Source organism: Trachypithecus francoisi, unplaced genomic scaffold (genome assembly GCF_009764315.1).
Source record: "Trachypithecus francoisi isolate TF-2019V2 unplaced genomic scaffold, Tfra_2.0 Lachesis_group20, whole genome shotgun sequence".
NCBI lineage: Eukaryota > Metazoa > Chordata > Mammalia > Primates > Cercopithecidae > Trachypithecus > Trachypithecus francoisi.
The window spans coordinates 8,694,459-8,976,357 of NW_022681466.1; the positions used below are offsets into that span (position 1 = coordinate 8,694,459).

The following is a 281,899-nucleotide window of genomic DNA, read 5'->3' on the forward strand; positions in this document are numbered from 1 at the left end:
CTAAAGCCAATGCCATGTGTTTCAGATTTTAGTGACCAGAGCACAGTGAGGCACTTCAGACCCATTAGCTTTCTAATAATTGTACCAGCTGTGCGAGTTGGGGGGTTACTGCCCTCCCCTTTCATAGGAGTGAACACTGAGAATTGGGGAAATTACACAACTGGTCATAACCCAGTTAGGAGGAGGAGGATAAGGAGGAGAAGGAGGATGAGGAGGAGAAGGAGGATGAGGAGGAGAAGGAGGAGGAGGAAGAGGAGGAGGAGGAGAAGGAGGAGAAACTGAGTGTTTGAAAGACAGTTTTAAAAAATTGGATAGCACAGTAGCCTGGGGACATTTAGCGAAGAGTAAGATGGCTGTATGTGCATTGATAACTGTTCAAGGTGCCATGGTGACAGTCCTGAACTGAGAGGGAAAGAGTCATATGTTTGCTATGCTCTTCTCACCAAGGCAGGGGATTGTGTTGTATGTTTTAGAGTTGTCTCTGAAAAACAATTAAAACTTGATGCTTACGCCAGGGGCAGTGGCTCACGCCTGTAATCCCAGCACTTTGGGAGGTCAAGGTGGGTGGATCATTTGAGGTCAGGAGTTTGAGACCAGCCTGGCTGGCTAAGGTGGTGAAACCCCATCTCTACTAAAAATACAAAAATTAGTCAGGCCTGGTGGCAGGCACCTGTAATCCCAGCTACTTAGGAGGAGGCTGAGGCAGGAGAATCACTTGAATGCAGGAGGCAGAGGTTGCAGTGAGCCGAGATCATGCCATTAAACTCCAATCTGAGTGACAAGAGCAAAACTCCTTCTCAAAAAAATAAAAATTAAATAAAAAAAAAAAATGCCCAGGCGCAGCAGCTCATACCTATAATCCCAGTACTTTGGGAGGCCTAGGCAGATGGATCACCTGAGGTCAGGAGTTGGAGACCAGGCTGAACAACATAGCAAAACCCTGTCTCTACTAAAAATACAAAAATTAACCGGCCATGGTGGAGTGTGCCTGTAATCCCACCTACTTGGGAGGCTGAGGCAGAAGAATCGCTTGAATCCAGGCGGTGGAGGTTGCAGTGAGCTGAGATCATGCCACTGCACTCCAGCCTGGGTGACAGAGTCTCATAGATAAATAAATAAATAAACCAGGTGCGATGGCTCACACCTGTAATCCCAGCACTTTGGGAGGCTGAGGTGGGCAGATCACCTGAGGTTAGGAGTTTGAGACCAGTCTGGCCAAACTGATGAAACCCTATCTCTACTAAAAAAGAAAAAAATTACAAAAAAAAAAAAAAAATATATATATATATATATAGACAGGTGTGGTGGCGGGCACCTGTAATCTCAACTACTCAGGAGGCTGAGGCATGAGAATCACTTGAACCCAGAAGGCGGAGTTTGCAGTGAGCTGAGATCACACCATTGCACTCCAGCCTGGGTGACGAGAGCAAAACTCCCTCTCAAAAATTAAAAAATAAAAGAAAAAATAAATAAAAACAAAATTTGATGCTTAAACAATTAAGCTTCATGCATCTCTTTAATTTTTTTTTATTTAAACTAATTTCATGACAGATTAAGCTTCATGAATCTAAAAAATGTGTAGAATCCTCATTCCCAGCCTTCCCTCCCTCTCTCTTGTCCTTCTTTCTGATTTCTTGGAATCAGAAGGAAGATTCAGATATTCAGGAACCATCACACAGGAGGCACCCATGTGACGTGTCCAACATCACTCCACGCAGGTGTCCTTGGGTCCTGGGTGCCCAGGTTCCTGTGAATTGTGACCCCAGGCAGAAGCCTGAGCATCTGCAGAGGAACCCGCCCACCCAAAGCCAGGGAACTGGCATCCTCAGGGTGGCTGTGTGCCAGGGCACCTCTGACTTGCGCTGAGTCAAATGGACAAAGCCCGCAATGCACCCATAACCCAGATTCGTGAGACGCCGCTTGACTTTGGGAATCCCAGGCATTAGGCTCGGGGCAGTGTCATCATGGCGCTTGCTGGCCAAGTCAGGACACAGCCTAAGCCGGAATCTGCTGGTGCTGGTATAAGCGGTGAGTGGGCGCGTGGGTGGGGGTTGCGGTTAGGGTGTGGACGTCCCAGAATCCAGGGCTCTGTTCACAATTCGTCCACACTCCCTGCTCCCCTCCCTTACAGCACCTCCCTCCCGAGGCCTCCTGAGCCTCTAACCCCCAGATAAGGAAAGGGGTGGACTCAGTTGGAGTCCAGTGGCCGCTCTGGTCCAATCAACTCTACCTGGGGTGAGGGGAAGCTCTTCTGGCCGGGCTGCTCCCTCTGCAGGGCTGTGACTGGACAGATTACTCAAGAAAGGAAGCAGGTGGGCCGGAACGAACCCGTGGTGCCACATACGTCTCTGTTCTCATGCATATAAGTTTCCCACACTCAGGAAATGAAAATGCTTTTTGGACCCCCAAGGACAGTAAAGCAGAGGGGAAGGGGCGGAGGATTTTTCGGTGCTATTAATGACACTTTCAGCTTCCTGTGCATTTTTGGGTCGGCTGCAGGAGAAGGCAGTGCTGCGCCCCTACCCAGAACTAGCAAGTGCTTCCCAATTGGCCTCCTGCCTTTCTCTGGTCCTCTAGGGCCTCTACTGGCAGCTGTGCAAGGGCCCGGCCCTGCCTCTGTCTCTCCACACTCGCTGTGATACCTCAGGCCTCCCAAGCTCCGCCACGCCCTTCCCTCTTTCGGGAACAGCTGCCTTCCATCACCTTGGCTGCCTGGCTAATTCCTGCTCATTCCTTAAAGCCCTGTTTTGATTTCTCCTCAATAAAACTCTGACACCACCCTCCAGTCAGAATTAGTCACTTCTTTCTCTGTACGTTGGAAACACCGCTTTATCGTAGAGACTTTAAGGATCTCCTAGTAGAGAGACTCCTCCCGTGCAGGTTGTGCACCCTCTCACCACCGCATGCGTTACCCGAGTTGTAAAGGGCGGTTCCCTGTGTCTGCCCCGCTGCACCGATACACTGAGCTGCGCACGGTGCCCAGGGCAGGGAGAACAAATGATCATCTGTCCAACGCGCCCATTTTCGGGTGAGGAAACTAAGGCTCCAACTCCATCAACGCACTCTTTCCTATTGATTACCAGAAAAGTACCAGGACAGGTGTCCGGTCCTGTCCCGCCCTACCCTGGCCCATTAAACCGGCACCTCGGCTCCGACCCCCGGCTGTGCCCGGCGCCGCAGCCTCGCCCGGCGGGGCCGCCCGGAGCGCCTGCACCTCCTTCCGCTTCCACCTGGCCCGGCCTGCCCCGCCCCGCCCGGACTCGGGATGGGAAGTGCGGCGACTCCCGGAACCAGCCATTGGCGCCAACGCGGGGAGCGGGGGGTGCAGAGCTGAGGGCGCGGGGGCCACGCGGGCGGCCCCCACCCCCGGCCTGGCCTGATCTGCGCTGCCGCGCGGGGGCGCCCCCTCCCAGGCCCGGCGCCGGCCAGCCCCGCTCCGCCAGGTGCAGCGCCGCGCAGGGGTGGGCGGGGGCGGGGCTCGGCGCGCACCTTCAAGGGGCAGGGCAGGGGCGGCTTGGGGGCGGGACCACAGCCGGCTGTCCCGGGGTTCTATGCGCATCTCCGAGGAGGGGCGGGGATGGGGCGGGGATGGGGCGGTGCACACCAGGCGGCGGGCCGCCCCCTCCTCCCTTCTTCCTACTCCGGGCCGGGGATTAGCGCCCTGGGAGCCCGCGCCCCGCGGCCTCGCCGCCACACTTTCCTGGGAGCGGCGACCACGGCGGCACCATGAAGAAGTCTTACTCAGGTGGGCTTTGTGCCCGGGGTGGGAAGGGGTCGGTGTCCCGGGACCAGCCTTGCTCACCTGAGCGCCTGCGGCCGGGAGTGGCGAGGCGCCCGCGGAGCTGAGCGAGTCCCCGCGGCGGACACACCGCAGGTCGAATTTCTCCCAGGACAGGGCCGCTGTCGGGCCACTTTCGACCTAAGCCGAACGTCCCTTGCGCTGTCTCCAGCCCTCGCTCGAGTGTCTGAGGGGCTGCACTGGGGGACGCTCCCTCCTCCTCGCCCCTTGTACCCTCGCAGGAATCGCTGACTTTCCAGGTCGGCCGGGTGCTTTGGGTCCCTGGTGCGTCTGTGTGGGTGGATGGGGTGGGGGCTGGGTGGAGGGGTGTTCTTGGGTTCAGCCTCCAGGGCTGGTGATCCAGGCCGCAGCATCCTTTCTTCGGATTCTCTCCGGTTTCTCCTCTACCCAGTGGGGCACGGGACGGCCTCCAGATGGGACTGTCCAGCAGCGCCCAAACTTGGCGACTCGGGTTCGTGTTTTGCGCTCAGGACGCCCGCGGCTGACATCCTTACTCCACCCTAGCAGGGCCCGCCCTAAGCAGGCGGAGGGGGCCTGACTAGGGCCTCACCATGAGCCGGTTCAGGAGCCTTCATAAGAGGCTCCCCCTCTGGCACTCTGAAGTTCCATTTCACAGATGGGCACACCGAGGCCGCATGGGCAGGTTAAGGGAAATCCAGATCTTCATTCTTTGTCTTTTCCTTTCCTTTTTTTTTCCTTTGTGGTTTTCTCCAAAGGATTGAGGCAGGCAGGATCCTTTGTCCTCCTCAGTCCTCAAATCATGAACAGCGTCTCCTCTTCTAACTCTAGAAACCCTCTGTTTAATGTTCCTCCTTTAATTCATTCGAATAGAAAGTTGTCTGCCAAGGACCCACGAAGGACAGAATCATGGGCCTTAGTTGGAGGTGAAGGAGTCATCACGGCCATCCCCCTGCCTTTGGGCCGTTGTCGGTTTCCTCTGGCTTTCCGTATTTAGGAACCAAAATGAGTGATAAAGAATACCTTGTCTCAAAGAGGATTACGAAGAACTTCCCCGAAAATTCCCTTCTGGGTCAGTAGCTTAGAATTTCAACCTTCACCCGGTTGTTGCAAACAACGTGGCCCTCTCCACGCCCCAAGCACAGCTCTGTCAGGAGCGTGGGTGGGTTGGTGTGCTGGTGGGAGGGAGCGGGCTTCCAGGTGGCACATGCTTGGTTTTGGCACTGGGGCTTCCTCCCCAACATGCTCCAAATACTTGAGATGGTTGTGGGGATCGCGCGGTGCACAGCCCTTTCCTGGGGCCCTCTAGCCCGCCTAGGGAGGGCCTTTTGCCCTTGGCTTCTTACACTTCATCTCCCACTGGTGGGTCCAGACAGTGGGGGTGACCAGGGTCCTCCCAGGTCGTGGGTCCTGGGCTTTTTCTGCGGAGACCCTTCTCCTGCACAGATGCCAGAAGGACCCTGAAGCAGGCTTGGAGTCTCTGCACCTGTGGCTTATTTGGAGACGGGGAGACCATCACTTGTCCCTTTCTCCTCTCTTGCACACCTACGCCACCCCTCACTGGGTTTCTTTTTTTAAAAAAAGGACAGAACCTTTTGCAGTAGGTGGAAGTAGAGTTTGTGGGGGGAGCAGGAACCAGCTCTTGTAAAGCAGCCTCGGTGGCTCCTTGTGTTTACCTAGAGGGGCGGGCCCCTCTGAGGATGGGGGAGGGGAGGACTCAGACCATTTCTGGTTTGCTCCCTGCTTGGCAGTGGCCCAAGGTGTGCTGGGTCACTGTGTTGCAGTCGTATGGGGTCAGACTGGAGGGGGCTGATGGTGAAGGTGGCCTCTTGCCCTCATTCTGAGTGTCCTGGAGCTCTCTTGGTAGCAGCCCTGTTCCAGGTAGGGGCACTTGCAGGAGTCAGGCTGACCTCTCAAGAGCCATCAACACCATGAAATTAAGGAAAGCAGCAAAAGATGTTAAAAATCTTCCTAGGCGGCCGGGCGCGGTGGCTCAAGCCTGTAATCCCAGCACTTTGGGAGGCCGAGACGGGCAGATCACGAGGTCAGGAGATCAAGACCATCCTGGCTAACACGGTGAAACCCCGTCTCTACTAAAAAATACAAAAAACTAGCCGGGCGAGGTGGCGGGCGCCTGTAGTCCCAGCTACTCGGGAGGCTGAGGCAGGAGAATGGCGTAAACCCGGGAGGCGGAGCTTGCAGTGAGCTGAGATCCGGCCACTGCACTCCAGCCTGGGTGACAGAGCAAGACTCTGTCTCAAAAAAAAAAAAAAAATCTTCCTAGGCTCTGACAATCCAAGGACAACAGAAAGGTTTTAGTTTTTCATCTGGATTGAGCAGGATGATTGCTTCTGCACCTGTATATGGGCTTCAGAATACACTGAATGACCATAATGTTGTTCCTGGTAGAGCTGGTTTGAACACTCATGAGCCTCTGAAAAGGAGAAAGATTTTAGAAGGATGTGTTGGGGCAATCTCAAGTACCGTGGGTCTATGCACAGTCATGGAACACACTTTATGTGTTGGGCACACATGGCCAGGTCTGAGTGGGTACAGAAATGATAATGAGATGTAGTCCTTGCTTGCAGAGAACTTACATTCTCACCGGGAGTCAGGATGAGGGTGAGACACCAGCTCATTAACACCCTTCCCTCCTGGGCAGTTCATCCTCCAAATACTACAGGAATGCCCCAGAGGTTTTAGGGGGAGGTGAGATTGAGCTGGGCCTTGAGGAAGAAGTCTTGAGTAGTGGAGAATAAAAAGGGACTTGGCTAGGTGCACCTGTAGTCCCAGCTACTCAGGAGACTGAGACAGGAGGATCGCTGGAGCCCAGGAGTTCGAGGCTGCAGCACTATGACAGCATCCGGAAACAGACACCGCACTCTAGCCTAGGTGACGTCATGAGACTCCATCTGTAAGAAGGTCTTGTCCAGTGGGGAAGGCAGCAAGGGCCCACACGGGGCAGCTGCGGGATCTACGGGGACACTGGGGACAGGCTATCTGACAGCTCCACTGCTGCTCCAGGCTTTCCTGATGTGCCTCACCTGGCCTTCTAGTGAGTTGGAGATAGTGGTAGTCTACAGGCAGTGTGGTCCAGTGGTTACACTTGGGGGCTCAGAGCCGCCAGCCTCTTGGGATTAAATCTCACTGGGCTGCGCCTCTCCCTGTGGCACAAGGTTCTCACCTCATGCATCTGATTTGCCTCATTTGTTTGTGTGTGTGTGTGTGTGTGGTGTGTGTGTGGTGTATGTGTGGTGTGTGTGTGTGGTGTGTATGTGTTTCTTTTCTTTTTTTTTTGAGACGGAGTCTCACTCTGTTGCCCAGGCTGAAGTGCAATGGCATGATCTCAGCTTACTGCAACCTTTGCCTCCCAGGTTTAAGTGATTCTCCTGTCTCAGCCTCCTGAGTGGCTGGGATTATAGGAGTGTGCCACCACGCCCAGCTAATTTTTGTATTTTTACTAGAGATGGGGTTTCACCGTGTTGGTCAGGCTGATCTTGAACTCCTGACCTCGTGATCTGCCTGCCTTGGCCTTCCAAAGTGTTGGGATTACAGGCGTGAGCCACCACGCCCATCCTGCCTCATTTGTTAAATGGGACAGTGCTATGTTGTTGTAAACGTTAAACGAGTTCATATTTGAAAAAGCTGAGAAATGCCTGCTCTGTGACCTGTTAGCTGCTGTGGTGATTGTGATTGTCATTGACAGCAGAAGGATGGAGAAGGCTGGGGTTACGTCATTGCTAGGATGTTCCAGGAGCCTCCATGATCTTCCCTTACTGTAGTCAGAGTACGGCGCAGGGTCTCTCCCCCAGCCCCTCAGCACTGGAGCCAGCTGCACTGTACCCCCCGGTTCTCTGGGTTCTGAGTTTTGGGACTCCCTTTGCATACTAGGTCACATGGAACTTGCTGTTATTCTCAGGCTCCCCTGGAAACTGTGTGTGGCAGTGGCAGGAGGACTTACCCAAGGCCCATGAGCCACAGAAGTGGGACTGAGGTTGCGTGGCACCCCCACTGGCACCTGGGAATGACTCTGGGGATTCTTTTTTTATTTTTTATTTTTTGAGATGGAGTCTCGCTCTGTCGTCCAGGTGGGAGTGCAGTGGCGCGATCTTGGCTCACTGCAACCTCTGCCTCCTGGGTTCAAGCAATTCTCATGCCTCAGCCTCCTGAGTAGCTGGGATTACAGATGCATGCCACCGTGCCCAGCTAATTTTTGTATTTTTTAGTAGAGACGGAGTTTCACCATACTGGCCAGTCTGGTCTGGAACTCCTGACCTCAGGTGATCCACCCGCCTCAGCCTCCCAAAATGCTGGGATTACAGGCATGAGCCACCGTGCCTGGCCACTCTGGAGTTTCTCTGGGGCTTTCAGGAGATTCCTGAAGGGGCACCAGCCATGATTCAAAAGCTCTATGCTGTCATGACTTCTGAGTCCTGGGCAGGGAGGGAGGCTGCACCCGCAGAGGAAGCAGCTTCTGTTGTGATTCAGTGCACTGGCTCACCATGGTGGACAGGGCTGCACCCCCACCCAGCGCCCCGGGAGCTGACTTACGGGAAGGGCAAGGAATTGCACCCTCAGAGAACACTTCCCCAGTCAGCGAACCTGGTGCCAGGCAAGCGTGGGAAGGGCACAAGCCCAGGGCTTCTTCTTCTTCTCCCCCAACCCCGTCTCCGTGCCTGTTCTCGCCGCCTCTTGCCTCCTCACGTCCACGCTTGTCTGGCACATTCAGGGAACCTGGGCTGGAGAGAAGAAGCCACCTCTTATAGTTAGTCTGTGGCTCTGTCTGACTTGTGTCCTCCGCCGAGGCCCCCCAGTTGTGAGATAGCTGGCTGAGCCTAAGTCCTGGGGCCAGCCCTCTCCCTAGTCTGTTGCAAAGATAAGAAGGCATGCCCAGGCAGGGGCCACCTGCCCTGCCCGCTCACGCCAACCGCAGGCACTTGCCCGTCAGATCTCCCCGGCCTGCCCAGAGGGGTTCTGATAGCCGAGGTCAAGGCACCTGGCAGTGGGGCGTTGAGTTTGCGACAGTCCACTTTCTTCCTGGAACCGCCCCCCACAAGTGGGACCAACTCAAGCCAGGACAGGTGCAGGGGGACCCAGGATTGCCACTTCGGGGCAGTGGTCTGGAGTCCAGGTCCAGGTAACATGGGAGCCAGCCCTCTGCTTGGAGGTCCCAGGTGTTTGCAAAGGACATCTCACTTGAGGACCCATGGAAGGGGACACTGCCCACCCCTACCCGGTCCTTGGGCTGCCCTCCTCTGACACTCTCCTGCCCACCCATCCCAGGCAGCCCTGACAGTCCCACGGGACTGGGACCTAGAGGTGGCCTCTATTTCCGCCCCAGTGTTTGTCCCCAGGCAGCCTTGCGTGGGCTCCGAAGTTTGCCTAAGATGGACCTGATAAGGAAAGTTCAGTACACATCAGTGCAGGCCCAGCCTAGGGGTGATGATGGCAGTTCCTGGGCAGATCCAGCTGGCTTTAGGGTAGGAGGGGCTCCAGAGAGACGCTCCAGGCCCCTAGGGGTGTGAACCTTTGGGGTGAGGAGGGAAGTGACGCGCTGGGTTCCTGCGCCTCTGTTTGTTGGAGCCATTACCTTGGAAACGTCCCAGCTCTAGGCGGTTGCCAGGGATTTATGGGGATCAGTGGGTGCCAGTGCCTGGGTGAAGCCCTCAGGGCTTGTACACAGCACACAGCTCTGTGGCCCCATGGCTCACTTTGCTATGTGAAGGGGCTCAGTCTCTGGGAGAGCCCTTAGCCAGGCAGGCCTGACGGCAACTGCCAGGTCTTGGTGCTCTGGAATCACTGACCAAAGGGAGTCGTCCTGGTGGGTGCAGGGCCCTGGCAGGGAGCCATCGTAATGCCAGGCATGGGGATCGTGTGGCACCCAGGCCTGTGGGTGACGAGCTTCTGTGGGGGCAGTGAAGTGCCCCCATGGCCGATGGGCTGGTCACCTCTGCCCCTTTCCTGATGCAACAGTTGTGCCCCTGTCCCGGGAACTTTGCCAGGAGGCCTGGCATTAGCCTGCTCTACTGGAGCGGCCCTGCTGAGCTATGAGCTGCTTGTCTCCCTGAGGTTCCTAGGCCATTTCAACTCTCCATGTGGATTTGGTCATTCATTCCAGAAGCGTCTGCTGGGCGCTGCTGAGTGTCAGGCTCTGTTTGCCTCCTCTGCTGTACCCTGGAGGCTCTGGGCACCAGCTCTGCAGGGTTGCCTGGCCTTGGGTCTCCAGGGTAGAGCATGGCACTCTCTACTCCCAGCCCAGTTTCTCTCTGTCTTATCTCCCTGACCCCACCCTGGGTGCAGGTCCATTTGCAACCCTGTGAAGGGAGACATTGAGCTGTGGCCGGCAGGGGAGGGGCGGCTCCTGGGCACTGCTTACCAATGGCCTCTCGGCAGCTCTATGACAGCTGAGTTTTGTTCCCAGCCTAATCTGACCTGGTTCTCCAAAGCTTGGCTGTTGGCAGCCTGAAAACCTCCAGGACAGGAAACAGGAGTGGTACAGGGAATGTAAGATGATCCCAGCTTCAAGTCACTGGGCGGCCCTTAGACCAGGCTGCCTGCTGTCTCTGGCAGGAACCCACGTCGCTTGTCATCCTCAGAGCAGCGTTGGCCCGGGAACTTCAGTGGCCTTTGTGTCTGGGTGAGAGGACCCCTGGATGGCCACTCTGCCCTGAGTGTGTGGGTCCCCAGAAGTGCTGGGTTAGGGGCACAGAGGGCCAGAAATGCTCTGGAGCATTGGAGTCACTCGCTGACTCCTGCCCCACCCTGGCCTGGGGTTTCAGAGAAGGGGTCCAGGTAGGAGTGTCATCTTTTCTCAGTGGGGATGTGGCTTCAGTCTCTGCCCAGGTGGGTGCACTGCTCTCTTTCTGGCTCCTAAAGAGGTCTGGCTCCTCCCAGGCTGCTGAAAGGACCGTGATGAGGCCTATGCCATGGCCAGGGCCCTCTGCTTTTCCCAGTGCTGCACCTGGGAACCGGGGGTTGGGTCCCGGAAGCCGAGGACGTCCCTGAGTGCCATGCCTGGGCACCTGTCCTGGCCAGGCCAGGCGTGTTGGGGCAGCAGCTGAGATGGGAGCAGCAGCGTTGCCTGCCAGGTTTGAGATGGGCCCCGGGTGAGTGTGGTTACCAGGAAGGGCTGGGCAGAGCAGGCAGGTGGGCCGCCCCCGGGCCTTGTGCGGCAGATCAACCTGATCCGCATCCTGGGGCCCGGGCTTCCTTTCATAGCCTTCCCGTAAACTATGGCTCCTGTTTCCATCCCAAATCAGATCCCAGCAGGGGAATAATGTCCATGTAACCCAAGCCACTTGGAAGTGGGTTACATCCAACCCCTGTCATCTTACAGCTTGTTAAGGACTTGACTAACTCAACCCAGAGGGATTTGGAGGGTTGTCTGCAAAACCCACTAATAACAGGGGACTTCAGCTTTGTAGCCACAGGGTCTACAGAGGTGTCGGGCTGTCGGGTTATTGCTGGGAGGTGAGCCGGTGGTATAGACACCATGGAGGCACCGGTCGTGGAACAGCTGCAAGTGCACACAGAGGCCGGCATCGAGGGGTGGGGAGGAGGAGGTGGATTTCTCGCCAATGTTGGCATCATGTTGCCTCTAGCATCAGAGACCCAAGGTGTGGTGACCTCAGCTGGGGTGATGAGTCATTGGCTAACAGAGCCTTCCTGGTAGCTGGGGGTTAACGCTTTAACTGCTAGGCCTTTGTATTATGCTGCTTCTTTTGTTTTGTTTTGTTTTGTTTTGTTTTTGAGATGGAGTCTCACTCTGTCGCCCAGGCTGGAGTGCAGTGGCTCAATCTTGGCTCACTGCAACCTCTGCCTCCTGGGTTCAAGCAATTCTCCTGCCTCAGCCTCCTGAATAGCTGGGATTACAGGCATGCGCCACCACGCCCAGCTAATTTTTGTATTTTTAGTAGAGATGGGTTTCACCATGTTGGCCAGGCTGGTTTCAAACTCCTGACCTCAGGTGATCCACCCACCCCGGCCTCCCAAAGTGCTGGGATTACAGGCATGAGCCACCGCTCCCAGCTTGCATTATGCTTTTTTTTTTTTTGAGATGGAGTTTCGCTCTTGTTGCCCAGGCTGGAGTGCAATGGCGCGATCTCAGCTCACTACAACCTCCGCCTCCTGGGTTCAAGCAATTCTCTTGCCTCAGCCTTCCAAGTAGCTGGGATTACAGGCCTGCATCACCATGCCCAGCTAATTTTGTATTTTTAGTGCAGACGGGGTGTCCCCATGTTGGTCAGGCTGGTCTCGAACTCCCAGCCTCAGGTGATCTGCCTGCCTTGGCCTCCCAAAGTGCTGGGATTACAGGCGTGAGTCACCACACCCGGCCTATGCTTATTATTATTACTATTTAATTTTTTAAGGAAAGCAATCTAAGTGATACGCTGTATCCCTTCTTTCTCTTTTGCTTTTTGTTGTCAGTTTTCTGTATTACTTATTGCCAAACAACGTGAACGGGAAATTGAAAGGAAAACTTCAACAATCGTTGACTGTAGCATTTCTTTTGTGTTCCACCCAGTGCTTATTTGCACAGGAACATGAGATAGGGTTTGATTTAATTATGAAAGGCATATATTTTCAGAGTTGCATACTCCCCATAGAATGAATGTTGTTGAATTTTGTTCTTTTCACTTGAAGTTAGATCTCAGGCATGGATTTCATGATTATCACTACAACAGTTCTTCCGAGTGGACATTCCATCATGTAGGGGACCGTCCTCTCCCCAGCTGCTGGTGTGGATGCTCCTCCTTGGTGGTGTGGGTCTGGGCCCTTGAAGGGTGGTGTCCTGAGTAAAGATGTTACAGTAGCCATGCTTATAGCTTTGGGCCCAGGGCTAGGTGGAGACTGGCTTCAACCCTAGAGCTTGCTGTCTTAAATTCTTTTTTTTTTTTTTGAGACGGAGTCTCACTGTGTCGCCCAGGCTGGAGTGCAGTGGCGCGATCTCCACTCACTGCAAGCTCCGCCTCCCGGGTTCACACCGTTCTCCTGCCTCAGCCTCCTGCGTAGCTGGGACTACAGGCGCCCGCCACCTCGCCCGGCTAATTTTTTGTATTTTTTTAGTAGAGACGGGATTTCACCGTGTTACCCAGGATGGTCTCGATCTTCTGACCTCGCGATCTGCCCACCTCGGCCTCCCAAAGTGCTGGGATAAAATAAATTCTTAGGGTCGGGAGCGGTGGCTCACGCCTGTAATCCCAGCACTTTGGGAGGCTGAGGCAGGCGGATCATGAGGTCAGGAGATTGAGACCACGGTGAAACCCCGTCTCTACTAAAAATACAAAAAATTAGCTGCGCATGGTGGCGGGCACCTGTAGTCCCAGCTACTCGGGAGGCTGAGGCAAGAGAATGGCGTGAACCTGGAAGGCGGAGCTTTCAGTGAGCTGAGATTGCGCCACTGCACTCCAGCCTGGGTGACAGAGCGAGACTCCATCTCAAAATAAATAAATACATTCTTATACCCACTTGCATTATTTATTGTTATTATTAAACAGGGTCTTGCTGTGTTGTCCAGGTTGGAGTGCAGTGGCGTGATCATGACCTCCCAGTCTCGACCTCCCAGTTTCAATTGGTCCTCCCTTCTCAGCCTCCCGAGTAGCTGGGACTACAGGTGTGCACTGCATGCCTGGCTAATTTTGAAAAAATTTTTGTAGTGGCCAGGCACAGTGGCTCATGCCTGTAATCCTAGCACTTTGGGAGGCTGAGGCGGGCAGATCACCTGAGGTCAGGAGTTTGAGACCAGCCTGACCAACACGGAGAAGCCCTGCCTCTACTAAAACTACAAAATTAGCCAGGCATGGTGGTGCATGCCTGTAATCCCAGCTACTCAGGAGGCTGAGGCAAGAGAATCGCTTGAACCGGGGAGGCGGAGGTTGCGGTGAGCCGAGATGGTGCCATTGTACTCCAGCCTGGGCAACAAGAGTGAAACTCCATCTCAAAAAAAATTTTTTTTTTTTTTTTTTTGTAGTGACTGGGTCTTGCTTTGTTGTTGCCTAGGCTGGTACTGAATTTCCAGCCTCAAGCGATCCTCCTGCCTCAGCCTCCCAAAGCGCTGGGAGTGCAGGCATGAGTCACTGTGCCTGGCCTCCACTTGCTTTGGCTACCTTTCTCTGTCTTAGGTAACCATACATTTCTCCAGGTAATTAAGAAAAGATTGCGCATGATGAGTCCCTTTTCTGGTATTTCTGGGATTGCCCCCAAAACCAGAGAAGTGTTCTTACCTCGACATGTTATTAAGAGTTTAATGAACGGAATGCCATTTGCCCTCAGTCTGCTGGTGCCCCGAGAAGGCCCAGTGCTTCCTTGTTTGAAAAGTCATCCCCTTGTTGAGGTCTTTGATTGGTTTTCACCACTGGCAGTCATGCCGGGGGCTCCACAGAGCCACCCCTTCCCCATCTCTTCCTCGGCCCCTCAAGATGCATCTGTACCCCCGGAGATGTCTCTGTTTTCTTGGGCCACCTCTCCTGGCTGTCACTCACCCTGCTGGCTTGTTACTTGTGCAGCAGTTTCTTCTCGAACCCTCAGGCTCCTGCCACCTACCTACTCTCTGCAGTCCCCGTTTTGTTCCTCTTGCCTCGGTCTTCCTCCCCATCACCCCTCTACCTGTTGGTCCCCATCTCTCTCTATGGCACATCCCTGTGTTATACTCCAATGGCTGGATAAAGGTTGAGTGAAATGCGTCTATCCCTTTGGTGACTGGGGTACCCATTAAGCAGAAGGGATCCAAGGCTGGCATAGCCTTTTCCCGCATCCTGGGGTATTGTGCTGTGGCTCTTCCTTGTTGGCGTCTGCAGTTTTTATTGTTTTTATTTTTTGAGTTGGAGTCTCGCTCTATCGCCCAGGCTGGAGTGCAGTGGTGCGATCCTGGCTCGCTGCAACCTCCACCTCCCAGGTTCAACCAATTCTGCTTCAGCCTCCCGAGTAGCTGGGACTACAGGCGTATGCCACCACGCCCAGCCAATTTTTGTATTTTTAGTAGAGACGGGGTTTCCCTATGTTGGCCAGGCTGGTCTCCAACTCTTGGCCTCAGGTGATAGGTTTGCATCGGCCTCCCGAAGTGCTGAGATTAAGGGCATGAGCCACCAGGCCCGGCCATAGTCAGCAGTTTTTGACCACTGGTCATTCTCCGTGTGATCTGTGATTTTCCTCTTGGCACACTGACCCTGCCCTGTTCATCTGCTCACCTTTCTCGTGCATACCGTTTGTTCATGGGGGATGTAATGGGGTCTAACCAGGAAATGGAAACCACTTGAGTATTTATTTATTTATTTATTTATTTTTCCCAAGACAAGGTCTTACTCTGTTGCCCAAGCTGAAGTGCGGTGGTGTGATCACGGCTCACTGCAGCCTTGAACTCCTGGGCTCAAGCAATCCTCCCTTCTGAGCCTCCCAAGTGGCTCGGACTATAGGTGCACACAATATGCCAGCCTAATTTTTTTTTTATTTTTTGTAGAGACAGGGTCTTGCTTTTTTTCCCAGGCTGGTCCCGAACTCCCAACCTCAAGCAGTCCTCCTGCCTCAGCCTCCCAAAGTATTGGAGCTACAGGCATGTGCCATCACACCCTGCTAATTTTTGTATTTTTTTTTTTTAAAGATAGGGTCTTACTATGTTGCCCAGGCTGGTCTTGCACTCCTGGGTTTATGTGATCCTGCTGCCTGGGCCTCCCAAAGTGCTGGGATTACAGGCGGGAGTCACAGTGCCTGGTCCACCTGAGCATTTAGAACAGAAGGACTGAAAGGCAGGGAGCTTGTTACACAGAGGATCGGAGAGGTGAAGGCTGGACAGGGAACAGAGAGGCAGTCGGCAGGAGATCAAAGTCGTGTGGACTTATGCAGCCTTCTAAAGGTATGGATGCAATGATTCACTTAGAATGAGAAAACAAATAACAACAAATGATAAATTATAAGCAGCTGTTAAATATCACAAACATCACTACATGCAAAAGAGTATCAGTCAAGTTACCTGTCATAGCTCCAAAGTTTTATTTCTCCCACATTTTTGGCATTACTTCTTCAATATGATGACTTTGTAATATCGTTTTCTATTTTGAGAATAGAAAACTAATCAGGCTGGACACAGTGGCTCATGCCTGTAATCCCAGTACTTTGGGAGGCCAAGGCAGGAGGATCACTTGAGGCCAGGAGTTCAAGACCAGTTCGGGCATCATGGTGAAACCCCATCTCTACTAAAAATACAAAACTTAGCAGGGCATGGTGGCATACACCTGCAGTCCCAGTTACTTAGGAGGCTGAGATGGGAGGATTGCTTGAGCCCGGGAGGTTGAGGCTGCAGTGAGCCGTGATCATGACAATGCACTCCAGTCTGGGCGAGAGACTGAGACCCTGTCTCAAAAAAAAAAAAAAAAAAAAAAAAAAGGCTGGGCATGGTGGCTCATGCCTGTAATTCCAGCACTGTGGGAGGCTGAGATGGGCAGATCACTTGAGGTCAGGAGTTTGAGACCAGCCTGGTCAACATGGTGAACCCCATCTCTACCAAAAATATAAAAAATTAGCCAGGTGGGATGGCGCACGCCTGTAATCCCAGCTACTTGGGAGGCTGAGGCAGGAGAATGGCCTGAACCCAGGGGTCAGAGGTTTCAGTGAGCCAAGATCATGCCACTGCACTCCAGCCTGGGCAACACAGTGAGACTCCATCTCAAAAATAAATAAATAGATAAATAAATAAAGCAAATTAATCTCCCTAGTTGATCAAACTTCATTTTTATTTTGGTAGTTGGGATGTATACAAAAGTGGCGGTCAACACGGAGTTAGTGGTGCTGCTACAATTTTTTTGTTCAAGAAACACAGGAGTTCTGGTAAATCCTATTTTTTTTTTTTTTGAATGTGATTCCCATCAAGAAAGAGGGAGGAAAGTGGGGGATATTTCTAACTGCATATGAGGCATTTGTGCATGTATTTCTGTCCAGAGAGACTTTTCTGTTTTGACTCCACCTTGAAGGAATTGAATCCTTTGCTTACTACTTCACCTCTGGTGATGGGAGTAATTTTCCACAGATTTGCTTCTGGACCCGTGCATTTCAAATCTTGCTTCTCTCCACTGCGCGCATTTTTCCGGCGCCAGGCACCGCAGGATATATTCGTGTCTTGTGATTTTTGATTCTGCGCGGTAGGTGGAATTGGAACGGTGAGCGGAGCGAGTATTCCTGGAATCCATTTCCGCACCGGGATAGCGAGCAATAACTGAACTATACATGGAAATAAATGGGAACTACATAAATATAACCCGACTAAAGCCAAACTAAATATCTTTCCAGTTCAACTTCTCCTTAGCAGGAGCCCCCACATGGCAGCAAGCCTCCGTTTCCACCTCACACGAGAGAAAATGTGACGGGCAGGAACTCAAGACTGGAAATGAACAGGGATGTTAATTGATCGTAGGGAAAATATTTTCCATTTTGTAAATTTTACGAAAAATGTTTGACCCTGTGGACATGTGGTTAGGGCCCTTCTCAGTGCCTTGAGAGGGACCCATGCAGGCAGAGGAAGGGTTCTTTGCATTGCAAGGGTGACCTGGAGATTGGCAGCAGGGTGCCACCGCCACCCCTAGGTCAGGGGATGACAGGGAGGAAGGCCTGTGACCAGAGTCCAGGGGCCAGAGTCACCTGCTGGGAACCCAAACAAAGGTGGGACTCTGGCAGGAGCTGGAACTACACAAAGGACCAACCCTCCTGCTGGAGAAGCCGTCTTAGGCAGAGGAGGTGGAGAGCTCCCGCGCCCTCCCTTGCTCCCACCTCCCAGGCTCCTCCCAAGCCTATCGTTGGTTGAACCCAGCCCAAAGCCAGCAGGCCCGGGGTCCTGGACACCTGAGCCAGCAGAGGTCGGCATTTCTCCTACACAAAGGAGGGCATGAGAAATGGGAGGCATGGAGGGGGATCAGGCCAGGACCTGCACAGGATGTGCAAAGAGAAGCTCCCCTCTCTTCCCACCCCAAATGGCATCTGCAGCCGGCCTCACTTCCCCACTGTTAGATAGGAAGAGGAACCTTGTTCCTGGCATCAGCCGCCACCCCCACGGAGGCCCCTTTCCTCTGGTCTTTGCTTGCAATCACTGGCGATGCTGATGGGCTGTATCTTCTGGGGAGTTTGGTCATGAACATGGTTTCCCATTTGTTATGGACTGAACTGTGCCCTCCCCCTTGAATTCCTGCGTTGAAGCCCTAACTCCCAATGCAGCTGTAATTGAAGATAGGGCTTTTAGGGAGGTAATTAAGGTTAAATGAAGTCATAGAGTGGGACCCTAATCTAATAGGATTGATGTCCTTGTAAGAAGAGGGAGAGACACCAGAGATCTCTCTTCCCCCCTCGCTTGTAAACAGAGAAAAAATGACCGGAGGACACAGCAGGGAGGTGGCTACAAGCCAAGAAGAGAGGCCTCGCTGGGAACCGACCTTGACGGCACCTTGATCTGGGACTTTGGGCCTCTGGAACTGAGAAATACATTTCTGGTGTTTAAGTCACTCCCTCCATGGTAGTCTGGATGGCAGCCTGAACTGACCAAGGCACCACCTGCATCAGCCAGGGCTCTCCAGAGAGACAGCCAAAAGGAGATGGATGGATGGCTAGATAGAGAGACAGACAAGCAGATAGACAGAGAGATACAGACAGATAGACACAGACAGGCAGACAGACAGGCAGACAACTGGATAGGTAGATGATAGATAGCCAGGCAGACAGATAGATAGCCAGGCAGACAGATAGATAGACAGACACAGACAGGCAGACAAACAGACAGACAGACAAATGATAGGCTGGGTGCAGTGACTCTCACCTGTAATTCCAGCACATTGGTAGGCTGAGGCCAGTGGATCACTTGAGGTCAGGAGTTCGAGACCAGCCTGGATAACATGGTGAAACCCCATCTCTACTAAAAATACAAAAATTAGCTGGGCGTGGTGGTGCGTGTCTGTAGTCCCAGCTACTTGGGAGGCACGAGAATCGCTTGAACCTGGGAGGTGGAGGTTGCAGTGAGCCAAGATCATGCCACTGCACTCCAGCCTAGGAGACAAAGTGAGACTCCACCTCAAAAAGAAAAAAAAGATAGATAGATGATAGATGGCTAGCTAGCTAGCCAGATGATAGATGGATGATAGGTAGATAGATAATTAGATAGATAGATAGATAGATAGATAGATAGATATGACAGATGGATAGGCAGACAGATAAACTGATTAGATACATGATAGATGGACAGATAGAAGATAGGTGATGGATGGGTGGGTAGATAGGCAGATAGATGGATAGAAATATAGATAGATAGGAAGGAATTTGTTAGGGGAATTGACTCATGCCATTGTGGAGACCAAGATGTACCACAGAAGGCCGTCCTCAAGCTGGAGACCCAGGAAAGCCAGTACTGTGGCTCAGTCCAAGTCTGCGGGTCTCAGATCTGGGAAGCTGTTGGTGTAACTCTTAGTTCAAGGCCAAAGGCTTGAGAGCCTGGGGGACTGTTGGAGAACTGGGAGTTATTTTTATTTTTGTTTTTGTTGTTGTTGAGACAGTCTTGCTTGCTCTGTCAGCCAGGCTGGAGTACAGTGGCACAATCTTGGCTTACTGCAACCTCCGCCTCCCGGGCTCAAGCAATTCTCCTGCCTCAGCCTCCCGAGTAGCTGGGATTACAGGCGTGTACCACCACGCCCAGCTAATTTTTATATTTTTAGTAGAGATGGGGTTTCACCATATTGGCCAGGCTGGTCTCGAACTCCTAACCTCAGGTAATCTGCCCGCCTTGGCCTCCCAAACGGCTGAGATTACAGACGTGAACCACTGTGCCCGGCCGAGAACTGGGAGTTCTAAGTCCAAGGGCAGGAGAAGAAGACATCCAGCTCCAGGAGAAAGAGGAATTCACCTTTTCTCTGCCTTTTTGTTGTCTGGCAATGGAATGGTGTCATCCACATTAAGGGAGGATCTTTACCACTCAGCCCACCAACTTACATGCCCATCTCCTCCAGAAACATCCTGACAGACACACCCAGAAGCAACGCATTACCAGCCATCCCTTAATCCAGCCAAACTGACACCTGCCATCGGCCACCACACTGGCTCGGCAGAACTGTGGTTGCATGACGATGGTCTCCATCCCATCTAAAGAAGTTGAAGGGGCCGGGCGCGGTGGCTCAAGCCTGTAATCCCAGCACTTTGGGAGGCCGAGACGGGCGGATCACGAGGTCAGGAGATCGAGACCATCCTGGCTAACACGGTGAAACCCCGTCTCTACTAAAAAATACAAAAAACTAGCCGGGCGAGGTAGCGGGCGCCTGTAGTCCCAGCTATTCGGGAGGCTGAGGCAGGAGAATGGCGTAAACCCCGGAGGCGGAGTTTGCAGTGAGCTGAGATCCGGCCACTGCACTCCAGCCCAGGTGACAGAGCGAGACTCCGTCTCAAAAAAAAAAAAAAAAAAAAAAAAGAAGTTGAAGATGAACTTTTGGCACAAGCCAGTCGCTCTTTCAGGCTCCTTCCAGTTGTTCTTTCTTTTAAAAATGTATTTATTGAGCACCTGCTGTATGCCAGGTGCTGTGACAAGCACTAGGGCACAGCAGTGAGCAAACAAGGACTCTTCTTTCTTGGAGTGTACATGCGGTAGAAGGAAACAAACAGAGAATCAATGAATTCATCAGTTCCAGAAAACTGTCAAAATAGGACTAAGAACTATGCCGAGAAGTAAGATAAGGTGATTGCCTAGGAAGTGACTGATGGCTGCTTTGGAATGAGTGGTGAGGGGTCACAGAGATGATGACAGCTGAGTTGAGATTGGGAAGACAGGAAGGAGCCAGCAGTGAAAGGACTAGGCTGGGAGCAAGCTTGGTGCCTTCCAGGAGCAGCAAGGAGGCCAGAGGGGCTGCAGTGGAGCAGGGGATGGGGAGGAGGGAGACGCAGGTCAAAGAGGAGCCTGGGGCCAGATGGAGGACCCTTCCTCCAAAGCTCAGTCATTTCCTCCTTAAAGGAGAATGTGTTACCTCCAAAAGTCACACTTGCCAGCACAGTGTCTGGCTCATCATATGCCTTCAGTCTGTGGTGAGCATGGCTGCTCTTGTTATTACTACATTATAATTGCTAGGAATAATGGAGTCACCAGGCTTTGCATTTACAGCAACATGAGGGTATCAGCAAGCTTCCCTGGGGAACCCATCTCCCCTCACTAAGTTCATAAGAGCCTGACAACCAGGTCAATGTAGTAAGAGCTACAGCTGCCCAGTGGACTGGACTCTTTAGCCAGGGGCCAGGGCACTTTCATCAGCAGAAACCTCTAAGGGGACTGGGGAGTGTGCTGTGGATGTTTCTGGGTTGCTCAGGCCTCCTGGGGAGCCTACCCCACCACAGCTGCTGCAGGGAGCTCAGCTGCAGTGATGAGCTGCGGCTCAACCTTGTTAGTGCAGAGATTGTCACTTGGGTGAGTGAATGGGGCTCAGGATGCCCCAAGAGTATGTGGAGATGGGGGTCAGCTGTCTTTTCTGATGCCTTGCAACCTCCTCCCCCTGCCTTTCTGCATCTCATTGCTTCCTGGCCTCTCTCACTTTGGGTGCTTTGGAACAACATGCAATCCAATACACAGGCTGACTTTATTATTTTATTTTGTTTTATTTTATTTTATTTTGGAGACAAAGTCTCTGTCACTCAGGCTGGAGTGCAGTGGTGCAATTGCAGCTCACTGCAGCCTTGAACTTCTGGGCTCAAGTGATCCTCTTGCCTCAGCCTCCCAAAGTGCTAGCATTACAGGCATGAGCTGCTGTGCCTGGCCTAGGCTGGCTTTAAAAGCTCCTCACTCTGTCTGCATCCTGATGATACCTACCTCCTGGAGCAGGCTCCCAGCCGTTGGCTTCTGACTCTTTGTAGCTATTGTTGGCCAGTTGTGGCATGTGAAGCTGAGGCTCAAGAGAAGGGCAGGCCTGTCCAAGGCCACACGGCTCAGTGCTAACACTCAGACTTCAGTGTTCTTTATTATTATTTATTTATTTATTTATTTTTGAGGCGGAGTCTCACTCTATCGCCCAGGCCGGAGTGCAGCGGCGCAATCTTGGTTCACTGCAAGCTCTGCCTCCCGGGTTCACGCCATTCTTCGCCTCAGCCTCCTGAGTAGCTGGGACTACAGGCGCCTGCCACCTTGCCCGGCTAATTTTGTTTTTGTGTTTTAGTAGAGACGGGGTTTCACTGTGTTAGCCAGGATGGTCTCGATCTCCTGACCTTGTGATCCGTCCGCCTCGGCCTCCCAAAGTGCTGGGATTATAGGCGTGAGCCACCGCGACCGGCCGACTTCAGTGTTTTTGTCTCCCTCCTGGTCACTTCCACCCTTAGTGCATCTCTGGAGACCCGAGGGAGCTAAAGACCAGGCTTTGGTGAGCTAAGAATTTAAAAAGCTGTCTCTGTGCTCCTCTGTCAATTCATCACTCTGTTATCTCCCTTGACAATGAATTCAGTTTGAATTTCAGATAAACAAGGATTAATTTTTAGTATAATCATATCCCACAACACATTTGGGATATACTTATGCCTAAAAATGATTCACTGTTTGCTGGCCTTAGTAGCACATGCCTACAATCCCAGTGCTTTGGGAGTCTACGGTTGGAGGATGGCTTGAGTCCAGGAGTGTTCAAGGTTACAGTGAGCCATGATCATGCCATTGAGCTCCAGCTTGGGTAACACAGCAAGATCCTTATCTCTTAAAAAAAAATTGTTGATTGTTTATCTGAAATCCAGGTTTAACTGAGCATCCTGTATTTTATATGAGAACCCTATATGGGTGAGACCCAGAGTCCTGATGCCCACTGGTAAGCCTTTGCAGGGGGGCCCTGTGGGTCCTTGGCTGGCACTGATGCCCTGTGATGAGCAGGGCCATCTGGCGAGGTGGACGCCTGCTGCCTATGCAGGCAGAGCAAGGCCCTGGGCAGGTATGAGCTGATCTCACCTTCCCCAACCTGGGAGCCAGATACTATTGGCAGCTTGCCATCAAGAGAGGGGCCGGTCACCAAGAGAGGGGCCGCCTCCATGGGCCTTCTTTGGCTTTCGGCTCTCCCCCAACCTTCCTCCTACCCCGAACAGAGGCCCAGGGCACCGCGCCAGAACCAGCGTGCTGCCTGCTTTGGTTGGCATTTTGTAGTTGGGGGGACTGTTTCCTTCTCACAGGAGCTGGCGGGTGCCCCTTCCACTTCACAGGGAGGATGGCTGGGACTCCTGACCTTGAGGCAGAGTGCTGTCTTGTTTTCCTTTTTTTTTTTTGAGACAGAGTCTTGCTCTTGTCACCCAGGTTGGAGTGCAGTGGCGTGATCTTGGCTCACTGCAGCCTCCACCTCCTGGGTTCTAGCCATCGATTCTTCTGCCTCAGCTTCCTGAGTAGCTGGGATTACAGGCGCATGCCACCACTGAGAACAATGCCTTCTACAGTGTTTATTCTTCTGTGGGAGCAAGTTCCCAAGGCAAGGGGATTGCTCACCTCATGGATGAATAAACTGACTTTAATCCACAGCCCCAGGTGTCAGCCTTGAGGGTGGGGAAAGGTTGTTCTATGTCCAGGGAGGGGTCAGGGCAAGGCCAGGAGGGTCTGGTGCCCAGTGTACCTCTTCAGGTAGCAGAGGCCAAGGACAGAGGGGAGGAGAAGAGGGAGGTGGCCATTATCTCCTTATCTCAGCTTCCTCTGGAGATAAGCTAAACTATTTTAGCTGTCCACTAAGTCTGGAGATAAGTCTGGAATTTAAACCTTTGACTTTGATCCACCCCTTCACAGCTCCTGTGAGCAAACTGAGCCTCAGAAAAAGGGAGTGAAGCCTGTGCACCCAACCCCGGCTCAAACTGCTCCCACCCCAGGCTCAAACCGCCACCACCCCAGGCTCAAAGCGCCCCCACCTCAGACTCAAAGTGGGAAGGAACCACACGGAAACAAACGGAGGAGGCAGGGGTGACCCGGATGAAAGTCTCCATGACCCACCTTTCCCCAGGGGCTATCTTGGGAGCTTTTTAAACTTTCATTGTTTTTTAATAGAGATGGAGTCTCACTGTGTTGGTCAGGCTGGTCTCCAACTCCTAGCCTCAAGCCATCCTCCCACCTCAGTCTCCCAAAGTGCTGAGGTTACAGGCCTGAGCCACTGCACCTGGCCTCTCTCAGGAGTCTCAAGAAAAAGATTGGGAATAGATTCTTTTTTTTTTCGAGACAGAGTTTTACTCTGTCGCCCAGGCTGGAGTGCAATGGCACGATCTCAGCTCACTGAGACCTCCACCTCCCGGGCTCAGTTGCTTCTCCTGCCTCAGCTTCCTGAGTAGCTGGGATTACAAGCATGCAGGCTAATTTTGTATTTTCATTAGAGACTGGGTTTCACCATGTTGGTCAGGCTGGTCTTGAACTCCTGAACTCAAATGACTTGTCTGCCTCAGCCTCTCAAAGTGCTGGGATTACAGGTGTGAGCCACCATGCCCGGCCAGGAATAGATTATTTTCTGTAGATGACTTCTGGCATTATTGCAAATGGATGTTTATGCACAAGTGAGTTTTCATAACGTCTCATCCTAAAAAGCTCCTTTTTGAGAGAATGGTGACTTTTGATAGAGGAGAGACTGTCCAGGCCTCATTCATTGTCAGCACAAGGGCAGAGCAGGGGTGTGGTGGTGTCCCCCTCCTCTGAGACAGCCCCATCCCTGCTCTGCCCAGGGGTTCAGAAGTCTGGTCTGTTCGAGCCCCAGAGGGGTTTGGAGTGGCTGTCTTACATCACAGGTGGGGTCTATAAGGATCTGAAATAGCCTTTGAGAAGGCTGGTGTAGTTGGTGCATTCCAATCATTAAAGTAACAACAATGATACATCAAATAGGGTCTGCTCAGATTCTGAGTGCCTGTTTCCACCTTGTGACTTACCAGATTCCACCTTGTGACTTACCAGATTCTAGCATAAAAACCCAGGTAAAAGAAAAAATAGCTGGGTGTGGTGGTTTGTGCCTGTAATCTCAGCGTGAGGCCAAGGCAGGAGGATTGCTTGAGACCAGGAGTTTGAGACCAGCTTGGGCCACCTGAGACCCCACCTCTGAAAATAGACAAACAAATAAAAGACCTTCATGCTGTATTTCTTATATCTAGGTTCCCCGAATTATATGCATTGGGGAAAGTCCATTAAGAGAAGCCTCTGGCTGGGTGTGGTGACTCATGCCTGTAATCCCAGCACTTTGGGAGGCCAAGGCGGGAGGATCACAAGGTCAGGAGTTCGAGACCAGCCTGGCCAACATGGTGAAACCCCCATCTCTACTAAAAATACAAAAATTAGCCAGGCGTGGTGGTGCATGCCTGTAATCCCAGCTACTCGGGAGGCTGAGGCAGGAGGATCACTTGAACCTGGGAGGTGGAGGTTGCAGTGAACCAGGTTGATGCCATTGCACTCCAGCGACAAAACGAGACTCAATCTCTAAATAAATTAATAAATAAATAAAGGGAGAGAAGCCTCTGGGCTCCTAGATATGTGGACCAGTGCCCACCCCTACAAAGCTGCTGTGCCCAAAGGGGGTTGTACTAGATGGAGTTGGGGCAAAAGAGCAGGGAGGGCACCAGGCAGTTGACCTGGTCTCCACTGCTGGAAAGGTGCCGTGCTGTTGGTGCCCTGAGCTGGTTCCACAAGGAAGACGCTGCACGCTGCACGGGGCGCCCTAAGTTTGCTTGTCCTGTCTAGGCTCACCCTTTCCTCTCCAGGACCAGGGAGCCTGCTCGTCTCCTGTCTTCAGCACCTTCTCTCTGGCTTGTGAGCGCTGCATTTCTTTCTGCTTGGAACGCTGGCCCGTGTTGGATCCCCGGGCTCCTGCCTTCTGCTGTCTTTTGCTATACCTCGTCAAAGTGTGTTTTATTTCTTTATTTAATTTATTTATTATTATTATTTTTTGAGACAGAGTCTCGCTCTGTCACCCAGGCTGGAGTGCAATGGTGCGATCTCGGCTCACTGCAACCTCCGCCTCCCAGGTTCAAATGATTCTTCTGTCTCAGCCTCCCAAGTAGCTGGGATTACAGACACACGCCACCATGCCCGGCTAATTTTTGTATTTTTAGTAGAGATGGGGTTTCACTGTGTTGGCCAGGCTGGTCTCGAACTCCTGACCTCAGGTGATCAGCCCACATTGGCCTCCCAAATTGCTGGGATTACAGGCGTGAGTCACCACGCCCGGCCAACTATTGTATTATTGATATAATAATATCACAGCCAGGTGCAGTGGCTCATGCCTGTAATCCCAACACTTTGGGAGGCTGAGGCAGGCGGATCACCTGAGGTCAGTTCGAGACCAGCCTGGCCAACATGGTGAAACCCTGTCTCTACTGAAAATACAAAAATTAGCCGGGGCGTGGTGGTGGGTGCCTGTAATCTCAGCTACTTGGGAGGCCGAGGCAGGAGAATCACTTGAACCTGGGAAGCGGAGGTTGTGGTGAACTGAGATCATGCCACTGCAGTCCAACCTGGGTGACAGAGCAAGACTCCATTTCAAAAGTACTACTACTAATAATAATATCACTTATTGAGTTTTAATTTTGTGCCAGGCACTGTCCTAAGTACTTGCACTATGTGACCTCATTTACTCGGAATAACCTATGAGCACCATCTCTGTCCCCAAGGAAGCTGAGACTCAGGACATGGAAGTCATTTCCCAGGGCCCACAGCGAGGGCCTGGTGAGGTCTGCATTTGAATTCTGATCATCTGACTCCTGGCTTTCCTGCCTCCTTTGCCTCCCCAAACTCAAAAACTTTCATCTGGAATGACTCCAGATAGCTAGATTTCAATTGTCTTCTCTCCTTCTGAATATGTTTTATTTTAAAATCACATAAAGATAACTCAGTGCTCAACTGGAGCCACGGAATCGTTAGATGTCTTGGAGACTTTTCCAGCTACCTCTTTGCTGGACTCAGACACAGGCCTGAATAATTAGGTCCAAGGAGCTGAACTGGAGCTGCTTGTGGCCAGAGGTCTCTTCCTGGGAACAGTGGTGGTGACAGCGGCTGCACTGAGCCTGGCAATTTGTTCAGGAGCAGGGGACGCTCAGGCTGCGCTCGTCCCCTTCTTATGAACGAAGTTTGCTTTGCGTCTTCTCTGTGCCAAGGGCTGCCAGGCACAAGATGCCTGTTTTGGGAAATCAGAAAAATAAACAGTGTAAATAAAACAAAAACTCCACCCAAGAAATCTGAGACAGATGCTGTTTTCCCCACCGTTTCTCCACCCCCGTGCTGGGTTTGGAGAGAGTGGGCCAGCCTGTTTCCTAGGGATAAGATGCCCTGGGGAGTTTCACCTGGATGGGACCTCTTCTATTTTACTTTTGCCCGGTGCCAGGGGGCAGAGGGCAGGGGTGGTGTCCGTCTGGCCCAGGGAAAAGGACAGGGCAGCCTTTGTCGCCAGCATCCCCTGCAGAGATGTCTCAGCCAGAAGTGACTCGATCCAGGAACGTGTGTCCCGTTCTCTGCTGGGCGGCCGCTCCTTACCCCCCCGTTGTTTCTATGGTGGGGTGTGCTGGATTTATGGGAAGAGCTCTAGTTCACTCTCAGCCCCGGACAGCAGAGCATCCCAGTAGTGCCCTGATGGTGTGTGCGTGGGATGTGTGGAACAGGATAGTGACCCCATGCGCATTATATGCAGTGCGCCTTCCAGTCAGGTGAGCTCATGGCCATCGTGGAAGTGAGCTCAGCTGGGGCTGGAGGGCCCAGGCACACTGTGTGCCACTCAGCAGCCTTGGGAGCAGGTTCATCCTCCTCCCCTCTCCTCTCCTGTCCTGGTCCTGGGCAGCCCACCAGAGCCGCTCTCTGGGCCGTCTCTCCTGGTCTTAAGGGGGCTGTCATTTCTGGGAGGCAGATGCTGGTCCCTCCATCCCCGCCTCCTGGAGATCTGCGCCAAGGTCTGCCTTTCTGTCTGGAGGGACTGGCCCTCCTGGGTTTTCCTGGTGGGGTTTTTGTTGCTTAGCAGTGAGCAGAGTGAGTGGGCACTAAGAGGAGGATGCTGGGTGAGGTCACAGACATGGCTGGGGCAGGCTGGGGGTGCTGGAGGTGAATTCCTTAGCTGTGCAACCTTGGGCAGTTTGCCCAGCCCTGGGCCTCACTTCCTCCTCTGTGAAATGGGGCAGGAGCACCTGCCTGCTGGGGTTGTGGGTTCGGTGAATCGGAGCTAAGGTGTAGCTCACAGCCTGCCGTCAGACCCTCGCAAGCAGAAGTGGGTGTCCCTGCTCAGCGTCCTCCGGCCATTACTTCAAGGCTCAGCTTGGTCCTCGCCACCTCCGTGAAGCCTCCCTGGTTACTCCAGGCATCAGGACCCACTCCCTCTTTGGAGCCTTGTGCCACACATGTTTCTCATGGTGTTGCTTTCCCTGGAGGATGGGTTCAGCTAAAATTGGGGCCCATCTCGGGGTTCCCCCCAGCACCAGAGAGGTTCAGACTTAGTAGAGACGGGTACCCAGTTGATACCAGTTCCATGAAGGACACACTGTGCCCATTCTGCTGCCAGCTGCTGAGTCTGGTATCCTGTAGTTATGGAACATGGATACAGGCCTGGAAAGCTGGACACGAAGTCCAGGTGTGCAGGTCACTCTGCCTCAGCTCTGAACGTTTAGAAACAAGCTGGCTGCACCCATTTCCATCTGGTCACAGTTTAGGAGTGGGGTTGTGGAATGGATGGAAGGAAGGGTGGGTGGGTGGGTTGATGGGTGGGTGGATGGATGGACGGATGGATGAATGGATGATGGGTAGATGGGTGAAGGGCTGGATGGATGGGTGAATGGATGTGTGGAGGGGTGGTGGGGTGGATGAGGTCCATGGGTGAATGAGTGGATGGATGGGTGGGTGAATGGATGGGTGGATGAACGGGTGGGTGGGTGAATGGCTGGGTGGGTGGATGGATGGGTGGGTGAATGGCTGGGTGGGTGAACGAGTGGGTAGATGAATGGATGGGTGGGTGAATGGCTGGGTGGGTGAATGGCTGGGTGGGTGAATGGCTGGGTGGGTGAACGGGTGGGTAGATGAATGGATGGGTGGGTGAATGGATGGGTGGGTGAATGGATGGGTAGATGAATGGATGGGTGGGTGAATGGGGTACATGGGTGGGTGGATGCATGGGATGCATGGGTGGATGGGGTATATGGGTGGGTGGATGGGTGGATGGATGGGTAGATCAATGGATGAGTAGGTGGATGGGTGGGTAGGTGGGTGGGTGGATGCATGGGTGGGTGGATGGATGGGTGGATGCTTAGGAGCCTCTCTGGCGGGTTCCAGGGAGGAACTGGCATCTTTGACCAGCAGCCAGCATGGTGATCAGATGCAGGGAGGTCTCTGGGTCTACCTGATCCCTTATCTCACTGTTGGTGGGTCTGGGCTGGTGGTGTGTCCCTGAAGCTCTCTGAAGGGTGGCTGTACGGCATTGCCCAGGGGACATCCCCAGAGCGCTGTGCTCTGCAGCAAGAGTGGCTGCCTGTGCTCCTAGGGCCGCTCCTCCTGGCAGCATTTCGGGTTTGCTCGGCTTAGCACCTTGGCAAATCTCCTCGAGTTAGGACTTGCCTGCCATAAGCCTCTCCAACGAGCAGCCCCAGGCCAAGGCCTGTGTGTGGGCAGAGGGAGCACGTGCCGAGGGAGGCTGCATTAATCTGAGGTTCCGTTTTTGTTCCCTCCTGGGGCAAAAGGAAAAAATAGGCTGTCCCACTCCATCCCCAAATCCAGCCCAGCTGCACCCAGCCCTGGGAGTGAAGGGAGCTGGATCAGGACTGCTGGTGAGTCGTAGACTCTGGTGTAGGGAAACCCCGGTTTATAAGACGGGTGGACACGGAGGAAGGAGGAGACTCCGTCCAGCAGAGACACACTTGGGCGCAGCCCAGTTTGGAGTCTGGTGGACGTGGGCTCACCTATGTGCAATTCTCATTCACTGTGTGGCCACGGACAAGTGGCACTCTGTGGAGACCCAGCTTCCTTATCTGCAAAACGGAAGCAGTGGGGCTTGGGGGAGGCTGTGTGTGAGGGTTTGGCCCAGAGCCCCGCCAGCAGACAGACAGCAGTGGCTGTCATCCCTCCAGGGTCCACGGTTACCTGGGGGAGTAGGGCCTCTGCCCTCAAATGGGCCCCGTTTTTGGTTCTGGAACTCACAGCAGGAGCAGAGGTGAGGACACTCCCGATGTTAGCCATCCGCCCAGAGGGAGAGCACTAGTGGCCTTGTGTGACCTTTGCCCTTTGTCTCTGTCTTTAGGAGGCACGCGGACCTCCAGTGGCCGGCTCCGGAGGCTTGGTGACCCCAGTGGCCCAGGTAGGTGGCTCGCTCCACCCCGGCCCCAGCTCATGGGCATGTTTGTGCTGTGGCCCCTTCGTTCTTCTGGTCCAGGACCTGCCTCCCCACCTGGCCTCCCTGGATGAGTGGGGCCACTTGCCCGTTTCCCAGGGAGACGCTGTCTTTGACGGCTTTGGACTCAGGTGGCTTCCGGGCCTGTCGACGCTGCCCTGCTGGAGATGATCCTTGTGGGGGCAGAGTCAGCAACTCCCAGGCTCAGGGAGCAGGCCCATGTGTGTGGGACAGAGGAGAGAACAGGAGATAGATAGGGCTGGATGGTTTGGTTTGAGGTGCTGAGGGGACAGGCGCGCCATGGACAGGTAGCTTTGGCTGTGGGACTCTCGGTGCTGGTTCAGTATCCATGGGCTCCCTGCAACCTTGCAGGGTGGAAGACGCTCTAGGATAGAGCAGATACGGCCAGAGTTACCTAGGAGGAAATAAGTGGGCCTCTGGCAGTGGTCACTGTGCTATTCCTTCTGCTTTTTCCATGTGTTTGGGAATTTTCCACACTCACCAGTAGGAAGGGGAAACAGAGGCACCTATCAGAGCTCTGGGGCTGGCCATCCAGGACAGGAGTTACAGCTCACAGGCTTGGAGGGACTCTACCAGCCACCGGGTACAGCCTGGGCAGGGCACTGGAACAGAGAGGTGAGGGCTCTGCCTCCAGCCCTCGCCCCCCAGGACTGAGTCTGCGCGTCGTCTTCTCCCCACTGGGTGTCCCCGATCTCCCCTGCCTGACCCTGGTGTGGCCATAAGTGTCTCTGTTCCCAGGAGCCTACGTGGTTCTTGGCTGTCACTTGCAGCGGCCAGGCTGGGACAGGTGCCCATCTAGTGGCTTTTCTATTTGGAGAGGATGATGGGTCACAGCAATGAATGAACTTACCTCCCCTAGGAGATGAGGGGCTCCGAGAAGGGCAGAGATGGCGTGGTCATCTGTGCATATGTGCTGGGGGCCAGCTGGTGCCAGACCCCTGGCTGCCATCATGGTGGCAGCCAGGCAGGGACCGTGCCTTCATGAATGAGCCATTCTAGAGGAGACAAAGTTTCCAAAGGACACGGACCCGGAGTCAATTCCACACAAATAGAGCACCCGTGGGCCAGGGCTGCCTTCAGAACCAGGTGAGGTAGCCGTCCTGCCAGGACAAGGCACTCATGGGGGCAAGGAATGTGCCCATCTGCAGCCCCACCTCCGTGCTCGAGACCAGCCCCGGCTAATAGAACCTTCTGTGATGGTGGCTCTGTTCCGTACATCCCCACCCCGCCATCCTGTATGGTAGTCGCTTGACCACCTGGGTCTACTGCACACTCGAAGTCTAAATGTTTATTTTATTCACTCATTTACTTGCATAGAATTATTGATTTATTTTAAATGGATTTCCACTTGTATGTACATGTGGCTAGTGGCTGTGAAACGGAACAGTTCCAGACCACCCTGGCTACCTGAGACCCCACAATTCTATACCCGAAGCCTGCTTCTGATCCTGAGTTGGCTTTTATGGGGACAGCACAGACCCCTCCTAAGTCTGCCCTCCAGAGGTGGATGCAGCGCCTGTGGACTGTGCACCCCCAGGCCTGGAGGGGGGAGAGGGTGGCTTTTTGCAGGAAGTGGGAGTGGAGGGGATGGCGTGTACATGTGGGTGATGTGGGACCTTGTGTGGCTATGCGGACTGCCATGTCCACATGAGTGCATGTGAGGTCCCTTGCAGTACAGGATGGGACTGTATGTGGGGAGAGCGGGGTGACGCTCTGGCTGGAGGCCCCTGGGCAGCTGCATGATTCGGCGCCGGGGTTAAGAGGGGCCCCGCCTATTGCAGTCATGTTGGGCACTAGCCACTGGACAGCCCAGCCACTACTGTGTTTCTGGGGAGCTTTTCTCAGGTTCCGCATCTGATCTGCCTCTCCATCTCCCTCCCTCTCATTGGCCAGCTTCTGGTGGAATGGGTGGGGAGGGTCCCCCAGTGCTTGTGGGGGTTGCCTCTTGGGAGCCTGGCACCCTGGGCTGCGTGGACACAGCCTCCCCCGGTGGTTGCTTCCCTCTGCTTAGACCGGCTGGTTCTGTGCCGTCAGCACTTGGCAGCCGCTATCACAGCTCAGCTTGGAAGCCTAAGGCATAATTTGCTGAAGCCCAAAGCTGCAAGCTGGTGATCTGGGTTTGTGTGGGACTGCCTGCTGACACACGGGGTCCTCCCTCTGTGGGCCTCTGTGGGCTCTGGCCTGAGACACCCTTTCCTCATCTTGGCTTCTGTCTTTCTCACTGCCTCCCTGCTGCTGAGACCCTGGTCCAGGCAGGAGTTCATTCCTAGACGTCCCAGCATCTCAGGCCTCCCCATTTGACACTCCCCAGATGACTGTCTGCCATCCCGTCCTCCCAACCCAACTTCTCTGTAGATCCACATCTGGCCAGTCTCCTATGTCTGGGACTCTTGCCCTCCCCAGAAGGACAAAGGCTCTTCTCGAGGCTGTGTTTGGGACTGGGCCAGGGATGACATTTCTGGCAAGAGCTTAAATGACACCATGATCAACCCTTTGGTCAGCTCACACACTTTCTCTCCTTTTTTTTTTTTTCTTTTTTTAAAAAAATGGAATTGTTAGAGCTAAAAAAAAAAAAAAAAAGTAAAGAACAAGATAACAAAACACCTGTGTACTCACCGTCCCGCTTAAGAAGTGAGACATTGCAGGTATAGCCCAGCCCTGGGTGACCCTCTCCATCCCAGCCCTGCTCCCACTGCAGTGCTCACCCCCGGATTGGGCAGGCATGTGTGCTGGGCGATGGTGTGTCTGAGGAGCCTAGGTCTCCTCTTTTTTTTTTTTTTTTTGAGATAGAGTCTCATTCTGTCGCCCAAACTGGAGTGCAGTGGCGCCATCTCAGCTCACCGCAACTTCTGCCTCCTGGGTTCAAGCAATTCTTCTGCCTCAACCTCCCCAGTAGGTGGGATTACAGGCACCCGCCACTATGCCTGGCTAATTTTTTTGTATTTTTAGTAGACACAGTTTCACCATGTTGGTCAGGCTGGTCTCAAACTCCTGACCTCAGGGGATCCACCTGCCTCGGCCTCCCAAAGTGCTGGGATTATAGGTGTGAGCCACCACATCCGGCCTGGTCTCCTCTTGAATACGGTCGTCAGCATCGTGTGTCTGAACAGCCTAGGTCTCTCTCCTCTTGAATGCCGTTGTCAGCATCGTGTCCTCGGTGCCTGACTGGAGTCAGTGGGTGCCTGACTGGAGTCAGTGGCTGCCCTGCTTGTGCCCACAGCGTGATGGTGTGGAGATGTATCCGTGTAGATCCACTTAGCCTTGGTTCATTTATTTTGGCAGCTAGCGAGTGTTCGTCCGTGTGGGGAGGCAGAGTTTGCCAGTCCCGTGGACCACTGGTGACATCACCGAAGGTCTTCTCTGTCATTAGCGCTGCCGGGAACGTGTGTTTCCCCAGGTGGATTGGTTGGGCTGTGGGGACGCGCTCCTCAGCCCTTCTAGATGTTATCACTGCGTCCTTCCGAGTGGCCTTCTGCTAGGCTCTCCCATATTCACACATTTTCTGTGCCTCAGTCAGCCTCTCTGGGCAGCCGCCTCCCTGACTGAGCGTCCAGCTGACTTTTGCCCTGGTTCCCACGGTGCACGGAGCATTTCATCTCGGTGGTGCCCGAGCTTCCTTCCCTCTGGCCCTCAGTCCCCGGCGCCAACTCCTCTGCCTGACATCCCGTGTCTCTGGGTCCTGCTCCTCCATCTTCCAATGCCTCTGGGGTGCGTGGCCTCATCCCCAGTGCCCCCGTCATCCCTTCTGTCCTGGGTTGAATCGTGTCCCCCACAAACTCATGTCCACCAAAAACCTCAGAATGTGACCTGGGAGTTGGAAATGGGGTCTTTGCAGATGTAAGTAGTTAAGGATCTTGAGATGAGGTCATTCTGGATCAGGATGGACCCTAAATCCAACGACTGATGTCTTGAAAAGAAGCAGAGAGGCCACAGGCGCACCGGGAAGAGCCACGCGAAGGCAGCAGCAGATGGTGGAGTGATGCAGCCCCAGGCCAGGAAGCGCCTGGGAAGAGGCAAGGAAGGGCCCCCCACCCCACCTCAGAGCCTTCCTAGGGAGTGTGGCCCTGCTGACACCTTGATTTTGGACCTCTGGCCTCCAGCACTGGGAGAGAACCTGCTTCCATTTTTTCAAGCCCCACAGCTGTGGTCCATTATGGCAGCTACAGGACACTGATGCGCTTCCCTACCTGGCCACTGTGGATGGGCCACACCTGCCCGCAGGAAGTCTCCCTCAAGCACTGTAGGTGTCTCTGCCCTCACAGGGGACGCCTGCACAAGGAGGTGTGAAAAGGGCCCTGCAGGAGCGGGGCCTGGGCTGGTGCTCGCTCCCTCCCTTCATCCTACACCAGTTCCCACGCCTCTTCCGGAAGGAGTGCCCGGCCCCACCCGGTGAATCAGAGCCCAACTCTCCTGACAATTGGCTGTCACTTATTTTATTTAACTGCCACCATCCCCAGGAGACAGAAAATGCCAGAGGGGTGGGGCCTGGGCAGTGTCTCCTCGCTACTTCCCCAGGGTACCGTGCCACATTGCCTTGGTGCACAGAGTAGCTGCTCAAAGTGAGTCGGACAAACAGGTCCCCCCTGCCCAGCCATGCAGACAAAAGTGTGCCACGTGGAGGGAGCTGGCTGTGGAAGAGACCACCAGCATCTTGGCTGCTTGAGGACCTTGTCCCTGGGCTCCTGTGGCACCCCTAGCTCGTTACTTCCTTTCTCACCCATAGCTACTCGCTCTTCCTCTATTTCTCTGATGTCAGCCTTGCCACCCACCCAGGTTCACAAGCAGGAAATCTCAGAGTTGATCTTGACCTCTGCCTCCCCAGCACCCCCAGGTCAACAGGTTGCCAAGATCTCATCAACTCACCCTCCACATACTGGCCCTTGGACAGGCTGCCCTGGTCATGGTCATGTCTTGGTTGGGCCTCTGTCATATCTCCTTGGACCGGCGGGTGCCGTCCTGCCCACCCCTGTCCTGCTGTGGCTCCTTCCTATCCACAGCCAACATTTAGAGGACGATTACCGCTTCCCTCCTCTGTGCTGGGGACCCGGTGATAGGATCCCTCCACCCGATCATGTACAATAGACCTGGGCCTGGTCTTCTTACTTACAGAGCCCTTAGTTTCTGCCCACAAGCCTCGAGTGTGGATTTGTGCTGCCGCCCAGCCTTACCCTGATACTGCTTTCCAGCCTGGAGGCCCCTGCTGCTTCTGCGCTCCTGGCTTTGAGTGCTCGGACCTTTCTGGATGGGTTACCACTTGTCCTCTGGAGAGCAGGGCTTCCATGCTCCTGGACCCAGCTGGCTCAGGGTGACTTTGGGCCATCTTGTCACACCCCTTCTATCAGCTTGGCCTGGGTTATTTCTGTGTCCTCCACAGCCTTGGACCAGAGCTGGGGCGGAATGCTCTCCTGGTGTGTGGCAGGCAGTCAGGAAATATTGCTGGACTGACCTTGATAGGAGATGCTTGGGAGAATTGGCCAAAAAACTAGCTTAAAATGCAAATATGGGCCTTCTTTTGCATTGGCTAAAGAGTAGCTTTTCTCTGTTTGCCTCCTGGGTAAGAAATTGATGGCAAATGCAGTGTCTCCAAGGAGGAGAAGAAGGTGACAAAAAGGGTCTGTGTAACAGGGCAGGCACTAGGCATTTGTGACTATTTAAGTTTAAATTATTTAACCTAAATGCGAAACTCTGTGCCTTCCTTGGTAGCCCTTCCACATTGCAAGCGTTCACTGCCACATGTGGCTGCCATATTGACCACAGCAGATACAGAACATTGACATCATTGGGGAAAGTTCTATGGGCGGTTTAGATCATCTTCACGTTGGATCTGTAAATTCATTGTTTATCCAGCGAACGGTTGCTGGGCACCTACTGAGCAGGCAGGATGAAAGACACCCGCTGTTGGGGGAGTTTTCTGTTGGCTGCAGAGAAGCTTAAACTCAGGGGGCCTGGGGCAAACTCTGCAAGGGCCCTTGGCCTCTGCACCCCCAGACCTCCCTCACTCTGCACAGGCAGTCGGGGGCCCCCTCTAGGAATGGAGCGCCAGCTCTGGCTCCTGTCAGGCTACAGCCCGGACGGATGGCTGAGCACGAGGCTGTGAGAGTGGAACTGGGCCCGGCCGGGCTGCTTCTCCTCGTTGTCTTGGTTTCCTTCCATGCTGACCTGGAAGGACTCCTAAAGCAACAGGCCTGCCCAGGCGGTTTGCACCAGTAAACCCTGCAGCGGCCCCAAGGGCAGAGATAGCTGGATTGTATTTATTTAGGAACAGCCAAAGCTCGAGGCACAATAAAAAGTGGAGAAAGATTCCGGAGAGGAATGCAGCTGGCCTCAGCCCGGGAATCCGTCTTGCTTGGGAGGCTGTAGGCGGGCCAGGCTGGGGCCAGCCTGGAGGGTCTTGGCCGGCTCTGCTGGCAGGTACAGTAGCAGGGTCAGCAGGAGGGAGACCGGGACGGAGCTCCTTCCCTTTTAATTCAGGGAAGCAAACTTCAGTGGTTGTCTGAGGATGAGCAGGAAATGAATGGAAAAGTCTTTTTTTTTTCTTTTTTCTTTTTAGGCAGGGTCTTTCTCTGTCCCCCAGGCTGGAGTGCTGTGGCACAGTCATAGCTCACTGTAGCCTCAACCTGCCGGGCTTAAGGGATCCTCCCACCTTAGCCTCCTAAATAGCTGGGACTACAGTTGTGCGCCACCATGCCTGCCTAATTCTTAAAAGAAATGTCTGCAGGCTAGGCATGGTGACCCATGCCTGTAATCCCAGTACTTTTGGAGCTGAGGTGGGAGGATCCCTTGAGCTCAGATGCTCCAGACCTGGGCAACATGGCGAGACCTTGTCTTGACTAAAAATACAAAAAGTTAGCTGGGCGTGGTGGTGCACCCCTGTAGTTCCAGCTACTCTGGAAGCTGAGGCTACAGTGAGTTGTAATTACATCACTGCCCTCCAGCCTGGGCAAAGGGAGGAAGAAGGGGCCCTCAAAAAGAAATTTTTTTTTTTTTGAGACAGAGTCTCGCTCTGTTGCCCAGGCTGGAGTGCAGTGGCATGATCTCGGCTTGCTGTAGCCTCTGCCTCCTGGGTTCAAGTGATTCTCCTACCTCAGCCTCCCAAGTAGCTGGGATTACAGGTGTGAGCCACTGTGCCTGGACTCTTTTTTTGTAGAAATGGTATTTCTTTATGTTGCCCAGGCTGGTCTTGAACTCTTGGCCTCAAGTGATCCTCCCACTTTGGCCTCCCAAAGTGCTGGAATTACAGGTGTGAGCCACCACTGCCAGCAGGAAGTCACTTTTTAAAGCGAGAGGTTGTGCATCCTCTATAGCTTGGTACTCAGCATGGAGGATTTACTGGAACTTGTGTTAGGTGAGGGGACATGGAAGATGGCAACAAATCCAAGCCCGGAGCGTCAGAAAGCATCCTTTCAGCCTGAGATGCCTTGTCTCCGCCTCCGCGTAGGACCCTTCCCCAGCAAGGCAGTGCCGATCCTACAAAGCCTCTTTCCTGAAGGCCCCTGCTGCCCACATCAGCGTCTCCTGGACCGCCTGCTCCTTCCCTGCATGGCTGGGCCAGCCCCAGGTCCTCCTGGCCTGGTGTAGGCAGCACAGGCCACCCTGGGGAATGCCTGGCATGTGTCCCCTCCCCTCTGGGTACCGGGGGATGAAGCTGTGCTTCGTGGAGGGGGGCAGAGGCGCTAGTGCCCGGGATGGTGCGCCTGGGGCAGCTGAACTGGACCCGGCTCCTGCTGGGCCCCTGTGGAGCCCAGATTGTTGTGAGAAGGTGACCCGTACCTTTCACTTTTGTTTCACGTGGGAACAGGGGCTCAGTCTACACACGTATTCGGTTTGGAGTATGAATTTCCATGGAGAAGGAAAATCTCTACTAAGAAGGCTCTGATGTCAGGATTGTCTGTGAGGGCCGGGCCATGTTCTGGGGCAGGACAGGAGTGGAGGAGGCAACCAGGGAAGGCTTCCTGATGGAGGAGGCATTTGATAGCGTCTTGGAAAAGAAGCAGTTCCTAGGCCAAGCCAGACAGTGAAGAACGACCATCTAACTTCTTGCAAGATGCCCCCAGGCTGAGGCAAAGCAGGTTGAGTGTGACACTTCCTTCCTTTCTGTGGGTTCTGGCCTTTCCGGAGCCCGGCCAGTGCCATTGGAGACAAAGTGGCCTTCTCTCTTCCTTCCCGCCCTGCCAGGCCCCACTGCGCCCGCTGAGCCCTACTTTGCAATTAAGAGGAGCTGTGAACCAATGATGCTGATGTCACAAAAAAGTGGCCGGGGTCTACGGGGGGTGAAGGACAGAGATGCTGCCCTGAGAACTGTCTGGAAAGGGCTTTTGGGTAACAGTGCCCACTCCAGGGTATAGGCAGGCTGGGGTGACCGGGAACTGGGCTCACAGGCTGGCACAACTAGAGTTTCCCAAAGCCGTGGCTCTGAGGGCCCTTCCTTCCTGGGACAGCAACCTTTGGTCCAATTTGGGAAAAGGTGGGTTAAACCCAGCCCGGCTCCCTCACTGCAGGATTACTCAGTGCGTTTAGTATGCAACTGTGCCTCTGAATTTAAGACAGGACCACAGAAACCACTTCAGTGTTCCTCTGGAGGGAGGGACCACGGGGCTCGGGTCTGCGCTGGCCTGGTGAGGTGCCCCCTTAGTGCTTTCACGGAGGCTGAGACACCGTGGGCAGTGAGAGGTTGGCCCCTCGCCTCCCCCACCCTCGGCTGGCCTTACCCCACCACCTCCGCACTCGCCTCCCAGCCGGCTCATGACTAACTCCTGCCTCTTCACAGCCAATCGGTGCTGCCAGGTTTTCCACTTCAAGTGATCCCCTGCCTGGGCCAAAATGTTTGGATTTTCAGGCACAGAGGGGAGATGGACCTCAGGCCAAACCACGCTGGGTAAAGCTGAGGGTCAAGGCCGCGCTCAGCAAGCGCTCCAGCCCTGGCCGTCAAACCCATAGTGTGCACAGCGTGCGGGAGGTGGCCGGGTGAATGAACTTGTCATAGTCCAGCCCCTCAGTTGGGGCTGTTCCCAAGTTCCCACCGCCAGCCTGGCTGGGTCAGAGCCTGGTGGGGCCTTCCTGGGCTTCCCTGCCCCACAGCGGGAGTTTGTATGGAGAGTCTTGAGTGAGGTTAATGGGTGTTCTTCCTTTTTTTTTTTTTTTTTGAGACAGGGTCTCACTCTTTTCACCCAGCCTGGGTTGCAGTAGCACGATCATAGCTCGATGCAGCCTCAGACTCCTGGCTTCAAGCAATCCTTCCGCCTCAGCCTCCCAAAGTGCTGAGATTACAGGCGCGTGCCATCTTGCCCAGCTGGGGTTTCTGCTTTATACTTTTTCTCTTGTTGCTAAACTCAATACAACGAAAGATATTACATTTATAATCAGAAAAACCAACAAGAAATATTATTTCAAAATTGGAAAAGGGATTAAAGAAACAAACCAAGAAACCTCTGCGATTCCTGCCGATCGGAGTCAGTGGTTATTAGTGGTTGGCTTAATACAATGTTTTAGGAAGAAATAGAATAACGGAAAGCAGCTCCAGTGAGCTGAGCCCTGGCTCTGTCTGTGGTACTACATCAGTTTCCCACAGCTGCTGTAACGAGTGGCCACAAGCTGGCTGGGTCGCAACAACGCCCAGCCATCCTCTCACAGCTCTGCAGGCCACACGTCCGAGATCAGGGTCACCAAGCTGAAATCAGGGTGTCCCCTGGGCACAGACCTCTGGAGGCTCTAGGGCAGGGGTTCCCACCCCTGTGTGTGTCCTATTAGGAACTGGCCTGCACAGCAGGAGGTGAGTGGCTGGCAAGCGAGCGAAGCTTCATCCGTATTTACAGTCACTCCCCATTGCTTGCATTACTGCCCAAGCTCTGCCTCCTGTCTGATCAGCCATGGTGTTAGATTCTTACAGGAGTGCGAACCGTATTGTGAACTGTGCATGTGAGGGATCTAGGTTGTGGGCTCTTACGAGAATCTAATGCCTGATGATCTGTCACCGTCTCCCATCACTACCAGATGGGACCGTCTAGTTGCAGGAAAACAAGCTCAGGCTCCCTCTGATTCTATATTATGGTGAATTGTATAATTATTTCAGTGTAATAATAATAGAAATAAAGTGCACAATAAGTACAGTGTGCTTGTGGCCGGGTGCGGTGGCTCACACCTGTAATCCCAGAGTGAAACTCTGTCTCAAAAAATAAAAAAATAAAAGCCAGGTGTGGTGGCTTACGCCTGTAATCCCAACACTTTGGGAGGCCAAGCTTGGCGGATCACGAGGTCAGGAGTTCAAGACCAGCCTGGCCAACGTGGTGAAACCCCATCTCTACTAAAAATACAAAAATTAGCCGGGTAGGGTGGCAGGCGCCTGTAATCCCAGCTTCTTGGGAGGCTGAGGCAGAAGAATCACTTGAATCCAGGTGGCGGAGGTTGCAGTGAACTGAGTGTGCCACTGTACTCCAGCCTGGGCAACAGAGTGAGACTCTGTCTCAATAAAATAAAAGAATAAATATAATGCACTTGAAACATCTCGAAACCATCTCCCCACTCCCTGGTCTGTGGAAAAATTGTCTTCCATGAAACTGATCCCTGGTGCCAAAAAGGTTGGGGGCTGCTGCCTTCATCTCCTGCCCCTTCGAGCCTCTGGTGGCTGTGGGCGTCCCTTGGCTTGTGGTTGCATGGCCCTTACCTTCAACACCAGCATCTTCGTATCTCTCCGGGCCCCATCTCCACTTGACCATCCTTGTCTGTGTCGAATCTCCCGCTGCCCCTGTCTTGTGTGAGCACCGAGATTGCCTTTAGGGACCCCCTGGACCATCCACGTGTTCTCGCCACAGCAAGATCTGCAACTGAATCACAGATGCAAAGACCGTTGTTCCAAACAAGGTCCCATTTGCAGGTCTAGGGATTAGGACATGCTATCCCTGGGGCCATTATTCAGCCTTCTCTAGTGCCCGTGATCCCTCCCTCCCTCCCCAGCCTCCCACCTCAGCTGAGATGCTGTTCCCATCTCCCTCACTGCCTGGCTGCCTGTGGGGCTGTCCTCCAGGCTCTTTAGGAGGAGGTGGTTGCTTTATGTCTCCCAGAAGGCTGGGAATGGTCCTCCCCACCCCCCAAGAAGACATCTTTTCTGACAAAGGAGACTGCATTTCGGGTCCTATCCCAGGCAGAGAGTGGACGGGACTGTGGCCTGAAGTGGCCTTTCAGGGCTCTAGCTGAGGGCTGTGCATGGGCCTCACCTGGTCACGGGTCACTCACGTGGCTCTGTGGGGCAGGGATTGTAAACTCAGAGGCCTGCGGGGTGTGTCGAGGTGGAGGGGTGCAAATATTGGAAATTTGTGTGGGGTCCTTGGGGAGCAGTACAAACTGGAAACTGTTTTGTCTGAAGGGCAGAGCAGTCTTACACTAGCCCTGTGTGGCCAGGCAGGAAGGCTTCTGTGGTGTGGCCATGTGTCCTCCCTTTCTCAACAGAAGCTGACAATCTGGAGTTTTCAGAGAGATTGCCTGAGTTCTCAGCCTTGGCACGAATACACATTCTCTTTAAACAGGCTTGGGCCAACAGAACCGGCCTCTGTGTCTCAGGTTTGAATGAACCCTTGAGGTGAAGCTTAAAGACAGAGAGGATGCCCCCTTCCCCACCCAGGGACCCACACTGTAGGCCCCCACCTGCTCTGCTGTGCCCTTGCCCTTGGCCTCCGCATGGACACTGACCATGTGCTGGTGGGGACCCCCCAGGCAAGCAGCCTCTGAGGACCCCGGATGAACAGTGGGGAACAGCACTGATCCCCCAGTGGGGCCCCGAGTTCCCGGAGAGGAAGACTCGCTCCCTCCCAGAGGACGGCTGGAGACTTACTGACTCATGCATGTGTGGTAGGAATCATCCAGGAAGTCCCCATCCCGTTCGCCCTCTGCTTGGGCGGGGACGGCAACTGCCTCTGTCACCACAGGCTAACGGGACAGAGGGGGGTGACTTCTCAGGGTTCCTCCTGGGCAGGTGCTCCAGAACCTTTTCTCAGCACGCTGGCCTGAGGCACGGCCGTTCCTCCCGCCCAGCCACGTTGGGGTGCGGGGTGAAGAAAGGCTGGGCTAGCCCAGGACAGAGGAAGGCACGCAGGAACTGGGCTTTTTAAACACTTAAACCCAAGGAAATCGTAGCATCGCGGGACGGGGAAAATGAAAGACTTTGGAAGTTGTCAGGAATTTGACTCTGTGAGTTGGTTTCCAAGAGTCTAAGTTAAGCATCTCCAAGTGGATATTAAAAAGGAGCAGCAAGCCTCGGGGCGGCGGGGGCTGGAGGAGGTGGAGAGAGGAGGCTGCCGGAAGCCGCACTCGGGACCTCTGCAGCCACCGACCAGACCGGGCGGCCAGGACTCTGGGACTCTCACAGGCAGACCCTGGGGGCTGCCGGGCTCCTCGGGGCCCACCTCGGGCCCTCTCTCCTGCCTCCTCTTTTTGGATTTCTCTCCTGTGCTCCGTTTTCCTCCCATTTTGAAGAGACAATGCTACTTCAGTTTGGAGCACAAACATATGATGAGCACATGGAAATGTGGTAATTCGGATGCATTCGTGATTGCAACAGATTGAAGAAATTAGACCAGACAAAGAGTGTTTTTAGAGGAGGAGGAGGAGGAGGCTGAGAGAGGGAGGGCGACGGGGGTGAGAAAGGGGAGGCCGCCTCTGAGCGGGACGCCGGGACTCCCACCGCTGCTAAATATATCCGTAGGAATGGAGAGGGACCGGATCTCAGGTAGGCAGACAGCCCCGTCCCCATCGGCCGCCCCCCACTGCCCTGGACTCGGGGCTTTATTTATGCTTGGGGGGAATAAGCATGCAAGGGGCGCTTTTGCTCATTTTTCACAGAAATATTTCTTTTCTTTTTGGCGGTTCCAAGCTCGTGGGACGAACGCCGTCTCAGAAGCTAAAGCTCTCCTGAGTCTGGCTTTTATTTAAACCCAGCTCTGCTCTCTCCTGGCTACTTCTCTTTCATTTTCCAGTGTGCCACTCTTGCATGTCATGGCCACTCTCAACGCTCAGGCTGTTGGCGCTGAAACCTGGGAAGGGCGTGGGGGACCTGCCCCCCTGGCTCGGGTCTGGGGCGGCGGCGCTTGGACCTGGCCAGTGGTTTGTTTGTCCACTGTGTGGTTTGTTTTTTGCCTCCAGCCAAAGTCTGTCTTCAAGGCTGCCTCAGTCTCCTACCTAAAATAGCATTTCTGTGCCTTCCCGGCAGTTGATTATAGAGGGGGAAGCTCCCGGCGCTCAGAGGAGCCCGGCGTGTGTGTGCGTGTGTGCACGTGTGCATGTGTGTATGCATGTGTGTGCGTGTGTCCATGCACGCTGGCAGCCCCCTTGCAGCGGGCACAGACCCATCAGGGTGTGAACCGGCAAATGAAGAGAAAGGGGGTTCCCGTGCCTTTAGTTCACCCCAGCTTTCCAGGCCCTCCCTCCCAGGCCCAGCCTCCTTGGTCTCTTCACTCACGTGCGGTGCTGTGGCTGCCATGGCACGTGGCCAGCACCGTCATTGGTAATTAGCACTGATGACAGTTTCTGCTGCCCATGCCGACCTCTGAGCCCGGGGCTGGGAGATATGGGGTGGTTGAACCACGCTCCAGGCTTTGGGTATTCTGAAGTGACCTATGGGCCATGGAGCAGGGGTTGTTAAGAGTGTCAACCCCTAAGTGCCTTGGGCCCTGGTCTGTTGGTTGCCCCTAAGTGTGTGTTGGGGGCTCCCTGAGAGGCCTGAGAGAGGGAGGCCTATCTCGGTGACTCCTCTATAGGACGTGCGGTCCCCTCCACCGCTGTTCCCAGGGCCACATCTTGATGTGATGTTGGGACTGGTGGAGCGGGTGTGTGTTGTGCCACTGAGCACACCCAGTTGGGCACAGCAGGCGGACCTCAGGAGGAGGCCAGGGGAGATGGGCAGAAGGCTGGGGCGGCAGTGAAACCGCATCTTATCTGTTTGAGCTCGGGGGTTCAGGCCCGCTGGGATGGGTGGTTGTGGAGCCCAGTGTCCTGCTCTCGGCCCAGCAGGAGCCACAGGGCAGGGAGCACTGAGAGGGGCCTTCATCAGGCTTGCACAGTGGAGCCGTCCTCGGAGTGACCACCCCACCAGACCACAGTGGGTCCCCTGCCTCCTCGGCCACCAGCCCCGGGAGGACGTCACTTCACCCGCCTGGCTGGCAGGGGCCTTGGGGAGCCTCGGGTTCGGCCTTCATTTTATAGATGATCCAGCCAAGGCCCAGATGGGTGAGCAGCAGGGGATCTGAGAGCTGGGCAGAGAGGCGTGGGTTTAGGGGGTGGTGCTCCCTGGGGAGCTGGAAGTGATGGCACCCTCCCAGGCTCACCAAACACAAGCTTTTCATGAACTGAACAAAACACTCTTTGAAAGCAGTTAGCGCTGTGCCCCAGAGACCACTCTGATCCCTGCTGCCCTTGGCCAAGGACAGCACAGCCAGGGATGAAGCGGGGACCTCCCCTCGGGCTGTGCCTTGATGAAGGATGCTTTCTACAAAATCCCATTCAGATGTGTTTTCATGTAAGAAAACGTACATTTTTAAAAACTCAGTTGTAAACTGGCTGCCTTCCGAATGATCACGAGAATCCCCAAGCTGTTTCCCCGAGGTTCTCGTCCGGGCAAACTTTAGCACTGGTCTTTAATTGTCACTGAACTCCCGAACAGTCCCTGGGGAAGTGAGTTCCTTCCTGTCCCTGCTGGGTGGCCTTGAGCAAGCCACTTCGCAGCTCTGGGCCGCAGTTCCGTAGTCTGCAATGTGAGGGGTGGGAGCAGCCCGGGCCCAGGCAGTGCCCCCTCCTCCCCGCGGGCTTCTGCGCGTGTCCTGAGTTTTGTGAGCCCTTCTTCCCTCGCCGAGGGGCCCTTCCTCTTCGCAGGGTGTGGCTTATGCCACTTTGTCAGGCTGCAAGCCACTGTGAGAGCTGCTCTGATCCCCACGCGTGCTCTGGCCTGAGGAGGAGCGTGGGGAGGATGCCGTGCCCGTGTGACAGAGGACTGCCTTGCAGACGCCGGCCCGCTGGCTTCTAGATGTGGCTGTGGGTGCCTCATGCCCCACTGGGCTGGTGTGTGAGGCGTGTCCAGCTCAGGCTGCCCTGTAGCTACCCAGGAAGGGTTTGTGGGAGGGGGTGGTCCTACCCTGGTGAGTCCATGGTGGTCTGCCGGCCCCAGGGAAGGCTTAGGAGCCCCAAGACCTGCCCTCTTGTCCCTCCGTTGTCCCTCTGTCGGCAGTGCCTGGCTCTGGTCTGGTTTGTCACGGGGGCCTGGGTACTCTCCCGCCCTCCCTGGGGCCTGTGGCCTTCCCCTGGGAAGGTTCGTCAGCAGGGCCAGCATGAGTCATGCAGCGGTGACTGGCCGCTGAGGCATGGAAGGCCACTCCTTCCAGCCAAGGGTCGGAGCTTTTTTTTGTTCTGGACCGGCTTTGTGGCTTTTACAAATTAAGCAGTTTTATCTTGTTCCAAGAGCTTGTATTTCAGCAGGGAGAGTCTCCAAGAAGGGAACTTTCCACTGGGGAGCTCCGTTGGGCTGGGAGGCTAGGAACAGGCCACGAGGGAGAGCTGCAGGAAGAGGGCGTGGACGTCTGTGCATGGTCATGAATGCAGGCCCAGGGTCCTGGAGGGGGCTCAGCCACGCTGTTGCTGGACGTCTGTCCCCACCAGGGTCCACCCCATGCAGTGTGGCACAGGGTAAAGCCCAGCTCCTCTTAGGGCTTTCCTGGGTCAGCAGTGGGCAGGGAGCTGAGGCCCCCGGAGGGTGCTACCTCAGCCCTCACCCCTCCCTCCTGTCCCTCGCTCTGCTGTCCCTGATGGCCTCTGCCGTCCCCTGGGAGTTCTTACCCCTGGACACGGGGTGCCTATCCAGTCTCAACCTCTCCAGCTCTGACCCCTGGACACGGGGTGCCTATCCAGTCTCAACCTCTCCAGCTCTGCTTTTCCATCTCCGATGGGAGAGGCCTGGCCTGACGCACGCTGCACCCGCTCCCTGACCGGCCCTGTGGGAACTCTGGTCCCTGTAGTAGTTTCCTGGGGCTGCCATCACCAAGTGCCACAAACTGAGTGTCTCAAAACACCAAACATTTCTTGTCTCGCCATTCTGGAGGCCAGAAGTCCGAAATCACGGCATCAGCAGGCCTGGTTCCTTCCAGAGGCTCCGACGGGGAGCCTGCTTCTCGCCTCTGGCAGCTTCTGGCGGCTCCTGCAACCCTTGGCGTTCCTTGGCTCATGGCCATATCACTCGATCTCTGCCTCTGTTGTCATGGGGCCTCCTTCTGTGCCCCAAATCTCCCTCTGTCTGTCTCTTATAAGGATTTAGGGCCCACTGGGTAATCCAAGATGGTCCCATCTCAAGATCCTTAATTTCATAATGTCTGCAAAGACCCTTTTTCCAAATAGGCCGTGTTCATAGGCTCTGGGTGGATATAAATTTTAGGGGCCACCTTTCATCCCCCTGTTGTCCCCATGTGTCTGGATGCACAGAATGGTTCCATGTCCCAGACCCCTCGCTGCCCCCTCTGGCCCTTTGGGGTGGCCGGCGGCCTTTTCCACTCGTTCCTGTGCTCCTGGTGAGGTGTAGGGGTCAGGCAGCCTCTGTGGGAATTCTGGGGGCAGCACGGAGCCGGCCCCTCCCCACCAGGCATCTTCCTACCTGCCTGGAGCTCATGGTTGTGAGGGGGGGGTCTCTCCTTGTGGCTTTGATTTGCATTTCCCCAATGCTTAGTGATGTTAAGCATCTCTTCGCGTTTATTGCTCATTTGCACATCTTCTTGCAGAAATTTCTGTTCAAGTCCTTTCCCTGTGTTTGATTTGGATGATTGTTTTTGTTGTTGCTGAGTGTTAGGAGATCTGTAGATGAATATCCAGATACTCATCCTGTATCTGAGCTATGATTTGCTGCCATTCCATGGATTGCCTTCCCGCCACGTTGTTAGTGCCCTTTGATATGCATTTTTTTTTTTTTTTTTTTGAGATAGAGTCTCACTCTGTTCTCCAGGCTGGAGTGCAGTGGTGTGATCTCGGCTCACTGCAACCTCCGCCTCCTTGGTTCCAGCGATTCTCTTGCCTCAGCCTCCTGAGTAGTTGGGATTACAGGCGCCTGCCATCAAGCCCAGCTAATTTTTGTATTTTTAGTAGAGACAAGGTTTCACCATGTTGGCCAGGTTGGTCTCGAACTCCTGACCTCAAGTGATCCGCCCGTCTCGGCCTCCCAAAGTGCTGGAATTACAGGCATGAGTCACCACGCCCAGCCTGATATACAAATGTTTTAAACTTTGATAACGTTCCACTTTATCTATTTGTTCTTCTGTTGCCTGTGCTTTTGGTGCCATACCAAGAAATCATTGCCAAATGCAACGTCATGAAGCTTTTCCCCTGTGTTTTCTTCTAAGAGTTTTGTGGTTTTAGCTCTTGAGTTCAGGTCTTTGATGCATGTTGAGTTGATTTTTGCATGCGGTGTAAGGGCTGGTCCAGCCTCATGCTCTGGGCTCTTGATTCGCTTCTCTTCTTTTCTCATGCCCAGCTGGTTCTGCTGGGTAGCAGGGAGGAGTGGGGAAGTCCCGGGCTGGGCCTGCCGTATCATCCCCTCTCAGGCCAGCCGGGGAGTCTCAGCTCCTGCCCAGGACCTGGCTGGACATGCACCCTACCGTAAAAGCCTGGGCCGCCTTTCTAGGCTGATGGCAGGGCCAGCCCGGGGCGTCCTGAGGCCTGCCCTGCAGACATGCCCCTCATCCTCGGTGGTGTGGCTGCCCGGCCTGCGTGTGAGACCAGCTGTCTGTGCTTCAGGGCGTGGAGGCTGAGTGTTTCCAGCCTGTCCCCTTGCTTGGCTCTCCTTCTGGGGATGCCCCTGCAGCTCATTCTCTGCCTCCGCTTCTGCCATCTGTGCCTTTGCTTCCTGTTTGGAGGTGGTCATCCCTGCTGCCGCCCCTCATGATCTGGACAGGAGTCTCCATCCTGAAGCCACCACCCAAAGCCCTGTGCCTCAGACCCCTCCTACCCACCACATGGGTTCCACTGTGACCAACTCAGCAGCTGATGAAGTTTCCCCTGGGGCTCTCCTAGCAACGGGGAGCTGGCCTGCCGGAGGCCTGGCCTCAGTCCCTAAGTGGAAGTGGGGCCTGAGGGTGTCAGCCTTTTTCTGCTGCCTGGTGCTCTAGGGGTTGGCTTGTCACTCCTGGAAGCACTTGCCATCCTTACACAGCACCCCACACCCTCCTCCCTGCCTCCTACCCCTTCTTCCAAGGGGTCATCTCTGCTTCCCTCCCTACCCAACCTCACCCACGTGGTCCGCCCAGCAGCCTTTGAACCCCAGCATGACACAACAAACTTCCCTTGCTGGTCACTCATTCATTCATTCAGCATTGGGTGCTCCCTGTGGACTTGGTGCTGGGGTCTGATGGAGGGCAAAGCCAGACACAGTCCTTGCCCTCATGGGACTGCACCAGTGCAAGACCACATCAGTAAATGTGAAACATGGGAAGTGGCAGGAGTGACAAAGGGGACCAGTGGCAGGACAGGACCTGGGGTTCGTAGGACCAGGTCAGGAGGACTGCCCTGGGGGGAGACCTTTAGGCTGAGCACAGAAGGGTGAGGAGTAAACCAGGCTCAAACCAGGCAGGCAGCAGGGATCGCTGCAGGCAACAGGCAATGTGTTCAAAGGCCCTGGGGCATGGGGGGCTGAGGCCCGCAGCAGGGCAGGAAGGGAGGCTGTGGTTGAAAGAGAATGACTGTCATGTTGTGAAATATACATTTGGTTTTCATCTCCATTTCCCGGCATACAACTCCTAAAATCCTTGGAATCTCCAAAGTGATGTCTTTTTGAATGCTCATGATTGACAGACCAGCTGGCAGCCCCTAACCAGCTTCAGGATGGGGGCGGGTCCCAGGGAAGACTGGGTAGAAGTACAAGGTTGAGACTTTCAGCCCCACCCTCCAACCTCCAGGTCGGCGAGAGGGGCTGAAGGTTAAGCTGATCATCAGTGGCCAGGGATTGAATCAATCATGCCTTCGTAATGAAGCCTCCGTAAACACTCAGAAGGAGGGGGTTCGGGGAGCTTCTGGAGCATGTGGAGGCTCCTGGTGGGTGGAGCGCCTGGGGAGGGCATGGAAGCTCTGCGTCCCTCCCCCATACCTTTCCCTACACCTCTCTTCATCTGTATCCTTTGTAATATCCTTTATAATAAACCAGTAAATTCCATGAGTCCCAGGAACATGTGTAAAAGAAAAAAAAAAGAATAAACCATAGCTGTTCTAGCAAGTTAATCCTACCAGCACCGGCCTTCCTCTGCCAACCTTATCTCTGGCAATGCCCCCCTCTCCTGGGCCACTGGGACCCCCCCTGCCCCACCACCCCTCCTGTGGTGGTCTTACTGGCTGCTGTCCTCAGGCTAGTTTATTTTTACCCGGCCTGCTTCCACCAGGGGCTGAGGCCTCCCTGCTCACTCCAGCTTCCTGGCCCATCTCTTGCTCTGGGCTGCCCGTCCACACCAAGTGGCCAGAGCTTCTGAAGCCGTTTGCCGTGTGCCCCTGCCTGGCCCCATGCATCCCACATGGCGCTCCCCAGGGTCTCCCACTGGCAAGGGCATTGGCATGGGTTCTGGGGCTGCTTTGGTTCAAGCCTACCCTGACTGGGGGCCTGAGGGTCTCTGAGGGGGTCCCGAAGGCCAGGGCAGGCAAGGCTGGCATGCTCTGGGCGGTGGGGGCTGGGCATGGGAGGGGAGATTCCTCTTAACCAGCGGCCCACGTTTGGAGACTGATTTGGGCTCCAGGCTACGCCTTGAAATTGGGACAGAGAGTGGCACAGATCTCAGCCCGGGAGCCTCCCTCTGCCTGTGGACGCCCTCATACCTCCATCCACGGAGCCACCCTCCTCTTTTTTTTTTTTTCTAAATGGGGAAACTCTGACTTGAGCACTGAATAAACAACACTCCCTCGAAATCAGCGAAAAGGCACCGGCTCTGAAACTTTGCCGTGAAAACTTGAAAATGCTCTTTGGACCAATTTGCTGGAACAGGCAGGTGTGATGGGGCTGCGGGGCTTTGGGTGGCAGGAGGCGTCCCCATGCCCAGGGCGTCCCCGTGCCCTGGGCGTCCCTATGCCCAGGGCGTCCCCATGCCCAGGGTTTCCCCGTGCCCTGGGCGTCCCTATGCCCAGGGTGTCCCCATGCCCAGGCACTGCCTCTCCCCACTTGCCTAATCTCCCTCCACCAACAGGTGTCAGCTGTGAAATGCCTGCTGTGTGTGTCCTTTGGTTGAGTTAATCTTGTGCTCTTAAGTTCCTGTTAGACACAGGCAGGCTGCTTTAGTTCTTCTGGTGAATATTTGTTGTTGTTGTTGTTGTTTTGATACGGTTTCTTACTCTGTCGCCCAGGCTGGAATGCAGTGGTGAGATATCGGCTCACTGCAACCTCCACCTCCCACGTTCAAGCGATTCTCCTGCCTCAGCCTCTCAAATAGCTGGGATGACAGGCGCCCGCCACCATGCCTGGTTCATTTTTGTATTTTTAGTAGAGATGGGGTTTTACCATGTTGGTCAGGCTGGTCCCGATCTCCTGACCTCAAGTGATCCACCCAGCTCGGCCTCCCAAAGTGCTGGGATTGTAGGCATGAGCCACCACACCTGGCCTATCTAGTGAATGTTTATTGAGGCCTACTGTGTGCAGGCCCTCTCTTAGGTGCTTGGCCTGTAATGAGGAGCAACAAAGACACAGTCGCTAATCACCTGTTACAGTCGTAACCGAGAGTCAGGCAGCCCACAAATGAGCAAATCCATAGATGGTTTTGGATGAAGGCTGTGAAGATGCTAAGAACAGATTGCTAGGGGTGCGTATTTGTGTGTGGGGGGGGATTAATGGAAGCCCTTCCTCAGTGGTAACACTGAGCTGAAGCTTTAATGACCAGAGGGACCCGGCCAGGCCAAAATCCAAGGGAAGAGCAACCTGGCAAAGGGAACGGCAGGTGTGAAGGGCCCGAGGTCGGAGCCTGGGGTAGGTGGGAGTGGCTGGAGAGTGTTGTCAGAGATGGCAGCGGTGACACCAGTGAGACAGGCAGGGCCAGGTCATGCCAGGCCTTGGAGGCCCCAGTGAGGGCTTGATTTTATTCTCACTGTGGTGGGACCTCAGTGCCCTGTGGCTGCTGAGAATGGCCAGTGGCAGGCAGGGAGGCCTGCTAGAGGGGAGGGTGCTGCAGGTCCTGCAGTTGGAGAGGGAGGATCAGGATCTCTTTGGAGAGGAAGTTGGAGAGGGAGGATCTCTTTGATTCTGGATGGACCCACCTGCCTGGCTTCCCCATCAGCATCCAGCAGAGGCCACTCTGACCCCCTCCTGTTGATGTGGGCCCTGAGCCATCACCTCCTGAGTTTCGGGACTGCTCTTGGCAATGGCGTGGGCTCAGCCAGGCTGTCGGGCAGCCTTTCCTGGATTCTTCCTCTGTCCTCCCCTGGGCAGTGTTTCTGTTTACCTGGAGAGGATGGGTGGGACTTGGGGACAATAGGGATTCAAAGAAGTCAGGAGTAGGGGTGCCTGTGCAGCTCACCCTGCAGAACAGACACTTTGGTTAAAGCCTAAAGCCTCCTGTCGGGAGTCCCGCTTGCCTCTCAGAGAGCACGTGGCTTGACTGTCCCAGGGACTGGGGGAGAGGCACAGCCATGCCTGTCCAGCAGCAGAAGGGAACCCCTAGGCCTGGGCCTCTCCGTTCTGTGGTCTCGTCTTTCCTCGGGGTTGCACCGTCTCCCTCGCTGTCCCCGCCGCCCCAGTGCTCACGTGGCTGGTGGCCCTGTCTGGGCTTGGTCTCCCGCAGTCCGCCCTGCCCAGCCCCACACAGCCTGTCCCTCCAGCCGGGAATCAGAGCTCCCCTGGAGTTCCAGGCAGCAGATTCGCTGCGGTGATACAGGGCTCTCAGCCACGCCGGCGGCCCTGCTGCTCTCAGGGGGACGAGTGTTGCTATTGACAAAGATTCAAGCACTACAGCTTCAGACTGGGGACAGTGGCTCATGCCTGCAATCCCAGAACTTCGGGAGGCCGAGACAGGAGCATCAGTTGAACCCAGGAGTTCCAGACCAGGCTGGGCAACATAGCAAGGCTTTGTCTTAATAAAAAATAAAATAATAAGAAAAAGAACTACAGCTTCAGAATAATGGGCTTCAGCATGTTTATAAAGTCAAGAGTCTTCAGTGTCCTGGGCCGATGTCGCTGTGTCTGAGGGAGAGAGGAGGAGGCTGGGGTGATGGGCATGGGGGCTTGTGCTCCACCTGGGGTAGGTGGTCTTGGACTGTGCCTCTGATGTGTTTGTCGTGGGGGGGCGGTGTCCACTGAGGACTGGATGTTGAGGTGTGGGTGGGGGAGGTTCTGAAGCATTGGGCATTTCTCGTGTACTGGTGCCCCGAGATTGCAGAGAGGGGACCCGCCCAGCCTGGTCAGGGAGGCACGTGGCTGGGAGGAAGGAGAGGAACCCGGTTGCAGAAAGCCTTTCCTCCAGCAGGTGGCGCCGCAAGTTCTCGAGAGTCCAGCTCCTGCGGGGTTTCACTGAACTTGTGGGAAGTTCACTGAACTGCCTGGGTGTAGTTTCCGCCAACTGTGGCTGTTCACTGCAGGCGAGGGAAGTGGCGAGTGCAGAGAATGAGAAGCACCAGAGGGCAGAGGACCACCCCCCGCACAGGCACGGGGGTGCTTCCTTCCCTGCACAGGCACGGGGGCCGAGCCCTTGGGGTTCCTGTCCTAACTGGGCAGGGAAAGGGAGGGTTGGAAGCTCACTTAGGGGGAAAGGGAGGGGTCTCCTGCCATCTCTTTTATTTTATTTTTCCTATTTTTGGTTGATATGTTTCAATCTTTTACATTTTTGCAACTTTTTGCCATAAAAGTTTTCAAAGACAGAAAAGATGAAAGAGGGCTGGGCGTGGTGGCTCATGGCTGTAATCCCAGCACTTTGGGAGGTTGAGCTAGGAGGATCACTTGAGCCCAACAGTTCAAGACCAGCCTGGGCAACATAGTGAGATCCCATCTCTATAAAGAATACAAAAAATTAGTCAGGCATGGTGGTGCAGGCTTGTAGTCCCAGTTACTCGGAAGGTTGAGGTGAGAGCATTGTTTGAACCTGGGAGGTTGAGGCTGCAGTGAGCTGGGATTGTGCCACTGCACTCCAGCCTGGGTGACAGAACAAGACCTTGTCTCAAAAACAAAACAAAACCACAAAAAAGAAATCATGAAAGATTCTAAAGTAAACACCCATGCATCTACCACCTAGATTCCACAGTAACCATTTTGCTGTTTGCTTCACCGCAAATCCGTCTGGCCAGCAGCATCCATGCTGGTTTTGATGCACTTAAAATAAGCTGCAGAAATCAGCACACAACATCCTGTCAACGCCTCAGTTTGCATTTCATTAACTAGAGTCCGGCATTTGTCTGTGATTATTTTTGTTTTTCTTTGAAGTAAAATTTATATACCCTGAGATGCACAGATGTGAAATGTTCTGTTCTTTGAATTTTAACAAATGCATCCACGTGTATCCCAGCCTAACCAGAACATAGAACATCACTATCACCCCAGAAAGTTCCTCATGCCCCTCCAGGCGCATCACAGCCCCCATCTCCCCCCGGGGCAACCATAATTGTGCTTTTTTTCCACCATGAAATAATTTTGCCAGTTTGAGTGTTTCTTCGAGCTACCTATGTTGCTGCAGGTGCCAGCGATTTGTTCTGTTTTATTGCTGAGTAACATCCACTGTGTGAACATTCTGTGGGTTTTTAGCCATTCTCTTGTTGAAAGACCCCTGGCTGTTTCCATCTGGAGGCTCTTATGAGTAAACCTGCTATGGTGGTTCTTCTTGTACAAGTTTTTCTGGGCGTATAGGCATTCATTTATTCTGTAGAAATACCTAGGGTAGGTATAGGGTAGGTGTATGTTTAGTTTTATAAGAAACTGCCAAATCTTTTCCCAAAGTGGCCCTTTCATTTCACACTCCCACCAGCAACGGGTACGAGTTCCAGTTGCTCCACATCCTGGCCAACATTTGGTGCTGTCACTCTGTGAAATCTTAGTCATTCTGGTGGGTGTGTAGTGGTATCTCATTATGGCTTTAATTTGCATTGACCTGATGACTAATGCGGTTAAGCACATTTTCATGATTGGCTCTTCATCTATTTTTCCTTTGTGAAATGTCTTTTCAAATCTGTTGCTCATTTTAAAATTGAGTTGCTTGACTTTTTCTTCTGGATACTGATCTTTTGTCAGATACGTGTTTTGCAAATATTTTATTCCAGTCTGTGGCTTGTCTGTTCATTTTCTTTTCTTCTTCAAGAGCGAGGTCTCGCTATATTGCCCAAGCAGGTCTGAAACTCCTAGGTTCAAGCTGTCCTCCTGCCTCTGCCTCCCTAAGAGCTGGTTTTACAGGCATGAGCCACCATGCCCGGCCTGTTCATTTTCTTAATGGTGTTTTCCAATAAGCAAAGGTGTGTCACTTTAATTTTTATGAAGTCTAATTTAACAAACTCCTTTCTCTGTGGTTATCTCTCTGTGTTCTTTGTAAGAAACCTTTGCCTACCCTGCCGAGTTGCAAAGATATTTATGTTTTCCTCTAGAAGGCTTAGAGTTGTATAGCTTTTATGAATTAACTTTTGTGCATGGTGTGAGGTAGCGGGTCAGGGTTCCTTTTGTTGTCATTTTATGTGTCTATTTAGTTGTTCCAAAATTCATTTTTTAAGCTTTTGTTTTGTATTTCCTTGGTGACTTATGAGGTTGCACAATTTTCCAAGATGCTTAATGGTCATTTATATATTTTCCTTTGTAAAATTATCTGTCCAAATCTTACCTCTTTTTAAAAATTGTGTTGTTTCAAGATTGAGTGATTTCTGAAGGCTTCATTTTATAATGCTTGAAAGAATGAACACCTGTTCCCCAACTGCAGGCTTTTGCTGTCTTTGTCTTGCAGCTTCTCAGTGGGGTAAGACCTGGGTTTTGTTTTGTTGCTGCTTTGTTGCTTCTTTATTTGATTGTTTCCCCGTGGGGCTTATTTTATTTTATTTTATTTTATTTTATTTTATTTTATTTTATTTTATTTTTGAGACAGAGTCTCGCTCTGCTGCCCAGGCTGGAGTGCAGTGGCCGGATCTCAGCTCACTGCAAGCTCCGCCTCCCGGGTTCACGCCATTCTCCTGCCTCAGCCTCCCAGGTAGCTGGGACTACAGGCGCCGCCACCTCGCCCGGCTAGTTTTTTGTAGTTTTTAGTAGAGACGGGGTTTCACCGTGTTAGCCAGGATGGTCTCGATTTCCTGACCTCGTGATCCGCCTGTCTCGGCCTCCCAAAGTGCTGGGATTACAGGCTTGAGCCACCACGCCCGGCCCGGGGCTTATTTTAAAAAAAGAATTATGTTGTTTCATATGTTTTTTATATATTCTGGATGTAAGTCCTTTATCAGATATATGTATCATAAATGTTTTGTTATCATATTGTCCCTTTCCTTTTGGTTTTCTTAATGATGTTATTTAATGAGCAAGAGTATTTTGTTTTCATGAAGTCCAATTGATCAACTTTTTCCAGTTTTGATTTATGATTTTTATGACCTATGCAAGAAATCTTTGCCTACACTAAAGTCAAAAGAAGTTTTCCTATTTTCTGGAAATTTTACAGTTGTATATTCCATGATTTCTTTTATTTTTAAATTTTTTTAAATTTAAAAAATTTTTAACCTTTTATAGCTCTCAGAATGTTCTAGGATCCATTTTAAATCAATTTTTGTATTTGGTTTGAGGTCAGGGTTAACTCTCATTTTTCTGTACTCATATCCAGTTCTTGCACCATTTGTTAAAAAGACATACCTTACTCTGTTGAATTACCTGATACTTTTGCTAAAAATCATTGACTGTGTATGTGGTCCTATATTAGTGTATGTACGTATATGCATGTAGGTCCTATGTTGACTGTGTATGTGGTGCCATCATAGCTCACTGCAGCCTGAACTCCTGGACTTAAGCAGTCCTCCCACCTCAGCCTCCTAAGTGGCAGGGACTATAGGCACATGCTGCCACACCAAGCTAATTTTTAATTTTTAAGATTTTTTGTACAGATGGGGTCTCATTATGTTGCTCGGGCTGGTCTGTAATTCTTGGGCTTAGGTGATCCTCCCACCTCGGCCTCCCAAAGTGCTGAGATTACAGGTGTGAACCACTGTGCAGGCCTGATTTTTGAATATTAAACCAACCTTGCATTTCTGGAATACGTCCAACTTGCTTATGAGATATAATCCTTTTTATATATTGCTAAATTTGATTTGCCCAGTTTTTAAGCATTTTTTGCGTGTTGATTCATGAGGGATATTGGTGTGGTATTTTCTTCGTTTGTTAGTTTATTTTGGTAATGTCTTTATCAGCCTCATTTTGGCCTCATAAAATTAGTTTGGAAGTGTTCCCTTCTCTTTGTTTTCTGTGAGTTTTCATAAGGTTGATGTTGTTTCTTCCTTAAATGTTTGATAGAATCCACCAAGAAAACCGTCTAGACCTAGAATTTCCTACTTCGAAAGGTGGTTGTTTGTTTTTAATCACAAATTCAATTTAATATATAGAAAGAGTTTTTCAGGGTTTTTTTTTTACTTCCCCTTTTCTTACTTTTGGTAAGTTGTACTTGAAGGGATTTGTCCCTTTCAGGTAAGTTGTTGAATTTACTCATTTAAAGTTGTTCATAATACAGGCATACCTAGGGTTTGCTTCCAGACCGCGGCAATAAAGCAAATATTGCAATAAAGCAAGTCACACAAACTGTTTGGTTTCCCAGTACATATAAAATGTATGTTTAGGCCAGGCACGGGGGCTTATGCCTGTAATCCCAGCACTTTGGGAGGCCAAGGTGGGCGGATCATTTGAGGTTAGGAGTTTGAGACCAGCTTGGCCAATACGGTGAAACCTCGTCCCTATTAAAAATAAAAAATTAGCTGGACATGGTGGCGCATGCCTGTAGTCCCGACTACTCGGGAGGCTGAGGCGGGAGAATTGCTTGAACCTGGGAGGTGGAGGTTGCAGTGAGCCGAGATCACACCGTTGTACTCCAGACTGGGCGACAGGGCAAGACTCCATCTCAAAAAAAAAAAATTATGTTTACACTATACTACAGTCTATTAAGTGTATAAGATCATTATGTCTTATTGCTAAAAAATGCAAATAATCATCTGAGCCTTCAACAAGCTGTAATCTTTTTGTTGGTGGAGGGTCTGCCTCAATGTTGATGGCTGCTGACCAGGTGGAGAGTCTGCCTCAATGTTGATGGCTGCTGACCAGGTGGTGGGTCTGCCTCAATGTTGATGGCTGCTGACCAGGCGGTGGTTGCTGAAGGTTGAGGGTGGCCATGGCAGCAGTTTCTTTGTTTCTTTTCTTTTCTTTTGTTTTTTGATACAGGGTATTGCTCCATTGCCCAGGCTGGGGTGCAGTGGCATGATTTTAGCTCATTGCAACCTCTGCCTCCTGGCTCTACCTCCTGGGTTCAAGCAATTCTCTTGCCTCAGCCTCCCACATAGCTGGGACTACAGGTGCCAGCCACCATGCCTGGCTAATTTTTGTATTTTTAGTAGAGGCAGGGTTTCACCACGTTGGCCAGGCTGGTCTCGAACTCCTGACCTCAGGTGATCTACCTGCCTCGGCCTCCCAAAGTGCTGGGATTACAGGTGTGAGCCACCGTGCCTGGCAGGCAGTTTCTTAACTGATGTTTGTGACATGGATTGACTCTTTCTTTCATAAAAGATTTTTCCATGGCACGCATTGTGTTTGGTAGCATCTTACCCACAATAGAGCTTCCTTCAAACTTAGAGTCAATTCTTTCAACCCCTGCCACGGCTTTATCAAATAAGTTGATGTAATATTCTAAATCTTTTGTTGTCGTTTCGACAGTGTTCACAGCATCTTCACTTGGAGTAGATTCCATCTCAAGGAACCACTTTCTCTGCGCATCCGTAGGAAGCAACTCCTCATCTGTCATCTGTTCAAGTTTGATCATGGGATTGCAGCAATCCAGTCCCATCTCCAGGCTCCACTTCTAATTCTAGTTCTCTGCTGTTTCCACCACATCTGCTGTGACTTCCTCCACTGAAGTCTTGAACCCCTCATGCATGAGGGTTGGAATCAACTTTTTCCTAACTCCTGTTAATGTTGGTATTTCCACCTCTTCTTGCGAATCACAAATGTTCTTAACAGCATCTAGAATGGGGAATCCTTTCCAGAAGGCTTCCAATTTACTTTGCCCAGATCCATTAGAGGAATCACTAACTATGGCAGATACTGCTTTATCAAATATATTTCTTAAATAATAAGACTTGAAAATCAAAATTATCCCTGGCTCCATGGGCTGCAGAATGGATGTTACATTAGCAGGCGTGAAAACAACATTCATCTTTACATACATCTCCATCAGAGCTCTTGGGTCACCAGCTGGGTGGTCAATCAGCAATAATATTTTGAGAGGACCCTTTTTTCCTGAGCCGTAGATCTCAATGATTTTTATTTTTTTTTTTTGACGGAGTCTCGCTGCGTCTCCCAGAATGGAATGCTGTGGCGTGATCTCGGCTCATTGCAACCTCTGCCTCCCGGGTTCAAGTGATTCTTGTGCCTCAGCCTCCTGAGTAGTTGGGATTACAGGCAACTTGGGATTATAAGCATGCACCACCACGCTTGACTAGTTTTTGTATTTTTGGTAGAAACAGGGTTTCACCATGTTGGCCAGGCTGGTTTCAAACTCCTGACCTCAGGTGATCTGCCTGCCTCAGCCTCCCAAAGCACTGGGATTACAGGCGTGAGCCACTGCACTGGGCCCTATTTTTTTTTTTTTTTTAATTGAGACAGAGTCTCACTTTGCTGCCCAGGCTAGAGTGCAGTGGCACTATCTCAGCTCACTGCAACCTCCACCTCCCAGGTTCAAGTGATTGTCCTGCCTCAGCCTCTTGAGTAGCTGGGACTGCAGGTGTGCACCACCATGCCTGGCTAAGTTTGTACTTTTAATAGAGATGGGATTTCACCATGTTGGCCAGGATGCTCTTGAACTCCTGACCTCAGGTGATCTGCCTGCCTTGGCCTCCAAAGTGCTGGGATTACAGTTGTGAGCCACCACGCCTGGACTTTTTTTTTTTTTTTTCCTCAAATTGAGGCAGAGTCTCCGTCTGTTGCCCAGGCTGGAGTACAGTGGCACGATCTCGGCTCACTGCAACCTCCACCTCCCGGGCTCAAGTGGTTCTCCTGCCTCAGCCTCCCAAGTAGCTGGAATTACAGGTGCATGACACCATGCCTGAATAATTTTTGTATTTTTAATAGAGATGGGGTTTCCCGATGTTGGCCAGGCTGGTTTCGAACTCCTGACCTCAAGTGATCCGCCCGCCTCGGCTTCCAAAAGTGCTGGGATTACAGGCATGAGTTGCTGCACCGGGCCTCAATGATGGGTTTTAAATATTCAGTAAACCATGCTGTAAACAGATGTGCTGTCAAGTAGGGCATGTTATTCCATTTCTAAAGCATAGACAGAGTAGATTTGGCAACATTCTTAAGAGCCCTAGGATTTTTGGAATGGTCAGTGAGCATTGGCTTTAACTTACAGTCAACAGCTGCGTCAGCCCCTCATGAGAATCAGCCTGTCCTTTGAAGCTTTAAAGACAGGCATGGACTTCTCCCCTCTAGCTATGAAAATCCTAGATGGCATCTTCTTCCAGCAGAAGGCTGGGACATCTATGCTGAAATTCTGTTGCTTAGTGTAGCCACCTTCATCAGTGCTCTTCGCTAGGTCTTCTGGGTAACTTGCTGCAACTTCTCCATCGGCACCTGCTGCTTCACCTTGCACTTTCGCATTATAGAGATGGCTTCTTTCCTTAAACATCATGACCTGACCTCTGCTAGCCTCAAACTTTCCTTCTCCAGCTTTCTCACTTCTCTCAGCCTTCATACCATTGAAGAGAGTTAGGGCTTTGCCCTGGATTAGGCTTTTGTTTAAGGGAATGTTGTGGCTGATTTGATCTTCTATCCAGACCACTCAAACTTTCTCCATAGCAGCATTAAGGCTGTTTTGCTTTCTTCTTATTCATGTGTTCACTGGAATCACACTTTTACTTTCTTTCAATAACTTTTTCTTGGCATTCACAAGTTGGCTAGCTATTTGGCATAAGAGACCTCACTTTTGCCTATCTTGGCTTTCAACACGCCTTCCTCACTCAGCTTAATCATTTCTAGCTTTTGATTTAAAGTGAGAGACGGCTGACTCTTCCTTTCACCTGAACCCTTGGAGGCCATTGTAGGGTTATTAATTGACTTCATTTCAATATTGTTGAGTCTCAGGGAATAGGGAGGCCTGAGCAGGGGGAGAGAGAGAGCAGGGAACAGCCAGTCAGTGGAGCAGTCAGAACACACACAACGTTTATTGAATAAGTTCACTGTTTTATCTGGGTGTGGTTTGTCATGCCCCAAAAACAACTGCAATAATGGCATTGAAGATCACTGATCACCGGATGCAGTGGCTCACGCCTCCAATCCCAGCACTTTGGGAGGTGGGTGGATCACCTGAGGGCAGGAGTTTGGGACCAGCCTGGCCAACATGGTGAAACCCTGCCTCTACTAAAAATACAAAAATTAGCCAGGTGTGGTGGCGGGCGCCTGTAGTCCCAGCTACTGGGGAGACTGGGGCAGGAGAGTCGCTTGAACCTGGGAGGTGGAAGTTGCAGTGAGCCGAGATCGCACCACTGTACTCCAGCCTGGGCAACAGAGCAAGACTCCATCTCAAAAGTAAAAATAAAAAATAAAAAGGCCAGGCGTGGTGGTTCATGCCTGTAATCCCAGCACTTTGGGAGGCCGAGGCGGGCAGATCACGAGGTCAGGAGATGGAGACCATTCTGGCTAACACGGTGAAACCCCATCTCTACTAAAAATACAAAAAAAAACCCAGCTAGGCGTGGTGGCGAGCGCTGTAGTCCCAGCTACTCGGGAGGCTAAGGCAGGAGAATGACGTGAACCCCGGAGGTGGTGAGCTGAGATTGCGCCACTGTACTCCAGCTTGGGCGACAGAGCAAGACTCCATCTCAAAAAAAAAAAAAAAGAAAGAAAGAAAAAAAGAAAAGAAAAAAGAGATCACAGATTACCACAGCAGATATAATAACAATGAAAAAGTTTGAACTATTTCAAGAATCATCAAAGTGCTACACAAAGACACACAGTGTTAACATGTTGTTGGAAAAATGACGCCGGTAGACTTACTTGATGCGGGGCTGCCACGAACCTTCAATTTGTAAAAAGTGCAGTATCTGTGAAGCACAATGAAATGAGGTGCCTGTATTCCTTATCACTGTAATGTCGGTAGGATCTGTAGGGAAAACACTTCATTCCTCTTATTGTGAGTTTATGTTCACCATCTCCCTCTCATCAACCTAGCTAGGAGGTTATCAATCTAGATCTTTTTAAAGAACCAGCATTGGACTCCTCTTTTCTGGTGTCCATTTCCTTAAGTTTCTCTGTTATCTTCATTACTTCCTTCCTTGTACTTGCTTCAGCACATTAGTCAGGGCCCAGTCAGGAAACAAAAACCATACCGGTAATTTGAATAGCAACTTGTAATATAAAGTGTTCTTAACTGTAAAAGGTAGTTAACTGTTAAAGGGATCACAAAGGGGTGACATTGTGATATAAGAAAGATGTATTTGGGCTGGGCATGGCGCAGTGGCTCACGTTTGTAATCCCAGCACTTTGGGAGGCTGAGGCAGGCAGATCCCTTGAGCTCAGGAGTTTGAGACCAGCCTGGGCAACATGGTGAAACCTCATGTCGCCGGGCGCGGTGGCTCAAGCCTGTAATCCCAGCACTTTGGGAGGCCGAGACGGGCGGATCACAAGGTCAGGAGATCGAGACCATCCTGGCTAACACGGTGAAACCCCATCTCTACTAAAAATACAAAAACTAGCCGGGCGAGGTGGCGGGCGCCTGTAGTCCCAGCTACTTAGGAGGCTGAGGCAGGAGAATGGCGTAAACCCGGGAGGTGGAGCTTGCAGTGAGCTGAGATCCGGCCACTGCACTCCAGCCTGGGAGACAGAGCCAGACTCCGTCTGAAAAAAAAAAAAAAAAAAAAAAAAAAAAAAAAAAAAAGAAACCTCATGTCTACCAAAAATACAAAAAATTATCCCAGCATGGTGGTGTGTGCCTGCAGTTCCAGCTACTCGGGAGGTTGAGGTGGGAGGATCGTTTGAGCCCGGGAGGTAGACATTGCAGTGAGCCGAGATTGCACCACTGCACTGTAGCCTGGGTGACAGAGGGAGACCCTGTCTCAAAAATAAATAAATAAATGTATCTAGTATCTATCCATCCATGTATCTATCTATCTAGTCTCTGTCCCCCAACTTTGTTTGGCATGTAGCTCCTAAAAGTCTTGAAATCTCCAAAGTGATGAGTGTCTTTTTGTTTGCTAAGGAGGTGACTGGTGGCTGGAGGCTCCTGGACAGCCTGGGGATGAGGGCTGGTTGCTGGGGGACCCAGCCTTGTGATTAGAAGGCTAGAACGTGCAGCCTTTCCCACCCAACTGCTGGGAGGCAAGAGGGGATGAAGGTTGAATTGATCATCAATGGTCAAAGATTTCATGTCATGCTTATGTAGTGAAGCCTCCCTGAAAACCCAAAAGGATGAGGTTTGTAGAGTTTCAGGTTGTTGAATACCTGCAGGTGACGGGAGGGTGGCGCACCCTCCCGTGGAAGCTCCATGCCCCTTCCCCCATACCTTTCTTATGCATCTTTTCCATTTGGCTGTTCATTTGTATCCTTTGAAATATCATTTGTAATAAATCCACAATTATAAGTAAACTGATTTCCTGGGTTCTGTGAGTCACTCAAGCAAATTATTGAACCTGAGAAGGGAGTTGTGAAGACCTCCAATTTATAGCCAAGTCAGACAGAAGTTGTGGGTAACCTGGTGTCTTACCACTTGTGACTGATCTCTGTAGTTGAGGGCAGTCTTGTGAAACGGAGCCCTTAACCTATGGGATCTGCACTAAATCTGGTTGGTGTTAGAATTGAACTGAATTGGAGGACACCCAGTTGGGGTCTGCTGAGTATTGGAGAATTGCTTGGTGGGGGTGGGGGTGGGGGTGGGGGCGGGGATGGGAGGAAACCACACATCTGGTATCAGAGCTGAAGTACTGAGTGCTGTGAGTGAGAATAGAGAGACAGAGTTTGTTTTGCCCTATACAAGAGGACTCTAAGGAGTATAGAAATAGCAAATATAAGAAGCAGCTACTTTAGAAGAGAACATAGGAGGAAAGCTTTGTGACATTGGAGTTGGCAATGCTTTCTTGGATATGACACCGGACATACAACAAAATAAATAAATGAAAAGTTGGACCTCATCAAAATTTAAAACTTGTGTGCATCAAGGAATACTACCAATGGCGTGAAAAGGAAATCTGCAGAATGGAGGAAAGTATTTGAAAATCATATATCCAATAAGGGACTAGTATCCAGAATATATAAAGAACTCCTACAACTAAGCAACAAAAAAACAAACAACCCAGTGAACATACATTTTTCCACAGAAGACGTACCAATGGCCAGGAAGCAAGGAAAAGATGCTCAGTGTCACTAATAATCAGGGGAATGAAAATCAAAGCACAATAAAATATGATTTCACACCCTTTAAGGTGGCTGTTAGCCAAAACATGGATAACAGCAAATGTTGGCAAGGATGTTGAGAAATTGGAGCCCCATGCATTGCTGGTGGGAATGTAAAATGGTGCAGCTGTTGTGGAAAAGATATAACAATTGCTCAAAAAATTAAACTCAGAATTACCATAACATCCAGTGATTCCAATTCTAGATGTATACCCCAAAAAATTGACAACAGGGACTTGAACAGGTATGTGTACATCCTTGTTTGTAGCAGCACTTTTCCCATAACCAAAAGATGCAAGCAACCCAGGTGTCCGTCAACGGATGAATGAACAGACAAAATGTGGTCCATCTGTACAGTGGAGTATTATTCTGCCTTGAAAAGGAAGGAGAGGCTGGGCATGGTGGCTCACGCCTGTAATCCCAGCACTTTGGAAGGCCAAGGTGGGCGGATCACTTCAGGTCAGGAGTTTGAGACCAGCCTGGCCAGCCTGGTGAAACCCTGTCTCTACTAAAAATACAAAAATTAGCCAGGCATGGTGGCACGTGCCTGTAATCCTAGCTACTAGAGCAGCTGAGGCAGGAGAATTGCTTGAACTAGGGAGGTCCTGGAGGTTGCAGTGAGATCGCACCACTGCACTCCAGTCTGGGCGATAGAGCAAGACTCTGCCTCAAAAAGAAAAAAAAAGGAGATTCTGACACATGCTATAGCATGGATGAACCTTGAAGACATGCTAAGTGAAAAAAGCCAGACATGAAAAGACAAATACTGTATGATTTCACTTGTATGAGGTCCCTAGAGTAGTCAAGTTCAGAGAGACAGAAAGTGGGATGGAGGTTGCCAGGGGCTGGGGTAAGGGAGAATGAGGGGCGAGTTGATGTTTAATGGGGATAGAATTGCAGTTGGGGAAGATGAGACGGATGGTGGTGATGGTTGCACAACAGTGTGAATGTGCTTCATGCCGCCAAAATGCACACCTGAAAATGGTTAACACAGTACATTTTATATGGTGGATACTTTAATGCGTGTATGCATACTCACAGAAGCAGTTACTACCTCTGGGGTTGATTGAAAAGAAACCAAGAACTTGGGGCGTCCTCCATACCTTGCCATGTCTTACGTTCAGGCCTTGTTGGAGAGTGTGTGACTGCCACAGAAACCTGCAGCTTACTGGTGGCAAAGAAGTCCTTGCCAGGAGGTGTAGAAAGAGTGGATCTGCAGCAGCAGTTTATTGGGTAGCCGAGAAACCTACTAGGGGGTATGAGTGGGCTGGAGCTGGGTGTCTGAGGCATTTGCTGGGGTCCCGTTGAGCTAGAGCTTGGGTGCTGGAGAAACTCAGTACAGAGCAGGCCCCACAGGGCTCACGCCACTGGCAGCTGTACCTTCAGAAGAAAAAGAGACCCTGGAACCAGGAAGAGAAGCCACTGCCTTAGCAAGGCCTGGCAACTCCCTGCAGCGTTGTCCCCTGTGGACAGAGCCTGACATGACTGTATTCAGCCAAGGAGAAAGACTTGTAAGGCCTCAGGCCAGTATCACGGAGTATTCAGGATGTATTCAGAGCTAAGAGGCAATACATGGGTAACTGGCATTTTTTTTTTTTTTTTGAGATGGCATCCTGCTCTGTTGCCCAGGCTGGAGTGCAGTGGCATGACCTAGGCTCACTGCAACCTCCACCTCCCGGGTTCAAGCCATTCTCCTGCCTCAGCCTCCTGAGTAGCTGGAGACGCCAACCATGCTCAGCTAATTTTTGTGTTTTTGTTTTGTTTTGTTTTTTGTTTTTGACACGGAGTCTCGCTCTGTCGCACAGTCTGGAGTGCAGTGGCACGATCTCGGCTCACTGCAAGCTCTGCCTCTCGGGTTCACGCTATTCTCCTGCCTCAGCCTCCGGAGTAGCTGGGACTACAGGCGCCCGCCACCACGCCCGGCTAGTTTTTTGTATTTTTAGTAGAGATAGGATTTCACCATGTTGGCCAGGCTGGCCTTCAACTCCTAATCTCAGGTGATCGGCCAGCCTTGGCCTCCCAAAGTGCTGGGATTACAGGCATGAGCTATACCACGCCTGGCCCATTTTTCCAGATTCTTTTTTTTTTTGAGACGGAGTCTTGCTCTGCCGCCCAGGCTGGAGTGCAGTGGCCGGCTCTCAGCTCACTGCAAGCTCCGCCTCCCGGGTTCACGCCATTCTCCTGTCTCAGCCTCCCGAGTAGCTGGGACTACAGGCGCCCGCCTTGTCGCCCGGCTAGTTTTTTGTATTTTTTAGTAGAGACGGGGTTTCACCGTATTAGCCAGGATGGTCTCGATCTCCTGACCTCGTGATCTGCCCGTCTCGGCCTCCCAAAGTGCTGGGATTACAGGCTTGAGCCACCGCGCCCGGCCCCAGATTCTTAAAGCAGATCCTTAGGTTCTTTTTTTTTCCCCCACTTTTCTTCTTTTCTTCTTTACAGTTTCCCTCTAAGCACTGCTTTTGCTTCAGCCTACGTATTTTAGTATGCTGTGTTTTCATTATCATTTCATTTGAAATATTGTAAAATTTTTCTTGTGATTTCCTCTTTGACTCACAGGTTATTTACAAGTATGTTGTTTAATTTGCAAATAGTCAAGGCTCTTCTGAGTGTCTTAGAACTATTGATTTCTAATTTAATCTTATTTTGGCCAGACAAGCGTATTTTGCATGCTTTTAAAATTTGAGACTTATGGCCCAGATTATGTGTATCTTGGTGAATGCACTGTTTTCACTTGAGAAAAAAATATATATATATTCTAGACTTCCTGAGTATAGAGCTTTATAATTGCTGATGAGGTCAATTGCTACTTACTGGTGTTTTTCAGATTATCTGATGCTTGTTTCTCAGATGTTGAGAGAATGATGTTTGCTGTGGCCTTCCTGTTTGTGTCCCCCAAAATTCATATGTTGGAGCTTAATCTCTGGTGCAGTGGTGTTGGGAGTTGGGGCATCAGGGAGGTATTAGCTCATGAGGGCAGAGCCATCGTGAATGGGATTAGTCCCTTCTGCCATGTGGGGACACAGCAGAAAAAGGCCGCCTCTGAAGCTGGGAGCTAGTTCTCACTAGACACGGAATCTGCTGGCACCCTGATTTTGGACTTCCCAGCCTCTAGAACTGTGAGCACTACATTCTGTTTATAAATTACCCAGCCTGAGGCATTTTGTTTTAACATCCGGAATGGACTGAGGTGGTGTTAAAATCTCCAACTATGCGTCCAGGCGCAGTGGCTCACACCTGTAATCCCAGCACTTCAGGAGGCCAAGGTGGGTGGATCATCTGAGGTCAGGAGTTTGAGACCAGCCTGGCCAACATGGTGAAACCTTGTCTCTACTAAAAATACAAAAATTAGCTGGGCATGGTGGCGCACGCCTGTAATCCCAGCTACTCGGGAGGCTGAGGCAGGAGAATCGCTTGAACCCGGGAGGTGGAGGTTGCAGTGAGCCAAGATTGCACCATTGCACTCCAGCCTGGGCAACAAGAGTGAAACTCCATCTCAAAAAAAACAAAAACAAAAACAAAAGGCTCCAACTATGATCGTGGAATTGCCCATTTCTCCCTTTAATTCTTTCTGGTTTTGCATCATGTATTTTGAAACTCCTTTGGTTAGGTGCATACACATTTATGATTGTAATGGCGTCTCAATGAACTGATCATTTGCAATCATGATGAATGTTTTCCTTTATCTCATAATAATTTTATCTAGGACTCAACTTTATTGATATTTATGTAGCCTCTCCAGCCTTCTTACGCATGCTGTTTGGGATGTGTGAGAAGGCTGGAGAGGCTTACGGAGAAATTTATGATGGTTTGACCTACAGTTTTTCAACTTTACCATGGTATGAAAGTGGTATGTATACAGTAGAAACTGTACTTCAAGTATGTATGAAACTGTTTTGTTTCTCACTTTCAGTACAGTATTCAGTAACTTACATGAGATAGTCAACACTTTATTATGAAACAGGCTTTGTGTTTGTTGATTTTGCTCAACTGTAGGCTAAGGTAAGTGTTCTAATCATGTTAAGGTAGGCTAGGCCAAGCTAGAATGTTCAGTTAAGTTAGATGTTAAGTGCATTTTTGAGACGACATTTATTTTCAACTTATGATGGGTTTGTCAAGACATAACCCCATCCTAATTCAAACAGCATCAGTATGTCTTTTTCTGAACAGAAAATTTCAGCGTGTGTTTATACTGAAACAGCATCTTTTGTAGACAGTATATAGTTGAGTCTTGCTTTTAGATTCATTCTGACAGCCTCTGCCTTTTAATTGGAGTATTTAGGCTATTTCCATTTAACATTAGAGCTACCACCTCGCTCCTTGATTTTTATTTCTTTCATCTTGCTTTCTTGGCTTCTCTTAGGTTAATTAAATATTTTTTAGAATTCTATTTTAATTTATGTTTCGGCTTTTTTTTTTTTTTTTTTGAGAGTCTCACTGTATTGCCCAGGCTGGAGTGCAATAGTGTGATCTCGGCTCACTGCAACCTCCGCCTCCCAGGTTCTAGCGATTCTCCTGCCTCAGCTTCCCAAGTAGCTGGGATTACTGAAGCCTGCCACCACGGCTGGCTAATTTTTGTATTTTTAGTAGAGACAGGGTTTCACCATGTTGGCCAGGCTTGTCTCGAACTCCTGACCTCAGGCAATCTGCCCACCTTGGCCTCCCAAAGTGCTGGGATTACAGGCGTGAGCCATCGAGCCGGGCCTGTTTGGACTTTTTAATTGTATCTCTTGGTATGACTGTTTTAGTAGTTACTTTACAGATTCTATTGCACATTCTTAGCTTTTCACAGTCTACTTAGAATTAACATTGTTTTTCTTCAAGGAAAAAAAAAATGTAAGAACTAGACAATCCTATGGGTTCATTTACCACTTCCCATCCTGTATGTGATGGTTGTTAGATATTTACTACATCCATATACATTGTAAACTAGACAATACAATAATGACATTTTTGCTTTAAACAGCCCCATGCATTTTAAAGAAATTAAAAGTAAAGCAGAATCTTTTCTATTTGCCCATGTATTTGCTGTATCCTGTGCTTTTCATTCCTTCCTGAAAGAGCTGAGTTCCCATCTGGTCTCATTTCCCATCATCTTGGAGAACTTACTTCACAGTTTTTGTAGTGCAGGTTTGTAGACAGCTGATTCCCTTTCATTTTCACTTATTTGCAAATCTGTATTTTGCTGTCTTTCTTTCCTTCCTTCCTTCCTTCCTTCCTTTCTTTTCTATTCTTTTCTCTTTCTTTCTTTCCCTTTCTTTCCTTCCTTCCTTCCTTCCTTCCTTCCTTCCTTCCTTCCTTTCTTTCCTTCCTTCCTTCCTTTCTTTCTTTCTTTCTTTCTTTCTTTCTTTCTTTCTTTCTTTCTTTCTCCCTTTTCTCCCCTTTCTCCCCTTTCTGCCCCTTCCTTCCTTCCTCCTTCCTTCCTTCCTTCCTTCCTTCTTCCTTCCTTCTTCCTTCTTCCTTCCTTCTTTTTTTTCTTTCTTTACAGAGTCTCACTCTGTCTCCTCACAGGCTGGAGTGCAATGGCGCCATTTCAAAACTCCTGCCTGATCTCAATTCAGCAACCTCTACCTCCCCAGCTCAAACGATTCTCCTGCCTCCGCCTCCCAAGTAGCTGGGACTACAGGTGTGTGCCATCACACCCGGCTAACTTTTGCATTTTTAGTAGAGATGGGATTTCACCATGATGGCTAGGCTGGTCTTGAACTCCTGATCTGCCTGCCTTGGCCTCCTAAAATGCTGGGATTACAGATGTGAGCCACTGTGCCTGGCCTGCTGTCATTCTTGAACCATAATTTTGCTGGTTATAGAATTCTGGGTTGTCAGTTTTTTTCTTTCAGGACTTTAAAATGTAGGGTTCCAGTGTCTTTGGCCTCCATTGTTTCTGGTGAGGAATCAGCATTCATCTAGCTATTCCCCTGTAGACCACATGTTGTTTTTCCCTGGCTGCTTTTAAGAATTTTTATTCAAGTTTAATTGCTCAGTACCTACCTTCAGGCAAAAAGCCTCAAGAAACCAGAAGCTCATCTGGTTTTATTCCCCTCTGTCAGGTGTAGACTCCACTCCAGCTTCTACCTACTTGAGATATTCTATACTGACTCCAGGCTCTTGTTCTGTTTTGTTCTTTTAAATATTTTGTCCAGAGCTATAATGTTTTCTGCAGAATTGACCAGATAGCAGCTACTCTCTGTGACCAGGAGCCTTGATCTTCCAGACTTGCTGATGGGCTCCCAAAGCTCCTGCCCATGACCCTCAGTTGGCAGTGGCATCCCTGCCGTGAAGTTGTCATGAGCGTATAAAACCTACAGGCTCAACCTTCTCATTAGTACAGTCCAGAAAAGTGGAATTCCTGGTCTGGGTGGCTGTGGTGCCCTAGGTCACTGGCTAGACCAGGGTGGTGACCATCAGCTGGCTGGGTGTGGGGTCTCCAGCCTAGCACCCTTGGACTCTACCCCAGGAGTTATGGCTGTTTCAGGGCCAGGGGCCTGGCCTCAGCCCCTGTCCCCCTTCTCTTCTCCTCAAGTTGCCCAGCATCAGGTCCCAGCCAGCATCTTTTGCAGACAGGGCTGGTCGGCTCCTCACTAGAGGGCCAGGCTTGGGAGGGAAGCCTGTTGAACCCTCCTTCCCAGGCAGCCCAGGGCCCTGTGGTTAGCTCCAGAGGGGTGCAGAAAGGAGCCCCCAAAGGCAGAAACCCACCCTTCTCTCTGTTCTTGTGCTTCCAGGGATAAAGGAGAGGTGGTCCTGGTTGGGGGCTACTGGTGGCATGCAGGAGGCCCACATGACCACTGTTTGCTGGGGCCTTTCCTTGTCTGTGCTGAGAGAGAGAGAGAAGAGAGAAGAGAGAGAGAGAGTCAGGGTAGTGTCTTCTTCCAGTAATGCAGGCATCTGCACGTGTTCTCTGGGAGAAATCCCGTCACTCGCTAGAGCTCTAGAAGTGGAAGAAGCTCTGCCTCGCTTTCCTCCAGCGCAGTGTGTGTGTGTGTGTTCACGTGCATTATACTCTTCTACAGAGGAAATAATTCCCATCCAAGTGCACAGGTTGGGATTTTAGCAGGCAGCATGAGGGCTAAAGGAGCAAAGAGGAGGAAACGGGGGTGGGGGTGAGGGTGAGAACAGGAGGTGGGTGGATACCAGGAGACATGCCTTCCACACCTAGAAGGGCTGGTGGAGATGACCAGAATGCTCCAGACAGATCTTTTATCAAACTTCCAAAATTCAATCTTATTTCATGAAGCCTGGGGCCCCTGCAGAGTGGAAGACAAGGAAGGGCTTTCTTGCAGGGGGCTATGTGTGCATGTGTGTGCCTGTGTGCTGTGTGCCCCCATGTGTGTGCACGTGTGGACCTGTGTGGTGTGTGCCTGCACATGTGTGCACGTGTGGTCCTGTGTGGTGTGTGCTGAGTGTGTATATGTGTGTGCCTGTGTGCTGTGTATGCACTTGCACACATGTACACAGATCTCATTTTCCTTTTTTCTGTCTTCCTAACCGCCAGAAAGAATTTCCGTGAACCTCTCCACCCTTCCCAAGGCTGCACATGGAGGGGCTTGCGCAGGCGCGCACACACACACACACACACACACACATACGAGTCAGGGGCAAGCACTCCTGTGGATTGTACCTAGGTCTGGCAGGAAACCGGGTTCTGGGAAACTGTAGGCCCCACCTTTGGCAGAAAACCATGTTTTTGTTGCTGTTCGTTCAAGGGAACATTAAGTGGGGCTGGGGACAGTTTATGTTGAGAAGAGCAAATTTTGCCTATGGCATTGGGGACGCTGAGTGGCTCCTGTCCTGGGCTCTGGAGGATTTGGGAGGCACGTCTGCAGCCCTGGGCATCTCTCAAGGTCACGGGTGGCCACACTCGAGGTTAGGCCCTCCTTCGTGTGAGCTGTGGTCAGCAGGAAGGCCGACCTCAGAGACGGCCCCAGGGCCCTTGGAGGCCCTGCCCCTGAGTCCTGGGCCAAGGTCGGAGAGCCAAGAAGGCTGCCGCTGAGGACTCTGGCTGGCGCCCAGCCCAGCAGCCCGTCAGGCGGGCCCAGTGCAGGGGCTGATGAAGTCAGCTGGGAAATCTGTGAAATAAAGCTCAGGTCCCCCAGGCTTGCCCAGAGCCCCAGCATCAGATGAGGTGCAGAGAAGGGAACTGAGCTGCCAAGTGTGAATGGGAGAGGGGAGCCCCAGGACCAGGCAGGAGCCCCGACATGGCAGGTGTTTGGTCAGCGGCGGTGCTGCCCTTACTGCTGGACGTGGGAAAATCCACTGACACTTGCTGACCATAGCCAGGGTGAGCATCTGGGTGACCCTGCAGATGAGACAAAATAAGGGTTATCTCGAGGGAGGGGCCCTTGCCGGGCCATCCTGCTGAGGCCCTGTGTTACCGTCCTGCGGCTGGCATCACAAAGGACCACAAACATCCAAAATGTCTTCCCTCGAGGTTCTGGAGCCAGAAATCCCAGACCGAGGTGTCTGAAGGTTCATTCCTCCTGGAGGTTCCGAGGGAGACTGTGTCCATGCCTTTCTCCGAGCTCTGCAGTGGCCAGCAGTCCCTGGGGTTCCTCAGCTTGCAGCTCGGCCTCCCTCTCCACCTGGCTTTCTCCCTGTGTCTCTTCTTGTGTCTCTGTCCAAACTGCCCTCTCTGTTGTCTTTTTCATTTATTTTTAGGGACAGGGTCTCACTCTGTCCTCCAGGCTGGAGTGCAGTGGCATGATCATGGCTCACTTCAGCCTCAACCTCCCAGGCTCAAGCAATCCTCCTACCTCAGCCTCCCAAGTAGCTGGGACACAGGTGCACACCACCATGCCTGGCAAATATTTTATTTTATTGTAGAGACGAGGGCCCAGGCTGGTCTCAAACTCCTGGGCTCAGGCAATGAGCCTTTGCCTCCCAAAATGCTGGGATTAGAGAGATGAGCCACTGTGCCCGGCCTGCCTCTGTCTTATAAAGACACCGGTCATTGGATTTAGGGCCCACCCTGATTCAGTATGCCCACAAATAACCCAATTACATCTTCAAAGACCCTGTGTCCGAATAAGGTCACATTCACAGGTACTGCGGGTCAGGACTTGCATCTGTCTTTTTGGGGGAACACTATCTAACCCACCACAGGTCTCACCCACAGAATGGCCTCTCCAGCGTGTGCACAGGTGGGTGAGGGGCCCAGCAGAGGGACCTGCGTGGCGAGAGGGCTTGGCTTTGTTTCAGGGGTTCCAGAAGGGGACTGGATGGGGTGGCTGGATGGAGCAAGGGGCTACAGTCACTGTCTCCAAGTACTCAGCGAGTTGTCAGGTAGAAGGGGAGCGTTTATTTTGAGTTCTCCCAAGATAGGAAGCTGGTACAAGGTACTAGAGAGTGGAGCTTGACTCTTTACAGAAAGAGCTGTTTTTCTCACGATTTTTACTTCAGGACAGTGGAACAGGCTATTTCACAAAGTAGTGAGTTCCCCATGCCTGGAAGCATTCAAGCAGGGGCCATGTGGGAGTTGTTCAGGACTGCATAGAAAGGACCTCAGCGGTCCCTGCCAATACCAAGAGTCTTATCTTACGACAACTTGAATTTCAGAGTGCAGTGTTACTGGGGATATGCCTACGAGAGGGGTCCCCACCATCAGGCCCCACACACTATGCATCATTTTTAGGGCAGGGGATGAGAGCAGGCTCCATTCTTTTTGGTTGCCTATGAGGACCAGGAAGCTTTGCTGCTGCAGCAGCTTCCTGTGGAAACAGTGTCTCAGCCCCACAATCCATTCATCGGAGCTGCAACATCTTAATTAAACACTGTGTCAGATGGGTTCTGGGCGTGTGTGTGCAGATTGTCACAAATACATGAGAATGCACACATGCACGTTGCATGCATGTACACACGTGAATGCACACATGCACAAGAACGCGAAGACCCGAGGCAGCTATAGTCCATGCGACAGATCCCTCTAGGCTGAAAGGTTCCCTAGAACAAGGCCCCAGCCTCAGCGGTCCCTCCCACTTCTGGTGGGAGGATCTCAACAGAGAAGAAGGGTCAAGAAGCACAGCTCTTGATGCTCACGGTGTACCAAGCTCTGCTTTAAGCTTGTGTCTTATTTTTTACTTATTTAGCAAATCTGTAGCTCTTGTTTTGTGCCGTTCTCAGCACTTTACGAATATTGACGCATGTTGTTTCATGACAACCCTGTGAAGTAGGTAGTGTTACCCCATTTTATAGATGAGGAAATTGAGGCGTAGAGGGATGAAGGGACTTGTCCAAGGTCTGTCTCTGCCTTACATGCACATGCATGCTCACTGATGCGGTGGGCGCTGGTTTCCCTCTGATGTGAGTCAGGCCTTGAGCTGGTCGGGGTCTGGGTCCCACTTCGGTTGTGTTTCGCTGTGGGCAGCAAGGAAGCTTCTAGCAGCCTCATCTCTCTGGTATGGCCTAGCTTCAGGGTCTGGATTTCTCCAAATGCTCCTGCCCAGCCTGGAGCCTCCTTTCCAGCTAGGGGAGGGCTGAACGACCCCTCACTCCTGGAGGCTGCCGGAGCCCCTCCTGCCTGCATGTGGCCGCTGCCGGGTAGACAGGCCTGCTTGTGGGTTGAGGCTCCCAGCAGCTGTCAGGAGAGGAAATGCCACTGGGGTGGATCATTTCTCCTCCCGGGAAGCTTTGGGAGAAGCAGCTGAGGGGGCCAGTGTCCTCCTGAGGCCGACTCCCTGCTCCCTCCAGCACAGGCACAAAGCTATCTTTGCTTGTTTTTTTTTTTTTTTTTTTTGGAGACGGAGTCTCGCTCTGTGGCCCAGGCTGGAGTGCAGTGGCCGGATCTCAGCTCACTGCAAGCTCCGCCTCCCGGGTTTACACCATTCTCCTGCCTCAGCCTCCTGAGTAGCTGGGACTACAGGCGCCCGGCTAGTTTTTTGTATTTTTAGTAGAGACGGGGTTTCACCGTGTTAGCCAGGATGGTCTCGATCTCCTGACCTCGTGATCCGCCCGTCTCGGCCTCCCAAAGTGCTGGGATTATAGGCTTGAGCCACCGCGCCTGGCCTATCTTTGCTTGTTTGCCACAGGCAGCGGAGGGCGGTGCAATGGTGACATCTGCTTGTTGCACTTTGCGTCCATGAGGACGTTGATCCCTGGCTGGTGCTGGGCGCTTGCTCTTCAGTCGTCTTGCCCTGACCTGGCGCGGCAGGCCCGAGCACTCCTCTTTTACAAGGAAACAGGCTCAGAGGCCTTGAGTCACTCACCCAGACTCCCCCAGCCAATGACTGGCTGAGCCAGGATTTCCATCCAGCTCTGTAAATCCAGAAGTCCAAGTTCTTCCCATCGTCCGGGCCAGGAAAGGATTAGAGTGGTTTTCTACAAGCCGCTTATTCAGATGATCTCTGCAGCTTAGCTCACTGTAGTTGCTCAATAAAAACGTGGAATGAATGGGCCTATATATCCCCGTTGCCCTGCGTGAATCAGAGCCAATGGTTCTGGCTGATCCTCCTGTTTCCATTCCGTGGCTCAGCGTCTGTCTTTGGGGTGTGTGACCTTGGAAGCAGTGACTCTCTCCATCCCACCTTGAATGGTGTCTGCGCCGCAGCAGGGGAGCAGCTGGGGATTCCCAGTGCCTGTTGCTGGTGGGCTGTGCGCCAGATCCTGGCGCGGTTGTGTGGGTGATTGTCAGCCACATGTGTGTGAAGGGCTGTGCATGCAGGATTTGTGCAAATGTGCCCCTCCCTGCCGCCAGCCTGCGGGAGGCTGTCAAGATTCCGCCCCTGCACGTTGGCCCACACTCTCCTTGTGGCCCCGCTGCTGTGGCGTTCCCTTGTGTCACGTGGCTGCATGCAAAGTCCCCACGTGGGTGGGGATCGTGGGCCGAATGTGCATCAGATGCCCCTGCTTCTTGGTGGGTGGAGACCCTCGATCCACGCACTGTGGCTGCCGCATCTGAAAGGCCTTCCATGGTGAAGGACGTAGGTTGGACCTGAGCAACCCTCTGCGGAGGTCTTAGAAGTGCTCCCAGCTCTTCCTCCTGTGGTGAGGTTCTGAGTTTCCATCCTCGGAAGAAAACCTGGCTGGGGAAGGCATCCCTAGGCCTGGACATAAACGCCAGGAGACCAGGACTCCCCTCTCGGGTGACCAGTCACAGAGACTCGGGGAAAAGTCACGTTTGGAGGAGGTGATGCTGCATCTCAGCCTCATTCTTTTCTCATTCTACAGACACTGCCTGGTGCCCAGTCCACGTCACGGGGCTTCCAAAGCAGCTATGGGCACCCTGCACCTGTCATGGCCTCCAGCCCCATCTCCTTGCCTTGGGAGAGCTGGTGGGGACTCCGGACCCAGCTCCCGTGGCTGTGGAAACTTGGTGGTTTATCCTGGTGGCTGAGGACAGGGATGTGGGGTTGGACGAGTTGAATGCAATTCCCAGCGGCTCCATGTGCTGCCTGCGGGCTTTGGGCAGCTCTTTCCCGCTATGTGTGACTGCTTCCTCATGGAAAAATGGGGGCCGGGGAGGAGCGACCTCGAAGGTATTCATGGGAAACAAGTGAGGTGATAAATGTAGTGTCCTTGGTAGAGCACTGGACACAGAGTCCACCCCCACAAAGGGGGCTGCTCCTCCTCCTTCTGTGTTTCCTCTTGTTCTTATTTCTCCTCTTCTATCTTCTCCTCCTGTTTTTCCCTCCCCTCCTCTCCCCCTCTCCCCTGCCCTCCCCCTCTCCCTTCCCCTCCCCCTCGCACATGCAGGCACACTCCAGTTTGGTGCCCCAAATGCCTTTCTCCATTGTCCTTCTGTAAGTGGTTCTCTAAGTGGGAACTCAGGCCTAGAAAGGGTGGGCACCCTGCCTGGTGGGCTCTGGCAGGCCAGGCCCTGAGCCGCCTCAGGAGACACAACCCCAAGAAGAGGCTCATGCAGCCCAGCTGTCATGATGGACTATTGGTGGGAGAGGGGAAGGTGCCATGGTAGGAGAAGCTTTGGAAACATTCACTAATGGCCTTATTTATGACTCAGGACACCTGCCAGGTCACTAGGATACAGCTAAGGAAGCTGTCGGCCAGGCGTCCAGAAGTGTCAGCCTGGTGACTGGGCCGAGCAGGGGACCTCTCTGGACAGGCAGATGCGATGTGGGGGGAAGGGGCTGACATCCACTCAGTGTCTGTCACACGCTGAGGGCACCAAGGGCAGGACGGAGAGCTGGCCCATGCCACCTGTGGAATCTTCCAGGTGTGGGGGCGATGGGCAGGGGGCAGATGGGGAAGCAAGGGAGCTTGAAGACATATGTGCTCATTAAGTGTCCTTAAATCCCGAGGAGAAGAATGAGGACACATCCACACTGGCAGGGCTGGAACTATGATACATGGATTTTTGGGGTCCGCTCCTGCTGCAATAGCTACAGTGACTCCCTCTTACCTTTCTCTTCCCTCCATTCTATTGTGAAAATGTTCAAATACACAGTCAAGTTGAAAGCATTTTACAGGGAACACATTCAGCCATCACCTAGATTCTACCACTAACACCAAGTGACACCGGCTTTATCACCTCACCAACCAGCTATCCCTCCTTCCCCTGGCCATGAATCCATCTTATTTTTACTTTTTGATGCATTTCAAAGTAATTTCGGGTCACCCTGATTATCTCTGGAAACACTGTCAGGAATTCCCTCCCCTCTCCTCTCCTTTCCTTTCCTTTTTTGAGATGGGATCTTGCTAGGTCACCCAGGCTGAAGTGCAGTGGTGCAGTCATAGCACACTGCAGCCTCCAACTCCCGAGCTCAAGCAATCCTCCTGCCTCAGCCTCCCGAGTAGCTGGGACCGCAGGCATCCACCACCACACCCAGCTTCATTTTCAAAATTTCTCACCAACTCCCCGCTCCTTGTGTTCATCCTGGAGCTGGAACAGATATCACCAGTCAATCATGATGGCTGCTGGATGCGTTGGCTAACATCTATATTCCCAGCACTTTGTGAGGCTGAGGTGGGAAGATTGCTTGGGGCCAGGAGTTTGAGACCAGTTTGCACAAATTGCAAGACCCCGTCTCTACAAAAAATACAAAATGTAGCTGAGTGTGGTGACACCTGTAGGCCCAGCCCCAGCTACTCGAGAGGCTGAGATGGGAGAATCGCTTGAGCCCAGGAACTCGAGGCTGCAATGAGCTATGACTGCACCACTGCACTCCAGCCTGGGTGACAGAGCAGGACCCTGTCTCTAAAAACAATAAAATAGAATCACAGTTTTAAAATGAAAATGAAAATCATGAGCACATAACTCCAGATGTATCCTCAAGATAGCAAACCCAGATGGGCACAGTGGCCCATGCCTGTAATCCCGGCACTTTGGGAGGCCAAGGTGGGTGGATCACCTGAGGTCAGGAGTTTGAGACCAGCCTGACCAACACGGTGAACCCCATCTCTACTAAAAATCCAAAATTAGCTGGGCGTGGTGGCGCACACCTGTAATCCCAGCTACTCGGGAGGCTGAGGCAGGAGAATCGCTTGAACCCAGGAGGTGGAGGTTGCGGTGAGCCAAGATCACGCCATTGCACTCCAGCCTGGAGAAAAAAAACAAACTCCATCTCAAAAAAAAAAAAAAAAAGCAAACCCAGGGCCAGGTCTGTAGCCACATGGCCACCTTCCTCCCTGAGTGCGGAGGCAGCCTCAGAAACGTGCCCCACATCACGTCACTGGGCAGCTGACTGGATCGGCCTGCCAGTTGAATCCTATTTGCTACAGCCATTCTCCATAGCAAAGGGGTATTCTAGACATACCCCCCTTCCCAGGGAAGAATCAGCCGTAGCTGCCTAAGTGTTTCATGCAGTGGTGTGCACGTCTTTTCCCAACTCTGTGTTCAGTGATGTCCTGTTGGTAGCTTGAAATTTGCTACAGTGGGTGTATTTACACCACAGAAATTGGCAAGCACTACATATCAGGCCTTGCCTCCTGCTCCCCACTAGGGTAGGTTTTTTTTTTTTTTTTTTTGAGACGGAGTCTCGCTCTGTGGCCCAGGCTGGAGTGCAGTGGCCGGATCTCAGCTCACTGCAAGCTCCGCCTCCGGGTTTACGCCATTCTCCTGCCTCAGCCTCCTGAGTAGCTGGGACTACAGGTGCCCGCCACCTCGCCGGCTAGTTTTTTGTATTTTTTAGTAGAGACGGGGTTTCACCGTGTTAGCCAGGATGGTCTTGATCTCCTGACCTCGTGATCTGCCCGTCTCGGCCTCCCAAAGTGCTGGGATTACAGGCTTGAGCCACCGTGCCCGGCCGGGTAGGTTGTTAAACATGTACCTGCCTGCCACTGTTTCAGCCTTGTTTGTCTTTCATCCTTTTTTTTTTTTTTTTTTGAGATGGAGTCTTGCTCTGTTGCCCAGGCTGGAATGTAGTGGTGTCATCCCGGCTCATTGCAACCTCTGCTTCCTGGGATCAAGTGATTCTCCTGCCTCAGCCTCTCAAGTAGCTGGGATTACAGGTGCCCGCCACCACGTCCAGCTAATTTTTGTATTTTCGGTAGAGACGGGGTTTCACCACATTGGCCAGGCTGGTCTCGAACTCCTTACCTAAGGTGATCCACCCGCCTTGGCCTCCCAAAGTGCTGGGATTATAGGTGTGAGCCACCGTGCCTGGCCTCTTTCATTCTTTCTTAGTGAAAATCTTCCTGAAAGATTTGCCTACTGATTTCTGTGTCAATAGGTACTGCCTGCTGGACAGAGCCTGCCCTCCTTTTGAAGGTCTTGCTCTGTCTGGGTGACCATTGTGCATGTCACTCCCTGCTGCTCAGAACTAAAGATGTAGTGACGCCTGGGGTAGGTTGGGAAAACCTGTGGGAATCACAGTGCTTGCTGTCGTGCTGTGTTCTGGATACCTGAAGCTTGGCAGGCAGGTGGGAGTGAGGGTGGGCCTTGGGAAAGTGATGTGGTTCTACAGGAACGGGACATATGTCCTGAGATTTTAGGTCCCCAATTGGACAAAGCTGTTTTTTTTTTTTTTTTTCCCTGGATAAATGTTCTGGCTTATTCATAATGGAGTGGTCAGTTTTCTCAGTTGCTGGGCCTTGCACACCTTGCTGGCTCTGGAGACCATATGCACCATGTAGACCCTGTTGGTGCCCTCCCACCAGTGTTGGGGGAGGGGCCAAGGGCCTGTCAATGTGTTGACACCTGGCCGTTCACTGGCCTTGAATGTCCACATTCACCTCCTTGAAATCGATGCCCCCTATCGGAGGCTCCACCTGGATATGGGCACAGGCCTGTACTCCAGGGCTGGCTTTTACCAATCAGGCAGATTCCCTGCCCTGCCATGCCCTTTGGGCTCTGCAACTTTCGACGTGTGCTCCAGATCTGTGGTTGCATGGATGGGACAAGCCACGGAGACTCAGACTCTGTGGTCCCTGTGACCAGAGTAGCCGTGGTCCCGTCTGGGAATGTCTCCAGCCTGCTGCTGAAGGTGAGAAGTTTCTCTGTACTGGAGAACAGCTGTGCTGAGAAGTTGGCCCATCTGGCTTGTAGGACTGCTGGGGCAAGGGAGGTCTGTTGCTGGTCTCTTCCTTCCTTCTCTGACTGGGTGTTCCTTGTCTAGGTTCCTTGCAGCAAGAGAATTCTCTAATTTATTTTGCCCCCTTATTGAGTCTCTGCTCCGTGAAGCCCACCTCCTGATCCCAGCTGACTGGCTCCCACCTCCTCAAGAGGAAGGCCGGGGCAGACGAGGCTGAAGACTGTGCCTTCGCAGTCTGAGCTGATGCTGCTGTGTGTTCACAGGGCTCCTTCTTCAACACGTTCATCACACACTTGTGGCTCTCCTAGATGCCACACGAACTCAGTAAGACCCACGTTAGAGGCTGCCCCTGAGGCTGTGAAAATAGAAGAAGGGTCCAGAGAGAATCCCTTCATCTGGCAATCCCAGGAAGGCTTCCTAGAAGAAGCAGCCTCTGAGCTGAGACCTGAAGACAGATGGGGCCTGAGCCAGGCCAGGGAGGGTGGGAAGGGCCCGCCAGGCAGACGGAACAGGATAGGGCAGGCACAGAGGTCTGGCACCTGGCTTGTGGGGCTGACCAAGGCGGGGAGAAGCGGAGTGAGAGGAGGCAGATGTGGCCGGCAGGAGATCGGTGGCCCTGGCCTTGCTAAGCTCTCACTCTGTCTGCACCAGGTGACGGAAGCTGCCCAGGACGGTGAGCAGGGAAGTGACAGGTCACATGGTCATCCCACCAACAGCCTGGGGGGACCCAAGACCCTAGGGAAGGCACAAGTCAGAGGCCTGCTAGAGCCAGGAGCTGGTGGGAGATGGAAACAGTGTTGCTTATGAATTACAGACAGACACTCCCACAACTTTCTCTGACGTGATACAATCTCAAAGTGGGCCACCAAGAGGTGGGAAGGTGGCATCTGGCTCTCCAGGCCTTGGGCTTGTCTTTTTTTTGTTTTGTTTTGTTTTGTTTTTGAGATAGAGTATCACTCTGTTGCCCAGGCTGGAGTGTGGTGGTGTAATCTTGGCTCACTACCAACTCCGCCTCCTGCGTTCAAGCAATCCTCCTGCCTCAGCTTCCTGAGTAGCTGGGATTACAGGTACCCGCCACCAGGCCTGGCTGATTTTTGTATTTTTAGTAGAGATGGTGTTTCACCATGTTGGCTAGGCTGGTCTCGAACTCCTGACATCAGGTGATCCGCCCACCTTGGCCTCCCAAAGTGCTGGGATTACAGGCGTGAGCCACCGTGCCCAGCTGAGCCTGTCTTCATGTTCTCCCTGGCCCTCCGTGTTTCTGTATTAGTTCACCCTTTTGGCTCCCTGCTTTAAAGAGTCTCCCTTAAGACTGTCCCCAAGTGGATAGGTCCCCAGAACCAAGGAGCAACCTTAAGAGTCCCCAGTTACAGACACTACAGGGGGTCCGTGTGACCCCCGGCCTCTGGCCTGGGCCCAGCAGCCTTGCTCCTTTGTGCTGGTCTGTCCCTCGCATAGCCTGACCAGAGCTGGCCAGGTCCCTTGGCTGGGCCGAGTCATCATGGCCAGTGACTCATGCAGAGGGAGAAAAGTGAGGGGGGGGATGGAGTGCGAGGGGGACTGTGTTAATAGCAAACCCATTACGTCCCCGAGGTCACTTCACAGGAGGGACAAACGGTTCAGGTTCATTTAGGTTGATCTGGCTGCCGGCTGGCTTCCAGCGACACTCAGGGTGGGGAAGATTTCATTATCCGGGGAAAGCAATACCAGATTGTCTGGAGGGGCCCAGCCAGCGCACCCCGCGCTTCCTGTCTGCCTCCCACGCAGAGCGTTCTGTTCCCAAGGCGGCAGGCCAAGAGTGCGAGCTCAGGTGCAGAGAGGGGTGCGGCATGGGGGCTCTGCAGGGCATGGGGTGCATGATTTGTATTTTATGTTTTACTAAGTGTTGAGGTAATTTGTTAATGGGATACATTTGGTGACACAAAACCTTCTGTCAATTCCTGGCAGACTGGAACAGAGTGGACGCATCCCATCCCTGGGGAGCCGCCACACACATTTGGCCGTGAACGTCGGCGCCTTTGCACTGGAGCCTCTTTTGAGTGCGCTGGGCAGAGCAGAGAGGTTCCTCTTCTCTCTTCTCCATCATCCTGTGGAGGTGTCAACATGTAGCCAGAGATGGTCAGTGGCAGTGAGGAGAGGGGGGCAGCGAGAGGCCAGGGCTGGGGGCTTGCCAGCCCACAGTTCTACCCCTGAACACCCATGACCTCCTTGTTCAGGTCAGTGAGGCCGGGGGCAGAGACGGACAGGGCCTCCCGATCCCGAGCATCTCCCTCCTCCCTCATACTCTGGATTTGCCCTCTGGAGAAAGCTCTGGAGCACCCAGAAGTCCTGGGGCTGCTGGTTGAGGTAGGGAGCAGAGCCCCGCTGTGCCTGGAGGCTCCCCACTGCCACTCAGCCTCCGGGGACACTCTCAGCTGTGCAGGCCCAGGCCGCTGAGGCTGGCTCCAGAAATTTATTCACAGCTGCCACTGGATGGAAAACCAGTTCTCTAAAGGGCCCCAGAGCCAGTTTTGTTCCTTCTTCCACAGGCTCCCATAGTCAGAGTATCGGGTCTTTGTTGGAGACACAGAAGAGATGATGTCCCCAGCCCTTATGGGGTTCGGTCTCCACTGTGGATATTGGCGATCTTAGTCTCCTTCTCAAAACCAAGGGGGCTGATGCCAAATTCCAGGCCCCCAGAAAGAGCTGCACCCACCCACACCGCTACGTCTTCTTTCTACTTTTCTGTTCCGGAAACAGTAGAGTGGATATGCGCTCCTGTAGAAATCCATCTACAGCCTGACTGCAGATGTATTTTGCTCCCTTATTGAGTTTCTGCTCCATGAAGCCCACCTTGTTTGTTCCTCTCTCTTTCTCTCTTTCTTCCCTCCCCTTCCTTTTTCTTTCCTTCCTTATTCTTTCCTCTTTCTTTCCTCTCTCTCTCTCCCTCTTTCCCCCCTTCTCTGTCTTTCCTATCTTTTCTTTCTCTCTCTTTTCTCTGTTTTGAACAGCTAAAGATAGAATGAGTGGCATAGATAGGTACTGAGCTCCCTGTAACTGGAGGTGTTCAAGTGTAGGGTGGATGGGCATTTATGGGGCAGGCATTGAGGGAGGATCCCCTGGGGTTGTGGATGGCAGGACAGGCCCTGTGGAGCCTTCTGAGCGGGTGCAGAAGAGGGAGGGCATGTTCCTGCTCCCTGCCCTTGCCGGGTTGCCTGGCCGCCACTCCCAGCCTCCACCCTCTATCCTTCCATCTGCTGGGTCTTATGGGATGGACAGAGGCATTGTTAGAACACGAAGCCACGGTCCACAGACGGCCAGCAGGGAGGAGGGCTCCCTGGGGACGATGTCGCCTCAGTCACTGTGGTGACTTTAAAAATAAATGCTTTCTTCTCTGCTCGAGTCCCCGTTGTTCCTGCTGACGTGGAACTAGGGCAGGCTGGTGACTCAGCCGTCGTCCCTGCACTGCATCGGTGGCAAGTTGCCTCCAGCCTCAGACCCCACAGAGCAGGGTGCCTCCTTGAGAAAAACAGCAGGGAAGCCAGGACACCAAGGACCCCAGGGACAGCCTGTTTCTCTTGGCTGGCACATGTTCTAGCCAAGCCTTCTGGCACCCTGGGGGTGAGGAGGTACCAGCTGTGTGCCTTAGTCACTGGCTGCTTTGAGGCTGGGTCGGTGCCAGGCTGGCCACTCCTTCTTGTCCCCTAGTGTGACTTTGCAGAGCTGCCGGAAGGGTCAGAGGGTTTTTTTCCATCACTGGTGTCCGTGGGATACTGTGTCCCCATCTCATTTCTGTACTCCATTCTCAGACGGGTGCTGGGAAGTTGGAGACTTTAGCCATTTCAAGACTGTCTTGTGGGGTTGGAGTAGGAACAGGAGTAGGAGGAACCCTCTGGTCATGGGACTGTGTGAAGAGAGAATGATCAGGAAGAAGACATGAGCCATCATGTCTGGGTTATACCTCAGCAGAGCCACTGGTGGACTCCCAGGCATCTGAATTTGCTCATCGAAAAATTCACCGAATGTGCAAATAAACCAACACTGTTCAGGAGGCACAGCCAGGGTTCTGATGGTGAGGGATCATCTTGGAGGGGTCATAATTCTCACCCAGTCCTTCAGTCCTTCAGTCCTCTGTGTGTGCAGCCCCTGACCACCACCACCCCCCAGCCCCCACCACTTGCTCCCAGGGTTCCATCAGGTTGGATATTATTGCAGTAAAATGTAGCAACAGGAGGTCCAGGCAGTGCTGCAGTCCCTGGTCATATCATCAGAGCTAGCAGGCAGCAGGGCTGGGGAACTCCAAGCTGATTCAGTCCCAAGTGCTGGAGTGGGTAGCTCGGATGAGGTGGGGGTGGGGAACCGGGGAGCCATGGAGCAGACTGTTTGCTGTGCTGAAGGCCAGGAGCCTCCTTGGGAGAGCATGAATTTAGAACACTAATACTTTGTTTAAAAAGTTCCCTGCCTTGGAGATAAGAGCTCAGGCCGCTGTGGTCAGGTTTTGCTGTAAATGTTCTGCACAAAGCAGGCTGGGGGGATCACTGGGAAGTCTGGGGAACAGATTGGTCATGTGCTTCTTTGAGTGAAACCTTATGGTTGCACTGAATCGGCCAGGCAGAGGGTGTGATGGGTTGTGGTAGCCGCATCCCGGATCACAGTCAGGCTGAATGGGGAAATTCAAACTCAGGTGGCCTGAAAGAGACTTAGTGGTCCACAGCCTGGTAGCTGCTCCCAGTACAGGTGATGTAAAGGGAGAAGGGGTTCCAGGGGCTTGGCCTTGGTGGAAACCATATACTGTCCATGATCCTGGGCACGTCGAGGCTGGGGCAGGTCTGCCTGGTGGCTGGCAGAATGCACATGAAGAGTCCATGTATGTTCTGAACGTCCCGTCTGCCCCTTTGGGTTCATGCCCCATCGGGAGTCTCCCGACTCTGCCATTCTGCAAAGGAAACTGCACTTTGTCATTGCACAGGATTGAACAGGTGTGTGTGGAGTCCCTAAAGCCACTGTCTCAAGGGGTCTCACGGGACACTGAGAGACTAAAGTGACGGCTGGGCACGGTGGCTCACGTCTGTAATCCCAGCACTTTGGGAGGCCGAGGAGGATGGATCACTTGAGGCCAGGAGTTCAAGACTACCCTGGCCAACACTGTGAAACCCTATCTCTACTAAAAAACAAAAATTAGCCAGGCATGGTAGCTGGTGCCTGTAATCCCAGCTACTCGGGAGGCTGAGGCAGGAGAATTGCTCCAACCCAGGAGGTGGAGGTTGCAGTGAGCCGAGATCACTCCACTGCACTCCAGCCTGGGCGACAGAATGAGACCATCTAAAATAATAATAATAATAATAATAATAATAATAAATAAAAGCAAGGACTTGAACAAATATTTACACACCCATGTTTGTAGCAGCTTTATTCTCAGTTGCTCAAATGTGGAAGCAATGGATGTACAAAGTGTGTGTACACACAGTGGAATATCATTCAGCCTTCAGAAAGAATGGAATTCTGTCACATACTACATGTGAACCTTGAATAATGAAACTTGAAGACCTCATGCTCAGTAAACCTGTCTCAGAAGGACAAATATTGTATGATTTCACTTACATGAAGTCAAATTCATAGAGAAATTGGAATGGTGGTTGCCAGCAGCTAGGGGAAGGAAGGATGGGGAGTTACTGTTTAATGGGGACACAGTTTCAGTTTGGGAAGTTGGATGGAGAAAGTTTTGGAGGTGGATGGTGTTGATGGGTGTACAATGTGAATGTATTTAATGTCACTGGACATGTAAACTTAAACATGGTTAAAATGGTAAATATTTTTTGTTGTTGTTGTTTTTTAGACGAGTCTTGTCCTGTCACCCAGGTTGGAGTGCAGTGGCGTGATCTTGGCTCACTGCAACCTCTGCCTCCTGGGTTCAAGCGATTCTCATGCCTCAGCCTCGCAGATAGCTGGAATTATAGGCGTTTGCCACTACACCTGGCTGATTTTTGTATTTTTAGCAGAGACAGGGTTTTACCATGTTGGCCAGGCTGGTCTCGAACTCCTGACCTCAGGTGATCCTCCCACCTCAGCCTTCCAAAGTGCTGGGATTACAGGCGTGAGCCATGATGGCTGGCCTAAAATGGTAAATTTTATATTACATATATTTTATCATAGTAAAAATGCATTGCTCTATTAGAAAAATATATTGCTTTATTAGAAAAATGATAGATTTATACAATATGAATTAAATTACAAGTTATGAAGGAAAATTAAGCAAAAAATTAAAAAATTACTTATAAGTGATTATATTTAAAACAAAAGATAATAAATACACACCTTTCATCACCTCTTAGGTTTTTTGCAACATTTAACTATTGTCTGTCCTGTTGCAGTTACATTCTTGAGGCTGTATTTGTATGATGGAAGCACTATATTGGTGGTAACTAAATATCTCTTCCCAGTCTCACCTCCAATGATGTCATACGAATAACCTGAAATTGGCCGGCTGGACACCATGGCTCATGTCTGTAATCCCAGCACTTTGGGAGGCCAAGGCAGGCAGATCACCTGAGGTCAGCAGTTCGAACCCAGCCTGGCCAACATGGTGAATCCCTGTCTCTACCAAAAATACAAAAATTGCCAGGAGTGGTGGCAGGTGCCTGTTGTCCCAGCTACTTGGGAGGCTAAGGCAGGAGAATCACTTGAACCTGGGAGGCGGAGTTTGCAGTGAATCGAGATTGCCCGACTGCACTCCAGACTGGGTGACAGAGCAAGACTCTATCAAAAAAAAAAAAAAAGAAAAGTAAGAAATTGGCCAAGGCAGAAATACTGACACCACAGGAATAGGCAAGTGCTACAAATCGGGAAATCGAAATCGAGTGTTGTTGCTTTTGCAGGTCCCAGGTGGCCAGTTGTTGACCATTAGCTGGCACACCCCTGGAGGAGGGAGGCTTAGACTGATTCGCAGATGGACTCGGGTAGAAACGCAGCATGGTTTGGATACGGAGGGTGAGGGAAAGAGAGGAGTCAACAATGGTGCCCAGAGACTTGGCTTGACCGACTAGGTGGATGGTAGTGCCGTTTCCTAAGATGAGGGGCTGTGGAAGGCCCTGCCAGTGATGGACCCAGGGCTCGGCAGCTCAGGGAGGCCTACTTCGTGTCAGGCCACACAGAGACAAGACCGTCTGGGCCCTGCCCTTGGGAAGTCTCCGTCTGTGAGGACACAGCCTGCCACCTAATGGAGTGTCCCGTCTGGAGCGTTGGTGTCGCGGGGAGAGAGCCCCCCACCTTCCTCCGCTCCCTGAGTCCCTTTTGCTTCATCGCTTCCCTGCCAGCGGAGCCTCTCCATGGAGGCCGTGCCTGGAGGCGGGTCACAGACATGGATGTGTGCGCCAAACGCTGCTTCCTCGTGGATTTCCTCCCCACTCCGTTCCCACGCTTTGTAAGCTTCATTTCTCTGGGGCCTGACCTGTGGGGTTTCTCTCCAGACCTGCTCCTTCCCGTTTCCAGAAAGGCCCACAGGGGCTTCCTGCGGCTCTCTTGCCTGTCCCCATCCCCCTTCCCTCGGGACAGTGACTTGCCGGACGGGTGGGCTACCCACAGGAGGTTTGTGATTGCTTAGACATCTTTGCTGTATGAAGCTTTGACCTCAAGGTATGATGCAGATGGGAACTAAGGCATGAGTTTCTCCTGGCCGCTGTAACAACTGTCAAAACTGGGTGGCTTATAGCAACGGGAATGTGTCCTCTCACAGTTTTGGAGGCCAGAAGTCTGAAATCAAGGCGTGAGCAGGGCCAGCGTCCTCTGACGCCTCCGGGGGAAAACCTTTCCTTGCCTCTTCCAGCTTCGGATGGCCCCAGGTGTTCCTTGGCCTGCCGCTGCATCACTCCAGTCTCTGCCTCTGTCTTCACAAGGCCTTTTTCTGTGTCTGTACTTTCTTTTCTGTCTCTTAGAAGGACACAGCATTGAATTTACGGCCCACCTTAATCCAGGATGATCTTATTTTGAGATCCTTGCCTAAATTCTTTCTGCAGAAACCCTTAAACAGAATCAGGTCACATTTGAGGTTCCAGGTGGACAGATCTTTGCTTTGAGGGGATCATCATTCAGCCCACTATAGGTCTTCTTGTGCACTGAAGACGCGGGCGGTCCCTTTGGCCAGGGCTGCAGTCGGTCTTGCCTTCTCTTGTGACCTTGGAAGAATGCACCTTGCTGGATGCATAGGCCTTTATAGTTCTTTTGTTCTTGCCAAATTTCAGCTCAGTTTCCTCTCTGCTGCCGACGTGCATCTTCTCCGCCCAGTTCCCCTTCTGGGACTGTATGTTTAGGCCCCGAGGCCCTAGGAAAGAGGGGTGGGGGCCTCCTCACTACCCTGTAGCAATCAGGCCTTATTAAAATCCTGGAGCTCCAGACTGGACCCAGCCCTTAGCTATGATCAAAGGACAGCCCGGGATATGATTAAAGGGCTAGAGAAAGATGATTTAGGCTGAGAAAGAGAAGGCCAAGGAGCAACTGGATTGTCCTCGAATTTGGAAAAGGTAATTATGACTTGAAGGGTGGTGCCCAGCTGTTTCCCATCTCCTCTGAGGACAGGGAAAAAAATGGAAATAAATGATGTACAATTAGAGCAGTTGGTTAGATACGAGGGTGAACTTCCTGGCTGGGAGTGTGGCCAAGCCTCGATTTGGGTTTCCTGACAGAGCTCGGGGAACCTTCTTACCTGGAGGTTTCTAGGCCTGGTCATGTGGCTCTGAGTGATTACATTGAAGGGGCAGCGGCTGGGGCTGGAGCTGGTGGGCTCTGAGCACAGTCACGCAGGCACGGGCACTTTCTGGCTGCCCTCCTGCCATTGTCCCTTGGGTTCCCATTTTGGTGAGGCGTGCACCCTGGCGGGGCTCCCCAGGGAACTAAATATGTTTGCTGCACTGTGCGTGGAGACGGAGAATGTACAATTGGCTGACCATGTGCTAATCTGGTGGAACTCCATGCCAGCCCTGGGAGAGAACAATTGCATGGGTGTGTCCACACTCACCAGGTGCTTTTTAGAAAAACACTAGAGAATAATGCTGTGGCTTAGGATGGCTGTTGTGCCGGACCTGGCATCTTCCCAGAGGCTATGTTGTTGGACTGAGTTTCTTAGGTACTGGACCCCCAAATCCCCAAATGTGGCATGGACAGGTGGCTCAGTAGGGGCTGGACTATCCGATAGGCCCAGGTGCCAGAGTTCAGACAAGAAATGCCCTGGCCTGGCATGGAAGATGTGGGGTGCTATTAATGGCAGCAATGGCTCCATTTCTGAAACCCGGGCTCCCAGGCAGACGAGGGTGTGCACGCATCTGAAATGTCTGTGGTTTTGCAGTTCCCATGTCCACAAACTCACTTGGTTGAAAATAGTTCAAAATATCCAAAGCATGAGGGAGGGAGTGACTGCTTTTCTTAAAAAGGAAGGACTTGATTTCATCTACTTAAAAAGCCACCCAAACCTAGAACATTTTCCGCAAGAGACCTCCCGCGCCCCACCTCTCCAGAATGGCTGGGGAGTCTCAGCACTCCTGCACATTTGGGATATTTCAGAGTGGGTGGGGAGGTGCAAGCGGGCAGCGAGCGACCCTAGACCCAGGATGAGCTCTCAGGCACTCCGGGGCCACACACTCAAGGGACTGGAGTGCAGTTGTAGCATTTGCGGCCTGCTGCTGCCGAGGTGGGGGTGTTGTTCCCTGCTGTGAATTCTCACATGGCCCCTGACTCTGGGCAGAGGCCGAGGGTCTAAGGTACTAAGGTACGGGGTAGCAGGAAGAGCATGCAGAAGAGGGTTTCTGGCTTTCCAAGGCGAGTGGAAGAAGCGCCTCTCTCTGCTGTAGGTGACACACCTGGAGGGCCCTTCTTGAGGATGAGAGCCTGTTGCTTCTGAAGTTCTGTGTCTAACCCAGGTCCCCAGGTCTACCCCAGCCCCTCGGCCTGCCTGCCTTGTGGGTCATACAGTTTAATGGTAGAGACGCTGGCCTGGAGGGAAGGCTAGGCTTCAGGTTAGGGCCCAGACGGGAGGGAGCAGCCCCTGGGGCAGCTCCCTTTCTGCTCACTCACTGCCTAGCTCCTTCCTTCACACCTTCGGAAACCTCTGCTCCTGACTAGGTCTACTTCCTGCTCTCAGGAGGCCCTTATTGTGGAGGGAGGCGGCGCCTGTCCCTGGCTTCTCTGACAGCCGCGTTCCATCCCCGCCCTGTGCCCCTTCTCCCGGACAGTGCCTTCTCCAGGGCCCACCCCTGAGGGTGCAGCAGTGGCCCCGGGGTGGTGGTCGTGGTGGGGGTGTTAGCTGCAGGGGTGCCCTCGGTGGGTGGGAGTTGGTGGCCTCTCGCTGGTGCCATGGGACTCGCGTGTTCGCCCTGCGCCCCTCGGCTCTTGAGCCCACAGGCCGGGATCCTGCCTGCCAGCCGCGTGCGCCGCCGCTTAACCCTTGCAGGCGCAGAGTGCGGCGGCGGCGGCGGCGGTGACAGCGAACTTTGTTTGGCTGCCCAAATACAGCCTCCTGCAGAAGGACCCTGCGCCCGGGGAAGGGGAGGAATCTCTTCCCCTCTGGGCGCCCGCCCCCCTCGCCACGGCCCGGCCTCCACATCCGCCCACATCTGGCCGCAGCGGGGCGCCTGGGGGGAGGGGCCGAGGCCGTGTCTCTCGCCGTCCTCTGGGCGCGGGCCAGACGGGGAGAAGGGGGGCGCTCCGGTCGTGTGCCCAGGACTGTCCCCCAGCGGCTGCTCGGGCCCCAGCCCCCCAGGCCCGGCCCTGACAGGCGGGCGGAGCAGCCAGTGCGAGACTGGGAGGCCGGCGCGGGTGCGGGAACCTGATCCGCCCGGGAGGCGGGGGCGGGGCGGGGGCGCAGAGCGCGGGGAGGGGCCGGCGCCCGCCTTCCTCCCCCATTCATTCAGCTGAGCCTGGGGGCCGAGGGGCTCCTCCGGCAGCGAGCTCTGCACTGCAGGAGCACGGGCGCGGCGCCCCAGCCAGCGCGCAGGGCCCGGGCCCCGCTGGGGCCGCTTCCTCGCAGCTGCGCTCCGCGCGACCCGCTGCCCACCAGCCACCATGTCGGACCCTGCAGTCAACGCGCAGCTGGACGGGATCATTTCGGACTTCGAAGGTGGGTGCTGGGCTGGCTGCTGCAGCCGCGGGAGTGCTGGAGACGACCCTACGGGTGGGCCTGGCGCGGGACGGAGGTGCGCCCGGGGCAGGCGGGACCCCCAATCCAGGCGCCCTCCTGTCGAGAGCGCCGCACGCCCCCGGCCCTGTACCCGCGTCGCCTACGTGGGGGACCCGCGGGGACCCCGTGCGCCCTCACAGGACCCTGCGCTCGTTCTGCGCACTGCCGCCTGGGTTTCCTTCCTTTTATTGTTGTTTGTGTTTGCCGAGCGACAGCAGCCTCCTCGAAGGCTCGCGGTGCTGCCTCAGAACTCTCCAGGGCGCACAGTTTCACTCTGGGAAATCCATCGGCCCCCTCCCTTCGACTCTCCCCAGCGGCTCTCGGGCCCCGCTTGGACCCGGTAACAGGATAGGGAGGTCGTTCCTCACCTCCGACCGAGTGGACAGCCGCGTCCTGCTCGGGTGGACAGCCCTCCCCTCCCCCACGCCAGTTTTGGGGCCGCCAAGTTGTGCAGCCCGTGGGCCGGGAGCACCGAACGGACACAGTCCAGGCCATGGCAGGGTCCAGAGTGGGATGTCCCATGGCCCCCTTCCAGGCCTGGGGGACATCCTCATCCGCCTCCCAGAATCGGGCTGTGGGGGGCAGAAGGGGCCTGCGTGCGGGCAGAGAGAGCATTTTGGCTCTCTCCTGTCTTCGGGGTTTACTAAGTGTGTTGGGACTTGCGGGGCTGCTCCGTCCAAGCCCGGGTCTGGCGTTCGCGTCCCTGAGCCTGTGAGTGCGTGCGCTTTCCTGCGTCCTCGTGACTCCCGGTGCTGGGGCTCTGCGTCCTGCGTCCGCGGGAGTAAATACGGCAGGCAGAGGGGAAGCTCACACAATGGTCTCCAGCGCTCTGGGGCAGGGCTTCTGAGGGGCGGGCCTGCCTCTGCCGGGACCTGGAGCCCCCGCCCCTCTGAGGGGCTCCTAGGCCGACTTGGGCAGAGCCCTCTGGTGGGCCGGGAGGGGGAAAGTCTGTGTTGAAATGAGCAGCTGTCCAGGTATCAGGCCAAGCTGGGACGTGACCAGCCTGAGGTCCTCCCCGCTCCATGGCCAGAACCAGGGCTGGCATCTGGGTGTCCTGAGCCCAGCTGCCCCCACGGCCCACCTGGGATCAGCCCCATCTGGGTGGGGGAGGCGGGGCCTCCTGGGGGGACCAGAACCTTGGCTGGATGCCAAGCCGAGTGCCAGTGGCTGTTCTTCAGGGCTGGGCCTGAGGAGGGTGTGGGGCGGGGAGGGACGGGAGGGGGTTGTGATCCAGTGGCCGCTTGCGCTGTGCAGAGTGTGAGCTGGAGACATCATACCTACTTTGTCAGCTTAGTGGTGGAAGCACTTTTTCAGGCTCTAGCCCTTTGCATCCATGCTTCCCAGAGGGAGGGGAGGTCTGGGTCTGCAGAGCTGGGAGGGTTTGCTATTCCCGCCTCCACTCCACCGCCACACCCCCTCATCTGGACATCTTTGGGCACATGCTTATACTGGGGTCTGCCTAGGTCCACTGTGTTCCATTGAGCCTCCTGCAGGCCCCGAGTGAATGTGGCCTCCCTGCCCCTGCCTCTTTGCAACTCTTCCCTGCGACCGCTCCTGCAGGGGCCTCCCTTGTCCCAAATGTCCAAGTGGCACGACTTAGCCGGTCTGACCACTTTCCAGTAAGCCCTTATGGAGAGAGGCCCTGTGTTCTGCGGGCCTCTCCTCCTGCCTGCGGGATCGAGGTCTCTGCTCTCGGTTCCTAACCGGAAGTGTTGGGTCCCTGGTGGGATTTCTGGGGAAGAACTCTTGGGTCTCAATGGGAGCCCTGTGGCGGGAGGGGAGGCCAGGGTTTGGGGTTGTGTTGGTTGTACAGCTGTCACCATTTGCACCACGAAAGTTGTTAGTGCCCCTGCCTCTAGTCTCTGGGTATAACTCCACCCTCGCCCCCGTGCACCTCCATCTGGAGCTGCTTCTGCGGCTGCCTCCCAAGCCAGTTTCGTGACCCTGTAATTTAGTCCAAGACAATGGGCTCATTGAGACCATCCTGGTGCAACAGTTGACAATCCTTTGGCTCTGGGGGAAGGTTTCTCAGTCTCTGGGGGTGGGGCCTTGATCTGCTGGCTCCCTGTGTGTGTCAGTCTCCCCCTTGTGTGCCCTGAATGGTTTTGCTGGGAATTCCGGTTTTAGAGCCATCAGGTGGCCCGAGTGAATGGGTGTGAGAGAGTGTGTGTGTGTGCGTGAGTGTGCGTGTGCATGGGGGCTGACCTGGGGTGTGGAAAGTTGGCCCTCCCTGGTGCCCAAGGAACATGGAGTATAGTTGGGGGGTGGGGGTGTGTATACAGGAGATGGACAACCTTGGGTGGACAGACGGACATGGGGAAGGGATGATTGGAGGTGGAGGAGAGAGTATGATTTAGCCCAGCCAGGGGTGATACAAACAGGCAGCTTCCAAATCAGGGTGGAGAAAGGTCGCCACTAGCTAGCAGCGGAGAAGTCAGTATGGAGGAGGTGGACCTTGAGGGAGAGTAGGAATTGGGTTGCGAGAGGAAGGAGAGCCTTCTGGCCAGCAGCAGCTGGCAGCAGTGGGGGAGGCCGGAATGAGCTGGCTGGAGAGGGGGCTGGGGCGTAAGGAGGGGCCTGCCTGTGAAGATCAGATGGGCCGGGCTGCGGAGGGCCAGGCATGCCCGCTGGGAGTGCAGCTGGTCCACGGGAAGCATCTGGAGTAGCCGGGAACGGGCGCAGGAGCGGTGCAGCGGGAGCACAGGTCTCTTTCCGGGGCAGCTCACCTGGTGTCTTGGTTCCTGCAAGGTAGGCTGAAAGGGTGAGGAGGAAACTGCCGGCTCCTCGCAGCACTGGGATGGTGGCCCCACGGTTCCTGAGGCCAGCGGATGTGGGTGCCTGTCACCATGTGGGTTGCTGAGGGGCGGAGACTCCAGGGGCCTCAAAGCAGGACGAGCTCTGAGCCATGGCATCTCTGGGAGCAGTTTTCCAATTGAGCAGACGTCTAGGCCTGCAATCCTGTAATGGAGGCCACAGGGCCCTGATCAGGGTGTTCTGGGAGGTTTAGAACTAGTGGCAGGATACAGGGTAGAGGGCAAGTGACCTGGCATGGGGAAAGGGGTAGGTGCCCAGGCGGGCACAGCACACCCCCAAGGAGCAGGAAGACGGGAAGCCGTCCGTGGGCCTGTGTGTGTGCTGGGAGTTAAAATTCTGGCAGTGTCCCATGTCCTGGGCACATCTACCCCCTCCCTCGGGAGCACCTTTCTCTTCACCTTTTCCTTCCCTGCCTGTCCCCTTCGCCCAGGGCCTTCCCCATCCCTCCCGTCTTGGGGACAGAGGGCACCATGGCGTTATGCTCCGTCGCCGATGAGTTGCACGGGGATTCAGTCCTTCTGCTGTCCTAGCCGCGTCCTTCAGGCTCAGCGTTCCCAGGAACGGAGAGGGGATCAGTGTCTTCCATGGACTCCAACTTCTCGCATCCCGCCTTTGCTCCCACTTCAAGACAGGTCTCCGGACTTCAAGGTCTTAGGGCTCTGTGAAGGCCCCCTACGTAGCAGCAAGGAGAATGCTTTGTATTTTGCCGATGAGATTTTTAGAGTCTTATTTTCCACTTTTCTACTGTACAAATAGGCCTCCAGACGACTGCAGCACCCGCCACTGCCCGTAATAGGGTGACAAGAGGGATGACCCTTTCCTCTTTCTCCCTTCTGGTTGGTGGAGGCACGGGGCTGGCGGACGGCATGTACTTTTGTGAATTCAGGCCAAGTCTGTTATCGCAAACACGATTACAGCTCGGGTCTTTGTGTAACAAAAGCCTTTCCAAGTGCCAGCTGTTGGCCTGCACTGCTCAGCGGTGTTTGCTGTAACCAGATTTGCACACTGAGAAAAAATCCAAAAGTCCTTGATGTTTGTTGAAACAATCTGGCCCAGGACCCACGTGCTGGGATCCCAGAGCTGTGTGGTATCTGAGCTTCTCCCGAGCCCCCACTGTCGCCCAAGGAGGACCCCCAGAGCTGTGTCCTGGAGGCAGAGCAGGCTGTGGGACGGGCTTCTGGGTGGGAAGGGCCATGTGGACGTGTCTTCTTGCTCGAGAGTCCCGACACCTCCGGGACGTGGGAGCTGGCCCTGGCTGGATTCAGGTGCCTTTTTCCTCCCTAGAGAAAGGTCCCGTTGCTTGGTAATAGGTGCAGACCTGTCCCTAATTAATGCCTGTAGGCCTCTTGCATGATGAATCCTGCCTTTCAGCCAAGACTCAAGGCCTCCTGTGAATACTGCCTCCCTGCAGTTTGAGCTTTTGTGGTGGGAGGCAGGAGCCATGGGGAGTGGGGGCAGGCCTCTTGCACGGGTCCCACAACCACTGGCAGCGCTGATTTGATGCTCTTTGAGTTCAGAGCCGGGACCAGACAGACCCACTGTCCTGACTGCAAGCTGGTTCATTTAGAGGGGGACGGACACAGCACCAGGCAGCAGACAGAGGCACTGTGATCAGCCTTGCAGCTGGGCTGTGGGTTACCTGGGCTGGATGTCCGGGAAGAGGCAGGTGGAGGTAAACGCCAGGACACCCCTGCAGTGACTGGGTGAACGCAGGCTGGAATTGATTTCTGCAGGCTGTGGCTGTCCAGGAAGGTTTTGAATGGGGCTAGTGGACAGAGTTTGCATCCAGAGGGGCAGTGCTTTGGAAGAGTAAGGGGTGCAGCAGTGCAGGGATGCCCAGGCTGCCCTCACTCTGCCGTTGGAAAGCTGGGTGGCTTCGGTTTCTTCAGTTTCTTTGCCCGTTTCCCTGCCTGCACAGTGGGGTTAGAAACAGCTGTCTTCGAGGGTTGCTGGCGGACTCAGTGAGATGCAGCCCATGGTGCTGAGCACAGGGCCTGCCACCTAGGGGTGTGGTGGGTGTCGCTGCTGGTGTCGCATCTGGGTGGGAAAAGGGGGCATTTGCAAAGGACAGATAGGTTTGGATGCTTAAACATACAGGTCTGGGGATGGGAGGTCTCAGGCAAAAGCCTGTGTGATGCCACTGTGTGAATGAGGCTGGACAGCACGGTCACCACTAATTGTGGAAAGCACGGCAGACACCAGTGCCTGTAGGGCCCGCCTGGGGGTCCCTCTGAGCCCAGTGCAGCCATGGGACCCCTCTTTTCCTGCCTGGCTGACACTCTGGAGGCTGGAGTCATGTCGGCTACAGGTTCCTCTTACTGGGAGGTTGTCCTGGTCTTCCCTGTCACCCTCTACCCCCACCCCCACCCCGGAGTGTCACAGATGGGTGGACCATATGCCCATCTGCAGGGCCAAGCGCTGACAGTGAGGTGAGCACTTGCTGGATGACGGGAGCATGAGGACAGCGGGGGTGCTGGCAGCCTGCGTTCGGCTCTGCAGCCTGGCCTTTCCCTGAAAAGCGGTTGTGGCAGGGTGTGTGTCGCAGGGAGTGGTGTCCACTGCTCTGAACATTCTCATCCAGCAGGCCTCTGCAAGGGCCCAGCTGAGTGTGGTGCAGAGCTGGGCAGGCAGCTGGAACAGTCGCATCTTGTCCAGTGGTGAGACCAAGGGCTGACGGGCCAAGGCTGCGTGCTGCTTGCCCAGCCTCTGGACCCATCCACTGAGCACCCCTACACCCCCACACTGGGCCCGGGGTGTCAGCAGGTGGAGGGGGGACTGGGTACCTGGAAAAACAAACCTACCAGAGCCTGAGTCCCCAGGGGTCAGTATCAGGCAGTCACCACAGTGCCTGGTACACAGTGGCCACCTGGTCTCTTCGGCTGTCTTGGTGGTGGAGAGTGTACTTGGTGGCCACACACGACGGGCATCACCCAGGGAAATGCAGATATGCAAATTGTGCACTTGTCTGTAGGAGGCACAGGGACTTCTCAGCCTGGTGACTTGTGGCCTCTGCCTGCCTGTTGGGAGAGAAGTAGCTGTCCCCTGATATCCTGGTGCCAGGAGAGCAGAGCTAGGATCTCCTCCTCTTCTCCACCTCCCATTTCTTGCATGCCCAGGCATCAGGGGAGGTCACATTCAGGGATGAGGCTTAGCCACCAGGTTCAGGGCCTCACTATTGCCATCTCTTCCCTTTGCCAGCCAGCCAAATGCCCCTCCCTCACCGTGCTGGGGACGGGGCTGGCCTGTTCCTCTGAAGTCTCCTTGGTGTATAGCCTAGGCTGGAGCCCCAGGCAATTCCGCCACCCTCTCCTCCCCCTGCTTTTTTTTTTGATTCGTCCCAGAAACCCAGCCAAAAACCAAGTTCCTGTGCTCTCCCTTGACAAAGCCACTGAGGAAAAATGGTCAAACACTGGCTTTCTTTCCAAAGCCCTCTTGGCTTTTCCCAAATTTGGAGGCTCTGAGTTGCTCATGAGACCAAAGGGTCCGGAACTCTCCGAAACACAGTCACAGAAGTGGGAGGATTTGTCATCTCGCCAGCCAAACAGACCCACCAGTTGGCCCCTAGACACCCCCAGGCGCCTGGGGGCATTTCTGGGCTCAGGCTGTTTAATTTGGTCTGCAGAGCCCCAAGGCTCCGTTTAGACTGGGCCAGCAGACGTTCTAGAGACTTCAAGTTTGTTGTCGTTTTTAAAAGTCCTGCCAATGCCCAGAAACTTAGACAGAGGGACAAGAAGATGACCTCGATGTCAGCTGGGAGCATAAACAGCAAGACCCCCCACCCCCATGCCCGCCCCCACTGCTCCTGTAGCTAGGTCTCCAGGGATTGCCTGTGGCCGTGGGGGAGGCCGGGAATGCAGGGCTCAGACTCTACTTGGCTTCTTGTATTTTTTTGTTTTTCCTTGTCCATCTTCTTTCTCTGAAATTTCTGAATCTCCTCCTACAGGCTTTGGCATTCCGTCTCCCCTGGCATCTCTGGGCCAACTGGGGAAACCATCATTTGTCCAATATCTGGAAAATCAAGGAGCCTGGCCTTAAACACGTTGCAGTGCCCTCCTCCCCACATGGCATCGAATTTCCTGTGTCCTCAAAGCCAGGAGCCCGTGCCTTAGATGTGGGCGATGAAGCCTTGCAGACACTTGGAGTGGCTTTCCTGGGAGTCTCCTTGGCCTTCCCATCCACCTGCTTCCCCTTCCCTGCCCCAAACTCTGGCCACAGCCTCGGAGGGGTCTTCTGAGTGTAGGTTAGCCTCCAGGTGTAAAGTTGGGGGGCAGTTACCCCACATCCCCCTGTCTTCAAGGGGTGCTCCCAGGGGCTCAGGTCTTGGGTGATGGTGGAAGGGTGGGGTGGGGAGTAGGGCGTTATCTCGTGCCACCTAGGTATTATGTAGACTCTGAATGGGCAGTTCCCAGGAGCTGGCTTTTCCTTCTCACCCGTTCCACAGCACTGCCCCCTGAGGTGCTGAAGCTCTCTGGAACCCTTTGCAGCCTGTGGCAGGTCTTTTCTGATTCTGTGCCTGGTTTCGCAGCCTCCAACCCATAGCCAGTGGCTTGAAAGGCATTCCTGGCTGGCTCTACCTGCGGACCGTGTAGGCAGCAGTTCCCTGGGGCAGGGCCTGGGGGTCCTAGCACCTCCTTGTGGGACCCCTTGGGCATGAGGGAGGGAGCCACCTGGGCCACAGACAGACCCCCTTCCTGTCTCCAGGAGGTTGAGGATGGACCTGTCTCATCTTTCTTTTTGGTGGGAAGAGAGCAGTCCTGGGCATGGGGAGTGTGGCCTGGACAGAGCCACCTAGCCTCTCCCCTCCCCCAGGCAGGGCCCTGGAAGATGGAGATGGTCCTGCTCTCCTTCTGTGTCAGCAGCCAGCAGTCTGGTGGATTTCCATGCAGTCCAGGCAGGATCTCCTTCTGTCCCCACCCCCCACCCCATGTGCAGGAAGCTGGTTCCAAGCAGGGACCCTTGGCCCTGCTTTCCACGTGGGTGGGCAGTTTCCCTGCGAGGGGCAGGCCAGGCCCCTGCCCTATGTCCCCCAGAGACCGATGTTATCTACAGTAAGAGCATACAAGTCTTTCTGGCTCCAAACCAGGCCTGGAGGGGCAGCCTTCTCCTCTGTCCTCTGCCTCTTGCCCCCCATTAAAGGTCAGGGAATGGAGTGCTCTGTACGTTTGCTGGGGTTGGGTTTTTTCCTTTTTTTTTTTTTGAGATGGAGTCTCGCTATCTCCCAGCCTGGAGTGCAGTGGCGCTATCTCGGCTCACTGCAAGCTCCGCCTCCCGAGTTCACGCCATTCTCCTGCCTCAGCCTCCTGAGTAGCTGGGACTACAGGCGCCCGCCCCCACGCCCGGCTAGTTTTTTGTATTTTTAGTAGAGACAGGGTTTCACCGTGGTCTCCATCTCCTGACCTTGTGATCCGCCCGCCTTGGCCTCCCAAAGTGCTGGGATTACAGGCGTGAGCCACCGCGGCCGGCCTGTTTTTTTCCTTTGGTTTAAAATGAAGGGCTAGAATCCCTGGTGTGGACTGCACGATGAGGGGTGTTCCTTGGTGTCCACTTGCCGAGTGTTACTGCTGAATGCCCTGCCAGGCCAGGAGCGTCACTGGGGGTGGGAGAAGCAGTTGGCTTATTTGTTTAGCCGTCCATGGGTACCCCAAGGGCCAGCTCTGTTTCAGGCACTGGGGGTCTAGGCATGGGCTCAGGAGAAGGAGTAGAACAGGAGGGCTCCCTGGGGGAAGGCTTCCTAGCCAGAGACTGGGGTAGGAGTTTGCCAGGCAGATTTCTAGGCAGGTGATGCTGGCCAATTTCTCTTGCCATCTTTTTCTTTTTTTTTTTTTTGAGACAAGAGTTTCGCTCTTGTTGCCCAGGCTGCAGTGCAGTGGCACGATCTCAGCTCACTTCATCCTCCGTCTCCTGGGTTCAAGCAATTCTCCTGCCTCAGCCTCCTGAGTAGCTGGGACTCCAGGCACCCACCACCACACCCAGCTAATTTTTTGTATTTTTTAGTAGAGACAGGGTTTCATCCTGTTGGCCAGGCTGGTCTCGAACTCCTGACCTCAGGTGGTCTGCCCACCTTGGCTTCTGAAAGTGCTGGGATTACAGGTGTGAGCCACTGCGCCTGGCCTTCTCTTGCCATTTCTGCAGACTCATAGTTTGTGTGGAAGACTCTGTTTGTCTGCCTGGCACAGCTGCCCTCAGCACTCAGGTGGGAGATGGGGGAAAGGGCTATTGGTGCCAGCACAGGTCATGGCATGAGACAGGCTCCTCCAGCCAAGCGGGGTGCACTGCAGCATTGGAGGGGCCCTGCTGTGCACGAGATCCAGACTCTGCATCTGTGCTCCTCCTCAGGAGGCCTGGAGGGCTGGCAGGGACCTGGGCTGTGAAATAACCCAGGTGGTAGAGAGGCTCTGTTGGAAGGGCAGAGGGGGCTGCAGGTTTGAAGCAGCGAGCTTTAAACCCTGGGCCTCCACCAGAAAACCTCAGAAAGGGATGCTTTGCTTTTTTTCTAAACTACAAAAGAAACCCTTGGCCGCCTGAGCCCCTTGGGGGCGGGTGGGGGAGGAGATCCTTCATTCGCACCTTTGCAGGCCCAGTGCTGTGCAGAGGAAGGAGGCTGGAAGCAAAGGCGGGGTCCCTCCCTAGCGCCCCTGCCCTGTCTGGTTGCTGCTCCCAGCCCCCTACTCCTGGCCCGGAAACATGGAATCTTGGGACAGCTGGGGTAGGGGGCACAGAACGGAGATCCTGGTGAGGGAGGGACTCTTCCTCCAGCCCTGGCTGTGGCCAGAGCACGGCCAGGATGGGAGGACCTCACTCAAATATTTACATCTCTCCTAATATTTAAATGATGAACCAGGCTCCTGCACACAGCTGCCCTGGAGCCAGCTGTCGCCTGCCCTACCCTCCTTCTCTCCCTCCCTCCTTCTCTCCCTCCCTCCCTCCTTCCCTCCTTCTTGCATTCTTTGTCTCTGACCCAAGTCCAGGCCCTTCCAGCTGTTCCCTCGTTCCCCACAGGCACCTCCTCTGAGCTTCTCCTTGTTATTTTTCATAACCGTTTCCTTTAATTGAGCACCTGCTAGGTGCCAGGCCCTGGGCTGGTACTTTGTATATAAGGTCTCTTTTAATCCCCCGAGAGCCCAACAAGGTAGATTGGGCTGCCGAGGCTCCAGCACTGGAAGGCCGGCCCGGGTCCTCCCAGTCCACACTGCATCCTTCCATCACTCCCCACTGCGGAGACCTGTTCCCTGGCCCCTGGCTGAGCCCGATGGAAATCTCTGTCTACTAGTCCTTGGAGAGTGGGGATGGCTGGGGGTTCTGACCCTGGGGTTTGACGAGGGCTGCCTTTGCCCCACTTCAGCCTGGCTGCTCTTCCACTCAGTGTCCGTGTTTGCAAAACCAGAACAACAGTGTTACCTGGCAGGCTACCTGGGAGGCGTGGGAGAGGGTGCACGGAGGGGCTGAGTGAGGTGTCAGCATTGTGGGGATCTCCAAGGGTAGCTTTCCCAGGCCCAGGGTGGAGTTGAAGGAAGAGAGCGCGATGGTCCAGCGTGCCGGTTCACGTCTGGCCTTGCCCTTGCCCACACGGCAATGTGGGGGAGTCATCAGCCTCTCAGTGCCTCAGTTTCCCATCTGTGAAATGGGGACAAGAGCAAATCACTGTCTTCAGGTATGGTAAGCACTCATATACATTGACTATTGCAGGATGAACACAGTGAACCCTTCTTAGGCTTCTACTACATGCCAGGCAGGGTGCCAGGCCCTAGTGGAGAGGGGACAATGATGGGCAAGCTAGCTTCTGCCCTCGAGGGCTGTCGAGCCGGGAAGAAGGCGCCGGCTGCCCTGGCTGTGACCCAGAGCGGGGTGATTGGCAGAGAGGCTGGCTGGGGGCTGCTCCCTCTCCTGCCTGTGTTCCATGGCAGGGTGTTAAACTGGCTTTTATCATGGATTTCCAAGGCCCTGACTGTGGGACCGACCTCAGGCAGGTTTTAGGACCTTGTGACCTTGTTCCCGCTCATCATTCAGGCCTTTGTCCTCAGCAGTGCCCAGCACACAGCGACTTCTGCATGTCCTTCAGTGTGTGACTGACCCTGGAGCTGAGACTTGGCGGCTGAGGCTGGACATTGTCCTTGGATAACTCCCGGGGAGGTGGGGGCAGGGTGGGGCTGTGAGCCGGCAACTCCAAGTCTCCAGCAGCCTCCAAATGGAGGCTTTCCTCTTGTGGGATTCTCAGGGGGAGGGAGGAGGGGATGGGCGAGATGAGACTTATGGGTCTTCAGGAGGACAGAGGTTCACACCTGCAGCTCCCCAGAAACACTGCCCACGCTCACCCAGCCTTCCTGAACCAGAATCACCAAGAGTTGGGGACCAGCAGTCCATTTTTTAGCAAGATCCAGAAATGATTCTCCTGAACAGTCCGAGCCGAGAATGACATATCTGGAATCAGAACATTAGAACTACAGAGGAATCGAGAGAACGGGCCCAAAATGTGTAGGGACCTCAGCCACATAGCGCCACAGGGAGAAAAGCACCCAACATTGTCACTGTATGAACCTGTTTTAAACACACACACACACACACACCACACGCACACGCACACACACTCCCCAGTAAAGAGTGGAAAGACATTTGTCAGAACATTGATGGAGGTTACCTGGGTTGTGGGTTTATAGATTCTTCCCTTTGTTTTTCTGCATTTTGCAAATTTTCGGCCTTGTGCCTCAATTCCTTTTACAGTCAGAAAAAAAGCAATAGATGTTATTTTTAAAAGTTCATGGTGGCTCGTGCCCATAATCCCAACACTCTGGGAGGCTGAGGCAGGAGGATTCCTTAAGCCCAGGAGTTTGAGACCAGCCTGGGTAATATAGGGAGACCCCCGCTCCCCCGCCGCCTTTTTTTTTTTTTTTTTGACAGAGTTTCACTGTGTCCCAGGCTGAAGTGCAGTGGTGTGTTCTTGTTTCCCTACAACCTCCTCCTCCCAGGGTCAAGTGATTCTCATGCCTCAGCCTCCTGAGTAGCTGGATTACAGATACGTGTATTTGTAGGATTTGAGAATCCTACAAGAGGAAAGCCTCCATTTGGAGGCTGCCGGGGACTTGGAGTTGCCAGCTCACGGATTTTTTAGTAGAGACAGGGTTTCACCATGTTGCCAGGCTGGTCTCAAACTCCTGGCCTCAAGTGATCCACCCATCTCGGCCTCCCAAAGTGCCAGGATTATAGGCGTGAGCCACCACACCCAGCCACAGGAGACCCCTTCTTAAAACAAGAATAAAAATAAAAATAAATAAAAGTTCCCTGTCAAAAAGAAAAACACATCACCCAGCCTAATCTCCCCCAGGATTGGGAGATGAGGAAGCAGAGGCTGGAAAGTGTCACGTTTCCTGGTCACTGGCAGTCAGGGCACCCGAGGCCCGGGCTGGTTCTCTCCTGCTCCAGGCCTGGGGTGTCAGGTGGAGCCTCTGCTTTGCCCAAAGGTCTAGGTGCCTCTGCCAGCACTGCCTGCTTCTGTATTTTTGGCCACAAGGAATGTGGGCCAAAGGCAGGATGCTTGACCTCTGCCCAGGAGGGTGAAGCGGGCTGGTCCTCCTTGTTCCTGCTCCGAGGCCCCTGCGGCTGTGCCTTTGAAAATTGCTGGCCTGAGCTAGTGTGCGGAGCTGGGACAGACCTCATCGTGGCCCTCATGGGGTCATTCCATGTCCGAGCTGGAAGGGATCTTTCGGTCCAGCCCTTCCTGTTCCTCACCGGGAAACTGAGACCAAAGAGGTCATCTGCCTGGCCCGGGGTGGGGTGTAGATGGCGCTTGTGACTCCCACATGCCACGTGCAGACAGTCCCTCACCTGTGGGCTTCCTATACAAGCTGGGGACAACTTGGCCGAAACCTGCGATATAATCAAGAGAAGAATGACTCCTCCCGCAGCCCTGTGCCCCACAGGCTCCCTCCTGCCCCCACCCCTCCCGCAGCCCTGTGCCCCACAGGCTCCCTCCTGCCCCCACCCCTCCCGCAGCCCTGTGCCCCACAGGCTCCCTCCTGCCCCCACCCCTCCCGCAGCCCTGTGCCCCACAGGCTCCCTCCTGCCCCCACCCCTCCCGCAGCCCTGTGCCCCACAGGCTCCCTCCTGCCCCTACCCCTCCTGCAGAGGGGCCTCATGCTGGTGGGTGGGTCCCTGTTGCTGCAGTGGGCCTGGGCAGTTTCTGGGCAGTGGAGGCTTGGCTGTCTTCCTGTCCAATGTCTCCTGTAGCCCACGCTGTCCGGGAAGGGCTGGGAAACGCTCAGCCACTGGGGACTTCACAAGATGGGTATCCGGGAGGTGCTGATTGGCAGGCCTGGCTCCCGTGGCCCGCAGGCAGGTCAGAGGTCACAATGCTGAGCTGGGCTGAGTTGGCAGCTCAGGGCAGTGGGGGTGGGGGTACCTTGCTCAGCCGTGGGTCTCTCTGGCACCAGGGTTTGGAGCTTACTGTAACAACTCCTTCAGTTTTTCCTTCTCTCATAGGCCACCAGCAGAATTGAGGGGCCCTCTGTTGATGAGGTGTGGCCTGGGAGGGGGTAGTTGTCTGTCCAGCTGATCCTTGCGGACAGGTGACCACGGGCTCCCTGCCCCGGGGGTTTGGGGGAAAGATTGGGGAGGCCTCTCTGGCTTCCCTACTTGGAAGGAAAGTACGGGTAAAGGGAGACACTTTACGGGGACACATTTCAGCCAGGTAACCTCTGGCCATGCTGGGGGCACAGTGCCTGCCCTGCCCACCAAAGGGGTCAGTTCACTCCAGGATTTTAGCTTCAGCCTTCAGTGCAGGGCAGATGAGCATTCGGAGGCCCAGAGCACTCATATCACGAGAGAGAAGAATAAATTGCCACCACCTGGAAGCTGTGACTGCACGGGCACTGAAGAAGGTTAAAGAGAAGAGTGAGACACACGGGTGACCTGAAAGTCCTGGGGTTGGTGTGGTTAGCCCAGATAGCTGGGGAGCTTCGGGTACCAGGCTTAGGAGGGGAGGAAGACCCCTGTGACAGTTTGCTGGGGCCGCTGCAACAAAGCCGCACGAACTTTGGGGGCTTAAAACGGTTCTGGAGACCGAAAGTCCAAAATCAAGGTGTCGACCAGGCTGATCCTTTGGGGGCTCTGAGGGAGGCTCTGGCCCAGGCCTGTCTCCCAGCTTCTGGTGGCTCCTGGGCGCTTCTGGGCATGTAGATGCATCACGCCACTCCCTGCTCCATCTTCATGTGGCCTTTTCTCTGTGTCTCTGTGTCTTGTAAGGACGCTTGTCATTGCATTTCGAGCCCACCCTAAATCCAGGATACTCTCATCTTGAGATCGTTTATTGTGTCTGCAGAGACCCTATTCCAACTCCTGTCACATTCACAGGTCCGAGGGCTAGGGCTCTGGCATGTCTTCTGGGGGTCACTATTCAGTCCACTGCAGCAGCTGATCTTAGGGGAAGCAGAATGTTCTAGGCTTGGAGTGACTGGAGGGAGCGCTGAGTGGGGAGCAGGAGACCAGGTTCGAAGAGACTGCGGATCTCTTCTGTCTGATGAGGGCATGATAAGGTTCTTATCTCGGGTCCTCTGAATGGCGGCCGCCTCTGAGGAGACCCTTTCACCTGGACCTGCCCCTCCAGAAACCTCCGCTTAGGTCCAGGTCCCAAGGTGGATGGTAAGAGGCGGCTCTCTCTGCCACTCTTGATGGGTGAGTGTGTGAACAGGGCTGGGAGCAGGACACTTGTCATTTCTGTGGACAGATTCCAGAGGCTTCTGAATTTGCTGCTGGGGAAGGTGCCTGATCTAGCCTGACCCCCCCACGCCCCAACTCCCCCTTCCCACCCCCTTCACCAACCCTAATCCCAGAGCTTCACGTCTCCAAAGGCAGGTGCTGTTCCCTGGACTTCTCAGCAGCTACCCCCTACCCCAGACCCCTCTCTTGTTGGCCCCTCTGGTCTCAGTGCCCACTCCTCTCTGGGCTACTGGCCCCTCCTCCGTCACGAGGCTTCTGGGTTGAAGTGGGGGGCCCCCTGGCTGTGTCTGGCTCTTGGGGTATACCAGGGGTCCCCCCAGGGGCCCGCCCTGCCCGCTAGGTTTCCAGGGAGCTTTTCAAGTTCTTAGTTGGGCTTGATTGAGTTTCCCAGGTGCGTTGTCTCAGAGCAGGAGGGGCCCCGGCCAAGTCCAAGAGTCCCCTCAGTCACACCCTGGGCTGTTTGGAGCAGCCGGCAGCCCGTCTTCTGGTGGCCCTGCCTCTCTCTGGTTACCCCTTCTGGAATCTTCTGCGTCCAGTTGCGGCCTCTCCTACACAGCAGACCCACCACCCCCTCTTATCTGTGATTCTTTGTCAACCTCCTCATGTCTTTGAGGATGGAGACCAGGTCTCCCTCACCCTGGAGTTCAGCAGAACCTAAACCAGGCAGATCCGTGTAGGTTCACGTGGGGGCTCTGTGACCACTGTGGCTCTGCCCTCACCTCCAGCCCAGCTTGGTGTGCTTTGGGTCATGTCATTCAGTGCTGGTCCCCCAAACCTCTCCCCTGGCTCTGCAGGCCTGGGAAGCAGCTGGCTCCTGGGTGCAGCTATGAACAGAGCCTGAACTCTGCTCCCTGGGGTCACCGTCCCCTGTAATTAGGCTGCAGCTCATAGGGGCTCGGGCAGAGGCCATCTGCTGCCCGCCTTGGGGCCACAACACAGAGAGCCCCGTGATTAATGGAGGCTCCCCCTGGGCCAAGTGGTCCCTGGTGTTAGGCTTTTTCTTTTTTCTTTTTCTTTTTTTTTTTTGTTTGCATTTTTTAAGTGCTTGTAACATTTCCCCTCATCGACAATGAGATGAGGAAGGAGGGAGGGGTGGCTTCTCTGCCCAGGCAGATCAGGAATGGTCACCACCTGTGTGTGCAGTGACAGGTCTGGGAACACACAAAGGAGAGCTTGTCCGGGAGGCTAGACCCTCACACCGATGCTACCTGTGCCTGGCAGCTCAGTCCCGGGCTTCAGAGCAGACACTGACCAATGGGCTCCTCAGGGTCTCCAGGTCCGGGTCCTGGTCCCCGGCAGAGCTTCCCATCCATGGGAAGGGGCACAGGACAGCCTTGCTGGCTCCTTGCGGGGCGCTGGGATGTACTTCTAAGAGCGGCATGCGTGGAGCCCGGGGTCTGGGCAAAGGAGTGTTTGGGGAAGCGTCTGCTGTTGTTGGAGGGTGGGGGGTAGAGGGGAAGGAGGGGCAAGCGGTGGGCTGAGGAGGTGGCTGGCCACCCTTTGGTGGGGACGAGGGGCTATGAACAGACCTGGAGCCAGCGGCACGTTTCTCTGTCTCCAGAATGGAGGACGGAGAGCTGCCAGAGAGGCCCTGGCGGGGTGTCTGGGGCCACCTAAAGGACGTGGGTGGATTAAAGCTGAGGAAAGCCTCATTTTGGGGGACTCCGTACTTAACCTTTGAGGCCCTCAGAGCTGCAGCCTGTGGTTTTTCGAAGTCAATCACTTCCCAGGGCCTCCCTCGTGCCTTCAGCGACTGCCATTTATCCGGGAGTCTTTGACCCAAGGAGACCTGAAAGGTCATCTGGTCCCTCTCCTACCCCCAGGCAGGCCACACCTAGACCCTCCCACACAGATCCGTCCTCACACTTCTGCTGCCTTCCACAAGGGAGGGAGGGTGGGCGGCCCTCTCACCCAGGCCCTGGTGGCCCCACCCCAGCCAGGAAATTCTTCCTCTTTATCTGCCTCACATCTCTTCCCCTGCGGCTTCCGCCCATTTCCCCTCAATCTGCTCCTAGTGGAGCAGCCAGCAGCTGGTTTAAAACCCGGGGGTGGGGGGTGGGGGGAGCGCTAGACCAGTGCATCACGTCTGAGTGTGTGCCAGATGCGCTCCCATTCCCATAACTGATTTAGTAAAGAAAAAAGGAAGTCCAGCAACTTAGCGCGACTTTAAAGTCTGCCTGGAATGACCCTGTGGCTGCCGGAACCAGGGGCACACGGTAGATGGGGGAGCGGGCACAGAGAGGCCTTCGTCCCAGATCAGTCGCTGTGGCCCTCTTGGAGGCTAGGCTGTCTTTTAGGAACAGGACCCAAGGCCCTGGGAGTGGTGGCCTCCTCTGGAGCCTTTCCTGTGGTCCTGGTTCTGCTCTGCATAAAGAGAGATGGCTTGAAGCAGAAGCTGCTACGTGGCTGTCCCAGGTGCCTGGCACAGCTACGAGGTGGCTCCCTGACTCTGGGTATGGTTACTCCAAGACCCTTCTCTGGTGGCTTACAATTCTGGCCCCAAGTAGGGTGGCCATATAACTTACTGTACCTTGGGGGACACTTGCGAGTGAAAGGGACTCTTGAATGATTACGGTGGGACTACAGATGTGAGCTGGGATTTTCCCGGGAAGGCTGGATGTATGGGCCCCTTGAGCCAGAGGAGACACAGCAGAAAGCTCTGTGGCCGATGGGACCCAGCAGGAGAAGGGCCCGCCAAGGCTGGGGCAACGCGCTTGCCCGCTGTGAAGGGCCTGTGTGAGCTGATGGCTGGCGAGAGGGCGGTGGGGCGAGGCTGCCTCCTGCCGGGCTAGACCAGCTCCAGGGTACCCGTATCCCCTTTCCAGAGCCAGTGAATCCGTGGCTAGAAGGGGCTTCAGAATTGACAGGACACTCAGGGAGTCGAACGGAATGGCGCGAGTGGCCACAGCAGGCTCAAGGCCTCCTCTGCTTTCTTTTCTGTGTTCTGTTCCTGGGGTCTATATCCTGGGGTTGCTGTAACAGAGTGCCACAACCTGGGAGCTTGCAAACATAGCTTCCGGCGGCTCCTGGAGATTCCCAGCGTTCCTTGGCCTGCAGATGCATCACCACCATCTCTGATCTCTGGCCCCCGTCGCCACGTGACTTTCTCCCCCTGCCTGTGTGTCTTTCTCCTTTTCTGTCTTTTATAAAGATGCTCACCATTGGATTTAGGGCCCACTAAATTCAGAATGATCTCACCTTGAGATCCTTACCTTAGTTACCTTAATTACATCTGCAAAGATCCGTTTTCCAAATAAGATCATGTTCGCAGGTTCCAGGAGTTAGGACTTAAGACGTATCATTTTGGGGGACACTGTTGAAACCACTACATTTAGTAAACTCAGAGTTGGTGCCAGTGTCCCCTGCGGACACCGTAGCAGATTCTGGAAGCTACTTGTAAAGGAATCCGTAGGACTTCTTTTCCCTTCTGGCTGTGTGGCTGGGCTCGGGAAAGCTGCTGGTTCAAGCTGGGGCTGGTTCAGCTGGTGCTGGCTTGCCAGGTTGTTAGAGAGCTTTATTCAGGGAGAAATTAACATCACAAAGTTGGGGGATAAGAGAAGGTTTGGAATCCCAAGGGCTGACTGTTGAGTCGGCTGCCCACCCCTTTGTGTTCCATCTTAGGGGGACCCAGAGCTGCCAGGGCTCCATTTCTGGAAGGAATACTGTGGGCGCTGTGCCCCATAGGCAGGGTGGAGGGTCCCCTTGCAGCCAGCAAGCTGCTCTTCCTGTAGCGTGCAGAGGGAAGGAGGAGGCTTGTTTATTTCTCTTGGCCTCAGCCGAAAATCCAACCACAGGCTCTGGCACAGGGCAGACCTGCTCATTCTCACATCATTGCCGAGTGAGCCAGGCCTCCTGGGTGGGGTGATGATGAGCAGGAAGGACCCCCGGAGTGCCTGGAACTTCTCGGGCCCAGGGTTGCCAGAGGCAGAGAGAAAGAAGCCTCCTCCTAACCCTTGAGCAAAGATAGTCATCAGAATCCATCAGATGGGGTAGGGTGACCTCAGGGTCACCCTGAGTGGCCTCCTGTGGCTCTTCCCTGGGTGCCGACCTCCCTGGTGCATTTGAAGTGCAGGGATACTGTTGACGCTTCCTGCACCTCCATCCAGGGGTTGGTGGAAATGGTTCTTTTCCTCCTCGTCCAGAGGCACCGGTCAGACCCATGGTAAGACTGCAATCTTACAGGGTGTTGAAATGTAGGCCTGCATCCAATTGGAGAGTCAGGGAGCAGGGGCTGTGTGGATGATGCCCCCAAGTCCCAGACCTCAGTCGACGGGCCACGTGTGCAGATAAGCCTAGGCAGTCAGTAACCCTTGGCCACCAAGCTGGCCTCCTGCAGACTGGGCCGGCACTGGAGGTGGGTCTTAGCTGCTAGCGCCATGGCCCAGCCAGGCCTGGCCTTGGGAAGGCAGAGGGGAAGGGGACTGGGAAAGGGATTGAGCTGGGGGTGGCGGCACCCCGGTTCTTCTCTCCCAGACCCTCGGCAGGTTTGAACTATCTGGGTGCGGCTCTCTAAGGAGGGAGTGCCTCCGCCTTGATGTGGACTCTACCTTCTGTTCACGTTGTCCTTGTCCCTAAACAAACGTGGCCGGGGGGCCGACCTCCCTTGACACTGCTGTTTCCTGGCTTCCCTTTGCAGGCTCCGCTCAGCTTCACTGCACCTATTTTTAAGCCCTTCCTTTTGGACTGTTTTGCTTCCTGAGAACACGCCCCTCCCCATCACCCCAACTGTGTCCTCCTCCCTGTCCGGAGCCTGCTCCACCTGCCCCAGGAGCCACCTCCCTCCTCCACCAAGCAGCCCAGGCCAGGGGTGGGGCTAATTTGTGTCCCTCCAGAAGCAGGTCCTGAGACAGGGATTTCAGTGGGAGGGGACACCAGGGGATGCCCGAGTGTGGGAATGGGCCAGGCAGGGAATCCAGCCAATAAAGGGTGCCTCATCAGCTCATTGTGACTACAGGTGGCTGCCCAGCCCCCATACCACACAGCAGGGGGAGACTATAGACCCTTCCCCCAGCCTTGGCCCACCTGGGATTGGGGAAGGGAGCTGGGTTTTGTTTTTGTTTTTGTTTTTTGAGACGGAGTCTCGCTCTGTCGCCCAGGCTGGAGTGCAGTGGCTGGATCTCAGCTCACTGCAAGCTCCGCCTCCCGGGTTTACGCCATTCTCCTGCCTCAGCCTCCTGAGCAGCTGGGACTACAGGCGCCAGCCACCTTGCCCGGCTAGCTTTTTATATTTTTTAGTAGAGACGGGGTTTCACCATATTAGCCAGGACGGTCTCCATCTCCTGACCTCGTGATCCGCCCGTCTCAGCCTCCCAAAGTGCTGGGATTACAGGCTTGAGCCACCGCGCCTGGCCCCGGAGCCGGGGTTTTTATACTTCAGTTCTTGGCCAAGGACTGCACTCTTCACTCCTTCCAGCCTTCTGAGGGCGTAGGCACTAGGAAGGGCTCTGGGCGGAGACACAGAAATAGGCCGTGTGAAGTCAGTGGGTGTGATTGGTGGCAGGCCAGGACAGCCTCGGCCACCAGCAAGGTGACAACACATGTCAGCATGCACAGCCTCCACACCCAGGAGATGGTAATTACACCAGCAACAGCCATTCTTGCCGCGTGCTGTGCCTACACCCGGGACATCTTATTTTATTTATTTATTTATTTATTTATTTATTTTTTGAGACAGTTTCGCTCTTGTTGCCCCGGATAGAGGGCAATGGCGCGATCTCGGGTCACCACAGCCTCCGCCTCCGGGGTTCAAGCAATTCTCCTGCCTCAGCCTCCCGAGTAGCTGGGATTACAGGCATGCACCACCGTGTCTGGCTATTTCTGTGTTTTTAGTAGAGATGGGGTTTCTCCACGTTGGTCAGGCTGGTCTCGAGCTCCTGACCTCAGGTGATCCGCCCACCTTGGCCTCCCGAAGTATTAGGATTACAGGCAAGAGTCACCGCGCCCGGCCTCAGGGGCACCTTATTACCCTGTCACCTCCTACAGGAGGTGACACTGAGGACCCTGAGGCTCAGGGTAGACTGTGGTTGTGTCACTCTCCTGTTTGGGTCTCCTGCTCTGAGCCCTGAAATAAAGAGCACAGTCCCTGTGCAGGTCCATACATCCTGTCTCCAGCCCTGGAGTGGTCCTTAAGCTCCTTGAAGGCACACCAGGCCTTTGGCCCTCATCCCCCAAGTCCTGGATAAATAGGAGGCAAAGGAGCCTTCGCAACTGGACCCTGCTCTGCCAGCGCCAAGGCCCTGCCTGACTACCCACCCCACCCTGCACACATCAGGGACCTGTGCCAAGGTCCAGCATCACAGGACAGTGAAGACAAGGAGCATGCCCACGGCGTACATGCTTCTGGACTCGCTCTGTAGATCTTAAGCATTATGGGGCGTTACCTGCCAGGTGAGGTTTTCCTGTGACTTTTTCCTGCAGGCTCAGGGTAGCATACAGGGAGGTGCCTCCCTACTCCCTGGCACTATCTGTCTGGGTTCCCCCAGCCCTGACCCTGGTTCCCAGGTAGCCAGTGTTTCTTCAGGGACGGAACCTGCTGCTGCTTAGAGGAGACCCAGTTTGACCAGGGCTAGCGTTCCTGGAACCTGAGCTCAGAATTCTACCCTGCCCTGGGCAGAGGCCACGTTGCTCCCTCCTACGAGAGCTGAGCTGCATATGAGTTTGTTCTGACCTTGGGCTCTAGCATTTCTTTGCATGACATTTGTCCCAGGCTGGAGCAGGGCCCTGCGGCTCACTTGGTATCCCCTCCCCAGACTGAGGCCTGATATGTATGTGCACCAGGAAGTGCTTCATCTGGTTTCGGGAGCTGGGAGCGGTTTGCCGGGCAGCCTGCGGTCAGAGCACGGGCCTTAACAATGGTCCCTTGTGCGGCACATTCCTCTCTAAACAGGCCCAGATCCAGGCTGCTCCTGCTTCGACCCCCGCATGGGCCTGGAGGGGAAAGTTTGCATCTGGAGGGTGGCCCACTGTGGCCTCTTTTTGTGTTGCAGCTGAGACCATAGGTGCTTGAGGATAGGAGAAGCCCTGTGCCCTTCATGGGCTGTGAGATGTTTTTCCAGAGGTGGGGATGGGGATGGGTCAGCGTGCAGTTATCCACACCCTCCAGCGGTTGGCACCAAAGTCTGTGTGTGTGTGTGTGTGTTTAATTTTGTTTTTCCAAGATGGAGTCTTGCCATGTTGTCCGGGCTGGTCTTGAACTCCTGGCTCAAGCGATCCTCCTGCCTCAGGTTCCCAAAGTGCTGGGATTACAGGTGTGAGCCACCGTGCCCAGCTAGTACCAAGCTGTGTTTTTTAAGAACAATATTGATGGTTTTATTCCCTGAAAATGCTAAGTGATCCTCATGTAGTATAAGCATCTCAGAAGGCAGGAAATTGTAATGAACAACACCTACCACCATTCATTCCGTCCAGAGATCGTTATTTTCTGCGCGGGTGCGAGTGTGCGTGTGCGTGCAAACTGCACATGTGTGTATGAAGTGGAATTAGGATCTTCGTATACATCTTGTATCCTGCTATTTTTACTTAATATTCTCAGCATTTCTCATCTTCAAAAATGTGATTTTGATGACGGTGCAGGCCTTTGACATATGGGTTTAGAAAATCTGTGGAAACCCGGGTTGTTTCCAGAGTTTGTGAGTTTAATGCTGATGCAAGTGTCCTCGTACATAAATCTTTCTGTACTTCTGATTATTTCCTTGGGATAAATTCCCAGAAGCGGGCCCAAGCACAGGAACGGTCTTCAGGCTTTTGGAGCAAGTTGAGATCGGTGGGGAGTGGAGAAGGGACCAAGGGAGGCTTTTGGGAGCCTGCGAGGTTGGAGTCTGCCTTTAGGGGACTTGAATTCACAGATGAAGGAGACGGCTGGCAAAGGTGGGAACCTCCTGCCCTATGGTGGGGGTGATACTGTTTTACTTTCCAGTGGCAGCATGGGGACCCTCCCAACATGACCTGGCCCCGCATCTTTCTGACACTGTGCACGGTCCACAGTTGTGATGCTCAGCAGGGAGCCTCTTCTGTGTCCTTCGGTTGCATTAACTCCTTGCAGACAGAGAAGGAAGCCGTCCGGTGCGCCTGCCTGCTGCGTGGGTCCTTTGAATGTGCCCAGTCGGGCCTGCGGATCTGTGCAGTCACATAGGGGTCTAAAATCTGCAAAATGACAAGTTCACGAACACTCTTGCTTCTGTGGGTTAATGGGGATACCCCTTGACGGCCTCTCCCTCCATAGGGAAGATGGAGACAAGTAAAGTGACAAGGACCTGCCCCGGGGCGGGATAGCCGGTTTCCCTGTGAGGGTAGTGGCAAGGGGCTTCCCAGGAGGTCTGCACGTTGGGAAGAGAAGAGCGACTGTGTGTGCGTGCAGGACCCAGGGCATAGTTTTAGGACTCTGATGGGGGAGGAGATTCTGGGGGACCCTGTTCTGCCAGCCTGGTGACAGGCATCTCCTGGTGTTTCCCGACTGGGTACAAGTCACAGCGTCCTCCGCGGGGAGGCATTTGCCCATGAGGCATCCCTGGCAGGGACGGTGTTGTGTCATTGCCAGATATCCCAGCAATGAAACAAGAAGCTAGAGTGATGTGATTCCTCCGATGACTTCTCCAACCATCTGGGGTTTTTGTGCAACTCCAAGAAGGGGGAAGGAGGCAGGTCTCCTCTGGGCTCCTGATACAGCAGCTCTGGAGTGGCCACGTGTCCATTGGCCCACAGTGGGCCATTTGTCGAGTGTGTTTGTGGTGGGATTGGGGCGGGGCTGGAGAGTGGGTGACCACACCAGCGAGACGGACCCTGGGCCACTGTGCAGCCCAGGGGTTTCATCTTCCCGAGGGTCTCGTTGTGAGTGTCCTGGCGCTGCTGGAACAAATTGCTGGAAACCAAGTGGCCCAACAACAAAGATTGATTCGTTCGTGGTTCTGGAGGCCAGAAGTTTGATATCAAGGTATTGGCAGGACCACACTCCCTCTGACAGCTCGAGGGGAGGACCCCTCTTTGCCTCCTCCAGCTTCTGTTGGCCCAGGCACTCCTTGGCTCCGACAGCATCTCTGCAGTCTCTGCTCTGTCATCACGTAGCCCTCCCCACCGTGTCTCTTTGTGTCCCGAGTCCCCCTCTGCCTTTCTCCTATAAGGACACCGAGCACTGGTTTTAGAGCACATCCAGAATCCAGGATAGTCTCATTCCGGGATCCCTAGTCACATCTGCAAAGACCTTTTTTCCAAATAAGGTCACTTTCGTGGGTTCTTGGGGTTAGGTCTTGGACATGTCTTTTTTGGGGGTCACTAGTCAACCCTTTGCAGAACCTCAGACGAAAGTGAGTCTTCGCAGGCTGAAATGGGGATGAAGGTCTAGTGTGTCCCTCTTCCTTGAGAGCTTCCTCAGGGCTTGTGCCCATCCTGTGATCCAGCCTTTTTTTTTTTTTTGAGATGAAGTCTTGCTTTGTCGCCCAGGCTGGAGTACTGTGGCACGATCTGGACTCACTGCAACCTCCGCCTCCCAAGTTTAAGTGATTCTCCTGCCTCAGCCTTCCAAGGAGCTGGGATTACAGGCGCCTACCCCCATGGCTGGCTAATTTTTTGTATTTTTAGTAGAGACAGGGTTTTACCATGTTGGCCAGGCTGGTCTCGAACTCCTGACCTCAGGTGATCCGCCTGTCTTGGCCTCCCAAACTGCTGGGATTACAGGCCAGCGTGATCTACCACACCCGGCCTTTAGTAGGTTTTGGTGGGCTTTTTTTTTTTTTTTTTTTGAGACAAGATCTCACTCTGTCATCCAGGCTGGAGTGCAGTGGTGTGCTCATGGCTCACTGCAGCCTTGACCTCCTGGCCTCAAGTGATCCTCTCACCTCAGAGGCCTCTCGAGTAGCTGGGATTACAGGCATATGCCACCACCCCTGGCTAATTTTTGTATTGTTTAGTGGAGTCGGGGTTTTGCCATGTTGCCCAGGTTGGTCTTGAACTCCTGGCCTCAAGCATTCCACCCACCTTGGCCTCCCAAAGTGTTGGGGTTACTGGCGTGAACCACCACGTCTTGGCCTAGTAGGTTTTCTAGAAGCACCTGAGGCCTCGTGAAGGCATGGTGTCATGGAGTAGAGGACATTCAACTCTGTTCCCAGGGAGCCCAAACACACCCCCTGCAGCCAATCTCAACGGTCATGACATGGCCAGGATGATGTGGGGAGGGGGTGGTGCGAACTGTGTGGGAGGCCAGCCCCGCTGGGAAGGGGGCTGGAGTGGGCTTGGCTTTGAGGAGGATTCACAAGAAGAGGAGGAGGAGGCGGTGGCATGCTCGTTTGGGGGCATGGCCTGAGCCAGGGTGGGCACCTCTTCATTTAGGTGTCACCTTCTTGACATTCCAGCCGGGACATGGTTTCCTTGGGGAAGATGGACACCTCCAGAAAGGGACGTCTCCTGTTCTCACTGTTCTCCTAGCACACAGTTGTATTCTCTCGCAGTTCTGGAGGCTGTGAGATCTCCTGGCTGTTATCTAGAACAAACCTACCTTTCAGCAGCGCCACCCTGATGGTGGGGTAGTCCCTGCGGAGGGAACAGCCCCTGCTCTCTCAGAGCTTACTTAAAGCTAGTGGGCATGGGGGTGGTGCTAGACGGAACACCCAGATGGATCATAGAGCCGGACAGTAAGCACAGAGGCCAGCCAGTGGGGACGGAGGGACCCATCCATGAAAAGACACACCAAGCATTGAAAGAGATGAGAGGATGGCTGGGGACCAGCACACATGGGCATTTTGCGCAGATGGCCAAGGTGGTGAGGCGCCAGCCACGCAGACAACTGGAGGAAGGAGGAGTGCCCTGGGGGAGGGGCCAGCTCTGGTTCTAGAATGATCTGCTTGTGCGTGTCGGTCTGGCTGGAATAAATCACTGCATCCTCACTGTAGACTCAATTGTAAGCTCACACCAGGGAGGGTTCTGCTTTGGTGCAGGGTCCTGAATCATGAGCCGGCCATTGGGGGGTGTCTCCAAGGGGACTCTCCAAGGAGAGGGTTCAACGGATCTCCCAGGGAAGGTCGTTTGTTTTCTTGGATTGGACCTGGGACAAGGCCTTCTCTTGTCTAGTTTCTGTTCTCCAACTTGGCCACACGGAAGGATGCTGAGGACACCTGGAAGCCGGCCTCTGCTTTACAACGCCCGTAAGACAGCAGCACACCATGTGGGGACAGTTTGGACAGTGTTCAGGAGGCAGGGGGCAGATCGGAGGACCGTGGGAGGCCCTGGGAACCACACGAGGACCCAGGCATTGAGCTTTGCACTTTCTGGCATCAGCCCAATGTACAGTCTGGCTCTGTGTCTACCCCATGCCTCACTTTCCCCATCTGTATGGGGGGTAATAATATTCTTTACAGCCCAGGTTTAAGCGGGTGGAGATGTAATGAGCTAGGTAAGCCCATCTTACGACATTCAGTTCTGGACATTGAACTCTGGGCTTTCTGGCTGGTAGAAGTGGACATTCAACCTTTCCTTGGAGCCCTGGGGCTTTTGCAGAGTCCGAACAGAGCCAGCAGTTTGCATGCATTGGCAGAGGGGCAGAGTGGCACCATGGTGGGAGCCCATACCTGGCACATCCCTGATTCTGGGGCTCAGGATCCTGCTGCCCTGCAGCCACGCAATCAGTCAGAGGTCATGACTGGACCCACAAGCGAATACAGCCTGTGGATTTGATTTTGTTTGGCCCTGTGGTGGTTTATTTTATTTTTAGTTTTAGTTTTTGGAGACAGAGTCTCGCTCTCTCGCTCAGGTTGAGTGCAGTGAGATGATCTCAGCTTTGCAACCTCTGCCTTCTGGGTTCAAGCGATTCTTCTGCCTCAGCCTCCCGAGCAGCTGGGACTATAGGTAAGCGTCGCCGTACCCAGTTAATTTTTTATTTTTAGTAAAGTGGGGTTTCACCATGTCAGCCAGGCTGCTTGGTGTTTTAAAAAGGGCTTGTTTTGCTTTATGCAAGCGTTTAAGGACGAGGAGATAGCATATAAAGATCCAGATTTCTACTCTCTTGAGAAGTGGATAGCTCTGGCCACGCCAGGCCCATATCCTCTAGGGCAGTGATGGAGCTGAGACAGGGCCTGTGACAACTGAGAGGTCCCCGGAGTCCATGCGGCTCCTTGCCCAGCTTCTGGTGGAGGCTGAGCTTAGTGACCCAGGATTTTGTCTGTGTCCACCAAGAAGGAGAGGTGCCCATGGCTTAGAGAGGGCGCCCACAGGATTGCCTTGCCCAGGAAGCTGGCAGCTGATGCAGCCAGGATTAGGGGGCTGGGCTTCCTCTTCCCCTCCCCAGTGCCTGAGTGCATTTGGAGGAAGAGGGACAGGTGAGGGGAAGGCACTAAAATGGTCCTGGAGAGCTATTGTTGTGGGCTGGGGACCAACTGTTATCCCTTTTCCTATGGGCAGGGGAGGCAGTGGTGGGATCCCATGAGACCTGGACTCTGGCCTGGTGAGGCAGGGAGCGCCTGGGGAAGACACTGTGGGTCTCCAGGGGGGCTTTGCTGGGGGAGCTGTGTTGGGAGCCTGGTCTAGGGAAGGAGCTGGTGAATGTGCCTGCCATGTGGGCCCCTCCCTGCTCTGGCCCTGATAACCAGGAGCAGCTGGCTGTCATTTGGAGTGTGGTTGTGGGGACTGGAGGTGGCAACTTCCCAGGTACCATCCCCACTGCCTCTGAGGGAGCAGACCCTGGTGCCTCCAAGAGGCAGGATGGCTGCAGGGTGGGAGCTGGGTGGTGGGAATCACTGCATGGGTTTGTAGTATTGGATGGGAAGATGCAGGAGAGGCTGATGACTGAGAAAGTTGGTTCCTGTGGACTAAGCTGGGGGAGCCGGACAACCAAGCGGTTAGAACCTTGGGCTCTGGTACCAGCCTGATGTACAGTCTGGCTCTGGTCTACCCCATGCCTCACTTTCCCCATCTGTGCTGGGGGTATTGGTATTCTTTACGTCCCAGGGTTGAGCGGCTGTAGATGTGATGAGCGCGGTAAGCCCAGCACCTCGCCGGCACTGAAAGCTCCAGTGTCTGCTCTTGGTGTCATTGATAGAGTTTTCTTCTCACTGTGGTTCTGATGGGTTACAGTTGTGGTCACTTATTGCTGGAGGTGTGTCCCCCACTGTGGCTGGTGGTAGAAGTGTTTGCTGGTGGTGTCGGGTGTGTGCCTTGGCTGGAGGTGAGGAAGGATAAAAACAGCCTCGACAAGAAGGAAATCAAGGCCGGGCGCGGTGGCTCACGCCTGTAATCCCAGCACTTTGGGAGGCTGAGGTGGGTGGATCACTTGAGGTCAGGAGGCTGAGACCAGACTGACCAACATGGTGAAACCCCGTCTCTACTAAAAATACCCAGGCATGGTGGCCAGTGCCTATAATCCCAGCTACTGGGGAGGCTGAGGTAGGAGAATGGCTTGAACCCAGGAGGTGCCACTGCACTCCAGCCAGGGCAACAGATCAAGACTCCATCTCAAAAAAAAAAAAAAAGAAAGAAAAGAAATAAAAGTCTTCTCTGGAACTAGAACGTTCCTGTGTAGACGCAGCTGGAGGGGGAGGCTGTGTGGTTTGCGCCGTGGCCATGGCAAGACACGATGGGCAGCGTCTCCCTGCTCCAGCCTGCATCTCTGCCCCAGAACTCATGACAGGTCTCCTAGGATGGGGCCGTCCCTTTCGCTTGCTGTGGGTGTCTTAGGATGAGGCTGTCCCTTGCGCTTGCTGAGACATGAAGGACAGGAAGAGCCCCGGGGCCCTCAGCGCAGCATTGCCTGCCTTCCTCTTCTGCTCCTTAGCAGGAAACATGACGGAGTGTTCCGAGCCGTCCACTCACCAATTGTACTCCCTCTCTTTATTTTTTAGCCTTGAAAAGATCTTTTGAGGTCGAGGAGGTCGAGACACCCAACTCCACCCCACCCCGGAGGGTCCAGACTCCCCTACTCCGAGCCACTGTGGCCAGCTCCACCCAGAAATTCCAGGACCTGGGCGTGAAGAACTCAGAGCCCTCGGCCCGCCATGTGGACTCCCTAAGCCAGCGCTCCCCCAAGGCATCCCTGCGGAGGGTGGAGCTCTCGGGCCCCAAGGCGGCTGAGCCGGTGTCCCGGCGCACTGAGCTGTCCATTGACATCTCCTCCAAGCAGGTGGAGAACGCCGGGGCCATTGGGCCGTCCCGATTTGGGCTCAAGAGGGCTGAGGTGTTGGGCCACAAGACACCAGAGCCGGCTCCTCGGAGGACGGAGATCACCCTTGTCAAACCCCAGGAGTCAGCCCACCGGAGGATGGAGCCCCCCGCCTCCAAGATCCCCGAGGTGCCCACTGCCCCTGCCACCGACGCAGCCCCCAAGAGGGTGGAGATCCAGATGCCCAAGCCTGCTGAGGCGCTCGTCGCCCCCAGCCCAGCCCAGACCCTGGAGAATTCAGAGCCCGCCCCCGTGTCTCAGCTGCAGAGCAGGCTGGAGCCCAAGCCCCAGCCCCCTGTGGCTGAGGCTGCACCCCGGAGCCAGGAGGGTGAGTCGCAGAGCACTGGGTCTTGGATGCAGTGGTGATGGGGACCTGGTTGCTGGCTTTGCCACAGGATCTTGGAGGAAGAAGCTGGATATGGGTGGGGGATGCTACCCTGGAGACCCAGAAAGAATGGAATGCATGGGGGTGGGAGTCTGCAAGCTCAGGAGAGGTGGCTGTGGCTCTCTGCCTGATGGGAACATGCCAAGATGCTCCAAGTGGGACTTGAGTGAGAGTTTGGAAAGATTCTCTGGGTTTCAAGGAGCCTCCTTTATTGGTCACCATGGGCCTTGGTAGGACCTCTGTCTGCTGTGTGTCCCTGGAGGGCCTGGGAGACTTGGAGAATGAGGAGCCATGCAGGAACCAGGGCAGGCTCATGCAGGGGTGTGGGACAGGGTGGGGTTGAGAGCTCTGGAAGGACTGTCACATTCTGGTAGCTCCTGCTTGAGGGATTGCAGGCTGCCTGGATGTGCCCAGCAGAGTCTGAGGGCTTGGGGAAGGGAGGAGGGACGTGTGCCTCCTGAGGCTTGCATCGGAGCTCATGGCCTGCTCCTCCTCCCCCAGGAGGGATGGTTGTGGCAGAGGGAGGGAAACATGAGGAGCACCTTAGTCTGCAGGACAAAACTCTCAGGGCACTGGGAAGGGATTCCTGGACCAGGGGACTCTGTGATAGCTGCACACAGTTTTATTTGGGGGTGCCCTTCTGGTGAGAGGAGAGAGGCCATGGGGCTCCAGCAGTGTCCTGGGAGGGCTCAAGCCCAGAGCCGTGCTGACGTGGAGCTTACAGGCGGGGGGTTGGTGCCAGTCCTGTGGGACGCAGGGCCTGTTCGGAACTGCCAGGCTGTGGGACATAGTTGGGTCTCCTCTCAGAAGCGTGCCCCCTGGCCCCAGCAGGGATCGTGGCTCCATGGGGCTATGTTAAGGTGCCAGCTGGGTTAGAAGCCCCTCTAGAGCCGGGTCCGATTCTGGGCACAGGATCCGAACTCAGTGTACTATGTTCAGTAAGCCTTCTTAGGGTTGGATGAACAGTACAGTCTGGGTTTTTGATTTACCTTTTTCTTATTTCTAATTGTGGTGAAATACACAACATACAATGTGCAATTGTAGCCACTTTGCAGTGTACGTTTCGTGGCATTCAGTACATTCACGGTGTTTTGCAGCTGCCACCGCTGTCCATCTCTGGGACCCTTTTCATCCTCCCAGAATGAGCTCCGTCCCCGTTAGACAAGCTCACCCTGCCCCTCCCCCAGCTGCTGGCAGCCACCATTCTATTTTGTGTCTTTATTATGAACTTATTTGACCACTCTAGGAACCTTGTGTGAGTGGAAAAATACAATAATGGCCCATTTTGTGTCTGGCTCCTTTCACTCAGCATGACGTTCTGAAGGTTCATCCGTCATGCTGTAGCATGGGGCAGAATTTCCTTCCTTTTAAAGGCTGAATAATATTCTGTTGTGTGATGCACCTGTGTTGTGTAGCTGCTCCTCCATCGGTGGATCCTTGTGTTGCTTCCACATCTCTCTAAGTCCCTACTTTCCATTTTCTTTGACTTTTTTGAGACAGGGTCTTGCTCTGTCCTCCAGGCTGGAGTGCAGTGGTGTGATCACTGCTCACTGCAACCTCTGCCTCCTGGGCTCAAGATCCCCCAGCCTCAGCCTCCCAAGTACCTAGGACCACAGGTTGCATGCCACCATGCCTGGCTAAATTTTAAAATTTTTGGTAGAGACAGGTTCTCACTAAGTTGCCCAGGCTGGTCTCAGACTCCTAGGTTCAAATGAGCCTCCTGCCTCGGCCTCCCAAAGTGCTGGGATTATAGGCATGAGCCATCCAACCCCTTTTTGGTTTTTCTTTTTGAATGAGAGTTCTCCAGTGGTCAGTGGGCTTGGGGGCTGGGAGGACGTGGGGCCTGGAGAGGGTGTGGGTCGGGGGGAGACCAGTGCTCTTAATGCTTTCACGGGCATGTGGAGCGCACATTCGTCTCAGCAGGTCTGAGGCCTGGGACTCTGCATTTCCTACAGAGGGGGCATCGGAACACACTGAGTAGCCAGAGGCTAGTGGGCCTTGGAACGTCCTTTCCAGCCTTCAGTGTGCAAGTCCGTGTTCCCTCTCCCATCTCTTTAAGCTTGACTCTGCAGAGCCACCCCGCCCCAGCCACCTAGACTCAGTGACAGCGGCTGCCAGTGGCATGGTGTCAGGCCAAAGGGATGGGCAGTTTGCAGAGTGGCAGGAGGCTGTTTCCTCCCCAGCCTTCTGTTGGTGCAGGACCTTTGTTTGACGTGCCGGATACACCCACCTCCTGGGTTGATGTGTTCACACTCAGCTGAGTCAAACAGGATGTGGCTGGGGAGGCAGTTGTCACTGGGCCATCTAGATCTTGGTGACGGCTGGTGCTGGATGCACAGAGACATGGTCCTGGCTCTGGGGGACAGGTGGGGGGATGTCCCTGGGGATGTACAAGAACATCCTCCTCCAGGGGCAGACACAGCTCAGCCCCTAAATTGTGCCAGAGAGTGCACTGGGAGCCAGACCCAGGGACACATCCTGCAGGCTCTGCTTTCGGGAGCTCACCGAGCCGTGAGCAGGATGGCTGGGACACAAGGAGTGCCCAGGGAGCTTCCCCAGCAGTGAAGTGCAATTTCATCAGGCCAGGAAGGAGAGAGAAAGGCAGGCCACGTGGAGGCGGCAGCGTTCAGAGCGGCAGGCGCCTGGTGCTCTGGGGGGACAGTGGCTTTCTCCATGGAAGAGGATGTACATGTTGGAGTCGGGGCATGGGAGAAAACCATCAGCATCCCAGACCCGGCCACCCCCGGATGGGGACCTGTGCAGGTGGGAGTCCAGCCCGCATGGAGAGGTCCGTGGGCTGGGCTGACGGTCCTGAGGGCCTGAGCAAGTCCGGGTGGAGGAAAGGCAGGGAGAGATGAGGGCAAGGCCTTCCCGATGGAGGGGTGCTCTTGAAATCCAATGAGAGTGGCTTCTCGGGGGACCCAGGCCTGAGCCCCACTAGCTCTTCCTCTGAGGCACCACCTGCTTGCTTCTCCTGTTCTCCCTCTCTGTGTCACAACCGTTCTGGACACACATCCAGTTCTCTCCAACTCGGCTTCCTGCCCATCTTTCCTGCAGGTCCAGCAGCCCCATCCCCTTCTGCCCCTCCACGTGGGCTGGGCTGGGAGCTCCCTGAGCCCCCACATGCACAGCTCTGACCAATCTCCATGGCCCCTCTGCACCCCGAGTACCAGGGATCCAGCTGGCACCATGGGGAAAGGGATATGGGGAAAGGGATCAGGGAGGGAGTTCCATGCCCTCTCAGCAGATGCCCACCCCCTTGGCTTCTGCCTGCAAGAGGGTGTCTGTGCTGTGATTTGTCTCCACCCCAGAGCTGCAGGCACAGGGCAGGGTCTCCTGGGGCCCGGCTGAATTGCTCTCAGACTGACTTCCCCAAAGCACAGCACTGCTGAGATCTCTTCCCATCCTGAGCCTTCCCTGCTCACTCACCGTAGGCCCGGCCACGGTTGATTGACTTTCCTGCTCAGCTCACACCTCTCTGCTTCCCAGCTTCTCCTGCGTTGCTCTTCCCTTGGTCTCCCACACCTTTCCTCACAACCCCTTTGCCCTGACCTCCTGAACCCTGACCTCTGCTTCTCTTTTTTTTATTTTTATTTTGAGACGGAGTCTTATTCTATCGCCCGGGCTGGAGTGCAGTGGTGTGATCTCGGCTTACTGCAAGCTCCGCCTCCCAGGTTCAAGCGATTTTTCTGCCTCAGCCTCCTGAGTAGCTGGGACTATTGGCGCGGGCTACCACTCCCGGCTAACTTTTGTATTTTTAGTAGAGACAGGGTTCACCATATTGGCCAGGCTGGTCTCAAACTCCTGACCTTGTGACCCACCTGCCTCGGCTTCCCAGGACTCCCAAAGTGCTGGGATTACAGGTGTGAGCCACCGTGCCCAGTCTGTCTTGGTTTTTTACGAAGAACCCCGTAAGAGGCCGGGTGCAGTGGTTCATGCCTGTAAATCCAGCACCTTGGGAGGCCGAGGCAGGCAGATTGCTTGAGCCCAGGAGTTTGGGACCAGCCTGGGCAACATAGAGAAACCCCGTCTTTACAAAAAAATACAAAAAATTAGCCAGGCGCAGTAGCATGTGCTTGTAGTCCCAGCTACCCAGGAGGCTGAGGCTGTGGTGAGCTGAGATTGTGCCACTGCACTCCAGCTTAGGACACAGTGTGCGACCCTGTCTCAAAAAAAAAAAAGAAAGAAATCCCGTGAGATACCAAGTAAGTGACTTGGACATAATAGGTACGCCGTGAAATTATGCTGAAGGAGTGAGCCACTGGTGGTGAGACGGGGGATGGCTTTTTTTGTGGTTCTTGCAGAGATGTAGTGACCCCCTTGGGACGTCCCTAGGGACCAAGCAGAAACTTTCCTGGTCAACTTTACCCCCAGGGCACCTGGTGTCTCCTCTGGAGGTCGTGCTGGAGGGCTCAGTGGGTGGGTGTCAGCTTCAGTGTGGGGGTTCTGGAAGGGGTCAGCATTTCAGGAAGGAGTGTAGGCACCTAGATGGTTGAAGGGGAGGGAGAGGAAGACAGGACCTGCAGAGGGCAGAGGCCTCCCTGCCTGCTCCTCCGCCCCACGGCCTGGTGAGGTCTGAGCTTTATGCTGGTGCGGTGGCTTCTCGGTTTCTGAGGCTCTGGCCCTGCCCCTGAACTTGGCACCCTCCTTGCTGTCCTCCCACAGAAGGACCCTCGTCCTTCGGGGTCATCCCTGGTCCTCTCAGGCTCTGGGTGGGGACGGCCTTGCCTCCTCTCCCGGATCCCTGCTCTTTCCCTGCCCCCCACATGGGTGCCTCTGGGTGGGGCGGGGCTGGGCTGCAGCACCCAGGACTGAGACTGCAAGGGCTGGCCGCTGGCTCAGAGCCCCCCCACCGAAGTTACCCCCCTCTGGCTCCTCAGCCACACCAGCCAAGTTTCTCCAGAGCTACCTTATAAGGCAGCTCAGTGCTCGTCCGTGGGCCTGGTTCTCTGCCTTCTTGGGATACTCACTGGGGGCAAGAGGGAGGCCAGGCCTGGTGCCCAGCTCAGTTCTGGGCATGTCCCGACTCTGCCCCATGAGCCAGCTGGTACTGAACCATCACTTCGCCCCTCCCAGCCTCAATTTCTTGATTTGTCAGAGGCATCTGCAGAGGTGGCTGGGGGCTGAGCTCATGTATCCACCCACCCCAAGAACCAAGAAGGAAGTCCACGGTGGTGCTGGGGCCACTGTGACCATGGGTATAAAATTGGGGCGGGGTAGACATGGCAGCATGACTCAGTAGTTTTCCTGTGACCCAGAGGGTCTGGAAATCTTTGTCGTGTGGGTGGAGCGTTGAGGGAGCTGGGAGTCAGGCCCCCCAAGCCCATGATGGTGGGCGTGGCTCTTCGCATACTTGGTCCGCACCAGGCCTTGTGTTCCAGGGACAGAACAGGGAGCAATCTCAGCTCAGACAGCAGGGCTGCCAGTACAGCATTGAGTATAGGGTTAATCGAAGTACAGGGCTCCCTGGAACCACCCAACACAGAGCATTGAAGAGGTGGCTTTGGGGAAAGTGGGGTCAGAGCTGAGCTGGAGTCGGGGGTGGGGAGGGTGGGCATCAGCCTGCAAGGGAGGAACACCTGCTAGGCCCCAGAAGTTCCTGGTGGGGATCAGGGACTGTGAAGTCGGGGAGAAGGTGACTGCCGTGATTTAGGGAGGAAGGGCCCCATAGACAGCCCAGCTCCTGGTCCCATGTTTACAGGACACCCCACATAGGCTCTGAGCCTATCCCTGGACTGTGGACTCCCTGAGGCAGGGTCTGCAGGTTTGTCCAGTACCAGGTGTAAGGCAGGGGGCCTTGGTAAGCATCGAAGGACTCACTGGTGTCTGATGAAGCAGTGAGTTTGGATTGTGTCATGCCTGGGGTCCTGAGCCTGCAGCATTTTTCTGTGTGGGGCTGTGTGCTTCTGCTTCTGGAGGGGCGAAAGCCGGGTGTCCAGAAGGCACCCATGTTCCTGCCAGGCTGCCTTACTCAGAAGGTCCCGTTGCTCCCACCTCCTCCCATTTTCCTGAGCTGCTTCCAGAGGGCACCCAGGTCCCCTTTTACTTTGGGATTGGGTCTCTTTCTCTCTCTTTCCCTTCTAAGAACAAGTACCGTCCTTCTCCGAGCTGTCCCTGGAGCCTCTCAGACCTAGATCTAGAGCAGGAAGTCCCCCGTGTGCTGGGGGAACGGGAGGATCAATGCGGGAGGAGTGGCCAGGCCAGGTGTGTCTCCTTCATGGTGGGATGGGGTGGGGCCAGAGAACAGGGCCTGGCTGCAGGGCCCAGGAAGAGAACCCTTCCCCTCGTGGCCTGCTCAGCTGCCTGCCAAGTACCCTGCAGTGGTGAGAGGAAAGGAGGGCTGGCCTGGGAATGCAGCGGGTGCTGAGCAGCTGTGGAATACCTTAAATAGAGCGGGCAGCTGCGGGGAAGGGTGGGGCCAGGAGGCAGGCACTGGGGGTGGTGTCTCCACTCCGCCCCCTGCAGCTCTGTGGCCCTGACCACCCAGCCTGGCCCCAGGATGGAGCCCCAGCCCCCAGACACATGGCACTGGGTGAGGCCTCCTCTCAGCACTTGTCCCAGGAAGCCAGAGCAGCTGCCAGAAGAGAGAGGAGCTGTGTCTGCACCCGCAGCCTCCCAGGCCTGGGACAGCTGCCGGGATTGAGGGTCTGCACAATGGCGAGCCTGTCCGGAGGGGCGTGCCCTGGCCAGACAGCCATGCTCTGTGCGGTGTGGACAGAGGGCACATTCAACCCTGCAGGAGTGCACTCAGACTCCCCGCCCGGGGCCCCGACGTGTGGGCAGCCCCTAACCAGACCCTGGATTCCAGCAGACAGCCTGGGAGGGTGCCGTGTGGTCCACCCTGACACACTGTGTCACCTGGGACCTCATGTCCGAGAGCTGCCTGGAGGCGCTTCCTCGGTTGGACTCCACTTCCTCTCTGGGGTTTTCTGTGGGTGCGATAAGTGACTCTCTCTCCTGCAGTCCAAGGGGGCTCCTGGGGTCTGGGCTGTAACTGACAGGCTCGAGTAGCCCATGGCCAGGGCTGAGCTTCCTTCCCGTTGTCTCCAAACACTGAGCCCAGGAAGGGGTTAAAGTGGAGATGCTCTGAGGCATGGAGCTCCCCCAACCCCGTCCCCCCATCCCACTACTGGGTGTCCTCTGTGGAGCCCCGGGACTCGTAAGGAACCCAGAGTGGAGATTCCTGGTCTCATCCAGTGCAGGTGAGGGGGAAAGTGATTTGTCCACAGTCACAGGTCAAGCTCGATTCCACTCCACCGCCCCAGTCTGAAACCTGGAACTGGAAATGGCCCTGGAGATCACTGATTCCATCTCCCGCCTTCCAAAATGGCCCGCAGGGGTTACGACGTAGATGCCTGTCATGCCTGGCCCACTCGTGTGTGGGGAAATGGCAGAGGAGCGCTGGCTCTGCCCTCACACTGCCTGGGCGGCCGCCCCTGCCCTGGCCAGTGGCTTTCCTCTCTAGTCCGTCTTCTCAGTGTGGAAGTGGGCACAATTCTTCCTGTGCAGCGTGGTGAGAGTCAACAGTGATAACTCGTAAGCAGGGCTGGAGCGCCTGGGGGATTCGTGTTAAACAAGCATATAAACAAAAGCCGAACCCAACCCTGATTTAATCAGCAGGCAGGCCTTGTCTGAAGCCCCCAGGCAGCACCTCATACCATCCGTAGATTCCAGGCCGGTGGCGTCGCCCCGTATCTCTCCCGACCGCCCGCAAGCTGGTGTTTAGAAGCCCTGCTCTGTGTTCTGGCTCCCATTCTCCCTGTGACCTTTCCCTTTCTTCATCCTAAAAAGCAATGCGCAACCGGGTGTGGGGACAGGCGCCTGTAGTCCCAGCTGCTTGGGAGGGAGGCTGAGGCAGGAGAATCGCTTAAACCCAGGAGGTGGAGGTTTTAGTGAGCCGAGATTGCGCTAGTGCCGTCCAGCCTGGGTGACGGAACAAGACTCCATCTGGAAACAAAAAAACAAAACAAAACAATGCCCAGTCATTCTTAGATAAAAAATGAAGATCACATGAAATTTCGAAAGGAAGTTTTTCTCTCCCATTCCCCAACTCTTTCCCAAGGGGTGGCCATGTTGACAGCTGGGTGTGGCATTCTTCTGAATTTTATTTGAGCAGAGTCATTCAGGGCTTGTGTAAAAAAAGTCAATGTGTAAATTTAGACTTTTCAAGAACACAAAGGAAATCAGACTTCTGCAACCAGCTTTTATTTTTTCCATTTGACAACACTGTTGCCACTTGTAGATGTAGCATGTTACTTTTTTTTTTTTTTTTTGACCGGACTGTTGACCAGGCTGGAGTGCAGTGGTGCCATATGGGCTCCCTGGGCTCAGTGTAACCTCTGCCTTCCAGTTTTAAGTGATTCTCCTGCCTCAGCCTCCCAAGTAGCTGGAATTACAGGTGCCCGCCACCCTGCCTGGCTAATTTTTGTATTTTTAGTAGAAACGGGGTTTCACTATGTTGGCCAGGCTGGTCTTGAACTCCTTACCTCGAGATCTGCCTGCCTTGGCCTCCCAAAGTAGCACGTTCCTTTTCATGCTTGTGTCATCAGATGTCCCATGGCCCTGCCAGGCTTGTCCAGCTGCCCACTGTGATTGAGAGGCTGCAACAGATGTTCTGACACTTGTACATGTGCACACAATGACTGTAGGATGAGCCCTTAAGAGTGAATTTCTGTGTCAAGGATGTGTTTTGATCTGCCAGGCACAGTGGCTCACGCTTGTAATCCCAGCACTTTGGGAGGCCTAGATGGGCTGATCACAAAAATTAGCTGGGCATGGTGGCTTGTGCCTGTAATCTCAGCTACTCAGGAGGCTAAGGCAGGAGATTTACTTGAACCCAGGAGGTGGAGGTTGCAGTGAGCCAAGATCGCGCCATTGCACTCCAGCCTGGGTGACAGAGCCAGACTCCGTATCAAAAAAAAAAAAAAAAAAAAATCAATCCTTGTTCCTGAATTGGCCTCTAAAGTGGTTACTAGAATTTTTTAGGACTCCCTCCCCTCGCCGGCCTGCTCAACTGTCTGCTGGGCCCTGTGCTGTGATGGTCCAGCAGGGAGGTCCTGTGCCCCTCACCCCTGTCTGAGGGCCAGACGCTTTCCAATTGGTGTTTTATTTTGTGCATCTCGGTCAAGCGAGAGGGATTATCTCTTCGTATGTTACAGACCAGGGCCTTGTGTTCTCTTTTCATTTGGATGGTTCATCCTTTCCTTGTTGAAATGTTTTAAAAAGAGTACTTTGTAAGCCAGGCGTGGTGGCTCACACCTATAATCCCAGCACTTTGGGAGGCTGAAGTGCGCGGATTGCTTGAGCTTAGGAGTTCGAGACCAGCCTGGGCAACATGGCAAAATCGCATCTCTGCAAAAATTAGCTGGGTGAGGTGGTGCTCCTGTAGTCCCAGCTACTTGGGAGGCTGATGTGGGAGGATCATTTGAGTCTGGGAGTTTGAGGCTGCTGGGAGCTGTGATTGTACCACTGCATTCCAGCCTGGGTGACAGAGTGAGATCCTGTCTAAAGAAAAAAAAAAAGTTATTTGTACATGTTTATCACAGCAGGTATGAGTGTCTTGTCCCCGGCTGCCTACTTTTGATTTTATTTCTGGGATGTTCTTCCACACAGAACATTTTAATCCTGTTATCCTGATGTTGTCAAGTCTCTGCTTTCCCTTTTAGCTTTTGGAATTCATGTCCTGTTTAGAGGTCTCCTGTGTTCTGAAATTATAGGAAAGAATTTCACCCACGTTTTCTTCTAGTACTTCTGTGGTTTCATTTTTACATGTTGAAATCATGAATCCATTGGAATGTATTTTGGTTTCAGCAGCGAGGTAGGGGTAGATGGTATTGCCTGGATACACAGCAGCGAGCTTGGTCTGGAGCGGGTGGGGTGTGTGTGTGTGTGTGTGTGTGTGTGTGTGTGTGTACTATTTTTATCAGTTTTGGTGTCTGTATTGTGCTGGCTTAGCAAAAACAATTTGGATGCATTTATTTTCCCCTCTGTGTTCTGGAACATTTTAAGCGGCAACATAATAATCTCTTTGTTAAAACTTTTCAAGAATTCACTCGTGAAACCATCTGGGCCTGATACTTTAGAGTCTAGCACTTTAAAAATTTAAATTTTTTCCATGGGTCTTTGAGTTTTGGAGTTTTTCTTCTTAAAATTCATTACTTATTTTTTTCCTAGAAAAGCGTCTTTTAGCTTATTTAAAATCCCTCGGCTTATTCCGTGGGGGTTACTTTAGCTCACTTAGTGAGGACAGCGTGCAGCGGGGTGATTGACATGATTGGTTAGCAGAGCATAATCGATCGGTCAGTGTGCAAACATCACTGGCTGTGGCTGGTGTCCTGGGATGCTCCATGTTGAGGCACATGTGTGCAGTGCAGGGTGATATGTATTCTGAGAGGGGATGAAGCCACAGGACTGCTGCACCCTTAAGAGAGAGCCCCCCTCCCCACGGCTGCAGTCTTGAGTAGGTAGTGACAGGGGACTGGGTCTGGGGGTGGCTCAGTGGTCCCAGCAGGCCAAGGGCTTCAGGAATTATGAGAAGTTTGGAGCTGCCCAGAGAGTGGCTTTCAAAATCAGTCTGGACTGCAGCCTCCAGAAAGACATGCGCTTGACACCACGACCCAGGACACACCTGTATGGGGTGGGGGTGGGAGGTGACGGTATATAAATGAAACCAAATTTCCATGATGGAATTCTTACCTTTACCATGCCTGTGCTACCCTTTGGTATATTCTACTTTTTTTTTCCCTCTCTCTCTGTTTGTTTGTTTGTTTTGGAAAGAGGGAAGGCTTATTTCATTTTTTTTAAAACAGCTTTATGGAGATTTAAGTAAGCTACTATACAATCCACCCATTTAAAGTGCATAATTCCATGGTTTTCAGTCTATTCAGAGAGTAGTGCAACCATCATCACCACAACCAATTTTAGAAAATTGAAATTTGAGAAATTTAGAAAATTTTTTTCTTAAGAAGAAACCCCGTAGCCTTTAGCTATCAATCCTGCCCTCCTCCTCCGTATCTCCTTTCTATCTGTGTGGATTCCATACTTTTCTTTTCTTTTTTTTCTTTCGTTCTTTGTTTTTTTTTCTTTTTTTTAGGTAGGGTCTGATTCTGTCACTCAGACTGGAGTGAATGGCTCAGTCTCTGCTCACTGCAACGTCCACCTCCCTGGCTAAAGCCATCTTGCCACCACAGCCTCCCAAGTAGCTGAGACTACAGGCCTGTGCCACCATGCCTGGCTCATTTTTGTATTTTTTGTAGAGATGGGGTTTCACCATGTTGCCCAGTCTGGTCTCGAACTCCTGGGCTCAAGTGATCCTCCTGTCTTGGCCTCTCGAAGTTCTGGAATTACAGGCGTGAGCTACTGCGCCTGGCCGATTCTAGACATTTCTTGTACGGAGAATTGCATGTTTGGCCTTTGTGTCTGGCTTCTCCGCTTGGTGTCACGTTTCCAAGATCCATCCACATTGTAGCAGGTGGAATATTGAGTAATGTTCCACCATGGAATGGACCATTCCATTGTGGACAGACACGTTGCCTTCATCAGCTGAGGGACATTGGATGTTGTCGCCGTTGGCCTTTCGTGAGTGTATTCTTCTCAAATTTAAAAAAAAAAAAAAAAAAAAAAAGGCCGGGCGCGGTGGCTCAAGGCTGTAATCCCAGCACTTGGGAGGCCGAGATGGGTGGATCATGAGGTCAGGAGATCGAGACCATCCTGGCTAACACGGTGAAACCCCATCTCTATTAAAAAATACAAAAAATTAGCCGGGCGAGATGGCGGGCGCCTGTAGTCCCAGCTACTTGGGAGGCTGAGGCAGGAGAATGGTGTGAACCCGGGAGGCAGAGCTTGCAGTGAGCCGAGATCGCGCCACTGCACTCCAGCCTGGGCGACAGAGCGAGACTCCGTCTCAAAAAAAAAAAAAAGAAACGCTGGTCACCACCCACTAGATAGTTTTTTTGGCCCACAGGGTGGGACAAGCCGGCCTGGGTGAGGACGGGGATATGGCCAGGTAGAGGCACCTGGGTTGCTTCTGGGCACAGCAAGCAGAGGTACAGAGGCAGAGCCTGAGCACGTTCCCTGGGCAGATCTCCATCCTGGGAATGTTTGTTTATTCAAGAAATCTTGGCCAGGCGCGGTGCCTCAGACCTGGAATCCCAGCACTTTGCGAGGTCAAGGCAGGCAGACCACCTGAGGTCAGGAGTTCGAGACCAGCCTGACCAATATGGCAAAACCCCATCTCTACTAAAAATACAAAATACAAAGATTAGCTGGTCGTGGTGGCGTGCACCTGTAGTCCCAGCTACTTGGGAGGCTGAGGCAGGAGAATCTGCTTGATTCCAGGAGGCAGAGCTTGAACCCAGGAGGTGGAGGTTGCAGTGAGCCAAAATTGCACCACTGCACTCCAGCCTGGGTGACAGAGTGAGACTGTGTCTCAAAAACAAAACAAAACAAAAAAATCTCCAGTGCTGCCCTGTGCCCGGCACTGAGGTGGGGGAATGCAGCACTGGTATGTGCTTCCAGCCCACGGGCTCCTGTCTGGAGCTGACGTGCGACCAAGGCACATGAGGGAAGCACGGTGAGGTGGACGGCGCACAGGCATAAGGAGCAAAATAAGGCAGACGCAGTGGCTCAGTGGCTCCTGGTGGCTGCGAGGAGCGTGGGCAGGACAGACCCAGGAGAGCACCTAGAGAGCAGGGCTGACTGGGGCAAGGTGTGTCAGGCACTTGTCAGGAGCACAATGTAAGGGGACACGAAAGAGCTCAGGAATCAACACAGATAGTATTTAATGCAGTGTTTTTAAATATTGAAATGATACAGAGTAACCTCCATGATGAACAAATGTTGGAATTTTAAATAAAGACAGGCCCAGCCCTGCACGTGCACAGCCATGTCAGAGTTTGTTCAGCCTGGAATTTGATTTGTTTAAAATGTTGCTTTAAAATATTGTTTGATTCCTGGATTTTTTGGCACTCCCTTAACTTTTGCACCTGGACAAAGGCCTCACCCTCATCCCAGCTAGAGAGGGTCAAGGGCTGGTGAATTTGGCTTTGGATCTGCAGAGCTCATGGTACCTGAGAGGTGGGGCCAGGAACAGGAAGGAGCTGGTGAGAACAGCACCTGGACGGGGCCAGATCAGAGCAGCACTGTGGCCCTTTCCAACCCATGGTTTTGCTGCTGGATGCTTGGCAAATCGGTGCTGATTTGCCCCGGCCCTCTGAACAGAGTGTGATGATTAACAGGGCCAGGGAGCTCTCGGGCCCCTCCCTGAAGCAGCAGTGAAGCCAGGGATGTGCTGACAGCAGGCAGGGAGAGGGACATCTGGGTCTGTGCCTGGAGCCAGCTGCCCCACGGAGGAACTGGGTGAGGATGCAGTGGGAGGAAGACCTTCCCAGTCCTGCATCCTCCGAAGCATAACTGAGTGCTTGTGTGGCTTGGGGGTCACTCTGGTCTGAGGACGGTCTTGCTCTGCTTAGCCAGGCTTTGAAGAGCCACTGGGATACGGACAGCAGCCCTGCTGGGTGGCAGGTTGTCCACTCTTGCCTGCTTCACATTGGAACTGGATGCAGAGCACCTGGATGGCTGGTCCCAGAGTGTCTCTGACACTCCCGGTCACCTCATCCCTTAGACCAGGTTAAGATGGGGGACCCCAACCTGAGCCTCACATGGGCTCCATTCCATGTGCTCCCATAAGCCACTGGGCCCACCTCCTGGCTCCAGGGCTGCCTGGCCATTTGGCGTCTTGATTTCCTCATCGGTACAATGAAAATAATAGTCCCAGCCTTCTCGAGGAGTTACAAGATGCTTTTCACGTGAAGAGCTGGGATTTGGTGCCATACTACCTGGATTTGAATGTTGGCCCTACCCTTCCTAACCTGTGGCTTTGGGCCAGTCTCACTTCCCTGTGCCTCGGTTTCCCCATTTAGAGAGCCATCTCATTGAGTTGTTGGGAGGATGAACATAAGGAAGTGTACTGATGTGCCCAGAGCACTGTGATTTTACTTATTGTTACCAAACCAGGCACACAGTAAGTGCCTAATACATGCTCAGTGTCATTTCACGGACTTCTGTGTGCCTTGTGTGTCTCCAGCAGCCTAGCTCTCAAGGTGGGGAAGCTCTTGATGAGTTGCAGGAGGTAATTAGAAAGAGGAGGCGGCAGGTGCGAGGGTTTGGGTGACACCTGTGGACAGAGAGAGGCCAATGGACCCTGGCAGGGGAGAGGGGGTCCTTGCACATAGAAAACATTTCCTGCATCCAAGATCCTTGTGACTCTGGAACAAAGGTGGCAGAGATCTGCAAATTCCAAATCATAAACCCAGAAAGCATAGAACGTTCGTAGGGAGGACCAGAAGCATCACGTATCTTAGTGTGGATAGAATTTTCCACATAGCCAAACAAAAGCACGTTTCTAACTGAAGCTGTCGGAGAGTTCCTGAGCACTTTATACCAGACAAGGGCCGGTAAGTGGAAGTTCAATACGCAGGAGCCATTCCTTTGGTTCACAAATGTTTGCTGTCTTTTCTGTCTATATCTGCATTCAAGTGAGGGCACTCATAGGTCCACCGTCCAGCCCCATGCTTTGTTTGCTACCAAAAAAAATCTTAAGAGCTCCACAGCTGCAAATCCTTCTGCCAGGGTCAGAGGGGGAGGTTCTAGGAACCCAGCCTTGCTTGGGGCTGAGGCCCCTCAGCACCTGCTGCACAGGCATTGGTCATTAAAACTAAAGTGGTCATGTACCATATCCATGGGCCCTCGGGGTCTGGTGGCACCTGGTCACACAGTCCAGTGGCTGCCTCTCGCCTGCCGGGCACTGGGAGTGGGGGCTCCTCATTCCTGTTCCCTGGCGGTGGGGGGAGTGACTTGAGCTCTCACACATCAGAACCCACCGATTCACACGTTGGGCACCTTAGAGCCCCCTGACAGCCTCTCAGCCTGAGGGACCATCAAACTGAGTTCCTGGAGAGGGTGGCCCTTGGGGCCTGGACACAGGTGTGGACAGGATAGCCCTGCCTCATCTTGGAGTACCGCTTGGGTTCAGCCTCTTGTGGGTGTGAAGCTCAGGCTGAGCCAGTTCCTGCCCCTCGGACGGCCGGAAGGGCAGCCCAGCCCCACAGCCTCCTTGTCAGGCTCTGAGAGCCACCCGGCCTCCGGCTCTGCCTTTTTTTTTTTTTTTAAAGATGGAGTCTCACTCTGTTGCCCAGGCTGGAGTGCAGTGGTACCATCTCGGCTCACTGCAATCTCCGCCTCCTGGGTTCAAGCAATTCTCCTGCCTTAGCCTTCCGAGTAGCTGGGACTACAGGCACGTGCCACCATGGCCGGCTAGTTTTTGTATTTTTAGCAGGGATCGGTTTTCACCATGTTGGCCAGGCTGGTCTTGAACTCATGACCTCAAGTGATCTGCCCGCCTCTACCTCCCAAAGTGCTGGGATTACAGGTGTGAGCCACTGTGCCCAGCCTCCAGCTCTGCTTTGATTTTCCGTCAAGGCTGTGAGGATGTCCACGCCTCCTCCTGTCCTCATGGCCCATTGATGTCTCCAGATGGTCCGCAAAGCCACCTTCCCCTTGGGGGCTCCCCAGCTGGTGAGGGGGCTCTTTGGGGATCACTGTCCAGGCAGTCGTGGAGGCCCGTGGGCCCTGCTTCCTGGCTGAACCGAGATCCGGTGCATGGGGTGCGTCTGGTCTGAGCCGAGGCCCCTGGAAGCCACAGCCGGGAGGCAGTGAGGGACGGCTGTCATGTCCCCTCTCCTCTGTCTCCCAGAATACCTGTGGGGCAGATTGCCCTACCTGAGCCTACCAGTTGCCCATATTCTGGCCTCCCAAAGCCCAGCCCAAAGCCTTAGGCACCCTACAACCCGCTTCCTCTAGCCTGCCCTGTCTCTTCTCTGCTGATGTTCCTGAAACTTTCTTGCCTCTCCTTACCTCTTGGCCAGAGAGAGACTGGAGACCCTGTGGGAACCCCCGAGGGGAGGGAGAAGGCTGCTGTTTGAACAGAGGTGGTCTTTCCCTCTGTCCCTCCCCAGGCGGGTCACACTTGCAGGCCCAGCCTCCTGCTGTGGCAGCGCTTGGGATGTTGGCTGCCTCCTGGGCAAGAGATGGGAGCTGAGGGAGGCACTTTCAGGACCGGAGTGGGAAACCAGCTGGAGGAGGAGTAACAGGCTTGTGGTCAGCAGCAGCTGCTGCGGGGACCCTGGAGCTATACCTGTGCCCCAGCTGACCCCTTCCGCTTCCCTAGGGCGGGCTGGGGATGGTGGTCTGTTGCCCAGCCCAGGAGGAAGAGGGGCTGTGGTCAGCAGCAGCCACATTGAGGACCCCAGCGCTGTACCTGCGATCAAGCTGACCCCTCCCGCTTCCCCAGGGCTGGCTGGGGATGGTGATCTGTTGCCCAACCCAGGAGGAAGAGGGGCTGTGGCTTCCACTCTAGAGGTCTTTCTCCTGGTCCCTCCCCCGGTGCTGGTCTAACTGCAGGCCTGCCTTAGGCCGTGGCTCCCTGCTGGCACCTGCTGACTAATGCTTAGCTGATGCTGATAGGAGAGGGCTGGGATGGGGAAACAGCAGGTCCTGGTCACAGCGGGCTCGGGTTACACAGATGGTTGAGGCACCTCCCGGCCAGCCCCAGGAAGCAAGGCCTCACACAGCCTCCGGCTCGCCCACTGCCTGTGTGCATTTCCAGGGGCCCCATCCCCCAAGGCCCCCACCAGGTAACTTCATTGGGCTGGGTGTCGCTGCAAAACCACCCATTGGGTAAGGTGGTTTTTTTGGTGGGGGGTATGGCTGGTGAGAATGCAGTGGAGGAGAAGCCAGTTCTGTGGTTGGGGGGAGTGTGGACTCTCCGTTCCCTGTCTGCCCCCTGAACTGGAGCTCATGGTCCCTCCCCCAGGCGCCTGGGCTGTGGAGGAGGTCACAGCCCAGCCTTATTCCTGTGGCAGCCTAGGGGAGCCCTGGCCAGTCCTGTGTCTCCTGGGAGGGTGGCAGGCTGGTCAGGCTGCAGGGCAGGCCTGGAATGCAGACCCCCACTTGGCCATGCCGTTGCCTGGCCGCTCTGTCTGGGGACATTCTGTTCAGGAAGAGAGAAGCGGGCCAGACAACCCGGCTCAGCAATTGGAAGCTCAGCTCCCCATGTTCAGTCCAGCAGGAAGTTTGCCTCCTTGCAACACTTGCGTGCTTCTGCATGCATCTTCTTGGCTGGTGGTTCTGCGAGGCTCCCACTCTGCTGCGTGATGTCCTCTGGCTACCCTGGCTTTGGTGCCTGGCCTCTATGAAACAGAGACACCTGGACAGTCCCCCACTTGTGCTTGCAAGCCTGTGGGACATGTGGCTTCAGTGATGGCTGATTCTGTTTCACTCAGCGGCCCTGGGAATCCTCAGCCCAACTGTCCAGAGGAGTCTGTCTCAGTGGGGAGAGTCCGAGCTGTCCTCCTGGTGGACAGTCCTTTAGATCACTGGGATACTTCCCTGCCGGCCGTTCCTCCTGCTGTCCCTGCTGCTCTGTCCCCCAGCCGTCTCCCACCCTCTCCCCTGCAGCAGCCAGCTGGCACGGGGACCTCACCTTCCCTCTGGGATTGCGAATGAGACGACTTCCCCGTCCTTCCGGGTCCAGATCTTAGTGACAACAGTGAGTGAAACCCTTGTCTCAGGTGGGAGGAGAAGGCTCAATGTCTGGTCACAATGACGGTCCTAACCACATCACTCTCAGACAAACGCTGGCTTTCACTTACCCCCTGCCCTGCCCAACAGTTACTTTCATTATCCCATTTTCCAGATTAGGAAATCAAGGCGCAGAGAGGCCCCACAGTTAAGTGTCTGGATTTGAACCCTGGGGCAGCCTGGCTGCTGAGCTGTCCTGGATGCGGGGTACTGTGCAGTGGTGGGGTGGGGTGGAGCTCTACCGTCGCTGACCCTCGGGCTACCTGGAGTGATAGCACAGCCCCTTGTCTGGGCCCCTGCCTGAGGCTTTGGCTGGATGCCAGGAGCCCGAGCCCCTCCGGCTCTTTCCTGTGTAAGGCGCCATGGGGTGAAATGAAAGAAAACCCCAGTTAGAAGGTGTCTCCCTCTTCCTTCAGTCCCTCAGCTGCCCTGGATTTTGAAATAAGACACATCCCGTCTGTGGGGTGAGCAGGAACAGATTGTAACCTCATTTCTCTCCCCCTAGTCACAGCTGCCAGGAGCTCATCTTTCTCTGTCTTGCTCCTCCCCCTGCTGCCTCTCCCCACAAGACCTGGGCTGGATGCTGCTGGGAAAGCCAACAGGAAGTCTTTTGGCTGCGGTGGAGGTGGGGCCTGTGCTTCCCTGGGCACGGAGGTGAGGGAGGGCTCCAGGCTGGCTCCAGCAAGAGCGGGGAGGCCCACATCTCTGCCTACGGATTTTGCTTCCTGTCCTGGGAGAAGGTATCCACATGTCCCAGAATACACCCTCTGTGTGTACAGGGATGGCTTTTGGGCGATTCACCTGAGGTTTAATGATCTTTCTCTTTGGAACTGGAGTGGCTTCTCCACGGTGGATCGGGCTGAGCTCGGTGCCTCAGCCGGCATCTTTCCCCAGGCGCTTCCTCTCACTGCACTGGGGTGCAGGTTGTTAGTGGATGGGTCTTCACCCTCGGGGATTGGCAGCTGCCAGCTTATTGCACAGTTGAGACGCCCTGGCCGAAGGTTCCACTAAGCTCCATGGAGTGTAGGGTTTTTTTTGAGACGGTCTCTCTTCTGTCGCCCAGGCTGGAGTTCAGTGGCCCAATCTCCCACTCACTGTGATCTTGACCTCCTGGGCTTAGTGATCCTCCCACCTCAGCCTACCAAGTAGCTGGGACTACAGGCGTGTGCCACCATGCCTGGCTAATTTTTTAATTTTAATTTTTTTTGTAGAAATGGGGTCTCACTATATTTCCCAGGCTGACCTCTAACTCCTGGGCTTAAATGATCCTCCTGCCTTGGCCTGCCAAAGTGCTAGGATTCCAGGCATGAGCCACTGTGCTCAGCTGGGATTTTCCTTTAACCCTTCCTGGCCCTTCCCAGGTGCAGGACCCGGGCCTCAGGCTTATGTGTTCTTGAACAGCTCTGGGCTCTGTCCTGTGCCTCCTGGGCAAGTGGTCAGGCCTCACATCAGCAGGAGCCTCAGGTGAAGAGGCAGGCAGAACGGAATGCTTGTCATCACCCAGCCTCAGGGCCAGGTGGGGTGGCCAGGACAGTAGCAGTGGCTGGCGTGGCTTCCTGGGAGATCAGCCCATTGGTGTGGCTGAGGAATGGGGAAGGGAGCTTCTCCCCTTGTCTCCTCTTATTTCTGGTCTCTGGGCCTCCAGGGCCAGGTCTCCAGAGTTCTAGGTGGAGGATGGAAGTGGGGGAAGCTGGGGTGAGAGCGGGTGGGGTGGGGGGTCAGGGGGATCCTGGCAAACTGTCCTCTGCAGGTCCTGCTTTTCCCAGGGAGTGCTCAGGGCTGGTCCCAGGGAGCCGGACTAATGGTCACCTCGGATGGTGCAGAGGCCCATCCCCAGGAAACGGGGCCCACAGAAGCTTTTGGTTCTAGTTCTGTTCTGCCCTCTGGTTCTGTTCTGCTTCCAAAGTAGGGCTCAGGATAGCTCTGAATTTCCTGCCGAAATGCAGCTTCCTGGGCCCTAACCCAGCCCTCCCGAACCAGGGCCTCTGGGGTGGGTCCTCTGCTTGTCTAGCAGCCTCCAGGGGACACTTCTGCCTGCCAGAGAAAGTCTAATAAGCACTGCTGTAAACCCCCTGGTCCCCACAGCCTTCTGGCTCTTCTCCTTTTTCCTGCTAGGATCTGCATCAGGATTAAATGCCAACGTCAGGGGTAAGGTTAGACTTGTGAACCCTGAGACAATACCTGCATCTTTTTTTTTTGAGACCGTCTCGCTCTGTCATCCAGGCTGGAGGGCAGTGGTGCGCATCTCCGCTCACGGCAACCTCCACCTCCACGGTTCAAGCAATTCTCCTGTCTCAGCCTCCCAAGTAGCTGGGACTACAGGCTTGCACCATCACACCTGGCTAATGTTTGTATTTTTAGTAGAGATGGGGTTTCGCCATGTTGGCCAGGCTGGTCTCGAACTCCTGGCCTCAAGCAATCCCCTCCCAAAGTGCTGGGACTACAGGCATGAGTCACCGCGCCCAGCCTGATACCTATATCTTGACCAAGCTGTTGTGGAAACATTGAGTTCCCCTTGATAGTTCTGTCCACAGAGTGAATGTTTAGGAACCGGCCAGAAATCTCCCACCCCCCCCCAGATCGCGGCCTGGAGGCAGGGTTTCTGACCCTGTGATGGGATTTGTCTCTCTTGCCCAAGAGACTTTGGAGATGTGGCCCCTAAATGTGGGGGCCCCTGTTGGGGTGGGAACGGGAGCTGGCCCTGGCCTTTGTCCAGTGACCCCGTCTCAGTGCCTCGATCCTAGCACCCTCGATCTCAGCGCCTCCCCTTCCCTGGCTCCGCGCAGAGATCACGTGGCTTACGCTGAGTAATCCTCCACCGCCCGCCTTGTGTTCCTGCTTCAGGGAAGCCTTTCCAGGGAGCCAGCTGACACATTTGGCCTCCATTATTTGTTTTTGAACAGGAATGAAAGGAGAGAGTGAGTAAGAAAGTGGCAGGAGGTGGGGGTTGCAGAGTAGGGAAAGGTCAGAGAAAGGGGAGGAAAGATCTGGAAAGTCCAGACATGTGCTCTGGAAGCAGGTGCCAGCTATGAGCTCATCTGGAGGGTGGCCACCCGCCCTGAGCCCTGCCTGGGCCCAGTAGGGAACGCTCTGCCAGGGCATGGTCACTGGGAGCCTGTCCTTGGCTCGCTTTCTGCTGCTTTGAGCGCTGAGCAGAGTTGTTTCCATTTTAGGGACAACGCAGGGAGGCTGTCGTTCCACCCCTCGCCTTATTAATATTTCATGAATCATAAGTGACCACTTACTGCATCCTGACGTACTCCAGGCGCTGGGCTCGAAGCTTTATGTGCTTCATGGGACGTATCCGCACCATTGCCACAGAAAACGGTCCTGTTACTACCGCAGAGAAGAAGGCACCGGGGCACAGAGAGGTTGAAGAACCGGCCCCAGGCCACACAGCTAGAAGCAACTGACCCTGGCTTTGAACACAGGGCTGCTTGACTCCAAAGCCCGAGCTGGTTTGCAGTTAAGCTCATGGTTTCTATGCCACTGTTTGAGCCTCTGGGCGAACCCCTTGGCTCAGTTGGGGGGCCCATGACCCACCGGCTGTTCCATTATGTGTTGTGGACACCTCCACGGCCCACCTGGGTGGGAGGGAAGGGGCTTCAGGAGGTGGGAGGGGTGCAGGGAACAGAGTCCAGTCTGCTTGGGCCCAATACCTTGACCTTCAAGGTACCCTTTGAGGGTGACATGAGGCTAAGCTGTCGTTCCCTCCAGGACTCTGCTCCTGTGAGGGCCTCAGGGTCCATTGCTTTTTTCTGGGGGCCTTGCTGGTCAGGATCACAGAGAAGCTCTTTGCTGTTGATCTTTCTGCCTTTGTATCTTTTGGCAAGCCATTTTATGGCTCAGTTGCTTTGTCTGTAAAATGGGTTGAATAACATTGTCCTGCCTCAGAGAGTTTTTGGGAGGATCAAATGAGACCTGTGGCACAGAAGCCCTTTGTTAAGCCATGCCAACTAGCAGTTGGCGGACCCCCAAGTGAATGGGCATTTGGGTGCTGAGTGTGTGAACTCAGTACTCAGGAGGAGGGGCTGGGGATGCCTAGAACTCCTGGGAGGCTTGGACCCCTGCTCTACTCAGAATCCGAGCTGCTCCTTGGCCAGTTTAATTCCCGTCAGTAGGGTGAGGGTAACCAGGACTTACGCATAGTTGGGCGAAGTTGAGTGACCACATGTGGAAGTCTAGCATCCCTCGTGCAAAGTGGGCAGGCGGCCAAAGTGAGCTCTGCTCCAGTCCCCCCACCCCCGGGGCTGTTCCTGGCGCCCTGCCCTCCCCCAGAGCCCCACTGACCTGCACCATGTGACCTGGGCCTGGGAAGATGGGCCCAGCTGTGGGAGGTCGTGCGGGCTGGGGACTGAGAGTGCCGGAGGAGGGCCTCCCAGGAAAACCCAGCTGCACAGGAAGCCGGGCCAGCAGCCTCCGGAAGCCTCTGGGCTTTGCAAGCTGGACTCCCCGGATCTGTGACTGTGGGGCCTTCTCCTGCCTGCAGCTGAGAGCCCCTGACCCGTACCTGAGGGCTTCAGAGGTCTGGGAAGGGGATGTGACCGTGTCCTCAGGGTGCAGCCCACCCGAGTGCCACTCTGGCTGCAGCCCCCACTCTTCCCGGCCCCCTCTCTGGCCATGGGGATGCTGCCTGGGAGGTTCCCTTACATGGAAGGAGCTGCAGCTGAGCTGGCGGGCCCCACACACCCCCGAGGCCACCTGACTTCCAACCTCCAAGTGGGGCTGCATCCAATACTCAGGACCTGGAGCCTCAGCCAGAGAAGGACCCCCCACTGCCTCTTTCTGTGTCTTGGGAAAGGGTCTTTGTGCTCCTCCGCCAGGGATCCGGCACACACATGTTGGGAGACTAAGAGGAAGCTGCCCGCCTGCTCATCTCCCCCAACCCCCACCCTCCCAGCCAGTAGAATTTTACCTGTGTGCCTAGAATGCATGGAGCCAGAAGTCACGAGGTTGGCCTGGCTGTGTCCGACCCTGGCTGTGCGGTCTCGGACAGTCCCAGCCCTCCTGGAGCTCAGGGTCCTGATCTATAGAGGAGAGGCTGCTGTGCAGCCCCGCAGGGCCCTGTGCAGAGGGGAGTGTGCACGACTGTGAGTTCAGGCTCTGCCCTCAGACAGGCGGATAGGATCGGAACAGTGGGTCAGGATGACCAGAGGGTCCCAGCCTCAGGAGGAGGCCTCTGCACCTCCCAGCACCTCCACACCAGGGAATGCAGCCAGGAACCCAGGCCTCCCATCTCAGGAAGCAGCACCCCACCCCCCACCTCTGGTTGCCTGGGCCTGAGAAGTTGAGGATTCCTCCCAAATCTGAGTGCCCTCTGACCCCTGCTTGGGTAGTTGTCCCTCCTGAACTGACCACCTGTCCTACACTGTCGCCTGTGGTTCGCCCCACAGGGTGGCCAGCGAGTCCCCTGCACAGCACACCTCCCCCAGGAGCGCTGCCTGTGAGGGTGGTGTAAAGGGTGCCCCCCAACCCCCTGGAGGTGTGCAATGGTGGGACAGCGTGAGCCCAGGAGCCCCGGGAAGCTCCTGCATGGAGAATGTGTTCAGCCTAAGCCTTCCCTGGGTGTCTGCTGTGCTTGGGGTGCTGATTCATCCTGGGGCAGCCTGTGAGATCCCACGTCACCCGGCCACTCCCCACCGGCCTCCTGGCCTGGCTGCTCCTGGGACATGAGGGCTCATCCTCACAGAAGAATGTTGGCTTGTTCCCTCGCGGGAAGTCCCTCCCCAGACCTCCTGGCCGCCTCATTCAGGTCTTGCTGCAGCGCTGCCATCTTGGAGAGGCGTCCCTGTCACCCGCAGTTAAAGCAGCCCTCCCATGCCTGTGAGTGGTTTTCTGTGGGGCAGGGATGAGTATTGGAGAGTCTTGCTGTTTATTTGTTCATATGCCCTCTGGGAGGGCACGGGACACTGACTTGTGTTGCGGGTGCCTTGCATGTTACGGGTGCTCAGTGAATGCTTGTTAAGCACTAGGGGAGCACAGAGGAGGGAAGCCTCTGTCGAACTGGAGCAGTCAGGGAAGACTTCCTGGAAGAAGTGGTATCTGGTAGCTTAGAATGTGGAGGTTTGTCTATATGCAGACATTAGGCTAGAGGGCAAAGGGGCATTGTCATAACTTAGCAGACAAGCAACTAAGGCATTGCTATGACATGGACTACTCATGGTTGGAGCTAAGAAGGAGTCAGAGAGAGAGGTCCCTGTGCTCTGGAGTGAGTCGTTGGGGGAGGCTGAGCTCCCAGAATGTGGGGCTGCCCGTGCAAAGGCTGGAGGTGGGAGACACACCTGTGAGTGCAGGTGAGCGTGGGGTGAGCCACTGGGGCTGGATCAGAAGATGGGAATCCCTAAACCCTCCAACCAGCCTTGGTGCCCTGGGAATGACAGGAGACGGGGTTTCTAGGGGACTAATCCAGCACAAGCGGATGAGATAGGATGCAGGGCAAAGGACAGAGCTCTCTGAGGTTTGGGAAGCTGAGTTAGGGTAGAGCCATGACAGGGTGAGTTCCAGAAGCAATCCAAGAAAAAATAGCTAGATTGGTTTCTCCCTTCACTGTGGGAGATGTCCCACTTCACTTCCCCCGTCCTCCGGGCTCTGGCTATGGGCTGGGCACAGTGAATGGGTTCCATCTGCAGGGGTAGTCACACCCTCTGGTCACAGCTGCCTCATGCACTGTGTTGAGATGGGATCCGAGGCCAGGAAGAACAGCTTCTTCTGTAGGTTGGCATTGTCAGCCTTCGGGGAGGGAAGGACGGTGGGGTGCCGGGAGCGTCTCCTGTTTGCCATTCACACTCTGTGCCTGCCTGCGGGGCCTTGAGCCCTGTCTGTTCTGCCTCAGTCCTGGTCAGGAACTCGTTGGTACCCATAGGGGCAGTCAGGCTGGAACAGGAGGAGACTAGGCTGGCAGGGGAACCGAGAGGGGGCCCTGGACAGCACCCAGGGCTGAGTCATCCTGGGCCTGCCAGACTTGCTATTTGGAGCTGTTTTCGCCTGCTCATGTGCAAGGTCCTGATCCACTCAGGTCTGTTTAACCGGTGCCCTTCCCCAGGCCCAGTTTGCCTTGTTTTCGTTCGATTCATTTATTGTCACTGCTGCCATCCTTACACCGCGTAACTAGCCTTTCCAGCAGGCCAGCCACCAAGCTCAGGGCCCTCCGCGCATCTCCTGTAACCCTCACAGCAACCTGGGAGGCACAGAGAGGCTGACTCGCTGGCCCATAGTCACAGGGCAAGTATGGGGCATTGCCAGGATTTAGCTGGATCTCTGACTCCAGGGCCTTGGGTGGGACACTGGCAAGGAAGCGAGGTACGAGGACTGGCCCTGCCTTGGACAGAGCTCGGGGAGGGTGGCCTGGCAGGCCCAGCTGACACAGTGACCCTGGTGCAGATTCAGCCATTGGCAAAGTGTTCAAGTACACACACCTCAACTGGGGACACAGGCGAAGCGGTCGGGGGTGCGTTGTGAGTGATGGGTGGGCACTGTACCTACTGGCAAACCAGCTGACCTTGGTGCCTTCTGGAGCCTTTCAACTTCCTTATCCGGAAAAAGAGGAACTAACAGTTCCACCCCCAAAGTGGGTGGGGGTACCACATTCGAAATGGAAGCAAAGCTGGTCCATGTCACAGGCTTGGCAGATGTTAGCTGTGCATGCCAAGTTAGTGAGCATTTGAAGTAGGCTGTGCAGCTGCATCCTCATCTTGCAGGTGTAGTCCAGAGAGGTTCGGGCACTAACCCTGGGTCACACAGCAACAGCTCAGGCTACAGAGAGCAGTGCTGGGTGGGAGGGTGCTGGCAGCTTCAGGCACAGGCTGGGAGGGCTGTGGGGTTAGCAGAGGGAGGGCGCACTTCCCAGCTGGTAGGGTTCACTTGTGCCTCATACTCGTGTGGGCTCAAAGCAGCTGGAAGGAGGGAGGTTAGAGCCAGCCTGGGTTCAGAAGCTGATAAGCAGGTTATTTACTCTGAATTTGCCTCATCGTATGTAAATTGGGGACAAATTTGGGGATTTAATAGTATAATATAAGAAGCAGACATATCACAGCCCTGGGTATACAGTCAGTGTGTAATAAGTGGTAAGTCCCCGGCAGCCGGTGGGAATGGGAACGTCTCGGCAGCCCTCCGCCCCCTGCTCCTGGTTGCGGATGTACCTGTTCTTGGCTGTTTGTGCCCCAGCTCCATGTCCTCCAGTGTGTATGAGGCTGAGCTCCTGGGGTGGGGGCTGGGGGCTGTGTCTGCAGCTCCTGAGGCCAAGACCAAGGCCAAGGCCGAGGCCGAGGCTGAGGCCGCCTTAGTGAGGAGGAAGTTGCAGGTGGAGAAGCTCGCTGACCGTGACCTTGATCTGACCATGGTTTTGGTGGTGCCGATGCCGTCAGCACCCAGGCCTCCTGCCCTTGCCACGACTGGCTCCTGCAGCCCACCTGGCTGAGAGGTGCGCTGGCTCCCGCAGGCTGCTAAATAGGGACATCACTGGCTGCTGGGGCTACAGCATGCTTGCCGATTGCGTTTGGGGAGGGACTGAGGACTGATTGTGTTGTGGGGATATTAGCAGAGAATCAGAGGGGGTATCCAAAAGGCCAAGGGTTCGGCAGGGAGAGGAGGCGGGAGGCTGCTTCTCTATTTTCTGGACTTTGATCAAAAGGGAACGGGACACATTTGGGGACAGTCTCCTTCCTGGAGGAGGAAGGGCTTAGGGTGCTGGTGTGGAGTTTGCAGGGATGGGGATAATGAGCTGGAGGGTGCTGGACAGGAGCTGGCCAGTGGTGGGCTGGCGAGGGAGGCCCTGCTGACTGGGCCTGGTTTTCAAGTGAGCATCCTGAGCTGCGGGGACCAAAGGGGTCTTAGAGACCTCGGAGCTGAGACTCGGGACCACAGAGGGGTGGGCTGTGCCCAGGGCAACACAGCAGATGGGGCAGATGTGGGGGCACCAGGCTTCTGGCCCTCACACTGGGCTCCAGGGTCTGTCGTTTGCCTCTGGAGTGGCTGACGGTCTTGGTAGTGCCGGCTGCTGCTGGAGCGAGGACCATTCGCCAGTCAGGCCAGGTTCCCCACATCCTGCAGAAGTGGAGAGGGATGCTCAGAAGTGAAGATGCCTGCCCAGGGCTGTCCTAGCATGGTACGAATACCTGAGCTCAGGCCAAGGGCCCAGGGGTCTTGCAGGCTTGAGGAAACTCACCTCTTGGGTGTGCCTTCTGGACCCAGGCCTGGAGCCATTCAGGTCTGACTCCGGAGGGTGGGACAGATGGGAAAAGGTGGTTCACCAGGTTGAACCCTGGCTTTTTGTGAGGGTGGAGTAAGGTATCCTTTAGAAGAACTCTTGTACTGTGAATGCGCCCTGCAGGGTCCGTCCCAAGTGGTCCGTACCAGCCCTGAGTGGCGATGATCACAAGGACAGTGGGCGAACCCTATCTCTGTGCCCCTCTTTCTCCTGCTGCAGAACTGTGTCCTCCCAGCTCATGGCTGTCAGATCCTTTAGATGCTTCTGGGTTCCATGGGTGCCTTACGTTGTCTTCCCTGTAGGACAGCAGACCCTGGGGGCTGGCTTTGATGGTATTCACCATGGGGTACCCCATGCAAGCAGAGTGCTTTCATGCCCAGCCTCCCAGCCTATGGAGTAGGCCTGTGTCTGGCCAGCCTCATTTTGTGGCCAGAGGAGGAAGACAGTGGTTCTGGAGACTGGAGCTGGCCTGGGGCGGCCCTGCCAGGCCCCTGTTCTCCCAGCTCATCTCCTTGCCTTGGGGGTGCTGGTCACCCTCCCCCCCCACCCCCCGCGCCAGCTCCACCCCCAGCTTTCTCTTCCTGAGCCGTGACCCGTCAGTAGGGGGCAGTGGAGGCCTTGAAAGTCCTTGGAGAGGACTTTGAAGCAGTTTTTACAAATTTGTCCCTGGAAAGTCTCTCCTGTCACACCCCCAGCGGCTCCCTCCCTCCTAATATTTTTCCTGGGGTTGTCATGCAGCGGGGAGTGGAGGAACCCACTAGGTCGCGGATAGAGCAGAGCTGTGTTGATACAAACCCTGGCTGAACCCACATGCTCCCTACAGCCAGCAGCTGATCCCTGGAACCAGGGAAGTGACCTCAAAGCAAGGGCCCATGGAACAGCCATCACGCATTCCCGATCTTGGTTTCTGGACCCAGCTCTGGAAAAGGAGCCAGATCCCAGCCACTTGGAGCTGCCCAGGGAAGACCCCAGCCCGGAGCTGGTTGACAGCTCACTGGAACCTTTCATCTGCTTGGCCAGGCGATGCCAAGGGGCAGAGGTTAGAAATGCTAAGAAGCAGGCCGAGTGTGGTGGCTCACGCCTGTAATCCCAACACTTCGGGAGGCGGGGGCAGGTGGATCCCTTAAGGTCAGGAGTTCAAGACCAGGCTGGTCAACATGGTGAAGCCCCACCTCTACTAAAAATACAAAAATTAGCCGGGTGTGGTGGTGCACATTTGTAATCCCAGCTACTTGGGAGGCTGAGGCAGAAGAATCTCTTGAACCCGGGAGGCAGAGGCTGCAGTGAGCCGAGACCATGCTACTGCACTCCAGCCTGGGCAACAGAGCAGTACTCTGTATCAAAAAAAAAAAAAGAAGAAGAAGAAGAACTAAGAAGCATCTGTCTTCCTGATTGAAGAGCAATCTTTGCTGGGTGTGGTGGCTCATGCCTGTAATCCCAGCTTTGGGAGGCTGAGGTGGGAGAGTCACTTGAGGCCAGGTGTTCGAGACCAGTCTGGGCAACAGAAGCTCCAAGTGTAGTGGCACTTGCCTGTCGTCCCTGCTCCTCAGGAGGCTCAGGTGGGAGGATTGCTTGAGTTAGGAGTTCGAGGCTGCAGTGAGCTGTGACCACAGCACTATACTCCGGCTCCTAGCTGGTAAGGTGAGACCCTGTCTCAAAAAACAAAACACAAACAAAAAACCAGCCTTTAACTTTTGTGATTTTAAAAATCACACCTACTTGTGACACAAACATTAAATTAGAAAATGTAAAGGAAATGATCAATAATAATGGCGTCCTCCAGACAAACACTGTTAACATGTTCGCATTTCCTTCCAGTCTTTTTCTACATAGATACTCAATACTTATTAATTTGTTTTGAACTAAATATGGTTTTCTCTGCTTTGTATGAGAACCACCTCAGCCAGGCACGGTGGTTTGCATCTGTAATCCCGGAAAGCTAAGGCAGGCAGATTGCTTGAGCCCCAGAAGTTTGAGACCGGCCTGGGCAACATGGCGAAACTCCATCTCTACAAAAAATACAAAAATTAACCCGGTGCAGTGGCACGTGCCTGTGGTCCCATCTCCTTGGGAGGCTGAGGCAGGAGAATAGCTTGAGCCTGGGAGGTGGAGTGAGCCAAGATCGTGCCACTGCACTCCAGCTTGGGCGATGGGAGTGAAATGGTGTCTCAAAAAAAAGAAAGAAGAAAAAAAAAAGAGTGCCACCTTGCCGCCTCTCCCAGGGATTTTCATCCCTTTCACTTATCGCCCAAGTCTTGCCCTATACAAGGATGAGGTCGAACAGCCATAGGAGGGTGGTACTGGATGTTCAAAGAAATGTCTCATGGCTGGCGGGACTTGGAAACACGTTGGGTGGACCCCAGCTGGGGGTGGGGGGCAGCAGGAGGACCCCTCACGTGCTCTCTCTGCGTGTTTCATGGGGCTGCCTGTGAGGCCGTGTGAACCAGAGTCTGGCTGGGAAGCCACACATTACCTGGACTCCATGGCCTTTCCTGGCAGCACAACTTTGGCCAGTACACTCAACTATGTTCCGCTCTGTAAAATGGGCTAATAGAAATGCCCACTTGAGAGAGACGTGATGAGAAACAAATGTGTTCATAGAGCGAAGTGCTTAGAACGGGTCTGGCGCAACAGGAGCCCACGTGTCACTGCTGCCGTTGTCACTGTCATCACGGCGGCCGCAGCGTTGGCTGCTCTGATTGTTTCTCCCTCATCCCTGTCACCTTGTTCCCTCTGCAGGCTCTCATTCACTTATTCATTTACAGCCAAGGCCTGCTCTGTGCCAGGCCTGGTGCTGAGAACGGGGGTAGATAGATGGGGGCTGTGCCCCACTCTCTGACCCGAGGGTTCCCTTTGCAATGTGAGGTTCTTGGAGAATGGACCCCCAAGCTGTTCCACCAACCCGTCCTCAGTCCAGCTTAACCCTTCCGTGCCCGTTTTCTGTGCTGTTAGAGGAGGAGGGGGAGGAAGGATGGGTGGAGTTTTTGTGAGGACTGAGCGGGTGGGGGCGTGTGAGGCTCTAGAAATGGTGCCTGCGGTACTCACTCAGCATTAGCTTTTGTTGTAGTTGCTGTTGGGAGTATATTCTTGGATTTCAGGACACTGGCGACGGAAGGGGAACACGTTTTCTGGAAGCCATCCAGAGGGGTCCACCGCGGCGGCTGAGCAGAGTTGCTGACTTGTGAGCTGTGGCCTGACCACAGTCACCGTTCTCATGAGGGAGGCCCCCTGCAGTCCCCCTCCCAGGAATTTCTGGGCCCTTGGCAGGGGACAGTTCAGGGCTGGGGGTGGGTGGCCGTGTCTGCAGGCTCTCTGCAGGAGCTGATTCTTGGAGTCAGAGAATCCCCTGTCGCTGTGGGGGACGTTCTCTCCCGCCCCTCCCCTCCCGCTGTGCTCTCAGCTGCTCCAACAGGATGCTTTTGGCCTGAGTGACAGAAACCCCAACTCAGAATGGCTTCAGCCCTCAAGAGAATTTAGAGCTTTTTTGTGCAAAATGAGATGCTCCAGGCATTGAGGATGCTGTGGAGGCGTCTCCGTTCCACCATCTCCAGCCGTGGTGTCCCTCTCGGTCACAGGATGCTGCAGCCATGTTCGAGGGAAGGAGAGCCTCCCTTCCTGTGAGCCAGGAAGCCCCTCCGTGCAGCCTCTTCACTGGCCATTGCCTGAGACCTGACCTAGTGGCTCCTGCCCCAAGGAGCAGAAAGGGGGTTTGCTAGGTCAGGGTGGACTGGGTGCGAGGAGCACCCCCCAACAGGGTCTGCTCAGGTGTCCCTCCTGTTGGGGCAGCAGGGAAGGGACCCACATGTGGCACTGGGACACCGAGAGGCTTTTGTGCCTGTGATGGCCAAAAGGGATGGCGCCCCAGCCACGTTCCCGCCCAACCCGAGGCCCAGCATGGCTACGCCGGAAATAGCAGCGTCATCCCCCGCACTGTCTTGGCTCGCTTTCAAGAGGCCAGAGGGGTAGGGCTGGAGCGGGCGTCTGACCTCTGGCTGGCTCCAGCTACCCGTGGACAGGCCGTGAGTGAGTCTGCAGAGGAAAAGAGATGAGGCGACCGGGACCTTCCCCTACACCTCCTGAACCCCCGTTCCTTGTGAGTGACATGGGGAGTGCACCCCTGCCCTCTCCTCCTGGGTATCCCTCACCCACGCGCCCCAGGTGCTTGATGTTGCCTGTTCGTTTTCCCTCTCTGCCCCTCCCGCCGGCCCTTCCCATATGGTCCTGATTAGGACCTTCCGCCCGCCCGTTGGTGGACAGGCAGAGAGGGGAGCTTGCTGTGGGGCCTCCCCCAATGGGGGGACTTCCCAGCACAGAGTTTTCTGGCCTCTGCAGAGACGCTGTGTGTGCCTGTGTGTGTCTGGTGTGTTAGAAGCGCTAAGCTGCAGCTGTTCTGTATGTTTTTCACGTTTCTCACTTGTCAGAGGCCCTGGGTTTGGTGTTTGTGGGCTGGCAATCTGTGTTGGGGTCTCCAGGAGGCCCATGGTGGGAGAGGCAGGGCCCCTTCTCCTTCAGTCTGGGCAGCCTTGCTTTGGCCTGCTGTCTGTGGAAAGTGCCTTAGGATGTGATGGCAAGACTGGCTGGGGCTCTGGCTCCAGGCCTGGCCCCAGCGCATGTCAGACTTACCCTCCTTGTGCCTCCGTTCACCCTGTCTGCCTGCAGGGCCTGCAGGAGCATCCTGAGAGTTGGTAGGGTGGCCTGCCTGGTGCCTGCACGGGGTCTGCTGGTGGGTTGCTGAGGCTGCGGTGAGGTCTCCATGGCCCCCTCGTCCTGCGCATCCTTCCTTTGGTGTGTTGTCTTGCTAGCACGTGAGCCCGTACTGGCTCTGAGTCTGCAGCCTGTTTCCTCACCAGGTGGCTAAGCAGAGTGGCAGGCAGGGTGGCAGAGCCCCACTGGCCTGCAGGGGACCCTCTGTGGGCTGCAGGCAGTCCCTTGTGGTTCCAGGTGCCCTGGCAGGACCTGCACCATGACCCCCGTCGAAGTTCACATCCAAGGCATTTGTGGGTACCCCCGCCCCAGACATGAGGGTTGGCATTTGCTCTTGCACGTGAAGCAAAGGTCTGTTTGGAGGAGGGCGTGGAAGCCTGGGTGTGATGAAGACAAGGACCGGTGGCCCACCCCTCTTGCACCAGGACCTTGGGTGGCAGGCCTGGGGCCTTCAGTTCTTAATTCAGGAGGGTAACCCGTCACTGGAACTACGAGTGAACTCCAGCTGTTGTTGCCATAGCTGGAGGGAAGAGGGGAAAGGAGGGGCTGCAGGGGAGCAGAGATGCTCACCCTCCCTCTGCCGGCATCAGGCTGCCGGTGCTGGACAGGGCCCCGTCAACTGCGTCAGGAGTAAGTATCCTTACCTGGAGTAAGTATCCCCTTTAATCCTCCCAACAACACTGAAATTGATTCTGTTATTATTCCCATTTCACCGATGAGGAACCCATGGCCCAGAGATGTTAAGTAACCTGCCCAAGCCTCCCTCTGAGTATGGCAGAGGGAGGGTCTGAATTCGGAAAGTCTGGCTCCCATGCCGCCATCCCTAACCACTGTCATTTACCTCTTGGGCCAGCCCTCTGATTGGAAAACCTGAGGCCCAGAGAAGTGCAGTGACTTGGCCAGTTCCGCACGGCAGGTTAGTGGCAGAGCTGAGCAGTGTCTCCCATGCCCTGATTCTGTGGCCTCTCGAGGTGGCTCACCCCTAAACATGCCCCACGTGGTGGCTCTGTTTCCTCCTGTCCTCTGAACCTGCCAGACTGTGCTCAGGCAGGGAGAAGGGGAGCGACCATGCCGGGCGGGTCGTCGTACCCCAGTGCCATCTGCCCTACGCCTGATTGGCAGCAGAGTGGCCCCTCCTTGGGGTGGTCTGGAGGTGCCAGTGGTCATTCATCCGCACAGCCCAGTCTCACACGTGTCACTCCCCAAGGATGTCGACACAGAATGAAGCAGCTAGGGGAGGCGGACGCTTTTGTGCGAAGGTGGCGTTCCTGGTAATCTGTCGTGCTGTCATCTGTGGCTGCCTGTGGCTGGCATCTCACCTCCTCCTGGCTGTCCTGCAGCCACCTTAGGGAGGTCAGTGTGTCGCCTTCATCCGGGTACAGCACAAGCTTGCCAGCACCGCCCTGTGGGATCTGGAGGCCTTTGTTCCTGAGCCCTGCCTGTGTGTAATCCGTAAAGCACGGACCTCTTAGGGGCTTCCGTTCTTCCACCTGGAAAAATCTTACACTGTTAAGGGCTTGACGCAGGGCTGGAGCATGGAGACGTTGCTGGAGGACCACGGGAGAAAGGAGTGCATGTTCTCTTGGCCTCAGCCCCGTGTGCATGTTTATGCATGGGTGCTTTGCTGTCCACACTGGGTTCCACGGCTGGGTGGGAGTTGAGTTCAGCTCGTTGGCTGCCTTTCCACCCTGCAGGCCTGGTTTGGGAGTGTGAGGATGCCTGCTGGAAGCCGATGTGCATGAAAGAGTTAATGGTGGATCCCGTTTCCTCAGCCCCCTCTCCAGCTTTCCCAGGGAAAGGGCAGGAACAGAGAGGCCTTATCTTCAGAGGAAGGGGTGGGCGGGGACACAGCGCTCTTCTGCACAGGCGCCTCTGAGCCACCCTGCATGTTTCATTCCACCGACTTCTGCAGCCCAGCTGTTCAGAGCGGATCCAGAAGGTGGAGAGAGGATTTCCAATAAGCAGAGGATGGAGTGAATGTGAGATTCATTACTGGGATTTGGCAAAGCAAAGAGCCTCACTTTCTCCCCGCAGATGGGACGGGGCGGGGCAGGAGCCAGCGGGGTGGGGGTGTCCAGCAAGAGCTCCTTCCCATCCTCCCACTGCTAGAGCGCCTAGGCCTGCTTCCTTTGCCATGGGCCCCCTCCTCCATGCAGAACCTCAGCCTGGAATGATCACATGTCCAGCTTTTCTTGCCCCCTTCCTGCCTTGCTGGAGGGAGTGGCCTGGCCCCTGCCCCCTGCCACCTACACCTCCTGTTTTGCTGCACTGGCCTCTTGGTGGCAGCTGCAGCGGAGATGGGCAGAAGCCACTTCCAGGCAGCCAGCCCCCATCCTGGGAGTGACTGAGTCCTTGGGGGCTCCTGCAGGGTGAGCTGACCATCCTGGCCCTGGTGAGGACACCCAGGAGAGGGCCAGGGTGGCTCTATTTGGGGCACAGCATAAAGAACAAGCCTAAGTGTTTCTGAGGCAGGAGGGTGCCGAAGCATTGGGAAGCTGGGTTTTAGAAGCACTGTTTGGGGTGATGAGTGGAAGATGCAGGACACAGATTCATGCGATTGTGCAGATCGCCTGACCTCACTCCCTTGGTTTACAGAGGAGGAAACTAGAGGCTGAAAGAGATGAAGTGAGTTCCCTAGGGTCACACAGCCCAGCCAGGCCCAGGGCGCAGACCTCCTGCTCTGCTTCCCCATGCCCATTCCGTTGGCATCAGCATCCCTGCCTTGACACCCCCGTGTGGCAGCTGCTGTGATTCTGTGACTCGGCACCTCCTCACCCCACCCCAGGGGGGCCCTGCGAGGGAAACAAGAACGCCCCATGCAGAAGTGGTTGGAAAGCAAGAAGCCTGGAGAGAAGTGAGGCCTCTGCGTTTTGGCCTGAGTCCAGGACTCATGGCCTGGTTCCCAGGGATGGAGCACTGACCCCTCCCTTCTACACCCCCACCCCACGCCCGCAGGAGCTCCCCGTGGGGAAGCCGGAATGAGCTGGGCTCAGAGATTGTAAATTCATCTTGCTGAGTGTGTGGCTGCCTTTATGTAACCAAGGCTCTCACGGAGGAGCCAGGGGACGGCTCTCAGCACTCCCGGGGGTCCCTCAGTGAGGTGGGAGGACCTCGGGAGGTCAGGAGGCTGCTCAAGACCCCTGCCCATCAGGGACCAGGTGAGGGCTTGTTGACCACTCTGGCCTCCTGATGCTTCTGCTGGGGAGACCCCAGAGGGGCCTGCCACCATCGCCAGTGGCCCTGGCCTGCCCTGTCGTCCTTCTGGGCTGGCCAAACTCCATGCTGCAGAAACCCAAGTGAACCCCAGTAGTGGCCTCTGGGAGAATCATCTGTCAAGAGCCAAGGATGGAGTTTCTGGGGAGGACTTTCTGCTGCCCCCCAACCCCTTTCGGGTGCATTGTCCTGTGGCGCCACTCCCTGTAGGAAAGTCAGGTGCCTCCAGAAGCTTCTCCCTGACCCCAGGCCAGAGGCGACAGTGGGGGCCCCTTGCTTGCACTGGTGACTGTGGCTGGTTGTTGGTGCCTGGCTCTGCCCTGCACTGTGCACCCATCGAAGGCGGCATCATCCTGGCCTCTCCGGTGGCTGTGCAGGGGTGAGCAGCCTACGACATATCTGCTTCCGGCATTGTGTGGGGCGGGGCTTTCAGAGGGGCTAGGGGCTTTCAGAGGGGCAGGGGGTGCTCCTGGCCTTGTGACTGAAAGGAGCTGAAGGTTTGGAGAAGCTGTTGGGCCGAGGTCAGTTCTTGTAAGATTTGGCGATGAGGAAACAGATGCTCACGGAGCTGCTCCCGTGCCAGGCGCTGCTCCGGGCGCTGCACACACTGCCTCACTCTGTGCTGACAACCAAGAGGCTGGCTCCCCCACATTTTACAGATAATGTACTCCCCCATTTCCTTAGTGGTGGAGCCAGGATTCGAACCCACACAGGCAGCCTCCTAGGCCTGTAGTCCTACCCTTCATCTCCCTCCAGGACCTGGATCTTGGGGTTGGCAGGATTATGACTCCCAGAGGTGTGTACCTCCTAATCCCCAGCACCTGGGACTATGTTAGGTGACATGGTGGGGCCAGGTAAGGTTGCTAATCAGCTGGTCTTAAAATAGGAAGATGATCCTGGATAATCCACATGGGCCCGCTGTCATCACAAGAGTTTTTAAAAGCGCAGTAGACCATCCGAGTGGTGCAGTGGGAGAGGCTTGGAAGGAGGAAGGAGGCCACAAATGCGGGCGGGGAGAAAATGCAGGAAAACACAGTCTCCCTGCAGCCTCGGGAGGGTGCCCGGCCCTGCGGACACCTTCCCTGGATCCTAGTGAGGTGGAGGGTGGGACAGATGTGTGTTGTTTGACATCACAAGTGTGTGGTCATTTGCTACAGCAGTGATGGGAATTGAATGCTGTTAGGCAGTAGTGCTCCTATCCCGGAAGAATTAGGAGAAGTTCCCCTGTGGATCTCAAGCCCTGGGAGATTCTGGGCTCCTCTCTGGACTGTTCCAGCTCTGCAATCATAGGAAAGGTCTCCCATGTCTGTTTTTGGGGGAAGAAAACCCCTTAGCAAAACCATTTCCCCTTTTGACAAATGAAGGCGAGGGTGTGGGCTGGACACGTGTTTCCTTTTTGTGGATTTTCTTTTTTTTTTTTTTTTAACACTTAGAATTCTGTAGCTGAGGGAGACTTTGGGGGTTTGTCTGCTGATTTGCAAGTGAGGAAATGGAGGCCCAGGGTAGTTAAGTGACTGGCCCAGGATCGTGCAGAGTCGTGCTGGAATATCAAGCCAGATAGCCAAGCTCCTGCTCCAAAGTGCTTTCCTCCCTGGTTGGGGCGGAGAGTTGGAGAGAGTGGACCCTGAGCAACAGCATCATTGGCAGGGGCTGGAAGAGTAGCTACTGTACCCAAGTGCTGGGGCCTCTGGCCACTTCCTGCAGGAACCAGGTGACCCGCCACGGCCCAGGCCTCTCCCTGTCTACCTGCAGCCCTGGGGACCCTCTGCCCTGAGGGCTGGGGCCTGAGAGAGGAGGTAGAAGTCCCTCTAGTCTGGCCTGCCCTCCCGGTGTCCTGCAGGCGTCTCCGGCAGCCCAGGGCTCCTAGAGACCTTGACTGGTAGGCGTCTCCACCTTTCCTCAGCCGCACCCTGTGGCCAGCAGCTTGCAGGATTTGGGCTTTTGCCTGTAGCCCTGAAACAGTCATTTTCTGAGCTGAGTGGGGATCAGGTGAGCAGATCCCCACACCTTTAACTGCTTTCTGTGATCTTTCTGTCCTGGAGGCTGGTGGGCAGCCTGGATGGTGCTTCATGGCACTTTATGACTGTCCCGGTCACTAGGCTTGTGAGTTGCCCCCCTCCTCTCGGGCATCCTGAACAGCTTCGCTGAGAGCCCCACTCTGGGCCTTCGCCTCTGCAGGCCCACTGCCTGGGGCGCCTCCTTCCCCTGGAAGCTGGGCCTCTTTGGGGACTCCTTAATAAGGGCCTTGCCAAGTGCTGCCAGATTGCCCCATCTGGTCCCCATTTGTTTCACTTACCACCCTATTTTAACTTTTATGTCTCCTCCTTGGGTTTAAGATCTGAGCAGGCAGGGTCTGTGAGGCACCCCAGGTCCCCTGATGCTGCCAGCACCCAGGGGACTCTTAGTACATATGCAGGGAGGGAAGGAATGAAGGAGATGACTTGGGAAGTCCTCCAGTTTCCGTTTGTAACTGGCATATTGCGACAAAACACTCATGGCATTTCACTTTTTTCATATACCTTTTTTAAAAATTTATTTTTATTTTTATTTTTTTTGAGATGGAGCCTCGCTCTGTCACCCAGGCTGGAGTGCAGTAGCACGATCTTGGCTCACTGTAACCTCCATCTCCCAGGTTCAAGCGATTCTCCTGCCTCAGCCTCCTAAGTAGCTGAGATTATAGGCACCCGCCACCATGCCCGGCGAATTTTTGTATTTCGAGTAGAGACAGGGTTTCACCAAGTTGGCCAGGCTAGTCTCGAATTCCTGACTTCAGGTGATCCACCTGCCTTCGCCTCCCAGAGTGCTGGGATTATAGGAGTGAGCCATTGCACCTGGCCTTCATATACCTATAAAAGAGAACTTGCCCGGGAAATCTTCCGGATGCACCTTTAGGGTTTTAAGGCACAGATACATGAAGCTCGTCAGTGAGCAGCTGCTGCTTATTCCTTTTTCACTTCCAACTCAGAGCAGCCGCATCCCAAGCGGACAGCTGCTCCCTTCCTCTTGGCTCCCTGCTGCCCACGCTCCTGCAGAAGCCGGGAGAAGAGGCAGGAAGGCGATGCATGATCATCCGCTGGGCGCCCGCACGGTGCTGTCTGCACAGGTGCCATCTCCTTTACTTGCCACTCTCCTCGAAGAGCCCTGTCCCCTTTTTACAGATGAGAGCGTTGCCCCCCAGAGGTTAAGAAATGCCCCCAGAGTCACTCAGCTCATCAGGGTGCAGCCAGATTTGAACCCCATCCTGCTGATCTCCACGCCTGCAGGCCTGGCCCGAAGAGATGGACAGCTGGGTGGTGGAGACCTTGAGACCCTGGATGGCTCCCAAATAGGGCCTGTAGCTCCTGGACGGGGAGAGTTTGGCACAAAGGGTTTGTGGAGTGAGCTGGGGGAGAAGGTGGCTTAGGGTCCCTGTCTCTGAACAAACAGATGGAGGTGCTATTCCAGCCTCCTGTCAGCCTCTGGTGTCCTGAGCTTCTGGTTCTGGGAGGAGAGAATGGAGCTGGGCTCCGTTCTGGGCTGGGCTGGTTTGGGCCCAGTTCAGACACGCTTCTTAGTTTGCCATGAGTGACGCTTTCGCCTGCCCCAGTGTCTCCGCCAAAAACATGAAGGGCTTCAGACCCCCCCACCCCGGCCTGCTTCCCTCCTGGACTTGGAGTGGGTCTGGGGCTGACAGCAGTCTCTTGCCAGATAGCCTGAGCAGCCACCATCGCCATCAGGTCTGACAGTGGGGCCCCTGCCCCGGAGGAAAAACAAGGCCCTCTGGGGGGGATTTTCTGCCGGGTGGTGAAAACAGGCCTGGAGTCAGCGAGCACCCCCATGCTGAGACACTTTGTGTGGTTTTCAAAGTGCTTTTATGTTGCTAGCCCATATGATCTTCCCCAAAACCCAATGAGGGAGGGCAGGAAGTTTGAGCAACAGCCTCTCAAGCACCCGAACAGCAGGTGGTTTCATTGCCCTCCATTTACAGGCAACTAAACTGAGGTTCAGGATGGCTACCACTTGTCTCCCCAGCCTCCCAGCCACTTAGCCACAGAAAAGGTCACGACTCTTTATGCCCCAGTAAAGCTGAAGACTTTTCTTTCCGTTTTTAAAAATGTTTACTACCCAGGGCGGTGAACACCTGGTGCCTCTGTCTAGCCCAAGATGTGAACGTTTGCCACTCCCATTTCTTTCCTCCCACAAGACCTGACCCTCCTTTTTTTTGTTTGTTTGTTTTTTTTTTGTTTTTTGAGACGGAGTCTCGCTGTGTCGCCCAGGCTGGAGTGCAGTAGTGCGATCTCGGCTCACTGCAAGCTCCGCCTCCCGGGTTCATGCCATTCTCCCGCCTCAGCCTCTGAGTAGCTGGGACTACAGGCGCCCGCCACCACGCCCGGCTAATTTTTGGTGTTTTTAGTAGAGACGGGGTTTCACCGTGTTAGCCAGGATGGTCTCGATCTCCTGACCTCGTGATCCGCCCGCCTCGGCCTCCCAAAGTGCTGGGATTACAGGCTTGAGCCACCACGCCCGGCCCTGACCCTCCTTTTGTGATGGGAACATCCTGCAGGCAGGCTGTCCTGCTTTCATAGACTTCGAGAAACGGGGTCCAAATTGCTGGCTGTGGGTGGGAAAGGCGACACTGCCGTGAAGAGGGGGAGTATTTTTCTAGGTGGGAAGAAATGCATTTCCTCTGCCCTCTTAGGTTCAGTGTTTGGGGGCCTGCGAATTCAACTCACTGAAGATAAATTAACGATAGAAAAGACAGATTTAATCACATACGTATGGGAGTTCACTAAAAAATGTGACTCAAGGCCGGGCGCGGTGGCTCAAGCCTGTAATCCCAGCACTTTGGGAGGCCGAGATGGGCGGATCACGAGGTCAGGAGATCGAGACCATCCTGGCTAATACGGTGAAACCCTGTCTCTACTTAAAAATACAAAAAACTAGCCGGGCGACGAGGCGGGCGCCTGTAGTCCCAGCTACTCGGGAGGCTGAGGCAGGAGAATGGCATAAACCCGGGAGGCGGAGACTGCAGTGAGCTGAGATCCGGCCACTGCACTCCAGCCTGGGTGGCAGAGCAAGACTCCGTCTCAAAAAAAAAAAAAAAAAAAAAAAAATGTGACTCAAAAGAGCAGAGAAGGTGGGGCTGTGGCTGGTCCGAAGGTGGTGAGTTATCTCAGCTGATTGTTCGGGGACTACAGGTGCCTGCCACCACGCCTGGCTAATTTTTTGCATTTTTAGTAGAGACGGGGTTTCACTATGTTGGCCAGGCTGGTCTCGAACTCCTGACCTTGTGATCTGCCCACCTCGGCCTCCTAAAGTGCTGGGATTACAGGCGTAAGCCACCATGCCTGGCCAAGTGGTTTTTTTTGTTTGTTTGTTTGTTTTTTTTTGAGACGGAGTCTCGCTCTGTCGCCCAGGCTGGAGTGCAGTGGCCTGATTTTTTTTTTTTTTAACTTTGGGCGCGTATACCATCTTAATAGGGGAAAAGGAAGGGGCAAGAGTACGTATTATGGGCCGGGCACGATGGCTCACACCTGTAATCCCGGCACTTTGGGAGGCCGAGGCGGTCGGATCACCTGAGGTCAGGAGTTCCAGACCGGCCTGGCCAACATGGTGAAACCCTGTCTCTGCTAAAAATACAAAAAAAAAAATTAACTGGGCGTGATGGCACATGCTTGTAATCTCAGCTACGGGGGAGGCTGAGGCAGGAGAATCACTTAAAACCTGGGAGGTGGAGGTTGCAGTGAGCCTAGATCGTGCCACTGCACTCCAGCCTGGGCAACAGAGCCAGACTCCGTCTCAAAAAAAAAAAAAAAGAAAAAATGTAAAAACGCATGTTGCAGGTACCTGCTAGTGGAAGTTGCAGCTTAACAGGAGGTAGGGCGAGCACTTCTTAGAAAGGAGGAAATGGGCCCTCCTGCTACAGAGACCCACAAACATAGACTGAGGCCTGCCGCATAGGAGACTTAAAAGAGGCAAAGGTGAATTAGAGTCAGGGTCTCCAAGTCAGGGTCTGACTCTGGGGGTGGGGGTCACATATGATAGAGGATGTCAGGAGGGCTTCCTGGAGGTGGTGACATTTGCCAGGGGGGTTTTAGGTGGGTTTTGCGAGACAGTGCGGCCTGGCTGAAGAGTGTAGGCTCCTTAGACAGGAGTGGGAATTCAGGCTTGAAAGTGAGTTGTCAGATTGCCAGGGTCCTCGAATGCAAGGGAAGAATTTCGACTAACAGAGGAGCCTGGGAAGCTGTTTGGGAAAAGGAGTGATGAAGTGGGAGGGGTCATCCAGCAGAGCCCTGCCTTGGTGGGAGGTAGCGAGATGGGAGGTGGGCATTGGTGAGGGACGATCCCAGTGGTTCAGGGGAGCAGTCATAGGGTGGAAACTAACCTTGTGGGTCTGGGCAGGAAGGGACTGATTTGAGACACCGGGAAGAAACAGCCAGTAGGACTTTGGTGAGAGGCCTGGGGGTCGGGGAGGGGGGTGCGGGGAGTGGGAGCTTGAGTCTTCGAAAACGGGCAGTGTTCCAAGGGGTAGACCTGAGGCAAGATGTGGAGAAGCAGCTGAACTGGGAAGCTGGAACGGTGGTGTGGTCGCCCCAGGAGACTAAATCGGGGGACGAGGGGACCCCTGGGAGCCATCCAGACCCCAGGACTAGGGAATACGGAGGGGAGAAGGAGGGGAGAAGAACCAGCTCCTGCGTGTCAGGCACTGCCCTCAAGGTCAGATGGGGTGGGGCTGGATACTGGCCATGAGGATTTTTTCAAGAACTCCGTTAATAGTGAGATGGGCGGACACCAGATGGCGCGGGTTAAGAAGTGAGTGGGCGGTAGGAAACTAGAAGCTGCAGTGTAGACCCACTTTGAGAGGTTGGGCTCTTCAGACCGGGAGAAAGTTCACAGTTTTGAGGAGTTAGGTAGGTCAAAGGAAGAGAGGGTTTGCGTGTTTTTGAGATTGGGGCATCCTGAACGTTCTCCCGGGCCAAGTGAGAAGAAACCAGAAGAAAGAGGAACATGTCACCCGAATGTGCCCAGCAGCTGCACTGCCTCACAGAGAAACTGTGCAGAGGCCCCTCTGTCCCACCATGCCTGCCTGGGGATGGCCTTCACTCGGGCTACTCGGGGTTCCCCCAGCCTGTCCACCCAAGGGCGACAGGGGCTGTGGGTGCTCCCAGCCCCTTTTGGAGGTCGGTCTGTGGGTAGGAATGTGGGCTGCCTTGGGGCGTCACGGCTGCAGATGCATACCAGCCATCAGAACAACCCTCCTGCTCCCTGGCCCGTCCCCCTGCACCCCCATGAAGAAGCGCGGCCATCGGCCCGCAGAGAGGGAGGGATATTGTTCTTGGCATTTGATGGGAAGCATCTGCTGCATCCCGCTGGGGTGTTGTCCAGGATGGATTGGAAAAGAGTTGGCAGGAAGGCTGAGCTCTGTGCTCACAACCTGGCTTGGTGGTAGCCGAGGAGCTTGGCAGGGGCAGAGTGCAGGACCTGGGAACTGGGGGCCCGTGCATGTGTGCGTGCACGTGTGTGTGTGTGTGTGTGTATCTGTATGCACATGTGTGTGCTGGGGGGTGGGGAGGAAGCTGAGAAACCACATCCCCTCCTCTCTGCTGCTGTGTTGCTGCGTGCTTCAGCAGCACGTGGGTGTCACTGCACTTCCTGGCAGGTGTCAGCCTCCAAGACTGTTCTGGGCTCTTCTCCCAGTTGGCTCAGTTGGAGGTGGGAGTCCCAACTGTCCCCTGTGGCTTCCAGAGTGGGACCTTGCTGCGGGACAGGCTGACCAGTGCTGCTCCCTCCCCTTTGACCCTTCTGTTGGGTGGGTCACCAGGAAGGACTGTGGGCATTGCCCACAGACAGGTGGACATGTGGCAAGGACACCTTGAGGCATCTTTCTGATGCCCCTCGAAGGGGGCACTTTGTCAGCTTTGAGATGAGTCTCTGTGGATGTGGGAAGCTCACTATCTCAAGAGCAGCAGCCTTCGAAAATTCGACACAGACCCCCGAGTGGGGCGGGTGGGGGATTCTGTCCCACTCACTGGCTGCCTGGCAGAGTTCAGCTCAGCTCTCAGCCTGTGTTTCTTCATCTGCACGAGGAAGCGCCTGTGTTGCTGTGGGCGGAGGAATGGACTGAGGGCTACATTCGCTTCCTGTTGCCACCGTAACTGCTTAGCACAAACTCAGTGGCTTAAAGCAACAGAAACTTCTTCCTTTACAGTGTTAAGGGTCAGAAGCCGGAGATCAGTCTCACCAGACTAAAGTCAAGGTGCTGGCAGAATTCATTCCTGCCTCTTCCAGCTTTGGGCAGGAGGTGCTGCTGGAGTTCCTTGGCTTGTGGCTGCATCCCTCTAGCCTCTGCCTCCATCCTCATATAGCCTCCTCCTTCTCTGCAGTGAGATCTCCCTCTGCCTCCCTCTTTTTTTTTTTTTTTTTTGAGATGGAGTCTCGCTCTGTCCCCCAGGCTAGAGTGCAGTGGCATGATCTTGGCTCACTGCAGCCCCCACCTCCCAGGTTCAAGCGATTCTCCTGCCTCAGCTTCCCAAGTAGCTGGGATTACAGGCATGTGCCACTACACCTGGCTAATTTTTGTATTTTTTGTACAGACAGGGTTTTGCCATGTTGGCCAGGCTGGTCTCAAACTCCTGACTTCAGGTGATCTGCCTGCCTCAGCCTCCCAAAGTGCTGGGATTGCAGCCATGAGCCATCACACCTGGCCTGCCTCTCTCTTAAAGGACGCTTGTGATTTGGGGCCCACCTGGGTAATCTCTTCATCTCAACATCTTCAGTTACATCTACAGAGTCCCTGTTACCACATAAGGTAACACAGTTTGGGGAGGGAGAGTTATTCAGCCTACCCTGGGAGCTTGTGGTGTATCTCAGGGCCCTTTTGATTTTAAGATAAAAGCAAGAAAACAAACTTGTTCAAGGGGAAAAAAAGGACATGTTGAATTCTGTTGTTTTAAATGTATATTTTTTTATTGTGCTAAAATACACAGAACATAAAATTTCCCATTAGTAACACTGAGTACATACACAGTGTTGTGCAACCATCACCACTATCTAGTGCCAGAACTTTTTCATCACCCCAAAAGAAAACCCCGTATCTATGAAGGACTCACTCCCCCTCTGCCCTCTCTAGCCCTTGGCAGCCACCAGAATGCTTTCTGTCTCTATAAATTCGTTTTTAATAAGTGCAATTCTGTGTGACTTTAAAATAAATAAACATGAGCACGATGAGTTGCTTATTGGAAGGATGTCCATGCGGGCAGGCCGGCGTGTGGAATGCCTAGGCCTCCGGAAGGGCAGGAGTTGAAGGGGTGTGGATGTGCTGCCCTCTCCTCCCCTTGCTCCTTCCTTGGGGTCACTGCCTGAGTATCCCTCTTTGCAAATGGCCCCAAATAGTGTCTCAGCCCCCACGTCTGCATTGCCTCCTAGCTTCAGGACCCTCCACCAAAAAACACTCCAAGCGTCAGACTCACTCCTGGGAAAATTCCAATGGCCTCATTCTCCCTTTTGAGCCAGCCAGGCCCCGCGGTCTGTGGCAGGCTGCCTTTGAGTCGGGTATGTCCCGGCCTGAGCACCTATGAGCTAGGAAAGCAGGACAGGCACACCCAGGGAAGGGGAAGAGTCGGCAGTCACAGTAATTTATATCTTTGGAATCATCTAAGAGATACTTAGCGTGTGCCTAGAACTTTCATTTCTTTATTTGTTTGTTTTTTGAGATGAAGTCTCGCTCTTTCGCCCAGGCTGGAGTGCAGTGGCGTCATCTCATCTCACCGTAACCTCCTCCTCCTGGGTTCAAGCGATTCTCCTGCCTCAACCTCCTGAGTGGCTGGGACTACAGGCGCGCACCACCATGCCTGGCTAATTTTTGTAGTTTTAGTAGTGACGGGGTTTCACCATTTTGGTCAGGCTGGTCTTGAACTCCTGACCTCAGGCGATCCACCTGCCTCAGCCTCCCAAAGTGCTGGGATTACAAGTGTGAGCCAACACACCCAACCACATTCATTTCTTAGGAGAAGCTCTGCATTTTCTGCCAGTGAAATGTTCCCAGGCGGGTGACACTGATGGCGGGATCTGTGGTCTCACCAGTGTCTTACAGAAGATGCTGCTGTGTGTTTCACCAAGCTGTGTCCTATCGTCCTCTAAATGTGGCTTGTAGACATGGTGCTGAGAATGATCTGGGAGGCTCAAATCATAATAGGATCCAAATCAACAGCTCTCTGATGACCTGGTATTATCCTAGGATCAAATTGAGACTATCCGAGGATGGGTGTGGTGGCTCACGCCTGTAATCCCAGCACTTCAGGAGGCCAAGGCGGGCGAATCAGTTGAAGTCAGCAGCTGGAGACCAGCCTGGCCAACATGGTAAAACACCATCTCTACTCAAAATACAAAAAGTAGCCGGACATGGTGGTGTGCACCTGTAGTCCCAGCTACTTAGGAGGCTGAGGCAGGAGAATTGCTTGAACTCAGGAGACGGAGGTTGCAGTGAGCCAAGATCGCACCATTGCAATCCAGCCTGGGCAACAGTGCAAGACTCTGTACCCGCCCCACCACCAAAAAAAAAGAAAAAAAATTGAGATGATCCCAGCTGCACTGTCCAGCATGATTGCCGCTGGCTGCATGGGGCCATTGAACACTTGAAATGTGGCGACTCCAAATGGAGAGGTGCCATGTGTGTGAAATGCACTCTGGGTTTCAGAGTCCTAGCAAGGGGGATAGAAAAGAATGTCAAATATCTGTCATTTTTACATTGATTACATGTTGAATTGATAATATTTTGGGCTCTGTTAAGTGAATGATATTAAAATGAATTATCACCTGTTCTTACATTTTTTTAATGATTCTTTTTTTTTTAAAAAATACAGGGTCTCACACTGTTGCTCAGGCTGGAGTACAGTGGCATGATCTTGGCTCACTGCAAACTTTGCCTCACATGTTCAAGTGATTCTCCTGCCTCAGCCTCCCGAGTAAGCTGGGATTACAGGTGGCCGCCACCACACGTGGCTAATTTTTGTATTTTTGGTAGAGACAGGGTTTCGCCACGTTGGCCAGGCTGCTCTCAAATTCCTGACCTCAGGTCATCCGCCCGCCTCAGCTTCCCAAAGTGCTGGCATTTACAGGCGTGAGCCACTGTGCCTGGCTTGTTCTTACATTTGTTATTGTGGCTGCTGGAAAACGTAAGGTTGCGTCTGTGGCCCGTGTGCCATTTGTGCTGGAGGGTTGGACCGAGGGGCAGCCGAGAAGGCTTTGTGGCTACTCTACCTGAACGCTGAATGTGTGCTGAGTGGTGGAGAACTTTGAGAAATCCTGAAGGACAGAGGCTCTGCGTGGGGGATGCAGCCCCAGGCCGGAGATGCCCTCTCTGTGCTCTGGAGACCCTCATTTGGTGACAGCAAGAGGAACCACTGCAAGAGGGGCGGCCACCTCAGCAAAGCACCCCGGCTGCTGGCCGCCCAGGTCAGGAATCCAGAGGCAGAGGAGGGGAGAAGGCTGGGCTTGGAGGAGAGCAGGGTCATGGGCCCTGGGAAAAGTCTGGAGGGGCCGGAAAGCTGGGGGATAGATTGAGGCCAGAGGCAAAGAGAAGGAGGTTCGGAGAGGAAGACCAAGGAAGAAAGGTTCTGCCCTCGGGGAGGGAGGGAGGAGGCTGATGGGGTAGGGGCATGGTGGAAGCTGAATCTTCGAGGCTTGCTGTTGACCCTGACACCTGGCCAGAAAGGAGTTCCTTCCAGCATCCTTTGTCAGTGGTTTCTGGAGCTGCCCTTTAGGGGCCAGTGACGAGGGTGCCATGGGATGGGCTGCAGGCAGTGGAAAAGACAGACTCTTCTCACTCCCAGTGCTGGGGAAATCAGCTTCTTGGAGGAAGGGGGAGCCATATTTTCTGAGTGGCTGCACTTCCTGGCCTAGACACGTGTGTCTTGCTGTAATTTTGGCGACTGGTGTTGGTGGTACCCATTTTATGGATAGGGAAGGTCAAATTCCACAGATGTTGAGCGACGGGCCCAGGGCCTTGGATTTCAGTTTGACTCATAACCCACGTCTCTGATCTGCCACCAGCCTCCCTCCCATTCAGATGGGAACAGAGACTCTGGGCATGCAGTCCCCTCCCAGACACTCCCCCAGCTCTGGCCTGGCGCCCGGAGACCAGTGGTAGCAGCTCCCATTCACTGTGAGGTGGGGAGGGCTGTGGGACCAGGAGTCCTTAGGGGGAAAGTTGGCCATGAGGAGTGGGAAGTGATGGGTTAGATGCCAGTGACTGCTGGCTGGGGAGCCGCTGGACGTGGCTGGCCTGTGTGGCCAGTGTGGCAGGTGCCCTGGGGCTTCAGTCACCCCCAGCCACAGGTGGGGGTGTGGGATGGGAAAGGTGGAAGTGTGTGGAACCCAGTGACCATGAGGTCCTGTAGGGGCTGCCTGAGGGCGTAGCCTCCAGAATTCAGCCCCTGGCCCTCAGAAGGTGTCACCAAAGGCTTCTTTGCACTTGAGCGAATCCCTCCCAGCCCCCAGCAAGCCCTCCGAACCAGCCCACTCCCAGGCGCGCTCTCCTAGTGTGGGAGTGGCCACGCCCCTGCTGGGAGTGACTCACTGGGGTTCAGAGGTCGTGGCACTGAGATGGGTCTGGCAGATCCCAGCGTCCAGGCCCAGCCCCCACAGTGTCAGCTCCCTCCTCTGGGGACCCCCTTGCTTGTGCCCCTCTGGGTCCCAGCACATCCCAGGCCTGCAGGGAGGGGGAGAGGAAGAGACTGACTCACTGGCCAGGTCCCCCAGGGGCTGGAGAGGCTGGAGAGGCAGGAGCTGGATCGGATCTGAATCCAGAGGCTCTCGGAAGAAGAGCTCAGGGTGAGCTGCGCCCCCATCCCCTGCCCCTCCTCTCCTGCTCCTTCTTCCTTCCGTGGTCCCAGCCAGCAAGCACCTGGGGTAGAGGAGACAAACCCACGTGGCTGTGTTCCAACCCTGCCTGCAGGTCTGAATGGCTTTCTGGGGTGGCTGATCATGCCCCCTGAGAGCCCAGCTGTGGGGATGTCTGAGCAGGTTGGTGGGGGAGCACCTGGGAAGCAGGGGCATTGGGCAGAGCACAGGGAGAGAGGGCGTCCAGGTCAGTTTCAGGACCTGGTTGGGAGGAGGGGGCTCCTCACGGGCACCGCCTCTGGCAAGCTCAGGGACAAGGGCGAGGACAGTGTGGCTGGAGGTCCCTAGGAGCCTCTTCCCCTCTCTTCCTAGCGGCTCCCCCTCGCTCTTCCCAGGGACCCTGTCACTTTCCTCTAGCGAGTGGCAGCTCCTTGGCATCCCTCCCGTGCCTCCAAGTTGCTGCTGCACCGGGCCTGCTGCTGGGCTCCCCTATCTCTGCCTGCCCCTCCTCCTGCTCCCCTCGCCCTGCTCCCTTGGAGCAATTCCCCACCGAGCCTCCCTTCCCAGGCAGTCGAGGTCCCTCCCTACCTCTGCCCCACGCTCTGGGAGGCTCCTTGTTCCGCGGCCACAAAGCCCCTTTGATCCTCTGCTCGGCTCCGAGCCATGTGACCCGGTGGGCGGGCCGCGGCTCTCGGCGCGTCCAGCGCAGCCCGACGTTCCGCTGCTGGGGTGAGTCCTGCTCCTTTGTTCTTCCCAGCCTTGCACCACTGGCTCGGGGGCTCTCAGGTGGCGCGGCTGTGAGGCGGGCCCCGATGGCCACGGTGGCGGGGCCGGGAGCCACGCTGTCCCTGGGCCCCAACCTGAGGCCGGCAGGACCGAGCGGGGTCCCCAGGAGAGGGGTGGCGGGGAGCTTGGTCTCCACACGGGGACCAGATTTTCAGCCTCAAAATAGAAGAATAGGGCTTTGTGTGGTCACAGCTATCTCTTTGTAAATATTTGGCCAACTAAGCTGAGTGGCTGAGTCTCCTCCTGCCGGGAGCTTCTTGGAACATGTTTCCTTTTCGCAAGGGGTTTCCCTGGCTTCCAGGAGGGCCAGGAAGAAATTCGAATTGGCCACCACTTTCTCTACAATCACTCCGCTCAAGTTATCACCCCTTTGGGCTCCTGAAGACTGGCTGGCTGGAGGCTGGAAATGCAGTAACCCAAGCTCCCCGCAGCGCCAGCACTGGGATCCGGGGAACTGCTGCTACAGCCCAGCTCTGGATTCCTGGATATGTTGGAGATGTACAGGGTGTTCCTGGGAGGAGCGGGGAGGGAGGGTGCTGCTGGCGGGGCTGGTCTGCGTGTGCTTTGCTTCTCTACAATGGCATGGGGGGTGTCGCCATGCAGAGTCATGTCAGTGAGCAGGGGCTGAGGGAACTCCCTAACGGACCTGCTTTCAGAGGGGCTTTTCATGCTGGGAGAACCCCAGAGACTAAAGTCATGCAGCCAACAGAGGATGGTCCCTGGCATCAAAGCAGGGAGGTGCCAGGAGCTTTGCAGGCAATGCCATCTGCTCCTGAAACGCCATCCCAGTGACTCTGGGAACTGACTCAGCCTCCAGCCTGCTACACTTCATCCCTGGCCCCTCTCTCTTTGCTTTTTGACATGAAATCTGCTGTGTTTTGGTCAGAGGTTTGGGGAACAGCTCTCTGCTCATCTAAGATAAGTTTGTAATTCCTTTCCCAGAGAAAAATGTGCCACCCGGAAGGAGGTTGAGCAGTAGTTTTCTGGCAGGTCTGTTCTGGGCTGTGGGGACAGCACCTGCTGGATCAGGACCGAGTTGGAATTTGGTTTGGATCCCACATGAGAAAACCTGTTAGAAGAGGAGGAAGCAGAAAAAGGCCCCATTCCCTAATAATGGTGTGGGTTTTCCTCCTCCATTCATTGCCACCTTGCCTTGAAACTAATGGGGCCTCGTGTGTTTCTGTGAATGTCACTCTTTTTGGCTAACTCCCCTGGCAGCTCCAGGAACTCCTTTGCAGGAAAAGTAAGAAGGTGTTTGCTTAGCATCTAGCATGCGAGTCCTCGTTGGAAAGGTGGGATTCTTGCTTCTCCTTCTTGGGTCTCTTTTAGGCTGAGATGTGGCCAAGGAAGGTCTGTGGTATGGCTCACCTTTTTTAACACCTGTCTCTGGAGACCTGAGTTGCCGCGGACCCCCGGCTTGCCCCTCTTGTCCTCTGGTCATTTCTGTGTCGGGGTGTCTGAGAAACTATTGCATTGGCCGCTTTGTGTATGTTCCCACCAGCCCCCGCCCCTGTAGGCTGTCATTGTGATGGGGCCGATTCAGCTGCGGTGGGGAGGAGCCACTGTGCGTGCATGGGGGGTGGCGTGGGGCATTCTGGGATGAGAAGATGCGACTTCTGCCCTGAGAGCCCTGTTTTAATGGAAGGCGGGGGCATAGTTGCAGGCAGAAGCCATTGAACACTGTGGTCAGACCAGCATTCCATGTCAAAAATGGCCTTGTCAGCCAGGCGCAGTGGCTCATGCCTGTAATCCCAACACTTCAGGAGGCCAAGGCAGGCAGATCACCTGAGGTCAAGAGTTCGAGACCAGCCTGTACAACATAGTGAAACCATGTCTCTTCTGAAAATACTGGCTAATCCGGGCATAGTGGCACGTGCCTGTAATCGCAGCTACTCAGGAGGCTGAGGCAGGAGAATCACTTGAACCTGGGAGGAGGAGATTGCAGTGAGCTGAGACTGTGCTGCTGCACTCCAGCCTGGGCAACAAGAGTGAAACTCCATCTCAAAAAAAAAAAAAAAAAAGGCCTTATCTGGGCCTGGGATCTGTCCTCCGAACACTGGGCCCACTGTGCTCCACAAGGTTCTGGGCTTTCACCCCAGAAACCCTAGACCCGCTTGGGCAACCAGAGTCTCCGGGTTGACCACTCCCCAGCCCTGGCCAGCCTCCTGGGCCACCATAGTCTCCCAACTTCCTGTTGTGCCACGGCTGGTCCGAGCTGCTGTTATCAGACAATGCGAGGCACTTCCACAGGAGGGGACCACCCTATCCTTAGGAGCCCCTTCTCCCTGTCCCCAGGCCTGGTGCAGTGTGCGGCTTCCCTTCTGGTGTCAAAGGTCTCAAGGTCCCTTTAAGAAGCCTGTCACCGCCGCCAGCAGCTTCCGTTATCTGTTTCCTCTGTACATGTCAGCCTTTCCCATACACCCCGGATGTTTAGGGCTTCCGCCCTCTCTCCCTGGCCGAGGCTGTGGGAAGAGGACTTTATTTCAATGCTTGAGAGCAGGGTCAATGGCCGGGGTGAGCTGTGGGGCTCCTCCCCACCGGCCCCTCTCTGCAGCCCTCACCTTAACATAGGGCATTGATACCACCTGGGCTTTGGGAAGACTCTGGAGGCTCCCAGCTTCCCACAGCCACTCTTTGGGAAAGAGGCTTCCTGAGGGACTTGGAAGGGACTGTGACCCTTGGCTGGGACTCTAGTCCCAGAGTTCTGCCTTCCAGTGCCGAGCTTTGATTTGTTTGTTGAGTGCCAGCCCGGTTCCCGGACAGGTAGGGACCTGTTCCCGGAGCTCAGCAGAGCCTTGGGAAGCTTTCCCAGGGGGTTCCCGAGGGTGGCGGCCATGCCCAGTCCGCTGTACGTGTGAGTTTGTTTGATGAGGAATTGGCTGGGAAGGCGCGGGTCTAATTACAGGCCCATGAGGGTCCCTCTCGCCCCCACCCAGGAAGCGGCGGAGATCCTGGCACACTCAGCACCCAGGCCTGTGCCTGCCCCGCTGGCGGCGGAATCATGGGAGCCTTGCTCCAGGGCCTGTGGAGCAGCAGTGGGAACCTTCCCCACCTCAGTCCCTCCCAGGGCTGGCTGTTCAAACTCGCCGCAGCTCAGCCTCTTCCTCCTCTCTTTCATCAACCCTGGGAATCGCACACTGCCCACCGGGCTCGGAGCGGGTGCAGGAAGAGAGAGCTTAACACCCAGAGGCCCAGGCCTTCTGCAGGTGCCTGAGCTGCCGTGGCCTGATCTGGGTTCCCTGCTCGAACCATCACAGTAGAGTTAATGATCTGCCTGCAGGAGTTGCTTCATCCCAGCTGACTCTGGGACTGGTTTCGGCTGGTTTCGTGGGGAGGGGCTGGGCCTTGGTTTTGCTGGGGGTGGGGGAGTCAGTGCAAAGGGCCTGAAAAGTGGCAGAGGTGATGGCCCATTTCCCTCCCCCTGGGCAGCCAGCCTAAAAGCGATTTACTTTCTTTCTTTCTTTTTTTTTTTTTGAGATGGAGTCTCGCTCTGTCGCCCAGGCTGGAGTGCAGTGGCCGGATCTCAGCTCACTGCAAGCTCCGCCTCCCGGGTTCACGCTATTCTCCTGCCTCAGCCTCCCGAGTAGCTGGGACTACAGGCACTCACCACTTCGCCCGGCTAGTTTTTTTTTGTATTTTTTTAGTAGAGACGGGGTTTCACCGTGTTAGCCAGGATGGTCTCGATCTCCTGACCTCGTGATCCGCCCGTCTCGGCCTCCCAAAGTGCTGGGATTACAGGCTTGAGCCACCGCGCCCGGCCTCTTTCTTTTTTTTTATCCTCCCTTCTCCCTATAAATAACACTAAATGCGATTTGTCAATGCATTCATTTGGGTTCAGTAGTTGGATCATGGGCAGAAGCACGCCAGATCTGTCACTAGCCCGAAGCTACGGGCGGGGGACACCCTTTGTGAGATCCCAGCTCCTGAGCGCCCAAGGCTGCTCTTGGAACCCCAACTCTGGGTCGGCCTCAGGGCACTGATGTTGATGGAGTTGCTGACATTGACCCCCAGCCTCTGCATGGCCTTCGGGAAGGAGGCCCTTTGCTCTCTGTCCCATCAAGCCTGGCTGGCAGCACTCCCTTCTCAGGCCTGTGCCCCTGTCAGGGCCTGCCACCCCCCCCCCGCTCTGTGGGTGCCAGGCTCTAAGCACCAGGTGACTCGGTCATCTGAACGGTCACTGAGCAGTCGTCCTTGCGGGTGTCCCCAGTGGAATGTGCATGGACGTCCTCCCTCCCCCAGATCCTTGTCTCTTATCTCTCAGCCTTTGTTCCAGGGGCCACCACAGGACCAGGAGATACGCGGACGTGGGTGGCACGTCCACTGGGCAGATTCGGCCCTGAACCTGCACGCCGCCTCCAAGGGGCTCCCCAGTGGGTGGGGTTGATGGTGCCATCTCTCTCTCTCTCTCACTAGAACTGACATGAGGATTGTGTCTTATCGATCCACGTCCTGAGTTTCCGGACGTCATAGGTGCTTGCTCAACAAGTGTTTGCATGAATGGTCAGCATTGTGTGACCGCAGATTTTCAACTTTTCTCCAAATATTTTGTGGTTTCTGTGAGGCTAGCCTGAGAGCCTCACAAGAATCTCCGTTCTCCCTGTGCTTGCCGCACAAGGTCTCCTTGGAGGATTGTTCAGAAAAAGGGCCAAAGAGCGGCATTTCCTCGGGGATTTGAACGCGCTCTCCCCCAGGGCAGGGGACTGCCCTGGAAGATTCCCAGCCCCACTTCCCATGTGCCATGTGACTAGGAGGGTCTTGGGGCAGGATGGTGTCTTTTGTGCCTTGTGTACTGGGGCCTGAGGAAGCGCTGCCCATGGCTGGTGTCAGCTGCTGGCCCTGAAGACTAATGATGGGCTGGACAGTGGCCCCATTGAGTGGGAGGGAGAATCGCTGCTGTCTGTAGCTGGGGGGCTGGGCGGGTGGGAGCCGAGGCTGGGCAGAACAGTGCAGATCTGGCACAGAGAGGCCTGGAGGAGGAGCAGGGGTTCTCAGCCACCCAGGGCGCAGGGATGCTGCACGAGGAGCAGGTGTGTGCATCCTCCTGCGGATTCTCCGCCTCTTGGCTTCATTACCTGCACCAGGCTTTGTGGTGAGAGGGCACAGAGTGGAGGAAGGTGCCGCGGCCAGGGCAGGCCGCATGCTCTGCTAATGGACTACTGTTACCCGTCGCTTCTGTGGTTTTGCTGTCAGGATCCTCCAGCACCAGGTCCCCACCTCCAGGGATAGGCCCCAGAGGCAGTACTGACTCCCCGAAGCCAGGGACAGACCCCACAGACAATACTGGGTCCCTGCAGCCAGGGATGGGTCCCCATGGCCAATACCAGATCTCAGTGACCAGCACCAGGTCCCCACCACCAGGGATGGGCCTCACAGGCAGTACCAGGTCCCCACAACCAGGGATGGGCACCCATGACCAGTACCAGGTCTCAGTGACCAGTGCTGAGCCCCTGGATGACTGAAGGCGGGCACGGCTGACTAAAGCTGCAGGAGCCAGCCTGGCCATCCTGAGGCACTAAGCCGTCACTGAGGTCTCAGGGGACTCAGACTCCTCGGCTTGTCCTCTTGAATTCTGGAATCAGACACACTTGGGTCCAGCCTTTCCCCTAGGGCTGTGTGCCTTGGATGGTTGCCTCACCTCCCTGAAGCTCAGTGATATGGGGACCACTGCACAGGGCCCGGCACAGATGGTACTTGGTGGCACAGGGTCACCTGCTCACATCCATACAGCCTCGGCCCTCGCCCTGGCTGTGTACCAAGAGTCCCATGCCCAGACCTCTGCTGAGTCTCCGAGCTCCTGGTCACGCCCCAGGCCTCCTGTGAGAGGCAGCGCTGCATGGACCGTGCCTCAGGACCTCACCCTGAGCTGGGAACCTTGCTCCAGTCCCCCAGTCTCCCCTAGAGGTGCCCCATGCCCCATCACTCTCCCTGCTCGAGGGATCAGATAGGGGAAACCAGTTTGGGAGACCCAGAGGTGCCAAAGTGGACGTTAAGTGAATTCCGTGTTTATGCACTGGGCCTTGGCAGACACCCCTGACTGAGCCTCTTCCCTAGGAAGGAGATTGCGGTCCCAGTCCAAGTTGTGGCCTCAAACCCTGTGACCAAGAGTGGGGAAAAGGCAAGGCCCCTCCTCCCAGTCTTCTGGAACAGCCAATAGTGGTGGAAACATGGGGTTCACGCTGAATTTCCTTGTAACCTGTTGAAGAGAATTTAGCCCACATTTTCAGGAGTGGAGGTCTGGCTGATTTGGCAGTGTGCCCATCCCCCTGGCCATGGTTTACTCTGAACCGGGCACCCTCAGTGACGCAGTGAAGTCACTGTGACGTGTGTAGTTGGTGAGAAAGTGCCTCCTGTAGTATTTTACTCTTCTTAGAGGGTGAATAAGGCTTGTTTATTATAAATAATTATTTACAGAATACATGAGGTTTAAGCTGACTGCGGGCCATGTCTCGTCCTCCAGACGGCCTTCCTCCACGGCAGCGTGCCCTGGGTAAACCCACGCACCACCCTAGCTACAGCTGGTACCCCACAGGCTCCCTGGACTCACCCTGAAGGGGGGCTGGATTTTCTGCTGGTCCCGAGAAGAGGGCTGCAGGACAGTCCCCAGCGAGCCCTTCTGAGGGCTGTAACCTCTTCCGCTGGTATTTTCCTGTTCTCCAGGAACGTTTCAAGCTTCCAGCAGAAGCCTACCCACCAGAGTCGCTTTCTACCCTGCTCACCATCCGTCCTGCCCTCACTCCTTCAGCAGACCCCCACGCACAGCCCAGTGCAGGAGTTGGGGTGGGAAGGGGTCCCGGGTGGGCTGGAGCAAGGTTCCCAGCCAGGGCGGGGTCCCGAGGTGTGGTCCACAGCTGGGACTGTGATTCGGGGGGCCCTTGCCTTGTTCCAGCCCCGGCGCCACCACTATCCTTGCGCTCAATGGACTCACTGGTTCCAGGCTCTAAAACCTCGGTGAGCTCTGTAGACAGGGAGGAGCCCCACTCGTGGGTAGAGAGACTGCCGGGTCCATTTGCCTGTTACGAACCACATGGCCTCGGACCTGCCATTCTTTCTCTCTGAGCCATAGTCTTTTGTCTGAAAAATGGATAATGATGGTTACCACATCAGGGGCCATCATGAAGACAAATGGAGATGAAACGGAAGAGGTTCAGCATGGAACCTGGACACAGAAGTGCTAAGTGTGTGTTACCAGCTGTGGTGGCTGCCAAGGCCCAACCACATGGCAGCCGCTGGCTGAGTGGCGGGCAGGAAGTGGGGGGCAGGAGCATGCAAGACGGGCCTTCCTGAAGCTTCTGATCCAGTGAGATAAGTATATACTCAGCTCTAAGATGGAATGTCCCGGGAAAGTGGTGACTGCAAAGGCTTTGTGGCCCAGGAATGTGAGATGCACCTCTGGGCGCTAGAATTTCACCAGAGCTCGGGGAGGAGGTCAGCTCAGATATAGGGACAACGGGAGAGATGGGAGTGAGAAAACGGCTTGGTATCTGGAAGTGGAGCCTGGAGAGGTGGGCATGGGGACAGAAGAGGGCCTTGGGGGCCATGGGCCCATGTGTCCAGGAGGTGGAGGCAGTGAATAGGGCCAAGATCGGCCCCACACATGGTACCACCAGCCCTGCCAAGCCTGCACCTGCTCCTCGGGCCACCTGAGTGCCGCTCCCACCTGGCACCCCTTGGTCTGAGTCCTGCTTACTGCCCTCCTGGGAAGAGTGAGGCTACTCACATAAAATCCCTCAGCTGTCCTTTCCTGTCCTGGCTGCCTCCCGGCCTTGCCCAGGGTTAGCCGTTGACCTGAACTGCCCGGTCCCACCTCCCCAGACTCCTGGGGCCTTACCCTGGCACCAACAGCCACCTCCATCTTCATCATTCACTCGTGCATTCACCCAGCAGTGCTTTTTGGACATCCACTCAATAATATCAAGGTGCTGAGATGCGGCTGTGGTTAAGACCCCAGGCCCTGTCTGTGAGGACCTCACAGTTGCCATTTCCCCAGAGCACAGCCCCAGCCAGGCACACTGTGGGGTCCAGAAAGAGAAACTAACACATCGCGTTCGTCCATTTCGAGTTGCTGTAAAGGAATAGCCGAGGCTGGGGGGTTATTTGGCTCACGGTTCTGCAGGCTGTACAAGTGGCGCCAGCATCTGCTCGGCTTCTGGGGAGGCCCCAGGAAGCTTTTCCTCATGGTAGAAGGTGAAGGGGGAGCTGGCCCGTCACATGGCGAGAGAGGGAACTCCCAGACTCTTTTTTTTTTTCTTTTGAGATGGAGTCTCGCTCTGTCACCCAGGCTGGAGTGCAGTGGCACAATCCTCGGCTCACTGTAACCTCAGACTCCTGAGTAGCTGGAATAACAGGCACACACCACCACGCCCAGCTAATTTTTTTGTGTTTTTACTAGAGACGGGGTTTTGCCATGTTGGTTGGGCTGGACCCAAACTCCTGACCTTGTGATCCACCCGCCTCGGCCTCCCAAAGTGCTGGGATTACAGGCGTGAGCCATCGCACCCAGCCCTCCCAGACTTCTATGAGAGGTCCGCCCCCATGACCCAACCCCTGCCCCTGCAGGCCTTACCTCCAACATCAGGGATCACATTTCAGCATGAGATTTGGAGGGGACAATGTCCAAACCATATCACGCATGACCTGTCTGTGCCTGCCTCAGTTTCTACATCTACAGAAGCAGTAGAAGCTCCTTCTCTGTTCCTTGTTGAGAGGGCAATGGGGGAGAAATGACTCAGGGATGGGAGGCTGGTCCCCTGAGGGGCCCTGGTGTTTGTGGAGTGGGAGTGAGGGAAGGCCCCTACTTCATGTGTGCCGTGCTGGGCTGGCTCCTCACAGCTCACCGTGGGGCTCCCCGAGGACTGCTGGGGAAGAAAGAGCTAATTAACTTGGAGACCCGACTGCTGAAGTTATTAAACTTGAGCAACACAGGGGCCCCTCTCCCTCTGGGGCCCATGTCATCCAGCACAGTGGGGCTTAATTGAGTTTTTTCTTGTCCATCAAGGCTCCTGGCTGGTGTGGTTGGGGTTTGGATATGGGGAGGGAGAGGGCTTGGGCGTCTTCCAGATTTGGAGTGGGTCCACCAGAGATGGCCCAGGAAACCGCAGGGGCCACCCCCACCAGAGATGGCCCAGGAAACCGCGGGGGCCACCCCCACTAGAGATGGCCCAGGAAACCGCGGGGTCCACCCCCAGCAGCTGGGGGCTCCTGCGGTCATTTCTTCTTGGTCGTGTTGAGCAGCCCTAGCCCCTGGAGCCCTCTGCTGGGGATGCGGGGGCCTGCTGGGCCAGGGTCCTCACTGCTGCCGCTATGCACAGCTGCGTCTTGCATCTGGGGGGTGGGGTGCTGAGTGGGGTGTCTTAGCAGGCAGGTTTTCCTTCATGTCCCTTCTACCCAGAGACCTTGGGGACGAGTTGAGTGAGACCTTTCCGGTTTCTGACTGGCTGTGTTTCTGTTGCCATCCCCCACTCCTTTTAAGTGGAGGTTTATGACTTCCTTCTTTATTTAAAAGGGTCATTTAGTGACTTAGCAGATTGCAGTCCGTGTCACCCAGGGCCTTTTTAAAAATCCATGGGGAGGCTGGGCGCGGTGGCTCACGCCTGTAATCCCAGCACTTTGGGAGGCCGAGGCGGGCGGGTCACCTGAAGTCAGGAGTTCGAGACCAGCCTGGCCAACATGGAGAAACCCTACCTCTAGTAAAAATACAAAAAATTAGCAGGGTGTGGTGGCACATGACTGTAATACCAGTTACTCGGGAGGCTGAGGCAGGAGAATCGCTCGAATCCAGGAGGCGGAGGTTGCAGTGAGCCGAGATCACGCCACTGCACTCCAGCCTGGGCGACAGAGTGAGACTCTGTCTCAAAAAAATAAAAATAAATAAATACTAAAAATAAAAATCCGTGAGGAGACCTCTGTGTCCACTGGCTGGTGTGAGGAGAGGGTGAGGAGGTGCAGAGAAGGTACCAGGCTGAGGACCACCCTGACCCTGGGACTATAGAATTGAAGGAGGGGGCACATGAAAGATGTTCCCAGACTTGGGCTGGAGGCTGGGGACATCCGAGGGCAAGGACGATGCTGTCCCCGCTCTTGCTTGCAGAGGAGTGCACAGGGCTCGCTGGCCTCTTGTTGCTGTTTAAGTGGTAGCTTTATGGAGATAGAATTTGCATACTGTGACCTTGACCTTTTCAAAGCCTACAGTTCAATGGTTTTGCTGTACTCACAAAGTGGTTGTATTAGGGTCATCCAGAGAAACAGAACCAATAGAAGGTGTGTACGTGTGCACAGATAAAGAGATTTATTCTTGTGAGGAGTTGACTCACCTCATTTCGGAAGTTGGCAAGTGCCAAGATTCGCAGAGTAAATCAGCAGGCTGGAGACTCGGGAGAGCCCGTGGTGTGGCTCTGGTTGTCCACCTGAAGGCCCAAGACCCAGGAGAGCCAATGGCGTCGTTCCGGTCCTGAGACCCACACACCCAGAAACGGACCGTGTGTCCGTTTGAGTCTGAAGCAGGAAAAAACTGATGTTCCAGGTTGAAGGCGGTTAAGCAGGAAGAATTCTCTCTCACTCAGGCCTTGTGTCCTATTCAGACCTTCAGGTCTTTGTCACAAAATTACAAAGGCCCGATCAGAACAAAATCTGAGAAAAACAAAACCCTTTCCTTCTATCGGTTTTGGATTCATTGGCGGGGACCCTGGAAATTAGACTGCCAGAGAGATTAACAGGAAACAAGCGTAACAATTCAAGTAAGTTTTACTTGACACAGAGCCTTCATAAGGAAATGAAGACCCAGAGAAACCGTTAGCCTGAGCGGTTTTTGTTTTGTTTTGAGACAAGGTCTCACTCTGCAGCCCGTCCAGGCTGGAGTGCCGTGGCCCAATCACAGCTCACTGCAGCCTTGACTTTCTAGACTCAAGCTGGGACCCAGCTGCCGGCCCCAGGAGCTGTTCTGAACCCACTCTTAAGTCCCAGCTCAGACTCCCAAGTAGCAGGGACTACAGGCATGCGTCACCCCGCCCGGCTAATTTTTTATTTTTTGTAGAGACAGGGTCCCACTATGTTGCCCGGGCTGGTCTCAAACTCCTGGGCTCAAGCAATCCTCCTGCCTTGGCCTCCCAAAGTGCTGGGATTACAGGCGTGAGCCACCGTGCCCGGCCTAGGCCTGAGCAGTTTTTATTTGTTTTGCTTGTTTTATTTGTTTTTTGCTTGTTTTGAGCAGTTTTTTTTGTTTTGTTTTGTTTATTTATTTTGTTTTTCTGTTGCCCAGGCTGGAGTGCAGTGGCATGATCTCTGCTCACTGCCACCTCTGTCTCCCGGGTTCAAGCCATTCTCACGCCTCAGCCTCCTGAGTAGCTGCGACTACAGGCATGTGCCACCACACCCGGCTAATTTTTGTAGTTTTAGTAGGGATGGGGTTTTACCATGTTGGCCAGGCCTGGATTCATCAAATGAATCTTCAGCCAACAACTGATGAAGAACAATGTTAATATCACTCGTAGGAATGCTTGAGGTCAACTCCTGACCTCAAGTGATCCGGCCACCTCGGCCTTCCAAAGTACTGGGATGACAGGCGTGAGCCGCTGTGCCCAGCCTAAGCCTGGACGTTTTTGTGCTGGGTTTGATGAAGAGTAACTAAAGTCATGGGAACCTGTGACAGAGCAACAAAAGATGAGCTGAACAGTGAGCCCGGGGTGGGGGTCTCAGCAAGGCCTGTGTACCGGGGCCCCTCTCAGATCCTCTATCTCTGGAGATGAGGCTGTTCATTTCTCCTGGGTGTAGGGAGGGCACCTCTTTTTTTTTTTTGAGATGGAGTCTCGCTGTGTCGCCCAGGCTGGAGTGCAGTGGCCGGATCTCAGCTCACTGCAAGCTCTGCCTCCCGGGTTTACGCCATTCTCCTGCCTCAGCCTCCCGAGTAGCTGGGACTACAGGCGCCCGCCACCTCGCCCGGCTAGCTTTTTGTATTTTTTAGTAGAGACGGGGTTTCACCGTGTTAGCCAGGATGTTCTCGATCTCCTGACCTCGTGATCTGCCCGTTTTGGCCTCCCAAAGTGCTGGGATTACAGGCTTGAGCCACCACGCCCGGCCGGGAGGGCACCTCTTACATGAGGGGCTTATGACCTACTTCAGAGAAGGGGCAGCCAGCAAGTCCTTCTTGGACCTGCCATTTCTTAAATTCCTTCAGCCGAAAATATTCACTGTGCCAAGGCACTGTATCTTGGAGTGTGCCTTCCAAACCCTGTTGCCTTCAACTGATCGGGTGAGGCTCACCCCCATCAGAGCACGCAGTCTGCTTTCCCCGGGCTCCTGGTTGCACCCTTTTCCCGTTTGCCTCGAGAACACTCACCAGCAGTGCTTGTGGCTGCAGCATTCACCCTGAGATAACTTTGCCAGGAAGTAGCTTGCTTTTATTATTATTTTCACATCACTCTAGTATATTGACTTCGGAAACAGAAGACATCATTCTGTTTATAGCATATTCCATTTTTAGTAGTGGTATTTCTATTAAAAAAAAATGGTAATTCTCAGCCGGGTGTGGTGGCTCATGCCTGTAATCCTAGCACTTGGGAAGGCTGAAGCAGGCCGATCACCTGAGGCCAGGAGTTGGAGACCAGCCTGACCAACATGGTGAAATCCCGTCTCTACTAAGAATACAAAAATTAGCCGGGCGTGGTGGCAGGTGCCTGTAATCCCAGCTATTTGGGAGGCTGATGCAGGAGAATTGCTTGAACCCGGGAGGCAGAGGTTGCAGTGAGCCAAGATCGTGCCATTGCATTCTAGCCTGGACGACAGAGCAAGATTCAATCTAAAAAAAAAAAAAGTAATTCTCAATCGCTAAAAATGTCAAATCCTAGAGAACACAGCATTCCTACGAGTGATATTAACATTGTTCTTCATCATTTGTTGGCTGAAGATTCATTTGATGAATCCGATTTTTCCAGAATAGATGACTCAGATGATCCTGTTGTTTTGCTTAGAAATAACTGCAGGAACAATTAAAAATTTTTTTCTTTTTAATTTTTTTGTTTTTTGAGACGGAATCTCTCTCTGTTGCCCAGGCTGGAGGTCAGTGGCACGATCTCGGCTTACTACAGCCTCTACCTCCCGGGTTCAAGTGATTCTCGTCTCAGCCTCCCAAGTTTAGCTGGGATTACAAGATGCCTGCCACCACACCTGGCTAATTTTTTGTATTTTTAGTAGAGATGGTGTTTCACCAGGTTGCGCAGGCTGGTCTCGAACTCCTGACCTCAAGTGATCCACCCATGTCGGCTTCCAAAGCGCAGGGATTACAGGCATGAGCTACCACACCTGGCCGGTTTTTATATTTAATTTTCACATAGAACATCAGTCAGATTTGCTTCAGCCTCAAAGAGCATGTTTATGTAAAATTAAGTGAGTGCTGGGAGTGAGCTGAACTTTTTTTTTTTTCTAAAAGGTAAAGAGTTAAATATTCAACTCATCCAAAAATACCCTCGCAGATACACTCAGAATAATGTTTGACCAAATACCTAGGTGCCCCATAGCCCAGTCCAGTTAACACAGAAAATTAACCATCACAGTTACACAGCCATCGCCATTAATCCCAGCACGTTTCATCATCCCCAAAAGAGACCCTGTCCCCATTAGCCATTCCCCGTTCCCAACTCCGGGCTCTCCGCCCCAGCCACCGCTCATCTGCTTTCGTCTCTATGAATTTACCTGTTCTAGATAGTTTGTATAAATGGAATCCTACAATATGTGGCCTTGGTGTCTGGCTCCTTTCACTTGGTAGAATGTTTTCAAGGCTCATCCACATTGTAGCAGGTGCTGGCGTTTCATTCTTTTTCATGGCTGAATAATATTCCATCGTGGATAGACCACACTGCGTATCTCTTCATCTGCTGATGGACATTTGGGTTGTTTCTACTTGGCTGTTGTGAAGAGTTTTGCAGTGAGTGCCAGTCTACAGGTTTTTGTGCGAACACATTTTTCATTTCTCTTGGGTAATTACAAGGTCATGTGGTTTAGCCAACCAGCCTTTAAGCCATGTGTCTGCTGAGGGACCCAGGCCTGGTGGGGGTGCATTGCTGTGCTTGGCCAGCCAGGTGCTGCGAGTCCCTGTCACAGCCATTTCTCTGTACTGTGCTCTGAGGTTACTCTCACAGGCACAGGGCACTGTGAGCCCCAGGAGGCCAAGGCCCTCTTTGTTTCTTCTTGAGTCCAGGCCTCGCTCCATGAACTAGGATAAGTGGACATTGAATCAGCACAGGGACCGGTGTGGCCAGGGATGCAGCATGGCCCCCGGGGCCTGCAGCTGGGTCCTGGCTGCTGACTTCCAGTTTCCTTTGCCTGTTGGAGCCCACAGCAAGTCAGAAAGGGGAAATGCAAGGTTCGTGTGTCTTTTCTGTGGTATATTGGCAGGCCTGGGTGGGTGAGCTGCTTGCAGCTAGTTGCAGCGTGAGAGAGGAAGTGGGAGTGGAGGGGGAGGGGGAGTTTGGTGTAACTCACCCCTGGTAGGGGGCTGGGCTGAGGCTGGGGGAAGTGACTTTTGTTTTTCTGAGAGGATTCTTCCCTGGGACCAACTTCAAACCCGGGTAGACAGGACCTTCCTGGGTGAGGCTGGAAGTGCTGGGGGCCCCAGGTGAGGGTGGCCACAGGTCTCCCAGGGCCACCGTCTTTGGGAAGCAATGTGTTACCGTCTTTCTGGACTGTCTCACACACACACACACACCACACACACACACACACACACACACACACGAGTAAACTGTAACACAAATGTGTACCCGTTAAAGTGCCTACTTTAAACCACCACATGACCTGTAAAGCAAAGGCCCTGGCCCTGGCCCTGGCCCGCATCTGGGTACCCACTCCCCAGCCAGCCAGTGGGCAGTTTATGCTGCAGTCTGTTACCATCCCTCAGGGATACAGCCGAGGAGCCCAGCTGGCTTGGAAGGCCCAGTGGGTGCAGCCTCTGGAAAGCGGTCAGGCTCCGGCCAGGCCCCTTCCCCCTCCCAGCCTTGGGAGAAATTACCATATGAATGTAGCTTCTTCCTGGAGTTCGGGCTGGAAGGGGCCTGGGAGGGGACAGGCTCCCACCCTAGGAGCTTCCAGGTTCCGGCTGCTGCCCGTGTTGGCTGCGTGAGCGTGAGCGAGCCAGGGGTCACTACTAGGTGGAAGGAGGAAGCCGGCATTTCTTCCTGGAGATCACCGTTGGAGTCCCACAGTAGGTCAGCCCCAGGCCCTGGGTCCTCCGGAGGAGGAGAAAGAAGAGAAGCAGGAAGTATGGAGGGTGGGCCAGGACCAAAAGAGACACAGGATTGGGGCAGTGTGGGAGACCCTGGGGGCTCCCTCATTTAACCAGCTAACATCACAGTGTTCATAAGAACACACTATTCCTGCGGTTTTATTACTTTGCTCTGATTTCAAAAGGCACAACTGATTACTTTAGGGAACGGAGAATCTAAAGAAGGCCTCGCAGGAGAGGGTCAGTTGTAATCAGGTAAATATGAGCCGTTTATAAACTGTAGAGTGTGGAGCACCGGTCAGCCCTGGGGTCAGTGTTCCTCTGATGCTCAGCTCGGCCTCTGTACCTTTTAGTGCTCGACTGAGCTCTGTGGGGGTCAGGGTTGGGTCTGGTACATTCGGGACTTCTACCAAGCCCCTGGCAGTGTCTCAGTTACTAAATCCAGTTTGCCAGTTACTAAATCCACTTAGCAGGTTCCCGAATCACTCTTCCATTGGGGCCGGCCATGTCGCGTCAGGCTTTTCGTGCAGGATGGCAGATGGATAGACGCTGGGACCAAGTCATCCTCGGGCCGCGAGACGTCTGAGCCTCTGCTGGTGTCTGAGAAGATGTAGCCCCCCGTGGCGTGTCTACCACGCAGGGCTTGCTGACCACGGCCTCTAAGGGACCCCCCTGCCTCAGTGTGGGGACTGGCCTGGCCAAGGTCTCAGTGTCTGGTTGGAGCCAGGCATAGGCTCAGGTGTTCTGGGTGGAGGCCCCCTGCCCACGGGCTCTGCTTGTCCTGTGTCCCTGGTCCTTACTGTGTCTTCTGTGTTCCTAGGAGAGCCCCCAGGGGTCCTGAGCCCAGCACTGGGGTTGGGGAATGGGCGGGGAAGTGGGTGGGGATTAGAGTCCCTGGCTAGAGAACAGCCAGGCCCCAAGTCCCCGCCCCACTCCCCTCCCCACCGGGCGCCTCATCCCACACCGACCATTTCCTGAACAAAATTTCCTGAACCGGCCTCCCACCCTGGCTGTCCCAGGAAGCCCATCCATCCATCCTTCCGCCTTAATGCTTTATGGCTCCAGAAGGACGATGGAAGCCGGAAATCATGAGCCTCTCATTCACAGGCGGCCACACACCAAAGCCGCGGGAACGCCGTGGGAAAGGACTGTGGCCAGCACGGCCGGCACAGGGGGAGTGGTGTTACCGGGGTAGATGGGAGCCGTGGCTGCCCCCATGCTGGTCTGGGAGAGAGGAGGGGCCGGACGAAAGGGCAGCAGGCTGGCCATTCATTCATTCATTCATTCACTCATTCACAGCATCTTGCTGGGTGCTTCGGACGTGTAAGGTTTTGTGGGCAGTGAATGCAACAGATCCCAGACAGCAATCTGAGGGCCACGTGTGTAAGAACTGAGGGACCCAGTGTAGATGAGCTATCCTGGGAAAACAAAAGGGAGTTCTAGGAACAACATGGAGAAAGGATGGCCCCAGCAGGGAGGACCTCTGTGGGTAGCCTCATTGGAAGAGCTGCAAGGCAGCCAGGGAGGCTGTGTGTGGATGGAAGCTAAAGAGTAGGTTAGGGGAGTGTGTTCTGTTAACAAAGACTTCAAGCATTTACTGACCAGGCACAACACTATGTGCTTCATAAATAAATATCTCACTTGATCCCCAGCATTCTTATGAGACAGATGATATTATCCCATTTCACATGTAATAACATTGAGGTGTAGAGTGTTTAAGTTACTTGCTCAGGGTCATACCGCACGTCGGCGGTAGGACAGGATTCTGGAGCCATAGGAATATGGTTTATCCCAGGTGCAATGGAAACCAGTCACGGCTTCATGGAGGGAAATGATCAGATTAATACATTTTACACAGGCCTCCTGCCGCTTTGAGGAGGGGGGATTGGGGTAGGGACAGATAATGGTGGTAGCTTAGATTGCAGGTGGCTGTGAGATGTGTTGGGTTAACATTGATGGAAGTTTGGGATGGATGAGTGGATTTGGAGTCATGGAAATGGAGGGCCTAGGCCCGGCCCCTAGAGATCTAGCTGCAATAGCTGTTGGCTGGAGAGGCCGTTCACTTTGATGGAGGATGGGGTGGGAGGCAGGTGGGATGGGAGCTCCAGAGTTCAGCCTGGGGCACGGTCATTTGGTTCAAGGTGTCTTCAGATGTCGGGGCTTGACAGTGGCCGTGGCTGCGGATAGCCAGGACCCAGCAGAGGGCCTGGCACAGTGGGGCCCAGGGACACGTCTTTGAGTCAGGCTGGCAGTCAAGTGTGAATCTGGACAAAGAAGGTGGCATTGTTGGCATTGAATGTCCAGGGGCTGGGTGAAGTCAGCTAGACTCCGCTGGTGAGGGTGGAGGAGGAGCCAGCAGAGGCTGAGAGAATTGCCAGAGACAGGAGGAGGGTCAGCAGAACCATGCACAGAAGCCTGGAGAAGATTTGGGGAAAGGAAGGGCTGGGTGGTCGTCATTCCCTGCAGCTCGGAGGCAAGGGTGACCCCTGTGTGTTTCTTTCTTCAGAGGACCTGTAGCTCCGTCTGGTCAGAACCCCAAGTCCAGAGGTGCATCTGAGCTTCATGCCACAGTGCAGGCAGCAGGGGCCACAGCGCAGGCCCACAGGGTCACAGTAAGCCTGCTGCTTCCTGGTGTCTCATACCCTGAGCTCAGGTTGCTTGGATGCCCTGTGCAGCATCCCCTAAGGCAGTGTTCCAGAGAGGATGAAAGTGACTGTCTCGAGGTGTGACCAGGTAGTGGTCTATGCACACTGCTTTTTCCTGGGGAGAGTCTGGGATGAAAGGGTATGTGTGTGTTTCTGAAACTGAGACTCCTTGGATAGGCTACATCCACCTATCCACCCATCTTTCCACCTACCTGTCTTTCCACCCACCCACCCATCCAACCACCCACTCATCCACTCACCCGCCCATCCACTCATCCACCCATCCACCCATCTATCTATCCACTCATCCATCCATCCACTCATCCACTCATCTACCCATCCACTCATTCACCTATCCACTCATTCACCTATCTATCCATCCACTCATCCACCCATACACTCATCCACCCATCCACCCATCTATCCACTCATCTGTCCATCCACTCATCTACCCATCCACCCATCCACTCATCCACCTATCCACTCATTCACTCATCCACCCATCCACTCATTCAACCATCTATCCATCCACTCATCCGCCCGCCCATCTGCTCACCTACCCATCTACTCATCTACCCATCTATATATCCACTCATCCACCCATCCACCCATCTGTCTATCCACCCATCCAGTCATCCACCTATCCACTCATTCACTCTTCCACCCATCCACTCATTCACCCATCTATCCATCCACTCATCCATCCATCCATCCATCCACTCATCCACCTATCCACCCATCCACTCATCCACTCATCCACCCATCTACTCATCCACCCATCCACTCATTCACCCATCTATCCATCCACTTATCCACCCACCCATCCACTCATCATCCATCCACTCACCTACCCATCCACCCATCCACTCATCTATCCATCCACTCACTCACCCATCCACTCACCCACCCATCCACTCACCCATCCATCTACCCATCCACCCATCCATTCATCTATCCATCAACTCATCCACACACTCATCCATCCATCCACTCACCCACCCATCCACTCACCCATCCACTCACCCATCCATCTACCCATCCACTCACCCATCCATCTACCCATCCACTCGTCTACTCATCCACTCATCCATCCATCCACTCATCCACCAATTCACTCATCCACCCATCTACTCATCCATCCATCCACTCACCCACTCATCCACTCATCCACCCATCCACTCACCTATCCATCTACCCATCCACTCATCTACCCATCCACTCACCCACCCATCCGTTCACCCATCCATCTACCCATCCACTCATCCACTTGTCTACTCATCCACTCATCCATCCATCCACTCATCCACCAATTCACTCATCCACCCATCTACTCATCCATCCATCCACTCACCCACTCATCCACTCATCCACCCATCCACTCACCTATCAATCTACCCATCCACTCATCTACCCATCCACTCACCCACCCATCCGTTCACCCATCCATCTACCCATCCACTCATCCACTTGTCTACTCATCCACTCATCCATCCATCCACTCATCCACCAATTCACTCATCCACCCATCTACTCATCCATCCATCCACTCATCCACTCATCCACTCATCCACCCATCCACTCACCTATCAATCTACCCATCCACTCATCTACCCATCCACTCACCCACCCATCCGTTCACCCATCCATCTACCCATCCACTCATCCACTCATCCACTTGTCTACTCATCCACTCATCCATCCATCCACTCATCCACCAATTCACTCATCCACCCATCTACTCATTCACCCAACCATCTAGTCATTGATCCATTTGCTCATTCATCCGCCCACCCATCCATTCACCTGCCTGTTCATCCACCTACCCATCCATTCATCCATCTGTCCATCCACCCACCCACCCACTCACCCATTCATACACCCATCCACCCATCCATTCATCCAACCATCCATCCCCATCCTTACTTCAGAAAGCATTTGAAGTTGCTGGGGTGTGCACTTGGAAAATGGGTCATAAGGTCTCTCTTTGGCTTCCTCACTTCTTTGATCAATCTTTCTTTCGGACATGTAGGATTCTGAGCAGCTCTTCTGGGAGGTGGGTGCAGTCCAGGTAGGTTGCCTGCAAAGCTAGGACCGAGGGAGCCACATCCAAGGCCTTGTGGGTTCCCAAGGCCATGGCACTGTGGGCCTACTGCTTCCACACCTCCTCAACTCCCAGGCTCCTGAGCAGGAGGACTCCTGGGGCAGGGCCTGGAGATGGGGAGAGAAAACAACTCCAATCTCCCAACTCTCGTCAGCCCAGGTGGGTGCTACATGGATTGGGGGCACCTGGAGCAGCTGGCCCCTTCACCCCTTTCCCCCACCTTCCCAGCCCTTCTGGCTATAATCAGACAGTTGTGTGCGATGTCTTTCTCCCTCCTGAAGGAGTCATTTAGTCAGGCTCCTACTCATGGCCCAGGAATGTGCCCCTCCCTGCCTGCCCCCCACCCCCAAGCAGGCCCTGCCTCCACCCAGCCCCCTGCTCTCTCTGAAGGGCCTGGGCATGGGGCAGCCTCTGCAGCATCCTCAGGGCCTGACCTGCACAGCAGAAGGGAATTAGGGGAAAGCTTTTTTTTTCTACCCAGTTCCTGGCAGGGGGCCACCCTGTTGCACCCCAGAGACCCTTGTCTACGTGTTGTTATTTCAGATGATTTCATAAGTTGGGGGAGGTGGAACCCCCGCCCCCCCAGTCCCTGTTGTTACCTCACTGCCGAGCTCTGCTGTGTATCTGCTGACAGGCCTGCTGATAGCAGAAGGGACTGGAGAGAGGGAGGCTCTGGGTCCTGCTCTCCCCCACCCCTGCTTAGGGGACATCCCTGATAAGAGGAAATTCCAGCCTGTGACAGATGACCAGTGTCCACCCACCCACGGGGGAACTTTTCTTTCTCTTTTTAAGTTTGCAGATTTGCCAAGAACTAATGGAATCTCTGTGGTTGGCTGGCCACTGTGGACATGGCCAGAGGGCTGGCACAGGCTGGATCTTGGGGTTGCTTTGGGGTAGGGGCCGCTCCTGCTGGAAGGTTCTCTGGGGTGGGGGAGGCATCAGGGCCATTCCCTGATCCTCCCTCTGCAGTGGATCCACTTCAGGGGCTGGGGCAAGGCAAGAGGGCAGCGGAAAACAGAATATAAAATAGCACCCCCCGCACACCACAGCAGAAGTCAGAGGATTCATCTTTGGCCTGCCCTTCCTGCAGCCTGAGTTCTGAGAGTGGCTCTTTAGGAAGTGAATGGCGATGGTTTGCAGGTCAGAGCTTGCTCTGGCCCGAGATTGATGTCTCAATAGGCCATGGAGCCTGGGTGAAAAAACTCAGGCTGGGGAGATGGCGGGCTGCAAATGAAAGAACAGAGGAGGCCTCTTCCAGAAAGGGGCGGGTGGTGTGGGGAGCCTTTGGACTTTGTCCAAATTTGACTTTACCGACTGGGGCCGATTGAAAGCGTGCTGGCAGAAAGGCAGAGCTGCTTGAGATTCCTTCCTCCACAATAGAGGAGAGGTTTGCTTGAAAAGGTTTGGCGAGGGAAAAGCTGGAGGAACCTTGGCCGGCATTAAAAGTGGGGACCCCCGCCCCCCTGCCTTGGGGGCGCCTGGGGCCCCTGAATGAATGAAAGAGGAGGCTGGATAGAGACAGACTCACACCACCTGTCCTTTCCAGGTCCTGCAAAGGAGCACACAGGATTCTTGTTGGCTCTTCCACCTTGTCACTCCCCGAGAAGGAGAGAGGACTGACAGGGGAACCGTAAAGCTGCGGCTTTGTTTAAGCCCCATCGTGGAAACCCGGAAAGAGCTCCAGCTCGGAGAAAAATGCAGCTCTTTGCCTTTGCAAATCCGTGTCTTTCTCTGGGAGGCCAGAGCCATTGTGCTCAATTTCTAAGCAGGGTTTCAGAGTTTCTCAGGAGGGGAAGGCAGAGTCTCAGATTTCCGGCATCCCAGGTCCTAAGCAGACTTTGAGGAGACGCTTCTTGCCCCATACAAAGTGTGAAGTGTAATTGGATTTGGAGTTAGTTAACAAATTAGATGAGCTGTGTGCATTTTAAAAATTCAGTCCTTGATCCCCCACCCACACACTTTTGCACAATTTGGTCATTTATTTATTTATTTATTTATTTTTTTTGAGAGCGGAGTCTCGCTGTGTCGCCCAGGCTGGAGTGCAGTGGCGCGATCTCGGCTCACTGCAAGCTCCGCCTCCCGGGTTCCCACCATTCTCCCGCCTCAGCCTCCGAGTAGCTGGGACTACAGGCGCCCGCCGCCGCGCCTGGCTAGTTTTTTGTATTTTTAGTAGAGACGGGGTTTCACCGTGTTAGCCAGGAGGGTCTCGATCTCCTGACCTCGTGATCCACCCGCCTCGGCCTCCCAAAGTGCTGGGATTACAGGCTTGAGCCACCGCGCCCGGCCAATTTGGTCATTTATATTCAGTGTTTCCATCTTTAGAAGAGAACAGGACGTCCGCGGTGACATTTAGGGAGTGTTTGTAGTAGCTTGGGTAGGTTAATAGGAGCACAGTGCAGTGGAAAGCGGAGTTGAGATGGGAAAAGATCCTGTTTTCAGAGCCCCCCAGGGATGACATTCCTCAGTGTCTCTGTCCACCCCCTCTGGAGTCCACTGTCCGTGAACAGCAACTTGTTCTCACTTGGGGGCTCTTCCTGCCGGAGCTCAGGGATGGAGGCCAGCTGGCCTCAGTCTTCTCCTCTTACCTCTTTGTTTCTCAGACTAATCTTCCGCCTTGAATAATTTTTTTAACCTGCCCTCCCTCTTCTCTAGCCGTAGAACCCAGAACTTCGTGTATGTGGTCGAAAGTTTAGAGAGTGCTGAAGGTAATGCTGAGATAACCCTATTCAATTCTGTAAGTTCTCATCACACCAAGTTCTTTTTTTTATTCTCATTTTATTTCATTTTATAGGGATGGGGCCTCGCTACATTGCCCAGGCTGGTCTTGAACTCCTGGGCTCAAACGATCCTTCCGCCTCAGCCTCCCAGAGTGCCAAGTTATTGTTTTTAATTGGGATCCACTGGCCTAGGGATTCTTTGATGAACCCTCCAAAATGCGTGTGTGTCTGTCTGTCTGTCTTCAATGTATACTTTTCTAGGGAGAGTCTTTACTTTTCACCAGATTCTAAAAGCGGTTTGTGGCACACACGTGTCCTGTACTACTGTACAGGACAATTCAGATTGTGAATTCCTTACATGTTAAAGACTGCTTCACATCTGCCCAGAGGTCTTTGCTAATAAACATTTAAATAAATGAACTTGAAATTCCCATTTGCCACCGCTGTTTTCATTCTGACTGCTCTCAAGCCTGTAGTGTCATCTGCTTGTTACTGTGAAGCAGACACTCAATACATACTTTTCAAATGAATCAGTGTTGTGGTCTTGGTCCACTGGAACCCCAGGATCATCATCTACCATTATTGTCTATAGTTTCTTTACCATCTTGTTCCAGAGCAGTTCTTTCTCTGAGGTCTGCCCACCTCTGTGCATGTGTCTAGTTTCCAGCCCTGTTGCCTTACCATTCTCTTTCCTTTACCTGCATTTCCTGAACTATTAGTAGTTAACAATAGCTTCTCCCTCAACCCACTCACTCATACCTGAAGTGAGAAGTCATCGTTGAGGCCTCTGTGGATTTTGTCAGCCCAACCTGGGGCGGCCTTCTGGAGGTGGAGTTTTCAGATGAGGGATGGACATTTTGGTGTCTGCTGGGTAGATCCACCTGGGAGCTTTGGCAGGGGCGCTGGGGCAGCTCTGTCTCTTCATTTTGGCTGTGTTACCCCTGGTGCACTAGGGTTTCTCAAGTAAGCATCTGTGTCCTGGGAGAGCCATAGGCAGGCCTGAGAGGGCCCCTGGAATCTGGGACCCCCAGCCCGGCCCAGTAGCTGGTACCATCACCTTTCTTTTTTTTTTTTTTGAGAAGGAGTCTGGCTCTGTCGCCCAGGCTGGAGTGCGGTGGCCGGATCTCAGCTCACTGCAAGCTCCGCCTCCCGGGTTTACGCCATTCTCCTGCCTCCGCCTCCCAAGTAGCTGGGACTACAGGCGCCCGCCTCGTCGCCCGGCTAGTTTTTTGTATTCTTTAGTAGAGACGGGGTTTCACCGTATTAGCCAGGGTGGTCTCGATCTCCTGACCTTGTGATCCGCCCGTCTCAGCCTCCCAAAGTGCTGGGATTACAGGCTTGAGCCACCGCGCCCGGCCACCATCACCTTTCTTGCAAGGAAGTTATGGAAACTAAAACGCTCATGTGCTTTGATAGGCCTGGAGTGGCTCTAAGCCCTGGGAAGAGCCCTGGCAAGTTTCCCCAACTGGCGGGTGGAATCTTCTCCTGGCAGTTCAGGGCTCTGCCTCCAACTCCCTGGGGGAGAGCAACTGAAGGAGGAGCTGGAGTCCAAAGCCTCAGTGCTGAGCTGCCCACACCGCAGTTGGCACCTTCTGGGTCCTGGCTGCAGGAACCCCATACTTCTCCAGCCTTTCCATGGTGCCCAAAGACCTGGCCTGGGGAGGGGGTCAGCAGCCTGGGGCTCACCTACCTGGCTTCAAATCCTGGCTCTACCACTTACTCGCTTTGCGACCCTCATAATTGACAAAAGTCCTCTTGGCCTCAGTTTCCTTATCTGTGAAATGGGACAGAATCAGTGACCACCTTATAGGAATGTGTGATGATCCATGAGTTATAATAATTCCTGAGCAGCGTTTAGAGTAACACCTGGGGCTGGGTGCCGTGGTTTATGTCTATAATCCCAGCACTTCGGGAGACCAAGGTGGGAGGATCGCTTGAGGCCAGGAGTTCGAAACCAACCTGACCAACATTAGTGAGACCCACTCTCTAAAAAAAAAGTTAGAGTAACGCCTGGCACAGAGAGCCCCAGTAAACCTCGACAGCTCTGATGAGCTTTGTTTCTTCATTTGTTCATATTCATTCACCAGACTTTTTGCCGGGGCTTTGCCGTGAGCCCTACGCTACTCGGAAGAAAGCCGGGCCAGAGTGAGCGTGATTGATGGATGAGGTGTCTGGCTTCACAAACCCTACGTGGGGAGGTCATGGTGAGAGGAAACCGCACACATCATTATTCAGTTACCATCGTGGGGAGACTGCCTGGACGCAGAGGGCAGGCTCTGTGTGGGAGCAGGGAGGGTAAGCCCTGGTTGCCAGGCAGGGGCTTCCCCAGGATTCAGCAGGGATCTGAAGGACTTTGCAGGCACCCAGGGAGGTAGGAGAGGAAGAGGGAGCAGCCCTGGCTGGACCCTGTGCCCCTAGCATTGCCTGCATCAGGGACTCACTCACCTTTAAGAAGCCCCTTTGTGGGGGCCAGGGAGCATCTGTTAATTTATAGGATCTGAAGTCCTCCATGAGTGCAAGGGTTCTGGGAAGGCCTGCAGGTGGCGGTAGGGCTGCCGCAGGAGTGGTGGCCCCAGGGTCTGGATTCCAGGGAGCCTGTAGAGGGAGGGCAGCTTGAGGCTGCTCCTGTGTGTGTTGTTATGAGGCAAAGTAAGGAGAGTGCTGGGCCGGGGTGGACGGAGGCAAGGAAATCTTTGCGAGGGCAATGGCACCAGCTGCAGTTGCCGGCAGCTTTCTCCTGGACACGGGCCTGGAAGGCTGACAGGGTGTGGTGAGTGCCACTGGCTCCACTGCCGTGGCCTGGTCAATGGCTTCACAGGCCTCCGTGGGCAGGACGAGGATGACCTTGCATTCAGCTTGGCCACCATTGGCAGTGACTGACGAGGTATGTGGGGATGTGGCCGTTTTAGTCCGTGCTCTGAGAGGCAGGTTGGATTTGGGGAAGATGGGAATGGCATTGACTTGACTTGAGAGCTTTGTCCTGGGGTGCAGGCCCGGCTGTGACATGGGTACCATGTGGCTGTCCCCTGAAGCTGGGAACGGCATTGGGCCGTGGCTCAGGGTCCCTTGCCCCAGCGACACCATCTCTGCATTTGGCCAGCAAGGCTGATGGGACGTGTGTGGACATTTCTGGGTCATAGACCAGGCAGCATGACACACAGGGAGGGGTGGGCAGAGAAGGGCGGCCCCTGGGTCTCGGTTTCCACGTCGGGCTTTGCAAGCCTGCTGTGTCAAGCCTCTCCCTCGGCACCGGGCCAGGTGGGCCAAGGTCAGCCCTGGGGCTGTGATGAATGTGAGTGCCTCTAAAGTGTGCCATATCCGATAGCTACCTCCTCTCTGGGCACTGTCTCCCAGCCAGATATCCTACAGCCCCCGTCCCAGCCACAGGCAGTGATCCAATTCCCTCATCCTTGGCAGGCCCTGGGGTGGGGGTAAGAATTTGTCACCAAGCGCAGACATTGGCAGAGGGTGCTGGCTCAAGGCCGAGTGGATTACATCCCTGCCTTAGACCCACCCCCAGCTCTGGAGAAAAGATGGCCCAGTGGACGCTGGCGGGGAGGAGGGAGCTGGTCCCCAAGATGGGCAGATGTAGGGGCAGTCCCCATCACAGGACCAGTGACCCACTGCCACTAGTGCCAGCGAATGGCAGAGGGGCCCTGGCACAAGGCCTGGGTTCAGAATGGGAACCTGCAGAGAAACTGTCAAGGTCTCCTGCCACCTCACACCTCCAGCTGGCTGCCACCCTAGAAACATCCTCGCTGCAAGAAGATGGGGGGCTTGTCTGGGGCACAGTCTGGCAACACCAGCTTGAGGAACTCAGGCCTAAGTGTTGGCCTCTGGGCCTCAGCTGTCCTCTGAGCTGTAAAGCTGGCTCCTGGGCACTTGTGGAAAACACTGGACTCTTTTCTTTATTTTATTGTACTTTACATTCTGGGATACACGTGCAGAACGTGCAGGTTTGTTACGTAGGAATACATGTGTGCCATGGTGGTTTGTTGCATCCACTGGACTCTTCAATCGAGCTCCACTAGAAATGACTGCCTTCTTTCCCTCCTCCCCTCCCTTTTTTCCTTCCTTCCCTCATTCCTTTCCCCTCCCTCCCTCCTTTCTTTCCCTTCCTCTCCCTTCCTCATGGGGACATAATTCCCATATTACACTATCCGCCGATTCAGAAAGCACCGTTGAGTGGCATTTTTTCACAGCCTTCTATAACCATCACCTCTAATTCCAGAACGTTTTCCTCACCCCAAAAGGAAACATCATCCTCGGTACACAGTCACTCCCCTTCCCCCAGCCCCTGGAAATCACCAGTCTGCTCTTTGTCCCCATGGATGTACTTACTCTGAACGTTTCATATAACTAGAACCATAAAAGATGTGACCTTTTGTGCTTGGTTTCTTGCAGTTGGAATGTTTTCAGAGTTCATCTCTGTTGGAGCATGCTCGTGCCTTTTTATGGCTGAGTCATAGTCCACTGTGCGGACTCACCACAGTGGGTTCCTCCATGCCTCTGCTGGCGGATGTGTTAGTTATTTCTGGAGCGGGTGTGTTGCCCTACTCAGGGGCTGCGCTAGGAGCTGGGATATCACTGAGCAAGCCACAGCCTCGGGCACCCGGGAGCTCGCAGAGCAGGAGCTGGAAGGGAGGTCAGGAGGTGCATGTCCTGTTTCCCAGGGTGGAGAGACTTGCGAAAGGTCATTTGGAACCAGAACCAGAACCAGAGCCCCAGGCCCCTGACTCTCAGCCATGGAGCCAGGAGGGAAGCTCTGCATTTTGCTTTGACTGTGGGGTGACCTGTCAGTTACTGTCCAAATCAGAACCTTTCTGAGAGTCGACGTGGGTACTGGTGATCATTAGTCTGGATACCCGAAAGAATGGAAAGCAGGGACCCAGACAGATCCTTGCACGCCCGTGCTGGTAGCAGGGCGAGGCCTGCAAGTACAGTGGGGATCCCAACGGGGCAGCTGCCATCTTGCTGGAACCCACGGTCTGTGGAGGGGATACAGGTGCTAACCGCATATCACAAGCAGGAATGTGAACTTTCAGGGTAGCCAAATTCAGTGAAGGTCTTGTGCTGGCCTGGCCACTTACAGTGGCATTTCAGGAAAAAAATCACTCTGTGGACCTCAGTTTCCCATTAGTAAAGAGTAGGTTGGACTGGAATTCTGTACCATCCAGTATAGTTGCCGTTTATGAAATGTGGCTATTTAAATTTAAATAAAAATAAATAAAAATTCCGTTCCTCAGTTGGACTAGCTCAGTGTCCAGTGCTCAGAAGTCACTTGTGAACGCGTTGTGGCAATTCCTCAAAAAACTAAAACAAGAACCACCATCCCATCCCATAATTCCACTTCTGGGTATGGATTCAAGAGAATGCACAGCGTCTTAAAGAGCTAGAGGTGTTTGTGCACCCACATTCATAGCGGCTCTGTTCACAGTAGCCAGTGGGTAGAAACAACCCGCATGCCTGTGGTCAAATGAATGAAGAGATCAAAAGTAGAACAGGCTGGGCACGGTGGCTCACGCCTGTAATCCCAGCACTTTGGGAGGCCGAGGCAGGTGGATCATCTGAGGTCAGGAGTTCGAGACCAGCCTGACCCACATGGAGAAACCCCGTCTCTACTAAAAATACAAAATTAGCCGGGTGTGGTGGCGCATGCCTGTAATCCCAGTTACTCCGGAGGCTGAGGCAGGAGAATCGCTTGAACCCGGGAGGCAGAGGTTTCGGTGAGCCAAGATTGTGCCATTGCACTCCAGCCTGGACAACAAGAGCAAAACTCCGGATCAAAAATAAATAAATAAATAAATAAATAAAGGGTGGAACATACAAGGAATTTGACTGAGCCATAAAGAGGAAGTTGTGATACCTGTGACAGCACAAGTGAACTTTTAGGGTATTACACTAAGTGAAATAATTTGGTCACAAAAGGGCAACCCTGTAGGATCCACTTATACGAGGTCCCTCTCGAGTAGTCAGATTCAGAGAAACAGCAGAATGGAGCTTGCCAGAGGCTCGGGGGATGGCGCTGGGGAGTTGTTTAATGAGGACAGTTTGTTTTACAAGATGAAAAAGTTCTGGAGATTGGTTGATTACACAACATTGTGAATGTACTTAACACCACTGGACTGCACACTTCAAAATAGTGACCATGGTAAATGTTATGGCAATTAAAAGGAAAAGTCACGTGGCCAGCGGCGACCACGCTGAGCTGCGCAGGCCTTGGACAGTGTTGTGGTCACAGACAATGGAGTGGGTGGTCTTTACCATTCTTTCCAGCCGCCGGAGCACCGTGGGATCCTGGGGCCAGGCACCTGGTGGCTTTCTGTGGAAATCAAAGTTTTAGTTCACGAAAATGTCTCTGGGTGTGGGGTCTCTGCTCCTCCCACTTGGGAGTCCTGAAGGCAGACCCCAGAGCTCACCTGGCCAGGTAGGAGAGCAAGGCGGGCTTTGGCATTGCTCTCTCTGTGCCTGCCTGCGGGCCAGCTGGGGCCTGCAAGGCTGCCTGTCGAGGGAGGGGTCGCAGAAATGGCTCTCACCTGTGCAGAAGGCCAGCCACTGCCCTACGTCAGTGGCAAAGATGGGGCTCGGCTGTGTTTTATGATTATTTCTCAAGCAGGGCCCCTGGCGGGCAGGATGTTTGGTTTGAGTTTCTGCAGAGTGCTAGTGCCTGAGGAGGGGCCCAGCTGCAGCAGAGGCCGCCCCTCTCTCGCTCTGGGCTCCAGGGGCATTGGGGGCGAGGAAGGAGAGTTCAGGGGGCAGCACCTCCCCCCAGGCCCTGCTGGGGAGGGTTGAGGGATGCTGGGGGGAGGTGGGGGTGGGTAGGGGCTGGTCCCAGTCCCGGGCAAAATGGCTCTCAGACCCACAGGCAGATGGAAGCAATTTTCGGTCACGTGGGTCGGGGCTAAACTGCTGCCCCGCAAGGCAAGGCCCCATCCATGTCTGGCTCCAGGAAGCGGCCCCAAAGCCACATGGTCCAGGGCCAGATGCAGGCTGTGTCTTTGTTTATTTAAAGGTTCTGAACGTCCAGGGGAGAGTATTTCTGAAAGGGGGGCAGAAGCAGGAGCAAAGCCCCAGAGGCTTCCAGGCTGCATGGCCTGGGGGCAGGGGCACGTGGGGGCACAGAAAGAGGAGACCTGGCCTCCAGGTCTGCCTGGGGGTATTGCTGTCAGCAGGGGAGATATGTGGGTCCCCTTGGCAGTTCCCAACAAGGAATTATATTGTTCCTTTGTTCCCCCTGTTCCCTAAGATACGAATTGCTGTGCCCTGTGGAGGCTGAGAAGACAGGGAGGTGCTTGTGAGGATAAACCAGCCCCCAGTTTCTGGCTTCCAGAGTCTTTCCCTCTTACCTCTGATGCCTCAGGCCTGGGGAGTCTCCCTCCAACACCAGTGAAATAGGCTGAGGGGGATGGCTTGAGGCGTCTGGGGACAGGGGTGCAGCCAGGTGGGGGTGCTCAGTGAGCATTTCTTGAGCTCGGTTCTTTCCCAGCAAGTGGAAGGGCAAGTGAAGTCTCCCCTGGCCCCTCCTGGCCTGGAAGCCTGCCTCCCGTCTTCTGGGCAGGGTGAGGAGTGGGCGTGGGCCGGGAGGGCTGCCTCCTGGCTGGGAGGGCTGCTTGCCTGCCCGTCACAGGGGATGTGCCCCCCGCAGCCTCCCACGCTGTGGCCATGGCTCCCATGCCGGCTCCAATCCCCTGTGGCTGTCCCTGGTGGGTGCCCACCCTTCCCAGGGAAAAGCTACTCCTCTCCCCGAGAGCTGGCAGGAGAGGCCCTGCCTGGGAGCACGCTGTGTGGTCCCTGTCTTAGCGCAGGATGCCTGAGGCCAGATCCTCCTTGGGAGGCAGGATGGGGCGAAAGTCTCCCGGCAGGCAGAGCAGGGCCCAAGCGGGGAGGGGGGCCCAGAACAGCAGCAACCCAGCCTGCTTGGGAGCTGAGGGCCACCAAGGGCAGCTCCAGCCTGTGGGGACTAGCGGAGGCACCGCCTCTGTGACCAGCGAGTTGTCTGCACCCACGCGCATGCACCAGTGAGTGTGGTGAGTCTGGGGTGCACTGGGACCTGGCCCGTGTGCCCTCCAGCCAGCCCTGGTGGGAACCAGCCCCATCCTGGGAACCCCTGGAACTCCGCTGCGCGAGAAGATTCAGGTCTTTGGCAGGTGCCTTCCGGGCCCCCGCCCCCAGCCCTAGGCCTCTGACCCATGTGTGGAGTCTTAACAGCAGCCAGGGCAAGGCCATCAAAGGGACCTACAGACAGAAGAGGCTTGAGTGATTTCGGGAGGTTCAGCCCCACGTGCCCCACAGACCTGAGAGTAAAACTTGGTCCTGGCCTGTGGGTGTGCAGCCCGCGGGTGCTGGCCAGGTGGACAAGACGGCCGCCTGGGTCAGTCCAGGGGGAGGCAGAGGTGGAATGGGCGCCCCCTCCCCTCCGTGCACCCAGGGGCAGCTCTGCACCCAGGTACCTGCCCTGCACCCAGCACTTTTCCTTCCCTCAGGACTACTGGCTCATGGTATGGGATTGAACACACAACTCCGTGGAGACAGACGCTGGTTCTATCCCCCTTTCTTACAAGACTGTCCCTGGGGACGTGGGAGGCGGGGACAGACGCCGGTTCTATCCCCCTTTCTTACCAGACCGTCCATGGGGACATGGGAGGCGGGGACAGATGTTGGTTCTATCCCCCTTTCTTATAAGACCGTCGATGGGGACATGGGAGGCGGGGACGGATGCCGATTCTATCCTCTTTCTTACAAGACTATCCATGGGGACGTGGGAGGTGGGGACTGACGCTGGTTCTATCCCCCTTTCTTACAAGACCGTCCCTGGGGACGTGGGAGGCGGGGACAGACACTAGTTCTATCCCCCTTTCTTTCAAGCCCATCCATCCTGTGTCTTGAAGGGCTCCCAGGTTGGCCTCTAAGGCCTTTGAGCGGCAGCAGGAGGTGCAGCTTATCTGAGTGGAGGTGAAGGAGAGGGCCAGGTCCACCTGGGTGGCCGGAGGCAGTATGGAGGCCGGGAGAGGAGAGCGCCCTACACCCTTGTCTGAGCAGCCCTCCAGGGTACAGAGACAGGAGTTTAGGGTCAGCCCTGCCTTAGAGCGGAGGGGGCCCCCAGGTTGGCACAGCTCCTAGAAGAGGAGATGAAAAAGCCTGGCCTTGGGAGTCTGGAGATGGAGCTTTGCTGGGGAGGCAGCGTGGCTGCAGCATGGTAGCTTGTTAGAGGACACCACAGCCAGGGGCATCCACCCTGGGGAATTCTCAGGGGTCTCCTGGGCAAGTCATTTAGCCTTTCTGAGCCTCAGTGCCTCAGTTTCTCCATCCAAGGATGGATGTGACATCCACCTGGCAGGTGCCTGTGTGTGAGGCCCTGTCTCGCTCTAACTCCTCTGTTCTTCCTTCCCCAGCCACTGAGGCGGCTCCCAGCTGCGTTGGCGACATGGCTGACACCCCCAGAGATGCCGGGCTCAAGCAGGTGCCCGCACCACGGAACGAGAAGGCCCCAGTGGACTTCGGCTACGTGGGGATTGACTCCATCCTGGAGCAGATGCGCCGGAAGGCCATGAAGCAGGGCTTTGAGTTCAACATCATGGTGGTGGGTGAGTCCTCGCCCCGCCTGCCACTCAACCCATGCTGGAAACCAGCCTCAACCCCCAGGGCAGGTCCACAAGCCTTTGGGCTTGGTCTTCCCTTCTGTAAAACGGGGCAGCAACCCTGACCTCAAGGACAGATTGCCAGTGACATTGCATGTGCGTGCATGTGCCTGGGAGGAGCTCACAGCCTCCAGCGGCTCCTCAGAGGGGCCTGTCCTGCACATGCAGGGCCCCTGAGATGACTTTGGGGAGCCCAGGCTGGCCTGGAGCAGGTCCTGATGAGCGGTCACTGCCTCTGAGCAATGACATCAGCCTGTGCAGAGTTTCTGTGGCAGCTGTCCCCTCACTGTTGCTCCAGCCTGGCCCTCCAGGCTCCCCACCACAGCCTGGCTGGAGGCTTCCCAGCAGCTCAGCTTCAGCGCCTGCCCTGGAATTGCAGCCTATGGCTTCAACACCCTCAGTGGCCCTGAGAACTGGAGGTCACCACGGGAGGTCGTCGATCAGTACGACCTGGGCAGGGTGAGGGGGCTGGGCTGGAATCTACAGTGGGCTGCCTCTTGTTTCCAAAGCCCCCCAGGTCCCATTCCAGCCTCACAATGACCCTGTGAAGGGATGTCCCGTTTTCCAGGCAGACACGAGGCGCAAGGAAGGCTGCCGAGGTTCCTTAGCTCACAGGGCAGAGAACAGCAGCCACTGTTTTGACTCCCAGAACTGTGTTCTACCCACTCCATGGGGTCCAGGCAGGGATCTGGGGAAGTGCCCCCACCAGCTCACACCCTAAACAAAGGTGAGCTTGTGGGGTTTCTGTAAGGTGTCCGGGCACCTTTCAGGCCAGGCCTGTTTCTCCAACTTCTGCCAGCTGTGCATGTCCTTCTTGTGCAGCTCTGTGGGTGCAAACCCACACCTGCCAGCCTGATGTCTTTCTTTCCTCTTCTGCATTCACCTGGCCCTGGCTCCCCTGGGGTTTTGGTGTCCTCTCTGCTTCCTGTGGCCTCATGGGACCTGGCTGCTCGTGGCCCCACTGTGCTCACAGCTGCCTGGAAGCCGGCAGCCTGCTTCAAGGGAGGGTGGAGGTATGGGGTCCCCTCCTATTGCCCCCACCCTGCTGTGCCTGTTACCCTGAGAATTTAGGGCTGCCTCCCGGGAAGACGGCTGGAGAGAAAGAGAGGGGAGAGGCCCAAAGACAGTGGCCAGGCTGGGACTCACCTCTGTGGGCTGGGGAGGGACTGAGGGACTGCTGTGCTCCCTAGCCAGGGACAGGGTGAGAAGGACCTGGAAACTTCTGGGTCCCGGCCATGGCACAGGCCTTTTTCCAGAGCTTTGGCCCCAAGAAGAGGAAGAGGCAGCCCAGCAGCCCTCGCTGCCTCCTGTGGCTGCCACTCTAACAGCCTTGCCCTCCGGGAAGGGTGCCCAGGAGGCCTTCACCTGTCTGGGCCTCTTTGCCCTTTCAACCCTGAGAAGAGCAGTGATCCTGATTTCCCCCAAGGTTACTCCCTCCCGAGTGATGCTGAGTAAGGAACAAGACATGGGGCAGCTCTGCTCTCCTCCCTTCTCCCTCTTCCCTCTTCCCTCTTCCCTCCTCCCTGTTCCCTCTTCCTTCTCCTTCCTCCCTCCCATAGCAGCCATGCCTACCTGCAGAGATGTAGGCAAGGTGGAGGGACACCTGTTTGTAGGTCCACAGACCCCAGGGAGAATCCCAGCTTTGTCCTAACTCAGTGGGGTGAAACTTGTGTGCCTTCCCCGGGGCTTCTTCTCTGTGAGCCTTGGCTTCCTTGTCCATAAAAAGGGATCATCCTGTAAAATGAGATCCAGCAAGCAGGCCCCGGGCAGGGTCCCTGACAGGTTGTGGTTGTTTAAGAAGTTGCAGCAGTGGTGATGGTGGTGGTGATGAGGATGATGGGGATGGTAATGATGGTGATGATGATGGTCATGGTGATGGGGTGATGGTGATAGTGGAGATGATGGGGTGATAGTGATAGTGGTGGGATGGTAGTGGTGATGTGAGTGATGTTGGTGATTGTGATGGTGGTGGTGGTGTTGATGGGGGTGATGGTGATAGTGGTGGGATGCGATGGTAGTGGTGATGTGAGTGTTGGTGGTGATGAGGGGGATGATGGTGGTGGTAGTGGTGATAGTGGTGGGATGATGGTGGTGATGTGGGTGATGGTGGTGGTGATGTGGGTGATGATGGTAGTGATGGTGATGGTGGCGATGGGAGTGATGATGGTGATGGTGATGGTGGTGATGGTGATGATGGGATGGTAGTGGTGATGTGGGTGATGGTGGTTGTGATGGTGATGATGGTGATGGTGGTGATAGGGGATGATGGTGATGGTGATGGTGGGATGGTAGTGGTGATGTGATGATGGTGGTGATGGGGGTGATGGTGGTGGTGGTGGTGGTGATGGGGGTGATAGTGATGATGGTGATGATGGGATGGTGGTGGTGACGGGGATGATGGTGATGGTGGTGGTGGTGATGGGGGTGATGGTGATGTGGGTGATGTGATAGGGGTGATGATGGTGGTGATGGTGATGGGGATGATGGTGATGGTGATGGTGGGATGGTGGTGGTGATGTGGGTGATGTGGTGGTGGTTGATGATGGGGATGATGGTGATGGTGATGGTGGGATGGTGGTGGTGATGTGGTGATGGTGAAGGGGGTGATGGTGATGGTGGGATGGTAGTGGTGATGTGGGTGATATGGGTGATGTGGTGATGATGGTGGTGGTGGTGATGGGGATGATGGTGATGGTGATGGTGGGATGGTGGTGGTGATGGGGGTGATGGTGATGGGGGTGATGGTAGTGGTGATGTGGGTGATGTGATGATGGTGGTGATGGGCGTGGTGGTGATGGTGGTGGTTGTGGTGGTGTTGATAGGGATGATGGTAGTGATGGTGATAGTAGAGGTGACAGTGATGAGGGGGATGGGGATGACGGTGGTGCTGGTGGTGGTGATTTGATGACAGTGGTGGTGGTGATGAAGGTGACAGAAGTAGTGATGATGACAGGAGTGATGGGATGGTGGTAGTAGTGGTGCTGGTGTTGTGATGGTGGTGCTGATGGGGATGGTAGTGATGATGAGGGTGATGATGGTGATAATAATAACAAAAGTAACAATAATAAAGGGATACACTTTAAAGTATCCCAGTTGACATCTCCTAGATCTAAGGTATCATGGCTGGAACATTGACATAACTCCTGACCTGAGCTTGGCCAGGACACAGACCTGGTGGACAGAGAGAGATGGGCGAGGAGTGTCTGTCCTTGGGCTACTAAACAGTTCAGGCTGGGGATTCTCAGCGCCAGCCTTGTCCTCCTGGGAGTCCACACTTTTTCTGGAAAGGTGTTATCAAAGTCAGAACATCAGTATAATTTAGGGTGTTTTTTGTGTTTGGTTTTTTTGAGACAGGGTCTCACTGTTGCCCAGGCTGGAGTGCAGTGGCATGATCGTGGCTCACGGCAACCTCCACCTCCCAGGTTCAAGTGATTCTCGTGCCTCAAGCATGCACCACCATGCCCAGGAGACAGGGTCTCACTCTGTCACTCTGGAGTGGCAATGATGCTAGTTCACTGCAGCCCTGCACTCCTAGGCTCAAGCAATTCTCCCACTTCAGCCTTCTCTGTAGCTGGGACTATAGGTGCTCACCACTACACCTAGCTAATTGTTAACATTCTGATGTAGAGACAGGGTCTCGCTGTGTTGCCCAGGCTGGTCTTAAACTCCTGGGCTCAAGCAGTCCTCCTGCCTCGGCCTCCCAAAGTACTGGGACTATAGGTGTGAGCCACCGCACCTGGCCTAGGGTGTTTTTTTTTGTGCTTGCTAGTGTAACCCAAGGCAGCTCTGTGCAAGGTAAAGCAATGGGGCTCCGAGTCTGGAGGGTTGTGTGTGTGTGTGTCATGTGTGAGTTGTTCGTGTGTGTTGTGAAAGTTGTGTGTGAGGTATGTGTGAGAGGTATGTTTGAGGTGAGTTGTGTTTGTGTTGTGAGTTGTGTGTGTGAATTGTGTGTGCGTGTGTGAATTGTGTTGTGAAGTGTGTGTGTAAGCTCTGTGTGTTGTGTTGCCTGTAAATGCCACTTCCTCATCCTTGTTTGATTCAGTCACCTGTGGACTGGCTGTCCGCACACACAGGCACTGTCCCTCGAGTGGCACCACCCTGCAGGCCAGCCCCCCCAGCACATGGCCCCACAGATCCCATGGGACGTGCGTGAGCCTGCCTGATGCTCACACCAGCTCCACGGGGGAAAGGATTGTTTATCCCATTTTGCAGATCAGGAAACTGAGGCATGGTGAGGTCAGATGGCTTGCCCAGTCCCCAGCCAGTCAGGAAGGAGCAGTTTGAACACCTGAGGCTGCCCTGGGCTTTGGTTCCCACCACCCTGGTGAACTGCAGGAATCCCGGCCACCTGGTGCACCCCAGGCAGCCCTGGGCTCTTCCGCGAGCCTGACCTCTGTCCTGTCTAAAATCTGAGCCACCAGGAGACCTCCTGCCCAGAAAGTACAAGGGGCACAAGAGATGCCTACTGTCCCAGGCCTGGCTCACCTCTTAGGAGAGGACTGTGGCCTGGGTTGTGTTGGCACCAGAGCCCGGCAGTGTAGGATTACACAGTCACTGGACACCCGGCTCGAGGGTGAAGTCCCCGAGTGCTGCTTGGCAGGGGTATTGCCGGGCGGTAGCCCAGACACTGCTGAATCTCAGGCTGGGGAGCCTCGTGCCTGGGTGGGAGGGGCCCCACGTGCAGACCCTGCTGGCCTCTCTGGAGAGACCCCTGACCGGCCTCCCATCCTCTCTCCAGGGCAGAGCGGCTTGGGTAAATCCACCTTAATCAACACCCTCTTCAAATCCAAAATCAGCCGAAAGTCAGTGCAGCCCCCCTCGGAGGAGCGCATCCCAAAGACCATCGAGATCAAGTCCATCACGCACGGTCAGTGGCCGGGGCGGGCTGGGGGTGCGGGATGCCCCTGCCTTCCTGGAGCACAGGTGCTGTGTGAGGGTGCCCAAGTCAGGCAATCCCAGGTCCCCAAGACAGGGACTCGCTGTGCCCACCATCCCCGGCATGTGGAGTCTGGGGCTCTGGCCGTGAGGGGTCAGCGTCCTGGACCCCTGTGGGCCCCGTCACACTGAGCTCCCTGCAGACAACTGAGTTTTCCACCAAAAGTGGAAAACTTTTGGTGGAAAGTGAGGGATACCCAGGGGAACCGTCACCGGCCTGTGCCCTGGCTGGCTGAGGAAGGCTGTTAATTTCCCAGTGCCTCCTTGGTTGTCATCGCTGCCTACCTGGGGTTGCCCCTGGGTCAGTCAGGCGTGGGGTGTCTGTGAGGGTCCTCCGCCTCCCCTCTGACTCTGTGCACGTGGCTCTGTGCAGATATTGAGGAGAAAGGCGTCCGGATGAAGCTGACTGTGATTGACACACCAGGGTTCGGGGACCACATCAACAACGAGAACTGGTAAGGCCCCTCCAAGGGGAGAAGCACTAGCAGGGGCTTCAGGGCTCCCTGGACCCCACCCAGAGTCAGCCCTGGGGGCTCCCCAGCCCACAGGGGTGCAGGACCCACCTCCTGGGACCTGACATGCTGCTAAAGTCGCATGTCTCAGGCGTCTGAAAATTCTGGACCGAAGCAGAATTACCTGGGGAATCTTGCTGTCCCCAACTCACCTCCTGAGGCCAGCCTGGGGAGGCTGGTTGGGAGGTCGAGGATAAGGCTGTGGCCTCTCTGCTTAGCAAGCCAGACCTCCCAGGGCGTGCATTGGCAGGGGGGGTGTTGGGCTCTGAGTCCTAGGAATGTGTAACCTGCTTGGGGAGGGCGTCCCATGTGCCCGCTGACTCGTCCCCCATCCCCCACGCAGCTGGCAGCCCATCATGAAGTTCATCAATGACCAGTACGAGAAATACCTGCAGGAGGAGGTCAACATCAACCGCAAGAAGCGCATCCCGGACACCCGCGTCCACTGCTGCCTCTACTTCATCCCCGCCACTGGCCATTCGTATGTCCCTGCAGTATCGGCGTCCTCATGCCGGGTGCCCTGGGTTCCCTCTGTCCCCTGGGACTCCCCGACAGTGCTGTCTGCCCTGCTGCTGGGCACAGAGGGGCCGAGTCGGGGCCGTGGCCACCAGCTGTGAAGTTGGGGGTGTGCTTTGTGTGAACCTCCAAAGCCTCACTCTGATCCCTACACAGCGTCCTGCCCAGTCCCTATCCTTCAGCTATGTCTTGGGGAGCTGAGAGTCAGGCAGGCCCTGGGCTGTTCTGGAGCCTGGTGGTCTGTGTCCTGCCTTCTCAGGCCAGGCTCTGGCAGGTGGAGTGGGAGCCCCCAGCCTGGCACCCTTAGCGGTGACCTGACCTTCTCGTCCGGGCCCTGCCTCACGGGACCCCTCGGAGGGTTTGCTGTGTTCTTAGGCGGGAAGCACAGAGATCAGTGCTGGTCCCTTCCAGGGCTGGACGGGGCTGCTGTTGGCCTTGGCGAGAGCCCTTTCCTCCCGCCAGCTCTGTCAGCACCTGACATTGCCCCCAGAGGTCTGCAAGGGCGGGAGGCTGTGTGTGCCCTGGCAGGCGGACCCTTTGTGGCCTCATAGATCCTCTGTCCTCGGCTCGCTGTGCACCCCCTGCCAGACACCTGTGGCCCACCCTGAGCCAGGGCTGGGAGGAGGTGGACCCAAGGCCAGCAGGAGGGGCTGGTGGAGGCAGCCGTGGGTGGCTTGTCGGCGTGGGTGGGTGGAGAAGGTCCTTCGCACCTGCTGGCCCAGACGCACTTCCCTGGGTGGAGGAAGTCCAGGGGTTTGGGGAAATCCATACTCTGTGGGCAGCAGGTGCAGGAAGGAGCCTGGCTGGTGGGCAGCAAGCCTCAACGAGAGTCTGTGGGAAAACCCAAGCCCGAGTTTTCCAGCCCACCCTCTGGCATCATCCCCTGTGGGCCGGCAGGAAGTCCATTCAGGGGCGGGGGCCCAGCTCGCTGCCCACGGGCCTCTCCTGAACTGATCATCTGCCCTCCCAGGGCAGAACGGCTCATCTGGGGTCCCGTGGCCGCTGTTCCAGCTGCCCCAAGCTTTGCCTCAGCTGAGGCTGATGGCAGGAGGCAGAAGCCCCTCCTGATGCCAGCTGGGCAAGCCAAGGATGGCGGGCAGTCTCTGGCACTTCTGCCACTCCCCAGCACTGACCCTTTGGCTGGGACCCCAGCTGGGCGTGTTGCCTGGTCCTGCCTGAGGCGCCCAGTCCCATGAGGCAGGGGCGGCCCTTGGCCATCACTGCTTAAACTTCTGCCTGGAGCCGGATTCTCCACAGCCATGTCTGTGACTGACTTATTCTCACTGTGGGAAAAGCTCTGCTCCAGAACTGGGGAAGACAGTGCTCCAGTTCCAGGGCCCTGCCAGCCCCTGCCGCCCACAGCTTTCCCCACATCAGACCCCGGGCTCACTGAGGCCAAGCAGGCAAGTGGAGCAGCCCACCTGTTGCAGAGGGAGCAGCCTGCCTGGTGCAGGAGCACCGCACACTAGTGCTAGCTTCTGTTTCTTTGGCCTCTCCCCTCCCAGCCAAAGCCCCACAGCAAGACGGCTGCTGAGCCAACGGCAGCCCCTCTGTGTGGACACGTGGGTGTGTGGTTGTGACTCCAGAAGGCATGGACGAGGGTGCTTGGAGCTGGCCCTGGCCTGCCCGCCCTGCACAGTAGTGTCACCTATGTCTGGGACGCAACTTTGTCTTTCCTGTGCCCCACACTCACAGCATGGCCAACTCAGCCCAGGGCCCCGTCCTTGCCAGCAGGGACCCCCGTGAGCCCTGAGCCAGCACCTGAGAGCGTCGACATCTGCTTGGAGGTGGGTGGCCCCCCCTCGCTCCCCCCAGATGAGCCTCATGCACATCCTTCTACTTCAGCCTCAGGCCCCTGGACATCGAGTTTATGAAACGCCTGAGCAAGGTGGTCAACATCGTCCCTGTCATCGCCAAGGCCGACACACTCACCCTGGAGGAGAGGGTCCACTTCAAACAGCGGGTAGGTTCCGTCTCCGCCCGCCCCAGCCCTTCTGCACAGCCTGGAGACGCTGCAGGCCTGGCAGGGGCCACCCAGTCTAGAGGAGTCACATGGTCGGGGAGACCGAACCGCCGGTCACTCTTCCAGCGGGTGGCTGGCCTGGTGGTCCCTGGCCTGGGTGGCTGCGGGGGGCCGTCCCTGAGATGGTCTCTCCGGCTCCCCCATATCTCAAAAGCAGCTTTCGGGGAGGGCCCATTCCTCCAGCAGAGTCTCTGAGGGGGGTTTTGGAGAAGACCTGGACCAGGCGGATGGTGAATCTGTCTTCCAGGGAGTGAGGCCAAGGAGTGGCCATGAGACGTGGCCCACCTTGTTTTTTGCCTTTTTTTTTTTTTTTTGAGGCGGAGTCTCGCTCTGCCGCCCAGGCTGGAGTGCAGTGGCGTGATCTCGGCTCACTGCAAGCTCCTCCTCCCGGGTTCACGCCATTCTCCTGCCTCAGCCTCCTGAGTAGCTGGGACTACAGGCGCCCGCAACCGCGCCCGGCTAATTTTTTTGTATTTTTAGTAGAGACGGGGTTTCACCATGGTCTCAATCTCCTGACCTTGTGATCCGCCCGCCTCGGCCTCCCAAAGTGCTGGGATTACAGGCGTGAGCCACCGCGCCCGGCCTTTTTTTTTTTTTTTGAGAAAGGATCTCGCTTGGTTGCGAAGGTTGGAGTGCAGTGGCACAGTCATGGCTCACTGCAGCTTCCACCTCCCAGGCTCAGTTGTCGGAGTAGCTGGAATTACAGATGCATACCACCACGCCTGGCTAATTTTTGTATTTTTAGTAGAGATGAGGTTTTGCCATGTTGCCCAGGCTGGTCTCTAACACTTGGGCTCAAGGGATCCTCCTGCCTCAGCCTCCCAAAGTGCTGGGATTACAGGCATGAGCCATCTCACCTGGCCCTGCCTGGTTTTTATTAGATGGAAGAGAAGTTGGGCCAGGCGCAGTGGCTCATGCCTGTAATCCCAGCACCTTGGGAGACCGAGGCGGGCAGATCACTTGAGGTCAGGAGTTTGAGACCAGCCTGGCCAACATGGTGAAACCCCGTCTCTACTAACAATACAAAAATATTAGCTGAGTGTGGTGGTGGGCACCTGTAATCCCAGCTACTCGGGAGGCTGAGAAAGGAGAATTGCTTGAACCCAGGAAGTGGAGGCTGCAGTGAACCAAAATTGCGCCACTGCACTCCAGCCTGGGCAACAGAGTGAGACTCCATCTCAAAAAAAAAAAAAAAGAGGGTTTCTGCTGCCTTCTTCTCCGCCACTGTCCGAGGCCCCTGCTGTGGGGTGGGAAGGGGCATCCAAGCAAGAGGGCGAGCCCTGGGTCTCCTCCTCCTGACAGGACAACACATTGGAGCCACCTGGGGAACCTTTAAAACTGAAACGAAGGTGCCTGGGCACAGCGTCTGCCTCAGTGGGTGTGGGCGGGGCCTGTAACCTACTCCGTCCTGGGACCAGGCATCAGGGACCTTCCCAGCATGTGCAGGGGAAGGCAGTCCACACAAAGTGGGTGTGTCTGCCAGAAGTTGCACGTGGGCTGTGGTCTGTGCCTGGGCAGGCGAGCGGCCATTCACCGGGATGTTTCTGCTGCACATACCCGTGTCGGGCTGCCTCGGAGCTCAGAGGTTACTGCAGGCAGGGGCTGGCTGGGCTGCAGGAGGGGCCCCTGCTGGAACTGGGGGCAGTGACGAGGGTTTTTTAGGTAGGGTTTTAGGAGGGGAGGTCTCGCTAACCCTGAGTACTTTCTTGGGGGTGTGATGAGCAGGAGAAGAGAGGTGGGAGGTGCTCAGGAGGATGACCGAAAGCCCCTGGGGAGCTGCAGCTTTGCTCAGGGCAGCAGGGATACCTGCCGCTGCCCCTGCTCCCCCCAGGAGGCACAAGAGTTGGAGGTGATTGGGATCACAGACCCCCAGAGCCTGCCCTTGACCCTGAGCCTGGGGCAGCTCACAGCATGGAGGTCATGTGGTGGCAAACACCGGGAGGCGGGCAGAGCTTGCCACAGGGATGTGCCCAACTCTCTCCCTCTATCCCAGATCACCGCAGACCTGCTGTCCAACGGCATCGACGTGTACCCCCAGAAGGAGTTTGATGAGGACTCGGAGGACCGGCTGGTGAACGAGAAGTTCCGGGTGAGTGGATCCACCAGGATGTTCTTCCCGGGGGACCCCCAGTTCCTGCTGAAAGGTGTGGTTGGGGGGTTTTGGGGGACCTTAAGCCATGAGATGATATTCTTGGGGCCAGAGAGCACTGAGCCTGGGTGTCTGTACCCGGTGCTCTCAGGCTGAGGCTTTCTTTTTGGGGGACCCCAAACTCAAGGCAGCTCCTCCCAGGGGCCCAGGAGAGGGAATGGCCTTCCCGCACATGTGTAACCAGCGCCATCCGCCTGTTCCCCAGGAGATGATCCCGTTTGCTGTGGTGGGCAGTGACCACGAGTACCAGGTCAACGGCAAGAGGATCCTCGGGAGGAAGACCAAGTGGGGCACCATCGAAGGTACTCGCCGCGGGCGCCAGGGCTGCAGACAGATGGGAAATAGGCTCCTCTGCTGACCCAGAGCCTGTGGGCCACGCCTGAGCCAGGGACGAGTGGAACCTCAACCACTGCATTGCTCCACCCAGAGAGAGGGGTCTCCTTGTCCCCACTCAACCCTTGGGAAGTGAGAGGGCAAGTGGCCTGTGCAGGTGCCTCCACCCCAGATCTCTCCCCGGGCAGGGAAAGATTCGGGGAGACAGGAGCTGGGATGGAGGCTGCCAAGTTCTGGGTCCTGGTGCAGGCTCTTTCATGGGCACCTGTGTGGCCCTGGACAAATCGCCCAACTTCTCTGGGCCTAGAAAAGGGGTGGGCCGTAGCTCTGTGAGCCAGATGGACCCTCGGACCCTCACCCTGCTGAAGTTCCTGGGACCCTCACACCTTAGTCTCTCGTGGCTGTTGTAACCAATTGGCACAAATGAGGGGGCTTGAAACAACACAAATGTATTTTCACAGTTCCCGAGGCCAGAGGTCCGAAATCAGGGGCTGTTTCCTTCTGAGGCCCTGAGGACCAGCCTCCTTCCGTGCCTTCTTCTTTCTGGTGGCTCCCAGCATTCTTGGTTGTCTTGTAAAGGCACTGGTGGCTCCCAGCATTCTTGGTTGCCTTGTAAAGGCACTGGTGGCTCCCAGCATTCTTGGTTGCCTTGTAAAGGCACTGGTGGCTCCCAGCATTCTTGGTTGCCTTGTAAAGGCACTGGTGGCTCCCAGCATTCTTGGTTGTCTTGTAAAGGCACTGGTGGCTCCCAGCATTCTTGTTGTCTTGTAAAGGCACTGGTGGCTCCCAGCATTCTTGGTTGTCTTGTAAAGGCACTGGTGGCTCCCAGCATTCTTGGTTGTCTTGTAAAGGCACTGGTGGCTCCCAGCATTCTTGGTTGTCTTGTAAAGGCATTGGTGGCTCCCAGCATTCTTGGTTGTCTTGTAAAGGCACTGGTGGCTCCCAGCATTCTTGGTTGTCTTGTAAAGGCACTGGTGGCTCCCAGCATTCTTGGTTGCCTTGTAAAGGCGTTACATGCTCTAATCTTTGCCCCGTTGTCACAGGGCCTTCTTCCCTGTGTCTCTGTCCCGTCCCTCCTCCTCCCTTTTTTTTTATTTTGAGACAGGGTCTCACTCTGTCACCCAGGCTGGAGTGCAGTGGTGCAATCTCAGCTCACTGCAACCTCTGCCTCCTGGGTTCAAGTGATTCTCCTGCCTCAGCCTCCCGAGTATCTGGGATTACAGGCATGTACCACCACACCTGACTTAATTTTTATATTTTTAGTAGAGACAGGGTTTCACCATGTTGGCCAGGCTGGTCTTAAACTCCTGACCTCAGGTGATCTGCCCACCTTGGCCTCCCAAAGTGCTGGGATTACAGGCAAGAGCCCAGCCTCTTTCCTCCTTGTTATAAAGATGCCTTTGGACTCAGGGCCTACCCTGAGTGGATGATCCCATCTGGAGATCCTTAATGAATCTTTGAAGAAAGACATTTTCCAAGTCAGGTCACAGTCATGTGTACCAAGGCCTGGACCTTGACCATATCTTTGAATGGATGGGAGCCCCGGGTGGGGGGCCACAATTCAACCCAGTCTTGGCGGTGACACCCTGGGAGGGATGGGCCCAAACGTTTCCTGCTCTTTCCTCTTTCTGCCCCTTCCTTTCTCATTAGAATGGAAGAGGGGAAGGTGCAGAGGGAAATGGAGCTGGAAAAGCCACTTTGTTCTGGAGAGCACTTGGCTGAAAGGCCCAGTAGAGCAGGAAGCACAAGTCTCTTAATCTTCCAGGGCCTCAGTTTTCATCATCCACAAAGTGGGTGCAGTGTGCCAAGATTTTAGTGAGTTGAGAGACTGTCCCAAAGACCACGAGAGCTTTTTGGGAAGTTGTTGCTCTAAGCAAATGGTCATAATGACAGTTATCAGGAGGCATCAAACGCTCCTGTGCCTCTGGCTTCAATGAGTTATCTCATTTCATGCCAAGAGCTCCGCACACCCACCCTCCTTGCAGAGTTGAGGAGGTGCTGTGAGCAGAAAACCTGCCAAGGGACCCAGAATGGGAGGCAGCTCTGGAATCCACAGCTCCAGCCCTGCACCAGACTCCCTCGCGATGGGAGTTCATGCCTGGAGGAGGGTGTGGAGAGGCATGCGGGCCTCTTCCCCTGTCTGCCCTCCTCCCCTACCACCGAGCGTGCCCGACCCACCCTGCAGGAGCTGCCCAGCAGGGTGCAGCCTGGGTGTTTTCCATTATCCGCCTGTGATGCCAGGCTGGCTTGCCTCCCCTTTGCCCCTCTGCCTGCAGTTCCGCTCTTCCTCTCTGCCCAAATAATTCTTGCTGTTTAGGAACCTTTTTATGAAAGACAGGTTTAGGAGAGCTCGGGCTGGATGCGCGCCTGAGATGGGCTGGCTGCTTTGCTATGGGCGTGCCTCTGCTGCACCCTGGTGGCCAGCCTTGGGTACTGCAGGTGGCCGGTGACGGAAACTGTCAGGAAATGCACAAAGCTGGGGTCCCTGCACCTCTCCGGCCTGTGCATTGAGGAACAGCCTGGAACCTGTCAGGACAGTTGTGAGGTGATGGGGCCCACATTCCAGCAGTCTTATATGAGGACCCTGGAAATGTGCCTTCAACACTGATGGGTTTTTATATCGGGGCCCCGTGAGTTCCTAGCTGACCTGACACCCAGGCTAGTAAGGGTTCTGCCTCATTCTTGCCTCCCACTTGGTGAACAGCACAGGATGCTGTATCTTTGCCATCCTTAGAAACCACCCCAGGCCGGGCGCGGTGGCTCAAGCCTGTAATCCCAGCACTTTGGGAGGCCGAGGTGGGCGGATCACGAGGTCAGAAGATCGAGACCATCCTGGCTAACACGGTGAAACCCCGTCTCTACTAAAAATACAAAAAATTAGCCGGGCGTAGTGGCGGACGCCCGTAGTCCCAGCTACTCGGAGGCTGAGGTGGGAGAATGGCATGAACCCGGGAGGCGGAGCTTGCAGTGAGCCGAGATCGCGCCACTGCACTCCAGCCTTGTTGGCACAGCCAGACTCCGTCTCAAAAAAAAAAAAAAAAAAAAAAAAGAAACCACCCCAAATATTGTCAATAGAAATGTGGGGTGTAATTAATCACGCCATGAACTCATAATCCTCATGTCCCTGAGAGGCGGGTGACGTTATTATCCACATTTTATGGATGAGGAAACTGAAGGAATGAGAGTAACTTGCCCGAGCCAGGGAGCAGTGATCACACACTGCAACTCCAGCCTGAGAGCTCCATTCTTCCTGCCGGCTCTCGCTGCCCCTCAGTGTTAGATGAGAATGCTGCTGGTCAGTCTGCAGGAGGTTATAGTGTGGACACCGCCCTACACAGGGCCATGGCAGGAAGGGTCTAGGCAAAGGCAACTGGCGTAGCACTGAGAGCACTTGAGGACTGGGCAATGTGGAGGCCCCGGCCCTTCCTGTTGGCCTACCAAGTGAAAACCAGACATTTTTTAACTTGGGGAAAAGCCTTGTGGCTCTGTGATGGGGCAGCCTGGAGCCGGGTGTCTGGGTCCTGAATCCCGCTCCAGCCTAATGAGCTGTGGAACTCAGACAGACACAGTTCTTGCATTCTCTATACCTGTATACCCCATTTCCTTTTTTTTTTATTTTTTATTTTTTTATTTTTTTGAGACGAAGTTTCGCTCTGTTGCCCAGGCTGGAGTGCCATGGCACGATCTTGGCTCACCGCAACCTCCGCCTCCTGGGTTCCAGTGATTCTTCTGCCTCAGCCTCTCAAGTAGCTGAGATTACAGGCACCTGCTACCAGGCCTGGCTAGTTTTTGTATTTTTAGCAGAGACGAGGTTTCATCATGTTGGCCAGGCTGGTATCGATCCACCTGCCTCGGCCTCCCAAAGTTCTGGGATTGCAGACATGAGCCACAGCACCCAGCCTTTATGCCCCATTTTCATAAGATAATGGGGATAACAAAGGAATCATGAGAGACACTTGCAGGTGTGTGAAGATGAAATTCATCACACGGGAGGGCACCGGCTGTCTTTTTATTTGCCTTCCCTGCCCGGCTCCCCACCTCCAGTGATGCTGTTCACTGCCTTCCTCGTTAAAAGGCCTTCTGTTGTAACAGTTAATACGTGCCAGGCACTGTGTGTTCATATAGGAGTTATGAAGCACAGCAATAAAATGACCACTCTGAGATGGCCACCAGCTCGAGCCCGAGGGCACTTGTGGGCACCCATGGTCTCCTGCCCAGTCTTTCCTCGTCCCTGAGAAGTGGCCACTGTCCCGAGCTTGGGCTTGTGTGTGTTGTATGCGGTACGTGTGTCCCCGAGCAATGTTTAGCATGGCTGATTCTTGAGCTTGTGAATGGTTGTCCACAGTACGTAGCCCCTGTGTGTGCTGTCCCTGTGTGTGTGTGCTCTGAGCGCAGGCAAGGTGGACGGGGCTGTGTAGGTAACATCCTGTGGGCCATAGGTTTTCTTTAAGATCCCAGCTCTGATTCCTGCCTCATCCCATTCCCAGCAGCCCAGCCCCCTTCCTGTCTTCAGGCCTCTGCTGGGACGTCCTGCTCTCCCTGGTCACCCCAGTGGTGCAGGGAACCAATGCCCTGGCTTCTCCACTGTGGCTTCCTCCCATGCTCCTATTTGGCCTGGTCACTGTGCCATCTCCCATTAGCCAGGAACTTTCTGGAGGGCAGGAGCTGAGCTGTCCAGGAGCAGGAGCTGATACTGGTCACCCCAGTATCCCCCAGACTGAGGCAGTGCCAGGTGTCTTATACTCAGCTGCAGAGCAGGCGGTTCCCCTGCCTTCCCGCCCCTGGGGCCGCCCTCGGGCTCTGCTCTTGGCCCTAGCATTGCTGGGCACGGGGAGAGAGGCGGGGTCCGGGCAGAGCTTCTCCACCAGGACATTAAAGCCCCTCCTGTCTCCTCTCCTAGTTGAAAACACCACACACTGTGAGTTTGCCTACCTGCGGGACCTTCTCATCAGGTGAGAGACAGGGGGCTTGGGTGGGGCTGACGGCTCATCCCTAAGAGGCCCTACAGCAGGTGGGGGTGGAGGGTGTGGGGCTGAAGCCCTGGGCAGACTGGGCGCACCCTGCCACCTGCCTGCCCTGCCCTTGGAAGATCTTGGAAGCCCATCTTCTAAAAAGAAAACCCACTGGGAAATGAAGCAAGCAGTGAAGATCTTTTTTAATCCCTGCGAGGTTGGCTGGATGGGAAGGCTAAGCGCTGGTCCACTGTGGCCCGGCCCGTTAGAGCTGCCTGGTGGCCACTAAGGGCCCAGTGAGGCCTCATGTGTCGGCCCTGTCGGCAGCATGGGATGTCTCCAGCTCCGACCCCAGTGGCCTCTGACCCCTACCCCTTTCACCTGGCTGAGGCTTCTTGTTTCCTTTGAGTCTGGGCAAGGAGGGGAAGCCCTGTTAGAGAGGGTGCCAGGTAGGTGGTCCCTGGAGTGTGAGCCCCGGCCTGGGCAGGTGAACAGGGTTGGAGGCCTCCTGCCAGAGTGCCAGGGGCTCCTCAGTTCTTCCTCAGCAAGCAGGTGGCACAAATGATGGGAATGTTATCGAGAGGAGGGGCCTCCAGGTTGGCAAGGACAGAGGTGGGGGGATTCTGGGAGCCGTTCTGCCATCGTGGGGAGACTGGGCTTTCCAACTTCCCTCCAAAATATTCCTCCTGAGATGCAGAGGAATGAAAATCTGAGTTCAGGACTTTTTTTTCCTGGGGACAAGGGCACCTCAGCCCTTTGCCCCAGGCCACCTGCCTGCCACAGGCCATAGCCCTGGAGGCCGGCTATCACCCACTGCCTCGTCCCTGCCAGTACCCTGGACACAGGCCTGGAGCAAGAACGCTCCAGCCCTGTCCCTCTGAGTCTGTGCACTGTCCCTGGGCCTTGGACCAACCACAGGGTGGACCCAGAGGGAGACACATGCATTGGAATATGTGTGTCCTGACTGAGTCTGGGCTTACCGGGGGGATTGACCCTTCCCCCCAAACGTGTACCAGATCTGGTCCAATGTGGTGGGCCTGGGGGACTCCATGGGGAGCCAAGCAGCGGGGATGGGGAGTGGCAGGGGGGCAGGCGGGCCTGAGTCTGAGGCAGGCTGAGCAGGGGCCGTGCCCCGCTGCCCCCGCCCCCCACCTCACTGACCTGCATGCTCCCCCACCAGGACGCACATGCAGAACATCAAGGACATCACCAGCAGCATCCACTTTGAGGCCTACCGCGTGAAGCGCCTCAATGAGAGCAGTAGTGCCGTGGCCAATGGTGTGGAGGAGAAGGAACCAGAAGCCCCGGAGATGTAGACGCCGCCTTGCCCGCCCCCGGGATCCTGCCCCCAAGTCTTTTCCGTCCCCCCCAGGCCCTCCCACTGCCCCATTTTATTTTATATGATTTTCTCCATTTGTCATCATTCCCCACCCCTTCGACATGCTGCCAGGAAACAAGGGAAGGGGCCTCCCTTTGAGTGAGTCAGTGATGAGCCCGCGGCTTCCCCAAGGTTGTGGGGAGGCTGTGCTCGAGCCAGAAGCAGGGGTGAGAGCACCCACTGAATTGACGTGACCCTCCGTCCCCAGGCCTGGCTCCCCGAGGGCTCAGAAGAGCAGCTTCGGTGGGCAGATCATCCGTCCGTGTGGGCTTCTCAGTGCCAGGGGCCTCGGGGTGGGGGCCAGGCCTCGCACGTGCTGAGGGGCTCGGTGGGCTGCAAGCTCCCCTCCGTCCCCATCGGCCCTGTCCCCTGGAGTGTGTCAGAGCCCAGGGGAGAATGGAGCCCATCAGGGGCACCTGGACCCCTGCCCACCCCGTGGCGTGGCCATCACTCAGCCCCCACCCCTGCCCTGCTCCTAAGGGTAGAAAATCCCAGGGTCCCTGGCCACCGGCTGCTCAGCCACTCCAAGCCCTGTGGCAGCCACCCGTCCTGGAGCAGAAAGTGCCTTTATCTCAGCCATCCGCAGGCTGCTCTGCGGAGACAGGCTGGAATGAGGGAGGCGTCTTCATCTCCCTGCCATCCCCCTCTCATGCCACCCCTCCCACAGGGCTGCAGGTGCTGCTGATGCACTGGGATGTGATTGAGGATAAAAAGGAAGGAAAGATGACCCCCACTCCCTCATCCCCCAGTTTTGAAAAGGTCCAAGCAAGTGAGTCTGGTGGAGGAGCTGAGGGAGGGAGCCATGGAAGGTGCCAGAAGGAAGGCTGGCGGGGGCATGTGTGGGCCGTGGCTTGGACTGGTCAGAGTGGCCTGAGCTGCCCGGCGGTTGCCCTGCCCAAGTGACCAGGAAGTTGTGTGTGTGTCCACGTGTGTGTGTGTGTGTGTGTATCCGTCTGTCTGTCTAGTGTCTGGGTTTGGCCCAAGACTGGGCTGTGGTTACATTAATGCCCAGCCAGCCACCCCCGCCACTCACCCCTCCTGGCCCAGGCCTTGCTGACTCTGTGATCTGGGGAGGTGGGAGGCCAGGCGAGCCTGACTCTGTTGTCCTACGCATGCCTGGGCCCCTCCCCTCAGGGCCATGGTAACAAACCCCTAGGAAGGAGAGACTGGGCGTCAGGGGTGCACAGTCCACAGTGAGCTGAAGAGTGAGGTTTCATGGTAACATGGCCCCGCCCCTCACCCTCCATCCCCACAAGGGGACCTGTGGGGCTTGTCTTTGCAGGGCACAGATGACCAAAGTCCCTTCCTGCTTCCTGTTCCCTGTCTTGCTCTGGGGAGAAAGAGGAGCCTGATGAGACTCCACACGAGTAGACACATCACTAGGTGCATCTGCAGGCACCGGGCTGGCTGCTTGCAGCCAGGAGAAGGGCAACTGGAGGGAGCGTGCGTGTGAGTGTGTGTGTGTGTGTGCATGGAAATCCGGGCATTGGATGTCTGACTCCCTCCCCACCCAAGAGAGGAAGGACCCCTCACCACCTCCATCGGTGGGACAGTTTACTTGCCAACTTGCCGTGTTTTTGCCAAAACCAAGATTTTGAAGGAAATGAGTGGCCAGCGCCAGGGCCCAGGCCATGTGGCCTGCCCAACCTCAACGTCGCTGGGTGGCAGGGTGGGGCGGGGGGTGGGCAGCAGCATCCCAGCCTAGAGATGCTTCACTTTCCTTCTCTGTAACCAGACTGAAAAATTGTTCGTTTCATCAGGCTCTGTTCTTCAATGGCCTTTTGCTACGTGCCTCCCAAGAAATTTGTCTCTTTTTGTATAAATGACAAAGTGTTGAAAATGTATTTCCTGAAATAAATGTTTCAAATGCAGAAACCCAGAAGGCTCCTGAGTGAGAAGGTTTTTTCTGCTCCTGGGGTGCAGTTCTTTGGGCCTCGGGACACGTTCGGGTCAGCTGCAGGTGGACGAGAAGCGTGGGCCAGAAAAGGTAAGGCAGGCGCAGTGGCTCACGCCTGTAATCCAGCACTTTGGGAGGCTGAGGCAGGTGAATCACAAGGTGAGGAGTTTGAGAGCAGCCTGGCCAATATGGTGAAACCCTGTCTCTACTAAAAATACAAAAATCAGTTGCGCATGGTGGTATGTGGCTGTAGTCCCAGCTACGTGGGTGGCTGAGGCAGAAGAATCACTTGAACCCTGGAGGTAGAGGTTGCAGTGAGCCAAGATCATGCCACTGCACTCTAGCCTGGGCGACAGAGCAAGACGCCGTCTCCAAAAAAAAAAAAAAAAAAGTCAGGCCAGGTTAAATCTTGAATTCAGATTCCCAAGATTTAAAACTAACAAACTCCCTGAGAACTTATAATTTCAGAGCACTGTGAAGAGTGAGGATAGCATCAAGGCGGTTGCTGGGGGGTTGTTTAATCTTGGGGTAAAGATTCCCAGGGTCTGAGAAGCACTCATCAGCAGAGATGACTGAAAAGCGAGTGGCAGATCTGAATGCTTTCATTAAAGTGGGGGATCTGAAGGGCGTCCACAGGGGGTGCTGTGAGCTGCTTCTAGTTAATGTATCCTTGAAAAAGTTTTTCTGTTTTATTTTTTGAGACGGGATCTTGCTCTGTAACCCAGGCTGGAGTGCAGTGGCACAATCACAGCTCACTGCAGTCTCTACCTTCTGGGCTCAAGCGATCCTCCCGAGTAGCTGGGACCACAGGCTTGTACCACCACACCTGGCTAACTTTTTCATTTTTTGTAAAGATGGGATCTCACTATGTTGCCCAGGCTGATCTCAAATTCCTGGCCTCAGGTGATCCTCCTGCCTTGGCCTCCCAAAGAGCTGGGATTGTAGGTGTGAGCCACTATGCCTGGCTGAAAATAAGTTTTTCTTTTGGAAGTTTCTATTAGATTGAACTCTGGACTGGTCAGTATTTGACAGTTGTTTTATGCCAACCTAACTCATTCCAAGAGAGCTTGACTCCAAATAGATTAGAACTCAGAGCCTTGGCTCAGTGAGCTTTTCTTTGCATGTGAGCTTAGGAAGTAAGGTTCAGGGAGCTCTGGTCGGGATGCCCTTGGCGTGTGCAGAAGAGGCCTCACCCGGATCCCTTCTCCCACATGTATTGGTGCCCTGCAGCTGCCTTAACAGATGACCATGCAGCAGGGCTGAAATCAGCAGAAATTTATTCTCACAGTTCTAGAGGACAGAGGTCTGAGATCCAGGTGTCCCAGGGCCTCGCTCCCTCCAAAGGTTCTAGGGGAGGATCTTCTCTCCTCCCCCATCTCCTGGAGGCCACTTCACTCCCATCTCTGCCTGTCTTCACACAGCCTTCTCTCTGTCCTGGAGGGTCAAGAGGGCCAAGAGGGCACTCTTCCAGGACTTAGGGCCCACCTTGATTCAGTTCGATCTCATTTAGGTCCTCACCTTCACGACATCTGCAAAGACGCTCTTTTGAAATCAGGTCCCATTCTAAGGTCTGAATGGATGTGAATTTGGTGAGGTAGGAGACACTGTTGGACCCCCTACATCTTCCACCCCCCTGTTTCAGGGCCTCCAGGACAACATGGGCAGCGGAGTGGAGAGTAGGAAAGTCCTAATTTGGGACTCGGAAGGTCTGGATTCCAGGCTGACTGTGCCACCAAAACTTGGGGTTGTCTCAGCCTCTCTGGGCACCCCCTGGCTCTTCTGCCAGGCACCTGACTTCTGCATGTTTTGGAGAAAGCAGACAGGTTCCTCTCTGAATGAACTAATGGGCATTGGCTCTGCGCCATGGGCCGGTGTCTGCCATGAGCACAGGCAGGTTGAGAGTCAGGTCAGCCCCTGTGGGCGGGTGCCAGCCCTAGTCTGATTCCAAAAGAGGGTCTTTGCAGATGTCATTAAGGTAAGGATCTAAATCACTGAGGCCCTTCCGGCTGTGATGACTTTGCCCATCCCCCATCTGAAGCTCCTTGCAGTCCCTCTGCCTTGAAGCCCTCTTCCTACAGACTGAAGTGTCTCCATTTTTACCCCCATTGTCCATCCTTGCACATAGGGAGCCTATCCAATGGCTGCCCTCTTTGGGGCCGACCACCCTCTCCAAGCCCTGGCCTCAGAACTCCAGCTCCTCCCCACTTGGCCAGCATGATCCTCCCAGGCGTCTTGAAGGGGTGGCCTGCCCCTCCACAGCTGTGGGCGTTTCTCGTCAAGTGGAATGAGAGACTTGAGAAAAGAAATGAGACACAGAGACAAAGTATAGAGAAAGAAAAGTGGGCCCAGGGGACCTGCGCTCAGCATACAGAGGACCCACGCCGGCGCCGGTCTCTGAGTTCCCTCAGTATTTATTGATCATTATCTTTACCATCTTAGAAAAAGGGAAGTGGCAGGATGATAGGATCATCGTAGGGAGAAGGTCAGCAGTAAGACATATGAATAAAGATCTCTGTGACATGAGTAAGTTTTTTTTTTTTGAGATGGAGTCTTGCTCATTGCCCAGGCTGGAGTGCAGTGGCCGGATCTCAGCTCACTGCAAGCTCCGCCTCCCGGGTTTACGCCATTCTCCTGTCATAGCCTCCAGAGTAGCTGCGACTACAGGCGCCCACCACCACACCCGGCTAATTTTTTGTATTTTTAGCAGAGACGGGGTTTTTCACTGTGTTAGCCAAGATGGTCTCAATCTCCTAACCTCGCGATCCACCCGCCCCAGCCTTCCAAAGTGCTGGGATTACAGGCGTGAGCCACCTTGCCCAGCCGTGACATGAAGAAGTTTAAGGAAAATTGCTGTGCCTTGATATACATATGTAAACATCTCCATAAACCTTTTCAGTGCATAAAGAGCAGCATTGCCGCTAGCACGTCCCACCTTCAGCCCTAAGGCGGTTTTCTCCTTTCTCAGTAAACAGAACATACAATCGGGTTTTACACCGAGATGTTCCATTGCCTAGGGACGGGCAGGAGACAGATGCTTTTCTCTATCTCAACTGCCAGAGGCCTTCTTTCCTCTACACTAGTCCTCCTCAGCACAGACCCTTCACGGGTGTCAGGCTGGGGGACGATCAGGTCTTTCCCTTCCCACGAGGCCATATTTCAGACTATCACATGGGGAGAAACCTTGGACAATACCTAGCTTTCCTAGGCAGAGGTCCCTGCGACCTTTGGCAGTGTGCGTGTCCCTGGGTACTTGAGATTAAGAGAATGGTGATGACTTTTAACCAGCAGGCTGCCTTCAGGCACTTGTTTAACAAAGCACACCCTGCACAGCCCAAAATCCTTTAAACTTTGAGTCACCACAGCACATGTCTCTTGCAAGGACAAGGTTGGGGGTAGGGTCAGAGATTAACAGCATCTCAAATACAGAACAAAATGGAGTCTCTTATGTCTACTTCTTTCTATATAGACACAGTAACAGTCTGATCTCTCTTTCTTTTCCCCACAGCGTCTCATGCCCCTAAACCACACCCAGCCAGCCCCTGCCCCCTAAGCCATGGTCATCTCATTGACCAGACCATCCCTGGTACCCAGCCACCCTGCACTGCCCATCTAGCGAGGCTGAGGGGAGGCCCTCCTGCCACCCAACCAAGCAAGTCTCCTGCTGTAGAACCAGAGTGACCACTGTTCCAATTTGCCCAAAAATGAGGGTTTTCCAAGCACACAGGACTTTCAGTGCTAAAATCAGGAAAGCCTGGGTAAAGTGGGCAAGTTGGCCACCCTGGGTGGGATCCCTGTGCCACCCCGACCCCTCTCCTGCCTCTTGGGGCCCTGGCCCCTACGCTTGTTCAACCCCAGAGGTTTGAAGGAGCTGCACGGACCAGGTCGTTCCCAAGGAAGGACCCGGGGAGAGCAGGAAGGCCCCGAGAACGGGCCCCATTCTCACACTGGCTCTGAGCTCCTGCATGGGAAGTGGGGAATCTCATGGGGGCTGTGGAGACCGTGTGTCCCTGCTTCCTCCCCTGCTCCAGGCCGCAAGGTTTGAATCCACGAAAGAAAGTACAATCAACAAGCAGGCTTTGGGCTTTTCCAGACACAGCCTTGTAGAAACCCTGCATCCCCCGGAGCTCAGGGGCCAGGTGAGGATGCTGGCAGGTGGGCTCCACTCAGCTCCACCTGGATGCACCTGGGAGAAAGCTGGATGGGAACCCAGTGAGCCCACTGGGCGGGGACTGTGCTTGGAACCTCCTCTTAGATGTGCATGTCCTTTCTCCTATTTTATTTTATTAATTTTTTTGAGGCAGAGTCTCACTCTGTTGCCCAGGCTGGAGTGCAGTGGCGCAATCTTGGCTCACTGCAGCCTCTGCCTCCCAGGTTCAAGTGATTCTCGTGCCTCAGCCTCCCGAGTAGCTGGGATTATAGGCGTACACCACCACACCCAGCTAATTTTTGTATTTTTAGTAGAGACAGGGTTTCACCATATTGGCCAGGCTGGTCTTAAACTCCTGGTCTCAAGCGATCCGCCCACCTCAGCCTCCCAAAGTGCTGGGATTACAGGCATGAGCCACCACGCATGGCCAACTCTCTCCCATTTTAACACACTACTTTCTGACTACAAAAGTGGCATGTACAATGGGAAATGTCAGAATTAAACACCCCAGGAAGACACTCAAAAGCCTCTGTGATGCTCCCTCCGGTCCTGGTCCTGCGGTGTCGGCCTCTGGTCTCCCCTCTGGTGCGGCATCCTTACCACTGCAGTAACTGGGAAGAAACGTTCCCCTTGCATTGCTCTAAATCCCGCTGGATCTGGTTTTGGGGGTGCTGGGCTGCTGCCCAGGAGACTGGAAAGGGAGGAAGGCATGGGCCCCTGAGGGCTTCGAAAGCACTCTGTGCCGTGAGGATCCCACTTCCTGCACTCCCAGAAAGTGGCTGGTATTTTTCTGCTCCAGCAGGGAGCCCAGGTGAGGTTCTCTAGGTAGGTGGAAAGGTAGTTGGAGCAGGCTTCAAGAGCAGAGCCCAGCAGAGCACCCGGCCTCCTCCCATTGCCCCGCTCCTTCCTCTCCTCTCCTCCCCTCCCCTCCCCTCCCACCCTTTTGGAAGCAAGGAAGGGAGAGGCTTCCACCCAGGTTGGGCCCAGCTCAGATGTCCTGAGTGGTGGGAATCTGTGCAGGGCCCGGGAGCAGGAATGCTTTACAGATATTGGAGCCGCCTCAAGGCATGGCCAGGAGGGGCCGGAGAAGCAGAACCAGCTGCATAGGGGACGCTGGGCTGGCGCCTGCACATGGGACAGTCATTGATTAAAATCTCACTTGTAAGGAGCCTGAATCTTCGGGTCCTCCTCAGAGAGTCCCAGGTAAGCTGTGTTCCCTGGGTTGATTCCAGGCTGGGCCAGCCTGGGCTGGGCTGCAGACCTCTGGGGACTGCCCACCCAACCCTGTACCACCACGCTCCCTGCTCCTCCTGAAGGCCTTGGCCTTCAGTAAAATGCAAAAAGTTAAATGTTCTGGTTTTTCTCTGATAATAGAAGCAATGCCTGTCCACTGTAGAATGTTGGGAAAATAGAGAAGGGCAAGACCAACAACAGGCACGGAACCCCACCCTGCAGGTCAGCCGGCCTGTGCGTGGGAGTTAAAACAAAACGCTTTTGCAAACATTTTTTTTCCCCCAAACAAAATTAAGCTCCGATTGTGCATATCATTTGATAATCAAAATTATTTTTTGAAAACTGAATTTTAATAGCTATACTGTACTCCATTATATCAACATATGGAATGAAATGATGATTTCTAAATTTTTACTCTTGTCACCTGGGCTGCAGTTGGAGGCCTGGTGGGGGTCCATGTGGAGACTGACTGAGCCGTCCCTGTCCCTCCTCCAAGATAACAGAAGTGCCTGGTGCTTGGCAAACTCACTTAGAAGGAGCAAGAAGCAACCGGGATGGCTCAGAAGCCCGTGGTGGAGTAGTCGTGTAAACGAAGGACAAGAGGAGGCCAAGGACTGGTTTCCCCTTCTCCTTCCCACTCCCACCCCTCCCCTCTTTCCCATCAAGTCTCTGGTGTCTGCCTTCAGGCTCATGGATGGGCAAAGTGTCCTTTGAGAGTTTGCCTGCCAACCCTCAGAGTCACACACACGAAGGTCTCCAGGAGCTCGGAAGGTCAGGCACAAAGTCACTCCTTGACGCTATTTATTGAAATGTCCGTTTTATGAGCACTTTTCCTTTGTAGACTCAACAGGGTCTCCCTCTGTTGCCCAGGCTGGAGTGCAGTGGTGCGATCATGGCTCACTGCAGCCTGAAACTCCTGGGCTCAAGCAATCCTCCTGCCTCAGTTCTCTGAGTAGCTGGGACTACATGTGTAAGACACTACGCCTGGCTAATTAAAAAAAAAAAAAAAAAGTAAGCCGGGCACAGTGGCTCATGCCTATAATTCAGCACTTTGGGAGGCCAAGGCAAATGGATCACCTGAGGTCAGGAGTTCGAGACCAGCCTGGCCAACATGGTGAAACCCTGCCTCTACTAAAAAGAATACAGAATTAGCTGGGCATGGTGGCACACGCCTGCAATCCCAGGTAATCCCAACTACTCAGGAGGTTGAGGCAGGAGAATCACTTGAACCCAGAAGGTAGAGGTTTTAGTAAGCCAAGATCACGCTACTGCACTCCAGCCTGGGCGACAAGAGTGAAACTCTGTCTCAAAAAATAAAAATAAATAAACTTAAAAAGTAGAGGTAGGGTCTCTCTACGTTGCTCAGGCTGGTCTCAGACTCCTGGTCTCAAGTGATCCTCCCACCTTGGCCTCCCAAAGTGCTGGGACTGCAGGTGTGAGCCACTGCACTGGGCTCAGCTTGGCATGTCTTGAATTTGGGTCGACGTGAAGGAGTCCAGGAGGTCATTCCTCACAGATCGCTTATTGAGGAACCCCCCAGAGGTCAGAGTGGGGGTGAGTGAGGGGAGAGAGGGGCTACAGGCAGATGCAAGGGGTCCCTGGGATTGCTGGTGTCAGTCCAGGCCCAGGGACACAGCCAAGTGGAGAGAATGTGGGATTGGAGCACAGGGGCCGGGCTGGAGGCCTGCTTTGCTGCATGTGCTTGGGCCTGGGGTTAACAGTCCGAGCCTCAGTGAGCTCATCTGACAAATGGGGATGAGGACCACCATGTAGTCACCATTCGACACTCGGGGGGAGAGAGGCAAGAAGGAGCCCCTGGCGGGATGAATTCTGACCCAAGCCAAGAGCCACTGTGGCGCCAGCACCAACCTACACTAGGTTCTATATCCGTCATCACATTAGCTCCTCTGAGAGCCGTGAAGGGTGGGCCGTGCCCGCTCCCTTTCCGGGTCTGCTGAGCGGCTCTGGAGCCCAGGTTTGTGTTTAGCCTGGGCTGTTTCCCTGCTGCACCCTCTGCCTTGTGCTCCCAGCAGGGCACTGCGGCATCGTCCGGTTTTAGCAGGGTGAGGCGGCTCCCACACACATGTGATGCAGAAAGTCCTCCACACCCCCAGCCAGCTCTCCGTGGGTCCTGTCCAGGGCCCTGCCCCGCACCGCCCACTACTGCTGCCGGGCAAGCCTCAGATTCCACCGGGATTCGGAGAGGTTGCAGCTGAATCAATGCTGAGAGCCCATCGGAGAAAACATCTTCCTTCCCTTTCAAAGAGGACAGTTATGCATAATTAGAATAAAAAGGGGGTATAAATAATTAAAGCGGCCCAGAATGAGTGGTTCTTGAACCATCTGCCTGATTTAAAAACTAATTACTTGGAGACTGGTGGCTGCACGGAGCTGTGCATGGGAGCTGTGCACGCTCCTCACGATGCTCACCGCCTCCTCTTCAGGCACCAGGGCTGGCGGCATCGGCCTGATCATCCAGTCCTGGCACGTAGAGCACTGCCACAGCCTCCTCCATCTCCCTGATTAATAACTTCATCAGAGCCCTAGACCAGAAGGAAATGTAAGTCCTCTGAAGGAAACGGCCGCACGGTGGAGCCAGCAGCAGTCTCTCCCAGCAGGTGAGCCGGGAGGTGTGGACCCAGTCTCAGGCAGGTTAGTGGAGCCCCAGATTCAACCCAAGGAATGACTCATTACAGGGGCTCGGCAGGACCTAAGGATCTTTACTATTTTTCTAAGGGTCCAAGGCACACTCTCCACATACAGCCCTCACCCTGTCCCTGGAGGGAGGGAATTGGATCTCGGCTCTGATTCTTCTGCAAGAAGAATCACTAGGCGTGGTGGCTCGCACCTTTGGTCCCAGCCACTCAGAGGGCTGAGGCAGGAGGATCGCTTGAGCCCAGGAGTTCGAGGCTGCAGTGAGCTATGGTCACACCACTGCACTCCAGCCTGGACAACAGGCTGACCCTGTCGCGTCTACATGGGAAAAGTACTCAAAAGACAGATATTTCAATAATATTATAATAATAGTTATATTTTGCCTTGCAGGTGAGTGGAGGAATCCTGTAGGAAGCCCCTCTCCTCATCCAGCCCCCATCCCTTGCCCTTCGCTACTCCTCTGCCTTGGAGACTTGCGTGGACTGTCAGTCCCTGCACAGCAGCCTGGGAGTGGGGCAGGGTGGGGTCGGGGGACAGAAATACCCTGTCCTGTAACAATTAACCCTGACATTTCCTTGGTACAGGTTCTCATCCTTGTGTTCCCTCTGAAGAGGGCACCTCAGGGGCTGCTGCTCCACTTCACAGATGAGGAGCGAGAGGTCAAGAAGGTTCAGAGTCATGCAGCAGAGAGTGGCGGAGATGACCTGGACTTCAGACTTCGTCCTTAGGGAGCTTTATGTTCGGGTGCTGCTTGGGGACAGCTCTTCCTGTGCCCCCACCTTCTCTGGAAGGCAGCCAGGGCTGAAGCACGGCCACCTCACAACGCGTTGTGCTGGGACATGTAGGGTCTCAGAGTGAGGTATGTGTGTGTGCGTGAGTGTGTTTTTGTGTGCACATGTGAGAATTCCGGTAAACGCACACACCTCACAGCACAAAATGTGGGGAAAGACACAGGATCCAAAACAGCCTGCCAGGCTGGGCCTTGTGTGTGTGGGTTTAGCCCTGAGTGGGGAGGTGTTGAGATTAGCTGCGCTCTCGGATGAGGGTGGAGAAGTGCTGCCACTGCCTGCCACTGCATGGCACCCAGCTGTGAGATGACCCCTCTACTGACACAGGCAGAATCAATTACAAAATCAACATTGCAAACTCAGGAATGGGAACCAGGGATATCCATCTACATACATCAAAATGGTTAAACGGGGGAAAACAAACGCACTGTCCATCTGCAAACTGCCTGCAGTTAAACCCTCAGTGAGTCAACCCTTCAAGGTGGCATCAGCAGGGGAGAAAATTTCAGCTCCAGCCTCTCTGAGTTTTTCTTATCTATGCTGTGCTTTCCTAAAGGCTGATTTCTTTTAGGTAATGCACATCCTCCCGTCTCCATCAGATTTTCTTTGTAAGCTCTTAGACTGTGTTCATTTGCAAAGGTCATCAAAGGGCAGTTTTCTCTGGAGCTGGTTTTGAATCCTGGTTCTTCTACTTACCAGCTGGGTGACTTTAGATGGGTGATTTAACCTGGGTCCTCAGTCTCCCCATCTATAAAATGGTAACGATAGTACCCAATTCATAGGATTGTTGTGATTAAATAAGTTAGTTCATGTGAAGCACTTACAATAGTGTCTGGGCAATGAGAGTTCAATAGATGTGAGCCATCATTATCACCATTGACATCACCACCACCATCATCATCATCATCATCGCTATCAACATTACCATCATCATCCTCACTATCATTATCACTATCATCACCATCACTACCATCACCACCATCACTATCATTAACATCATCACCATCATCATCACCATCTCCATTATTATCTTCATCATTATTATCACATCAGCAGTATCATCACTACTATGATCACCATCGTCACTATCATCATCCCATCATTACCACCATCACCATCTTTATCATCACTATCATTATCATAATCACCATGACTATCATGCCCAGCAGCATCACCATCATCAATACCATTACTATTATGATCACCATCACCACCACCATTATCCCATCATTATCATTTTCACTATCACCATCATCACCACTACCATCATCATCTCATCACCATCATTATCACCATCATCATCATTATCATCATCACCATCTCCATCATTATCATTATCATCACATCATCAGTATCATCACTACTATGATCACCATCACTACTACCATCATCCCATCATTCTCACCATGATTATCATCACCATCACCAACACCATCATCAGTATCATCATTACTGTGATCACCATCATCCCATCATTATCACGATCACCATCATTATCATCATCACCATAACTATCACTATCATTACCATCATCACCATCACCATAATCAGTATCATCACTACTGTGATCACCATCACCACCATCATCCCATCATTATCTCTATCGCCATCATTATCAACACTACCATCACGATCATCACCATCATCACCACCATCACCATCATCTCCGTGAACATCACCATCACCACCATTACCATCATCATCACTACTACTTTACCATCAATGTAAGGTACCTACTGCCTTACCTAGCACCATTGATGTCGCTGTAATTATTATCATCACCATCACCATAGTCATAACGATTGTCACACAACCATCAATACCATCATCCTTTTCCCCATCATCACCATCAACAACATCCTGAAACTGAAATAAAGAAAAAGGCCCTGCTGTGGCCTCATCTTGCCCCTCTGCCCTGGAATCAGGAGGAGTAAAAACCAGCCAGGTAGAGGGCAGAACTGACAGCAAAGGAGAAATTGGGCTGTTGGCTGCCTAGGCCTGGCCGGCACTACTCCTCCTGGGATGTAGCAGCTTTCTGAGCATGTCCTCGGTGTGAGACTTCCCTGCGCTGCTTCTCCCTGAATGTTCACAACAGTCCCACAGGGCAGGTGCCATCATGGTGAAGTTGAGGTGCAGAGAGGTCAAGTTCACTTTGGCCAGGGTGCACAGCTGGTGAGGGACTGAGTCAGGATGTAAAACATTGCCTGATCTGTGGTCCAGTGGCTTCCACTCCAGTTCACTGCCCACGGTAGGGGTGGAGGTGGGGGTGGCAGGCTCCCTGTTGCCTCAGACTGACGAAGTGCTCAAGGCTGGCTCTGTGTACTGGGACCTCTCTCCTGGGCCCTGAACCCTAGCATCTATTTTAAAATGTTGTGGAGACCTACTCATGGAGGGAGCACCATGCTGGGCCCGGGAGGAACAAAGCGGGCAAACAAGGCAAGACTCTGAGCCTGGGGGCGGCCGGTTGGGTGGGGAGGACAGACATGTACACAGAGCGTCGTAATATGATGAAGCCAGTGCCATGACAGAGGCGCATGGAGGCCAGGAGGGGCATCTACCCTTTTTTGGCCAGGGCCAATGCTGAGGGTCAATTATGTCCTTTATATTCTTTATAAATTACACAATCTCAGACTTTTTTTTTTTTTTTTTTGAGACAGAGTCTTGCTTTGTCACCCAGGCTGGAGTGCAACGGCGCAATCTCAGCTCACTGCAACCTCCACTTCTGGGTTCAAGTGATTCTCCTGCCTCAGCCTCCTGAGTAGTTGGGATTACAGGCATGCGCCACCACGCCTGGCTAATTTTTGTACTTTTTAGTAGAGATGGGGTTTCACCATGTTGGCCAGGCTGGTCTCGAACTCCTGACCTTGTGATCCACCCACCTTGGCCTCCCAAAGTGCTAGGATTACAGGTGTAAGCCACCACACCCGGCCTCAGCTACTTCTTTATAGTAGTGTGAAAATGAACTAATATGCATTCGTCGAGTTTCTTGGATCTATTGACTGATCTCTTCAGATTTTGGAAAATTCTCAACTATTCCTCAAATATTTATTCTTCCTCATGCTCCTTTTCTTCTTTCTGGGGCTCCAATTTCATGTATGTTGATATTTTCCCAGTTCTTCAATACTCTGTTGTTCTGTCAAAACATTTTATTTTGTTAATTATTTTTCTCTTTGAATTTTAGTTTGGATTAATTTCTATTTACTAGTCTTTAAGATCCTTTCAGTTTTATTGATCTTTTCTTCTATTGTGTTCAATCTGCTGTTAAACCCATCAAACGAACTCTTTGTATCTAATATTACAGTTTTCTTCTCTAGAATTTCCATTTGGTTATTTTATAGTTTCCATTTCTGTGCTGAAATTTCCCATCTGTTCACACATGCTGTCTACCTTTCCCACTAGATCTTTTAACATCTTTATTTCAGTTTATTTAAGGTTTTTGTCTAATAATTCCAACACTCGATCATCTGTGGGTCCACTTCTATTGGTAATTTTTCCCCTGGTTATTAGTCACATTGCCCTGCTCCTTTGCATGTCTTGCAATTTTTTTAGTCTGAAATGTGGTATATTTTTTAAAAGTGGTGCCTATAGTAAGTATATGTCTCCTGGAAAAAGAATGTGCCCCTTCTTCTACTGGGCCATTAGTGTGAGGGACTGAGTCAATCTAATATGCAGTTGACTTGGATCTGGGCTTTAATGAAGCTTCGGTTAAAGTCACTTCACCACTCACTTCAAATGTTTTGAAGGTAGGATCAGGTCTTTCCCTTAGGTAAGTGTTTGCAAGAGAAGAGGATAGTATGAAAAACATAACGTGTGCCTGTATTAAAAAGGTCAGAGGGCTTTGAGGATGTAAACATGGTGTATAAAGGTGAATGTTATTAAACAGGATATTGTAACAGTGCAGAGATGGGTGGTAACTTTCAGAGGATGAAAGATCTTATTCTCGAAGCTTTAGGTGTTACAGCTAGGAATGGTAAAAGTAATAACAGATACTATCCTCATGAAGGGCGTTCTCTGCCTGAACCCAATCACTTCAAGGACCCTGAAAGAATTCTCAGAACTCCAAATCAATTGGCCATAGGCCACTGCTGCTTCCACATATTCAAAAAATGCTAACATCCCAGTCCTACTTCCAAACCCCAGCACAGGCTGTGTTGTCGCCCAGGGTAAGTTAACACCAGAAAACAGAAAATTCATTGGTCCTGGCCCAGAGCTCTATGTCCTGGCCTCGCCCAAAAAGGGGGCTCCCATTAGCTAACCTGCTCAGCTCCCTGCCACACTTCCCACAGAGCTTTCCAGCGTTTGTCAGCTCAAGGCAGCCCTTGAAAACTGTAGAATCTGAGGGGGTGTGTATCTAATAAAGTTGGAGCTCTGCAATTTAGCAATTACTGTAACCCACACTTATAATTTAGGGGGTTTCTTGTAATTCTCCTTTGTACTCTTTCTTTTTGAAAAAATATGCAGCCTTAATAGCTTCCTCTTTAATGCTCCAAAGGCCGATATTTGCCACTCCCCATCCCCTGTCAGCTGCAGAGCACAAAAAAAGTGTGCAGATCATGTTGAGGTTGCTTTTCAGGGCTTAGAAAGTTTAATTTAATGCTCAGCATCTCCAAAAGGAAACTGAACTTGCTCCTTGTAATTGTGCATGTCTTCAAAGCTCTGAATTCCTCTCCTAGGTTGGTCATCAGTATGGATTAAAATCTGCTGAGAGGTGTAATCTACCCACCTTTCTACATTCTACTATTAGGCCAGTCTCCTTGCTGCTTCCTGAATGTGCTAGTGTTAATTTTGCTCATCTATCTTTATTTGTGCAGTTACCTGTTTGTTCATTAAAAAAATTTTTTTTTCTTTTTTTGAGAACCTCTATGTGCTAGACTCTAGGCTTACTACCAGGAATCTAAATCATAAAGGACAGGACCACCTCTGTCCAGGAGTTTTGCAGTCTGGAAAGACAGATGACTCTATCCTAACTACACTCAGGATATTATGTGTGATGATTGAGCTGGCATAGAGGGTGATGGAAGCCAGGGGGTGGCACCTAACTCAGACCGAGCTGTGAGAAGTAGCGATTTGGAAGCCAGGCTATGATGGATAAAAAGAGGCGAAAGAGGCAAAGCATGGGAAGGAATGGTCCACAAAGCATACAGAGACTTCTGCTAGAATGCTTCTATTTACAAAAGCTGGATTTAAAATAGAGACAAACCAGAAAACACACAGATGTTCATCAATAGAATAATTTTGATATGTATACAATGGAATTTGACTTAGCAATTAAAAATGACTACTGGTACATGTAACAACATGCTTCATTCTTAAAAATGTTATGTTGAACAGAAAAGTCTATTGCAAAGGGCACATAGTATTTAATCCCATGGAGAATGAAATTCAAGAAGAGGCAAAACTGGCCGGGTGCCTCATGCCTGTAATCCCAGCATTTTGAGAGGCCGAGGTGGGCAGATCACTTGAGGTTAGGAGTTCAAGACCAGCCTGGCCAACATGGTAAAACCCCGTCTCTACTAAAAATACAAAAATTAGCCAGGTATGGTGGCAGACGCCTGTAATCCCAGCTACTCAGGAGGCTGAGGCAGGAGAATTGTTCAAACCCAGGAGGTGGGGGTTGCAGTGAGCCGAGATTGTGCCATTGCACTCTCGCCTGGGCAACAGAGCGAGACTCCATCTCTAAATAAATAAATAAAATAAAATAGAAAATCAAAAAAAGAAGAGGTAAAATTAATCCATAGTGATAAAAACCAGAACTCTGGTTGCCTATAGGGAGGTGGGGAGTCAATGTAAATGGTCTGGGATGATGTAAATAGGCTATTGGATTTCTGGTGGCATGCATTTACACATTTACCCACTCATTGAATTTTAAACTTAAGATCTGTGTATTTCACTGCAGGTAAATTTTGCCTTGATAAAAACTAACCAGTAAAAGAAGAAAAAAGAATCTGAATGTCTCTATCTTTTTACAGAGAGTTTTAGTCCTTTCACATTATTTGTGAGTATTGAGATTGAAGGTAGGACTTATTTCTGCTATCTTGCTTTATTTTTAAAACTATAGTTAACATACTTTCTTGTTATCTCTTATTTTTCTTAATAAGAATACTTAAAGTTTTGAATTCACTTCTAAATTCAACTGTGACTGTATCTTATTATTTTCTAAATAATCTACAATAGGTTTTGATTTCTTTGTTGACCTAATCATTATTAAAAGATGGTTTTAAATTTTCCAAACCATTGAGTGTTTCTGTTAGGGTTTGTTAAAACTTGACCATTAATTTCTGTTTTTCATTTTTTAAACAATTGTGGTTAGGAAATGTAGACTGTGCTCTCACTGCTTTATAGAACAAGACAGAAAACAGACTGTTCTTGGATTAAAAGATGTGTTGTTTTGGTTTATTCAGATGGTCTCAAAATGTCCTCTGTTGTTGAGAGGATTTTTAAAAATCGTTACATATAAGCCTTTTAATATCAAGGTATATTAGTCCATTTTCACACTGCTATGAAGAAATACCCAAGACTGGGTAAATTATAAAGACAAAAAGGTTTAATGGAGTCACAGTTCCACATTGCTGGGGAGGCCTCACAATCATGGCAGAAGGTGAAGGAGGAGCAAAGGCACATCTTACATGGTGGCAGGCAAGAGAGTGTGTCCAGGGGAACTGCCCTTTATAAAAACATCAGATCTCACGAGATTTATTCACTCTCACAAGAACAGCACAGGAAAGTCCCACCCCCACGATTCAATTACCTCCCACTGGGTCCCTCCCCCAACACGTGGGGATTATGGGAGCTACAATTGAAGATGAGATTTGGGTGGGGACACAGCCAAACCATATCACAAGGCCAGCAACCTACCTGTAATGGGTATTTAATTGTCAAAAATTCATGCAGCCAAATAACGTTTGCTACTAAAAGCTTGACTCTGTTTTGTGTTCCTGGACCGTATGAACAGGGCATACTTGCCTCTCTTCTTGGAAAGAGCTTGGTGCCTGGGTCCCATATATCTTTAAACACATATTCCTTGCTTCAGCAAGCAAAGACAGCCCCTACCACCCTACTTTGCCACTGTCAGACTAAGGCAAATATAATAATCTCTCATTTGTGTCCTTGTTCCTTGTGTGGAAAACTTGAAGGCAGCAAGAATGAAAAGTGTTAAAGGATTTTATGTGTTCAATGTATTTAGGCCATATCAGCAGTAATACAAAGTCAAGCATATCTTTTTTAAAAATAGATACATTTAATGAGGGGGAAAAATCCATAAAACCACTGTCAGATATTAGAGCCAGATGTTGTGATTCTGACTTTTAGACAGACCGTAAGGACTACATCTCAGGCTCTGCCCAGTAATTTTCATTTTTTGACCTGGGTCTAGACATTTATCAAATTTTACCTGTGTGTAGATAGAAAAGAAAGTGGTTAGAAATAAAAATGCTGGCTGGGTGCAGTGGCTCATGCCTGTAATCCCAGCGCTTTGGGAGGCCAAAGTGGGTGGATCACCTGTGATCAGGAGTTTGAGACCAGCCTGACCAACATGGAGAAACCCCGTCTCAACTAAAAATACAAAATTAGCCTGGCGTGGTGGCGCACGCCTGTAATCCCAGCTACTCGGGAGACTGAGGCAGGAGAATTGCTTGAACATGGGATGTGGAGGTTTCAGTGAGCTGAGATCGTACCATTGCACTCCAGCCTGGGTAACAAGAGCAAAACTCCCTCCAAAAAAAAAAAGAAAAGAAAGAAAGAAAGGAAGGAAGGAAGGAAGGAAGATGGATGTTGTGATTCAACATATAATCAGTTTTTTAAGTGTTCCATTGATGTTTGAAGAGATGGCATATTATAGCTATTATAGCTGTAGGACGTATGTGTAAACTCTTTCTATCCATCTATCTATGTATTAGTTACCTATTGCTGCATTCAGCGCATAACAGCCCAAACAACAGATATTTCTTTGTTTTTTCTTAACTTTTATTTTAGGTTCAGGGTTAGATGTGCAGGTTTGTTATATAAGTAAACTCATGCCACGGGGGGTTGTTGTACAGATCATTTCATCACCCAGGTACTAAACTTACTACCCAATAGTCACTTTTTTCTGCTCCTCTCCCTCCTCTGACCCTTCACCCCAAGTAGGTCCCAGTGTCTGTTGTTCCCCTCTTTGTGTCCATGTGTTCTCATCATTTAGCTCCCACTTATAAGTGACAACAAGAGGTATTTGATTTTCTGTTCCTACATTAGTTTGCTAAGGATAATGGCCTCCAGCTCCATTCATGCTCCCACAAAAGACATGATCTCGTTCTTTTTTATGGCCACATAGTATTCCATGGTGTATATGTACCACATTTTCTTCATCCAATCTGTCATTGATGAACATTTAGGTTGATTCCATGTCTTTGCTACTGTGAATAGTGCTGCAGTGAACATTTGCATGCATGTGGCTTTAGGGTACAATGATTTATATTCCTTTGGGTATATACCTTGTAATGGGATTGCTGGGTTGAATGGTAGTTCTGTTTTTAGCCCTTTGAGGAATCACCACACTGCTTTCTACAATGGTTGAATTCATTTACACTCCCACCAACAGTGTATAAGTGTTCCCTTTTCTCTGCAACCTCACGAACATCTGCTGTTTTTTGACTTTTTAATAATAGCCATTCTAACTGGTGTGAGATGGTATCTCATTGTGGTTTTGATTAACAACAGACATTTCTAATCTCACAGCTGATGTGGGTCAGGAGCTCAGAAGCAGCTTAACAGGATGGCTCTGACTCAGGGTCTCTCATGAGGTCGTCAAGGTGGAGGCTGGGGCTGCAGTCATCTGAAGGTTTGACCGGTGCAGGAAGATCTGCTTCCAAGGTGGCTCATATGTGTGGCTGTTGGCAGAAGGATTCAGTCCTTGCCATGTGAGCCTCTCTTCACATCATAACTGGCTTCTTCAAGAATGAATGATCCAAGAGAACGAAAGAAAGAGAAGCTGCAATGTCTTTTATAACCTGACCTTGGAAGTGACATACCATCATCAGGATGATAGAATATTCTGTTGATTACACAGACCAACCCCAGTACAGTGTGGGAGCAGAATACACAGGTGCGTGAATACTAAGAGGTAAAGGTCACTGGGGGTCATCCTGGAGGCTGGCTATCACAATCTACCTTTTTATTTGTTTATAGATATAGGTAGAAAGTTGTTCAACCTTATGAATTATATTATTAAAATAATTTGTCTATTTTTTTGTCCTACTGACTATCAAAGACTGAGAGTGACTGTTACTGTTCAGTGTTGTAGATGTAATGCTGTTAATTTTCTTTGCATTTTTGACCATTTAAAAATATCTTTTGAGACAAATTATATTTTATGTTATGTTTTCATTGTGGATTCTGCCCTTAATATAAAATAACTCCACTCATTTTGATGTCTTCTGCTTTTGATTCTGTGATGCTTATTAAGATTTTTATCTCTGTTTTCTGTTTTCTTGCATTTACCTAATAATTTTTGCTGGCTGTTTTAATATTTGACCTCTCTTTAATATTTTTAAATTATAAATTGATAATTTATAATTGTGTATATTATGGGATAAAAATGATTTCTGTTCAAAATAATTCATAAATGCCATGTGGAATAATTAAATCACACTAGTTAACATACCAGTGATGTCAAATACTTAACATTTTTTGTGGTGAGAACATTTAAAATTTACTCTTTTAGCAATGTTGAAATGTATAGCATGCCATTATTAACTATATTCACCATGCTACGCAATAGATCTCAAAAAGCCCTCCTCCATATCCTTTCTGTCCAACTAAGATTTTGTACCCTTTAACCATCATTGCCTCATTTGTGTATCTCTTTAATAACAAATTTCTGGCCGGGCGCGGTGGCTCAAGCCTGTAATCCCAGCACTTTGGGAGGCCGAGGCGGGCGGATCACGAGGTCAGGAGATCGAGACCATCCTGGCTAACATGGTGAAACCCCGTCTCTACTAAAAAATGCAAAAAAACTAGCCGGGCGAGGTGGCGGGCGCCTGTAGTCCCAGCTACTCAGGAGGCTGAGGCAGGAGAATGGCGTAAACCCGGGAGGCGGAGCTTGCCGTGAGCTGAGATCTGGCCACTGCACTCCAGCCCGGGCCACAGAGCGAGACTCCGTCTCAAAAAAAAAAAAAAAAAAAACGAATTTCTTTCGGGTGTGTCTCTTATAAACAACATAGGCTTCTATCTGATTTTTAGTAAGAAAATTTAAATAACTCATTTTTATTGTTATAACAAGTATATATGTACATGTGGGGGGAATATACATATATATATATGTATATGTATATATATATTTTTTTGAGACAAGGTCTCACCCTGTTACCTAGGTTGGAGTGCAGTGGTGTGATCTCGGTTCACGGCAGCCTTGACCTCTTGAGCTGAGGTGATTCTCCCACCTCTGCATACTGAGTAGCTGGGACTACAGGCATGGGTCACCACACCTGGCCAAATTTTTTGTATTTGTAGACATGAGGTTTTGCCATGTCGCTAGAGACTGGTCTTGACTCCTGGGCTCAAATGATCTGACCACCTCAGCCTCCCAAAGTGCTGGGATTACAGGTGTGAGCCACCGTGCCTGGCCCAACTTGTCATTTTAACAGCATCTAAGTTCTTTAGTTCTTTGAACATATTTCTAGTACTTACTTTAAAATCCTTGCTAAATCCAACATCAGGGCTCACTCAAAGAGTCCATTTCTATTGACTGTGTTTTTTTTTTTATTCCAGGTATGGGTTACATGTTCCTGTTTATTTTCATATCTCGTACTTTTTGGTCAAAAACTAGACATTTTAAATATTACAATGCAGTAGCTCTGGATTCCATTTATTTTTATTTATTTTTTTGAGACAGGGTTTCACTTTGTTGCCCAGGCTGGGAGGTGCAATGGTGTGATCTCGGCTCACTGCAACCTCCACCTCCTGGGCTCAAGCAATTCTCCTGCCTCAGCCTCCCAAGTAGCTGGGACTACAGGTGTGTGCCACCACGCCCAGAAAATTTTTTGTTTTTTTAGTAGAGATGGAGTTTCCCTATGTTGGCCAGGCTGGTCTTGATCTCCTGACCTCAAGCGATCCATACGTCTCAAGCCTCCCCAAGTGTTGGGATTATAGGCATGAGCTACTGCGCCTGGCCTGGATTCCATTTATTTTTCTGAGTTTTGTTTTGTTTTTTTTCCTTGCTGGACTTACACTGTGGGATGTCTCCTCTGTGGTATGTGTCTGCTGATCGCTTTGCTCAGATTTTTTATCTTTCAGCCTGCCTTCCCAGGAATCATCCTTGACTCTGCATTGCCTAATGGTGAGCCAATAATTTGGGCGAAGTTTGTGCCCAAACGCCTTGGCCCTACCTAAGCCTTCTTTCCTCTGCCGCTCTGTGTGTGTGTGTGGATTTGGGAGTGCATCCGAAGTCAAGTGTCCCTCGGCCTCCACTCGATGCTGGGCTGGTTCAGGCCCGCCCTGTGCAGGCTCATAGTTCCCCAGTCAGCCCAGTGTTTGTGGTAAGCTTGTTTCAGCCTTTCCAGTGCTCTCTTATTTCTAGGATCTCCCTGTGAAATTTCTTTCTTTTCTTTCTTTCCTTTTTTTTTTTTTTTTTTTTTTTTGGAGATGGAGCCTTGTTCTGTCGCCCAGGTTGGAGTGCAATGGCCTGATCTTGGCTCACTGCAACCTCTGCCTCCCAGATTCAAGCGATTCTCCTGCCTCAGCCTCCCGAGTAGCTGGGATTACAGGCGCGTGCCACCATGCCCAGTTAATTTTTGTATTTTTGTAGTAGAGACAGGGTTTCACCATGTTGGCCAGGCTGGTCTTGAACTCCTAACCCTGTGATTCGCTCACCTCAGCCTCCCAAAGTGCTGGGATTACAGGCGTGAGCCACTGTGCCCGGTCATGAAATTCCTGACTGGTTTGCTGCTTGTCCCAACATGGAATCCAAACTTGAGTTTATGAAACTGGTTTTTTCCGATTTGTACCCTACTGAATTCATCACTTTTAGTTGGGAAAACTGCAGATTTTTTCCTTCATCCCAAGTCAGCCCCCTCTGGCTACCATAACTGTTCTTGCTGATCCAGCTTGGGGAGAATAGAGCATCCCTAGACAAGAAGACCACAGACCTTTGCTACTCTTGCCAAAAGCTCTGCAGCTTTTGAGTAATGGAAGCTTCTCAACTCACTGTCTGTCTTCGGTTGATGCCCACTGGCCCCAAAGGTGGTTGATGTTTGACAGTTTCATCCATTTCATACTTGTTTTATTGTGGAGAGAATTCACCAACCTTTTCATGCCAACACAGCCAGAAGTACCTCAGATTAAGGTTAAAAACCAGATGACTGGTGACTGGACAATCTCAACACACATGGACAAGGTACAGGGTACAATTTAATGGTCATTTGTGAATAATAATGATAACTTAATCTAGTAATAATGGTTGTTACCAAAAACTCATAGCAAGCATTGTACTTAGTGATGGAATGTTAAAAACTGTCTCTTTAAAGTCAAAAACAAGACCAGGGAGTCCACTCTGGGTGTTCTAAGCCAAAAGGGATTTTTTGTTTGTTTGAGATAGGGTCTCACTTACTCTGTCACCCAGGCTGGAATGCAGTGGTGGGATCTTGGCTCACTGCAGCTTCCACCTCTCGGGTTCAAGTGATTCTCGTGCCTCAGCCTCCTGAGTAGCTGGGATTATAGGTGCACACCACCACACCTCACTAATTTTTTTTTTTTTTTGAGACGGAGTCTGGCTCTGTCACCCAGGCTGGAGTACAGTGGCCGGATCTCAGCTCACTGCAAGCTCCACCTCTTGGGTTTACGCCATTCTCCTGCCTCAGCCTCCCGAGTAGCTGGGACTACAGACGCCCGCCACTTCGCCTGGCTAGTTTTTTGTATTTTTTACTAGAGACGGGGTTTCACCGTGTTAGCAAGGATGGTTTCGATCTCCTGACCTCGTGATCCGCCCGTCTCAGCCTCCCAAAGTGCTGGGATTACAGGCTTGAGCCACTGCACCCGGCTAATTTTTGTATTTTTTACTAGAGACAGGGTTTTGCCATGTTGGCCAGGTTCATTTTGAACTCCTGGCCTCAAGTGATCCGCCTGCCTTGGCCTCCCAAAGTGTTGGGATTACAGGCATAAGCCACCATGCCTGACCTCAAAAGGGATGTAATGTAAGAAATTAGGTGCTTTCAGAATTAATGGAAAGCTAAAACAACAGACATTAAGGTCCATCTCTAGCTTCAGGGTCACGGCACTGTGGCTATGAGATGGAGCTCCTAAAATGACTGCTAGTGATGCAACAGGAGGCAGCCACCTGCCTAGGCAGACAGAGATGGGTGCCTGGTGAAACCCACCTTCAAGCCAAAAACAGCCTGAAGGCTGAAAGACGGGACCGCTGGTCCCGGATGACACTGAGGCCCAGAGTGAGAACTTCTGTTCCTGTTTGCCCTCCCTTTCCCGATTGATTCTTTCTGAATAATGCCTTTCAACCAACCAAATGTTGCCTTTTTTAATACTACCTATGGCCTGCCCTCCCAGCTTCTGAGTCCATGACAAGCCCTGGACTGAGCCATATTAGGGGAACTTTCCTGCCTTCGGGTAAGGGGACCACCCCCCCCGTCCCCGCCTTCGGGTAAGGGGACCACCCCCACGTCCCCGCCTTCGGTAAGGGGACCACCCCCACGGGGGACCACCACGTCCCCGCCTTCGGGTAAGGGCACAACCCTCTGTCCCCGCCTTCGGGTAAGGGGACCACCCCCACGTCCCCGCCTTCGGGTAAGGGGACCACCCTCTGTCCCCTCTCTGCGGCAAGCTGTTTCATCACTCACTAAAACTCCCTGCCTTGCTCACTCTGAGATTGTCAGAACATCCTCATTCTTTTTGGGCGTGGGACAAGAACTCGGGAACTGGTACACAAGCCAGACTCGGCCCAGGGTGGAGCATCAGCAGCCAGAGGTACCTGGCTTGCAAAGTGACTGAGAAGAAAATCCTGCCTCACTAGCGTCATCACTGCTTCCCACCTCCCAGTCCCAAGATCCTCAGTGGGCAGGCTGGAGATCAAGGAGAGATGATGATGGAATTCCAGCCTGAATCCAAAGGCCTGAGGACCAGGACAGCCCACAGTGTAAGTTCGAGTCTGAAAGCTGGCAGTTTTAGGACACAGGCGAGCCAACGTCAGTCAGGTGTGAAGGTGGGACAAAGCTGCTGTCCTCATGAAGCTGGAGACTAGTCACTGACAGGGGATCAGGAGCTAGATATGCTGGGGCTCGCTCAGGAACCACCCCTGCTGCAGGAAACAGTTAAGACTGCAGTATCCCTTCACCTTCTAAATACTGCATAACTGTACCTATGGGCAGACCCTCAATTACAGCGGTGTGAATGGAAAAGAAATCTCAGGATCCCAAAATCACCAAACCACAGGGGAAAGTCAAGCTGGGAACTGCAGCTTGGCAAACCTGCCTCCCATTCTGTTCGTAAAGAAGACCGCTACAAAGATAAAAAAGCTAGGCCGGGCGCGGTGGCTCATGCCTGTAATCCCAGCACTTTGGGAGGCTGAGGCAGGCAGATCATGAGGTCAGGAGATCGAGACCATCCTGGCTAACATGGTGAAACCCCATCTCTACTAAAAAATACAAAAAATGAGCCAGGTGTGGTGGTGGGCGCCTGTGTGCCCAGCTACTAGGGAGGCTGAGGCAGAAGAATGGCGTGAACCCAGGAGGCGGAGCTTGCAGTGAGCCGAGATGGCGCCACTGCACTCCAGCCTGGGCGACACAGCGAGACTCCATCTCAAAAAAAAAAAAAAGAAAGAAAGAAAAAAAAAAAAGCTACAGACCTTGCTCAATTTGCCCACAAGAAAATTCCTTGCGGACAAACGACAGACAGAACTCAAAGCCATCCCTCTGCTCACCTGAGACCAAGGCAGATCTGACAGCTTCGTCTGCCTTACTGTTTCACTGAGCCAGACCAAGGCATAAGTAACTCTTCCTGTCAATTGTGTATTCAGTGAAAGGCGAATCAGAAACTCAAAAGAATGCAACCATTCATCTCTTATCTACCTATGACCTGAAAGGCCCCTCCCCGCTTTGAGTTGTCCCACCTTTCCGGACCAAACCAATGTACAGCTTTACATATACTGATTGACATCCCATGTCTCCCTAAGATATACAAAACCAAGCCGTGCCCTGACCACCTTGGGCAGATGTTGTCAGGACCTCCTGAGGCTGTGTCATGAGTGCGCGTCCTCAACTTTGGCAAAACAAACTTTCTAAATTAAGTGAGACTTATCTCAGATACTTTTTGGTTTACAGCTGGTATCCTATAAAATCAAGGCGGTCTGGGAAATGTAGCATTTAGCCTTCTAGCTTCCATGCTACAAGGTGGTGGGACTGGATGCTGAATGGCATAGAGAGTATCTAACACAGACATGTAGAAAAATTATCTTCTGGTCTTTGGTGATAACAACAGAATCTGTTTTATTTTTGTTTATTTCTTTTTTATTAAAAAAAATTTTTTTTCTTTTGAGATGGAGTCTTGTTTTGTCACCCAGGCTGGAGTGCAGTGGTGCAGCTCAGTTCACTGCTCCACTTCCTGGGTTCAAGCAATTCTGTCTCAGCCTCCCAAGTAGCTGGGACTAAGGTGCGTGCCACCGCACCTGGCTAATTTTTGTATTTTTAGTAGAGACGGGGTTTTGCCATGTTGGCCAGGCTGGTCTTGAACTCCTGACCTCAGGTGATCCACCTGCCTCAGCCTTCCAAAGTGCTGGGATTACAGGGTGTGAGCCACTGCTCCCAGCCAGGATCTACTTTAGCTCCAAACCCATCTTGAATTTCTTTATGTCCCCAGCCCAGATGAAGCAGGGGAAATCACTGGTGAATATTCGCATTAGTCAGGGTTCTCCCCTCTGTCTATATCTCTGCCTCTCCTGTTGGTCCTGTTTATATAAAGAGATCTATTATTAGGCATTGGCTCACGTGATTATGGAGATCGGAAAGTCCCGTGATTTGCAATGGGCAAAGCTGGAGACCAAGAAGAGCCGATGACGGAATTCCAGTCTGAATCCAAAGGCCTGAGAACCAGGACAGCCCATGGTGTAAGTTCTAGTCTGAAAGCTGGCAGTCTTGGGACACAGGAGAGTCAATGTCAGGTCAGGTCAGGTCCGAAGGCAGGACAAAGCTGTTGCCCCAGCTTGAAGACGGTCAGGGAGCAGAAATTCATTCTTGCTAGGAGGGTCAGCCTTTGTTCTGTGCAGGCCTTCAACTAATTGGATGAGGACCCCCCTCCACATTCGGGAGGACAAACTGCTTTATTCTGTCTACTGATTTAAATGGTAATCTCGGCCCCGCGCGGTGGCTCATGCCTGTAATCCCAGCACTTTGGGAGGCCTAGGTGGGAAGATCACCTGAGGTCAGAAGTTCCAAACCAGCCTGGCCAACATGATGAAACCCTGTCTCTATGAAAAACACACAGAAAAATTAGCCGGGCATGGTGCCACACACCTGTAATCTCAGCTACTCAGGAGGCTGAGGCAGGAGGATCACTTGAGCCCAGGAGGTCGAGGCTGCAGTGAACCAGGATCGCATCATTGCACTCCAGCCTGGGTGACAGAGCAAGACTCTGTCATAAATAAATAAATAAATAAATAAGTAAGTAAGTGTTAATCTCATCCAAAACACCCTCACAGAAACACTCTGACTGATGTTTGATCAAATATCTGGGCATCCTGTGGCCCAATCCGGTTGACACATAAAATTAACCATCACAGCATTTGTGAAATGTCTGACATTTTATGACTGGTGCTTTGAGATGTTCTAGATCTGGCAGACAGAATTCCTAATAAACAAACAACACCTTATAGCTAAGCACGATGTTAGACTCTGACGTTCTGACCAACGTTCACATCAAGGAGAGAAAAGAACATGGGCACTTCATGAAGAGGAGGAGGGGGCATGATGGGAGCCTCCTCCCTCTGCTCCTCCTTCTCACTCCCCTCCCCTAGCCTGGTAACTCTGTGGCTTTTACCTGCAGCCCCATACCTGTCTCACTGAGTGATTGTTGTGGCTTTAGAGCCAGAGTTCCTGAGTGCCTGAGCCTATCTAGCTATATCAAAAGCCACTCTTGCTGCTGGCTTCCAGCTCTAGTTAGTTGCTCAGACCCCTTCCCAAACTTCACGTCTTGTGGCCTTTTTGTTCCCTGTCCTTCCAGGCTGGGTCCTGCCTTCACATTCCCTGCTGCCTGGACCCACACCTCATGCCTTTAGGGATCTGGCTCACGTCACTATAACTGCCAATCATCTTCTCATTTGAATCAGACCCTGCCTGGTGGCACCCAAGAATCTGCCCAGTCTCCTAGGGACAGGTCTCCAGTCCTGGAGGGAAAGGTGCTATGTATCTGGGGCTCAGCCTGCTTCAAGCTGGAGGTGAGGGGAGCGTGGCAGCATCCAAGAGCCACCTGGGAAGTGGCCACTGACATCTGGGCTCAGGCTATAGGTCTCCTCTTTTGATTTTCAAATTCAGTCTCCCATTTTTCCTTGTCATTTTTGTTTTGCCAGGCAGCAGCCCCTCTCCCTGGGGCTCAGAGCTGGAGTGGGAGTTTGAAGTGGTTTCTGCAAAATATTTTGGAGGAGAATGATCTGCCTTTAGTAGTCAAGGACTCTTCTTGCAACACTCAGGCTCCGTTTTATGGACAGAAGGACTCCAGGAGGCACTCTGAGCCGCACAAGGGCCTCTGCAACCGTCCCAGGCTCCGGCTGAGAGCAGCCATTTTGGAACATGTGAAACGGATTTCAAATTCCCTTTTTGCAGTTCGAGAAGATGGCGGCCTGAGCCGGAGTCCTCCTTCCCCTCCTCCCTCTCCGCTGCTGCAATGCCCAAGCCCCCCCACTTTCCTCGTCTGTAATGGTGCCAGAGGCTTTAAATCTTGCAGAAGCCACATCTGCTGCCTGCAGGTAAACCTCCCTGGCTGAGCCCACTGCGCACGCCTCCACGTTCTGGAGCCAGAAACAATGAGAAGCACATTTCCAGCAGCATCCCTCCTCCCGGTCATTTGCATAGCACAACCTCTCCCTCCACCCCCTCCTGTCTCCCACGTGGATCTTCATGTAATTAATTAATATCACATTCATCAGAGCTTAATTCATGTTCTTGTAATATACATGGATTAAAAAAAAAAAATCCTACCAAGAGAGCAGTAATAGGCTCCGGCTTTTCTGGTCTGGGAGCAAATATAATGAGCCCCCAGAAAATACTGAATCGCTTCCCGCAGTCGCCACACCTCAGGGCACTGGCATGTTTACTGTGGCAAGCTACCCCTCTGTTCAGAAACACTACGGCCTCCTTTCCTGCAGGGGTAGCCATGCTGGGGGCCACGCTGGAGCCCCTCCCGGGGTACACTCAGCAGGGCAGAGGCTCGGAGCCCTTCCCGGGGGTACATTCAGCAGTGGCAGAGGCTCAGCAGATGCTGGGGTTCTGGGTGGGTGAGAGCTGAGGGTTGAGCTTCCTGCAGAATGCCAAGAGTGGCATTGCAAGTTGCTCCTTCCCTCCCAGAGCCCATTTATTCTTAAGCCACCCTCTCCCTTCCACTACAGTGTGATGGCTCCTCCATGCTAATCGCCCTGTAGAACAAGGAGAAAAGGAAAGGTGGGCCCTTCACGGTATATATTTTGCTCTTTGGAACGACATGAACTCAGTGTAACGACCAGGCTGTTGTGGGGGCCGGGTTGTTTCTGGACAGAGAGTCCCATCTGTGTCCAGGGGGCCGCGTCTGAGTACGGGGCATTCACACTGCCATGCTCTGTTTTGCTCGGACCCGGGACATGGCACGTGGGCTGTGTGAGCCCTCTTGGGGGCTGGAAACCCAAGGGGCCAATCACGGGTTCTTGTTTCAACCAAACCTCCCCCTTGCCATCCTCCATGCAGAACGCGTCCCTGGGGCCCTCACCCTGTCGTGAAAAAGCACGACCATTTTGTAAAGGGAAGATCAAAGAGCCAGAAGTCGCGGATGTGTGTGTGGCACGGGGGACCCAGAGTGACAGTGGCCATGCAGTGTGTCCCGTGGTCGCCCCAGAGGCGGATGGGCCCGGCCGCTGCACAAACCGTGGGAGGAGGTAGGCGGGGAGGGAACCCGAGGACCCTGCCTGTGTTCACCCCTCTCTTCCTCTCTGGGACCCATTACGGCTGAAGGGGACTTTTTCCTCCTTCCCCCAAGCCCTCCCCTCCTCCTGCTTTTTAATTTCTTCCCTTTTGCAAGGCTTTCTGTTGAGCTGGGGCTGGGAAGGAGCTGCCCCCGACCCCCTCTCGTGGTCGCCGGGGTAGGGGTGGGAGGAATCTGCAAAGCACGTGCGATGCTCGGGGCTGCGCCCTCCTTCCCGGCGCGTGGGTCCGCGAGCGCCGCGCAGCCTCCTGAGCTGCTGCTTCCCCCGCTCCTCCTTCCCCCGCTCCGCGCCTTCCCCTCGCGATGCCCCTCCTGCCTCTTGGGTCCTGGAAGCGTCCCAAGATGGGGTGGGGGACACGGAGGGAGAGAGGGGAGGAGGGAGCTGGCCGGAGGCAGGGCCGCCAGGAAGTGGGACGGGGACTCTGGCGCCCCTCCAGGCTGCGGCGCGCAGACTGGGGACCGTGCACCGCTTTGCGCGCCAGATGATGCATCTTCTGGAACCGCAGCTGAGGCAATGCGGGTTGCTAAGCGGCGGCGGCCAGAGGGGCTCACAGGGGCTGGGATCCGCGTGCCACTCTCCTCCTGGGTGCGGAGTACGATGTGCCCAGGCGAGGGGCGAGGACGTCCGGGAGGGCCTGGGCTGCGCACGCTCGCGTGGCCGTCGCAGATGGGCGGTTTGGAGGCGCTGCAGTCCCTGGGAAATGGGAGCCTCCGTCCTGTTCTCTGCTGCTTGGCAGGGCTGGGCTGAGCTGGGCAGGAAAGCCAGGGTCCCCACCCCTCCCGGAGCAGGGCACGCCGCGCTGGCTGTTCCGGGGGCCCGGGAGGGCAGAGCTGTCAGGAGGTCTGCCTGGCATCATTAGGGGGGCTGTCTGTCTCTCTGTCCCCGGCTGGCGTGGCCCAGCAGGAGGCGAGGATGATATTTTCAGGAGACCTAGTGATTTGACCTGACACCTGTCAGTCAGGTAAGCGCTGGCCTCCTGCCCCGCTGGGAAAGAGCCGGTTCTGCGCTCTGACCCGGAACGGGTCCCTCAGTGCTGAGGATGGCAGCTAATGAGCCTGCCGAGGGGCTGCCCACCGGGTGCACGGGCAGGAGCAGTGGGCACATCCCCTGCTTGCCAGGCCCTGCGGAGAGGCTGCCCTCTCCCCCAGCGCCTTCTGCCCCCTCCTAATGTCTCCAACATTGACCCTGGAAATCACGTTCTTGCTTCTCCTATCAGGATAGTCCTACATGTCTGGAACTTTCTGGGATGTTCTCTTTGCCTTGAAAGTGTTTATTTATTACTTTAAAATCACCTCTAGGGTATTTATCCTTCAAGATAAAGCCAGTACCTAGAACCAGGTGTCCTTCCTGCAGGGCTTTAGGCTCTGCCTGACTTGGATTCTTTCTCAGGCAACCCTTTCCTTCCCTGTACAACCTGGGTTTTGACTTTCGCGGAAGTAATCTGTTATGGTCTAAATTGTGTCCTCCCCAAATCCATATATTAAATCCAGAAGCCCCTGGCTGGGCATGATGGCTCACGCCTGTAATCCAGGCACTTTGGGAGGCCGAGTTGGGCGATCACCTGAGGTCCGAATTTCTAGGCCAGCCTGGCCGACATGGTGAAACCGCGTCTCTACTAAAAATACAAAAATTAGCCGGTGGCAGGCGCCTGTAATCCCAGCTACTCCAGAAGCTGAGGCTGGAGAATCACTTGAACCCGGGAAGCGGAGTTTGTGGTGAGCCGAGATCCCGCCATTGCACTCCAGCCTGGGCGACAAGAGCGAAACTCTGTCTCAAAATATAAAATAAAATAAAATAAATAAAATAAAATAATCCCGAAGCCCCAGTATCTCAGGATATGACCGTATTTGGAGATAGAGCCTGTAGGAAGGTAATTAAAGTAAAATGAGGTCCTTAGGGTGGGCTGCAATCCAGCAGGACTGATGTTCCTTATAGGAGGAGGAGATTAAGACACACACAGAGGGACGACCATGTGAGGACACAGGGAGGAGAGAACAACCTTCTATAACTGTAGTCCCCAACCTTTTTGGCACCAGGGACTGGCTGTGTGGAAGGCAGTTTTTCCACGGACCCCGCTGGGGTGGGGGATGGTTTCGGGATGATTCCAGCACGTTACATTGATTGTGTATTTTGTTTCTATTGTTATTACATTGTGAAATATAATGAAATAATTATACACTTCACCATAATGTAGAATCAGTGGGAGCCTGAGCTTGTTTTCCTGCAGCTAGACGGTCCCATCTGGGGGTGATGGGAGACGCTGACAGATCATCAGGTCTTGAATTCGCATAAGAAGCACGCAACCTAGATCCCTCTCACGTGCAGTTCACAACAGGGTTCAGGCTCTTGTGCGAATCTAATGGTTCCTAATAGTCCACAGACCGGTACTGGTCCTCGGCCCAGGGGTTGAGGACCCCTGCTCTATAAGGCCGGGTGAGAGGCCTCAGAAGGAGCAACCCTGCCGAGACACCTTGATCTCAGACTTCCAGCCTCCAGAACTGCGCGGAAATGCGTTCCTGTTGAAGGCACTCCGACCACAGTGCCTTGCCGTGGCAGCCCTCAACAACGAATACAGAGTCTGTTGAACAAAATGAATCCAAAATGTATGCCCAAAGATAGCTGCCAGGCCTATGAAAACACCTGCTATGATGCGAGGGGATGTGGACGACAGATGTGGGTGCTGGAATTCAAGTTGGTTTCGTTAGTCATTCTCCTGCTCCACGTCCCTGCCCCCATAGCAGTTACATTTTCTTAAAACATACTTGTTTAAAAAGATATTTACACAACAGATCAACATTTAAGTACATGTTTAAAAGCAATTACGAGCGTGCTCACCTGTCAGGGCGGGATGGTTTTGCTCATGGGTTTCCAGTTGGTTGGGTAAATAATCAGCTCAGGTGTTGTTTTGTTTTAAGCCTACCCCCTACTGTCATTGTGTGTTTGCTTTTATGATAATGTCACATCACTCTCATATTTAACTACTGGCAGGGATTAAGTTATTCCAATAAAAGATAGAGAAATAAATTTCAGACCCTCTTTCCTGGCTATCCCCACCCCTATCGTTCAAAAATTGGACAACTTTCTGAGATTGCGGGAAGCAGTTTTGAGCGTTTGGAAGCCGTGGATACCCTGGCCTATGGCAGCTTTTTTCAACTGTAACCCACTTGCCAATAAGGTCTCCCTGTGTGGGGTCAAAGGATGTGGCCCCTGCCATCCATGTGGTCACTAAGGAGGATACAGGCCTGTGTGCCACACCCCAGCCTAACTGCTCCTGGGGGCCTAGGCAGTTGTGGTCACTAAGTCCTGACTCTGCCATGGAAGAGGCATCTTTTGGGTGGACACTGATGCTCAGTGGCCTCCAGGGGATTTGACGGGTCCCCTTGACACACTGGAGGCTCTCTGGCTAAAGTCCCCTCCCAGACACCCTCATTCCTGTGTCTCCAGGACTGGAGAGGCCTACTGGCCTTCCGGGAGGATGTTTCTGTTGTTGGGCAGATGGTCAGTCCCATGCAGAAGATGGGAAAGCTTCACCTGCCACAGTTGGTAGGTATCTCAACAAGGAGCCCGTTTAGTAACTCACTGTCTAGTGCCAAGGATGGCCGTGTTGGGCACCACAGATCCATTGTGGCCAGCAAGCTTACAGACACTGTCTGTTGTCAGAACAGAGACAGTATGGAGTTAACATCATCCTCATCACCACAAACTGCCCTGGCAGGAGCTCGGAGGGGACCCAGGTGCTGGTAGTGACCTTGGCACATTCGCAGGTGACAGCAGTGACAATGGTGGTGACGATAGTTGGGATAGTAACTCGGCCTCACAGCTGTGTCCACGTCTTGCAAAATCACATGGTCTCTGTTGGTCCTCACAGTCCTGGAAATTGTCAAATTCTTGTGCTGTGGGGTGGAGGTGGACAGGAGGCAAGGTCTAAAATTCACTTCTCTCTGAATGAATGGGTCCTCTCTTCGTTTACTCAAGAAGGTTTTGTGATCATGCCGACAACCAGAGCTGCCCTCGCCTTCCTTCAAATTGCCAAAGCACTCAGGAATCTTCTGCCCTTAGAGTTTATCATGGGGTCCTCTCTCCACGCCCTTGCTGATAGTGCTCTGGAGAGGGGCTTTGAGGAGTGTGTGACTATCCCGAGCATAGCTGCCCCCCATCAACACTTACTGTAGGGAAGGAAAGAAGCCAAATAGGTCTTACCGTCCCATTTTATGAATGAGGAGATGGACACAGAGAAGCTCGGCAACTGGCTCAGGTCAAATGCTTGTGATTTTTATTTTTGTTGTTTATTTGCTTGTGATTTTTATGTCTTATACATTGCCTGGTGCTCTTTTGAAAAAAATCCACATTGGAAACTTTGCGACTTGAAGCCATCTACCAATCGGGTCATATGTCTAGGGAGACACTATTGCTGTAGGTATCAAGAAGTTTTGCTCCAGAAAAATGGTCCAGTTCAATTCTGCTTCCCAAGTAGGCCAGGATATCCACAGCCTCCTGAGTAGCTGGGACTGCAGGTGCCCACCACCGTGCCCAGCTAATGTTTGTATTTTTAGTAGAGACGAGGGTTTCACCATGTTGGCCAGGCTGGTCTCAAACTCCTGATCTCAGGTGATCTACCTGCCTTGGCCTCCCAAAGTGCTGGGATTACTTGGGAGGCTGAGGCGGAAGAATTGCTTGAACCCAGGAGGTGGAGGTTGCGGTGAGCTGAGATTGCGCCACTGCACTCCAGCCTGGACAACAAGAGCAAAACTCCATCTCAAAAAAACAAAAAAAGAAAAAAGACCTGAGGCCAGACAATGGACCCAAAATGCCAGGGATGATCTGAGGTCCTCAAAAAGGGTCCAGGAAATGCTGTATCTAAAGAGTCAGAGTTGTGGACCAAGAAACATACCCATCCACCGCATGTATACCCTGCACTTCCTGGCCCTCCGTACTTGGGCATGGATGTGTGATGTGGTTTGGCTGTGTCCCCACCCAAATCTCATCTTGAATTCCCCGTGTCATGGGAGGGACCTAGTGGGAGGTAATTGAATCATGAGGGTGGGTCTTTCCCATGCTGTTCTCGTGATAGTGAATAAGTATCGTGAGATCTGATGGTTTTATAAGGGGGTGTTTCCCTGCACAAGCTCTTTCTTTGCCTGAGCCATCCTTGTAATACGTGACTTGCTCCTCCTTACCTTGCACCATGACTGTGAGGCCTCCCCAGCCATGTGGAACTATAAGTCCATCAAACCTCTTTTTCTTCCCAGTCTCAGGTATGTCTTTATCAGCAGTTTGAAAACGGACTAATACCATGTGTCACCCCTCACTCCTGCCCTGTCTGGATCTGGACAAGAGCCCACCACTCAGTTGGCAGTAGTCAGGCAGCTCTGCCCCTAAGAACCTGCAGCTTTTGGAGGAAAGGCACCCTATGGTTTCAGAAGCCCAAGAGTCCCTGCAGCTTAGCACCTCCAGCCTGGTGCTTGGCAGATGATTGCCTTCAGGGCTGAAAGGCGGTTCTCTTAGGAGAGGGAGCAAGTTAGCACGTATGAAGGGCCACTCTCAGATCCTTTCACAGAGAAAGGGTGTCATGCAGATGCCAACAGGTTGGTAATCAGAACCAGAGGGTGCTTTAACATGCAGATTCCCAGGCTCTGCCAAGGTGATTCCCAAGGTGATTCCTGGGTAGGACTGCCAAGGTGCACAGTTTGGGTGAGAGCCACAGCTGATTGCCAGAAAGTTACGGCAGGAGGGGGAGACACTGATACCACACCTTGCCTGGGACCCACCTGAGAGGCGAAGCACCTTTCTGGCTTGGCAGTCTTGGAAGGAGGGGTTAGGAGGTCTGGCCTGCCTGGGAACCCTGGAGTTTCCATGCTTCTCTCATAGGACAAAGGCACAGAGTTTTTGTTTGTTTGTTTGTTTCTCTTTTTTTTGAGACAGAGTTGCCTCTGTTGCCCAGGCTGGAGTGCAGTGGCGTGATCTTGGCTCACTGCAAGCTCCGCCTCTGGGGTTCATGCCATTCTTCTGCCTCAGCCTCCCAAGTAGCTGGGACTACAAGTGTCCACCACCACGCCTGGCTATTTTTTTTGTTTTTTTTGTTTTTTTTGTTTTTTTGAGACGGAGTCTCGCTCTGTCACCCAGGCTGGAGTGCAGTGGCCGGATCTCAGCTCACTGCAAGCTCTGCCTCCCAGGTTTATGCCATTCTCCTGCCTCAGCCTCCCAAGTAGCTGGGACTACAGGCGCCTGCCACCTCGCCTGGCTAGTTTTTTGTATTTTTTAGTAGAGACGGGGTTTCACCATGTTAGCCAGGATGGTCTCGATCTCCTGACCTCGTGATCCGCCCGTCTCGGCCTCCCGAAGTGCTGGGATTACAGGCTTGAGCCACCGCGCCCGGCCTTTTTTTGTATTTTTAGTAGAGACGGGGTTTCACCATGTTAACCAGGATGGTCTTGATCTCCTGACCTTGTGATCTGCCTGCCTTGGCCTCCCAAAGTGCTGGGATTATAGGCTTGAGCCACCATGCCTGGCCAGGCACGGAGTTTTATCAGCAAAAAGTAAACCAAAATGTATTCTCTGAACACAAAACTCCTGGCTGAGAGTGCCAGGCTGAAAGCCATTGTGCTGGGAGCCATGGGTGCTGATGTCATCCCCCTCCCTGCCCGATGGCTTCTCTTCCAGGGTCTGAACCAGACAGCCAGGAAAAGTGGTGTTCAGAGTGCTGGGCCTTCAAGGTGCCCTTGGTCTCTTTGGTAGAAAACAAGGAAGCAATGTCCTTGAGTGGGGGTACTGCTCTCCTCCTGGGAGGGGAGGAAGAGACTGACTGGCAGCCACATGTGGCATGGGGAGTGCAGTCCAGGCAGAGGGTGGTGGCTCCTCAAATACCCACCGTTGGTTTCCTGCATATCTAAGGGGGTGTGTGACTCAGGGGTCCTTCCTGTTGTCTGTGGTGTCTTTACATTCACCACCTGAGGGGAAATTTTAATTTGTAATAAATCTGTATTATGGTGGAAGCTCAACCGCTCCAGTGGCTATAAAAATTAATTCTTTATCCTAAACATTATTACATAGCTTTTGAAATGAATCGACTTGTGGTTGCGTTCTTGGTTTGGGCCATTATTTGCAATAAGTATAATCAAATAGCATCATCCGTACTTCCCCTCCTATCCCCAGCCTTCCCCGGGCCCCACCCCTTGGTCTTGTTGGGAACTGGATTCTATGAAGTCATCAGAATTGTCAATGGCATATGGTGGGTGGAGACTGCCTGCTGATTTTGATGGCTGAGAAAGAGGTTTTCTTTCCATTCTCGAATAGTCAATTTCGCTCACTGTTGTGGTTTGTTTCTTTCAGAAAACTGTGTATTCTTCAGAACATCATGATAACCTGGCATTCATGGGTCTATGGAGAGAATGCAGGGGGTCCGGGAGCTTGGATGGGATAAATTTGCATCTTTATTTTCAGGAAACTTTTACTGAAGTTTTGCATTTTCTTTAATTATAAATGGAATCAGTACAACCCAATAGTATGCACAGTGACTTCTCCACTGCATTAAAGTGGCTGCAGACAATTATTTACATTTATCATGACTTAGAAATTTGGGTGGTAATTAAACCAGCAACTATTCTTTGTTTAATGCATTAAGAAAGAAGTATGTATACTATCATATCTCAACTGAAAATATTTTAAGAACTGGATTTTAACTTTATTGGTTTCCTTTGTAACTCTGTATTTCATTTTAGGCATTTAAAAATGTTATTCTGAGAAGGGCTTCAGCAGATGTCAGAGGTGTCCATGGTGGAGCCATGATTAAGATCCACTGGTGCAGGCCGGGCGTGGTGGCTCAAGCCTGTAATCCCAGCACTTTGGGAGGCCGAGACGGGCGGATCACGAGGTCAGGAGATCGAGACCATCCTGGCTAACACGGTGAAACCCCGTCTCTACTAAAAATACAAAAAACTAGCCGGGCGAGGTGGCGGCGCCTGTAGTCCCAGCTACTCCGGTGGCTGAGGCAGGAGAATGGCATGAAGCCGGGAGGCGGAGCTTGCAGTGAGCTGAGATCCGGCCACCGCACTCCAGCCTGAGCGACAGAGCAAGACTCTGTCTCAAAAAAAAAAAAAAAAAAGATGCACTGGTGCAGACTAGAGCAAGTGTGTGCATCCGAGGTTGGTATGAAAGTTGTGTTTGTGTTCACATCCCAGTCTCCCATCTCATAGTTGCACAAGGTATGTCCTGATCCATCACTTTATTATTATTATTATTTTTCTTGGGATGGAGTCTTGCTCTGTCGCCCAGGCTAGAGTTCTGTGGCACGATCTCGGCTCACTGCAACCTCCACCTTCCGGACTCAAGCAATTCTCCTCCCTCAGCCTCCCGAGTAGCTGGGATTACAGGCACGAGCCACTGTGCCCAGCTAATTTTTTTGTATTTTTAGTAGAGATGGAGTTTCACCGTGTTGGCCAGGCTGGTCTCAAAACTCCTGACCACAAGTGATCCACCTGCCTCGGCCTCCCAAAGTGCTGGGATTACAGGTGTGAGCCATTACGCCCAGCCTCCTCACTTTAAAATGGAAATAATAGTTACCATACAAGGGTATTGGGAATGATTAAAAGTGTTGGTACCAGAGGAATAATGCTAGGACCTAACCTCATAGGGTTGCAGGAGCACTGAATGAGATAATCCATGAGGTTAGGTTATTCCTGTTTTACAGATGGGGAAATTGAGGTTTATTGCAAGTAAGTGCCCGAGGTCACATAGCTAGGAAGTGGTAGAACTAGGATTCGAGCCCCAGCCATTGGGCAGCAGATCCCATCCCAGATCCTATATTGCCCTCCAAAAAGTCAAGCACCCCTGGGTCAGTGGAAGTTGCAATCTGGGTCATACAGAGTCTGGAGGCCAGTCTCCAATTTCTAGGCTTTTAGAGCCCTCATTTGACCTTGAGCTCTAACAAAGTGATCACAAACATGTGCCAGTGACTTCCCACAATGAAGGACAGTTGTGTGGGTCTGTGGTGGGGTGACGTGTTGCTTCTTACTGAATGTGAAATAAAGCTTAGGAACACTGGATCTGTGTGCTTCAGGAGTGCTAGGGATTGCCCTGGTTGAGTGACTGCAGCATTAAGTTAGATGGGATCTTTGGTGTCATCCTATGATGACAGTGACAGTGGCAGTGATGATGATGATGACAATCACCCTCTTCTTCCTCTTCCTCCCCTTCTTCCCCTCCTTCCCTTCCTTCCCCTCCTCCTTCTCCTCTTCCTCCTCCTCCTCCTTCTTCTTCGAGCAAGTCTCTCTCTGTCACCCAACCTCCACCTCCCGGGTTCAAACAATTCTCCTGCCTCAGCCTCCTAAGTAGCTGGGACTATAGGTGTCCGCCACCATGCCCAGTTAATCTTTGTATTTTTAGCAGAGACGGGTTTCACCATATTGGACAGGCTGGTCTCGACCTCCTGATCTCAGGTGATACACCTGCCTTGGCTTCCCAAAGTGCTGGTGTGAACCACTGCACCCGGCAGACAATCACTTTCATGCAGCATGCCCTTTGAGTGCCTACTGTGTGTCAGGTCCTGATGTTGCCCTTGAGGAGTTGACAGTCGGGGGGAAAGGACGTGCTGTCTTACCCCATCACAAAACAAGGGGGAAAATAATGAATGTCACAGGACAGGTGCCAGCAGCAGGTGATGGGAGTCCTGCCACTGCCTTGCTCTGGTGGGCCCTGTGAGGATGCACTGGATGAATTCGCTGCTGCACCAGTGCTTCCGCCTTCCACAGGGACCATCGGAGCCAGCCCCACGTTGCAGGAACCTGACGACCCTGAGGTCCAGCCTCCCCCGACGCCCAGCCCAGCTCAGTCCACTGTGTCCTCTTTGGCCTCTTCCTGTCCTCGTTTCTCGGTCGTTCTCAGCTGAGCCACAGGACTGGAAGTTTTGTCGCTTTCTCTAAGGACTTGCCTGTCAGGGGGAGTTAGTTCGAGGGGAATGGGGAGTGAAGACTTGAATTTCAGGTAAAAATCTCCAGGCTCTGAGGAGACTGGGTCTGACAGCCAGTGCTGGCCTCGGGGACCCTGATGGAGACGTTCACACAGGTGCCCGACTGCAGGACGACTCTGCCGAGGAGGCACCTGCTGGGGCCAATTAGAATTCCTCGTTCTGGGCTGGGTTCATTTGCATAAACTCTGGGCCCCCAGGAAAAATCTTCCACGAGGCCTCCTCCTCTTTGTTAATTGAAAAAGGCTCTTTGTCTGTCTTCAGCTGTCAGCTCACATGCGGCCTCCCCAGGCAAGTTTTTACCAGCTCCTCAGACCAGGCAGGTCGCCCCTGCTCTCTGCGTCTGCTCCCCACACCTCAGCTCACCCACTTGGAATTATTTGTGGAGTGTTTCCTTCCAGCTCCAGTGCCACAAGAACAGGGACCTTGTCTCTTCCTGCGGTGGTTGTTTTTATCATCACCTAATCCATACCTAGTGCACGGCAGGGGTTGTTTGCTCAATGAATGAATGCATTTCCTTGTAGGACGCCCGGCTGCCCTGAGTGAGCCACACTCCTTACAAAGACCAGGCAACTACGTTGAAGAAATATTGATATTTATGAAGAAACACTTGTCCAACCATTTTTAATTTTGGGGGGACATTAAAGTATTTATTAGGCTGGGTGTGGTGGTTCACGCCTGTAATCCCAGCACTTTGGGAGGCCGAGGCAGGCAGATCACTTGTGGTCAGGAGTTTGAGACCAGCCTGGCCAACATGGTGAAACCCTGTCTCTACTAAAAACACAAAAATTAGCCAGGCATGGTGGCTCGTGTCTGTAGTCCCAGCTACTTGGGAGGCTGAGGAGGAGAATCACTTGAACCTGGGAAGGGGAGGTTGCAGTGAGCTGAGACTGAGCCACTGCACTCCAGCCTGGGTGACAGAGCAAGACTCTGTCTCAAAATAAAATAAAATAAAATAAAATAAAATAATAAAATAAAGTAAAATAAAATAAAATAAAATGTATTAGACAAAAACAGAGTTCTTACTTTAAATTGATTTAGAATTTTGGGTACACATATACTTTTTTCTAAAATAAATTGAAAGTGAATCATCGAAGAAATATTACGTTATATAAATATTAACTTGTTTGAAGTACTTATTAAAAAACAAAAAAAACAAAGGCCAGGCATGGCCTCGTTCGCAGAGAGCTGGTCAGCCCGCATTTTTTCCAGCTCTTACCCCGGCTGCCTCTCTTCTGGTTTCTGAGCCTCCCCACCCCCCCTTAAGGAGCTTACAGCTGAGCGAGAGAGATAAGATGTAAGTATGTGGAAAGATGATTTTTTATTTTTGGAAAGTTGAACATTTTAAGCCAGTATCCCATGAGGCTGTGGGATGAGGCTGGAGGTGGAACTTGCTTATCCCGTTGGGAATTGCTGAAGCTTCCCAGAAAGGCTTACTTCTTCCTCTTTTTTATATTTTAAAATTCTGCAGAAATTCTTCCATGCCAAGGCTAGCCTTGGGAGAAGAGTGGATGTCAAAATGTCAATGACGTATTGGAACGATGGGTGGGAAAGAGAGCCAGGGGGAGCTTTTGAGATAACATCAGAGGAACTGGCGTTTGAGGGCTTGGTGGACGATTTCGAGGACTGGCTAATGCATTTGATCAGAAGACGGCTGGTGATGGGCTGTGTTCCTGTCCTGGCTCCTGTTTCTAAAAAACAGCAGGCACTCAACCGGCTCTCAGGTGTCCCCTTTGTCCCAGGGAGCTTGGCAGAAGAAGCCAGGACGTCTCACAAGGAGCAGATGGCCCTCAAAGCTGGAGGACCATCAAGAAAGAGCCTCCCTGGTGAGGAGAACTTAGGTTACTGACGTGGGAACTCAAAAACTCCTGCTTCTGTGTACCCAGGAGTTCCTTTTCCTCTCCGCAGGAATCCTAAGTATTTGAGGGACCCGGGGCAGTTGCACAGAGTGGCCATCGGGTGTCAGTGTGGAATTAGAAGCCCTGCCTCTGTTCCTTCGCTCAGCTGCTCTGCTTTGAGTTAGATGCTCCTGGAAGCTGGGCCCGCAGCCCCATGCAGGCTGGGAATGGGGATGGAGCCGCGAGGGTTCTCCCTTAATTTAACGGCCCTGTCCACTGAGCTGAGAACATGACTGTGATCCTCAGCTTGGGCAGTTCCTATTGTATTGCGGCTTTGGAGTGTTTATGAGCTGGGCTGAGTCACGCTGATAAAAAGTTAATTTCTATTTGCTGTGGCTCAGTAATTGGATGAACATGAAAGCAATTAAATATTAAAACATACAAACAAATAACTAAGTCACTGTAATTAGCCAAAGTTTGATCACTGTCATATTTATTTAGGAAGAGGTGATATGTCTCAGCAGGTGACATTTTAAATACCCCAGGCCTCTCTGGTGTTGTCTTTGGAGAATGCTGAATAATGTACAGAGAATTTAATTAAACCCTGTTGTAAATCAGCCATGATGACAGGGAAATGACAGCCACATGTTGAAATGAGAATTAGTCCACAGCAAGGGATATTAATTAACTCTTTTTCTGAAGGCCTCTGGCACAGAGTGGCATTAAAAAAAAAAAGCCAGCGCTTTGACGTGGGGAGGGCATTGTGCCTATTATTATTTTTATAATCATCATTATTATTTATGGCTTGAATTTCTTCAATGGCCAAAGTGCAGCTAATAATCAAGATGCCATACAATGAGATTAAACAATTCTTTCCCCAGGTGCTTTGAGACGCAGGTAGAAAATAGTGCCATAAAAGGATGCCAGGGAATGAGAGAGTCTCTTTGGAAAATACCAGCATTTTTATAAGCAGCATATTATTCTCTTCCAGATTTGGACTCGGAGAGAAAAGATGGAATGGTATTAGGAATGAAAGAACAGACCTCAGAGCCGGGAGAGACCACGGAAATCACATAGCCCAATCCCACTCACTTTATAGAAGAGGAAACAAGGCTCATGGAGATGCACAGATTTGCCTAAGTTCATAGGGCTTGTTGGAGCAGAGTCAGGATGGAGCGTGACCCTGATCCCCGGTCAGTGGAGTTTCTGTTAACTGCCTCGCCCAGGTTTTCAAATGCAGGAAGCAGAGGATGGAGATGTGCCAGGAATGGTAAGCTGCTGCTGTGCAGACTGGGGAATGGAAATGCTGCTTTTGTTCCTGATGCTAAAACTCCCTGTGCAAATCGGAGCAGACATCTCTCTTCGCCATGAAGACAGTCTGACGTCTTCCCCACATGGTCTCGGCTGGCCTCAGCCCCGGAAGGAGGTTGCCCTAAAGAAGTTGCTTTAGTCCTTCTTTGTGAATGCAAACTCCTGACAAATAGGACGCGTCTTGCCCAGGGCCTCTTCAAGGACGAAGTCTTCATCAATCAGTGAACCAGACCCCTGGCCAGTGGCTGGGGTCCACAACAACACCCCCAAGCATCCCACAGCCTTGCAACGGTTATTTCCTTGGAGGATTCGGGTCACACACTCCCTTCCTTGGCAAATAAGAACAAGGTCAGGGACAATGCACTTGCCTTCCAGCAGGAAATACTGCAACTCCTACGTGTCTCTAGGTGTGTGGACATCATGTCTGTGCACAGTCCTGGGCACTTGCTTGAGTAGCCATCAGCCAGAGCAGTCCCACATGGGCCACAGACCATCACTCTATTGGCCCCCTGAGGCTGGTAATGGACAACTGTATGAGCTGTCCCAGTGGATCCTGACATCATGTATAGGCAGATGTATGGCTTCTGGAACGCTCTAGAAGGTCTCTTCTAGTGCCCCATGAGGCAAGAATCTGGCCATGGAGAGGTTACAAAACACAGCCTTTATTATCCTCCAGATTGGAGATGGTTGGTTTAGCACAAAAGGCTGGCTTTAGCATTTCAGGTGTGCGTGTGCATAAGTGTGTCCCCACACTCTGGCTCTCACTGACCCTTAGAGGACAGGTGGCTGGAAGCAGATGAGGAAGTTGTTCTGAGGGCTATCTCGGCAAGTCTGAGACGCATTTCTGTTGAGAGGAGAAGCACAAATGTCCTGTCAGTTTGGTTTGGATGATGTTATCTGGAAGGTCAGGGACTTAACAGCAGCTTAACTTAATCCCCAGGGGGACCAGCAGTCCCTGTGTCAAAGTCACTAACACAGAGGCACAGGGACCTTGGCTTGTCACAGGGAGCCCGTGATATCTGGGTCAGCCGGAGCCTTCCACACAGGGCATTTTCGCCACTTCCAAGCAAAGTTTGATTGGCAGTTAGAATGAAAGGTTCAAGTTACTATTTTCACCCAAGCTGTGGTTCCTGTCCAAGGAGTTCCAGAGCTCACACACGATATGGCCTTGGGGGAGGTCTTATGGGGCCTGGGAAGGCTGGGATGGGGAGGGAATAGGGAAGACAGAATGGGTGGGAAGCTCCAGCACCATGTTTCCTAACCGGGTGGCCTGCAAAGCTCTTATGGAGGTGCCAATAGTTACTAAACAAAAAGGGGTTCTGAGGTCACATGTGTGCAGCCAAACATTTGCAAAAGGCTGCTCACTGTAAGCCTGTCTTGAAAATTCATCAGCTTATTAGCATAATACAGGCTCTGAGCAGTCCTGCCATGTGAAATTGTGTTTAAATTTGCTTAATGGAGTGACTCTCACATTTGTACGATCACTGAGCCCACCTACCCCATTTTTGCTGTGTTCATAGAACACTGTGGTAGGCACAGTAAGGGTTCCACAAAGGTGTCCATATTCCAATCCTCAGAACCTGTGACTGTGTCCCCTGACATGCCAAAAGGGACTTTGCACATGTGACAAAGTTAAGGATCTTGAGATAGGAGATGGTTTTGAATTATCCTGCTACCTAACCTACTCATGAATCCTTAAAAGTAGGCATTTCCTGTCTGTGGTTAGAGATGTAACCACAGAAGAAGGGTCAGAGAGAAGCAGTGTTGCTGGCTTTGAAGACAGAGGAAGGGGCTGTGAGCCAAGGAATGTGAGTGGCCTCTAGAAGCTGGAAACAGCAAGGAAGTGAATTCTCCCCTAGACCCTCCAGAAGGAGCACAGCTCTGCTGATACCTTGACTTGAGTGCAGTGAGACCCAAGCCAGTTTGCATTTCACTTGGGAAGTCAAGACAGATACAAATAGAAAAGAAATATTAACAATTTTTAGGGCACAAAAACTTATTTATTTATTTTGAGACAGAGTCTCGCTCTGTCACCCAGGCTGGAATGCAGTGGTACCATCTCAGCTCACTGCAACCTCCGCCCCCAGGTTCAAGCAATCCTCCCACCTCAGCCTCCCCGATTAGCTGGGACCACAGCGCCTGCCACCATGCCCGGCTAATTTTTGTATTTTTAGTAGAGATGGGGTTTCACCATGTTGACCGGGCTGGTCTCAAACTCCTGACCTCAAGTGATCCTCCTGCCTTGGCCTCCCAAAGTGCTGGGATTACAGGCATGAGCCACTGCGTGCAGCCTAGGGCATAAAAACTTAATGACAAAGCTGAGGAGTTCAACTTTAAACAGCGCATACACCCACCAGGGGTGACTGGGAGCTTTCACTGGAGGAAGGAGGCTAGGCCTTAAATGCAGGAATCCTCCAGGGAGAGCTGGGATTTAATTAGGGTAGGGGAGTTTCCCTTGGGCTTGTGCAGTGCAGTGGGGTGGGGCTGAGCAGAGGCCCCAGCGGGGCAGAACCAAGGCCTGGAGGCTGAAAGAGCTGCATCCTTGGGGGTGGGGGGATGGCAGCTGGAGAGTGGGGACTTCCCCAGGGAAGGGGGAGGATGATTCTGGATGGCTTCCCTCCTTGGGGGCAGAGTGAGTCTGCTATGAGAAAGGCAGGAGCTCTTTCAGCTCCCGCTGAGAATGCTGGTGGAGCCGGCTGGAGGGAAGGGACTCTCTGGGTATGAGTGGCAGGGGGCACCAAGAAACCTGCCGGCTTTCTAGATGCTTTCTCTTATTTCTTTCCTTGTCTCAAGGCTTCCATTTTTGCTTCTGTAAGTTTTCCGATAGCAAGTTTTGAGGTACAGGAGTGTGTGTGCCACCCCAGCATGGGCGGTCTTCTTGTGCTAGGGGCAGGGGAGGGCCTTGCAGGGGTGTTGTGCCGGTGGGGTGACCCTTTGCAAAATCCTACAGCGGGTGGGGGAGCTGGATCTTAAGCTTGCTCACTGGTGACTTGTTGACCTCATCTTGGCTCAAAGAAGACACGGCCCCAGGTGAGTGCCTGGCGGTTATTTCCTATGCAATGCCTGTTCCAGGGCGGGATGGTTAGCTCTGTGCTGGCCACTAGAGAAGAAACTGGTGTCCTGGTGACCGCCAGGCCTCTGCCTGGAAGGCTAAAGACCTCTGACAGATACTGGGGGCAGGGTGTGAGTTCAGATGCAAGCAGTCGGATCTTCCAGACCCTGCCTTACTTAACAGTATCCACCTGCAGCCGCTGCACCTCCTGCCCAGCTGCCAACAACACCTGTGGGCCTGACCGCGTGCCCCACCCCCTCCCCAGGTGGGCGGTCCAAGGCAGGCCCCGCCCACCCGCTCTGGCGCATGCGTCATGGTCATCCTCTGGTCTCAGCGTCTCCCTTCCTGAGCAGACGGCCCACCCCAGAATTAGCCTCTTCTCTCCCAGGTAAGTGCGATGCCCAGCTCCTCCTCTCCTAGCTGGCCTGGTCTCTTCTGGTCCCTTTCCTCACCGGGCTTTGGGGTTCTGGGGTCCTTGAAGAAATGGAGACCAGCCAGCCAATTTCAAGGTGGAGGAGGCTGGCTGGGCCAAGCAGGTGTGTCTAGTTGGCTGGTGCTAGGGAAAGGGAAGGGCCCTGCAGGAGTGTTGCACCTGTGGGTTAACCCTTTGCAAAACCATGTTGGGGGGGCAGGTAGGGGGGTTGGATCTTAAGCTTGCTCACTGGTGACCTGTTGGGGCTGGCCTGACTGAGGCTCCCCCTTTGGCTAAGAATCAGGTGTGGGAGCTATGCCTGCTCTCTGTTGTGGCGGGGGGGGGGGGGGGGGGGGGGGGGGGGGGCAGTTCCATAGGGATGGAGCCTGGATATCTGCATTTCCAAAGCTCTGCAGTTGACTCTGATGGACAGCCTGGGCTGAGACCCCCAGGCAAGGCTTCTGGAAAGAGCTGACCCAGCTCACATTCCTGCCCCAGCAGGAATGCTGTTTTAGGAACGTGGGTTTCAGACTCAGACCTCTCTGGGTTTGAGCCTTGGCTCTTCCCTTAATGAGCCTGTGACTTTGGACTAAGACTTCCCCTTCCTGAGCCTCAGAGTCCTCAACAGAGAAACGGAAGGAGTTTCTCTGTAGCAGAGCCTGCCTGAGGTTGCTTAATTAATTAAGCAGGAAAAATGTTGATTGTAAAAATGGGGGGTTCCCTAGGGCTACAGGACCCTTGAGTTCAGCTGGATGCTGGACTCTAGGTGTCTCCTTCCTCAGCCTTCTAGGCCCATCAGTTCATAGACAGGCACCCAGAGAAAGACCAGCCTCCATGTGTGTCAATTCCAAGTTCCCAGGGTAGGGCTTCTGCTGGCTCCTGGTCCTTCACCTGTGCACGGGGGCCTCCTGCACTGTGCGGAGACGGGTTTTCCTGCAAGAACCTGTTGTACTGAGGAGCTGCGAGCTCTGTGCAGAGTGCTGCCACGCGGAGCTGGAGGGCAGAGGCACGTCCTCCCAGGTGATGGGGGCATCCTCTTAATATTTGGAGCACAGACAGGACAGTGGCGAGGAGGGTATGGGCCCTGCACACGGACAGGAGCAGTCTGGGCATTGCCCTCGGCCTGTCCCCTGGGCCATTCACCAAGGACGCAGAGGAAGGGTCGATTTCTCTAAGTGGAAGGAAGAAGCGTTCTTCCCAGGGCTCTGGGCTTTGCAGGCCTTTCCTTAAACGAACAGGAGAATTTATTTATCTTTGGTCAAGCTGGATAGATGTCAAAGGGCTGGCGACCCCTTTTAATTTGCAGTGCAGGGATGGCTAGGTTATTTGCTCATGAGCCTGGAAGAGCCCCAGAGGGGAGGGCTGAGCCCTTTGCCTGTCTGTTCACATAATCCAGACAGAGTAGACAGCCCGTGATGGCTACCACTGAGTGGCACCTGGCACCACTTAGGTGGCCTCCACACTGTTCTCCACTCAGCACACCACTCTGCTTACTGTTTCTCTGTTTCTCCCCCTTTTTCCCTCGACTTGACTCCTTTTTTCTTCCCCCGGCCTTTCCACCGTAGCTGTTATCAATCACGAACCCCCCCACCCCACCATGAGCATTTATCAGCCCTCACGCATGACCAGAGGCTGTGGGCATGTGGAGATGGCGTCTCTTTCCAACCTCAGTTCCTGCCATCTCACTGATGGCCCCAAACCTCTAGGCAGGAAAGAACAGGGACTGTGGGAGGCATTGGGTGGGCACATGGGACCCCAGCCTCCAAATGCAGAGCTTCAATCTGCCAGCAACGTTTTTTTTTCTTTTGAGATGGGATTTCACTCTTGTTGCCCAGGCTGGAATGCAATGGCGTGGTCTCGGCTCACTGCAACCTGGGGCTCCCGGATTCAAGTGATTCTCCTGCCTCAGCCTCCTAAGTAGCTGAGAGATTACAGATGCCTGCCACCAGGCCTGGCTAATTTTGTATTTTTAGTAGAGATGGGGTTTAGCCGTGTTGGCCAGGCTGGTCTCAAACTCCTGACCTCAGGTGATCCACTCGCCTCAGCCTCCCAAAGTGCTGGGATTACAGGCGTGAGCCACTGCACCTGGCCCAACAACATTTTTTTTTTTATATTAGGAGGGGAAAGGGCGATGGGGCTGCAGAGAAAGTCTAAACACTACATCTATGGAATAAATCATTTAAAAAATAACTTGCATATGACTTATGTTAATGATTTTACTTGACATACTTGATCCACATGTCCTGTTGATAATAAATAAGTTATACTGCTATGAGAAAATGTGTGTATTTTTTCTTTTAAACATTTTTAAAAGAGAGAGGGTATCACTATGTTTGCCAGGCTGGTCTGGAACTCCTGGACTCAAGCAATCCTCCTAGCTTGGCCTCCCAAAGTGCTGGGGTTACTGGCGTGAGCTGCTGCCCCTGCCCTGACAAATTTATATTTTAATGAGCTCAGTCTGAACTGACTTCCATACTTTTTTTTTTTTTTCCAGTCAGGGTGATAGAGGTATAATTTGCATACAATAAAATTTATGCATTTTGGCACACAGTTCTGTGCGTTTTGATAAATGCAGGCAGTCATTCAACCAGCACTTTAATCAAGATGTGAACAGTTCATTTACTCCTCCCAAAACATTCCCTCATGTTCTTTTGTAGTCAAAACTCCCTCTCTCCTTGGTCCCTGGAAACTAATCATCTGTGATCTTTCTCTCTAGTTTCGTCTTTTCCAGAATGTTATAGAAATGGAATCATATGGCAGGTAGCCCGTTAAGTCTGGCTTTTTTCCCTTAGTGTAATGCATTTGCGACTCATTCATGCCGTTTTGTATAACAGTAGTTTGTTCCTTTTTATTACTGAGTAGCATCCCATTGTATGGATGTACCACAGTTTATCTGTTTACCAATTGAATGATGTTTAGAATGTTTCTGTTTCACTTTGTTTTGTTTTTTTTGAGACAGGATCTTGCTCTGTTGCCCAGGCTGCATTGCAGTGGTACAATCATAGCTCACTGCAGCCTCAAACTCCTGGGCTCAAATTATCCTCCTGCCTCAGCCTCCCAAGTAGCTGGGACTACAGGCATGTGCCACCATGCTCAGCTAATTTTAAAAATTTTGGTAGAGATGGGGTCTCACTATGTTGCCCAAACTGGGCTCGAATTCCTGGGCTCAAGTGATTCTTTTGCCTTAGTCTCCCAAAGTGCTAGGATTACAGGCGTGAGCCACTGTGCCCGGCCTGCTTCTGGTTTTTAAAGATGAACCAGGCTGCTGTGAATGTGGACATACCGGGCTTTATGGGAACATACGGTCCCAGTATGGACTCTTGGGTTGTGTAGTACATATATACTTAACTTTGTAAGAAACGGCTGTACCATTTTGTATTCCCATCAGCAGTGAATGAGAATTCTATATCTTAGCCAACACTTAATGTGTCAGATTAAAAAAAAAAAATCATAAGGCAGGACATGGTGGCTCATGCCTGTAATCCCAGCACTATGGGAGGCCAAGGAAGGCAGATTACCTGAGATCGGGAGTTCGAGACCAGCCTGGCCAACATGGTGAAACCCCATCTCTACTAAAAATACAAAAATTAGCCGGGCGTGGTGGCGCGTGCCTATAATTCCAAGTACTCAGGAGACTGAGGCAGGAGAATCGCTTACACCTGGGGGCAGATGTGACAGGGAGCCGAGATCGCACCACCACACTCAAGGTCTCTTACCTTTGCTGCCACTAGAATTCATAACAGCGGTGAATGCAAGCCTGATTTTCTCTGGGCTCCAGGGTTCTTTGTTCCCCCCTGAACAGCACCTCAGTTTGGAAAAGGTGCCCTGGAGGTTCTGCTGTTCTTTAGCTTTGAATGGTTCTGCAAACCTCCTGAGCTCCTCAGTGCCCGGCAAGCCTGTAAGCATGACTTTCGTGAGCTCTGCCAGATGAATGGCTTAGAAGTCCTGGAGAGAGGCACTGGGAAGGCATTTCCACGCTCCTCCTTCCTCTTGGATGGGCTGTGGCCAGAGAACACAGAAACCTACCAAGGGATAAATAGAACTCAGTTCTCTACCCTTGGAACCATCGAGGAGCCGGGATTTGCTTTGGAGAGGGGCAGCCCTTGGCATCGCCCTGCTGGGAGTGGAGCTTCTGGCTTCTTAAGAAGTTGGCTACAATAGGCAGCCTCTGTGCTTTGGTCTGTTTGGATGTTTTCTGTTGTTCTCAGATGGAAAAAGCAGATTTTGGTGCTGCCTACCTTTTGAAGACCAGGGTGGAATGGAGCTACCTTCTGGTCCTTCTTTCCTCAAAGGGGCCTGTGTGTTCTGGAACCAGGGCCTTCTGATGCATGAGAACCAAGACAGCTAGTGTGTGTGTGTGTGTGTGTCTGTGTGTGTGTGCTCATCTCTAAAATCTGCCTACGGCAAGTCTGGAGTGGCTGCTGGCAGCTCCTTGGGGCTCCCTGCTGTTTTGGGTCGTGTCTAGTAACAGAGAGCTTCTCTTTTCCAACGTTTCAGGCAAAGCTTCCTAGCTCCGCACTAATTAGTCTGGGTTGGTTGACGTGCCTACCTTTGAACCCATTCCCTGTGGTGAAGGGACGGGAAATTCACTGACTGACTTAGCCTGGGTCTTGTGCTGTGTCCCTGGACCTAGGGATGGAGTCAGGCTTCTGAGACCCACCCAGATCCCTAATTTAGAAACGGAGACTGAGCTGGACGTGGTGGCGCATACCTGTAATCCCAGCACTTTGGGAGGCCAAGGCAGTCAGATTGCTTTAGCTCAGGAGTTCAACACCAGCCTGGGCAACATAGTGAGACCTCCGCCCCCTGTCTGTACAAAAACTTAAAAAGCAAGGCATGGTGGTACATGCCTGTGGTCCCAGCTATTTGGAAAGCTGAGGTGGGAGGTTGGCTTGAGCCCAGGAGGTCAAGGCTGCAGTGAGCCATATTGTGCCACTGCACTTCAGCCTGGGCAACAGAGTGAGACCCTATCTCAAAAAAAAAAGAAAAAAAAAATGAGAGAGAGAGAGAGAGAAACAGAGGCTGCTGGGAAGAGGGCATAAAGGGCATGCATGCTAGGGAGAAGATCAACAGGTGTTATCTCACGAAGGTTGGGAAGGCCAGGGGCAGGTGGCTACATCCTTTGAGGTAGATGCCTACCAGAGGATTGTGCTGTGTGCAGGTAAGGCCCACACTGGGGAGCGTGCAGGGGAGGTGGTGTGCTGGCCTAGGGGCTGTTGGTGCCTCTTACACTCAATAGCAGCATGAAGATGGCCTCAACTCAGTGACCATGTGGGGTGGGCCAAAGGCGAGCACAAAGACAGAAGCCGGCCCTTGTCTCTGGAGAGCTTAGCTAGGGTGCCCTGGTGGGGATAGGCTTCCTTTCTCTCAGTTTCCTGGATCCTCTTCAATAAAGAGCCCCCCTCCACAGTTCTGCCCCTTACCACTGTTGTTTCTAGCTCTGTCCCATTCTTCTACAACCACAGTGTTGCTTTTTTTTTTTTGAGACAGTCTTGCTCTCTCGCCAAGGCTAGAGTGCAGTGGCGCAATCTCAGCTCACTGTAAGCTCCGCCTCCCGGGTTCACACCATTCTGCTGCCTCAGTCTCCCGAGTAGCTGGGACTACAGGTGCCTGCCCCCACGCCTGGCCAATTTTTTTGTATTTTTAGTAGAGACGGGGTTTCACCATGTTAGCCAGAATGGCAGAATGTTGCTTTTAATCAAGGCAATTCTTGCACATGGGAACAAGTTCCAGCACAGGGGAGCCTGTGATGGCAAACCACGGCTGTCTGCTCAAAGCCTTTCCCCTCCAGACCCATTCAAAAGTTTTACTTCTTTGAGTGTCTATCCTCACGATTCTAAATCAAATACTTAGCTTTAAACAGCATCGCGGACCCGACTGTGGACTGAGTTTCTAGCCCACTCTGACCATGGCCCTTTGTATCGCTTGACGCCCGATTGTTACCCTCTGCTTGTTTTATTGTCTGTGTTTGCAGTTAAGAAAAATCTATTGTTAGAAATTCTTCACTTTGGGAGGCCAAGGCAGGTGGATCACCTGAAGTCAGAAGTTCAAGACCAGCCTGGCCAACACGGCAAAACCCCATCTCTACTAAAACTAAAAAAAATTAGCTGGGCATGGTGGCGCATGCCTGTAGTCCCAGCTAGTCGGGAGGCTGAGGTAGGAGAATTGCTGGAATCCGGGAGGTGGAGGTTGCAGTGAGCCGAGATTGAGCCACTGCATTCCAGCCTGGGCGACAGAGCGAGACTCCTTCCCAAAAAAAAAAAAAAAAAGAAAGAAAGAAAAGAAATTCTTTATTCTTCTACTTATTTCATCAACATTAGGTCATCTACTGGAATACATTGTGCAGACTGCCACTGGGAGCCAGGGTAAGACTCTCTGGTTTCAAATCCTAGAGCCTCTGTTTTCTCCTCTGTGAAATGAAACTAACAAGCAAATCTACCACCTAGGGATGTTTGGAGGATTCAGTGGCCAAGGCACATCAAGGCTCAGCCAGGTGTAGACCCATGATTTGGGCCCATGGGGTGGAGCTGATCCGCGGGCGACCTCCAGTCCACAGGCCATGGCCCAGAGGGCGGGAGAGGTGTCACTTTCATGGCCCGTCAACCAGGCCCGGGGTGGCTGTTTTGTCCAAGCACACCAGTCTTGCCCAAGGCTGGAGTGCAATGGCTCAATCTCGGCTCACTTGTTCAGCCCTCCTTGTGCCCAAAATCCTCTGCAGGGGAAGAGAGAAAGAGCGAGAGCGAGCGCGCCCGGGAGCTGGGCGCCCGTGCCTGGGCGTATGCATACTTAGCATGTCCTCTGCATACCCAGTGCAGCCGCTGTTAAAAATAGAACTGTGCTTTGCAGAGAGATTCTCAAATGACACCCACCAAGTGCCTATTAACTCATCAAAGTGGTGATTCCAAATTGATTATTTCGAGTGTAAGACATAATAACATGTTCATCATGGAAAATAATTAGCAGTGGAGTGGGGCCGGGATGGCCTGCTGCCTGCCTGCCTGGCTCCCCCCTGCAGCCGAGAGGGAGGGGTGGGTGGGTGGCAGGGCTTGATGTGGTTTTCACTGGGGGAGTTGGTGACTTACGACTAATCGTCACCGGGCCACCCGGCCCCTCCCTTAGGCTGACTGGCCAGCCAGGCCCTCTCTCGGGCATGGCGTGGGTCTCCTGTAGCCGTCAAGCCCCCTCTACTCTGTCTCGGGCCAGCCTCTCCTTTTTGGCTCCTCCAAGTGGGCAGTAATTGGCTGGGCTCCAGCCGGGAGCCTGGGTTATGGATGACACACATTTCTCACTTGCTGAGTGCGGGCAGCCGCTGTGCACCTTCACACCGTTTCCTTGGAAACCAAATTGCTTTGGCAGCATTCCACGGACACACACACACACACACTCATGCACACGTGTGCCCCACGGGAAAATCAAGTGCTATGGGAGCTGTCATCTCACCTGCCCTCCACCCCTTTCCACTGGAGCCCCTGTGCCCCTGCCAGGCAGCCCTAAACCCAGGCTGAGACCCCACAGGGGATGGTTGGAAATGCCACCCCCCCCCCACACCGGGGAAGGGAGATGAAGCGTCTCCTAGAAGAGCCGGCATCTGCTGAGGTAGCAGATTGAGCAAGATGTTTATGGGCACTTAGATGGGAAAATGGCTCCTGAGGGTGTTAGGAGAGCAGCCAGCTCATGAAATGGGGACGGGGCTCTGGAAGCCTCCCAGCATCCTTGGAGGAGGCTTTGGCCCAGATCTGTGTCCCTAGGGGCAAGGTGAGCTATGCAGGAAGGGCCTCTGCAGCTGCTGCATCCCTGCCCACCTCTTCGCCGGCTCTCTCCTCTCTTCCCACCTTCCCTTGCTGCTTTGCACACCCCAGGTAGAATACATTGTAGCAGGAAATACTTGGGAAAAGACTGTCCTCGCCCTGATTGGTGGATGTCCACCAGCACCCCCTCCAGTCCTGGGAAGCCCATTCCTCCTGCTCAGCTCCAGCTGAGTCCTTCTCCTGGACTTGCCTTCAGCCAGAGACAGTGAGCTTCCCAAATTCATGCCGCCGTCCCCAGACAGCTTGCAGCCTACGCTGGCAGGTGCAGGTGATAAAGGCTGGGTTGCCAGGCCTCAGCTAGGGCAACTTTCCCCACCTCCTCCCCAGCTCCAGATCTGCCTGTTAGGATGGCTGAGGCTTTGTTGCAGCTGCATTGCAGCTGGATGTCTCCAAACTCCTGCACATGGATCTCCATCTCCGACTCAGCTTCCCAATGACCTTCAGCTAACCATGACCTTCCTGACTTCCATCCCTTCTTCCATAATCCTTTAAACAGCTGCTATGTGCTGAGCACTGTCAACAGGACCAGGTTTCCATTTGCAGGGAGCGTGTGTTCTGGTCAGCACAGATGGAAAAGAAACAGTTAAAAAATGTCAGAGGGCAAGAAGTGCCCCTGCAGGGTTGAAATAGGTGCTGTGCTAGCAGCTGCCAGGGGCAGGGCCTTTCTTTCCCTTCCTTCCTTCCTTCCTTCCTTCCTTCCTTCCTTCATTTTTCTTTCTTTTCCCTTCCCTCCCCCCCTCTCCCCTCCCTCCCTTCCTTCTTTCTTTTTTTTTTTTTTTTGAGGCGGAGTCTCACTCTGTCACCCAGGCTGGAGTGTAATGGCATGATTTTGGCTAACTGCAACCTCCGCCTCCTGGGTTCAAGTGATTCTCCTGCCTCAGCCTCCTGATTAGCTGGGATTACAGGCACCTGCCATCATGCCTGGCTAATTTTTGTATTTTTGTAGAGACGGGGTTTCACCATGTTGGCCAGGCTGGTCTTGAACTCCTGAGCTACAGTGATCCATCCGCCTCAGCCTCCCAGAGTGCTGGGATTACAGGCGCGAGCCACCGCGCCCGGCCTGCATCAGCACCCAAAGTTCTTATAGGGGTCTGGTCACTTCAGCACCTTCTGCTTGGCACACCCCAAAATTCCAGACTCCCAGAAGGAAAGCAGATGCTCACCACGAACCACACTTTTTACACACATAGCCTAGGCACAGGGAGCCACGCTTACGTTAAGGAATGGGCCACGCTTCTGTGAATGTGTCTCCAGATGCCATCAAGGGCTGGCCTTCCAGGCAGGCCTTTCCAAGGGGAGCAGTCTTGGACCAGACATGGCAGCCCTTTCCTGCGCCGGGAGAAGGATACCCTTCTGCTGTGAAATCGTTCCATTTTATTGCCTAGGATTTAGTGCCTTTCATGGTTTGGGTTCTCCCAGCTGGTGGGGAATTCAAGGGGCAGTTTCAATCCCTTGAGTTTCTTTCCCAGTCCAGGGGAAACCTCAAGTCTCCCTAAGAAAGTGGTAGAAGGAGAGTAACAGGGTTGGTTTCCTGGGGCGGGGGGTGGGGTGCGGTGTGTGGGTCAAGACCCTTAGACAAGAACTGCAGCTCCTTCCTGAGAACATTCACATACTCAAAATTTGTGTAGGGGGGGCCCATGGACCTCTGGGGCTCCTCCGGCACCCCAGGTGAAGCTTCTGAAATGACTTTTCCACCTGGACGGTCCCTCCCTCCCCAGGTGGAAGATGGGGGGCGGGTTCTCCTTCCCCCTGGGCAGAAGCAGCACCACAACCCCTTTGTCCCCTTTGCCAGAGGCTTCAAGGGGCAGTGTCCCCCAGTGCACCCCGAGTGAGCTCCCCGTCTGACAAGGGAGGCTCTAGCTCATCCCAGAAGCATCAGAGTCATCCTTCACACTCACCACCATGCTGAGCACCCAGAGGGGCTCATGCCTCCGGCATCAGACAGGATTGAGATCCAGGCTGTCTGACGCCAGGGTCTTAGCCCTGACACTTGACTTCAGAGGGAGTTCTTGCCTGGGAGTGCCTTCAGAGCAGAATCGCTGGCCACTTTCCCCTGCGATGTCCAGTCCTTTAAGGGGGCTGTAAACATGTTGACCTGCCCCAGAGCCAGTCATGCCCTCACGTCCCTCAGGACGGCCCACCAAGTCCATGTACAGGCCAGAGAACAGCCTTGTTGTTGGCGTCAGGACTGTTGGCATCAGGGTCCTGCTTGTGTTCAGGAATGTGGTTCCTTTACCTCCACCTCCAGGTGATACTTTCTCCACCCTTAGAACCTGAAGGCCTAGGTCCCTAAAAGTAGTAGCAGCAGCAGTAGTGGTAGCAGTAATAATAGGAGAAGGAGGAGCTGAAGCCCTCACCATAATCATTGCCCAGCCCCATGCCCCAGCCCCTCCTAAGCATGGAACACACACTGTCTCTTTCAATGTTCACACCTTCTTTTGGAGCGGGTTCTCTCAATTCTCCCATTTACAGATAAAGAATCTGAGACTCCAAGGGGCTAAATGATTTGCTCAAAGTCAGGGTAAGTGTGAGAGCTGGGGCTGAAACCCAGCCTGCTGGACCTGAGCCCCTGATTCTCCACCTTAAGCCACGCTGTCTCCCATGGATCCCTCCAGGGCCACGCAGTCGGTGCTCAGTAATTACATCCTGCGTGGAGGTGAGCTGGGCTCTGGGTGTGGCCAGGTGGTGTCCCTGGAGGGCTCAGCAGACCTTTCTCAGGTGGGTGGTATTAGACAATGGGCTCACGTGGTCCTGCTTCAGAGGTGGAGAACGGGAGTGTTTCAGGGAGTGTTTCAGGGATGCAGGTACAAGCCTGGTCCTAGCATGCATCTCCAGGTGGGGACAGACTCCTCTCAGCCGCCCCCTTGCCCAGTGATAGTTCCTTCTGCACTGATGCTGTCACACCCTTGTCATTCTTGGGGATTAAACTCTGCCGTCTGGATTTGTTCATGGGCAGCTCAGTAATACAAAGAAGTCATTCATCAGTTTACTTTGCTTTTGACTGCCCTTTCGTGGTAACGTTGGTTCAAGGGAAGCCTGTGATTCTCCAAATGTGGGGAGCAAATCGAGTCACCATGAGTCACCTTCCCAGGCTGATGTCTTCTCTGGCATGTGCGGCCATGGAGGAGCCAGGATGGGTCTCCCTCCTCACTCCATCTGCTCGCTGGGTCTTGGTCTCATGTGCTTCTTCCCTTTACGGCCTGTCTTTGATTCCTCTCTACCTTCTCCTCATACAGAAATTGGGATTTCTCATACAGCGAAATGGAGTGATTGCTCCTGATTGCACAGCCGGGAGGGCTGCACACTGGAGCCCCTCCCACTGCAATTAACTTGCAACGCCTGCCGCCTGCGTCTCTGCCCCATCCTCTGTGAGGAAGGGTCCATGCTGTTCCTTTTTCTGTTTCAAAGACGTGCTTATGTGCCCCAAGTTGTGTGAACCACCGACTCTGTGCTCCTTCCAGGCCGCAACCAGTGTGTTTGAGCATTAAAGCACGCAGGTACATCAAAGGTGCTCAGTAAATGCTGGATAAATCAATCCATGCTTTCCTGGGCTCTCCTGGTGGGCATGTATTCTTTTAGCTAAGGGTCCTTGCCAGGGGAGTGGTCGGTTTCCACGAGGCCAGAGGAGGAAACGCTGGTTGACCCCCTCTCCTGGCCATTCAGGGTCATTTATCGCTCCTTTCTGGCTGGAACCAGAAGAATATATCTCAGGCCCAATAGGGTATGAACTGCATAAAGCCTGAGATTTTTGTGCATTTTGTTCATGACAATGTCTCTAGCCTGTTGAACAGCCCATAGTAGGCACTCAGCAAACCAACAGGAACTGAGGGGGTCAAGGAAATGTCTTGTGATCCCCCCAAATCTGACCCCTCTGCCTTTGCCCACCTTTCCTCCATTAAAACACAGCCTATATCATTGTGGGCCTGGGAGAAAACTGGGCTTGGGGAGGACTGTGCCTCTCTTGACCTTCATTTACAGAAAATAAGTTGGCTCCTAGACCAGTGTCTGAGTGACACTGCCTGGGACAGCCCTGAAGCAGCCATGTCCCCACCTTTCAGGAGTCTGCCAAGAGCACAGTGGCTGCAGAAGACCCTGGCTGATGGAGATAACATTTGACAAACAGGGTGAGCGCCTTCCCCCTCCGCCCCTCTTTTAGAAACCCGGCGTTCTTTATGGCTTTGCTCAGGTAGATCATTCATTGCCATAAATTTTCTTATCTCCAGTGCCTTTCCAATTATGGATAACAACAGAAAAGCAGTCGTTGGTTTCTAAAAGGTCATCAAGATATAGAGCCCATTTGGGAAGGGAATGACTTATGCAGTGGGCTTGTATAAATCTGGGGAAGTTTTATGCACAAGTCAGACAAGAAATGTAAGTGAGATTCATAAAATATATAACAATTTATGGTGTCTCGGCTGATGAAAATTGCCTTTCCTTTTGCTGTTTGTGTGGGAATTATTTGTTCTTTCCAGGTGTTTTGCATATGGCTTGGGAGCCAGCAAGTCCTTATGAAGCCCCTTCACATGGCCAGTGGCATCCTAAGGGCCCGGCGACAATTAGTCATGGTGTCCTCAAATACCAGGCTGGAGGAGGTCTTGGATGCCACGGTTCCTTTTGAAATTCAAAGATGTTCAAATCCCCATCTGGCTGTTACACTTTTAGGCTATTGAGAGTAAAAACAAGCACTGACATGAATGCCCAACCAGCTGCTGGTGACATCGTCTCCTTCTGAGATCTGAGGACAGACACTCACATAGACACCCAACCAGGTGCTGGGGACATCATCTTCTGAGATCTGAGGACAGACACACTCACATAGACACCCAACCAGCTGCTGGTGACATCGTCCCCTTCTGACATCTAAGGACATGGACACCCAACCAGCTGCTGGAGACATCATCTTCTGAGATCTGGGGACAGACACTCACATAGACACCCAATCAGCTGCTGGTGACATTGTCTCCTTCTGAAACCTGAGTGTTGGGACATGTTGGCCTGGCTCAGTGGCAGCCTAAGACCTTGCTAAGGTCTTGCTTTACCCCTAAAGACCAAAAGTAATGTGTCACCTCTAGCAGTGATTGCCAACGCCTCTGAAATGCTGGGTGGGACAGACATCTCTATTTTCACCCTCACCAACCCTGCCAGGGAGCTACTCTGGGGAGACCCATCCTGCTGATGAATGACCAAGGCCCACAGTGATGATGGAACCTGCAGGTCCCAGGCCTGGGCCCCTGTCTGTCTTTCTCCAGGGGCTTCCCTTCCATCTCCTTCCCAGCTCTCCTTTTCTGTAAGACTTCACAGAACAGGTTCAAAATCCATTTGCTGGCCAAGCATGGTGGCTCACGTCTGTAATCCTAGCACTTTGGGAGGCCTCGAGTCAGGTGGATTACCTGAGGTCAGGAGTTCGAGACCAGCCTGGCCAACATGGCAAAACCCCGTCTCTACTAAAAATACAAAAAAGTACCCGGGCGTGGTGGCAGACACCTGTAATCCCAGCTACTCGGGAGGCTGAGGCAGGAGAATTGCTTGAACCTGGGAGGTGGAGGTTGCAGTGAGCCGAGATCATGCCATTGCACTCCAGCATCGGCAGCAAGAGTGAAATTCCATCTCAAAAAAAAAAAAAAAAAAAAATCAGTTTGCTAACCCCAGGCTGAGGGTGAGCTGCTGCTCTCACCTGGGAGAGATGATTTGTCAGAACATGTCTTAGAACCGCCTGCTACCATGCAGAGATGGCACATGACATGGGCCACCAGCCAGAGCCATTCCTCCATGGGCCAGGTGGGGTCCTCCCCACCCCAGCTCCAGGAATGGGACCCCAGGATCGACAACACCTGTGGATGCCACATGGGTCTGAGGTCACTGCGCAGTGGGGTGCTTGGGCAGTGACCTCATCCTTTCTTTCCTTTAGACTTCCCCATCTCACTGTAAGAAAGGAAGATTGGCATAATGTTAGAAACAACTCAGGCGTAGAGTCAGACAGTCCTGGGATCAAATCCCAGCTTAACCATATAATCTGTATGACTTTGGGTGAATGACTGAAACGGTCTGTGCTCTGTGTCACCATGCATCAGGGATCACAGTTGGTCTCTGTCTCCGGGAGGTCTGTGGGCTTTAAATGAGACAGTAGAGATGAAGTGCTTAGAGCTGGGCCCTGTGTGTGACCAGTGTGCAATGAGATGGTCTCAGAGTATTATGGCTGGAGTCACCACTTGTATTACCAGGAAGCCCAGCCTCTGTGATTACAGAGTCCCAACTATGGTGACTCTGCCCTTCTTCCTTTTTCTCTTGCTTTCTCATTTGTCGTATTACCATTTGCTGAAATTAAATCAGAACACACAAGGGAAGCACCTAACCTTGCCCAACACATAGTGGGCATCGTGCAGGAGTCTGAGTCACATGGTTTACTCTTGCCCTCCTCCCCATGGTACCTAGCACGGTGCTGAGTGTGTAGTAGGCCCTCCCTAATGGACCCAGGGGATCAGCCTGGGCACCCTCTCATTCTCCTCTTGCCTCCCATCCTTGATTCCCTCATAAGACAGCAGCACAAGTGACTTCTAGGGGAACTGTATTAGCCTGTTGCTAAGACCAGATAATTTATAAAGAAACAAGGTTTCATTGACTCACAGTTCTGCAGGCTGTACAGGAAGCATGGCTGGGCCTCAGGAAACTTACAGTTGTGGCAGAAAGTGAAGGAGGAGCAGGCATCTTCACATGGCTGGAGCAGGAGGAAGGGAGAGAGGTGGGAGGTGGCATAAACTTTAAAACAAACAGATCTCCTGAGAACTCACTCACTATACAGTCCCAAGGGGGAATTTGCCAAACCCTTCATGAGAACTCCGCCCCTATGATCCAGTCCCCTCCCACCAGGTCCCACCTCCAACCCTGGGGACTAGAGTTCGACATGAGATTTGGGCGGGGTCACAGACCCCAGCCATATCCGGAAGGTTCTCTGTGATCAGTGGAGAGTGGCAGGGAGGTATGGACCATGGGGAGACACAGCGCTTCTGGACCTTGGAGTGAGGGGATTCAGCTTTAGCAAAAACAGGAGATAGGACTGTCTGGAATTGTCCTTCTGTGTGAATTACCTGCTCAAGGTCTCAAGACAACTGCGTGGCCCACTCACTCCACTCATGGCCCTCTCGGCCCCCATTCGGCACCCAGCCTTCTCCTTGTGGTGTCACCCCACCCCACCGTCCGACCCAGGCTGGAGTGAAATCTTGGCCGACTGATGCGCCTTCATGGAGGATGGCATGGAGGGGATCCACTGTTCCTCTCAGGTCTCTTCTCCAAGACAAAGGACAGTCATGTACACCGGCTCACAGACCACAGAGATGCTGGTAATTGGTGTGCAAGAGTGTTTATCATGTTGGAGAATGACAAAGAGGGAGCAGGTGTCTGACCTGGGATGAGAGAACACGGAGCGGTGAAGGCACACCAGGGGTGGAGAAGGGCAGAGACAGGCTGTCATTTTTCAGCACAATTGTCCTCCTTTTAATGTTCCCATAGATTATGGGACCGGATCATCGGAGGGGCCGATAGAGATGTTTTATGGTGCCAGGGTGGAAGGTTTGAGGAGAGGGAAAAATGATTGTGAACTTTCCGTCCTACAAAGACTCTCGTCGTCTATAGAATACAAAGTTGATTTTGCTTTGCTTTTCTTGGAAATGTGCTCGAGAGGAGAAAGATAAACAGGATTTACCAGCCTCCTTCTGCATGTAAAGCAAATGGAAAGAACCCTCCCCTCTTGAAGTTCCCTTTTGCTTGGAAGAAGCGGGATGTGTCTCCTTGTTCCCCTTCAAGGGAGATTTAAGAGATCCTCCCCTGGAACAGCACAGAGTTTAACGCTAAATACCTTTTTTTTTTTTTTTGAGACGGAGTCTCGCTCTGTCGCCCAGGCTGGAGTGCAGTGGCCGGATCTCAGCTCACTGCAAGCTCCGCCTCCCGGGTTCACGCCATTCTCCTGCCTCAGCCTCCTGAACTTTTTAAAATCTTATGGTCATCTACAATTTTCTCTCCTCAGCTCTGGGGTCAGGAGGGTTTGAGGAAAGAGGTGGAAAGTTCTCTCTCCGAGGGACCCTGTCCCCAGGCCTCATGTGTTCCAGGGCCCAGTTTGCAGTTCTTGGCTGCATGAGTGAAAATCTTTATTGAAGAACCAGATTTCTTTTTTGCAAGGAGAAAAAAGAAAAGAAACCAGTGTCCAATTCAAGTAGAGGCCAACAAGCAAATGAAAAGATGCTCACATTTATTAGTTTTCAGGGACATGCGATTTAAAACCACAGGAGATAGCATTTCATGCCCACTAGGATGGCTGGAGTCAAGACAGATGACAGCAGGTGTTGGTGAGCATGTGGGGAGTTCAGAACCCACGTGCCTTGCTGGTAGGAGTGTGAAATGGGGCACCCTCTTCGAAAAATGGTTTTGCAGTTCTTCAAAAGTTAAACATAAAAGGCCAGGCATAGTGTGGTGGCTCACACTTGTAATCCCAGCACTTTGGGAGGCTGAGGTGGGAGGGTCACCTGAGGAGTTTGAGACCAGCCTGGGCAATGTGGTAAAACTCCATCTCTACAAACAATACAAAAACTAGCTGGGCATGGTGGTCTGCACCTGTAGTCCCAGCTACTTGGGAGGCGGAGGTGGGAGGATCACCTGAGCCCAGGAATTTGAGGCTGCGGTGAGCCGTGATCATGCCACTGTACTCCAGCCTGAGAGACTGAGTAAGACTGTCTCAAAAAAAAAAAAAAGTTAGACATTAAATTATTGTATAACCCAGGAATTCTGTCCCTAGGTATATGCCCCAAAAAATTAGCAACAGGTTTTGTTTTTTGTTTTGTTTTTGTTTTTGTTTTTTGAGACAGAGTTTCCTTCTTGTTGCCCAGGCTGGAGTACAATGGCGCGATCTCGGCTTACCTCAACCTCTGCCTCCCAGGTTCAAGTGATTCTCCTGCCTCAGCCTCCTGAGTAGCTGGTATTACAGGCACCCGCCACCACGTCCAGCTAATTTTGTATTTTTAGTACAGATGGGGTTTCTCCCTGTTGGTCAGGCTGGTCTTGAACTCCTGGCCTCAGGTCTGCCTGCCTTGGCCTTCCAAAGTGCTGGGATTATAGGCATAAACCACTGCACCCAGCTGGAAACAGGTATTTAAGCAAATATTATACATGAATGCCCACAGCAGGACTGCTGACAATAGCCCAAAACTGACAACAACCCAAATGTCTGTCAGTGGATAAATGAATAAACCATGGTCTATAAATACAATGGAATATTATTCAGCCATGAAAAGGAACCTAGCACTGACACATGATACAAAGTGGATGAACCTCAAAAACATCAAGCTAAGTGAAAGAAACCAGTCACGTGTTATAGATCCTCTTTCTAGGAAATATCCAGGACAGGGAAACACGCAGAGACAAAAGGCAGACTAGGGGTTGCCAAGGTTGTGGATAGGGGAAATGGGGAGTGACTGCTGACAGGTACAGGGTTTTCTGTTGGGGTGAGGAAAATGTTTTGGAACGAGATTGATACAGCATTGTGAACATATAAAATGCGCTGAATTATTCACTATTTTTTTTCTTTTTGAGACAGGGTCTTGCTCTATCGCCCAGGCTGGAGTACAGTGTCGCGATCATGGCTTACTGTAGTCTTGATCTCCCAGGCTCAAGCGATCCTCCCACCTCAGCCTCCTGAGTAGCTGGGACTATAGGCGTGAGCCACCACACACAGCTCATTTTGTTTATTTTATTTTTGAGATGGAGTCTTGCTCTGTCACCCAGGATGGAGTGCAGTGGCTCCATCTTGGCTCATTGCAACCTCCGCCTCCTTGGTTCAAGCAATTCTCCTGCCTCAGTCTCCTGAGTAGCTGGGATTACAGGCGTGTACCACCATGCCCAGCTAATTTTTGTATTTTCAGTAGAGAGGGGGTTTCATTATGTTGGTCAGGCTGGTCTCGAACTCCTTACCTCAGG

The 281,899-nt window shown here is 53.6% G+C and overlaps 2 protein-coding genes, 3 long non-coding RNA genes and 2 pseudogenes across 21 annotated transcripts; 6 read left to right on the forward strand and 1 right to left on the reverse strand.

The window, feature by feature from the left end:
* The first annotated feature begins 3,605 nt into the window (after positions 1-3,605).
* Positions 3,606-219,575, forward strand: SEPTIN9 (septin 9). 14 transcript variants are annotated; one of them, XM_033182325.1, is made up of 12 exons: positions 3,606-3,745; positions 29,941-29,997; positions 119,518-120,162; positions 200,650-200,841; positions 205,634-205,762; positions 206,204-206,285; positions 206,686-206,823; positions 208,704-208,821; positions 210,875-210,970; positions 211,236-211,332; positions 216,264-216,315; positions 217,496-219,575. In XM_033182325.1, exons 1-12 carry the CDS (start codon positions 3,727-3,729, stop codon positions 217,629-217,631), a joined length of 1,761 nt encoding a protein of 586 aa, XP_033038216.1. In that variant the 5' UTR covers positions 3,606-3,726; the 3' UTR covers positions 217,632-219,575. The 14 variants fall into 14 exon arrangements, with proteins under 14 accessions (XP_033038216.1, XP_033038218.1, XP_033038217.1 ...); XM_033182327.1 differs by lacking the exons at positions 3,606-3,745; positions 29,941-29,997 and adding an exon at positions 41,958-42,769; XM_033182326.1 differs by lacking the exons at positions 3,606-3,745; positions 29,941-29,997 and adding an exon at positions 90,480-91,114.
* LOC117066753 lies at positions 149,171-168,080 on the forward strand. The gene is made up of 3 exons (XR_004430494.1): positions 149,171-151,154; positions 166,082-166,086; positions 168,070-168,080. It is a non-coding gene; the product is annotated as an uncharacterized LOC117066753 (long non-coding RNA).
* LOC117066749 lies at positions 160,677-163,337 on the forward strand (annotated as a pseudogene).
* On the reverse strand, positions 174,826-183,712 carry LOC117066752. 3 transcript variants are annotated; one of them, XR_004430493.1, is made up of 4 exons: positions 183,582-183,712; positions 178,894-179,170; positions 177,147-177,438; positions 174,861-176,645 (listed from the first exon to the last, which is right to left on the reverse strand). It is a non-coding gene; the product is annotated as an uncharacterized LOC117066752 (long non-coding RNA). The 3 variants fall into 3 exon arrangements; XR_004430492.1 differs by lacking the exon at positions 183,582-183,712 and having other exon boundaries at positions 174,826-176,645; positions 177,147-177,435; positions 178,894-179,493; XR_004430491.1 differs by lacking the exon at positions 183,582-183,712 and having other exon boundaries at positions 174,826-176,645; positions 178,894-179,493.
* Positions 217,878-219,575, forward strand: LOC117066572 (the record flags this gene model as incomplete). The annotated part of the gene is given in 2 exon segments (XM_033181947.1): positions 217,878-218,112; positions 218,115-219,575. Coding segments are annotated over 2 exon segments (717 nt in total), but the record flags the coding sequence as incomplete, so codon positions are not given.
* On the forward strand, positions 218,677-224,562 carry LOC117066751 (annotated as a pseudogene). The gene is made up of 2 exons (XR_004430490.1): positions 218,677-218,803; positions 224,152-224,562. The product of XR_004430490.1 is annotated as an uncharacterized LOC117066751 (transcript).
* Positions 224,563-246,185: 21,623 nt separating this feature from the next.
* On the forward strand, positions 246,186-255,233 carry LOC117066469. The gene is made up of 3 exons (XR_004430352.1): positions 246,186-246,348; positions 252,804-253,071; positions 254,884-255,233. It is a non-coding gene; the product is annotated as an uncharacterized LOC117066469 (long non-coding RNA).
* Positions 255,234-281,899: the final 26,666 nt, after the last annotated feature.

Excerpts from the sequence above, each read along its gene's own strand:
- SEPTIN9 (XM_033182325.1), top strand. Across the intron at positions 200,842-205,633 it reads GTTCAACATCATGGTGGTGG|GGCAGAGCGGCTTGGGTAAA; the intron begins GTGAGTCCTCGC and ends TCCTCTCTCCAG. Across the intron at positions 206,286-206,685 it reads CACATCAACAACGAGAACTG|CTGGCAGCCCATCATGAAGT; the intron begins GTAAGGCCCCTC and ends TCCCCCACGCAG.